General features: G+C 34.8%; 28 protein-coding genes, 1 non-coding gene and 1 pseudogene across 44 annotated transcripts in view; 11 read left to right on the top strand and 19 right to left on the bottom strand.

The window, feature by feature from the left end:
* The window catches only part of LOC145566883 (uncharacterized), a 2370-nt gene extending 1927 nt beyond the window's left edge, over positions 1–443 (top strand). Inside the window, exon 9 of the mRNA XM_081626160.1 lies at positions 359–443. Coding sequence (XP_081482286.1) covers positions 359–443 — 85 coding nt within the window. The remainder of the gene's footprint in view (positions 1–358) is intronic.
* A 1254-nt stretch (positions 444–1697) lies between these two features.
* LOC145566882 (aspartic proteinase nepenthesin-1-like) lies at positions 1698–2735 on the bottom strand. The gene has a single exon (XM_081626159.1). The coding sequence runs from the start codon at positions 2733–2735 to the stop codon at positions 1698–1700; it is 1038 nt and encodes a 345-aa protein (XP_081482285.1).
* Positions 2736–7730: 4995 nt separating this feature from the next.
* LOC145567791 (uncharacterized protein At3g28850-like) lies at positions 7731–9235 on the bottom strand. Its single transcript, XM_081627170.1, has one exon. The coding sequence runs from the start codon at positions 9124–9126 to the stop codon at positions 7975–7977; it is 1152 nt and encodes a 383-aa protein (XP_081483296.1). The 5' UTR covers positions 9127–9235; the 3' UTR covers positions 7731–7974.
* Positions 9236–27825: 18590 nt separating this feature from the next.
* LOC145566880 (uncharacterized) lies at positions 27826–35647 on the bottom strand. The gene is made up of 7 exons (XM_081626158.1): positions 35030–35647; positions 34017–34429; positions 33872–33933; positions 33260–33688; positions 32534–32878; positions 32149–32248; positions 27826–27847 (listed from the first exon to the last, which is right to left on the bottom strand). The coding sequence occupies exons 1-7, from the start codon at positions 35645–35647 to the stop codon at positions 27826–27828; spliced, it is 1989 nt and encodes a 662-aa protein (XP_081482284.1).
* A 1232-nt stretch (positions 35648–36879) lies between these two features.
* LOC145569226 (homeobox-leucine zipper protein ATHB-15-like) lies at positions 36880–41808 on the top strand. Of its 11 annotated transcripts, XM_081628583.1 has the most exons (10): positions 36880–37244; positions 37786–37878; positions 38762–38823; positions 39234–39323; positions 39572–39636; positions 39878–39937; positions 40075–40155; positions 40397–40718; positions 40822–40927; positions 41119–41808. In XM_081628583.1, exons 8-10 carry the CDS (start codon positions 40564–40566, stop codon positions 41224–41226), a joined length of 369 nt encoding a protein of 122 aa, XP_081484709.1. In that variant the 5' UTR covers positions 36880–37244; positions 37786–37878; positions 38762–38823; positions 39234–39323; positions 39572–39636; positions 39878–39937; positions 40075–40155; positions 40397–40563; the 3' UTR covers positions 41227–41808. The 11 variants fall into 11 exon arrangements, with proteins under 11 accessions (XP_081484709.1, XP_081484708.1, XP_081484707.1 ...); XM_081628582.1 differs by lacking the exon at positions 39878–39937; XM_081628581.1 differs by having other exon boundaries at positions 39234–39636.
* A 23015-nt stretch (positions 41809–64823) lies between these two features.
* On the bottom strand, positions 64824–65795 carry LOC145566879 (uncharacterized). Its single transcript, XM_081626157.1, has 2 exons — positions 65680–65795; positions 64824–65217 (listed from the first exon to the last, which is right to left on the bottom strand). Exons 1-2 carry the CDS (start codon positions 65793–65795, stop codon positions 64824–64826), a joined length of 510 nt encoding a protein of 169 aa, XP_081482283.1.
* A 10401-nt stretch (positions 65796–76196) lies between these two features.
* On the bottom strand, positions 76197–77273 carry LOC145566878 (uncharacterized). Its single transcript, XM_081626156.1, has one exon. It carries the CDS (start codon positions 77271–77273, stop codon positions 76197–76199), a length of 1077 nt encoding a protein of 358 aa, XP_081482282.1.
* A 78-nt stretch (positions 77274–77351) lies between these two features.
* Positions 77352–78711, bottom strand: LOC145566877 (protein FAR1-RELATED SEQUENCE 5-like). The gene is made up of 2 exons (XM_081626155.1): positions 78658–78711; positions 77352–78200 (listed from the first exon to the last, which is right to left on the bottom strand). Exons 1-2 carry the CDS (start codon positions 78709–78711, stop codon positions 77352–77354), a joined length of 903 nt encoding a protein of 300 aa, XP_081482281.1.
* A 28717-nt stretch (positions 78712–107428) lies between these two features.
* LOC145569225 (RNA polymerase II transcriptional coactivator KELP-like) lies at positions 107429–111692 on the bottom strand. The gene is made up of 3 exons (XM_081628578.1): positions 111260–111692; positions 110937–111042; positions 107429–107867 (listed from the first exon to the last, which is right to left on the bottom strand). Exons 1-3 carry the CDS (start codon positions 111587–111589, stop codon positions 107773–107775), a joined length of 531 nt encoding a protein of 176 aa, XP_081484704.1. The 5' UTR covers positions 111590–111692; the 3' UTR covers positions 107429–107772.
* A 1143-nt stretch (positions 111693–112835) lies between these two features.
* LOC145569224 (ycf20-like protein) lies at positions 112836–115610 on the top strand. Its single transcript, XM_081628577.1, has 3 exons — positions 112836–113047; positions 113524–113666; positions 115044–115610. Exons 1-3 carry the CDS (start codon positions 113018–113020, stop codon positions 115486–115488), a joined length of 618 nt encoding a protein of 205 aa, XP_081484703.1. The 5' UTR covers positions 112836–113017; the 3' UTR covers positions 115489–115610.
* Positions 115611–115869: 259 nt separating this feature from the next.
* On the bottom strand, positions 115870–117464 carry LOC145569223 (uncharacterized). Its single transcript, XM_081628576.1, has 3 exons — positions 117151–117464; positions 116221–116463; positions 115870–116139 (listed from the first exon to the last, which is right to left on the bottom strand). Exons 1-3 carry the CDS (start codon positions 117390–117392, stop codon positions 116103–116105), a joined length of 522 nt encoding a protein of 173 aa, XP_081484702.1. The 5' UTR covers positions 117393–117464; the 3' UTR covers positions 115870–116102.
* Positions 117465–118483: 1019 nt separating this feature from the next.
* On the bottom strand, positions 118484–122879 carry LOC145569222 (F-box protein SKIP8-like). The gene is made up of 3 exons (XM_081628575.1): positions 122160–122879; positions 120060–120256; positions 118484–118898 (listed from the first exon to the last, which is right to left on the bottom strand). Exons 1-3 carry the CDS (start codon positions 122631–122633, stop codon positions 118637–118639), a joined length of 933 nt encoding a protein of 310 aa, XP_081484701.1. The 5' UTR covers positions 122634–122879; the 3' UTR covers positions 118484–118636.
* Positions 122880–124844: 1965 nt separating this feature from the next.
* LOC145569221 (SUN domain-containing protein 5-like) lies at positions 124845–129006 on the bottom strand. The gene is made up of 4 exons (XM_081628574.1): positions 128528–129006; positions 126406–127748; positions 126231–126316; positions 124845–125431 (listed from the first exon to the last, which is right to left on the bottom strand). Exons 1-4 carry the CDS (start codon positions 128745–128747, stop codon positions 125203–125205), a joined length of 1878 nt encoding a protein of 625 aa, XP_081484700.1. The 5' UTR covers positions 128748–129006; the 3' UTR covers positions 124845–125202.
* A 664-nt stretch (positions 129007–129670) lies between these two features.
* LOC145567790 (putative inactive ATP-dependent zinc metalloprotease FTSHI 1, chloroplastic) lies at positions 129671–137505 on the bottom strand. The gene is made up of 15 exons (XM_081627169.1): positions 136657–137505; positions 136497–136581; positions 135146–135580; positions 134978–135031; positions 134823–134888; positions 133918–134013; positions 133716–133844; positions 133034–133086; positions 132743–132938; positions 132416–132530; positions 131745–132019; positions 131272–131355; positions 131073–131185; positions 130730–130979; positions 129671–130196 (listed from the first exon to the last, which is right to left on the bottom strand). Exons 1-15 carry the CDS (start codon positions 137391–137393, stop codon positions 130008–130010), a joined length of 2877 nt encoding a protein of 958 aa, XP_081483295.1. The 5' UTR covers positions 137394–137505; the 3' UTR covers positions 129671–130007.
* A 9622-nt stretch (positions 137506–147127) lies between these two features.
* Positions 147128–150565, top strand: LOC145567789 (E3 ubiquitin-protein ligase SINAT5-like). The gene is made up of 3 exons (XM_081627168.1): positions 147128–147625; positions 148673–149059; positions 149677–150565. Exons 1-3 carry the CDS (start codon positions 147395–147397, stop codon positions 150034–150036), a joined length of 978 nt encoding a protein of 325 aa, XP_081483294.1. The 5' UTR covers positions 147128–147394; the 3' UTR covers positions 150037–150565.
* A 551-nt stretch (positions 150566–151116) lies between these two features.
* On the bottom strand, positions 151117–163657 carry LOC145567787 (uncharacterized protein At4g10930-like). 2 transcript variants are annotated; one of them, XM_081627166.1, is made up of 15 exons: positions 163407–163657; positions 163103–163226; positions 162190–162380; positions 161731–161816; positions 161555–161645; positions 161139–161188; positions 160984–161053; positions 159540–159649; positions 158604–158669; positions 157750–158168; positions 157527–157656; positions 154346–155561; positions 154175–154249; positions 151718–152809; positions 151117–151499 (listed from the first exon to the last, which is right to left on the bottom strand). In XM_081627166.1, the coding sequence occupies exons 3-15, from the start codon at positions 162301–162303 to the stop codon at positions 151284–151286; spliced, it is 3735 nt and encodes a 1244-aa protein (XP_081483292.1). In that variant the 5' UTR covers positions 162304–162380; positions 163103–163226; positions 163407–163657; the 3' UTR covers positions 151117–151283. The 2 variants fall into 2 exon arrangements, with proteins under 2 accessions (XP_081483292.1, XP_081483293.1); XM_081627167.1 differs by lacking the exon at positions 162190–162380 and having other exon boundaries at positions 163407–163655.
* A 4309-nt stretch (positions 163658–167966) lies between these two features.
* Positions 167967–171934, top strand: LOC145569220 (calcineurin B-like protein 7; annotated as a pseudogene). The gene is made up of 8 exons (XR_014096066.1): positions 167967–168045; positions 168402–168484; positions 168824–168883; positions 170067–170175; positions 170424–170476; positions 170977–171057; positions 171351–171463; positions 171602–171934. The product of XR_014096066.1 is annotated as a calcineurin B-like protein 7 (transcript).
* Positions 171935–176446: 4512 nt separating this feature from the next.
* Positions 176447–177795, top strand: LOC145566875 (calcineurin B-like protein 3). Its single transcript, XM_081626154.1, has 8 exons — positions 176447–176516; positions 176609–176691; positions 176808–176867; positions 176969–177077; positions 177187–177239; positions 177357–177437; positions 177521–177633; positions 177732–177795. The coding sequence occupies exons 1-8, from the start codon at positions 176447–176449 to the stop codon at positions 177793–177795; spliced, it is 633 nt and encodes a 210-aa protein (XP_081482280.1).
* LOC145569219 (GDSL esterase/lipase At5g08460-like) lies at positions 177692–180582 on the bottom strand. Its single transcript, XM_081628573.1, has 5 exons — positions 180143–180582; positions 179685–179812; positions 178712–178951; positions 178326–178581; positions 177692–178236 (listed from the first exon to the last, which is right to left on the bottom strand). The coding sequence occupies exons 1-5, from the start codon at positions 180489–180491 to the stop codon at positions 178010–178012; spliced, it is 1200 nt and encodes a 399-aa protein (XP_081484699.1). The 5' UTR covers positions 180492–180582; the 3' UTR covers positions 177692–178009.
* Positions 180583–190657: 10075 nt separating this feature from the next.
* LOC145566874 (protein FAR1-RELATED SEQUENCE 5-like) lies at positions 190658–198114 on the bottom strand. The gene is made up of 4 exons (XM_081626153.1): positions 198027–198114; positions 196147–197141; positions 192327–193122; positions 190658–191016 (listed from the first exon to the last, which is right to left on the bottom strand). Exons 1-4 carry the CDS (start codon positions 198112–198114, stop codon positions 190658–190660), a joined length of 2238 nt encoding a protein of 745 aa, XP_081482279.1.
* A 3048-nt stretch (positions 198115–201162) lies between these two features.
* LOC145566873 (uncharacterized) lies at positions 201163–202722 on the top strand. Its single transcript, XM_081626152.1, has 2 exons — positions 201163–201859; positions 202007–202722. Exons 1-2 carry the CDS (start codon positions 201163–201165, stop codon positions 202720–202722), a joined length of 1413 nt encoding a protein of 470 aa, XP_081482278.1.
* Positions 202723–209839: 7117 nt separating this feature from the next.
* Positions 209840–213207, top strand: LOC145569218 (phosphatidylinositol 4-kinase gamma 4-like). The gene is made up of 2 exons (XM_081628572.1): positions 209840–212001; positions 212544–213207. The coding sequence occupies exons 1-2, from the start codon at positions 210631–210633 to the stop codon at positions 212916–212918; spliced, it is 1746 nt and encodes a 581-aa protein (XP_081484698.1). The 5' UTR covers positions 209840–210630; the 3' UTR covers positions 212919–213207.
* A 5417-nt stretch (positions 213208–218624) lies between these two features.
* Positions 218625–219591, top strand: LOC145566872 (uncharacterized). Its single transcript, XM_081626151.1, has one exon. It carries the CDS (start codon positions 218625–218627, stop codon positions 219330–219332), a length of 708 nt encoding a protein of 235 aa, XP_081482277.1. The 3' UTR covers positions 219333–219591.
* An 8191-nt stretch (positions 219592–227782) lies between these two features.
* LOC145566870 (uncharacterized) lies at positions 227783–228412 on the top strand. Its single transcript, XM_081626150.1, has one exon. The coding sequence runs from the start codon at positions 227783–227785 to the stop codon at positions 228410–228412; it is 630 nt and encodes a 209-aa protein (XP_081482276.1).
* Positions 228413–233444: 5032 nt separating this feature from the next.
* Positions 233445–237965, bottom strand: LOC145569217 (GDSL esterase/lipase At4g10955-like). 2 transcript variants are annotated; one of them, XM_081628571.1, is made up of 3 exons: positions 237815–237965; positions 235610–235734; positions 233445–234582 (listed from the first exon to the last, which is right to left on the bottom strand). In XM_081628571.1, exons 2-3 carry the CDS (start codon positions 235684–235686, stop codon positions 233601–233603), a joined length of 1059 nt encoding a protein of 352 aa, XP_081484697.1. In that variant the 5' UTR covers positions 235687–235734; positions 237815–237965; the 3' UTR covers positions 233445–233600. The 2 variants fall into 2 exon arrangements, with proteins under 2 accessions (XP_081484697.1, XP_081484696.1); XM_081628570.1 differs by having other exon boundaries at positions 235610–235729.
* A 1802-nt stretch (positions 237966–239767) lies between these two features.
* On the bottom strand, positions 239768–245156 carry LOC145569216 (UDP-glucose 4-epimerase GEPI48-like). Its single transcript, XM_081628569.1, has 9 exons — positions 244703–245156; positions 242929–242978; positions 242682–242817; positions 242319–242420; positions 241956–242183; positions 241598–241676; positions 241264–241346; positions 240573–240664; positions 239768–240456 (listed from the first exon to the last, which is right to left on the bottom strand). Exons 1-9 carry the CDS (start codon positions 244883–244885, stop codon positions 240363–240365), a joined length of 1047 nt encoding a protein of 348 aa, XP_081484695.1. The 5' UTR covers positions 244886–245156; the 3' UTR covers positions 239768–240362.
* A 13384-nt stretch (positions 245157–258540) lies between these two features.
* Positions 258541–263818, top strand: LOC145567786 (ubiquitin carboxyl-terminal hydrolase 2-like). The gene is made up of 6 exons (XM_081627165.1): positions 258541–258658; positions 259451–259498; positions 261618–261664; positions 262479–262525; positions 262642–262744; positions 262848–263818. Exons 2-6 carry the CDS (start codon positions 259468–259470, stop codon positions 263631–263633), a joined length of 1014 nt encoding a protein of 337 aa, XP_081483291.1. The 5' UTR covers positions 258541–258658; positions 259451–259467; the 3' UTR covers positions 263634–263818.
* A 130-nt stretch (positions 263819–263948) lies between these two features.
* Positions 263949–269333, bottom strand: LOC145567785 (uncharacterized). 2 transcript variants are annotated; one of them, XM_081627164.1, is made up of 12 exons: positions 268871–269333; positions 267940–268103; positions 267689–267766; positions 267269–267348; positions 266958–267042; positions 266420–266839; positions 265994–266101; positions 265012–265079; positions 264829–264916; positions 264675–264746; positions 264517–264570; positions 263949–264346 (listed from the first exon to the last, which is right to left on the bottom strand). In XM_081627164.1, exons 1-12 carry the CDS (start codon positions 269301–269303, stop codon positions 264266–264268), a joined length of 1731 nt encoding a protein of 576 aa, XP_081483290.1. In that variant the 5' UTR covers positions 269304–269333; the 3' UTR covers positions 263949–264265. The 2 variants fall into 2 exon arrangements, 1 of the variants encoding a protein (XP_081483290.1); XR_014095737.1 differs by lacking the exons at positions 263949–264346; positions 264517–264570 and having other exon boundaries at positions 264686–264746; positions 265012–265101.
* Positions 269334–269467: 134 nt separating this feature from the next.
* TRNAA-CGC (transfer RNA alanine (anticodon CGC)) lies at positions 269468–269540 on the bottom strand. The gene has a single exon. It is a non-coding gene; the product is annotated as a tRNA-Ala (tRNA).
* An 11611-nt stretch (positions 269541–281151) lies between these two features.
* On the bottom strand, positions 281152–285229 carry LOC145567784 (uncharacterized). Of its 2 annotated transcripts, none has more exons than XM_081627163.1 (7): positions 284949–285229; positions 284356–284422; positions 284213–284271; positions 284018–284104; positions 283768–283907; positions 282093–282150; positions 281152–281702 (listed from the first exon to the last, which is right to left on the bottom strand). In XM_081627163.1, the coding sequence occupies exons 2-7, from the start codon at positions 284420–284422 to the stop codon at positions 281466–281468; spliced, it is 648 nt and encodes a 215-aa protein (XP_081483289.1). In that variant the 5' UTR covers positions 284949–285229; the 3' UTR covers positions 281152–281465. The 2 variants fall into 2 exon arrangements, with proteins under 2 accessions (XP_081483289.1, XP_081483288.1); XM_081627162.1 differs by having other exon boundaries at positions 281152–281714; positions 284949–285227.
* Between the last annotated feature and the right edge of the window lie 3129 nt (positions 285230–288358).

The following is a 288358-nucleotide window of genomic DNA, read 5'->3' as shown; positions in this document are numbered from 1 at the left end:
AAGGCTAGAAGGTCCCGATAAGAGTTTAAACAAGAAAATTCCAAAAGGAAAAAAAAACATCACTAGATTTAGTTCGGTCTTGAGTGTATAAAAACAGTTACTAGGATATTACTTATACTTGCCATCACATATTCTGTTTTGTTACATATTAGGAGTTTAGGAAGAAGCTATGTAATTCAGTATTTATGAAAGATTCATACCTCTGTTCGATAATAGTACATGTGTAAAATTATTCTTGTTTACTCGAATAATTTTGATTCGTCTCTTTTATAAAATTTACTCTGTTGTTATACACCTTCCAATTTATCCAACATTTTACTGCACTTGTTCACCAACTACTTGTTTGCATTCTGGTCAGCTACACCACCCCAAGCTTCACCAACTACGTCCTTCCCCTTGTTTCTCCAGCTGATGATCATGGCCGCGTGGTCAGATTTATATAGCGACCGAAAAACAAAAAATATGTACAACACCCTCTCTTTCAACTAATCAACACTGATTTTTATTTTTAAAAATACGAAAATGTTAAAGATCCGCAACAAAAAATTGATAGAGTATAAAACATATTCCTGGGCCTCAACCATCAGCTTAAGCTTTTGGTTGAGATGGTCCACTAACATGGTATCAAGAGCCATCGTGACACAAAGGTCGCGGGTTCGAATCTTATCCACCCCCCTCCTTCAAAGTGGAATTAATTCGCACCAGGTATGGATGGGCCTGTGTTGCATCCACATTTCAAGCCCAAAGGGCCTTTCATGTGAGGGGGAGTGATAGAGTATAAAACATATTCCTGGGCCTCAACCATCAGCTTAAGCTTTTGGTTGAGATGGTCCATTAACATGGTATCAAGAGCCATCGTGACACAAAGGTCACGGGTTCGAATCTCATCCACCCCCCACTTTCAAGTGGAATATTAAGCGCAGGGTATGAGGAGGGCCCATGCTGCATCCACACTTCTAGCCCAACGGGCTCTCATGTGAGGGGGCGTGATAGAGTATAAAACATATTCCTGGGCCTCAACCATCAGGTTAAGCTTTTGGTTGAGTTGGTCCACTAACAAAAATACGTGTGACAAATCTGCATGAATGATGATTTGTACGAAGAGGAACGACGGGTTGGCAGGTAAGTGAATGAGAAAGAATTGAAATTACGGAGTGCCATATAAATACAGTACATCGTATTTGGAAATTATGAATTCCAGACAAAAATGAAATATTTTAATGAAAAAAATACTCTGTAATATTATGGAGTAATTAAAGGGAAATTAAAGAGCTAATTAGTGAGAGGACAATTATAGGGTAGGTAACAAGGCTTAAATTGAGCAAGTAATTTTGGTAATAACAACAAATCAATGTTATTTTTGTCCGTGACACAATTTATTGCATTGACGACTATGACCCAAATAACTGCACGGAGAATAAGAAATTAATCTTATTTTGAAGCATACAATTTGAGTTAGAACCAAAAAAAAAAAATTAGCTCATCATACCACGTTACTCTACAAGAGTTTGGGTTGGGAATTGTTGACCACGACCAAAATAACAATAATACAGAATTACGGAGTAATAATAACAGTAATAATAATAATGGAGTAATAACACAGTCCCAATATTTATTCTTTAAATTTTTTGATGGCAATTCCTAAAAGATGAATTTATTAAGCAACAATTGAAGAGCACAACGAAATAAACAAGGTGTTAATTAAATTGGGAACAATCTTGGTCCTTGTAAAGCAACTGAAAATCTTCTAAGTCATAGATGATGAGCTTATTAACTTGTTGGAATGCACCAATTATAGTATACCCATTAAAACTCTGCACCATAGCCAAGCAGAACACATCTTGGCCGCTCTTGTCACTCTTACCGCGGTAAAACACACCCTCAGGCTGCACAACAAATTCACCACTCATACTCACAAATCGACCACCTGTTGTGAATGTTATATTGGGAAGATGTTCACCCTCTCCCAACACTCCCTCGTAACAAAGATCGAGGCCTAGTATGCTAGGGACCTGCCTTATACCCTTATAATTCGACAAGATTTTCACCAACTCCGCCTTAAGGGCTACATATGCCACTTCATTAAGGTGGGTGATCGCAGCACCTGTGTCAATCACAACGCGATAGCCAATTTGATCTATGAATGTAACTGGTGGAAGGTTAAGCCTGTTATTGTTAACACTCATGGAACTCACATGTATTGCCAAGTTGCCTCGCACAATGCCAAGGGTGTGTATCATGGCACCTTTAAGACCACTTTCACTGATTGTTTCGTTGTTGACTCCCAACCGCAGCTGCATAGGGACAGCATTACTATTAGTATTACTGCTGAATGGCTGAAGGCAGTACGAGTAGCGCCGAGGCAGACCGTAGGCAGTGTTGATCTGACTCACCAGCGATAGACTGCCATTACTTAAGCCCAAAACCCCGGAAATTATTGAATTATTATCATCATTGTTGTTGTTGGTATAATTGATGTGGTTCTCAAGACCACATCCAAAAGTGAGTAATATGTTGTTGTTATCGAAAGTAGTGAATGTTTCAGTGGCTAATTCACCAATGGATTCCTCCGTAAGTTGGGTTCCATAACCGCAGTTTTTGAGATTACAAAGACGTTGGGTACAACGAGGGTCGGCACAGGGTATAGGGTTGTAGGACTTGGACCGGCTTTTGGGGTAAAGTGGTTCGCTTTGTGGGAAGCATTGGGTGCACCGTACCCCTCGCATTGGGTCCATATAAATGGCCTCGACGTGTCTAACCGCAAATAGTATGGCTTGTAGGAAGGAGACTCATCAAAGTTGCCTATGCCAACCTTTACGGCGTATAAAAACGAGTCTAGGCTATTCATATCCAATGATACCAGTCTTTTGAATCTTTCGTTGTTGTCGATGTGGTTTTGTTAGAACAGCTTACTGTAAATATCTTGTAGATATTTAGATAGTTACAATTCTGTTATTAGCCTAACAGAATATTGTTTGTCACACATTTTGTGTGTGTTTGTATTTGCTATTTAATTACTCTGTGAGCTGTAATATGAAATAGATCATAACTCTTCATTAATAAAATTTCACCTAACTTTCTCTCTCTAAGATTTTCCTCTCAAAATCTCTTTCTTCTCGAATCTTCTTCCCAGATTTTTCTGGGTTCAAACTGCAGAATAGTTGCAGTTTGTTCATGGTATCAGAGCTATGAAGCTCAATTTCTTCTTGATTTCGCTTATTTTCTTGCGATTTCATTGTTTTTTTGCTTAATTTCGATCGAATTTTTGTTTCTTCTGTTGAATCGAAATCGAATATTGATTGTTTGCGATAGGAAGCGCATTTAATGCTCGAAGCCAGAATTCTCAGATGTCCTTTGGAATCAATTTCAATGATCCTTATTACCTAAGCAACGACGATCATCCTGGCATGCAATTAGGTAATCATATTCTCACTGGTTCTAACTTCTTAAATTGGAGTCGAACTGTAAAAATGGCGTTAATCGCTAGGAATAAGCTGCAATTTGCTGATGGTTCACTTTCTATTCCTGCTGAAGGTTCTGTTGATAGGCAGAAATGGATTAGGAATGACTACATGATTATGTCTTGGTTGTTGAATTCAATGGATAAGAGTCTTGCTGAGAGTATTATGTTTGTTAATTCTTCTTTTCAATTGTGGAATGAACTTGTTGAGCGTTTTGGTCATACTACTGCTCCTAGACTGTTTGAGTTACATCGATCTCTTACTTCAACTCGGCAAGATAATTCTTCCATTGCTGAGTATTTTGGTAGAATGAAGGCAATTTGGGATCAATTGCAGGTTCTTGAGGGCTTTCCTAATTGTACTTGTGGTGCAATGAGAAATTGTACATGTGGAATGCTTTAGAAGATTCTTGAAACTGATCAATGTAATAAGTTGATGCAGTTGCTATCTGGTTTAAACAGATCTTATGATCAGGTGATCACCAATATGCTGAGTGCTGATCCTTGCCTCATGTGCATAAAGCTTATCACACTCTGCAGCAGGTGGAACAGCAGAATAAGCTGAATGATGTCAAGGTTAATATTCCAGAAGTGAGTGCATTGCATGTGGCTAAGACTTTTCCTAAGCCTGTGTTTCAGAATTTCAAGAAAGATTTCAAGAAACAGAAGAGTGATGCAGTTTGTAATTACTACAAGAAGAAAGGACATTCAATTGATCAATGTTTTCAGTTGAATGGTTTTCCTGATTGGTGGAAGAAGGATAGAGTCAATGTAGCAAGTGAGAATAGATCTGATTCAAGGTTTGCTGCAAATGTTCTTTCTGAAGGTGATGGTATCTTGGGTAAGGCACCTGAACTTGGTGAGTCAAGTAGTTCTACTGCTCCTGATAATGTGGATCCTATCATGGCTTCTGCTATATATCATGAGGTTCTGAAGATGATTCAAAGATTAGGTGCTTCATCAGTTCAGGACAATCCTCTTTCTGCTGCAGTTAATTTTGCTGGTATAACTTCTGCCTCTAATGTTGATTGTTTGAATCATGTGTTTGATCATTCTACTTGGATTATAGACACTGGTGCAACATATCACATGGCATCAAATTTGGCTTTATTTGCTTCCTTAAAACAGCTTTAAAATCCAATTAAAGTATCTTTACCAGATGGAACTGTTAATTTGGTCAAGCATGTAGGAAATGTTAGTCTAAATCAACTTGTCACACTGAAGAATGTCTTTTATATTCCTCAGTTTAAACACAATCTTTTATCAGTTGGAAGATTACTTGATAAAAAAAAACTAGTTGTTGTTTTTGAGTCAGATTCCTGTTATTTTCAGGACCTTACAACTAGTCAAGTGGTAGCTGGTGGTACAAGGTACTTAGGTTTATATAGTTTCTCTTTTTCATTTCCTAAAACTGGCAGTTCAAATTTGTGTTCTGTTTCAGTGAATAATACAATTACTTCTTTTGTGAAACCTAGTCCTGAAGTTGTTCATGCTAGGTTAGGACATGCTTCCTTTAACACTTTGAAACATATACAAGTTCCATTCAATGGTAATAATACTTATGATTTTAGCTGTGAAGCCTGTGTGTTAGGAAAACATCATAAGTTTCCTTATTCTCAGTCTACTTCTCATGCTAGTGCTGCTTTTGATCTTGTTCACATTGATCTGTGGGGTCAATATTCTAGACCTTCATTGTCTGGTGCTACTTATTTTTTGACCATCCTAGATGATCACACTAGGACTACTTGGACATACCTGTTACAATCAAAGACACAGGTGTATCTTACTATTGCTGCTTTTGTTGAATATGTTTGTACTCAGTTTCATAAGAAAATTAAGGTGGTTAGGAGTGACAATGGGACTGAACTAATACAAGAGCAATGTAGCAAATTATTTGGTGTAAAAAGCATTGTGCATCAAAGGAGTTTACCTGGTAATCCACAACAAAATGGTAGAGTGGAAAGAAAGCACAAGCATTTACTGGAGACTGCTAGAACATTGAGGTTTCATGCAGGCTTACTGTAAATATCTTGTAGATATTTAGATAGTTACAATTCTGTTATTAGCCTAGCAGAATATTGTTTGTCACACATTTTGTGTGTGTTTGTATTTGCTATTTAATTACTCTGTGAGCTGTAATATGAAATAGATCATAACTCTTCATTAATAAAATTTCACCTAACTTTCTCTCTCTAAGATTTTCCTCTCAAAATCTCTCTCTTCTCAATCTTCTTCCCAGATTTTTCTGGGTTCAAACTGCAGAATAGTTGTAGTTTGTTCAGGTTTGTTGGTGAATTATCATCGACACGAGGCGATTCGAGGGAGTAACGGTGAATTATTTCGAAGGAAAGGCCATTGTTGATATTTTTAAGTGAAGTAGGAGAAGGAGATGATGATATTGCCAAGGAGATTTGGAGTAATAATGAGAATAAGAGAAAAGAGATTATTTTCACCATTCTTTCAAAGAAAAGTCAATCAACTTTTTATTTTAGAACAAAGAAAAATTCAATCAACTTAATTGTTCCAAATTATGTAACATCTTTTATAAGCAAATCAAAAGGGAACATTTAATGCCATATATCTTGTGTGATTGCATGTTATTATGAATATAAATTAATTACTTAATTATCTCATTCACTCATTGGACCCATTAAATTGCTCCGATACTATATCATCAAGAATCATGGTTAAAAAGGAAATAATATTCATATTAAAAGTTAAAAAATCAATACCATTAATTATAGTAATATGTATCAAATTATCAATTTATTCCCTTTGTCATTTTTGAAATTTCATACTCCGTATTTTTTATGTGGTTATTGCCTCGCTATATTAGGCTCTATTCACTTCACCTTAAAAAATAATATTAAGTAAAAATGATTTTAATTCTATATAAATAATTTTAATTCAATAAAAATAAGTTCATATCAGTAAAATTTAGTATCTTTAAAGAAGAATTATAATAGAAATTCAGTAAAAATAATTTCAATTCAGTAAAATTAATTTCAATTTAGTAAAAATAATTTTAGTTTAGTAAATATAAGGTGACATAAAAATAATTTCAGTTCACTCTGTTTTATTTTAATTGCATCACTTTTTTTTTGACATCTTCACCTATCATGGTCCTCACTTCTAATTTTTACTAGCATTTTTCTCTTCTTACACCCACTACATTCTAATAAATAATATACTTTCTCCGTTACTATCTTTCTTTTTTACAAAAGTATTTACATGTATGATCTTGGTCTTCACTATGCTTGGGTGCAAGGTGTACTCACTTTTTTCTCTCTCTTTTTTTCTTTTTTTTAAATATCATTTTAAAATCTTTAAATGAGACGAATATAAAGTATATTAAATGAGGAAAAAAAACCACCCGGATGTACATAAAAGAAAATAGCTATTGTAACCGAAATTCGGTAAAATGAAGGAAATAATTTTTTTATAAAAAAAATATTTCAAACCCCACCTACACATTATTTTACTCCATTTAAATCACCTTCATAAAACGATGTATTGTATTTAAAAAAAAAAAAAAAGTAAAACAATGTATCATTCAAACCAAAACCTATCACGAGGATATGTTATAACCATAAAAAAAATTGATTTAATTTAAAAATTTGCATGATTTTACAATTTTTTTTTTCAAGAAACTTTAATTTGAAAAGATATGTTTTTAAATTTTTATAGCATATAAAATATAAAATCATATCTCTTGGTATGACTATAGGACGGATTTTATAGTGTATTGCTAAAGGAATGTAATTTTTGTTGCTATATACATTTCTCATATCATAATTTTGTGAGATATTTGACAATCATATATATACCAGTAATAAAACTTTTGCAATATTCGAATAGTAAGAGTGTTATTCTTACAAGGAAGTAATAAATCTTTTATTTAGGAAAAAGAAAAAAAAAAGTGGAAAAATTAATATTATGAAGGTGTCATGTGACATTTGATGTTAAACAAAGGTAAACTAAAGATGAACAAATCTTCTATTTAAAGACAATTTTAGTATTTTAATATTAAAAAAAATGTTGAACAAAGGTAAACTAAAGATGAACAAATCTTCTATTTAAAGACAATTTTTTAGTATAATGAAACTTTTAGGACAAGAATTGAATTTCAACAGAAGTCCTCCAAGTAAAATTATAAGTTCTACGAAAGTTCATTTTGTGTAGTTTCATTTATTTTATTTTTTTTTCAATTGGATGATTGGATTCGTATAAACAAATTAGTTACGACTTATGAGCACTCCGTAAGTCCGTATGAAAATGACAAAATACAAGAGATACACAATTTAACACATCTACATAATACTATTAAATTACAACATATTGGTAATAATACTTACGTAAAGAGTTTCCGAAAAAAAAAAAAAAAAACTTATGTAAAGAGTAGGCAACCTAATTAATATGTTGCTGCACTCTCTCGATCAAACTAGTAGTAATTAAAAGATTAATTGTAATCTAAACATTTTTTCTTGAAATCCTAAAAACTCTTAGCTTTGACTTCATTTGTGGCAAAGAGGACAATGAACCAACCCATTTTCATTACACTTGGGACACCTTTCCTTCTCATCTCCAACTATCATCTTGCAACTCCCTCCACATTCCATACAAGGCACAAACCTTGCCCCACCACACCCTTCACATCCTTGCCAACCAAGCCCCCTTTCTACTCGTGCCGAACTCATTATCCTCCCGAGTCGCCCCGACTCATTTAGCTCCACCAACTCCTCCGCCCCTCCTAAATACCTTCCCTTCACGAATAATCTTGGCACGGGGACAGGGCAGGGGACCCCTGCCCTGTCCCCGTTGCTCACTAACTCCTTCAACTCCCCTAGGAAGGGGGCGTGTAACGACACATCCCGTTCATCAAACACGACACGATGATTGTCTAAGATCATCCTAACTCGGTTACAATCCTCGAAAGTCCTCCTTACTCCACCCAACGACGTCGTATAGAGCACCACTAAGTGGGCTCCACCAGGAGGGCATATCTCGGGAAAGTCGTTAAGTGGGTCCCTTTTACTCTTCATTATCTTATCAAACACAGCTTCTTTTCCTTCCTTTTCCTTCTCCAACCTGTCTCTTAATATAAACGGGTTGGCCTTCAAAGAGCCGCCAACCTTACCTGAAATCGGAACCGGAACCTCTAACGACTCCGATTCGTCTCGGGTTAAGCCCGACTTCCTCAACCGATTCAGCTGCTTCTTCGCTTCGTTATTACCCGACGACTCGTCCTGAGTCGACTCAGCTTTCATCTGCTTCGTATCATCATATTTCTTAGTCTCCAACTCCTCAAGCGTATGAAACGAGAAGTTCTTCTGAATACCCGGGTTCGGGCCTGGAGTCGGGTTCGGATCGGGCTTCGGCTTGGCGGCTGCGGCTGGCTTCTTGAGATTTTCTTCCAACAATTCCTTACTGACTTCCTCCCACGTGCGAGGCCCGTCAGAGGCATCCTTCTCAAACGTGTCGAGCTTCTCAAGCACGTGAGCTGGCACGTGCGAAGATTTCTGCTGATCATTTATTTGTGCGGCATTATCAAGCTTAAGCCAAGGCTCTTCAATGGCGTTTATATCGAATACCGCAAAACTTGATGGTGGTGGACGGTAGATATACGGGGTTGTACCATCTACTTTCTTAGACGATGCACACCCCATAATTTCTCCTCAATTTAGAAAAATTAATTATTGGAGAATTTTTGTTTTTCTTTTTTATTTTCCTTTTTTAATTTAGTTGGGGAAAAGAGGGGGGTTGTTATTGCATGGGAGGAGATGGTTTTATCTATAAGGGGTGACTCATGTGGGCTTTAAATGTGGCACGTGTGGGTGGTGGATGAATGGTTATAGGCTAGCCAAGTATTTCTCTTTGTTCTTATTTTATAATATTATACTTGCATGGTATTCCCTCCATTCCTTAATAATAATTGTTTTTTTTATTATGTCAATTTTAAAAATAAAAAAATGGAATAATATCTAAATACGTAGTGCAATTCTTTTATAATCTACTTCAATACGAACACTCAAAATTAATCAATCAATCAATAATTAATAATTACATACTAAAAGATACACTAGCAATGACACGTGTTATTTTCTTGTGCGTCTTTAGATTTTTTTTTTATTTTTTTATTTTTGAAAAAAATATATTAAAAAAAATTAAATCTTTCTACATATACGTAATAATTACATACAAAGTGGAGTATAATGGAAGATTTGATACAATTTTTTTTTTTTTTTGTAAGAAAAAAGATTTGATATAACTTTTCAAAAAAAAAAAAAAAAAAAATTCTTAACATAATTTGTAACATATGGACTATTTTTTTTAGAAAAGACATTATGTACTACATACGTTTATTACAACAAGATTATATATTATTTTCTTGATTTTTGTTTTAAATTACATAATAGAAGCTACATGCTTAAATAATGAAATATCAAATCAACAAATAATACTTTTGTCATTTCCTTGAATAATTTATGATTAGAATTTCAATCAATTAATACTCTATAAGATTTGCTAAGAACAACACATGTTGATTATTCTTAGTGGGATTTTAGCCTGTCATTTTTGTTGTTCTTTGGCATTCAATTAATATGAATATAACATACAAAAGTTAAAAAATTTAATAGTGTTGGTTTTAAAAACAGTTATTGAAAACTATTGTACTGTACATGACGCGGGATCTAACCTAGTAACTCTTACTAAAAAAGTTAAATATATAAATGGGACAAAAATTAAAATTGAAAGGACGGAGCTTATGTTATACTTATATATGATATGTTTTATGCTAATGATCAATGAATTACAACCCCAAATAATAAACTATAGTAAATTGTTGATATAATTTTAGATTGATGTTGATTGGAATAATCAAACAAGGGGTTTGTATTAGTGGCTATAACACCAACGTGGTAGTTATCAGAGAGGACACATCTATCACACGTTACACATATTGACATATTTGGCTAAGCTTAAATAAGTGGTGCTACTAGTTTTGGTGCTCAAATGGCTTAGATTGATGATAAACATTTTATTATCAAGGTTAATGACAGCACGTACTATAGCATTTTTGATAACGATGGAGACAACTATAACAAGTGCTTGGTTAAGCATTACACCCTCTAATAGTGTTCATAATGTAATTTGAATAGATAATATTCGACATATAATTGAATTCGGAGGAACATAATTTTTATTAGCTACTTAAGGGTATGTTCTCTTCAGCTTAATTTCAGTTCAGTTCATCTCTATTCATTTCAATTCAATTTAACTCAGTTCAGTAAATCAAAACATACCCTAAGTGTGTTAAATCAAAAAGGTATTTTTCTAATGAAAATATGTCAGGGGCTCGTACATAATAAGTTGCTAATATTATGTTCATATATATTTATTTATTTTTTACGAAAAATATAATATTAGCAAGTGTACAAATAGTGTATAAAGTTAATTCATATTAATTTATTTTTCTTCTCTATCCCTCTTATAGTCTTATTTACAAAATCCGTGATTTTAGAATGATGCATCCATAAAAAGTGAAGTATTTACAACTAGGCAGTAAGAAATAACAAATCAAAGTGGTCTGCTGCATATTCCTTACAACTTAGAAGCATTAGACTTATCTTAGTATTTGGGCCGGCCTTTTAGCAGTCCTAGTTCAACAATATGATTTGCCAAATTATGAGAACAAAAATAAACTGGTTTGTTGAATATATATAATAGGACTGCAGGGCCCAATGCAAGCAGCAACCCAATCACAAGTTTACTCACAGCTATTTATTAATAAGCTAGGACGTATAGAAGATAAGCACAACCTTTATTGTATTAAACTCTTTCGAGTAATGTTAAGACTCATGATTATCAAAAAAAAAAAAAAAATGTTAAGACTCATAAGACAGTTTAGTCAACTCAAGTTAATGTTTGGTGTCATTACCAATATTTTCCTCATAAATCATAATTTAGGTTGTTACTATTATTATAGATGATTTCACAGTGATAGATCAGACCTTTGGTCGCATTTTTTATATAGATTAACGGGTTGTAGAATAAATTTGATGATCGATGAACTATGAGTACAATGTATTATTGAATATTTATATCCTATTACATGACATTAACTATGAAATTGGTGAGATAATTATTGTTATATGATTTCATTTGAGCAAATACAATAACTCAAAAACCTTACAAAACAATAATACTCCATAGAATATTTGTATAGCTTTAGAGTTCAAGAGGTTGTTATAAAAATTCTTGTGCACGATACACCCATGAGTATTTTATTCTCATTTTGATTATTTTATTCTCATTTTGATGATTGTTTTTATTTAATTATCAAAGGAAGAATAAAAATTAACTTTAGTTTAGTTGGGTGTATATGAAAAATTTCATCAGATTTCCTCCACTAATTATTGTATTTAATAAAGATAAACATCTACAACATCTACAAACGTGGTTTATCAGCTAAGCATTGTCCAAGGTGACTTTGGAAAAATAAATAATAACGATAAATTATAGGAGATCAGAATTTGTCCAATTTTATATTCATATTTTTTTTTTTTGGTAAAAAAGGAATTTAATTATATATTCAAAGTGGTGAAAAAAAAAACCTTATAACCCACTTTTGTTGTGATGAGGGACCTTGACATCTAGATATGGCCACTGACTTCACTTTTTTGGTATTGACCATCATGCGACATGCACGTGATGTTTAAAAAATGTTATTTTTTCTATTGGAACATATCTACACTCTTTAGATTAATTAAAGGTCCCTTAGACCAATCAAAAAGGGTTAACACACACACACTAACAATAGAGAAAACATGTAATACTACCTCCGTTTCTTTTTAGTTGACACGTATTCCTTTTTAGGAAGTTTTTTTTAGTTGACACGTTTCCTTTTGAGGTAACTTTTTTACCTTGCATTTACAAGCTACCCCACTTGCTTTTTCATTCTCTCTCATTCTCTCTCCTCTCCTTAATATATGTGCCTAAATCAAACGCGTCAACTAAATAGAAACTGAGGAAGTATATATATATATGTACGAGTACTAGCTGAATACTCCAGAACATCACGTGCATTGAATCCCCTACACAAGTGTACTCTAACTACTCTTATAGTTATGTTGGAGGTACCGTGCTCAATTGCATTTTTAGTTCAAAAGTACAGAAATGGAGCTGATTTCCACCAAAAGGCTAACTCAAACCGATGTTCGTGCCACACTGTCATCACCAACTGAACATTCGCATCTCTTACACAATTCATTTATCAATCTTAACCGATTTCCTAATAGGGATGATGAGAGTATTGAATTCTGCTGAAATCGAATTCTAGAGAGAATTTAGGGAAGAAGAGAGAAGTTTTGATTGATTGAATTAATGAGAAAAGCAGCTAGAGCAAAACATATATACTGCTACTAGAAGGTTCTTACAACAAGCTAAGAAAAACAGAATTTGTAACAAACTTTTCTTACATCAGCAAATATCATAACAAACTATCTAACAACCTCATCCTACGTGGCATGAGTATTAGTAACAACATCTCCCCTCAAGCTAGAATGTATGTCAGAATCAGACATTACTATCTTGGACTTGAGCTTAGTATGCTGTTGCATAGGTAAAGCCTTGGTGAAGATATCAGCCAATTGTTCACCACTAGGAACATAAGACAGCTCCAATAAACCTTCCAAGACCTTCTCTCTAGTGAAATGGCAGTCGATTTCAATATGTTCTGTGCGTTCATGAAATACAGGGTTCTTCCCTATTTGAATAGCACTCTTATTGTCACACCTCAGTGTTACAGGCTGCAAATTAAGCACACCAAGTTCCTGCAACAATCTCACAACCCAAGCAACCTCTGATGCTGTGGCTGCCATTGCCCTGTATTCAACCTCACTTGAGCTTGTAGAAGTAGTAGACTGTTTCTTTGATTTCCAGGAAACAGGTGAGTTTCCCAATAGCAGGATATAGCCTGTAACTAACTTTCTAGTATTGGGACAAGCTGCCCAATCTGAGTCTGAATAGGCTTGAAGGGTAAGTGTATCAGTAGCTCTAAGCAAGATCCCTTGACCCATAGTGTGAGCAACATATCTTAGAACATGATGCAGAGGTGTGACATGAGGTATTCTAGGTTGATTCAGAAACTGACTTAGAGTCTGAATTGAGAATTAGTAACAACAGAGAGCAAGTTGATTTTTAAGGTGTATGACATGGAAGGGTGCAATGCTTGGTCGCTAACTTAATAATTTGTAATTATCAATATGAATCTCTCCCTTTTCTAATTACGGTTGAATTAAGAAAGAATAAAAATGAAAAAGGGTCTTGGTCTCAATATTAGACTTTCATCTTTCGTTACGCTTGTGTTTTCAAAGCGATATGTATTAATATATAGGAGAGGATCTTCCTTGGGGCTTATAGGGGTCTGGCCCCTATAATTTTTATAAGAGTTATTGTGATCAATTATTTAATTATTATATTTTAATTGTATGTAACAAACAAACTTGACTTCGGTGATTTGATCAGAGTATTTTTTTTTTTGTTAATAGTTAGATATCTATAATTTTAATTAGAAGTTTTTAAGTTCAATACTTATCCCCCTATACCTTTTAGTCTAAGATCCGCCACTGGACTAATATAAGGCAGTAATATCTTATTAATATGGCTTGAATGAAAACCGCTTTGCCCTGTTTTTTTCATACCATTCCTAATAATCGTCGAATCCTAAATGTTTATGGTAGACCATAAATTCACTCACAAAAATAACTTCAGGTCTCATTCAATTTATGTTTAATCAACCAAAATTTAATAAAGTAAATATGAAATCAAGTATCGAAGACAAAGGGATTATCAAAGCAACAACATGTGTAGTTGACATTTTAACCGTATGGTACTTAGATTAAATTTTTAATTCAATTCAAATACTAGAAAGCGGTCAGCATGAGCCCTGAAAATGAATGAACAAAATAGCAATATGCTTATTTGCCTTTTAAGCACAATTAATTGAAGGAATTGTACAATAGAACAGACCCACAGAACATGGGGACCAGCTAAGTCTACAAGTTTAATCAGAAGATATTCAGTGGTAATGCTGACTAAGCAACTCTTTATTTTTCAGCAGCGAGAAATAAAGTTATCTAAAAAATGACATATGTGACATATTGAACAAGCTTTAATTGGATCACAAGGTGATTTTCATGCCATTTAAGTAGCTCAAAAAAAAAAAAAAAAAAAATAGAGCAACCAAATATTTTTTTCTAAACATGTAACATAATGTTGCTTTTCTAATAAAATTTATAATCTACCCTCTAAATACAAACTAATAGACCAACGAATTTAGACTGTTTAACTAAATAGATTTGCAAGAAGTGTGTGAATGCGTGTATGTCTTTCTCAAAATTAATACCATCATATACGTCACATATATGTCATGCATCCTTTATATATTGAGAATGTAGTGAAAATAGGTCAAAGAGACACAAGTCTTTAGTTAGAAGAATATTCTACAAAAGATATCTTTTCACTAAAAGTATGCTGATACTAGGTAGAAGTAATTCGATATCTCACTACTAAGCTACTAGTCCACTACTACCAATAATAATATAATTAGTATTTTGTATCATTTCACACAACTTCAATAAAAAAAATTATTGAAAAAAAAAAAAAAAAAAAAAACCTACTATTGCCGATAATCGTATGTGTATGTAAAGATTGTAAACTATGAGCACATTTATCATATACATGCTACAAGAGTAAGTACATGTTAGACTGTCATAGTCTCATAGAAATTAGATTTTCCCTCTGATGTTTATGTTAGATTATGAAAGGCATTATTAAGTTGATGGCCAATACAACTAGTAATAAGCAAGCACAAGATCCCACATTTTACATGTTACAGTTAGAAAATATATTCAAATGGGTCAAAACTTAGATTCTTTGATAATCTGGTCATTATCAAGTGCTTTTTATTATCAATCTTATTTTTCTTGAACTTTATATTTAGTTGTTTTTGCAACCCTATTTATCTCAAATTAAAAATACCTTACTGCAATTTTTAGCAAAAATAATGAAGATCACAAAATTTCTTCTCTATTAAGAAGTTGTGTGTCTACATACATTGGGACATTGCAAAGACCTATATATCGATAATTTTGTTAAAAACATTTTTTTTTAAAAAAAAAAAAAAGGTATAGTTTAATAGCACAGTTTACATTTTTAAAAAGAGAAAAAGGTCTCGTGCATATATGTATATATACAAGTATATGTTCTAAACCATGGCCCCAGTAAAACAAAAGAGAATCTAGTCATAACAGGAGTTTAATTGGTTAGTTATTGTTTGACTAAATGTCATAGGTGTTGCAATCATTATTAGAACTAAAATGATGTTTTTTTTTTTTTTTAAGACCAACAAAATGAAAGCTAAGTGAATGACAAAGATTTGAAAAGATTCTTATCCAGTCAGAAGTTTAATTTTGCACCTTCTAGATCGAAGAAAAGTGTTAACATCAACTTCTTTGTCCTCCAATAATGTAATACAAAGCGATAATAAGCTCAATAATAGTTTCTTAAAAAAAAAAAAAGAAAAAAGAAAAAAAAGAACCTGATAATAGTCGTGCACTCGTACTTTCTAAATATGATACCTTACAATTATAAAAACAAGGGTTGAATATGAGGATAATATCTATAGTCAAAATGATACTCCGTACATGCTTCTAAGCCTCTAAGGCATGCATGGTCCTCTCTTGTTTTCAAAATAAAAAATAAACAAAAAATAAAATAAATAAAATAAAATAAATAAATAAATAATTAAACAAGAAAAGAAAAAATAGCCCTCTATTTGCGTAAAACTAGTGAATTACATATATAACTCAGTCTAATTATATGTGATCCTTTATTAGCTTTTTTGAACAAATTAATGATTGACAGGTGATAATTTTAAGGTTGATCAAATTTGTTGACCATTGCTGATTTGCTCTAAGTTTTTTCATGCTTATACTTTTGCCCTGAACAAGCTAGATCTTGTTTTCTTCACAAAAAAAAATGCCTGCGCATGCTCATCTAGAATGTATTTGAATTAGTAAATGTGACTAGAATGTCTTTTATGTACTCCTTAATCCACAAATTTGATTTTAATATAAACACATTAAAATTTAAAAAAAAGTCGAACATTTATTTCATTTAAGCAAATATATAAAGACACAACGTATGGGCATTTATTTACATAAGCATCTTAGATGATGTCTATCAAATGGTGCGAACAACCCAACTGAACTTAATTTTGATGCGACTTCGTGATTTCCAACAATAGTGTTGAGTAATTAGGTTTTGATGATTATCTATCTAACATGTTTGTTTAGTTGTGTATAGAAAGAACAAGTTATGCTGGAACAGGGTACAAGGAACCTGAGTAATGACAGGTATATATATAAGGAACTTCAGCAATATATGATAAGCAATAGAAGGAATAAGAGAGCAATGATGAGTGATAGTTGATGAACATGATGATGGCGAAGGAACCATGAAGGTAGCTATGTAAATAGGTGTTTACATATGTTAGTTTCACGAGGTAAGTATCCTATGCATATATAGGTCATGTATGTGTAGGAGTCTTTTAATTTAGTTTTCTCTATTGTTTTTATAAATGAAAAAAACTAACCTTCTGTTTTATTCTGTTATCCTCAGAAGTTTGCTCAGTTTGTCATCATCAAAAAGAGGTCTTGATGATGATGTTATGATTAAGCAAACTTCTATCTAATAAGAGTCTTTTAGTGTTTTGATGTTTGCAGGATAAGTAAACTCTGGGAGTTGAAGTGAGGACTGAAACAGAGGAACCTTAGAAGACTAAGGATGACAAGTAAAGCAGAAGAAGAGTTCCAAAAATGGAACTTCAAGGTGTTCCTTGACAGGAACATATCAACGGGTTGTAATGACCTGGTTTCGGTGTAATGCTGGGGCAAGACATGAGATCCAGAATACATCAAGACTACAGGATTCCAGAACAAGAGTCTCGGAGAAGCAACATGAAGCGGAGAAACAAAAGTATATTGCTCTATCATTCATGTAAGTATGTTGGACATAAAAGCCGGTCTGGAACAAGTTTATATAGAACCAAGGTGAACTCCAGACAGTCAATGAAATGAGAGTTACTGATTTGTCAGGAACTCAGAGACTGTTAGAAATCCGAACCTAATAGGAACTTAAGTATGCACGTCTTTAAAAATCGGTTTTTAATGATATATATATTTACCTAATACATGCATATCTTTTAGGGATTTGGTTTTTTTTAATAAAGATATTTATTTTCTAATAAATCCCTTTTGAAAAAGATAAGTGTTTAAAAAGTATTTATAAACAAAAAGATAAGTCTTGAATAAAATCTGATTTTATGTTAATTATATCTTATTATTATTGACAGAATTTATTCTTAACAACAAGATATATTTTCGAAAAACTTATTTTTAGAAAAATATCTTTTAAACTTATCTTTTCATAAAACCTATCTTTTCAAGATGAAATGAATAATTCGAGTGTACTATAAATATGCTCATATGTATTCATTCAAAGTTGAGGCTAACGAAGTGTAGTGGTCGTGCTTAAAGGTTTTATCCTTCACTACGAAGCTAAGTCAGTCCTCCTGGTCAAAGTTCCCATTAGGTTTTGGTTACAGTACGTCCAGTGAGTTCCATACAGATCTCGAGTGTCCAACATATTAGTTTTATCTCTTTATTCATATATATGTATTTAGAGTTATTTAATGAGATCTTGTAATGGGAAAAAGGGTTTGAATATTTTGGGTATTGGGGTGTGATGAGTTTGAATTCTCTAAAATTCATGTAGGAGTTTGAAAGTCACTAAAATTTCAAGTGGTAGCTGTGAGAGCACAGTGAGTGAGCTTCAGTGAGGAAGTATAGTGTAAGCACTTGTGTAGTGCTAAAGGAACCTGAGTGGGTCTCAGGTCGGGTAGGATAGGTTCCTATCAGGTAGCAAGTGTCCTTGGTGGAACTTGTGATAAAGGTCCATGTATAATAGGATGTAACTAGGTGTTCGCCCTATTATAGTGAAATGGTTGTGTTGAAAATCCCTTGGTGGGTCGAGGTTTTACTTCCAGTTGGGCCCTGCAAGGTTTCCTCGTAAAATCTGCTTTGCACTCATTAAGTTCCTAACTATAACTGTTTTATATTCCGCGAAAATTAGGCAGTAGGAACTTACTACAATTCACCCCCCTTGTAGTATATCATCTGAAATAACAATTGGTATCAGAGCCAGTGCTCTTGATAAATCAAGCAGCCCCGAGGAGCAAGTTTCAGGCTAGGATGGATATCTACAAGAAATGCAATGAATGGAACTCAACCCTAGAACGTTCCCAATACCACGTGAAGACCAAAGTCTACTTGTAAAGCAGAAGTGATTCAAAGATGAACATCTTTGAGGTAAGTGTCTCGTCTTTGAATTCTTGGTAATATGCATGTTATTATATGTACAAGTTCCTTGCAGTTTTTCTAGTTAAATTTTGGATTTTATTTTGAAAGTTTTTAAATCAAGTTTGTGTAACCTCAAATCTGATTCATAGTGTGAAAAGTATTTGTCAGATTTATGAATTGATTTATTTTTAAAGAATCGGTTTACTAGAAATAGTTCAAGGAACGTATTGTGTAGAATTATGCATATTTGGTCTGTTGGAACCTGGATTACCCCTGAATGGAAACTTAATTCTTTGGGCAAGGTAATGAACGTATATTAGAATATTTGCCAAAGAATGACCTTATCATGTGTCTCTATTATTTTGAATATTTATTATGTAAACACATGATGTCTATTGTTAGTAAAGATAGTTGGTTTAATTATGGATTATTGATGTCTATTACTAACATGAAGGTACCCAATATATATTGGGTAACCAAAGCCAACATATGACTGATTTTGCAGGCTATGTGAGTGGAGACAACTTATTAATAACGATGATCTTCGGTTGTTTGTATATAAGGAATTATGTGCAAGTTCCTCTCACTAGAGAGCCTTTATAAGAGGTTTGTAACAGGTGAAGCGCTAACATGGATAAGTGTGTAAGTCGCCTATACATCTCTCTGTAAATATTGGTCATTTGCTTTTGGTATGTATTAATCCTTCACAAATTCCTATTGAACTTCAATTCCATATTTCTAAGGTGGTAGTTGTGAATGGATGTAAAAGAGAATTTGTTTTGAAGCTGTAATATATATCATGACAAACTAACTTCTCTTCTAGTTTTGTGCAAGTTATTAATGATTGTTTTGTAGGTTTGTCCACATAGATAAATCGGGGCATAAAAGTTTGTTCCTTTAGGAACTCAATGCTGAAAGGAGTTGGAACTTGGTGAACTTGAATTGATAAAACGGATTAGGGATACAGGAATAACAAAGCTTCTATATCAAGGTGATATAGGAGTTAATGTATAAGTTTTTGTTCAGCTTCTTGTTCAAGTTCCAGTCAAGTTCCTATAGTTCAAAGTTCCTTGGAACAAAGCATTAATTCCTGTAGCAGACTCTATGAAGGATGATGAGTTAAGATGATTATCTTTGACTGCGTGTTGGAGATTCATAATTTCGTTGATGGAACGACATCCAAAAGGGAGTATTCTTACAGGAACTCTATGTTTCAATACTTTTATGCTTTAGGTTTTATCTATCTCTTTTGACTAACCTACTGACATTTTAAAGGCACAAAGGAATCTCTTGGGTTGTGATTTTTCAAGCTATATCTTTTGAATAATAATATGAGGGACTTTGACAAGGTGTTGAAGAATTTGAGATTAAATCAACACGTTCCTCTACCCAAGAAACAATGGTCTAAAGGACCAAAAAGACATGTTCCAACTTTATGTCAAAAGGAACATGGAGAGTTGAAGATTTACAGTAGGAAGGAACTCGTAGTATCTCGACAGCGAGGTTCCAAAGAGATGATGAAAACCAAATTAAGATATCTCCTGCTATAAACCTACAATGGAAGAACTATGACTTATAAGACTAACACGAAAGGTAAAATTGCTACATAACAAGAAGTTAGTAAGTCAAGTTCCTATCCCATTGTGAATATTTTTCTTGTCGAGTTTTTAATGTACATTCTGGTTTTCAAATGCTTGTAACTCTAGTTTTTTCATGGCTTCAAGATGACATCATCAATAAAGAGTGGAAATGTCACATATGAAGGGAATCAAATAAGGAACACATCATTTATGGATCTCAAGTTGATTCCTAACAACAACCTGATATTTCTAGGTTTTATTGAAGATGAGGTACTTCTATGCTTCAAACTGTGAACATGTTAATCTTTTCGTGCTTGATAAATCTAGTAGGAACTTGATAATAGGTATATGTATATGTAAGTTCCAAACAGGTTAAGATCGAGATGCATGAGAATGAATCAAACACATGTTACATTCTCTTTCAACATCAAGTAGATGGTAAGCAACACTAATCCATTGAATCTTAGTGATATGGATCAGTTTACCATGTAATATTAAGAAGACTAATTGAAAGAGATGTCTTGTTTATAAGTGATAAACGCAAATGGAAAATTGGTTACTTTTCTTAATAGAAGAGATAATGAATTGTCTGTTGAAAGTCTTTTCTATCACAGGGTATGTGGCTAAGTGTTCATCATTTATGAAGTTATAGATCTAACAATGAAACCTAGTTCCAGTCATGTTTAGTGTTTATTGCAGGAACACAGGATGACAACAAGTTTCCAATTTTGAATCATGAAAGACAAGAAGAGAACAAAGTTATATGCTAATGGTCTTTGCAAATTCTTTGAAATAGTTTTCAATGCCTCTTGCTACATCATCAACACTGAAGCAATAGATCTTTGATTAACAAGACACCATATGTTCCACTTAGGGATGTTTGATGATAGAAGTGCCAAGGCGATTTACCCATAAACGCCTAGAACAGTAAAACATAAAGAGTTTACACTATCATGTTTAATGTGCAATAAGTGAATATATTTTGAGACTAACAGGTTTGTTCCCATAAGACAGGTTATACAAGATGAACTCACAAGTTCTTGTAGAACTAACTGAGTTCCTATTAAAGAAATATGTCACTAAGAATAACAACAAGGGGTAGCTACACATGTTAAGGAACTTTTAGATGTTAAGTTCCAACTCATGCAGCAAAGTTCAATGAACTCAATACAAGAAAGCATGTTCCGACGAAGTTCCAGAGCTGAGATAATATTTGTTCCGACCAGCAAAATCTCAACAAACTATGGTACTACAGTGTCTTATATGCATATGTAACCAAGGCCGAGCCTCACGACATTGAAGCATTTGAGAATGTAGCTTGAAGGTTAGATGTGTAACAGGAACTCAATGAGCTTAAAAGGAAGAAGGTGTTTGTTACATCCTAAACCTATTCTAGAACACCTAAAAAGGGTCGAAGATTAAAAAGGGTGTTTTAGAAAAATCTTGTTGAGTAAGGCACGTGAATGGAACAAAGCCAGGTTGGTTTTTAAAGGAAACAACCAATACAAAGGTATATATTGTTTTTAAGGAACTTGTTGCTTGTGCAGCTAGACTTGAAAGTAATTGAATATTATTTGTTTCTGCTGTTTATATGTGATTAGAATTGTACCACGTGGATGTCTTATATGCCTTTTAGATGAACTTTTATATAGACGTCTTTGTGGAACATTCTCTAGGATAGAATTCTATCCAAGTTCCTTCTTGAAAATAGGGCTTTAAAATTGTGAATTTTAGTTTTCAAGATGGAATTGTTTATTAGTTGTACTTACTTACATTGATTATATCTTTGGTACAACTAACGAACCATTGTGCATGGGTTTTTGCTAATCTATGATAAGAAAATATATTTGTAAGCATTAACCACTGACAATGGAACTTGAGTTAGAAGTGGAAGTTCATATTAGATTCGAGATCATCAAGGAACAGAACAACCACTTCAAGAACTCCAAGGTAAGCCATCATATCAACATATGTATTAAAAGTTACATCTTTACTGGTAGAAGACTACATAAGATATAAGTTCCTTTTCACATGTCGTCATTAGATGAATTGAATTGATATATTTTTGGTATGAATGCAATATGTGAATTTGTGAATTGATTCTCTTATGGTTTTGTCTTGACTTGTCATATTCTTGTTTATTGGTTAATGGAACAAGACTTGATGAAACATAACATGAGTATAAAGTATTTTTCCCTTAAGTTAATTATGTCAAGTTAGGGTTCCTATACATGTTAAACTTAAAGTAAAGAATGTGCGCTTATTGTTTATGTGTCATACTTAGTTCTTGTGTTGTAAAAGACATACTCACTAGCCTAAGAGTATTAGAGGTCTCATAATAGAACTATGGGTGATGTCAAACACGAAGTTCCTAAGTTGCCAATGGAACAATGGAAGAAACTTTGATGGAACAAGACAGGTAAGTTCCCAAACCGTTTGTAACTCATTTATTTTAATTTTAGAGGGAACTAACCTATCTTTTTTCCAACTCTCAAGCATCCACACCATATATCTTCAAACGCAACATTATCCTATAACTCTAAGTTGTGTGTCCATGTTGCATATACTTTAACTGTCTCATATTCATAAAATCGAAGATTCTTATTTCACCCAATTCAATTTCCTCTTTCCATTCATACACTTTTACTTCTTATTCTTAATTCCCATGTGCTCTAAGTTCATTCATCATATATTTATGGTTCGTTGAAATGTGAAGAATGGTGATTACATGTTGAGGGGGAAGTTGAAGAAAAAGTAGAAGTAAGCACTTAAAAAGGAAGAAGAATGGTAAAGGACTCAGGGGGAATAAGGTAGGAACCAAGAAATCAAAATGGTTCAAATCTGGTTGTGGAACTCAAGTGTATGAGTAAGTATTATCTTCATTGATTTAAAATGTGTTATTCTAGGAAAGCATGCAAAATTTGTGTAATGACACCCTTAAAAAAAAGTGATCAAATATCTAATTTCCTAGATATCTAAATATGAAGAACATTGAATGTTTTAATGACATGTACTCATATACTTGGTAAGCTAGTGAAGGAACAACAATAAACGTTGAAGGAACTTGATCATGAAGCTGAATTCTATTTAAGTTCCAGTGAGCAGATTGTTCCTCAAAGAAGTTGGTGGTTATAGTAAGGGAAATCAATGATCATTTAGCAAGATGAAAATGTGTTGTGTTTAGCAGGAGGTTCAGAGTATGAAATGAAGAATAAATGCAGTGAACCTCATCTTAAAAGGTCTAAACGAAGAGCACAAATTCCACTTCATGTTCCCTCTACTCATTTTGTTCCATATGCTTCTTTATATATCCTTTGAGCTTGCGCTTTCATTTGCCTATTCATACACTCCATTTTTAACTTTTAAAGTCTGATCTTTACTTGATTTTTAACTTCTTATTTGTCAAGTTCAATTAAGGGTTTTGAAGTTGGGCCTTTGTATTGTGAGCTGGAAATTAGTGTTGAAATGGCATTCATGTTTGAAAAGTAAGAGCCTTGAGACTTTTAGGAACAACAAGTATTTAACCATTATTTATTTACTTATTATATGGTGGTAGGTGTGACATATGACTTTACGTGTGTATAATTTACGAACAAAAAAATGTGTGGAATAATACCCTTTTTGATAATGACAAAAGGGGGAAGAATACGTATGATGCTTATGGTATGCAATAATTAAGTATATATATTTAATGATAATGATGTGTATTGCTAAGTTCCTAACTACGTGAAGTTCCTGTGTATGTTCCTAACTTATTCTAATGTTATCTACTTGAAAAACTAAGGGGGAATAGATGTACAACAATTGATCTTATAATGTGTGATAAGCATCATTAGTTTGCCATCATCAAAAAGAGGGAAATTGTTGATAAATTAGGTTTTGATGATTATAAACTAATGATGATTATCTATCTAACATGTTTGTTTAGTTGTGCATAGAAAGAACAAGTTATGTTGGAACAGGGTACAAGGAACCTGAGTAATGACAGGTATATATATAAGGAACTTGAGCAATATATGATAAGCAATATAAGGAACAAGAGAGAAATGATGAGTGATGGTTGATGAACATGATGATGGCGAAGGAACCATGAAGGTAACTATGTAAATAAGTGTTTACATATGTTAGCTTCACGAGGTAATTATCCTATGCATATATAGGTCATGTATGTGTAGGAGTCTTTTAATTTTGTTTAGTTTTCTTTATTGTTTTTATAAATGAAAAAAAACTAACCTTCTGTTTTATTCTGTTATCCTTAGAAGTTTGCTCAGTTTGTCATCATCAAAAAGAGGTCTTGATGATGATGTTATGATTGAGCAAACTTCTATCTAATAAGAGTCTTTTAGTGTTTTGATGTTTGCAGGATAAGTAAACTCTGGGAATTGAAGTGAGGACTGAAACAGAGGAACCTTAGAAGACTAAGGATGACAAGTAAAGCAGAAGAAGAGTTCCAAAAATGGAACTTCAAGGTGTTCCCTGACAGGAACATATCACGGGTTGTAATGACTCGATTCCGGTGTAATGCTGGGGCAAAGGTATTTCCTGACAGGAACATATCAACGGGTTGTAATGACCTGGTTCCGGTGTAATGCTGGGGCAAAACCTGAGATCCAGAATACATCAAGACTACAGGATTCCAGAACAAGAGTTTCAGATAAGCAACATGAAGATGGAGAAATAGAAGTATATTGCTCTAGGATTCATGTAAGTATGTTGGATATAAAAGTCGGTCTGGAACAAGTTTATATAGAATCAAGGTGAACTCCAGACAGTTAATGAAATTAGAGTTATTGACTTGTCAGGAACTCAGAGACTGTCAGAGTTCCGAACTTAATAGGAACTTAAGTTTGCACGTCTTTAAAAGTCGGTTTTAATGATATATATTTATCTAATACGTGCATATCTTTTAGGGATTTGGTTTTATTGAATAAAGATATTTATTTTCTAATAAATCCCTTTTGGAAAAAGATAAGTTTGTTTAGAAAGTATTTTTTTTTAAACAAAAAAATAAGATTGGAATAAAATCTGATTTTATGTTAATTATATCTTTATTATTAATGACAGATTTTATTCTTAACAAAAAGATATATTTTCGGAAAACTTATTTTTAGAAAATATCTTTTAAACTTATCTTTTCATAAAACCTATCTTTTTCAAGATGAAATGAATAATTCGAGTGTACTATAAATATGCTCATATGTATTCATTCAAGGTTGAGACTGACGAAGTGTAGTGGTCGTGCTTAATGGTTTTATCCTTCACCACGAAGCTAAGTCAGTCCTCCTGGTCAAAGTTCCTATCAGGTTTTTGTTACAGTACGTTCAGTGAGTTCCAAATAGATCTCGAGTGTCCAACATATTAGTTTTATCTCTTTATTCATATATATGTATTTAGAGTTATTCAATGAGATCCCGTAATGGGAAAAAGGGTTTGAGTATTTTGGGTATTGGGGTGTGATGAGTTTGAATTCTCTAAAATTCATGTATGAGTTTGAATTCTCTAAAATTCAAGTGGTAGCTGTGAGTGCACAGCGAGTGAAAGGAACCTGAGTGTGTCTTGGGTCAAGTGAAAGGTACTTGAGTGTGTCTTGGGTCAATTGAAAGGAACATGAATGTGTCTTGGGTCAAGTGAAAGGAACCTGAGAAGTGTCTTGGGTCGGTAGGATAGGTTCCTATCAGGTAGCAAGTGTCCGAGGAGGAACTTGTGAGAAAGGCCTGTGTATAATAAGATGTAACTAGGTGTTTGCCCTATTATAGTGAAGTGTTTGTGTTGAAAATCCCTGTGTGGGTCGAGGTTTTACTTCCAGTTGACCCTGGAAGGTTTCCTCGTAAAATCTGCTTTGCACTCTTTAAATTCCTAACTATAACTGTTTTATATTCCGCGAAAATTAGGCGTTAGGAACTTACTACAATTCACCCCCCTCTTGTAGTATACCATCTGAAATAACATACAGTTTATAGTTATTACAGTTATAAAGAAAACAATTAGTTAAATTGGTCAAAACTTATACTCATTATACTTAAATTTGTTAGTAGTGCTTTTTATATGAAGAAATCTTCATCTATGATTGAATTAGAGTTTGGATCCGACTTGTCATCTTCATCAAAACAATCTACAGAGACAGACAAAAAAGCTATGGGGCCATGCAATGGGCCATTGCAAACTCAGCAAAAGCAACAGATATATACGAGCACGAAATAAGGCAAGAGCAAGCACAAACACATTCAAATTTATCAGTAGATAACTAGCACTAGCTAGCTTAGTGTAGTGTTGTGTACTTGTGTGTACTCTTACAGTGATCTTTATTCGTCTTTAGGCACGTATATTGTGCAATTCTAAAGAAAAAGAATGGAGTTGATTTTCACCAAAAGGCTAACTCAAACTGATGCTCGAGCTAGACTGTCATGGCCATCTGAACACATGAATCTCTTACGTTGCTCATCAATCGATCTTAATCGATCCCCCAATAGGAATGATGAGAAATTAGAATTTAAGGTCTATGACATAGAAGGGCGGAATGCTTGGTCTCTAACTTGCACCACTAGGAGGTCCGGCAAATATCTTAAGCCTGTCATCTCTGGTGGTTGGACCGGGTATGTACTCTTCTTATTCTCCTCCAGCCTCGAACTTGTATGTATACTTAGCTTGGCGCAACAATTTTACTAAAAAATAATCAAACTTAGATTAACTAGCTTGTTAGATGGCCAGCATCTAAGAAAACTTTGTCTTGTCATTGATATAATAATTTACAACTCTATACTTGTATAAATGTTTTGAAAACACATACTAGTATACTATTTTGTAGTATTCGACATTGTCCAAGGAATTGAGCTTGGTCAAACAATACTTTACCATTTTCAAAAAAAAAAATAAATAAAATAAATAAATAAAATAAATAAACCTTGTGTTTCAATGAATATCGGATGGATAAAGACATAAAGTACATCATAAATTTTATTGCATGCTGTCTCCTGTTTCTTTTTTATAGCGTGAATGAACGATTGAATTATGTACATCTTTGTAAAACTAACATGTACATTATAATTCAATGAAAACAGGTTCATTAAAGATAATGGATTATGTGAAAATGATGAAATCGCCTTTTACAAGAATATGGACCCTGTTTCATACATTGACAAGCCTTTCTTCATTCGTGTGATCTCTAGAGCTCAGCAAGAGTAGGTGTATACTCTAACCATAACGTCAAACTGATGTTAATGTTTGATTATGCCGTTATGCCTCAATATTAAATTAGTACGTTTTATAAGTAGTGTGCATGTCTGATCTTAATATTATTGTCTTAAATAAGAAATTAACTCTTTTCAGTTTTTGTTGTGATTGCATGTAGGAAAGAGTATTGAAGTTAATCAACGGTCGATGATGCCCTGCATAATATGAAGCATCAATATATAGACTTAAATTTAATCGTTCGCTTCGACATCTGATCAATCTACAGCCTTTTGTCATCTTCAATCTTCAAAAATCATGATGCGTGTTACTTGTTTTGTAGCTTAAATTTTCATCTGTGTTTCCGTGGGATTTTGATCATTTTAGTTAAAGAAAGTCGCATATCACCTGTTCTAAACGTTAATATGAGTGTACTTTGATTTGTGTTATACACTTCTATGTAAGTGTAAGTGTAAGTGTAATTTGTGTTCTACACTTTGATTTTACAATTACGTTTGCATCATTAGCCGCGCATATTCCCAGCTTTATGGGATGTGAAGTATGTATCACCTACTAACGAATCATTTTCTCTCTAGGTAAAATACTAGTCGTATGTCAAAAATAACAAAATTTAATGATGTGTATAGGTGAGATGCAAGAGTATAAAAGTTCAACTATAGAGGAGAATGTGGCCATATGCTAGTCTCACCAAAAACTATTATAAAAGCAGTTGTTAATAGGTGAAGTGCCCCACCAGACATTATTTAATCATCTTATTTCCCTTCCTTCAATATGTATATAATATTATAATAGTCTCACCTTGAATATAAATACGTTACATGACTTATACTAGCTCCGTTAAATATTATGTGCAACTTTGAAATATTTTATATCTCATAAATAATACCCAAAAGTTGCACATAACATTTAACGGAGGTAGTATTATAACAAACATGGTTTTCAATCTGAACAATTACTGGGTTTGGGATTGAGGATGAGGCTCGAAGCCGCGATGAAGAGGGAGAGATTCAAAAAATGTAGAAATAGAAATGATTTTTGAGGATTAATTGATAATTCAATGATGGGGAAATGTCAATAATAGTTTTCAATCTGAACAATTACTTTGTCTCTCTCTCTCATCATTGCTGCTCGTCTTCTCTGCAATCTCTTCTTCATCCCAAAACACACAATCATACATTCAAAAAAAAAAATCTTGTTCAACTAGGAATAAATATTAGGGTCTAATTAAAATTAGATGTGAAATTTAGCATTTAGGTAATTTCTAGCACTACTTTTATTACTAGTAAGGTGCCAATTTTAATTTATATTATTCATTAAGTCTTGTATAAGGCACACTTACGTTAATTTTATTGTAAAACAGTAAGTTTAAGGGTAATTTTATCAATTTTTATGGTAATTTTGATCCCTTAAAAAATCACTTTAATGAGTTTAATTGTATTTTAATGTGTAGTTTCTAATGGATACGGATTACATGTTATGAACGCTAATATGATTAATCTAACACATTATAAGTGTTTAAGGGTAAAATTTATGTTAGGAACGAAAATGGTAATTAACTTTTGTATTTCAGTAATATATAAAGATAACTTTAAATACTTTTAGGGTATCTTTAACCCATTTTGCAATAACTTAATAATAGTCTATCTCAATCAAGAATTTGTGTATATTATTAGCGTTATAGGTCAATTTATATACAAAAATAAACATAAAGTCATAACTACGTATGTAGTTCTTATTTATTCATTTTTTTTTTTTTTGAGGAATTTAAAAATACAATATTGTTGAACTTCATTATTAAAAATCGCAAAATTTCACTCTCTAATACAATGAGGGTGTGTAAATTGATTATGTAAACAATAATATTTAGATCATTTTGTTGATGATAAAGTTTCTTTTTATCTCTTTTTAAATAATTACTCTTTTCGTCCCCTAATACAAAGCCTCTTTCTAGTATTAAGGAACGGAGGGAATATGGTTTAACATGGAGAGAAAATTGTCCAAAACTCTAGTGTTTTACCTATTTGGAAATAAAGTTCTATCTCTTGCATAGTTGCATATGCTCTAGGCCATGGCCCTAGTTATATATTGTTTGACAAAATTCTAAAAAGCTAAATCTTTGTTGCAAACTTGCAATAATAAAAGCACAAGTTACGAGCATACATTGTTGGATTTATTGCGTTGCTGATTGCCGCAATGATTTTAGTTAAACTTTTTGTAGATGCTTTCATTAAATAAAAAGAAGGCCACATAAATCATTAAATATGAAATAATAATGACCTTTTTTAAGGATGTACTCTATAACAAAATGAAAAAGAATCGCAAAGATTTGAAAAATTCTTGTCCAGTAGCTAAAAAAGTCAAGTGTTTTTAGGCTTGATATAATCAATAAACCTCGTTGTCTCCAACAATGTGGCACAAAGCGATAAGCGTACATATGAGTATGCAATCTATCCATAGATATTAAGAGCAACAGAATTATCCGAACAATTTGTATTTCTGAACAATTTATACCAATTTTTTTTTTTTTTTTTTTTTTTTTTTTTTGAGGGAATTGATACCAAATTAATAGAACTAGATGTCTCGAACTGAAATTAATAGGACTAGATTAGTAATTGGGATTAGGAATTGAAAATTGCAAGGTCATGCAAAAAATAAAAAAATAAAAAATAAATAAAAACTTGGTAACCGTTATTAGAACTTTACTATATAAATTTTTTTTTTTTTTTTGAAAAGTACAACAAATATGTTTTAATAAGGTATAAGCCCCGTTCACTTTACCTTATTTTTGCTAAATTTTAATTATCTTTACCGAATTAAAATTATATTTACTGATTTTATATTACAATTTTTTTTAAAGTTAATGTTTTTACTGAACTAAAATCATATTTACTTAATATTGGAGTATTATTTTAGGTGAAGAGAACATTACACACACTAAGGGTATCATCAAAGTTTATTTTTTAGTTTTATTATTTGTTTTAAAAAAAAATTCGAATGGAGTGTATTTTGCGCAATTGTATGAAAAGTGAGGATTGTGTTGCATTTTAAAACAAAATGATGAAATATGTTTGAAATAATATGATACAAAGTACATACTGTGAAAACATTTTGACAAACCTAACATGTACATATAACGTGTACTCTTTTTTTTTTTTTTTTTTTTTTGGAAAGAACATATAACGTGTACTTTGTACTTGTAAAATTAGCCTACATTATATGGAGTACATTTTAAAATTTATATGTCAATTTATTAATTTAATTTATAAATTTTCTAATTTTATTGACAAATCCGTTGCTTCTCTAAAGGTTAAATATTAATTTGTGTATATAAGGAGCTTATTATTTTAATTAATTATTTATTCATTTTTATCCCAATGTTTAAAGGGGAAGTATCAAGTTTTAAAAATGGCCAAAATCTCGTCAAAAAAACCCAAAAAATGGCCAAAATCAAAATTTTCTTTTTTTCTTCGCCTTTTGAAAAAAAAAAAAAAGTAATCCGGGGATGTTGGGGCCGTTGCCCGTTGGGCTGTTGGCCATGGATATTGAACGTACCAAAACAGTCCAAATGTCCAATACCATATATGTCATCTGGAATAATAAGTGTGATAAAAATATCTAGATGACAAATTCAAAAAGGGTTGATTAAATATTTAGAGTGAAAATGACATACTTCTAAAGTTAACCCCTTTACGTAAAACAATTGAATTACATAATTAGTAAGAGTACTTCACTTTTTTTGTCAGAATGTAAGTGACATTATCTAATTAATAATATATACATCAAATAAACCATCAAATAATAATGTGATCCTTTATTACCTTTGCACATGCATGATCGAATTTTATTTAATTTATTTATTTTTGGTGCAAATGATGGAGGTGTAATCATGTCTTCTGTAAGAAATATACCTTGAATCGGGGGCTAGGAAGATAAACGTCGAAAACTAGAAAAGCATGGCAAGACACGTCCATGCCTTCCCAAGGCATGAACATGCCTCGACGGAGAAGTATTGAAGACTGACTACGCACGTCTGTGCCTTAGCGAGCTTCATAGGTGTTTGGCCAGGCACGTTCGTGCCATCAGGATGCCTCAACATATTTTCAATTCTTGTGCTTTTTGGACGTGAGGCACGTCCATGCCACAACAATTTTGGCTGATTTTGGATACTTTGTTCGTGGACTTTATTTCCTTGAATAAAGTCTATCTTTTCTAGTGTATGTGTTAATATAAATACTGCTAAGTTAGAGAGAATATGTTAAATTGAATAATCTCAATTGCTTGAATTACCATGAAGATGGCCATGGCCAATAAATAATACATCGTTTCCCTAACCCGATAGAATTAGGAAATAATCAAAGATATCAAAAAGATATTATGCTAGGCATAAAATATATACTAAGCGTAAAATATGGAAACTAAATATATCCTAATAATTTCCCAAAATATATCCTCCAATACCCCCCCTCAAGTTGGAGCATGGGGATTGTAAATGCCCAACTTGGAAAGAAGATGAACAAACTGAGACTTCCCAAGCGCCTTAGTGAAAATATCTGCAAGTTGCTCCTTAGTGGAAACATAGGAAGGAGCAATTAAGCCCTCTGTAATAGCATCACGAACAATGTGACAATCAATCTCAATGTGTTTTGTACGTTCATGAAAAACTGGATTTCGAGCTATATGTAAAGCAAATTGATTATCACAAAACAACTTGATCGCCTTAGGGTGCTGGACACCCAAACTCAAAAGCAAGGCCTTCAACCATTTCAACTCATGTGTGGTAGAAGCCATGCACCGATACTCAGCCTCAGAAGAAGAGAAAGATACCGTGGGTTGCTTCTTGGTTTTCCAAGAAATAGGAGATTTACCAAGAAAAATTAGCCAACCAGTCAACGAACGACGAGTAAGAGGAAACGCCGCCCAATCTGAATCACACCAACCCTTCAAAGTCAGGTCACTATCCGCAGTCAACAAAATACCCTGTCCCGGAGTACCCTTTAAATAACGAACCACCCTGAGAGCTGCTTCCCAATGCTCAATCCGAGCTTCGTGCATAAACTGTGAAAGAATATGAACCGAATATGCCAAATCTAGTCTAGTCACCGAGAGATAAATCAACCGCCCTACTAGTCTACGATAAGACTCAGGATCCTCAAGTAACTCACCACTAGCAAGACTAAGCTTGTGGTTCTGCTCAATCGGAAAACCACTTGGTTTCGCACCCAATAGCCCTGCTTCAGAAACAATATCCAAGGTGTATTTTCGTTGACACAAAAACAAACCTGATTTACTACGAGCAACTTCAATGCCCAAAAAATATTTCAAAGGACCAAGGTCCTTCATCTTGAAACAATCACCAAGATAAGCTTTGAACACAGTTAATGCAGCGGAATCATTCCCAGAAATAATAAGATCATCAACATAAACTAAGACATTAATCTGAACATTGCCTTTAGTGTATGTGAAAAGAGAATAATCAGAGTAAGATTGAATAAAACCGTACCCTTTTAGAGCAGTAGTGAGTTTTGCAAACCAACATCTCGGAGCTTGTTTCAACCCATCTCGGAGCAGTAGTGAGTTTCAAACCAACTTTCTCAAATGACACACCAAACCCGAAACCGAGATCTCAAAACCTGGAGGTAATTTCATGTACACCTCATCTTCTAGATCACCATGTAGGAAAGCATTATGAACATCCATCTGCTGAATCTCCCAATTTTTTGAAACTACTATAGCAAGAAAAGCACGGACAATAGTCATTTTTGCAACCGGGGCAAAGGTCTCACCATAATCAATGCCTTCTCGTTGATGATTACCAAAAACAACCAATCGAGACTTTAGACGCTCAACATCACCATTAGACAAAAATTTCGTCTTGTACACCCATTGACAACCTAGAGCTTTCTTACCGGAAGGAAGATGCTCCAATGTCCAAGTCCCATTATCCTCCAAAGCCCTTATTTCTTCTTTCATAGAACGTCGCCAACCTTCAGATTTCATGGCTTCTCTAAAAGATTTTGGATCCTTTCCCAAAACAACAGCTGCAAGAAATTTGCGATAATTTACAGAAAACATGTCACAATTTATATAGTGTGCCAAAGGATAAGGCGTACCTGAAGGAGTATTGGATGACGGAGAGGACGAAGACGGACTATTAGCAAAAACAGAATGTGTCACATAATCACGCAACTTGACTTATGGAATTTTCACATGATGACCTTTACCTAACACCTCCGGTTGAGGCTGCTCGGAGGTATCAAGTTGCTGCTCGGCCTCTGTGTTGCTGCTGTCAGGTTGAATACGAGACCCAGCTGTCGCTGGAATTCCAGCGCTTGAGGCAGAAGCTGGGTTCGATGGGTGTGGATATACCCTGCGCCCGTAGGAATTGCTGCAGGGGAAGCTGGAGCAGTCTGCTCAGCCGCAGGTGCACCCGCGTGTGAAGGCAGCGGTGTGGCAGTGGGCACTGTGTTGGGGGCAGACTGTTCGAAGGTCTGAGCTTCCTGTTGCTTGACATACATACCTCCATTAATACCCAATTCAAACTCACTGTCACATCCCAAAAAATCCTCATGTATGTCATCATTATTATCAGAAATTGGAGAAGTTATATTTACATCTTCCGGGGAACTAAACGGAAACACCCCCTCAACAAACTTCACGTCTCGTGACACAAAAAAAACTTTTGAATCAAGATCATACAATCTCCATCCTTTCTTCCCAAAGGGATATCCCACAAAAATACATTTCCTACTCCGACTGGCAAACTTGTCCCCATTTGTTTTCTAATTATGAGAAAAACAAAGACATCCAAAAGTATGGAGAGCATCAAACAAAGTTGGTTTGTTGAACAAAATTTCAAATGGAGTTTTATTTTGTAACATGGGAGTGGGTGTACGATTAATTAGATGAGCAGCGGCAAGGACACACTCCCCCCAAAAATAAATAGGCAAATTGGCTTGAAACCTCAAAGCTCTCCCAACTTCAAGAATGTGTTTGTGTTTTCTCTCAACCCTCCCATTTTTTTGTGGAGTCCCCACACAAGAGGTTTAGAAAATAATACCGGTAGCACTAAAATAATCATGCAAGCAATTAAATTTCGTACCATTATCACTTTGCACAACTTTAATATTTTGAGAAAATTGCCTATCAACCATTGCAACAAATGCTAAAAACATTCGAAACACCTCAGTTTTATCAACCAACAAGTAAATCCAAACAGCTCGGGAATAATCATCAACGATAGTCAAAAATTAACGAGCTCCGCACGATGAGACATGTCGATACGGACCCCACAAATCACAATGTATTTTCTCAAAAATCCTAGAAGCTCTACCATCACTTAAAGGAAATTTATCTCTAGGATGTTTAGCACGCATACATACCTCACACCCTTTAGCAAGATTATGTTTATTTCCACTGACATGAGGAAGTAACTTAACCACTTTTTCAGAGGGATGACTCATTCGACGATGCCACAACTCCAAGGTCGACCTTGCTTCACCCACATCAACATGATTCACCGAATCTGAATTGCTAAAATAATATAGTATGTCTCTCCTAGCTCCCGTTCCAATCAACTCCTTCGTTTGATCCTGTACAACACACATATAAGAGTTAAATTGGACAGTACAATTAAGCTCATCTGTAATTTGGGACACAGAAAGCAAATTACAACTCAAATTAGGAACATAAAGAACCCCGGTTAGGGTGAACTTGTCCGACAAACGAACAGAACCAATTAAAGAAGCCAATACGGTGTCACCATTGGGAAGACCAACAGGACACTCAAAACCCTGCGTATCGAACAACCAAGATTTGTCTCCGGTTACATGATGAGTTGGCCCTGTGTCAATGATCCAAGAGGTAACATCAAATTTTCCTGTCAAACAATTTTCGGGCATATGAACATTGCCGAACAATCCTGTTATTATCTCAACTGTAGTACTTGAAATGGCATTAGCACGAATCAAATTTCGTGGGTCTGGATGGTGCTCGGCCATGTATATGGTATTGTAATGTGTTTGTAGTGGAGGGATTGCATGAAAATCACAATTGGCCACCACATGGCAGCTTTTGTTGCAAATTTTATCTGATTTATCATTGAAATTGGTAGCTTTGAGTTGGGTAGAAGTTAAAAAATTCCTAGGTTGACCTTGCAACCCAAGGGAAAACGGTTTATTGGTTGTAATTTCGAGAGAATGAAGTGACAATAATGGAGACGTGTCTCCGACCATTGTTGGAAAAAAAAAATTCAACCTGCTTTTGATACCATGCTAAGTTAGAGAGAATATGTTAAATTGAATAATCTCAATTGCTTGAATTACCATGAAGATGGCCATGGCCAATAAATAATACATCGTTTCCCTAACCCGATAGAATTAGGAAATAATCAAAGATATCAAAAAGATATTATGCTAGGCATAAAATATATACTAAGCGTAAAATATGGAAACTAAATATATCCTAATAATTTCCCAAAATATATCCTCCAATAAATACCCTTAGGTTAGTTCCTAGCCACTATGATATTCATTATCAACCTGTAATCTGGAATTTCCTCAAGATTAATAAAGCTTTTCTCTCACCTGTCCGTGGACGTAGCCAACACACTATTGGTGAACCACGTAAATCTGTATGTGTTATTTATTTATTTATTTGCATTCATTAATTTGTTCTTTCTCACATCCGTTATAACATCTTCATTACGAAAACATCTAATGTGTATATGCTCTTTTATTACCATTTGAAATCAATATGTGATTTGAACGTACATGTGCTCTTTAATACAGTCTATGAATTTGAGTTTAATATAAACGTAAACATTAACATAAACAATACCATGTGTTGCTAAGCTATAGCGTAAACATTAATATAATTTCTTTTAAGCATAAAAAGACACCCATAGATGAGAATTGTCAGCACAAGCTCTAACATAGACGATGTCTATCAAACAAGGAGAACAACCCAACCATTCAACCAAACCAGGGGTGGACCATAAGTGAGGCGGGACGGGGCTTGGCCCCTGATAACTTTGAGGAAAAATAGTACTTAGTTTTTACTCTCTCTTATTTGTGTTTATTAATTCCCGTGAAAAATGTCCATAAGGAAATATCAAAAGGGAGACGGAGGGAGTAGTATGTAAAGGCCCAATAATCTTTACCCCTTTCTATAAATATGAGCAATAAAATTACTATTGCTTATGAACAGTACTGTAGCTTAGGACCAGAGAAATTCCATTTTTGGCCCTGCAATTAAGTTCCCTAGTGTTTTGCATTTCCTGGTTTTCCTCTCATCTTCTTATTTTGTTTTCCCTTTTTCATTCATGTTGTTTTGATTCAATCATCTAATATCTCTTCTCCTTTTGATTCACTCTCTCTCATATGAAATTGAATTGTATCCAAAATTAAGCTTCACTGCGTCTTATTCAATTCAATGTTTACATGTATGTTAAGCCTTCTCCAATTTAGGAATTCCCAACTCTGCAAAAAAGTTGGGCTTGCTCTAAGTTATTTAAGTACTTCATGTACCTCTCCATTCAAGTATACTCTCAATTCTTCATTAAAGTAGCTTCTGATGGTGGACCTGGTCCCTCTCGTTGTTAGTTTTCTTCTCTCTGATTTTGTTAATTTTCTTAATTTGTTTGTATTTATTGCGGTTTTCATGTTTTATTGTTGTGATTTGTTGAATTTATGACGGATTTAAATGGTAGTTGGGGATGTTGAGTTTTTTGTGTGTTAATTTGTAAAGGGTAATTTCTGGGCTGGATTTTTCGTCCATTGAAGCAGCTTCTAAGATAAGATGCTTGTTTTTATAATCATCGAAATCGTTTTCGGTCTAGGGTTTAATCGTTTATGTGAATTAGGATTCTTATTGGACTTGGATTTGAAAATCAATATTCCTAGATTGTAATCTGATTTGTTTCAATAGGATTAGGATTTTGAAAATAAGCTAAAGATTTTGAATTGCTATGTTATGTGAATAACATTATTTTAATTTATTCGTACCTTGTATATCATTATGCTTGTAATAAGAGTGGTGCTTTCGAATTTGTGTATATTATTGAGCAAATTGTTGCATTTTTCATGAATTATTGTTTATTGCTAATTTTGGTGCTCATAACTTTTTGTGACTTTTCTAGGGTGGACCATAAATGGCATATTGCTCTTAGTGTTTCTACTCTTGTTGCCTTGTTGGGAGAGCAACTTAACCTTCTCTATGCCTCTCTTCTCAGGTTCTATATAACTCTTGGAATATTTTTAAATTTACAATTCATCAAACTCACAATAGGTGATTTATTCAAAGTTATAGTTGCATAGCTTAATGATTTATAAATATATTAGTGGTTTCAATTATGTTAATAATTTTTTAAGGAAACATTGACATCGAATAATTGAGTTAAATGTAGCTAATCATCGAAGTAGGCAATTATTTATACTCAATTTTTTTTTAATGAATTAAAACCCCCTTGAATTAAATGAGCTTTTCTTTTATCTTTCTTTCTTTTTTTATCTTTTTTTTTCTTTTTTTTTGTCATGTTGTCTATTTCATTATAGACTTAAAGAGTGGCAAAATTTTATTGATTAAATAGTTTAATATGATAATTGATACTTCCTCTGTTTTTTTTTAGTTGACACCTTTCTATTATCACGCTTGCCAATGCATGTTTTTAACGGTTAATAACTTTAATTATCAACATTATAAAATTATAAAAAGTGGATTTTAATAAAATATCTATAAAGACGATTCAAACAAGATCCAACATGAATACATTTTATCGTACCTATTAACCACAAAAGCGAGTCATTGTGTAAATAGTGTAAAAGTCAAACGGTGTCAACTAAAAAAAACGGAGGAAGTATGCTGTATGTACAGTGTACCCCCCATTGAACTTGCCACTGTACCTAAACTTTATACAATTTGAGTACAGTGGCAAGCCCAATAGGAGGTTATACTCATCATATGTTTATACTATTATTAGCAAAGCATTAATAAGCATTTTGACTTTAGCGGGATTGATGTCTTCTCAACTTTGGTTTTTATTAGAGAATTTCATCAATTTTCTAATTTGTATAGAATTGGGCATTCTTTTTATTCCTTGTTTGAATTTGTTCCAGGAGCCCCATTCAAATTTGGACCATGTATTCTATCTTGAAGAATTGTCTGGTTTGTTATATAGGTATTTACCATAATAACAGTTAAGCGCAATTATAGATGTTCGCCTGAAGCTACTAGGTCATGCATTATGGGGCTATATAGAGTATTTATTTTCTGTCACCCACTTATAGTTATATGACGTCTTGATTACTAAGAAATATATTACCATAGCAATAATGAAACTTGTTATAAGTCTTGCCTCATTTTCTTGATCCTAGCATGGTTTGCAGTTTTTACTAGGAGACCCAGCCAGCTTAGTCCTTGATCTTATTTGTAATGAGGTCAATTTATTATGCTTATAAAAAATTGAAATGTGTTTTTTAAAGCTCTTGCTGTGTGGGACCCTGAACTATCTGCTCTATCGTATCAGGTTCTTAGTTTTCATAAGTTTAATCATTATAATTTGATTTGGGTTTCAATTATTTCTTGCAGGTGAGAAGGATACTAAGATGGGTACGTGCTCACAACGAGAGCGATTTGAGTTCAGCTAAGATGCCCCAGTAGATGACAAGGAAATTGAAGGTAAGTGGATACTCTTTGGTCAGGTAGACTTCAGGGACACATTGTAGTACATGAAAGATGATGACTCTGCATCTGGGTGCAGGCACCAAGGATTAAAACTGATAGTAAACGTTCTCTGTAGTTCATTTTAACTTTTAAGTGTTATCCTCAATTGCCTTCTACTCGGTACTACATATGTGCTTCCATGCATTTGATGTGATCACGTGAAGTTAAGTAAAACTAAGATTATACTCCCTTGCTGCCTTTAGCTGCTGCTGCTGATGCGGCACTGGTCAAGCATATTGGTAAAAGCCTTCAGTTCAAATATTCATAGGTACTCTACTCTTAAAAGTTAAAACGTAATCATCATTCTGTTACTGTTTTTGGGTGGGCAAATCTTGTGTCTGAAAGCAGAACTCTAAATTTGACGTATAGCTGCTTTTAGCTTTAGTCATCTAAATTAAAATGCATATTTTTGTGTTTCTTGTTCTATTTTAGGCTTAAATTTTGCCCCATTATCTCCTTGCGAGAACATCGATCTAAATGGACTGATAGCGGCATTGTTGCTTATGCAGTAGCTGCTGTCAAAGCTGCTCCTTGTACCATACCAGTTGCTCATACTGGATGTGTTGGGGGTGAAGTCATTTTTCCTCTTGCACACACAGTTGAAAATGAAGAAGCAAGAAAAATCTCTTATAATTTTTCTTTAATCTTGATTGAATTAATTTTTTTACAGCTGATATTGATAGTATAATCTGTTTCTGTGCAACAGTTTATGGAGGTTGTTCGGCTTGAAAATCTCGGTCATTATCATGAAGACATGTTTATGTCGGGAGACATATTGATGCTGCAAGTAAGCATACTCTTGATTCTATACTCTGTTGCATTGTTTGGGGCATGCGCAGAACTTGTATTCGCTACAATAGATGCATCTTTCTCTGATGATGCTCCTCTCCTTCCATCTGGTTTCTGTATCATTCCAATCAACTCTTCCAAGATGATTATTTTCTTGAAGTTAAGCTACTCATTTTCAATGATGTTTGTCTTGTTTTTGCTACCTTGACCTTGGCTTAAAATTAGTTGTGATATGGCAGGATGTTTCAAGTCCAAAATGTACTCTTGACCTTACATCTTCCCTTGAGGTTGGCACAGCTGGAAATAAATCACTTGCTGATAACAGTGGTTCTGAAGTGGGAAATCCGTGATGACTATAGCTTTTCAGTTTGCTTTCGAGATTCATCTCTAAGAGAGTGTTGCTACTATGGCACGACAGTATGTTAGGAGTTTAATATCCTCTGTTCAGAGGGTAGCATCTGCGCTGTCCCCTTCACGGTTTGGTGCTTTTAATGGTTCACCTTTATCCCCTGGAACTCCTGAAGCACAGACGCTTGATCGTTGGATTTGTCAAAGCTACAGGTTTTTTTATCATCTTTTATCAAACAATCCAAATCTGAGTAACATAGCTTGTGACATGCAAATCTTCAACATGTTACTGATTATTGTTCATCTACTTTGACAGATTCTATCTAGGTGTTGAGTTGCTTAAACCCGGTAACGAGGGAGGACAATCCATTCTTAAATCTCTTTGGAGCCATTCTGATGCCATTTGGTGCTGTACTTTAAAGGTATTACTTTGCATATCAACAAACATTCACGTTCATTTTTCAAATCGATACTCGACATATCATAATGATGCAATCATGCAACTGTTGCTGTCAATTTGAGTGACATTGTGCTATTATCAACACTTTTGGCATCAGCCCTTCAAACAATATACGACCTTTGTTAACTTATTATCTCCTTTGAAACTTAACAGTACACAAGCGTTACCAGTTTTAACATTTGCAAATCAAGCAGAACTCGACATGCTAGAGACTATCTTAGTTGCACTGCAAGATATAACATTGGAAATGATTTTCGATGAGCAGGGCCGTAAAACCCTCTTCACCGAGTTGCTTCAAATAATGCAGCAGTTCAGCGTATAGAAATACTTCGTCTAATCTCATTTAAACCCCCTCTCCCCTGTTTCACTTAATCTTACTTTATGTTAACTTTCAGCTTGAACCTTAAATATGTATTTATCATTTGCTTTCTTGTGCTATTTTCAAGGTTTCATTTGCCTACAAGGAGGTAACTGTATGTCAAGCGTGGGAAGACTGATTTCATATGAATAAGCAGTCGCTTGGAAGGTGTTCAATGATGCCGAGGCTGCATAGTGCATGTGCTTTATGTTTATCAACTCGTCTTTTGTATTAAAATCTTGGTGATGTAGTTTCAGAAATAAATTAACAATTTAGAAAAGTTAGAAATTTCCTTCTTTTTATTACTTAGGAATGTCTTGGGAAGCAATGGAGAGGGTTCTATGCCTTTGGGATGGCTAATTTTGAGTTGTGCCCTAAATCATGAAGATCTTTTCTTTTTTTTGAGATACATCCACACATTGACCATCTAATTTATGATAAATCATCTTTATGTTTAATACTACATTTGATTTTTATTAGTTGCAACTTAGGGGTATTATTTGTGAGATATAATATATTCTAGAGTTGGAAAAAAAAAAAAAACGGAGGTAGTACATCTTATGTCTTAAAATTTTTCAGTGCACGACTTGTTCTTTCTTCTCTCTATTCTGGTCTATTCTCTTCTTTTTCCCCGATATTTGCATACTTTTCCTGTATTTTGACGTATAGTTGCTTACCTAATGGAAGTTACTTGTCATTTTGAAGGCAAAGATTGAGGATAAAATCCAGAATGCTCGTGATGAAGCCATGCTTGGAGTCCCATAATTTGGTCCATCATATGCATTGGAAAATGGAAAAGGGAGAGAGTGAGAATGAGAACGAGAATGGAAATGAAGAGACTACAGATGATGAATTTCAGAATCTTAAATTTGTAATAGATTATGTTTGATTAATTTTTAACTCCGTAAGAAATTTACTATATATGTTTGATTTAATTCGAGCATTTTTCCCTTTTTGTTTTTGAATTTTATTTCTACATTTGATTAATTAATCAAAATTGACCAAATTAATCAGGTTTTTATCAAGATGCAAATTTTCTTTCTTCTTTTTTGGTGTAGACTGTGTTTTTTGTTTTGGTGGTTTCGAGAATGGCAATGGAGTTAAGAGTGATTAAAATGCTAAACAATTCATCATGTTGAGGGCGGTATGTGTTAGTTCGAGTTCTTGAATAAATGTGATCTTATGTTTGTCCGGAACTATTAGTTTAAGTTTTCGAATAGATGTAAGCTTACGCTATTGTCTGGAACTATTAGTTTGAGTTTCTGAATTGATGTGATCTAATATGATGGTGTGGAACTATTAGTTCAGGTTATTGAATTGATGTAATTTTATTCTATTATGTGGAACTATTTGTTTGAGTTATTGAATTGATGTGATTTAGTTCAAGAATGAACAAAATGAAACCTCAAAAAAAAAAAAAAAAAAAAAATAAGGTTAGCAGCACAGCCTATGATGCAAAGTATGGTTGAAAGTGTTTTCTGAAAATTATATGTAAATATACACAAGTTCATTCAATTTTTTCAGGTTTAGTGGGGGGTTGTAGCTAATTGAGCACTTTGTTTGATTACTAGATTGTTGAAACTATTAATACAACTTTGTGAAACAGCCGGTATTTAGTTCTCTTTGGGTGCCATTCATTAAGGCAAGCACACCTCATTTGTTGTAAGATGTCACTCTCTCTTCCTTATGTTTCATATAAAACATAAAACTGAGATTCATACAAAATGAAAAACAAGATCTTTGTATGTAAATTTTAGAACATGATCTTCGTATATGTAAATTAAAAAAAATAATCTAATATTGAGATTCATTCAAAAGTAGTGTATCACATGCATATGCTGCGAATACAAATTAGATTTTTTTTTCTAAAAAAAACAATACAAATTAGACTTAAAATTATCTAACTATAACGAAGATATTCAAAATTATATCAACTTCATTGTTATTTTTTTTACAAAATTTGTATCATTAATAGCAATAAAGAAATTACGATAACGTGAGGTAACGCGCGCAACACGCGCGATGCCACAACTAGTTAGAAAAAAAAATGATTGCTTTTCTAGCCTAGAAGCCTAGCCCCTAGTAAAGCTAAATGTAGAGTGGAGTACTACTGTACTAATCTACAATAAATCAATAACTACCTAATTTTAAAAAATGTATTGACAACCGACAAAATTACAATTGTATTGGCACTTTTTTCAAGGGATCAATTCCATTTCTAGAACAATCGAACAAAATCATGTACTCAATTCATATTATGTACTTAGTACTCGACTACTTCGTACTGTTTTAATTTATTTCTTTTTTATATGTTTTTTGTTTTCAATTTTTTTTTACAATTAAATATCTATTTTATGTTTGACCACTAAAAAACAACTTGATAAGGTGACAAATGTTATCAAAGTCAATAAATTATTCAGTTAAAAGTATAGAATACGGTTTTTTCTTCAATATGTCGCTCTTTAATTCATTACTATGGGGTAACATATATCATATGACAAGTTGTTTTTAACTTCTGATTAATATTTGTGGTTTGTAAATTGTAATGCATTGGTAATAAATAAATCGGTCACTAATAAATGTATGCATAAAGTTAGTTTCTGGTTTCGTTCATATTATATTATTGAATTGAATTGGCCCCCGAAAGAAAAAGTTTCAAGATTCGCCACTGAACCAAACCCAACTCTAATGCTAGTTTGTTACTACATATTGAAAATAGAGGAGGGACAAAGGAGAGAAATTCCACAATCCTAAGTGAAGTTTCATCCTAAAACCATGTGTATGAATGTTTGATCTCAATATGCATGTGTTGCCTTTTTATGAATTTGAGGTAGCTAATATCACGATTATATTGATCACTTGATATAGGGAGTTGTATCATGAACTAATCTATGTAGTAAATAATAAAATGAAAGATAAAGATATATGGAGATATTCAAATCATTAATCAATAATAATAATAATATATACTAAAAGACACATCAACGCGCAACGACACATGTTATGTCATCTCTTGGTGTATCCTTAGTTAGTTAATTATTATTTAATTTTTTATTAAATAAATCGTTTAATTAAGGAAATAAATTACTTACAAAAATAACATTATACATATTCCATATTAATGTAGTAATTATCTATACTATTATATAAAGAGAAAGGGTCTTTTGGGTGATAAATTTGTCTTTCTCCAAAATGCCCTTCTCAATTTACAAAATTACTTATTCACTAATTAATTTTTTTCAAATAAAATGAAAAAATTCATAACTGCTCACACAAAAAAAAAAAAAAAAAAAAAAAAAAAAAAAAAAAAAAAATCTATTCTTTCAAAAAAAAAATAAAATAAAAAAAAAAAAACTAAACTAAAAACTAACTACCCACAAACAAAACCAATATTATCTACTTTTCATTAATAAATAAAAAATGTAACTACCGACAAACCACATTTACTTTTTTTTTTTATTATTGAAAAAAACCACGTTAAATTTTGTTAAAAGATAAATGTATCATGATTTTATTAAAAAAAGGAAAATTAATACCATTATAGTTCCCTAAAAAAAATCTATGTTACAAACAAAAGAAAAAAAAGCTTAACATTTATTAAAAAAAATAAAAGGAAAATTATACATCTATCTAATCTATATACGTACTATTACCGTAGATGTTTACTCTATAGTTTTCAATCTTTTATAATAAACTCAATGGTCAACAATAATTTTTATTTGAGGTATACGAAGTGGAGTAGATGTCCTATTGACAATTTTTTTTTTGTTCTTAAATTTAAAGTTTATGTATGAATTTTCGAAAAAGTCTACAATAACAATATTGTGAGTAAAATAATAAATTTCCTATATTGTACACGCATAGCGTGTGTCTCATAGCTTGTTATATTTAAAGTCAAAAGATTTATTTAAAATTTTGGGCAACTATAAACCAAAAAACATATTTGTAAAACACAAATTTTTAAATGTGGCTGGTCACACCGTATCAAGTTACTTGATCAGGGGTTACTTTAATACTTATAGGTGTTACATTACTTATTCAGGGGTTACTTATTAAAGGGTTATTCAGTTGATCAAGGTTAGTCTCACAGAGAAAATGCGTTAGCCGACTGAGTAAAATTAGAATAAGTAACCCTTGACCAACTGTGTAACTGCGGAATAATAAGTAACTCCGGCAAAAATGCATTAATTGACCGAGTTCCATCAGAATAAGTAACCCTTATGACTGACTGAGTAACCCGTAAATAAATAACCCATGAGCAATAAGTAACCCTTATAAGTAACTCTGGCTATACGGTGTGGCCAGCCACACAGAAAAAACACCAAATTTTATATGTGGCTAGCCACATCGTATGACCAACTATCATAGGGGTTACTTCGTTAGGGTAATAGGGGTTACTTGGTCAGTGTTAAAAGAGTTACTCAGTCGGTGTTATAGGGTTACTCAGTCAATGTTATAGAGGTTAGTCAATAAGTATTATAGGGGTTACTTTAAGTGGCCATATGGTGTGGACGGCCACACACAAGACAAGTTGTTCTTTATTTGAAAAGTTTTTATAGTATTTAATTCATTTCTCTCAACTAGTGGGACCCAATTTCATTACTTTTACAATCTCTCTCCTCCAATTTACCTTCTACTAACCCCACTATCGCTATATTTTATTTCACTTTTCAATTTCTCCAAAAACTCCACGTATAAAGAAATGGAGCAAGTAATTAAAAATGGAGGGAGTATCATAATATAATACGTTAGTGAATACTCATTACTCGGATAAGAGTATATAACACATGACTACTCAAGAATCAAGATTTAAACCCGAGTAGGGCCAGTACCCGACAATATTTGGACCCTACACAATCGTATATTGTCTATATCTATCAGGTAGCAGCGAAGATTGTCCCACTGCTCTTGTAATATATACTTGCATATTTTTTATTTTTTATTTTTTTACAGGGACTACTCTTGTACTTTAATGAAAAGTTATTGCGTCATGGTATGACGTCAATTTGCTAGAATTTAAAAAATCCAAAATGAGCCTATGATTACGTAATATGATGATGTATCCTTTGCAGATGTAATATGATGATGTACTGCATACGATTTAAAAAAAAAAATAATAATAATACCTTGCCCAAACACAGCACACCATGCTTTTGGAAAGCAACAGAGCGTGAAATGAAACACCCTGGCCTCTATTTCATGTTCTAAAATCTACGAGTACGTACTAGTAGATGTTTTGATTGTTAAATATTATTGGTTTGATCATTAGTATTTGTGATTGTACACTTCCATCATTTATTTTTTTGCCCTTGGTTGGTTGACAAAAAAATACGAAAAGTTAAAGTAGGTAGTACTCGTACTAAATTTCATCTAAATACAGGACAACTTAACTTTAAACTTCCTAAGTTACTCCAATTTTAATAAAAAAAAAAAATTGAATACATTTTAATAAACCTTAACCACACATCAATCTTATGTCAAAAAATAAAAATAATTACTTATAAATCTATAGTCACTTTAATAATGACTAGGTTAGATTCTGTGTCATGCACGGTGATCTAGGGGTGGGCAAAAAACCCAATCCAATTGATCCATCCATGATCCGGTTGATCCGATCCGAAATTTAGGATATCCGATTCGGTTTTTTGTGTTTCGGATATTTCGGATCGGATTCGGATCACAAATTTTGAAAAATCGAATATCTGATCTGATTCGATTTTTTTTTTTTAATATTAAAAAAAAACTAAAGTTAAATGTTTATACAATCTGTCAAACAACTTAAACCCTAAAACACTAAGAAGCCCACTCATTTACTGGAGCTTTCTTACGCAGCCACCCAGTGGGTCTCGCCCACCTCCCACCGCCTCACCAGAGCGGCAGAGTCACTGAACCACAACCAATTGTATCCCTGTTGTCTCTCACTCTCTTGTCACTGCAGCCACACTCAAGAGGTTTCAAAAAAATTTCCATTTTACGATCTTATTAGATTTTGTTAATTAGTTTGTTAGCCGCTGAGATTTAGAGAATAAATCACAATATCACATGATATGTAGTATCAATTTATGTAAATCTAAAGTAGTATAACTTATTTATCTTTTGTAATTTGATTTTTTCTTTATAATGATTTTTAATTTGATTAAAAACATATAAAGATGCAAAATCTGAAGTGCAAGTGAATTTCATCTAGTGTCTTGTTCAATCTTCTCTCTTTTCTGTGTTTTTCCCATTATTATTATTATTATTATTATTATTATTATTATTATTATTACTAGAGTGTACCTGTGCAAAATGCACGGGATATATATTATATTAGAAAGATTTCAATTATATAATATAAGAAAAAATATATTTCAAATACGGGAAGTTGATATAGATGTAGTAACTTAAAACCTGTTATTTTGAACTATTTGGTCTGCCCTAGCTCTAATTTGCTAAAATCTAATATACTCTGTTGAGCCATGCTCTACTCTACTGTTACCTGCTCTACTCTTTTGTAATCTGATGTGCTCTATTCTGCTCATAAACTCAAAAGAATAATACTTTACTCTTATATGTGGGTGGCCACACAAATGTGTCAAGCTATTATGGGGGTTACTTTGTCAAAGCTATAGAGGTTACTCGTTCAACGTTATAGGGGTTACTCGGTTAGTGTCATGTGGGTTATTCCATCAGTGCTATAGGAGGGGTTACTTTGTTCTTTTGCAAGCAAGCAACTATTCGATGAGGCCAGTTACGCAAAAAGCGTGTTGTACATATTTTTGTTTTGATGATTAGAGTGGAAGTTGTTTGGATTGAAGGGTTGGGGATTTTGAGTTCTATGGTGAATTGTTGATAAAGTAACTGTATATCCGTACCACCGTGCTAATACACGACACATATTATACACAAAAGAAAATAACACAAAGTGAAATGTTAGTAGTGTTTAAGAAAAAAATGAATTGTTACTATTAGTTATTGCAATCCCTTGAAAAAAAAAAAAAAGTTGGCTGGGTATTTTTTTTTTTTTTTTTTTTTTTTTTTTTTTTTTTGTAAAACAAATAAATAAAGTAGTGGAATGATAGTTACTGGTTAAAAAAAAAAAAAAAAACCCTAAATGCATTTTTTTTGAGTGGTTTAAAAAAAAAACCTAAATGCATGAGATTTAAGGATTGGGAATTTGAAGGGTTGTGGTGAACACGACTCTGTAATTATATATTATTATTATATATTATTATTATAATAATTATTATTATTATATTTTTATTTTTATTACAATTGTTGTTGCTGTATTATACTTCGTACTTCGCACAAGCTGCCAACAAGACTAGTGAACAGGTGTGTACTATCATTTGCATTTCTTCTACTATAAAAAATAATATTAAAAAGGTAAGAAATTTGGATCGAATATCCGGTTATCCGATCTGAAATTTCGGATATCCGAAAATCGGATATCTGGTTTTTTTGGATCGGATTCGGATTGAGTTTATACCGATCCGAAATTTTTGGATATCCGAAATTTCAGATCGGATCGGATATCCGATATGGCCAGCCCTACGGTGATATATAGTTATATGTAGTTATAGATTATTGATTGCTAAGTATTATAATCATAAATTAGTCGATGAGCAATAAAAGTATGATAGGTTGATTTGGTATTTGCATTAGCTTCTAATACACAACTAAAATAAAAGTAGGCAAAAAAATTGAGCAATCTTTTTCTTGTTGTAAAATAGGTCACATACTAATTTAAGGAGGATTTTTCGGTTAGGAGTTACTCGATCAGAGGTTACTTGAGTTACTCCTGATCGAATAACCTTTTAAGTAACCCATGACCGATTAACCCCTCGAGTAACTCCTGATCGAACCCCTTAAGTAATCCATGACCGAGTAACCCTTGATTGTGTAACTCAAGTAACTCCAACCACACGGTGTGGGCCAACCAAATCTTAATTTGGATATAGTACATGCATTTAAATCAAACGGTTGCTTTTGAAAAGTGAGAACTTAAAATAACAGAGAGAATACTACTTTATTTCTCTCTCAACTTTTTTGCATTGCTATTTAGTTTTCTTATGCACTTCTGCTACTTCCTTTTTTTTTTTTTTTTTTGAAGACTCTACTACTTCCTTTTTGTCCTTCCCTTTGTTAATTCCTGTGAAATTTGAGAAAAGAGTAGCTTAGATCATTTGGGGACGTAGGGATCGGAGTATTTCAATTTTGTATAATCTTTATCAACTATCTTATTAGAAATTATTTTATATGAACTTACGAAACCGAAAATAAGTAAAAATAAAGTGATCAAAATAGGGCCTAAATGTTATACTTCGATCAACATAAATTTTTGATACTGTGAAAAACAAAATTGAGGTTGCAAAAATATTTTTTTTTTTTGGGAAAAATTGTTAAAAATAATCTAAACCTTTGCTCTTTCGTTTAAAATAATCTCAATTTTAGATTATTTTTAAATAATCCGAACTTTAGGGGTCATTCGCTCAACAAAGTCCCAACCGATCACCCACCTGTTATAACAGGTGACACGCGTCACCACATGAATGGTTGAAAAATTAATAAAAAAAAAACTTTAAAAAAAAATAAAAAAAATAAAGAAAAACTTAAAAAATTAAACAAAAACCCAGCCCCACCCACAACCACCGTCCCCACTCCTTACCACCTGCCACAACCCTTCTCGAAACCCCCCACCTCCGTTAGCGCCCAGAATCCCCCTGCACCGGCGTCGACGCTGCGCTCCCTCCTATCGTTGAACCACCAAACCCCCACCAAAACCCCCATATTCCACCTCGAATCCCTAAAAATCCCTCCCCCACCACAATATACCGGCCTTCCCCCACCCTTGTCAACTAGGGGTTCCGAGGGTGGAGGAGGGCCGGTTAGGGGTTTTGCGATGGGGCTGGGCTTTTTTTAAGGGGTGTAGGTAAGGAGGTTTTGGTGGTTATGGGGTGGAGGTTTCGGTGGTTTAGGGGTTACGGTGAGGGGCGGCGTTAGAGCCAATGTTGGTGCGGGGGAGGGGGGTGTGGGCACGGCGATTGTGGGCAAGGGTACCTGGACTGGGCAGTGGGATGGAGTTTTTGGAAATCCGGGTTGTGGTGGTAGGGTTGCGTTGGCTGGGTGGGGCATTTTTTAGTTTTTTTATTTAAATTTTTTTTCAATCAATCGCATTGTGACATTGGTCACTTAATTTTTTTTTTCTTTAGGAAAAATACACTTTAAAAATCCTAACTTTGCTCAATTTACTTTAAATAATCCCAACTTTCGATTATTCTGCAATGATCCCAACTTTCATGTGTGTTTTCTTTCTTCAATCCGGATTACTGGTTACCCGAAAAAAGGGTTAATATTTTTAAAAGAAAAATTATATGTCACGTGTCGCTTTCGAATTGGTTCAAAAAATAAATAAATAAATTTAAATTAATAAAATTAAAAAAAAGAAAAAAACCAAAGACCACCAGCCATCCAACGCTGGTGGCCGCACTTCCCTAACCGGCAAGACCCACAGCCAAGCCACCGCCTACGAAACCCAGCCACCACGAACCCCAGCCACCACGAACTCCCACCACCCACGAATCCCGACCACCCTCGAAATGTCGATCTTATTCACGAAACCCACCAACCCCGAAATCTTGACCAACCCGCAAAGTTAGGGATTTGCGTTTTTGGTGGTTTCGCTGGTGAGGAAGGTGAATTTGAGGGCAGGGGGTGGTGTTTCAGGTGGTTTCGGGGGCAACGATAGAGGAGGAAGGTGATTTTAGGGACGAGGCTTTGGTTATGGGTGGTTTCGGGGTTATGGGTGGTTGTTTCGGGGTTATGGGTTTTGGCTATAGCTGTTTTACGGGGTAGGGGTGGGAGGAAGGCCGGTTTTGCGGGGGTGGGGCGGTTTCAGGGGAGGTTGTGGAGGCTGAGGCTTGGGACGTGGTGGTTCGGTTGGGCTGGGGAAGGGAATGGGCACCGCCAGTGGTTGTGGGTTGGTGGTGGCTGGTTTTTGTATTTTTTTTTTAATTTTTTTCTTATAGATTTTTTTAAAAAAATATTTTGGACCATTTACAACTTGACACGTGGCAAATTACCTACAATAATAGGTGGTTGACTTTTGTTGACCGGTTTGGGATTAATAGAAGAAAATACAGGGAAAAGTTGGAATTAATGCATAATAATCAAAAGTTAGGATTATTCAAAGTAAATTGAGTAAAGTTAGGATTATTAAACTGAAAATGGTTTAAGTGTGGAATTAAAATGGTTATTACTTACGACAACCCCTTTATTTTCAGTCTCCTCTTTCTTTGTGGGTGGTGGTTTTCGTGGGTTCGGTGGGGTTTTGGTGGGTGGCTGGTTTCGTTGGGGGGGGGGTGTATTTTCCTTAGGTGGTGGTCTTCATTCGTTGGTGGGGGTTTCTTGAGTGGGGTGCGGTTTTAGCGGGTGGCCGGTTTTCTGGTGGGTTTTGGATTTGGTAGTAGCCGATCTTGGGCTTGGGCTTGGGCTTGGACTTTTTAAGAACTTAGCATATTAACCTACCCTGAAAAAGTGAAAAGTGCTTGTATAATAATTTTTTAAGACAGCTTAGTTGTTTTTATATATCACACATTAACATTACCAAACGAATGCAATAGCACTATAGCAGTACTTGTATGATTAGAATTTAGCGAGATGTGATAGGAGCTTGTGATGCCGTGAAAGTATTTGTATACTTACATTAAGATTATTATTAATAGAAAAGTAGTGTGAAAAGGGGATAATGGTTAATTATAAAATAGAAAGTGTTCAAATTATAAAATGTAAATGAGGTAGTTGGAGGAGGTATTACAATATTATAAGAAAAAGTAATAGGTTAATATTTTATTGAAAGGAATAATGTGAAAGAGTAAGTAATACGAAGTAATAAAAAGGTAGTAGTGGATTTGAGTGTGGAGTGAGGACCATGAGAGGAGAACTAATTAGTACTCCCTCCGTTTTTAAATACTTGTTCCAAATCTTTATGTGCGGAATTTTAGGAGAAATATGGAGAAAGTAATTAAATATGGAGATAGTGGGGTTAGTAGAAGGTAAATTGGAGGAGAGAGAATATAAAAGTAATAAAATATAATTCTATTGGGTCCCACTAGTTGAGGAAAATGCTATGGATTAAATATTATAAAAGCTTTTCAAATTAGAAAATTGAGTAAGTATTTAAAAACAACCGAAAATGAAAAATGGAGCAAGTCTTTAAAAACGACCGGAAATGAAAAATGGAGCAAATAATTAAAAACAGAGGAAGTACTAGGTATGAAGTACTCGTATTTAAATGAAGTAGATTATTGTCAAAAAATGTGTAACACTTTAAAACAATGGTCGCAAAAGGAAAGTGAATCACTTTAAAAAAAAAAACACAAATTTTCATATGTGGCTGTGTCATATAGCTGAGCTTACTTGGTCGGTCGAGGGTTTCTAGGTGTGGGGTTACTTATTTAAAGGTTACTCGATCAATGGGGGGTTACTCAATTGATCAAGAGTTTCCAGTCACTGTTTTGATGTGTGTCATCTGGTGTGGCCAGCCACACAAAAAACATTAAAAATGTAAGAGTGTAATTAAGAGTCTCTATTGATTACGTAAATTTGAGCTTTGGTCCATACAGTATAATTAAATATAAAAAATATACCAATATTATCAATACAAAGTCTCAAAGTCGTGAACTCACATATGGATGAAAAAAAGGTACCTATCCATTGATTCATTGGTAAACAATCATAAATAATTAAATACTGGTAGTCTGGTATATATGGAGAATAAAATTATTTTTTTATATATCACTTTAATTTCTTGTAGTTTTTACACAACTTATTGACATGCTCGGATGCATCAAATAACTAATACTCCCTCCGTTTTTTAATACTTGCTCCACTTTTTATTTTCGGCGGTTTTTAAATCCTTGCTCCATTTTCTTATTTGGAAAGATTTTACAATATTTAGTTCATTTCTCTCAAGTAGTGGGACCCAATAGAATTATATTTTATTCAGTGCGTTTCTGGTGCGGCTGGCCGCACCATCCAACAGGGTGTCAAATCAGCAAATGACAAAGTAACCCCACCAACCAAGTAACCCCTCCAACCAAGTAACCCCTGCCCGCACCAAGTAACCCCTGACCAAGTGACCCATGACCGGACCTAGTAACCCCTTACCGGACCAAGTAACCCATCTAGTAACCCCTCAAGTAAACTCTTAAGTTACCCCTCTGACTTACTAATTCTTGACCGGACCAAGTAACCCCTCTAGTTTACCCTTCAGTAACCCCTCCAACTTAGTAACCCCTGATCGGACCAAGTAACCCCTCCGACTTAAAAACCCCTTAAGTAACCCCACTTAAGTAACCCCTCCAATTGCCCCTCAAGTAACCTCACTTAAATAACCTCCCAAGTAACCCCTAGTAACCCCTTCAAGTGACCCCACTTAAGTAACCTATCTAGTAACCCCTTAAGTAACCTTCGACCTACCCATCTACTAACCCCTTAAGTAACCCTTGACCCACCACCACCCCCAAAACGCCACTAGCCCCACCTCGAATATGCCATGCCACCACCACCACCATACACCAAACCCATAAACTACCATAGATCTAATCGAACCCACAACCAAATCGTTAAAAAAAATAAATTAAATCGAACAAATACCTTTAAGATTAACAATGGCTTCGAATTTCACTTCAAATATGGCTAAAAAGGCCAAATTCGACCATGAAAACTCTATATCTAGAGTTTTTATGGCCGAATTTGGCCTTGAAAACCTGTAAGTTGTTTTTCGACGACGGTGTACGAGGAGCTCACGGAGTACGACGACAAGTTGGTGAAGGACATGCGTTCTTCCTTTGTAATTGCAGGTGGTTTGTTTTGCAAGTATGCTACCCTTTTTTGGAGAAAGGAGGAGAGAGAAAGAGGAGATAGCTTGGTGAAGGGGGTGATATGGGTGGCTAACCGGAGAAGAAGAAATTAAAAGAGGAGATAGAGAAGAGAGAGAAGAAGAATTAAAAAATAAAAAAATAAATAAATTATATTGTGGCTGGTCGTACGGTGCGGCCAGCCACATATGAAACTTTGTGTATTTTATTACCTTTAGATTCTTTTTCCTCCAATTTACCTTCCACTAACCGAACCTACTACCACCATATTTTGTTACTTTCTCTAATTTCTAGTAAAACTCTGCGCATGGGAGAAATGGAGAAAGTATTTAAACACGGAGGGAGTATTCGTTAATTTCCTAATATAAAAAATGCAAAAACTAACAAACACCCCGCGGGGCGTTGGATAAGATAACTAAAAGTAGAAATGTTAAGTTAAAATAACATTAATTACACCAATAGACACGTGATATTGACATTCATTCCCAAATTATCACTTTAGGAAATATTTTAAATGCTTATCTAATGCTCCGCTGTTCGTTAGCAAGATGTTTTTTTTTTAAAAAAAAAAACAAAAAATCAAAACAAAAAAAAAGCAAAACCCTAGGGCATCAACCATACCATTAACTAGGTGTTATTCTTAACACTACTTTGAATTAAATTAGTTTAAAAACCCTAAAACATAAATTAAAACTAATTAAATACTCTATCTGGCCTGGTCTCGCTCCCTAGTTAAGGTCTTTACAAATCAAATTTGTTGTTTAATCCCCTCTGTTTCGAGTAAAATAATAGGACCCTGCCGAAGGTCCTGAGAAGTGGTGAAGACTGGGCTCGGTCCGAATGATGCTGGGCCGAGGGTTTCCTACACAGCAAACACACGTAAACTGGCCTCAGGGGTTGTGCTGAGGAAGGCCTCTTCCGATGCCGAAGTCACTGCAATGTGTAGAGAAATAGCTATGCAAGAGAATTAAATGCTTGAGGCTGTATGTGAATGAATGATAAATGGTGCAATTGAAGGTTTTTATACCTTAGCATAATGAGGAGAAATGGGCTTGGAGTCATATGGGCGGACCATGTTGACTGGGCCGCTGACTTGGCAGGATTGGAGACTTGGGCCTTGACCTTGGCTTGTAATTGAATCATTTATGGGTCAGGCCCAATTAGGCTTAATTGGACCCAAACAACTTGCCCCCCAGACCCGATTTGGAAGAATGACGGGTCGGGTTTGAATTTAATAAAAATAGAGGGAAGTAAATGATTTAATTAAATAAAAAAGATTTAAAATTTTGAACAGTCATTAACAAAATAACTGTAATTTGGATAATTAGTGGGAAGTTGGACGGATAATGGGCAGTTAATTGGAGGAAAGTGTTTAACGGTTACTTAGTGAGGTATTTAAGAGAAATTAAGTGCACGGACCTTTGAACTTCCCATTTCTGGAAAATATAAGGCCGGTTTTCGCACTCTCTCTCCTCACTTCTTCACGAATTCACACTCGAACTCACGAAAAAACCCTGTTTCCGCTTCAAAACTTCACTAAATTCCAGAGATGAAGAACTTGAAACCGAAATTCGTTGCTCCGAACTCGTAGACCGGCAAATTCCGCTTTAGATCAAGGTAATTTTCTTTGATTTCTCTTCGATTTTTCCTGAATTTTGAAAGCACTCTCCTTCTTTCGACTTTTCCTTCGAAAATCCGACAATGGTTAGAGGTAGAGCGCATCAACTCCGACGACCTAGTCAGGCTAGGGATCCGAGGGACCAAGTCGACACTTGGAATGGGGAAAGAGTCGGGGCTGACCCTGAAGGGGGTATCCGGGCAACCCCTTTGTCTTCGGCGCCTCCCCAAGGAACGGGAGAGGTCGGTGTCTCTAGGCAGGAGGAAGTTCTGGCCGCCGCATCGTGGAGCTTGCTTCCGGAGTACAATGAGTGGCGGAATCCCGAAGCCATTTCTCCTATGATGGGGAACCTTCCTTACCCTTGGTGGGTCCAAAATGCTGAGGCCTACCACTTCGCCGAACAACTCGAGTTGCACTACGGCATTCTGGAGGCGGATAGGTATTAGTGCCGAATGCCCATGGCCACAGACAGGATTCATCGTCCACCTCCTGGATATGTGGGGGTGTACACTAGGCAACTGCAATACGGGTTGCGATTCCCCTTAAATCCCTTCGTGAGGGATCTGCTGAGAAAGTACAGGATTTCCCTGTGCCAGTTAACGCATGTCAGCATCCGAAGGGTGATGACATATCTTTGGGTGTGCCGGTTCTTTGGTCATAAGCCGAATCTGCACTGTTTTAAAAAGCTGCACAAGCTCATGCCGAACACTCAGAGCAGGTATGGTCAACACGGCTCTGGTTGGTGGAGGATTGAGAATCACCCACAGTATTTAACCATGTGGCTGAACGATTCCTCGGATAAGGACTAGAGAGGTCAATGGGTCTGGGATAGGGCACCCGCAGACCCCGAACATCCTTACTTCTTTGGCGCTCCGCGCTACCTATCCGAGCCCGACCCAGACATGCTGGACCTGGGTCCCGAAGAGCCCGATGCTGCTACCCATCCCAGTTATCAGCAAGCTTTTTATCTTCAGGAATAAGGAAAATCCTAGAGGGATCGGCCGGCTGAAGCACATACCGGAGACTTGGCTCCCTAACTCCCATTACGCTTTTCAAGAGAATATGTTGGCGGCTGTCGGCCTCAGCCGAAAGTTTAGAGACGGTAAGCACCTTCGGCTGGGGCTGAGGACTAGCATTTCTTTGCTTTTATTTTGTTTTGCACTTATTTTAGTGCTTTTTGGTGTCCACTTCATTGCACTGATTTATTCTTTTTACTTTTCAGAGATAAACGAGAGCAACTTAGGGATTGACTACAATCACCTGGGGGTAAACGCCGAAAGGGTTATAATAGACCGAGCCCCGACGATCACTGATCCAAAGGACTGTCCGTTGCACCTGCATTTGACGGGCCTTCAGATTGAGGCTGCTGCAGACTATCTGAAGCAAAAGCCTTGGTGGGCTAAGCGGGGACCTTCTGAGACGTTTGCTACCTGAAGAAGAGGAGGCCGCTCGGACAACTGAAGAAGTTACTAGGGCAATTGAAGCCTTAGAAGGAGGTGAAGGGACCTCCTGAGCTGCTGAAGAGGAAGTAGCAGCAGACGAGGCTTGGCTGAGCACCTCGGTAAGTTTTTCAGCATTTAGCAAGTCCTTTTATTTTATTTATTTATTTTTTTTTACTCAAATTCTTCTTGCCCCCACTTCTGCAGCCTGAGGAAGAGAGCAGAAGGAGAGAGGGAAAGGCTCCTGTACGCCCCAAAGATCTTTCTGAGTCTTCGGATTCTGAAGACATGGATGAGCAGCCTCGCATCCAAAGGAAGAGGAGAAGGACGGGTCCACCTGTAGTGGGCCCGGATGATTTCGAGCTGAGGCCGATGCCCGGCGTAGTTATAAGGGAACCTGTCGCTGACAGGGGCAGGGTTCCTGGAGGTTCAAGGGGTCCTCCACCCCCAGTTCAGCCACCACCACCAATCCCGTCTCCCCCGAAGACCCTTCCACCTCCCCAAATCCATGAAATGGAGGTGGACCAGAGGACTCTTGATCCAAAGGATGGGATCCAGGAGGAGGTGCCGAACCAGGAGAGTGTTGCTAAGCTCCCTGGCGATGAAGCTGAAGAGGTGGCTGCAACTGGAAAAGCGGCCGAAACCACTATTGATGAGGGCTTCACTGCTGAAATTCAGCAAGAAGTCGATGCTTTTTTGGACCAGCCTGAAGGAGAGGCTGAGATGATTAACTTGAAGGGCGCTGCTGAAGAGACGAGGGATCAGAACGCTGAAGTCCCTCTGTCCTCCATTCCTTCATATCATACCTTTAGGTCTGAAGACATGGGATTCCACATCCCCTTCATCAATGTTTCGGGCAGTGTCCGGGAAATAATTTGGGGCCGCCGAGAAGAAGCTGCGGCCTTCTTCGGCGACTTTGCTGGCATGTCCGAAGTGGAACGGGCAAGGGAGTGGTCGCTCAATGCTACTGCTGGAATGGGGGAGTCCAGCAGAAGGATCCCTGACCCTGCAGTAGAAAACCAACGACTGCTAATGCAGGTACTTGCTCATTTTTATTTATTTCTTGCGACTTCAGTTAAGTTTTTTTTTTTAAACTGACTTGTGCCCTGGTTGCCAGGTCGTGCACAATCAGACTCTTACTGTAGAGCTGATAGACAATCTCCAGAACAAGCTGGAGATTGCCCAAGTTGAGGCAACGCTGGCCGAGATGAAAGTCAAGGTTGCCGAGGAGAAGCAAGCCGAGGCCCAGAGATACGAGAAGCAAGCTGCCGAGGCTCTCAAAGACTTCTGCAAGGCCATGTAGAATGAAATCTTCCCCACTCTGCTTGAAGGGGAGAAGCTCATCAATGAATACGGGGCCATTGACATCCCCGGCTTTAGGGTTGCGGTTGAGCGCCGAATTGCTGAGGAGGTCAACACAAGGGTGACCCTTCAGACCCAAGAGCTGCAGTCAAGGGTAGAGGTCCTGGAGGCCAAGGAGAATACTGCCGAAGAGGCAATTAGGGCCAAGGATGATCAGATCTCTCAGGCCAATGCTGCCGCTGAGGCCCAAAATCAGAAGCTTCAAGATCTGGAGAATCGGCTGAAGGCTAAAGAGGATGATCTGACCCAGGCTGACATTACAATTGGCTTAGTTCGGGACCAGCTGAACAACACCAATGATGCTGCCAACAGAGTTCAGCTGGAACTGGACGAGGCCAAGCAGAAACTGGCGGATCAGTAGGAGGCTTCTTAGAAAAGCATGGAGGAAGCCCAAAAGAAGTTGGCCAATGCCGAGGCTCAGCTCGCTGAGAGGGTGTACACCGCGGCTCAGTACTCGAAGGCTTTCAACAACGGGTACAAGGTGGCCCGAAGACTGGCCCTTCATGCAGCTCCTGAGCTGGACTGGTACCAATGTGAAATTTGGGCTGAAGACCCCAAAGATCCTCATATGGAGTTCGCCAGCCAGGCTGAGATAGATCTGGAGATTCGTCTCCAAGATGAGGAAATGGAGGATGCTGAAGTTGAGAACAAAGAGAACGAAACTCAAGCTCAAGTTCAGCCCGCTTCTTCAGCAGCCGGAACTGATGCCACCTTGGAGCCCAGCGTTGCTGGGAGGCCTGATCCTTCAGCTGAAGCCTAGGGACTCGGGCAGTCGTCTTCAGAATCTTGTGGATCAACTTGTGCTTAACTTCCGAATTGCCGCTTCTGAATTTTTTGCCTCTGTTTTGCTTCAGCTTGCCTTGGTGTACAAACATTTTAGTTTTTTGCCTTGTACGTACTTCGACAGCTGTAATTTTCCGCTTGTGGGCGGCTGCCAATATTTATTTTTATGTTGTGGAACACTTAACTTTATCCGAGCTTTTTACTCGTGCTATGAATTTGCTGTTTTTCTTCTTGCTGCTTTGCCTTGAACTTGCGCATTAATCTGATGAATTTCTGAAAAATTTGCTAAGAAAAGGACCTGCTTTAGAAGTTTTTAGCTGCTGACAATTTGCACTTGTAGTGCCTGTTGCCCCCCAGAATTCTGAAGATTAATGTTCGGATTTCTGAGGCGATTGCCTGTCTTTCTAGATTTTAGACGAAGCTTTTTTGTATTAAATAAATTTTTGATTGTTATGCGATTATTCTTGGCTTTCTGTCTATCTGAAAGAATGGATATCTGAGACACAAGGCCAACTTAAGGCAATGTCCCAAACAATGACCCTATGGGATATAGGGCCTAGTGACAGCAATATCCCAAATTCGTCCATGGACTCATTGCCTTGGAGAACAAGTCTTACTGAAGTTTTCATTTCAGCTGAAAGACCAATGTTCTATAAAAGACGAGTTTTTCAGCAACCTGAAACCCGGTGCCTTAAAGGCGAAGGCTTCAGACAGGGATGAAGAAAACCCTTAACAGAGTAGATAGAATAAAGAAAATTGAAAGAATAAAAATTTACAAATATTTGGAGAAATGGTGGCTCTGAGGCCTCTCATTAATAATTTCAAAATGTACTTACAAAGATTGTTCTGCCCCGAGGGATCTACACATGATATTTCTTAAGTACATCAGCATTCCAGTGATTTTTCAGCTTAGTTCCATCCAACTGCAGAAGTCGGTATGTCCCAGGCTGAAGCTCATCATAAATCTCGTAAGGTCCCTCCCAAGTGGCTGAGAGTTTCCCATGGACTCGGCTTTTCCGAACTGCTGCAGCACTCCGAAGGACAAGGTGTCCAATTCTGAGAGGCCTTGCATGGACCCTTCGGTTATAAAATTTGTTAATTCTCTGCTTGTATGCAGCCATTCTATCTCTGGCTGAGTCTCTTACTTCGTCAAGGAAATCAAGAGATTCCTTCATAAGCTGCTCATTCTCAGCCGAGAAGTGGTGCACTCGTAGACTTTCAAAATCGATTTCCACTGGAAGAACGGCCTCGGCACCATACACCAACTCAAAAGGTGAGTGGCCCGTTGCCTCCTTTTTAGTTGTCCGAAGGGACTAGAGAGTTCCAGGAAGTTCCTCCAGCCATTTGGACTTTTGATCCTCAACCCTTTTCTTGAGGGCATTAAGAATCTGCTTATTTGCAGCTTCGGCTTGTCCATTACTTTGCGGATGGCACACTGCTGAATATACCAATTTGATGCCGAATTGATCTGTATACCATTTTAACGGCAGATTGTCGAATTGCCTTCAATGATCAAAGACAAATACTTTAGGGATGCCGAAACGAGTAATAATGTTCTACCAGATGAATTTTTTGACAGTTTGCTCTGTAATGTTCGAGGTTGCCTCGGCCTCGATCCATTTGTTGAAATAGTCTATGCTGACTATCAGCCATTTTTTCTGATATGGAGCATCCGGAAAGGGACCCAGGATATCCAGCCCCCACTTGGCAAATGGAAGCGGATTCAAGACTGATCGGAGCTCCTGGGCCGGCTGATGGATGACCGGTGCAAATTTTTGACATTTTTCGCATTTTCTGACCAGCTCCTTAGCATCTGAGATCATGGTGGGCCAATAGTACCCTGATCTTAAAGCTTTATGGGCTAATGTCCTTCCCCCAATGTGATTTCCACAAATGCCGAGATGGATTTCCCGAAGGATATAATCAGCGTTTGTTGGACCCCCACATTTCAGCAATGGGGCTGAGAAGGATTTTTTCAACAGCTCTCCATTGAAAACAATGAACTTGGAATTGGTTCGCTTCAGCTTGGAGGCTAAGGTTTTGTCTTCGGGAATTTCTCCCCGAAGCTTGAAAGCTAGGATGGGACCCATCCAACTGGGTTCCTGGTCGACGCAACACACTTCAGGTGCTTCGTCAACACTTCTTTCGCGGCGCACCTCCACATAAACGGATCGGTTCAACTCAATAAGAGTTGAACTAGCAAGCTTGGAGAGTGCGTCGGCTTGGGCATTCTGACCCCTTGGGATCAGCTGAAATTCAAAGGTTCTCAGCTTTGCAATAACTGGTTTGATCTTGGCGAGGTAAGCTATATTAGAGGGCTCTTTGGCGAGGTAAACTAGTTGAGAATCTGTCTTCAAACAGACATGCTCGGCTTCCAGAGAGATGCACAGTTCTAGGCCAGCAATTGCTGCCTCGTACTCGGCTTCGTTGTTCGAAGCTTTGAAAGAAAATTTGAGTGCATACTCAAAGGATTTGCCTTCGGGAGAGGTTATCACTACCCCTGCCCCCGAACCATTTACGGTGGAGGATCCATCCGTAAAAACGATCCAGATTTTCTTTTCTTCATTTAGCGTTTCTTGGTACGAGCATTCGACCAGGAAGTCCGCTAGAGCCTGAGCCTTGATGGCTGCTCTCGGCTGGTAGCTGATGCTGAACTCGGTGAGCTCGAAAGCCCACTTGGCCAACCTACCAGATTTTTCAACTTTGCCGAGGACTTTTTCCAGCGGCTGATCAGTTAAGACCACTATTTGATGGCAATCAAAATAGGGCCTCAGCTTCCGATCAGCTACCACTACTGCAAATGCAACTTTCTCGAGTAGGGAGTAGCAGGTCTCGGCATCCGTTAGAGTGTGACTGACGAAGTAGATCGACTGCTGAATTTTATTTTCTTCCCTCAACAGCACTGCACTGATGGTGGCAGGGCTAACAGCCACGTACAAGTACAGAGATTCTCCTTCCACCGGGCTAACCAGCGTTGGGAGTTGAATCTGTTGAAGGCTTGAAGGCAATCTTCTACCGGGCTAACCACGTACAAGCCAGATGCTCTCGAAGCTGCTTGAAGGCTTCTCTTTGCTCGTCTTCCCAGATGAACTCTTTTGTTTTGGGGAGTTTTAGGGCTTTGAAGAAAGGTAACCCCTTATCCGAGGCTCTAGAGATGAACCTTGAGAGGGCTGCCATTCTTCCGGTGAGCCGCTGAACATACCTCTTTGTTTTCGGCTCAGGGAGATCGGGCGCTGTTTGCACCTTTGCGGGATTGGCATCAATCCCTCTTTTGCTGACCATGAAGCCAAGAAATTTTCCAGACTTCACGCCGAAGACACACTTCTTCGGATTCAGCTTTATTTGGTGCTTTCTTAAGGTGGCGAAGGTTTCAGCCAGGTCCTTAACATGATCTTCATCCTTTTTGCTTTTGACGATAGAATCGTCAACATAGACTTCCATGTTGCGGCCTTTTTGATCGGCGAAAACCTGATCCACTAGCCTTTGGTAAGTTGCCCCCGCATTTTTCAATCCGAAGGGCATCATTTTGTAATTATACACCCCGGCGTTCGTGACGAATGCCGTCTTTGCTCGGTCGTCGGGGCGCATGAAGATCTGATGGTACCCTGAGAATGCGTCCATGAAACTAAGCAAGGCATGGCCACTTGTCGAGTCGACTAGCTGATCGATCCTCGGCAAGGGGTAAAAGTCCTTCGGACAAGCCTTATTTAGGTCTGTGAAGTCAATGCACATTCTCCAAGTGCCATTTGCCTTCTGAACCATCACCACATTAGCCAGTCATTCTGGGTACTGACAGGGTTCGATGGAGCCTGCATCCAGCAACTTTTTGACTTTGGCTGCGATGTCTCGGTTCTTGCTTGCGGAGTAATTTCGCTTCTTTTGCTTAACTGGCCGACATGTGGGGTCGACATTAAGCTTGTGAGAGATGAGGTCTGGACTTATCCCGGGCATATCAGCTGCCGAGAAAGCAAATACATCTCGGTAGTCCCTAAAGAGCTGGATGAGTTCAACGCGGACATTTGGATCAAGGTCCATTCCGATTGTAACACATTTTTCAGTGTCTCCTTCGGTCAACTCGACCGTTTCAGTCTGCTGATCCAGCTCCATGGATTTGGGGCCGGATTCTTCATCATCTGGCCTGCTGTCAATGTCAGCAGGCGTCCCAGACTTTTTCTTCGGCTGGCTCTCTGAGTCGCTCGGCTCAGATGAAGAACCAGCTTTTTCTTTCTCTGACCGTTTTTCTTTGGCCAGTGAACCTTGGGCCGAAGCACTTAGGCCTTTCGGCTTCTTCGAACTTGGCTCTTTTTCTTTCTCCTCCTCATCCTCATCGTTGTCGTCTTTCGAACGACTAGTGGATGGCTTGAGGTAGTTGCACCTTCGGGCCTCCTTTTGGCTGCCCTCAATTCTTTCGGGGTAGCCAGCATCCGAAACATATATCATCATTTGATGGTATGTTGAAACTACCCCTTGAATTTCGTGAATCATAGGTCTCCCCATGATCACGTTGTACACTGAAGGAGCATCAATGACCAAAAATTCAGTCATGACGTTCCTGGCTGCTTTAGCGCGGCCGATGGTGACAGGAAGAAGGACCTTCCCATCAGGATAAGTTGAAGCTCCGTTGAATCCAGAAACCGGGTAGGGTACTGGCGTTAGGTGTTTGGGCTTCAGCTTGATTTGGTTGTAGGCCTTTCGGAACAAAATGTTTGCTCCGCTGCCTCTATCCACGAGAGTCCTGGACACATCGTGGTTGGCAATTGTAGCAACAATCACCAAGGGATCCTCATGAGGGAATGTCACCCCCCGGCAGTCGGCGGCTGAGAACGTCATGTTCGGCGCCGGGGACTGAGGAGGTTGGACATCAGCATTTTTCACCTGGTGGGTCAGAGCCCTAAGGCGACGCTTATACTCCCTTCGAGAACACGTCCCCCCGATATAACATGTATCGGGGCGAATTTTTCCTCCGAAGTCTTGTTGTTCTTCCGGGGGAAGTCCAGCTCTTGCCGAGAGTCTTTCTCAGACTTCTCAGCCTCTTTTTTCTCGCGGTGATCCGCGATATATTTTTTCAAGTATACCTTCCGGACCATATCCTCGATTTGGTCCTTCAGCTGGATACATTCTTCAGTGCTGTGTCCTGGTGACTCATGGAACTCACACCAAAGATTTTTATTTTTCTGCTGATACCACTAGGGAAGGGGTCTCGGCTTTCAGTAACTCTGCTCTCCCTTCGTCACGCTGTAGATCTTGGCGCGTGGGAGGGCGAGCGGAGTGTAGGATTCATATTTGCCTAGATAAGGTGCAGATTTCTCCTTCTTCGGCTCGTTGGTCGAAGCTTGCTCTGAGGCTTTCGCCTTTCCTTTCGACTTCTGGCCTTAGCCTTCATTCGGTTGTAGTTTTTGTTTCCCGCCCCCAGTTTGAGGTTGGGTTTTTGTTTTGTTTCATTCCTCGGCTCGGATGAATTTGTCCGAAGCATTGAGAGCTTCCTCCAAGGTCTGGGGTGAATTCATGACCATGAAGTCAGAGAACGGACCAGTTCGAAGGCCGTGCTGAAGAGCGAAAACGGTCAGCCCTTGATCCAGCCGAGAAATACTGGATGACTCATTACTGAAACGAGTCAGATAGTCCCGGAGGCTTTCGGCCTCACCTTGCTGAAGGCCCATGAGCTCTGCAGTTGTTTTCTCTCGGCGGTTTGCCGTGGAAAACTTGCTTTTGAATTTGGCGGACAATTCGTCCCACCCGGTTATGGAACCCTCCTTTACTCTCTTGGAGATCCACGCTTGCGCGACCCCCTTGAGAGTGGTAGGAAAGTATTTGCACCAGGTCGCTTCAGACCTGGGGCACAAATGCATATGCCCCTCATAGGAGGCAATATGGTCCTTCGGATCCGAAGTCCCATCATAAGTAATGTGCGACGGGATTTTAACCGTCGGTACATGCTCTTCCAGGATCCATTGCTCGAATGGAGAACTGGTTGGAAGCATCACAGCTTTGCCCTTTCTTCTAGCCGAAGGAACCGCTCTCCGTCCTCTCAGAGAGGTAGAAGTGGTTTTCGTTCCTTGGTTAGAAGGTTGAGGCTCATTCCCCGGAAATGAGAGGCGGCTGTGCACACTCTGTTCCCTGCGGCCGAGGCGCTCGTGAACGCTTCGGCGAATAGTATCCGGACGAGAGGCTGAACTACTACTTTTATGAGTTTTGCTGAAGGTGAGCTGAGTAGAAGGCTCCTTGAAGAAATGCGAGTTCCTTTGTCTTTCTCGCTCGGTTCTCCAAGTATCCTCTTCCTAATTTTCCTCCAACTCCTTGAAGGACTGGGATCTCTCCCCCTCTTGTCCGGTCTTCCTCCGCTGATGCCTGGTTTGCGGAGGTGACCGGTCACGAGGTGGTAGCATCATGCCGGCCTTCATGGCCTCCATGAAAACCGCCACTGCTCGCGTAATTTCCTCGGTGGAGGGTCCCGTTTGAGAGGTTCCTCTATGAGTTTGGGGGCAAGAATGAATGCTCAAAGGCGGGCTTCGAGTGTTGGAATGAGCCCTTGGGTTGGACTGAGCTGCAGCGCTGGACCGAAGAGGACTCGTCCTACACTGCGAGCGGATGGAGGGAGATTGCGACCTAATTGGCTTAAAGATTTTTTGAAAGTCTTCCCCACAGACGGCTCCAAATTATTTCGAGTAAAACAATGGGACCCTGCCGAAGGTCCTGAGAAGTGGTGAAGACTGGGCTCGGTCCGAATGATGATGGGCCGAGGGTTTCCTACACAGCAAACACACGTAAACTGGCCTCGGGGGTTGTGCCGAGGAAGGCCCCTCCGATGCCGAAGTCAGTGCGATGTGTAGAGAAATAGCTATGTAAGAGAATTAAATGCTTGAGGCTGTATGTGAATGAATGATAAATGGTGCAATTGAAGGTTTTTATACCTTAGCATAATGAGGAGAAATGGGCTTGGAGTCATATGGGCGGACCATGTTGACTGGGCCGCTAACTTGGCAGGATTGGAGACTTGGGCCTTGACCTTGGCTTGTAATTGAATCATTTATGGGTCAGGTCCAATTAGGCTTAATTGGACCCAAACACCCTCTATTATTTTTCTTTTCTTGACACACATTTGATATAAATTCTTTATCTAATTTAGAACTTCAAACCTCTTGTACTATTATCCTTCACCTTAAAGAAAAGAAGAGAGGGGAGAGAAAAGCATAAAGGTACTTTAACGAATCCCAAAACATACTTTTGGGATTCATAAAATTAGTGAATAGTTATTTTTTGATAATAAAATCCATGATAATTTTTATAAATATTGTATAAAAACTCATAAATATTTTGACATAAGTGGCGTGGCAAAAGTACGTGCATGCAGCATGCACGTGCATGCTTATGGGAAGATTGAGAGTTCTTCACTTCAATGGAACGGTCATCGGCCATCTTTTTCACTTTAATGGTCTCACTTTTAACTCTATTTAGGGTCTGTTCATATTTACTGAACTGAGCTGAACTGAACTGAATTGAACTGATTGGAGCTGAACTGAACTAATTAGAGATGAATTGAATTGAACTGAGCTGAAATGAATATTTTATGAGAGAGGGAAATTAGAAGCTGAACTAAACTGAATAGATTGGAGCTGAACTGAACTGAACTGAACTGAAATTAAGTAAATGTGAAGAGGCCCTTAGTGTTGATCTTATTGTTTTAAATGATTGGTGACGTAAATGTATGTACACTAGCACTTTAATTAGTTGATGATCACACAATAATACGAGTAACATATTAGTACAGTAGTACTTTTTATAGTTATATTAACAGTTATTAATCATTAATTAGTCACACTTTATTTCTTATTCCATTCGGACCTAAACAAACAAGAAAGGACACCACTTTTGTTTCTTAAAGTCTGATTATTAAAATGCTCCACATAAAGCACTCTTTTTTCTAATTCTATTTCTACTCAAACCCTATTTACGTAGTACATGTCACTAAATGATTAAATTAGCATGTATGTCACACTTAATTTAAAGGGAGGAAGTTTTTTTATGTTAAGTATTTATTGATTTAGATTTAAAAAAAAATGTAAAATCTTGTTTAATATATCCGTAGCTATAAATTATTAATTTTTTTTGTATGTTTTAATTATATTTGTGCTCAAGTACGTGTATTAACATCGCACAAAAAGATATGGAGTAAATGAAACAAACAAAATGAAACAGATCAAGTACTCCCTCCATCCCTAATATTTTGCCCTATTTGACTTATCATGATCTCCACCATCAAGTATTACCAAAATATACAATAAGACGAATCCAACAAGATCCCACAAAACTATATGATCTCTTATAGATTAATAAGATTTTTTTTGTCAAATATTTTAAAGTTTGACCCAAATTCTAACAACGGAGCAAAAATTTAACCACGAAGGGAGTAGTAATTTTGCCTAATGACGCACATTAGCAATAATAATTACTTGTATTGTACTGTCACACTATATTTCTTGTTCTACAACGTTGTACCAATCCAAAATTTTCAATTATTAAGGAATGAAGCAAGGGTAGCAGTTTGTCTCTGTCTATTTTCTGTTATATTTTTGTATTTTGATGATACAAGTATATCATTAAATTAATAATATGGCTTTTTAAAATGGGGATTCTTGCTTAGCCTCCTTATTAATGCCTTGCCTTGAGCAAATTGATGTATGAACAATTGAACATACGTAGTAATCGTAATAATTAAGCGATTGTAAAATATTATATATATATATATATATATATATATATATATATATATATATATATATATATATATATATATATATATATATATATATATATATATATAATTTAAGAACCATATATTATGCATGGCACTTATATAGTTATATGGTTCTTATAAAATAAAAAAGCCTTGAGCAAATTGATGTATGAACATAGGTAGTAATCCACTTATGCCATGCATAATATATGGAGTACTGACTTCTTTTTGTGAAGTAATTTAGTTGTATTGTATGTGGTCTAATACATACCTTTATTATCATTATATTTTATATTTAATATATTATTAAATAATACTATAATAACAATCATTCGGTAAAATTGCTCGCTATGAAAACTCCATTTATTAATGAATTATGTCACAAGTATATATTAGGAGCTACTAGAACAACAAATTCTGAGATATGTATAATAGGTCGATCCTGAAGGCGGTCGGGAATGGTCTTTCCGGTTGATTAATAGACCTAATGGTATGTATAATAGGTCTGAGATATGTGGTAGTTGGCTCCACTTTGTTCGTACAAGAAAATTAAAAATCGGTGATGAAGTTGAGTTTGATCGGAACCATTACTTTCAATCTACTGCACCCATTGTTGTACGTGTAGTTAGACACTAAACAAGCTTTGTGCATATATTTGCAATGAAGTTCAATCAACTTTTTCGCAAGTAAGCTCTTCCTAAACAATGCACACTCTCCTTATTTTCTTGCTATATATTATTCATATTGAAATATTCATAATGATTAGGTTAATTTTTAAATTACCATTCAAAAATGTAATCATTTTCGAACTAACCACCCGTTTAATTTTTTATTTTAAATTACCACCCTTAAATTAAATAAATGCTCATAATGTCTTATGCGTATGTGGGTAAATTCCTTAAATACAAACACGATTTGTAATTCAAGTCTCCTTTTTTTTTTTGGATCAAACAGCATTTCGAAGAAAAATGATACGATTTCTTACCAGATTTTCTTGAAGAACCTACATTACCGAATTACTTCAAATTTTTTGTGATCGAATACATAAATTCGATGTTTTTGCATCAGTTGATTGATATTGTACTGTGAAATCTATTTTTCTAGAATTAAAAACCTACGCCAATATGCTTTATAACCCCGAATTTTGCAAATTCGATTGTTGAACAAAGTTGAAGGACATTGAAGAATGTGAAGAATGTTGATGAACAATGACGCACGACTGTAGATCTTTATTTATAGAGAAATTCGTTGATTGTCGAACAAAGTTGAAGGACATTGAAGAATGTCGATGAACAATGATGAACTATGAAGAACATTGATGAACAATTTTTTTATTTTGATTTTTATAATTTAATTTTTTTTATTTAATTAAATACTGATTTTAATAAATAAATTTTGAAAATTATAAAATGATTTTTGGAAATACAATAATTAAATTTTGGGAAATAACTAAAATTAAGGTTTGACCAAGGATAAAAAAAAAATTTAAAAAGCGGCCAATGATAATTCAGTATAGTAGTGGTCATAATGAAGATGACCACAGTAGAAACATCCTTAAAAACAGCATTTGAACAATAGGCTTTGGTGCATACAGACAATAATCACTTGAATCTCTAACGCCGTTTATCATCAATCAATCTTAATCAACCACCCAGGGATGATGAGAGCAGCAGATTGGAGTTTCAAGTGTATGACATGAAAGGGCGCAATTGGACTCTAACTTGCACCACTAGGTCCGGCATATATCCTAAGCCCGTCATACCTCGTGGCTGGAGGAGGTATCAACTCTTCTCATCATCCTCCACACAAATACTCGTTTTATATATTTGAGTTTGTACAAATATTAAAATTTGGTCAAATTATATTATGAAGATCTTTGTCAAGCTTACATGTACGTTATATTTGGATGAAAACAGGTTAGTAGGAGACAATGGATTACGCGAAAATGATGAAATCAAGTTTTACAAGAATCTTGATCCTGGTTCACCTATCTTCATTCATGTGACGCCTAGAGCTCAGCAAGGGTAGGTATATGATACGAGTATGTATATATATACGGACCTATATATATACCCAAAGTCTCTATGCGGAAAAGTACATTCTCCAGTGTCTGATGATTGTTATATGAATGTTATGCCTCATCATTATTATAAGTAGCAGCTTGCATGTCTTACTATTATATCTTTAAATTATGTCTGTTTGCAGGTAGGAGGGAGTACTGAAGTTAATCAACTATCATTCCTTTGACGTCTACGGCCGCCAATGTGATCTTCAATCTTTAAGAATATTACTTGTATGCAGCTTTCCATACATTTGTGTTTAAGTGGGATAGAGTTTGGTTTAGTGAAAGCCTCAACTTGTCTAAAAGTTTATATGAGTGTAATTTAATTTGTGCTCTTGTTTAAGTTAACTGTATGATGTTAAAAGTTTGTAAAATTATTGTTGTTATATATAAGTTTCTTCTTTGTTAAAGCAAGGATTTACAACTATGTTTGCATCATTAGCCGTGCATATCCCCAACTTTATGGGATGTGCATTATCAACTAAACGCATTAGGTTTGTACAAAACTATCCGAGAATCCGAAAATTCGATCCGCAACCAATTCGAATTTTTAGATATCCGATCCGAGTTTTCATTCCGATTCGAAAAAACGGATATTGGATGTGAATTTGGATATAGATTTTCAAAATTTCAGATATCTATAAAGCCTAAATAGTGAAATATATATAAAATTTCTAAATTATTTATATAAAATAATTAACTTATTATAATATTCTAAATATATTTGATGATAATATTTATTGTAGAAGGACTACTATTTTGTTAAAATATGTTGTACAACTTAGCGATAAAAAGCGGTAAAATTAGTGAAATTTAGATAGTAATCATAATCAATTTTAGTTGATATTGGATAATGGATATTCGAAACATCTGATCCGAAAATTTTGGATATCTAAATATCAGATGTCCGAAATTTTCAAATCGGATTTGGATATCAATTTCCGGTCCGAAATCACATTTTGAATCGGAAATCCGATCCGTGAATAGGCCTAAAACGCATCCATCCATGCTCTCTCTAGCGAAATACGAAGTAATGTTTTAAAAATCACACATTAAAATATATGGCATTGGTAAGATACGAAGTTTAAGCTTCCAAGCAGTAATATGTACCCATTAAAAAAGACAATATATTTGTACCTATACATTAGTTTCTAGCAAATTTTCAATATGAAAGCAATTGTTATAGCTGAAGTGCTCTATCACAATTATAATCTAGTCATCTTATTTCCATTTCTTCAACACAAAGTATTGGGTGCGGCAAGCCGCACCTAATGTTTCGTCAGTCGAGACTCAAGAAAGTAACAGATCACCGTCATCTTCTTGTGATGAAAAACAAGTTTTCACTCGATGATAAGTTGGTGGTGGTTACGGCGAAGGAGAGCAGCGAGGTCATCCATGGCGGAAGAGAGAGAAAGCTTGAGATTCTCGAATTTTTTGAAAAATGCCCAAAAATCGAATTGGGGCTTTCTTATGTGATGTATAATTGTTGAAATTAATTCTCCCATATGATTGTATGTTGAATTGTGAGCATTTTGATAACATATGCATGTATTTTGGTTGAGAAATGAGCAAGTTATGTTATGCTCATGACCTTAGTACGAGCACTTCAATGGAGGTTCTACCATTGTTATACATATTATCAAACAAATTATACATATCTTCAAACAAGTTATACATATCATCCATTGTTTGGATGATATCCTCTATTGGCTATATGATATCATGGTTGGATGATATCCTCTATTAGCTATATGATATCGTTTATGATTGTGTCTATGATATCCTTTATTGACTGGATGATATCCTCTATTGGCTATATGATATCATGGTTGGATGATATCCTCTATTAGCTATATGATATCGTTTATGATTATGTCTATGATATCCTTTATTGGCTGGATGATATCCTCTATTGGCTATATGATATCATGGCTGGATGATATCCTCTATTGGCTATATGATATCATGGCTAGATGATATCCTCTATTGGCTATATGATATCTATATGATATCATCAAACCTTGATATCATATAGCCAATAGAAAATATCATTCAGCCAGTAGAGGATATCATCTAGCTAGTAGATTTACCATCCAGCCAATAAAGGTTACCATATAGCCAATAAAAGGATATCAGCCAACCAATAGAGGATATCATTCAACCAGTAGAATTATCACCCGGCCAATAAAGGATATCATATAGACAATAAAGGATATAATCCAGTTAGTAGAGGGTATCATCCAGCCAATAGAGGATATCATTTAGCCAGTAGAAATATCATCCAGCCCATAAAGGATATCATATAGCCAATAAAGGATATCATCCAGCCAATAGAGGATACCATCCATCCAATAGAGGATATCATCCCGCCAATTGAGGATATCAAAAATCTGCATTTTGTCAGTCCGGACTGACGAAATATCATCCAGCCCATAAAGGATATCATATAGCCAATAAATGATATCATCCAATTAGTAGAGGATATCATCCAGTCAATAGAGGATACCATCCATCCAATAGAGGATATCATCCCGCCAATTGAGGATATCAAAAATCTGCATTTTGTCAGTCCGGACTGACTAAATATTTCGTCAGTCCGGATTGACACAATACCTTCTCTTTCTTCAATGTGGTTAGAGTAGTCCCGATGAGCTTAGGTTACATTACATCTTAATAACAAACACGCTTGTAGTAAGCTTGTTCGACGACAGAAATTAAAAATGTTAGAAAGTAATTAGATGTGAAATTTAGCATAAATCTAATAGCTAGCACTATTTTTTCTTACTTGTAAGGTCACTAAGGTGTCAATTTAATTTTATATTACATCATTATAGGTAAATTTATATACAAGAATATATAAAGCCATAGGTATGTACTTATAAAAATATAATATTTTTGTAAACATCATTAATGAATGCTATGATGGATAAATAATATTTGTTATTGAACTATGTCATTGTTATATTGTTAAAAATTCTTAAGCTATGAAATTTGTTAGAATATTATTTTATAAGTGTTTATTGGGATTTTCCGCATCACCAATATTTTGTATCCTTTATTATTATCGATCTTATTTTTCTTGGATCTTATGTTTATTTGTTTTGCAACCCGAGTCATCCCAAAATACCTTGCTGCGACTTTTAGCAAAACCAATGAAGATCACAAAATTTCTTCTCTATTAAGAAGTTGTGTCTTTACATACATTGGGTGATTGTGTCTCTACATCATTTTGTTAAAAACAAAATTTCTATTTTTTTTAAAGATAAGGTATGGTTTAATAGTTTACCTTTTTCAAAAGGGAGTTGTTAAATAACGCCCACATTCTTATCAAAATCGCCCACAAATTAGGAATGAATTTACGTTCTTACCCATACTCAAAATCCTAAACTCTTTCTCTCTTTCACTCTCTAACATCACCTCTTTCTCTTTCCTCACTTAAAACCTCTCAAGAAAACTTAAAATCACCACCACCACCAACCAACACCACCATTGCCGCCGCTACCGCCGCAAAACAACATTCACCACCTTAAATCACCACCACCACCGCACATTGCAACCACCACCACAAGGTCCACCACTTCAATATCACCACCACCACCGCCCATAACTGCCGAGAATGCCACGGTCGAGGAACGCAGCACGCGCGAGGGAGGAGGACGCAGCCCAGGCGGAGCGGGTATATTTTTTTTCGCCGGAAAATTACTCAAACCGCCCTGTCTGTGCGATTCAACCGTGGTACAACCGCCCAAGTTAGACGATTTGACCATGGTCAAAACGCCCAGGATATACGGTTTGACCATGGTTCAATCGTATAGTTTGGGCGGTTGTACCACGGTTCAATCGTATAGTTTGGGTGGTCAAACCGTATTTTCTGGGCGGTTTGTCTACGGTAAAACCGTATTGTCTGGGCGGTTTGTCTACGGTAAAACCGTATTGTCTGGGCGGTTTGACCGTAATTAAACCGTCTTACTTGGGCGATTTACGTAATTAAAAAAAATTAATTTAATTATATATTTGTTTATTTTAAGTGCATATTAATTAGAAATATGTTTAGGAAATAAAATTATGTAATTGTTTATTTTAAGTGAATGTTAATTAGAAATATGTTTAAGAAATTAAGTAATATAATTGTTTATTTTAAGTGAATACTAATTAGATTTATGTGTAGGAAATAAAATTACGTAATTGTTTATTATTAGTGAATATTAATTAGATTTATGTTTAGGAAAATAAAATAATGTAATTGTTTATTGGTAGTGAATATTAATTAGATTTATGTTTAGGAAAATAAAATAATGTAATTGTTTATTTTAAGTGATTATAAATTAGATTTATGTTTAGGAAAATAAAATAATGTAATTTTTTATTATTAGTGAATATTAATTAGATTTATAGAATTGAGTATTAATTATTTGTATTACATTTTTTTATTAAATAATAGCCACAAACCGTTAGAAGGCTAAATATCGAGTTCACACGTGTCGAAGGATCGGGTCCTCGACATACTCGATCTCGTGGTGTTGATGCTTCTGTTAGGAGGGAGAGGGCAGCTTCTCGCACGGCGGATGATGTCCTGGGTTGGCCTTCGGATGCTCAGCACGAGCTAGATCAGGTCATGGATGATTATGATTCCGATCATCATGACACGGAGGATGCCACGACTTTCGAGAGTGGGCGAGGAGGATTTGAGCACGGGGAGTTGTCGTTTGGGATTTTCGTGAGGAAAGGTAGAGGAGGGAGGTTTGTGGGTTCTACGACTACGACTTCGAGCAAAGGCCGTACTCGTAGGTCTCGTGGTTCTCGAGACTCAGATACGTCTTGGCTTGTTCACGAGGCGATGCCAGGTGGTCCAGCTGATGGCAGTCTTATCCCTAGCTATGCAGCTCACGTTGCTTCTCGTGTTTGGGTCGGGGATGATCGTGATCCGTTGAGGTGCCACAGTAGGATTTAGTGGTGTAGGTCGTTGCAGGAATGGGAGACAGAGCTGAGTGCGGATTTACGTGCACGCCTTAGTGTCACTGGACTACATATGCAAAGTTCTATCACTAATTTGTAGCTAAAGTATGTCATGTTGCTATCCGACCTACATATCGTTGATCCCAGTCTTGCACACTAAAATCGCGCACGTCGTACCAAAAACCTGCTACAGGAGGGACTGGAAAATTAGGTGACATGTCCAATCGAACATAGTGATAGTTGCCACTGTGAGGAGTGCAAACTCCCTATATGGGCCCGTGGCAGTGGACGAGGCACTCCATGGTAGCACAGTGATGCATGGATACACACCTATTCCATCTACGGCAGCACCGAAAAGCATAATGGCAGTGTTGAATAGGTTAGCGATCGGAAACAAGTCCTGAAACACTACCATCCAATGTTCACTTGTGCATCTCCCACCAGTCCATCTGATACGACGAACCTCGTTCTCCAGTTGATCAGCATAAATTTGAGAGTAAAGGTTAGGATGCGCGGCAACCTCGTTTGCAACCATAGTCCTGGCCAACATCCACTGCTCCTGGTCCCCCAAAAAGAAATCTGCAAAACATCAAAATCCGCAATTTCCGTCACCTATCGGGTCAAGCCAACCTTCCAAAAACGGCAACATGAATTTTGGAAAATGATCGACGTATAAAAAATCATCGATGTTCATCTGACTACCTGTAATAATCACCGGGAAAGTATTTTAGCATTATAAAAACCCGACAACGTCCGCACTAATTAAATCCCAAAAGAATTAATTAAATGTAAAACATATTAACAACAACAACAATAATAATGATAATAGCAAGTAACAACAACAACAACAACAACAACAACAACAACAACAACAACAACAACAACAACAACAACAACAACAACAACAACAACAACAACAACAACAACAACAACAATAATAATAATAATAATAATAGCAAGTAACAACAATAACAATAACAATAACAATAACAATAACAATAACAATAACAATAACAATAATAATAATAATAAAGCATATACCAGAAGGCGTTTCCATGTTTACTGATGATTGTGATCGACCACGTCCGGAGCTAGATGTAGAAGTAGCACGACCCCTACTTCGGCCGCGACCTCGCCAACGACCACGACTACGACCGCCCGGATATGCTCGAAGCCACTTGGATCACGCCTGGTAGATGAGGACCACTGTTGGCCTTGTGGTCGACCCCTGGTTGTCTCATTTATCTCGGGCTCTTCATAATCTACATCTTCAGGGTAAAACTCCGCAAACAACACTCGGTTCACACTTCGCACAAAACTGGCATCACGAAGTAGTACCTCGTCAACCAGGGATCTAAACTGCGTCGTGTCCTGTTCCAACTCATCCTCAAAGATAGGAATGTCAACACCGTCTCCAATGACTAGGGTTTTCCAAAAAGGATGGACCTGATCCAAATACAACTCCGTACCACCCTGAATTGAGGTGTGTATAGTAAAAGCGCGTGGGAGTCCGTGTGTCATCAACATCGCACAACCACAACGCTCGTACACATCATCAGATAACTCTCTCATCCTGTTCACCTCCTGCTTAAGAATTTTGAGAGCATGGAAGGAAACATAGCCACTGAGATTGTGCAAGGGCATTCCCCTGTACTCCACTCCAATTCGTCGTCTGGAGTCCTCCAAATGATGACGAATTTGAATAAGCAAACCCTCAGTGGCGCGGTGTACACGGTTGAAGATAGAATCCATTGACCCTTTGGAGCTTCCGAGCCACTGTTTAAGCACAGAATGTTGACTCTCCACTCTACACGCGTTCACGTTGCCAAAGTGCAGCACCTTATTTGTCCAAGCCGGAATAAACTTGTTCTTGTGCACAAGCCAAGTTTTTTTCACATAATCCACAATGGTATGCCTTGACCTTCCCCAAGTATCCTTCATTTGTTGCAACTCAAATTCATATTCATCCTCAGTTGTCGCATTCATGATTTTTGACCACCTCCCATTCCTAAATTTCTCGGCAGTCACCATGTCTTTCTTACACAAATGGTATACCTTGGCCAACACATCTTTGTTGATGTGCCACCTACATAGCAAGTGAGCTGTGTTTGGGAATATCTCTTTCACCGCCTTCATAAGTCCCAACTCTCGATCAGTTAGTATCACCTTAGGAGTCACTTCAAAACCTATATACAACTTCAATTTCTCCAAGACCTACTTGTAACTCTCATAGGACTCTGTCTTCATTAAAGCATACGCGATCAAAAAGTTTTGATTTGTCGGTGTGATCCCAACAATCTCGAAAAACGGCATGTTGTATATGTTTGTCTTGTAAGTGGAATCCATCCCTATGACATGTGGATATGTTCGTAACATATTCGCCATCTCTGGATGTGCCATAAAGGCGTGGATGACAACACGTGTGTCGGGGTCAGCAGCTACCCAACTAACGTATTTGCGCTCATTGGCCAAGTGAAGGAACTGGTTGACGACATCTCTCCCTTCACTAGCATCAACCCTAACACGACTTCTGAAATTGTAGATGTGTCTCATGTTAGGGTTCTCAGTGGGAAACGCATCTTTCACTGCCGCCATTATGTGACTAGGTTTAGCACATGCTGAACTCATTTGACTAACCAATTGCTTCACAGCCGGACTTAGACCACTTACTTGCCGATGACCCTCTCGATATACCATCATTGGGTGGTTATGCAAGCCATGCAAACCTGATGAAGGAATGATTTTCCACCCTTGATCGTCCACCATACATGTGACCTTGATACGAAATGGACACTTAACACCCTTTCTTTTCGTGTTTTTCCGTACAACATTCTCCATATCTCTATCTTCGGCTGTGTTTCTATGGCCACGATCGCACTTAAGATACTTGACCGGTCGACCATCTCGTTGTTTCTTATACGAAGACTTTGTAAGGAAAAATCCGTAACGTATGGAAATGTTTTGTGCCCATTCAAATGCTTCTTCAAAAGTCGGGAAGATAATTGACGTTATAAAATATGAACTGTAGTCGATGCCATCGCCACCATAATCCGGCAGTGATGCCTATTAAACATCCCAACAAAATATTTTTAAAATAATAATCAAAATAATAATAATCATAATCATAGTTATAGTAATAATAATAACAACAAGAACAATAATAATAATAATAATAATAATAATAATAATAATAATAATAATAATAATAATAATAATAACAATGAAATAATAATAATAATAATAATAATAATAATAATAATAATAATAACAATAACAATTAAATAATAATAATAAAAAAAATATTAATAAAAAAAATAAATAAACCGGGCAAACCGGGCGGTTAAACCGTGGTAAAACCGTGCAATCCGGGCGGTCCAACCACGGTCAAACCATGTAGTCCAGGCGGTCCAACCACGGTCAAACCGCCCAGATTGCACGGTTTTACCACGGTTTAACCGCCCGATTTGACCACGGTGGACCTTTTTTTTGGGCGGTTTGAGTTCCGGCGAAAATAAATTACCTTGCGAAGTGGATCCGGCGGAGTACACGGCCTGCCGCTATCACTGTCCGTCATGTTGGCGGTGGTGGCGACGGTGCAATGGTGGTGACGGGCGGTGGTGGTTGTGTTAGGAGAGAGAGGAAGAAAAGGGTAATGTTGGAAGTTTACATAAAAATGTGGGCGATTTCGATAAAAATGTGGGCGTTGTTTAGCATTTCATTTTTTAAAAAAGAAAAAGGTCTCTTGCAGCCATGGCCCCAGTGGGACAAAGGAGAATCTAGTCATAACAGGAGTTTGGTTAGTTATTGTTTGACTAAATTTCATAAGTGCTGCAAATTTGCAATCATTATTAAAACTGAAATGTTGTTTTTTTAAGAATAACAAAATGAAAACCTAAGTGAATCACAAATGTTTGAAAAGATTCTTATCCAATCAGAAATTTAAATTTGCACCTTTTAGAAGAAAAGTGTTAACATCCTAAACTTCTTTCTCCCCCAATAATGTAATACAAAGCGATAATAAAGCTTAATAATATTCGTACTTTCTAATTATGTATACCTTAAAATTAAAAAAACGAGGGTTGAATATGAGGATAATATCTATAGTGAAAATGATACATGCAGAAGCATGGCCCTCTGATGATCTCTTGTTTTTTTAAAAAAACAAGCCCTCTTTTTACGTTTAACAATTGAACTACATAATTCAGCCTAATAATGTGATCCTTTATTGACTTTAATTTGCACAAATTAATGATTGATAGGTGATGATTTTAAGCTTGATCAAATTTATTGCTCATTGCTGCAAATTTTTTCGTGCTTATACTTGTGCCCTGAACAAGCTAGATCTTGTTTTCGTCACAAAAAATCCTAATGCTTGCGCATGCTCAACTAGCTTGAAGTATTTGAATTAGTAAATGTGATTAGAATGTCTTAAAAAAAATTTAAAAAAAAAAAATCGAACATTTATTTCATTTAAGTAAATATATAAAGACACAACATATGGGCTTACATAGGCGTCTTAGATGATGTCTATCAAATGATGCGAACAACCCAACTGAACTTAGCTAGTTTTGATGCCACTTTGTGATTTCCAATAGAGGAGAGACAAAGAATACAAGTCTACTAACAAAACCTAGCATCATTGTTTCATCCTAAAACAAATAAGTAATTTGAGGAGTAAACTTAGCTTCTTGGATTATAAAATGAAAGCTCTTTATTTTACCTTTTAATACACGACACATAATATATATTACTATCACACTTTCACTTATCTATGACGCAATTAATGAAATTTTGATTTTTACCACCTCCAAAAAACCACTTAATTGCTTTTACCACCTCTATAAAAAAAAGTTTTATTTTACCACCACATAAAAAAATGAAAATTGGCTTTTATCAGCAATCATCGCCAACTAACGGATTCCATTCATAAATCCGTTAGTGGGACCTACCATATCCACGTGTCACTATTATTATTATTGCACGAGATAAATAATTCTGATTGAGTTGTATTATTCAGAATTAATATTTTCATGCGTGCCTAAAAACAAAGGTCTTCATGTCACCCCGGCCCACCACATAAGCATATAGTACAACACTTATCTTAGTAATATGAACGCATTAACATAATCAACATCATATCCAGGGTTTTCAGTTTTTGTCCTTTTGGGATAATATTTCTATAAATAGATAGGTCGAAAAATATTGTATGTACTAGCTAGAACCACTACTTGACATATTTAATCAGTCATTTATTAAAACCAGTGACTACTACTGCTGCTACTACTACCGTTACTACTCACTACTACTACCGTTACTACTCACTATTACTACTACTACTACTACCAGTCACTACTACTACTACTACTCACTACTAACTACTCAATACTACTACTACTACTACTACCACTGCAAACTTTGACAAATGATGGTTTAGAGGCTGTATATATACATAGAAGAATCGAACGAAGCAATTCAAACAATGCAAGAACAAGCAACAATAACATACAAGATATCGTTACATAATTAACTAGCATTAGCTAAGTTAGTATACTCTTTCTATAGTGATTTACAGTCGTGTTGTACGTATACACGGAGCTGTTCTTAAGAGAAAGAATGAAGCTACTTTTCACCAAAAGGCTAACTCCAACTGATGTTCGTGTTAGACTGTCATGGCCATGTGAACACTTGGATCTCTTACGCCGTTTATCATCAATCAATCTTAATAAGCCACCCAGGGATGATGAGAGCACCAAATTAGAATTTCAAGTGTATGACATGGAAGGGCGCAATTGGACTCTAACTTGCACCACTAGGTCCGGCATATATCCTAAGCCTGTCATATCTCGTGGCTGGAGGAGGTATCAACTCTTCTCATCATCCTCTACACAACAAATACTCCTATTATATATATTTGAGTTTGTACAAATATTAAAATTTGGTCAAATTATATTATGAAGATCTTTGTCAAGCTTACATGTACATTATATTTGGATGAAAACAGGTTAGTAGAAGACAATGGATTACGCGAAAATGATGAAATCAAGTTTTACAAGAATCTCGATCCTGGTTCGCCTATCTTCATTCATGTGACGCCTAGAGCTCAGCAAGGGTAGGTATATGATACGAGTATGTATATATATATGGACCTATATATGTACCTAGAGATGGCAACGGGTCGGATCTGAACCGGATCCGACTGGATCCAGATCCAGATCCGTTTTTGTACCCGGGATCCAGATCCGATCCGGATCCGCTGGGTATGAAAAAGAGGGATCCATATCCATATCCGTTGGATCCTACGGATCCGGGTCCAAAACGGATCTTAAACGGATCTTTCCCATTTCACCTATTTTAAATACCAAACTAAGTGTTTTTTAAAAAATGTAACACTAAGTTAAAGTATCACTAAACCACAAGTTATAGTAAAAAATTACACTAAGATTAAGTCATTAAGTTACATATTAAAATGAAAAAAAAAAAAAAAAAAAAAACGAAAAAAAAAACATGCAAAATGTAACTCCGTAAAAGTCAGTAGCACTAAAGGAGTAATGGGAATAGCAAATAGTATGAGCCTAAGTTAAAAAATATAATAATTAAAAAAAAAACGGGTAAACGGATATGGATACGGGTATTTTAGTTAGACCCGTATCCAGATCCGTTTTTATAGCACAGGATCCGGATCCGACCCGGATCCGTCGGGTCCAAAATTTTAAGATCCATATCCGTGAAAACGAATATGGATCCACGGATCCGGGTCGGATACGGATCCATTGCCATCCCTATATGTACCCAAAGTCTCTATGCGGAAAAGTACATTCTCCAGTGTCTGATGATTGTTATATGAATGTTATGCCTCATCATTATTATCTGTAGCAGCGTGCATGTGTTAAAATTACATCTTCAAATTTTGTCTGTTTGCAGGTAGGAGGGAGTACTGAAGTTAATCAACTATCGTCTATCGATCCACTTGAACGAGGCTCTGTGTAATATGAAGCATTAGTATCAATACTTTAATTTTATCATTCCTTTGACGTCTACGGCCGCCTATGTGATCTTCAATCTTTAAGAATATTACTTGTATGCAGCTTTTCATACATTTGTGTTTCAGTGGGATCGAGTTTGGTTTAGTGAAAGCCTCAACTTGTCTAAAAGTTTCATAATTTGTGCTCTTGTTTAAGTTTAGTGTATGATGTTAAAAGTTTGTAAAATTATTGTTGTTATATATAAGTTTCTTCTTTGTTAAAGCAAGGATTTACAACTATGTTTGCATCATTAGCCGTGCATATCCCCAACTTTATGGGATGTGCATTATCAACTTAACGTATTAGGCCTGTACAAAACTATCTGAGAATGCGAAAACCTGATAATTCGACCCGCAACAGATCCGAGTTTTCATTTCGAATAAGATATTCGATTCGAAAAAGCGGATATTGGTGCGGATTTTGATATTGATTTTCAAAATTTCGGATATCCGATATTCGAAATATATAAAGTCTAAAATAGTGAAATATATATAAAATTTCTAAATTGTTCATATAAAATTATTAACTTATTATAATATTCTAAATATATTTGATAATAATATTTATTGCAGAAGGACTACTATTTTGTTAAAATATGTTGTACAACTTAGCGATAAAAAGCGGTAAAATTAGTGAAAGTTAGAGAGTAATCATAATCAATTTTAGTTGATATTGGATAATGGATATTCGAAGCATTCGATTTGAAAATTTTGAATATATCGAATATCCGAAAATTTTCAAATCGAATTTGGATATCAATTTCTGATATCTGAGTATTCGGATATCCGATCCGAAATCACATTTTGGATCGGAATACCCAATCCGTGAATAGGCCTAAAACGCATCCATCCATGCTCTCTCTAGGGAAATAATGTTTTAAAAATCACACATCAAAATATATGGCATTGGTAAGATACGAAGTTTAAGCTTCCAAGCAGTAATATGTACCCATTAAAAAAGACAATATATTTGCACCTATACATACATTAGTTTCTAGCAAATTTTCAATATGAAAGCAATTGTTAATAGCTGAAATGCTCTATCACAATTATAATCTAGCTAGTCATCTTGTTTCCATTTCTTCAATGTGGTTAAAGTAGTCCCGACGAGCTTAGGTTACATTACATCTTAATAACAAACACGCTTGTAGTAAGCTTGTTCTACGACGAAAATTAAAAATGTCAGAAAGTACTTGGTATAAATTAGGATGTGAAATTTAGCATAAATCTAATAGCTAGCACTATTTTTTCTTACTGATAAGGTCACTAAAGTGTCAATTTAATTTTATATTACATCATTATAGGTAAATTTATATACAAGAATATATAAAGCCATAGGTATATACTTATAAAAATAATATTTTTGTAAACATCATAAATGAATGTTATGATGGAATAATCAGATGGATAAATAATATTTGTTATTGAACTATGTCATTGTTATATACTTATATTGTTAAAAATTCTTAAGCTATTGTATTCTTAATGAAAACGATCATTAAAAAAAAAAAAAAAAAAAAAAAAAAAAAAAAAAAAAAAATTACTAGTGAAATTTGTTAGAATATTATTTTATAAGTGGGTTTTACTCATATTTATTGGGATTCTCGGTATCACCAATATTTTGTATCCCTTATTATTTTCGATCTTATTTTTCTTGGATCTTATGTTTAGTTGTTTGCAACCCGAGTCATCTCAAAATACCTTGCTGCAATTTTTAGCAAAACCAATGAAGATGACAAAATTTCTTCTCTATTAAGAAGTTGTGTGTCTACATACATTGGGTGATTGGGACATTGCAAACACCATTATATCAATCATTTTGTTAAAAACAAAATTTCTATTTTTTTTTTTAAAGATAAATAGTTTACCTTTTTTTAAAAAAAAAAAAAGAAAAAGGTCTCGTGCAGCCATGGCCCCAGTGGGACAAAGGAGAATCTAGTCATAACAGGAGTTTGGTTAGTTTTGAGTTTTGACTAAATTACATAGGTGCTGCAAATTTGCCAAAACTGAAATGTTGCTTTTTTAAGAAAATAACAAAATGAAAACCTAAGTGAATCACAAATATTTGAAAAGGTTCTTATCCAATCAGAAATTTAATTTTGCACCTTTTAGAAGAAAAGTGTTAACATCCTAAACTTCTTTGTCCCCCAATAATGTAATACAAAGCTCAATAATAGTTGTACTTTCTAATTATGTAACCTTAAAATTAAAAAAAACAAGGGTTGAATATGAGGATAATATCTATAGTGAAAATGATACATGCAGAAGCATGGCCCTCTGATGATCTACTCTTGTTTTTTTTAAAAAAAAAAAAACAAGCCCTCTTTTTGCGTATAACAATTGAACTACATAATTCAGCCTAATAATGTGATCCTTTATTGACTTTAATTTGCACAAATTAATGATTGATAGGTGGTGATTTTAAGCTTGATCAAATTTATTGCCCATTGCTGTAAGTTTTTCCGTGCTTATACGTGAGCCCTGAACAAGCTAGATCTTGTTTTCGTCACAAAAAAATCCTAATGCTTGCGCATGCTCAACTAGCTTGAAGTATTTGAATTACTAAATGTGATTAGAATGTCTTTTAAAAAAAAAAAAGAAAAAAAAATCGAACATTTATTTCATTTAAGTAAATATATAAAGACACAACATATGGACTTACATAGGCCGTCTCAGATGATGTATATCAAATGATGCGAACAACCCAACTGAACTTAGCTAGTTTTGATGCCACTTCGTGATTTCCAATAGAGGAGAGACAAAGAATAGAAATCTACTAACAAAACCTAGCATCATTGTTTCATCCTAAAACAAATAAGTAATATGAGGAGTAAACTTTATTAGCTTCTTGGATTATAAAACAAAAGCTCTTTATTTTACCTTTTAATACATGACACATAATATTACTATCACACTTTCACTTATCTATGATGCAATTAAATAATACTGTCATCCCTCACAACCGGCTTATGCAACTAATTTAAAAATATACAAGGATAGATGGAACAATTGAACTCATGGTACTAAAGATCAAAAAATAAAATACTAAATTAAAGACTTTCGACTATTACAAATGAAGTTAAAATTATGTATCACACATTCACACTAGCAAGTCAGATCAGGTGACATAAGTATGCATGGAAGCATAAAATAAAAAAATAAAAAAAAATTTATTATTATTATTGCACCAGATAAATAATTCTGATTGGATTGTAATATTCAGAATCAATATTTTCATGCGTGCCTAAAAACAAAGGTCTTCATGTAACCCCACCAGTTAGCATATAGTACTACACTAATCTTATGTAATATGAACGCATTAACATATATAAATAATATAATCAACATCATATCCAGGCTTTTGTCCTTTTGGGAAAATATTTCTATAAATAGATAGGTCGAAAAATATTGTATGTACTAGCGAGAACCACTACTTAACATATTTAATCAGTCATTTATATCATATTTTAGTTTAATAACAAAGTTTAAATGGCTTTACCAAATTATCCAAATGCTAGTTTCATTTTTAGTAAGCCACTGTCTAAAACGGACGTGAAGCGATTAGCTTTCCCAACAAAACATGTCCATTTCATAGAAGAACTGCCTATTGATCTCAATAAGCACCCTGATTGGTTTAAAGTGTTCGATCTTGAAGGTCAACGTTGTTGGGATTTTCAGCTGAATAAAAGGTCAAATGGCCTCTATTTTAAGCCTGAAGTCTCCGGTGATTGGCGTGAGTTTGTCCGTGCTAGAAACCTTCGTGCTGAACAAGATTGTATCGAGTTCTACATGACTAATGATGCTGGTGCTGAAGCCGTACCTTTTATCATCAAAGTGATACGAAACAATTAAGCATCATACATATATATAAGTAAGATCAGATGTCCTTTTTTGTTATATCTTCTCTTATACATGCCATTAATTAATCAACATATTTCCTCCTAATACAATACAACATTACTGATGATGAATGACTGTACTATTTGTGCAGGGTGTACTAGTCAATGATGGTGAGATTAGTTATTGCCAACGAACCTTTGCTCAATAGCTCGCTCACACATCGATGTTTAAGAGAGCTCAAAGCTTCGGTCGCGGGTCACCACTCACCAGACTATATTATAAGTCTCGAAGAATGTCTTTACTTACAGCCCAAATTGAATAATTTCCATTGTATGGTGTGAGTAGTTTGTGTGTACTGTGCGTGTCTTTTTTTTTTTTTTTAATTTTTTTTTATGCATAAAGCATGATTGTTTGATGGTTGCTACTGCGAGTCTACCAGTAGTAGTTTTTGTAATTGTATGTGTACTCCTATCAATGTATCAAGCAATTCACTTAATTAAATAAATGATCAAATTTCTCTTGTATGGCTCTTTGCTGTAATATAATTAATTGTTTCCAATGTATAATGCAATACTTATATGTTAACAAAAAAATTGGGGCATTTATTTAGAAATACATAGTAATGAAAGTACCAAATATCTTAGTTCAAAAAAAAAAAAAAAAAAAAAAAAAAAACAGAAATTTTGTAATTGCATGTGTACTCCTTATCAATGTATCAAGCAATTCAATTTCTGGATCTTTTACCAAAACGGCTAATTATAAAATTTAATTCCTAAACTAGCTAATTTATAACTTGGAAGGAATTTATCCATTTCTTATTTTTCTTTGAAGAGGTTTGGTTCACTTTATTGATTTTTTTTTATTTTGTTTTTTTTGGTTTCATTTTAATTTTCTTAAACTTTTTTTTTTTTAAGTTGAAAATTTTAAGCAATATACAAAAATGCAAAGTATGTAAACAGTGGCAAAACCCTAATTTCGACTAAAAAAATCCCTAATTTTTCGTCTAGATCATATTAATCACAAAAATTTGGAATTTCAAGTAGTATTGTTCTATAAGAATATCATAAATTATACGACGATAAGAGAAATAAAGTATTGTTCATCTTTAATTTTTCGGAGCAAATAAAATGATCTTATGGTCAACAGTTGTATAACTCTAGTTATTTTTAATCAAGACTTAATTGTTCCTACTTGCTTTTTAAATTTTTGGCTTTTATCTTATTCTAATGCACCTTTTCTCCCTGTAAGTGCATTAGAAACTTTAGGCCTTAGAACTTAATATATTTCTGAGAATTGTTGCAAATATATTATGTTGAATGTTATTGTTCAAATTAATGATATTTTAAACTATGACATTATAATTTCCCATAGAAAAACAAAAATCCACAAATAAAACCAAAAAAGATATTTTTTTTAAAAAAAAAAAAACCATAATTTGAACCAAACCGGTTCAAAGGAATATAAGAAATAGATAAATTCCTTCCAAGTGAATAAATTAATTAGCTAGTTTGGGAATTAAAATCTATAATTAGCCGTTTTAGTAAATACTTTTGTTAAATTAGCCATTTTGGTAAATGATCCCAAATTTCTCGTGTATGGCTCTTTGCTGTAATATAATTAATTGTTTCCAATGTATAATGCAATATATGTTAACAAAAAAATTGGGGCATTTATTTAGAAATACATTGTAATGAAAGTACCAAATATTTGCCGTTATACCAAAAATAAAAACATATATGTACGCAATGTGTTGCGCCCATGTCATTATTGTAGAGTAATTAGTAAGACCATCTCCAACGGTGAGATTCAACTTTGAGTATTGAAATACAAAATGAGTTATTTTTTACCTCCAATGGTAATACCTAACCCACTTCTTAATTTAGCAACTCATGTGAAGTCTAATTTCCCTATGGTGAGACTTTCTAAAGTATACTAATGTCACTTTCAATTTATGTCCCACCAAATCATATTTTAAGTTTTTTTTAGAAGAAAAAATAAAATTAAAACTTAAATTAATTACAAAACATATTATAATATTGATAATGGCCTACACTTTTTGTCAAATAAGACTCAAAGTTGAGTATTTAAACTTAGCAACTTTCTTTTAAACTTGCTAAATTTAGATACCAACTTATTGGTATCCTATGCAAAAAATACACTCTCTCTCTTAAAATAACCCACTCAAGTCTCACCATTTAACAGTATCTCCACGGATTTTTATGCTTGTCAGTGGTCCATTGTGATACCATTTCTCTAATTCTGGCGGCCGTCAAAACCTTTGTCATTTGTTTTATTTGCAACCAAAAAAAAAAGGAAAAAAAAAAACCTTTGCCATTGTCAAATTCGAATTGAAGTACATTTTGTGACTATAATTTTACTAATTTTAGGCCTTGTTCACTTCACCTTAAAAAAATAATATTCAGTAAAAATAATATTAGTTCAGTAAAAATAAGTTCAATTCAGCAAAAATAATTTCAGTTCATTAAAAATCAGTATACTTAAAAAAGAAACATAACAACAATAAGTAAAAATAATTTCAGTTCAGCAAAAATAATTTTAGTTCAGTAAAAATAATTTCATTTTAACAAAAATAATTTCATTTTAACAAAAATAATTTCAGTTCAGCAAAAATAAGGTGAAGTGAACGAGGCATTAGTATAGAGTATACAGTTCGTTCTCTATTACTAATTGTTATGTTACCTTGATTTGGATGTTTCATAATATATAATTATATACTATCGTGTATCATTTGGTGGTGAGTTTACTTATCTTTCTTTTTATGCATATAACAATCAACAAAGAATAAAGGTATGTAGTTCAGGTTTGATATTAGCATTTAGTAGAAAAAAATCAATATGAAGTTCTCTTTTTTATAATCATGGTTGATATAAGAAAGAAATGGAAAGATGAAAATTAAAAATGGGTCTTCATCTCGGCATTAGGCTTTCAATCAGCTATTGCTATTGCTATTTGTAATACCTGATTGACTTGAATAAAAAACACTTGCTCACTTTTTTAATGTTGCATTATTAATTACTATTCCTTTTGTTCAAAAAACTTTGCCTCATTTATTTAGACAACCATCTCATGTTAGACCAATACTCTATCATGCCCCCTTACACCCACCGCGAAATATTCCACTTGAAAGTGGGTGGTGGATGAGATTTGAACCCGTAAATTTTTGTGTCACCCTAGCTCTAATACCACGTTAGAGAACCAACTCAACCAAAAGCTTAAACTGATAGTTGAGCCCAAAATCGGTTTATATACTGTATCACCATCCCTAAAAATCGTCTGAATCATAAATATTGATAATGGGCAATAAATTCTCGCAAAAAAATAATATCTAGTCCCAATGTCCGATCCCATTCATTTTCTCTAACATTTATTTCAATCAACCGAAACTTAATAAAGTACGGAGTAAAAAATATATATATCAAGGTAAACAATTAAAGGCAAAGGAAATATTAATCCAACAACAAGCGTTGTTGACATTTTAATCTGGCGCTTAAATTATTTTCTAAAGCGGATAGGGATAGTATGAGCCCTGAAAATGAATGACCAAAATAGCAATATGCTAATTGATCTTCTAAGCATATTTATCAATCAAAGAGATTGTACAATAGCACGGACAAATTGGAGGGGCCAATTACGTCTAGAAGCTTAGAAAATTTGCAAGGTTTAATGTTGACTAATAACTACTTTCAATTTGTCGCAAGCAATTAAAAAGTGATCCAAACAATTACTTACGTGCAAATTGACCAAGCTCTAATCTCTAGGTGATACTCATTGTTAGACCATCATGACCATCTAAGCAGATATAGAGAAAAATAAAAGTATGAGCATATGCAAGTGTTAGAACAATCAGAGGAAGTGAATACGTATCTAACGTTGTTTTTCAATATAGTTAAATATCGATATTTTAGGAAACAATAAGATTACACAATATAATTGTGTCGTGATACAAAACAGAGGTCAATTAATTTAGGTTGTTTAACTAGATCTATCCCAAGAATAATATAGAGTGAAAATGTGTCATTATTTCACCAAGAAACACAAGTCTTTTAAGTTATTAAAAGAGAATTCTGTTAGTCAAAATTACTCTACCAAAAGACACTTATTAACTAAGTCTAGCTATACATCAGACAACCTCAACTACAAAGTCATATATGAACCATAAGCACATTTATCAGATAAATGTGACAACAATAAATAAATACAGAGATGATTGTCATTGACATTAGTTTTCTGATGTTAATGTTAGACTGTCACAGACATTTTTTTTTTCTTACTGTCACAGACATTAAGTAATAAGTAGCAATAAGCACAAATCCCACATTTTAGTATTTTACATATCGTTATTACAGTTATAAAGAAGAAAATAAGTTAAAGTGGTCTACTCATTATACTTTAATTTGTTAGTAGTGCTTTTATGAAGAAATTAAATCTTCATCTATGATTGAATTAGTGTTTGGATTCGACTTGTCATCTTCATCTAAACAATCGACACAGACAGACAAAAAAGCTATGTGCAATGATGGGCCATTGCAAAAAAGCAACAAGTATATACGATAAGGGTTTAGAGGTCCTGCTATACATATATATACGAGTTCGAAACAATGCAAGGGCAAGCACAAACACATTCAAATTTATAAGTAGATAACTAGCACTAGCTAGCTTAGTGTAGTGTTGTGTGTACTCTTAGTGACCTATATTCGTCTTTGGCACGTACATTGTGCAGTTCTAAGGAAAAAGAATGGAGTTGATTTTCACCAAAAGGCTAACTCAAACTGATGCTCATGTTAGACTGTCATGGCCATCTGAACACGTGAATCTCTTACGTTGCTCATCAATCGATCTTAATCGATCCCCCAATAGGAATGATGAGAAATTGGAATTTAAGGTCTATGACATAGACGGGCTGAATGCTTGGTCTCTAACTTGCACCACTAGGAGGTCCGGCAAATATCTTAAGCCTGTCATATCTGGTGGCTGGTCCGGGTATGTACTCTTCTCATTCTCCTCCGGCCTCTGAGCTTGTTTATATACTTAGCTTGGCGCAACATTGTTAATTGGCCATTTACTTACACTTGTATGAATGTTTGAAAAACACATATACTACTCCATAGTATTCGACATTGTCTAAAGAATTGAGCTTGGTCAAACAATACTTTACCAAAAACTTATGTTTCAATGAATATCGGATGGATAATGTACATCATCAGTTTTACTAACGTCTACATTATATTTCAATGAAAACAGGTTTATTAAAGATAATGGATTATGTGAAAATGATGAAATCGCCTTTTACCAGAATCGGGATCCTGTTTCGTATATTGACAAGCCTTTCTTCATTCGTGTGATCTCTAGAGCTCAGCAAGGGTAGGTGTATACTCTAACCATAACGTCAAACTGATGGTTAATGTTTGATTATGTCGTTATGCTTCAATATTAAATTAGTACGTTTAAAAGTAGTGTGCATGTTTGATGTTAAGATTATTGTCTTCAGAAATTAACTCTTCTCAGTTTTTGTTGTGATTGCATGTAGGAAAGAATATTGAAGTTAATCACCGGTCGACGATGCCCTGCATAATATGGAGCATCAATATAGACTTAAATTTTATCGTTCTTTGGACGCCTGATCGATCTACAGCCTATTGTCATCTTCAATTTTCAAAAATCATGATGCGTGTTACTTGTTTGTAGCTTAATTAAAATTTCATCTGTACGTATTTCCATGGGATTTTGATATTAGTTAAAGTCTCCCCTGTTCTAAACGTTAATATGAGTATACTTTGATTTGTGTTCTACACTTCTATGTAAGTGTATTATATAAGTGTAAGTGTATACTGTAATATAATATATGTCAAAGATTGTGAAATTTACTGTTATATACTGTATATAAGCTTCTTCTGTGTTGGAGTAATATTTTACAATTACGTTTGGTCGAGCCATTTCAAAAATCCAATCTAACAGGGAGGAGGTGAAACCCGATTAAATAAAACTATAAGGAATTAAATACACAATTGTTTAAACAACATTATTTTATTTTTTATTTTTTTATTCCGGTATATATACATCGACTTAACTTAATTTTCTCCTACTGCAACATTACTGAAGGACTGTATTATTGCATACATTCGTGCAGGGTGTACTAGTGATAGTGAGATTAGTGATTGAAAACCTTTGCTCAATGGCTCACACATCGATGTGTACTATGATGTTTAAGAGAGCTCATCAAAGCTTCAATCACCACTCAGCAAACTATACAAGTCTAAAAGACCATCTTTACTTTTAGGCCAAATATTGTACAATGTGAGTTTGTGTGCGCGTACGTGTTTTTTCTTCTGATGCAGAAAGCATGAGTGTTTGACGGTTGTAACTAGTAGTTTATTTTGTAATCGCATGTGTACTCCTATCAATGTATCAAGCAATTCACATTATTAAATGATCAAATTTCTAGTGTATTGCTTTTTGTGTGATTTAATTAATTGGTCCATGAATTATCCTACTTGAAAAGTTAAATTTATTATCAGCAACTTTTGTGTGTGGCTGGAATCGTGTGGCCAGCTAACACACGAGTAATTCCTGACCAAGTAACCCTTGACCGACCGAGTAACCCCTGACTAAGTAATATTTAATTGACCAAGTAACCCATGATTGAGTAACCCCTGTCCGAGTAACCCCTGACCGACCAAGTAAGCGATGACTAAGTAATCCCTGATCAATTGAGTAACCCTTGACTGACTGAGTAACCTATGACCGAACGAGTAACTCAAGACTGATCAAGTAACCCCTGACTGCATAAATTAAAGTGTATATTCAAAACAATATTTTAAGACCTTTTGAAAATCTTAATTAATGAACTTTAGCTAATAGTACTAGTTAATAGAGAAGTTTGAAACTATGCAGTGGACTAAAAAAATTGATCTTTGAAGTCAAAACATCTAGACGCATGACGCAATAACTTTTCACATCACATCACATGACATTTAAGTAAAAGTACAAGAGCAGCAGCCAATCAACATGAAATTTAGCTGCCTCCTGTCGTGTGACTCTTTCGAGTCAGGTAGGGTTCAAAAGCGACATTATTCTGTTGATTCTCCCTCCTTATCAGTTAGGCTGTGAAGGAGGTTGTAGTGGTCAAATAATAAAGAAATTGAATTTTTGACTTGTGACTAATTATAGTATCAAGCCACTATCAATGTTCCACATGGCTTGAGCTTATTGCGAAAAAAGAATTTCTTACCATACCCCACTCTGAAAAGTGCGTGTTGTACGGGATAATACCGGTAGTAATACCTGATTAGCCGGTAATGTCTTATAATAACACTGAAACAACTGATTAATAAGAAAGCTCGAATATCCATAACGGCCTTTCTAAACGGCCACGTAGAGAGCTGCTTGAGACCACGTAGGCACCTGCTGCCTACGAGGTCGGTTTGCCACCTATCGTTATAGGTGGCACCAGCTTGGTTATTTCTCTATATATACCCAAGCAAATGTTCACCCAAAGGGACAATTTTTTCTCTCTCTCTCTCTAGATATCTAAAACACTTTCTCTCTTTTCACTCTTTCTTTCTGTCGGACTGCTGACTTTAGCATCGGAGAGGTTATTCCCGGATAACCCCCGGGTTAGCTTATCTGTGTTGACTGTGCAGGTGCATAATTGGACGGTAAACCTTTACCAACCCACGAAGATTATCTGTACCGGAGCACTCCCGGAACAGTTGGCGCTAGAAGGAGGGGATAGTAATAACTTCTATCGTCCAAATAACCTTCGCCAGTCATGGAAGAAAACCAGGAACACGTAACACCGATAGTAGAAGCTGAAAACCGTCAGTATGATAGAAACACTCCGAATGTCAATGCAAACAAAACTATCAATGTAATACCCGAGATTGAAGTGGAGGATGAAACTCATCTTCTCCACAAGAATACTGTGAACACACCGGTAACACCTGAACGGAGTCCCGCACGGATACCGGACCCCCTGGAGGAATTTACCCCTGAGGAGTTAGAGATAACGGCAAGGGTAATGAAAGCAATGTCCCGGAAAAGAAAGGAGGCTGAAGCTGCAGCCAACAGGGGGCAAGTTGATACACCGGCCGTGATCGTGAATCTGGCGAGCCAGTTCAACCAGGCAGACGAGCAACCGCCGCAACAGCCCCAGAATCGGGGAATAATTGTTCCAAATGAGCGTCAACCAACTCATGGAACGCCGATAGAAGACTCAGGGTCCCGGCAGAACGAAATCAATAGCGGGCCGCTAAGACGTACAGCCAGAGCTATAGTCAGGCCGAGGGTATCACCTTTCACCCAGGAGGTACTGGATCAGCAAATGGAAAGGATAAAAATGTTGGCATGTACCTTTGATGGCAAAGGAGATCCCAAGCGATACGTAGCGACGTTTGAAAGCCATATGTTACTTTATACCGACACCGACACGGTGTGGTGCAAGGTGTTTCCGACAACGCTTACGGGGCCAGCCTCGGATTGGTTTTCCAACTTGGAGAATGGATCAATCGATTGCTTCGATACCTTGGTCGAACTGTTTACTGGTCAGTATATTAGCAATAGTGCAAGGCAGAGAACTTCTGGAGAACTTATGTCGGTCAGACAAAGAAGGGATGAGTCCCTTAGGGATTTCATAAGGAGATTTAACGGTGAGGCTAATACGATACCAAAATTACAGCAAGAAATAGCTGTAATGGCCTTAATGAACGGTCTAGGGGATAATGATTTCAAAAAATACATGGCAAGAAAGTCGTTCCCAAATTTAGGCGTGGCCTTTGGCAAGGCCTATGAATACATAAAAAGCGAGGAGTTGTTGAAAACCAGTAGTCAGATAGCGGCATCAGAGCCCTCACGAAGACAGGATGATGGCGTTGCGCCTAGTGCCTATACCGGCGGAATGAACAGACCACAACAACAACCAAGCCAGCCAAGGGCCGGTAGGCCACCCACAGGTCTTGGCCGGTACAGCAGCTACACACAACTGAACACACCTAGGGCCGCAATATATTCAATAAATCAACACAGAGAGGAATGGACACGACCGGCACCAATGATAACCAAAGGTCGGGACACGAAAAAGTATTGCATGTTTCATAGGGATATTGGCCATTATACGGAAGAATGTACTCAGCTGAAAGAGAATATAGAAGACCTCATTAGAAAGGGCCACCTGTCCCAGTATCGGGCTCAAACAGGGCCAAGTCGGCAGCAAGCCCCGCAACCCAGGCAAAGTGAATATCGAAGGCATGGTGACTCGTCCATGCAAGATGACACCTACCGGCGCAACCACCACGGAGAATACCGTCAAGGGAATAGTGCGCCAGGGCACAAGATCACAATAGAGGTTATTACCGGTGGTCCGGTGCATGGGGGATCAGTTAGCGGGGCGAAAAAGAGTTTGTCCGAACACCGGCACACAGTGAACGCACTGGGTGTAGACGAGCGGCCAAGGCCTGCGTCCATGCCGTCAGTATCCTTCTCGGAGGCAGACGCCAAGGGTTTGGTTTTTCCTCACGATGATCCATTGGTTTTAATTCTGACGGTCAATGGAGCCAACATCAAGCGAGTGTTGGTCGATGGAGGGAGCTCCGCTAACATCTTGTTTGCAGAAGCATTTGATGCAATGAGAATAGGCCGGAAGTACCTTACTCCGGTATCGTATCCTGTTATCGATTTCAACGGATCCACAGTTAGGCCGGAAGGAAGCATAGCCTTGCAAGTTAGAATCGGCGAAGGCAGGGCGACCAGAGATGTTATGACGGAATTTTTGATAATTGATGTGCCCTCAGCGTACAACGCTATTGTCGGTAGACCCCTGATCCACGATGTGCAGGGGGTAGTTTCGACATACCATTTGACGATGGTATACGTTTCAAATTTGGGAAAGACAGAACGCGTTAGAGGAGGTCAGACAATGGCCAGGGAGTGCTATGTGACAGCTTTAAAGCAACCTAACCGACAACCCCAGGCCAATCAGGAAACGCAGAAAAGGGGGCGAGCCGTATCTTCACACGACTTAGCAATGGAGAATTTCGATACGCGCCCGGCAGCAGTTCCTCGCCCTTCGCCGGGAGGGGAGACAATAGAAATTGAGTTGCAACCTGGGGTATCGGGAAGAATCGTACGAGTTGGGTCAGACATGGATGTTGATACCCGTTGTCATTTGGTGGAACTTTTACGGGAGAACGCTGACGTGTTTGCTTTCTCGGCAGATGAAATGCCAGGAATTCATCCAGACGTTATAGTACACAAGCTGAATATGGATAGAAATGCCAGGCCGGTTAGGCTGAAAAAATGAAACTTCTCGACAGAAAAGATAGAAGCAATACAAGCAGAAGTAAACAAGTTGCTAGCGGCGGGATTTATCGAGCCTTGCACGTACCCTGAATGGTTAGCAAATGTGGTCATGGTAAGGAAACCGTCAGGAAAATGGAGGATGTGCGTGGACTTTACAGACCTGAATAAAGCCTGCCCAAAGGATTGCTATCCACTGCCCCGAATAGATAGGCTGGTAGATTCCACTTCCGGCCATGCTCTGCTCAGCTTTATGGATGCGTTCTCGGGATACCATCAGGTCAGCCTGTATGCACCAGATAGAACGAAAGCGGCATTTATTACGGATGCCGGAGTATTTTGTTACAAGGCGATGCCGTTTGGGTTACGAAACGCCGGAGCAACATATCAGAAACTGGTAGACAAAGTCTTTGCAAACCAGAAAGGAAGAAACATAGAAGTATATGTTGACGACTCCAACGTAAAAAGCCGGTTAGCCACTGATCATGTTGCAGATTTAAGGGAGACATTTGAAACTTTGCGTCAGTACCGAATGAAGCTCAATCCGGAAAAATGCGTCTTTGGAGTTCGTTCAGGGAAGTTCTTGGGGTTTATGGTTAGTTAAAGGGGGATAGATGCAAATCCCGACAAAATAGAAGCTATACTTAGCCTACCCCAACCCAAGTCAATAAAGGACATACAGAAGCTTACTGGGCGCATGGCAGCGCTGACAAGATTTATTAGCAAATCGGCTGATAAGGCCTTACCATTCTTTATAGTCCTCCGGCAAAATAAAACATTCGTTTGGGGGGAAGAGCAAGCAAAGGCGTTAGAGGTAGTCAAAAACCATCTAAGGTCCCTTCCGACCATAGCACGGCCGGAACAGGGAGAGAACTTGCAATTATACATCTCGGCATCTCCAAAGACGGTTGCAGCGGTGTTGATAGTAGAACGAAAGAAGGCACAAATGCCAATTTATTTTGTGAGCCATGTCCTGAACGCGGCCGAAAGAAGATACCCACTGATAGAGAAAATTGCATATGCAGTGGTTATAGCAGCAAGAAAACTTAGGCCATATTTTGATGCACATACCATTGAAGTGTTGACAAATCATCCGTTAGAGAAGTCTCTACAGAAAATGGAGACGTCAGGAAGATTGCTCAAATGGGCGGTAGAGTTATCGGAATATGTTATAATTTACAAGCCACGAGCGTCGATAAAGGCTCAGGTATTGTCTGATTTCATTGTGGAAACATCCTACACTGAAGAAGAAGAAGACAATGGAGTGTGGAAGGTTTCCGTTGACGGCTCCTCAGCATCAACAGGCTCCGGAGCCGGTATTGTCATGATATCACCGCAAGGGGACATATTCGAGTATGCTATCAAATTCAAGTTTAAAGCCTCCAATAATGAAGCTGAGTATGAGGCAGCACTTGCGGGAGTACAGTTATGTGTTGCGGCTGAGGCAAAGCGGATAGAACTCACGACTGACTCACAATTGGTGGCAAGTCAGTTTGACGGCACTTATGAGGCCAAGGAACAAACAATGATGGCCTACTTGGCGAAGTTGAAAGCGGTAACGGCTAACCTGGAATCATTTGAAATACAATTGGTGCCGAGAGCAAAAAACACACAGGCAGACGCCTTGGCAAAACTGGCAAGTTCAAGCTTCAATGATCTAGAACGTACTGTAATGGTGGAGCTTCTGGAACGCAAAAGCATTGACCCCGACAACAATCCGAAAAAAGTGAATTGCGTGATTAACGGCAAAGAATGGTATGATGGCGTACTGGCCTACAAGGTGCATAACGTCTTACCGGCGGATAAAATAGAAGCCCAGAAAATAAGGAAGGATAGTGTCTGGTTTGTCATGTTCAAGGGAATGCTGTATAAAAGGGGGTTCTCGCTACCATTGCGAAGGTGTATATCGGCCTATGAGTCAACTAGGCTGATAGAAGAAATCCATGAAGGGGATTGCGGGAATCATGCCGGAGGCCGGTCAATGTCCTTGGAAGCAATGAAAAGAGGGTATTACTGGCCAACAATGAATGCCGATACTTTAGCGTACGTGAAAAAGTGCGATAAATGTCAAAAATTTGGGCCGGCAATCAACCAGCCGCCAAACGATCTGACACCAATTCTAAATCCGATACCATTTGCACAATGGGGAATGGACAATATTGGACCTTTTACGTCAGCAACAGGGAGCAGAAAATTCCTGATAGTAGGGATTGACTACTTCACCAAGTGGATAAAGGCAGAACCGGTAGCAAAAATAACAGCGAGTGAAGTTAAGAAGTTCATCTGGAAGAGTATATTCACCCGATTTGGGCTACCGGTGGCAATGGTGTTTGATCACGGCTCCCAATTTGATTGCAACCCAGTTAAGAACTTCCTCAGCATATACAAGGTAAAATTTGCATACGCGGCAGTCTGCCATCCTCAGTCAAATGGCCAAGCGGAAGCTGCAAATAAGCAGATACTAACGGCACTGAAAAAGAAGGTGGAAGATGCGAAGGGCTTGTGGGCAGATCTGGTCCCGGAAATATTATGGGCAAATAGAACGACAACAAGGGAAACTACTGGGGAGTCGCCATTCAACCTTGCTTTCGGCTCAGAAGCCGTTATTCCGGCTGAAGTAGGACTCCCTACATTTCGTGTTCAACATTTCTGTGAGGATCAGAATGACTTGCTCCTAAGACAGCATTTAGACTTCTTGCCTGAAATGCGGCTTACGGCCGCCATCAGGTCAGAAGCATATAAAAATCGTATGAGTCAGGCATATAACAAGAGAGTAAATTATCGGCCTCTGGAAGATGGAGACTTGGTCCTTCGTCGAACGGCCGCAACGGGTAGGGGGAATGCCGATGGCAAGCTCACCGCAAACTGGGAAGGCCCCTATCAAGTGTATGAAACAGTTCGCCAAGGATCATATCGGTTGATGACTTTAGAAGGAGTACCGTTAAAAAATGTTTGGAATACAAGTGTCCTCAAGAAATACTACGTCTAGAGTATGTTTTAGTTTCTCGTATTTGTTATCGGCATGACATGTAGTCATGGTTTAGCTTTTTTTCTGTTAGCTTTTATTTTGTAGGCAAGCTCCATGCCTGTAGTTTGTTTGGACAAGTTTGGCCAAGGCCGTTAATAAGAAAAGTATGTACTGTAACATATGGAGCCATCCCCTACTTTCGATATGATTTGACAAACAGCCTAGCTAGCTGTCTCTTTCATTCAAGTAAGGCGAAGGGTTGGATAACTAATGCGCCTCAAGGCGAGTTGAAATTGACGGTCTGATCCACTGTCAATACTCGGCCTGCTAAAGGCCGCATATATATGAAAATACCGAAAATACTAGACTGATAAGGAATACCGAAATCAATTTCTAAGGAAAATAATTGCGGAATTCGGGGGCATATGCCTAAGGTGCCAATGTGTTGGAATCAAAAAAAAAAAGTTTCGAAAAAACAAAAACGCCGATAGTTTGTTGGAACTAGAAATAGTTTAAGTAGCAAAGCGCTATAAAGTTTTGTGTATAAATAAACAAACGAATATGCACTTATAATACAATTACAATATAAGATATAATACAGTTATAGAAATCACAGACGAGTTTAACGGCATTAGAATGAATACAGTAAAGAACACGTGTAAATTTCTTTGAAACAAAATTAACGGCAAATTCATTCGGAAGGCAAGTACAACGGAAGAACCGTTTACTTCTGCGCAGATAAAATATACGAGTTGCCAAATTCAAATATTGCAGATAAGTGATTAAGTCAACAGAGAATAAAAATTGTTATAGCTTACACATGTGAATTCGACAGCCATCACCCAAAAAAGACAAGGGTCAGATCGGCCAAAATACAAATTGTTTAAAAAAATAAAATTGTCTTAACAAAAACAAACGTAAGTTGCTCAACAATGAGCCTTGGATATTACAGACAGAGAGGACCCACACGATTCTGGTGATAGCTGCCCGCCCCATTAATCTTTCTTCGTCTCAGGAGCCTTTTGGGGGACAGCTTCAGAAGTGCTGGCAGCCTTGTCCTCACCGACAGGACTGGCGATAATGGCATCTACAAACTCCTCTTCCGGCAAATCACGTGGGTCAAGGTTCTTCATCACTTCAATTGGAGGAGGGTTTTCAAAGTACTCTGCTTCATAGTTGGTAGGGGACAGGTGCATATCTTCACTATAGGCGTTCTCAGCCGCCTGCCATTTTTCTGCATCCCAGCTCTCGGCCTTGCAGACACAGCGGTGCGCAGCTACCCATCCGCCAGTGTATCGGTCCACCAGCAAATTCCGGTAATGATCAGACTGCATGAACCGGTTGACTGCTCGGCGCCTGATACCAGGCTTGTCCTCCTCGGCTTTTCTCAAGTTCTCCTCCAACTTCGTTTTGGCCTCATTCTCTGTCTTTAGCTGCAGCTCGAGGTCGGTAATTCTCTTTTGCATGGATTCCTGGTTGGCCAGTTTAGTGTTCAGAACAATCATATTGTTCTCCAGCGTTTTGACCTTGGCCGTCAGTTGATCCTTCTCTTTGATAGCAGCTTGTCGGCCGTCATCGCATTTTTTATATTTTGCCTCGGCCTGATCATGACAGCGCTGATAGTATCGGTACATGTGTACCACCTCGACCGCCGAGTTGACGGTCTATAAAAAGAAAGGGACAGAGGGGGAAAAGGGTTGTTACACAATTGTGTAAAATTATCATATATAAAAAAAAGAAAGATAAAGATTATCGTACCCGGAGCATGTCATTCATCATTTGGCCGCAAGGAACGATAAGCTTGTCAACGGGCCTATCTGCCGGTGTGGCCAGGTCCTTCAGCACTCTCCAACCCATGCTCCCGCCGGTATTGGGGTCGTCACAGATAACAGACTCCCCCCTGTTTACATTAATACGGGGATGCCACGGCTCACCAGCACTGCCGCTAGGAACTAAGAACTCCTCAGCAACCTCGGTAGGAACCTTCACATGGGGAACCTCGACGTAGTCCTCTGTCATCACAGGAATGAAAGCATTCTTGCTGCTAGCAGACTTGCCCGACACCCTATTCTGTCGGTCCCTAAGAGAAGACACGTCAGCCGCTACCGATTTGTCAGTCGTTACAACCTTCTCTGCCGCAACAGCACTTGCCTCGGTCGGCTTGCGCAGGGTGATATTCAATCTTCTGACACCGGTAGGAGCGTCGTCCTCTAGATTCACGATGTTCAGATCCTTGAAGGTCTCTGACGGCTTCTGCTGATTCTTAGCGGCCTCATCTTGTTTTTGCTTCTTGTTCTGGTCATGACTTGAGAGGTCGCTAGATCTTTTCTGGGCATTTGCTCCGCCTCTTCTGACCGGAAGAGTGCGAGGAATTCTGGTTCTACGTTGCTCGTTAGAAGTCATATCTTGTCGTCTTCTTTTCTTCCCTCTAAGAGCACGCGTGCAGTACACGGATAGTGTATCGTAACCATGTTTTGGGTTAGGAGGGCACTGAAATTTCACCCTGCCGTTAGGATGTAAACCCAAGTTGGCAAAGTCTAACTTGTTAATACCTGCACCACAGCAAGCACACAACGAATAAATACGGGTAACAGGATTGTGAAACTTAAATACACTAAAAATCGAGATACCGACATGGCAGTCAGTTATTTTGAAATAACTAGTTCTGGGCATCGAGATATTTCAATAAAAGTACGTATGTGTAAAATAACGACAATAAAAAAAAAGATGATAACAATGTACATAAAAAAATAATAATAATGATGATGAACATGAAGAAACAAAACAAAGCTGTTAACATGAGAAGAGCCATACCAAATTCGTCAGTCCAGCAGAGACCGACATGAGACAAAGGGGCGTTACCCAAGATATAATTACAGTTGGGTAGCCACACCCCCCGGTACAGCTTTGTTCTTACTACCGGCCCTTACGTATGTACAATCAAAAAATTTACAAGCATACTTCTCTATCTCACCTAATCTTCTACACCTAATAGTATCAAACATGCTATGAGCAGGATAAAAACGCCTGCGAACTCTGTATTCTTCAGGAACACTTAGAAAATAGAAATTCTCCATCCAACCTTTACAACTGGTCAGTTTCGGCCAGACCGTACATTTACCCCGGGCCGTGAACAATGACCAAAACCCTGGTGACTGACTATCTCTCTCTTTAGCCAGTTAAGAGTGCGAAATAAGTTCAAAGTAAGAAGGAAGTCCATGAATATCATTACCCACACCAGTGAGATAAGATTACGGATAGCAATGGGCGTTAGCTGCGCCACACATACATTCCAAGCCCTAAAAATTTTCTCAATAAAAGGATGTAGTGGAAACCGTAAGCCATACTCAAGATGTTTTGCATATACAACTATGTGACCGTCAGGACAGTCAAGAGCAGTTTGACCCTCTTTAGGTAACTTCAAATCGTAGCCGTCAGGAAGGTTGAAGAAGTGAGCACCGATACGACAATATTCTTTCTCGGTAGCCTTCTCGAGCCATTCTGGGTCAACTTTCGTCGACACAACCTTATACTCGGCCTTTAGTTCAAGAGGTTCTCGGTATTTTGGATCGTCATTCTCAGAGTCATACCCTTCATCTAAACTCTCTTCTTTCATGACGGCATCGCTTCTTTCTGCGGCCTCACCCTCCCTCACTCTCACTCCCTGCTCACTTACCTCGGTATCCTGGCTGCCATCCTCACTACCGGCTTCATCAGATCCCTCACCTCCACTCTCACCCACACCCTCATTTTGACTGTTGCCTACACTCTCCTCACCCATATCCTCCAAAGACCTCTCTACAGACTGTACATGCTCCTCACCGACATCAGAGGTTTCCTCAACCACAGGTTCTTTACCTGCACGGTGTTCAGAGGTTTCACCTTCCCCAGGTTGGTAACTAGTTCTTTTGGTTCTCGGCATTGCCGTTGTTTTACGATCTATTTTTCCTAAGTTTGACCCGTATTGAATAATTTCGAAAGTAGACTCCAATTGAGGGCAAATGCTTATCGGGGAGACTGAGATGATCTCAACGTCTTCTAAAATGTTAGACCAGGTAGGCTGATAAGAGTTTTCAACTTCTTTCACTGGAGCTGGGGACAAGGGTGCAAACGGGTCAGCCTTGCCGGCCTTACCCGAAGTCGAGTTTTGAACAAATTCAGGCATAAACTTAACAAACACAACCACAGACACAACACTAAGGCGAAACAGCAATTGACGCTCTAAATTACCAAAATAAACGACAAGTTAGGGCTTTTTACCTCGTTGAATCAAATGAACTTCGCAGGACAGAACTGACAGAAACACTGAAGTGAGAAAGTTGAGAGCCTTGTATCTTCAAGCAAGCAATTGAAATTATTCTCCTCTTGATGATGCAAATTGATCGACGAAACCCTAAATGTGTTCGCAGACAATACTTCGAAGAAATTTTTTGGAAATAAAGAGCAAATGGAGAAAATTGCTCATTTTCGAGGCTTAAATACCCCCCATGAACAGTGGCAGTTGAAGTGACAGTTTGTGCATGCAATCCAACGGCTGGGGAGAAACGCCTTTTCGTAACCTAAGACGCAGGATGAATGACACGTACCCCACTTAATTTTAAAGTTTTCCCGCCCAAGAAAATTTGGAGTTTTTAAATTTTTCATCAAAATAATAATGCCTAAGCGCGCTTTCAGCACTTTTCTCACTTGGGGGGCAAATCAGAGATTTTTTAAAAATGTCAATCAATTTTTAAGTGACCAAAGTACTACCGGTACTTTTCTCACTTGGGGGGCAAATCAGAGATTTTTTAAAAAATGTCAATCAATTTTTAAGTGACCAAAGTACTACCGGTACTTTTCTCACTTAAGGGGCAAATCAGAGATTTTTTAAATCTCAATTACATTTTAGCTGACCAAAAACCTATCGGTACTTTAGTCACTTAGAGGGCAAATCTTACATTTCTAATTCCAGAAAAACCTTTCTTTATCTTAATCCTTCTCATAATTACAAGTGAGCACGCCGGTTTCACCGACGTCCTCACTTGGGGGGCTAGTTGTACGGGATAATACCGGTAGTAATACCTGATTAGCCGGTAATGTCTTATAATAACACTGAAACAACTGATTAATAAGAAAGCTCGAATATCCATAACGGCCTTTCTAAACGGCCACGTGGAGAGCTGCTTGAGACCACGTAGGCACCTGCTGCCTACGAGGTCGGTTTGCCACCTATCGTTATAGGTGGCACCAGCTTGGTTATTTCTCTATATATACCCAAGCAAATGTTCACCCAAAGGGACAATTTTTTCTCTCTCCCTCTCTAGATATCTAAAACACTTTCTCTCTTTTCACTCTTTCTTTCTGTCGGACTGCTGACTTTAGCATCGGAGAGGTTATTCCCGGATAACCCCCGGGTTAGCTTATCTGTGTTGACTGTGCAGGTGCGTAATTGGACGGTAAACCTTTACCAACCCACGAAGATTATCTGTACCGGAGCACTCCCGGAACACGTGTATGATAATTATTGAAGCCAGCTTTTCTAAATAACACGCACATTAACATTACCAAAAGAATGCAATAGCCAGTAGTATTTGTATAATTAGATGTGATGTGATAAAGAGATTAGGAGCTAGTGAGCAACTAGTGATGCCGTGAAAGACATACTGAACGCTAGTGGAGGGAGAACTAGAGAGGGAAGGGAAGGAGGATCTAGGCATGAGTGAGGACCACAAAGCCACAAAGGTGGTACCACTTAATTCAATCAAATACTAGTATGTCAAGGACTCAAAAGATATATGTCGACCGTTTTATATATGTCGACATACCAAGCATAGCCGTATAGAAACAAAAATATGTTAAGTCCTAGTTTGTGGTGTTATCTTAGTCTTAGTCTCTTAGATACCAAAACCTTTAATCTAAAATCTCATAAAATAATAAGTCTTAGCTGCACTCTTATGCAGCTAAAATAGTTGCACCAACACTATAAAATGAACATTTAGTAAATAAATATGAGCACGTAAAAAATAATGAACATTTTTTTTTTTTTTTGAAAACGTAAAAAATAATGAATATTAAGTTAAAAAAATATGAACATGTAAAAATAATTGAACATTCACTAATAAAAAAAATGAACACGTAAAAAAATAAATGCACATTTAGTACTAAAAAGTGAACATGTTAAAAAAAATGATCATTTATTAGTATACTAAACATGAACATGATTATTATATAATCATAAAATTGATGGAGCACAACATTAAAAATGAGCATATAGTGAAAAAAAAAATTAAGAACAGGTAAAACAAATAATTAGTAATAAAAAATGAACATTGGGGCTTGCCCCACGTTTGCACAAAAAAAATGAATATTTAACAATAAAAAGTGAATACGTCAAAAACGAAATATGAACATTTAGTATATAAAATATGAATAGTCATCATACGAGTATAATAATAGAATAGTTGGATCATACCTAATAAAATGAACATTTCACAAAAATATATGAACACTAAATAAATAAACATTTAGTATAAAAAAATAAACATGAAATAAATGAACACGAAAAAAATAATATGAACATGTAGTAAATTCAAAATAAACATGTTTCTCATATAAGTTCAAATAAATTATATACAATTATTAAAGAAAAGTAAGGACAAAATAAGTCGTTACATATGTTCACCTGTTATGTACTAAATGTTCATTCTTAGTGTACTAAATGTTCATTTTGTTAAAAATGTAAATTTAAAGTACAACGTATTCATTTTTTTAAAATTTTTTTTTACAGAGATTATACACAAGTTCGATTGTAATTATTTTAACTCTAAAAAATTTGAATATCCACCTTGAATCTAATTTTGTTTCATCATAGAGACAATAATTATCGATCGATAGCATGGTAGATTATTAGGAATCACAAATGCAAAATTGATAAAAAAAAATCAATAATTTTATAGCATTCACATATTTATAAACCAAAAAAGAGACAAAAAAATAAACTCAAATTTACCTCAAGATTTACCATCGTGACGAAGATGATGACGATGGAGAATGCTACAATGGTGACAAATTGGAGAATATCGAAGTAGAATGACTAAGAAATGTAAAGATTGAACAAATTTAACTAATAAGGAAAGGAACAAAAGAGGAAAGATAAAATTTTGAATGGAAAAGAAAACAGAGGAGAGAGAAAGTTAATAGAGGTAAGAAAGAAGGAGAGAGAGTTAAGATAAAAAGAAGGGAAAAAAACATATGTTTATTTTTAAGTGCTATATGTTCATATCTATATCAGTTGCAGCTAGTTTAGCTCACTAGTGTGTAGCTAAGAATTTGTGCTCATAAAAGGATTAGCACAACACGTGAGATGGATTGTGTATAAGCCTCTTTATAATAGATCAATCATGACACAAAACTTTTAAGTTCATTTTCTTTGAAGTATTATCTTTGCACATTTAAAATCAGTGAGTTCAATAGAGTTCTAATAAATTCAATTAATTTCAAATACGTGAAAATCAACCAAATAAAAACACACCCAAAGTGGCTAATAAGAACTTGTTCACATTTACTGAACTGATTGGAGTTGAACTTAACTAAACTAAATAGAGCTTAAATGAATATTTTATGAGAGAAGAAAATCAAAAACTGAATTGAAATTAAATTGAAATGAATAGGCCCTAAGTTTGATTACATTGATAATATTGCATATATTTATCGAATTCAAGAAATTGAAACGCAAAGATGGGAGAGAAAATATTCTTAAATTATTTTTTTAAAAAAAAAAAAAGAGGAGAGGAGAATAGGATATGGTGGATATTTGGATAAAACCACTAAACCAGCATACGCCACACCAAGCCCATGTGCAAAGCCCAGTCATGTCGTATGTTACAATTTCCATGACTGAGAAATTTATGGTTCACTCGTCACTCCGTATGTTACATAACTTACATTTTTACATAGTCCATTATCTAAGGGGCTTCATCTAATGCAACTAGGAAGTTAGTAACCAATTGATGCCTAATCTGATAGACCAGAACCACATCGGATCAATTGGGTAAGCAATTAATGCTAAATCAGTGATCTCAAGATGTCGATTTCATCTCATTTTCTATCAAAAATACACTTATGTTGAGAAAATGGCTCTTTGTCATGTGCAGATGGGAGAGTAAGACCGTATGAGGTTAAGGTAACATTATAGTATTATACTTTAGTCTGTATAACACAATATGAGAATTGAGCTGCAGCCAAAGGAGCAGGATTTATCTGCATTGCATATACACTACTTCAAACATTTATCAAGGGCTACATGTCTCACAAAATAAAAATCACTACACGACTTGTACACTGTTCCAAAAGCTATCAAAGGCTATATCATCAAGTCTTGCAAAATGTATACCCAGATAACTCAAGAAACAAAACGGCAGTTACTGCAGTGAAACACGACTGCCACAACGTACGAACATTGGTACACCAAATTGTAATAGAGTTATCTGTTCTAAGAGGGTTACTTAGCTTCAGCCTCAGCTCAACCTTTCCTCCATTTTCTCGATAGCTTTCTCTATAGCTGGCACATTCTTATAGAAGGAAGACCACTGCTCAGCAGTTAAGCTAATTCCTGCACGTAGGACAGCATACTTACATATATATTGAGGATGCAGAGCAATAAAAAGACAAAGCATCCCTAAACTGTTGCATATTATCAGCACAAATACACAATGCTGAACCTTCATGATGGCACATTATCAGCACAATGTCACAATGAAACCAATTTCCTAAGTATCATCAATGCTGTTAAGTCTTAACAAGCTTAAAACTGCTACAGAGAATTCTATTTGAATTTTCACTACAGTCATCATCCCAAGTTCAAAATAACAAATATTCTTTATAACAGATCAAAAGCCCTTAAAATTTCAAATTAAGCATAACACCCCCATCAAGTTTTCAAAGTATGACTAACAGGTCTAACCCCTTGATACTTTCAAAATTAAGTTAATGACCATTGAAAGCTTTTCAGTTTAAGACAAACACTCCTTGACACTTTTGAAGAAACACGAGTAAAATACGCATTTTCTAGGGAAATGCAAAGGATAATGAATCTAGGAGGCAAACTGAGAACAATTTACAGAATAAGATGATAGTCTGAAGCTGAGATGCTTCATTACTCAAACTGAGCAGTTATGCACTTATACTTACATAGACAAAGTTACGTATACCGCTGTAAACATGCAAGGAAACACAACTCATACAGTGGCGTATCCAAGATTTAAAATCAGGCTATGCACAATTACATAAATGAATTCAGATAACATAATGAGATGAGTCTAATGCTAAATAATCATCATAAAATTCAAAGTTGCAAGATAAAACACTACATAAATACTCACACCATCCCCAAATAAAGTGCCTATTCCACTAATAATCATCATAAAATTCAAAGTTGCAAGATAAAGCACTACATAAATCTTCACACCATCCCCAAATTAAGTGCCTATTCTACTTTACGCGGTATTTGACCATCAATATCTTAACAAAAATTATATAAAGTTGATATTACTCCATCTGAACAACACATTATTTTTTTTTTTTTTTTTTTGTGTAAACAACTAAACAAGCACTTAATTTTGAAACGGAGGAAATAATAAATAAACTTACAGGTGATTGATAACTAGCATATTGCATTTGTATGGAGCAGTTAATTACTCCCTCCGTTTTTAAATACTTCCTCCAATTCTCCATGTGCGGAGTTTTAGGAGAAATTGGAGAAAATAATAAAATTTATTTACGTGGAGAGATTAGAGTTAGAGGAGATAATACTTCGTAAAGTATACTACTATACTACTGTATTTGCTTCAATATACTTTTTCGATTTTAACAGCTACCCACTATCTTTCAATTCCCTTATCTACATATGCTATATTTTGTTAAGTCAAATTTAAAAAATAAAAAATTTAACATGATTTGAGGGGTATGCAAGTGCATAGCCTCAAGGCCCTCTATGTTAGTTACATCTACCCCTGAAGTCATAAGTTTAACACCTACAGAAGGTCCATCCGATAATATATACAAAGTAGTATCATCTTTCCCCAAACAAATGCTTTTCACCATATTTCATCTTCCCCAAAATATATAGGAAGTTACAAATAAATCTAAGTCTGAGAATCTCAGAGATTTAAAAGGATGGTGTACCTAAAATGTGCTTCAAGCTTTTCAACCCCAATTTCTTGGGAAGATCCAAAGGAAAAAAGAAAAAAGTTTCAACCCCAATTGCTTCAAGCTTTTCAAGTAAAAGCAACTGCTGTATCTTAAATTCTCAATTGCTCCAAATTGCTGACGACTAAAGAAAAGGTTTTAAAACTGGTTCCTATTTAAGTAATTACAAATACCTCTAATCAACTATTCAATTTTGGCGGGTATATTCATTATTGTGGAGATGGAGTTATAACAAGAGTACAAAGATTTTATACACAAACACACAAATACACATGCGTGCGCGCGCACACACACACACACACACACACAGCCACAAAGGTGGAGCCTGTACAACAGAACAACCACCTAGTCCAAATCAAAAGACTTGAAAGTAATTTTGGTTGCTAACCATGGAGGAGATAAATTAAAGTTGTGTGATCTCTTGACTAGAAAGTAGATATGTGATTCTCTCAAGAGCATGAGATCTGGGTTTTCTTTGGAGGTGATGCAGAGCTATGAGTGGACTCACTAAAGGTATAGTAAGTAGTAACCAGAAAATATAATTGCAAAACACAAGAAGAATTGCTTGGCAACAATTCAACCATAGGCCAATGGAGAGGCAGCATAAGCTGTACCCAATATGCTGCCCAAATTACATAACGAACAGAAGTACTCATTCACGTCCATCCAATACTTGACTAAAACTCAGCATAAACATCAAAATTCACATATTACACTTGTCAACTTGCATGCTAAAAAATTCAGAAAGTAACAAAGGCAACATTACATTCAAGTTTGAGTGAAAGGATTTCCTTAATTCAACCCCAATCATATCCACACCCGACTACATTAGCATACCTCAAATCCATCATAAATCTATATGGTATAGCGACCCTGAAAGTGATATATGTATTGACACAACTATATACGAAGTAGTAAACTCTCATAAACGGCTTAATAGAGCACTAAATTACCTCAGAAAAATCTTAACAGAGCATTCACAGATTCCAGTCTTATTCTATTAATTCCATTGTTGATAAAGATTTACAATAGCATTTGAACTATAAGCTTTGGCACACACACACACACTAAAAAATGTCTAGTTAAGCACCATGTCCTTTGCCTTTAAAAAACTGAAAAACTTATCAGAATATAGGTACAAGCTAGATTTCTTCTACTCTTGTTTCCATCTCAAGTATCCGCATCTCATAACAGAAATTTAGACATTGCTATAGACACTCGACACATCCTTTCCGACCAAAAAATGCAATAAATTTTAGCACATTGGCAGATTCCCCAGCCCAACACAAGTAGGGTACAAAACCCTAACATAATACTTGTTCACCAAAACAATCGATTTGATCCTCCTCGATAATCAATTACAAACATAATGATAATCTGTAATGTGTTCTCTCAAATTATGCACTATAGATTAAAAACATGGAAATATGCAAAACATAGAATGACATTGAATTTCACAATTTGACAGCAATACCTTTGGATGTAGGGAGAAATTTTCCATCTTTCTTGTAATACTCCCTAATTGACACCAATGTCTTTCCTTTAAAATCCTGAATCGTCACTCTTCTCTTCTCCGACAGCTGCATAAATAATTTATCCAATTAAACCCCATTATAATCCTATCCACCAATTAAAAATTTCACAAACCAAATAGACAAAAAAATCAAGTAGAAATCAAAAGCACTACAATAAAAAATCACACAAAACCCTCAATTTAGGGTTTATAAAAATCAAAATCAAAAAATCATTTCAAAGATTTTTTCAATCAATTACAGCAAAATCAGTTAAAAAACTTACACGACAGATGATGAGATCGCCATCATCATCATACTCTTTGCCATCAGAACGTCTCTTATTACTTTCTTCTTCTTCTTCCTCCTCTTCTTCTTCTTCTTGTTCTGCTTCATCAGCGGCGCCCTGAACGGCGTCGTTTTGTTGCTGTTGTTCGTGAAGAAAAGCTTCGACAATTTGACGGACAAACTTCTTGGAAGAAGACTCGGAGAGATCGATGCCGAGCTTTTCGCCGGCGAGAGTACGAACATTGTACTCAGTCATCTTTTGCATGTCGGCAGTTCGAAGGATTTCCAGCACTGTTTCTTGCACCTTCTCCTTTGTTGCGGCGTCCATTTTCCACAGTTTTTTCTGTGTCTGAGTTTACTCCTGTTTTAGGCTAGGCAGCTCTGTTGCTGTTCTCAAAGTCTGAATATTTGATGAAAGTTTCTTCCTTTTTAGGCCATGGAGTAATCACGGATGAGGTGGATTTTCTTTTTAAAGATTTTTTAACGTATTGGTGACTTAAATTCTAGGGCATCCACCGTCCGAGTTTAATATTGTGGAGAATCAAGCAAATTTTCGAGCTAGATAGTTTTTTTTTTTTTTTTTTTTTTTTTGACAGTGAGAACAAAGAAAGAAAAACACAAGTAATAATTTAAAAAGACCAAAAAAGACCCTCTCGAGCACGAGCCTTTCCAGCCAACCAGTGTGCAGGAGACACCCATTTCCGAGAAACCTTAAGAATTTTACACGCCGCAAAGGTAGACAAAAGAACCTGGATACAGGACAATCAATTAGAAGTATAAAATGTGTTAAATATAGAATAATTGTTTAATTTGATTGAATTATTACTGATGTTGTAGGCAGGTATACAGGATAATATGATAATCATTCTCAAAAGCTAACTTTTAAGAAGAAGAGGCTCGATGAAAGCACATTGTCCTATATAAACCCATTAGCCCCTTATATGACTGATGTGCGACTCAAATGTCATACCTTATAGTGGATTGTAACAGGTGATTATAACTCGTAAACTTTATTAAATGAATCATGTTTAGGTTAATTTAGTATCATGTTATGTCAACTTTGTGTTTTCTTAAATATTTTCATGTCATGTCAACGAGACAATTACAGTCCAATCTACCAAAATTCATACAAGTATCATACAACTTTTTGGTAAATAACTAGCTTGCTCTATTAAAAAAGGGTTCAATTTGCTCAATTGTAAATAATTAAACTCAATTTATTTTGTACCTACTCTTAATGTAGAAAACAAGATCAGATTTCAGGTCTTGATACAACCTCCTAAAACTTTAACTAAATGATCTAGTTGGCATTCACGAGTCCACGACATACATATTTATCTTTTATTACGAGCATTCAGTCTATAAAGCTTGATTTTTTTTAAAAAAAAATAAATAAATTGTAATTCATAGTAATTTTGTCATTATAGCGAATTACGGAAGGGTAGTTTTGCTATTTCATATAATTGGGGTAGATTTGTCATTTCACTCACTTTTTCATAAAATGTGGCTAATTAATCAGTCAGATAAATTTGATTTTCCTCCTTAATAATTTTCCAAAAATGCAAATCTCCAAAATGAACCAGATGGACTAATTTAGCTAGAACTCTCCATGACCCCATTTCATCTGCAAAAAATCGGTAAGAGTTGGTTAGAGAAATAATTATTTCTGTGAACTTTCCTACAGTTCTAAGCCATTGATTCTCTGTCGAAGTAGCTCTTTAATGGCTGAGGATTTTCCATCCACCTGAAATTTATCATGATTCTCTCACCTTCCTCATTTTCCCAGGCAAGTTCTTCCACTCTTCTTTTTCAATCATCTTCCCAATCCTTCTATTTTTTTTCTATTTTGTGCATCGATTTGCCTGTAAATTCTAGGGGTTTTAAGCTATAAATTGTCAATTTTGATTAACATTAGCAATTGGGGTTTGTGCATTTTTTATTGAAATTCAATTTTTTAACTCTTTACTTTGAATTGGGCATGACTTTTTTTACAATGTATTATAATTCCCTTCTCTACAGATTTATTTTGGTTGGTAATTAATGGATTAGGGTTTATATATAGCCAAATTGAGTTAGTTTGCAATCAACATTATCGTTACCTATTTGTAATTGGTAAAGCATATATGGTTCTGGCTATTGTACAGTTTTGCTGAATTTATCCCTCAATATTTGAAATTTTTAGGGGAGTTAGGTAGTTGGGGAAGAGGTTGATTGGGATTCCTGTGTATCAAAATTCTAAGATGGGAACAATACGTTTTGCAGGCAATGCCACAATTCTTTTATAAAGAATTGCTATTGAAGCAACATTGTGTTTCGGCGATTTTTCATAGTCAAGAGAACAGGTTCTTGATCAGACAGGCTTTGACAAACCTTGCTCCAACATCACTGTCTTTCTATGAGAGGAGGTGTGTAATGTTGCAAACTAATCTAAATTAAAATGAAGAATTTCCCAGTTACTTCACTTATATGAAGTTTTATGGTTGTCATTAAGTCCTGCATTTCACATGACATCAGTGTGGCTGCTGTTGTTCACTCTTCCTCTTGCCCGTGGGAAAAAAAACTAATGGAATATGTGTCGTTTATTGAGAGTAGATTTTATTGTTATTTTCAATCGTAATATATGGCTTTGGGTGTGTTGAGGTTTGGTAGATTGATTATTTAGCATGTTGATGAGAGAGAGCAATTGGCTAATGGTTGTTGAAATTGTGCTGCTCTCAAAGGTATGAGATGTTCTAGGGAAGTATACATGATGAGGCTGTTGGTAACACCTCTTAATATGTTAAGTAGAATTTTTTATGTTTGGTTTAGTTTCCCTGTGTGAAGAGTCAAAGTTCTTGTATTTGCTGAAGTTACCATTTTATTCCAAGATATACTTTGTGTTCTGTTTAGCCTTATGATTGCTCTAACCCCCTGTTTACTTGAGGCAAAAGTTCTCCGTGTCCATGTTGTAGTTCCTCTTTTGTGATTGTTATGTTTGTTATAACACATCAATCATGCGTCAACACACCTTCTAATCTGCAAAATTGTGGACTATTTCATTATTCAGCCAATTTCTTGAGGTGGTTGATGGTTGAGAGCAGTTCTGCAGTTCTTAAAAAGTTCCCATATATGATTGCCTTGTCCTTCACCAACAAATACCTTGTGGTTGATGGTTGAGAATGGTTCTGCAGTCCTTTTAAATTTTCCATGTATGATTACCTTTTAAAACTGGTTGTACTTGTTTTTAATCTATTTTTCCTCCGATGAGTCCGATCATCCTGAGACCCTGGTGTGTTAATTCACCTAATTTTAAGAGTCCTTAGTCCTTACCATCTTCTCAAAATTGAAAGTTTCTCTAGTAACAGTGAATTCCAGTGCTTTCTGGTGTGTTGCTGTGAGTTTCTTCAGTAAAAGTGATTCCCAGTGGTTTAGAGTTTGTGCAGTTGATAGAATTAGTCCATAAGCCTTTTAATTGCCTTCTGTTATTTGTAGATGAAGGGCTAAGCTGCTATTAAAGTGACTACCTCAAACAAAAAAGATTGACATTGCTCTTTCGTGTGAAGTTCTGATTCCTTATATTCTTTTGTGTCGGTAGTTTGAATATCATCTTGTTCTATTTCTCAAATTTCTTTGCTATTAGAAGCCTGTGCTAGATGACTAGAACTAGAAAATATAATTTTTAGGATACCACTCTCTCCCTGTCTACGACTTTTTTATTTTATTTTAAATACTCTGGCATTCATATTCATTTGGTGTCTAACCTAAGCAAACAACCTTTGCCCCCCTCTCTTTCTGCTGAGCAGTTTTTGTAAGGGAAGACATTGTTGGAAAGTCAAATTTGCTTTAGATACTGGTGGATTCCCCAGTAATGGTGGTCAGGAAAATGATATCAACGAGGACTCCTCTGGTCTTGGCCAAACACGGCTTAGCAGAATTGTGATTGCAGGTGGGAGGCAGCTGCTAGGAAAGTTGAATTCGGCTAGAAAGAATTTCCCCATGAAGGTTTTTCTTTTATTGCTAGGATTCTACACCGCAAATGCACTAGCGACAATACTTGGTCAGACAGGTGATTGGGATGTATTGGTTGCAGGTATTGTAGTTGCTGCCATTGAGGGTATAGGTATGCTAATGTACAAAAAAACTGCATTATCAAGTGGGAGGCTACAACCTTTAGTTGTGTTGATCAATTATTGGAAAGCCGGTGTTTGCTTAGGTCTTTTTGTAGATGCTTTCAAATTGGGTAGCTAAAAGTTCTCATTCATTCAACTCTATATAAGAAAAATGTAATCTGTACAATGTATCATCTCCACATGTCTATACATCTCTCTCAATTTCTTTATTTGATGCTAGCAAGCAATTTAGAATATTTATATGCTACGGAGTATAATGGTACTCGTATTTATTTTGTAAATTGTCGATTGAATTCAGCTAAAAGTTGCTATTAGATGAAGCCGTGAAGACTGAAGAGAACTGAACCATAGTGGAACTTATAAGTTCTAACCAACTCTGATTTATTTTGTTTTCTTTGGAAATACAGAGTAACCTTTAGCCAACTCTGATTGGCTTCTTATGGCCTTTGCTCATTTTCATGAACTTTTCTTCCAACCTCGACGACAAAATCTCAAAATGTAATGTAAAAAAAGCAATTTAGGGACTTTATATTCATCAAGGGAACATATCTAGGGCCACTTACAAGTTTCTCCAAAGGGGAGGTTTACGCTATAAAATTCTATACATTTGCATTGACAATTTACAAAATTTAACCAGTGGCTGTCACCCCTAGACACATTTATGGTTGAACTAGAAAGCATCACTTTTGCAAGCACAACTCTGGATCACAGGGTCGATTTGATAACGAATTCTCATCCCTTGAATTGCTTTCTGTTCTTTCCTTTCTTCCTGTGAACAGCAAAGGGGATTGTTAGAGAGCCGATTTCAAGGGAATGTAAAACAAAACAAAGCTAATGACAGAGGACATACTTTGACTCGGAATCATCAAAATCATCCATGGAAGCTTGCCTTTTCCCCCCTCCAAAGGCAACCTCATCCATGCTCTGACCACGTCGCCTGTAGTTGCCACCAGACGCAAGAAAACCAGGACAAGGCCTATAAGCCTTTATTGGCCACCAACCAAAGCCTGGGATTGTAGCAATTCCACCTTGAATACGCCCCTCGCCATTGCAGCCACTTTCTATCTCCTCTTTACCACAACCTTTACAACCACTACACATAAACAATGACAATTCCAATCAAAGGAGGAAACAAATGAACTAGAACCCCTTGACCCCCTTCTTTTGAAAACTATGCACTATGCAACAACAATAACTGATCCTAGGCAAGATTGAAAAGCTTATTTCTGAAATATCCAGCTGTAAGAAGCAAATGAAATCCCTTATTCTTTCAACAAAGATGTTTAAAAGGCATTTACCATAACTTGAGAAAATCAGAAATCTATATGGGCATTGTTTCCTTCAAAATATACAAGAGATCCATTAAATTTCTTCTTCGTTGTCGTTTATCAATCTCCTATAATTGGGGTGAACATCCATTTCCTGGACTAACTTTGACGGCCTATTTGGTAGCCGATTATACTTGTCTATAACAATGAGTTAATAATATAGATAAACTTATATGTATTCGACAATCACGGTAACATTTAATGGAATCCCAATAGCAGTAATGACTTGTTTCTATAAAGATTATTACTTGCTTAGCCAAACCCCAATACATGATTGATTAAAACTCAAATTGTTTAAAGAAAAAACCACAATTCCCAATCCAAATTTCCTCAAATAATCCCCCAAAATGAGAAAAATATGATACTCATACGAATATAAACAGTAATTTATTGATACTCATAAGAAAATAGTAGTTATGACATAAAGAACACAAAAAAGAAGATGAAAGTACCTGAAATTTGAAGGAAGAGAATCAGAATCAGAATCATTGGTAGAAGGAAGAGGTGAATCTTGTTGTTGTTCAACAACTGATGAAGATGAGGTTGAAGATGAGAGAGTTATGAATGGACCAAGTCTTTGCTGCTGCTGTTGATGAGGAGATTTCAAGTGTAAGAATTGGGGAGATGAATTGTTAAAAGGGTGATGACAGAAGAAGAGGGATGGAGATGGTGGTGAAGTTGCAACTCCCTTCATGTTTCTCCTCCTTTACCAGTCTTCCCCCCCTCTCTCTCTCTCTTCTCTTTCTTTCAGTCTCTTTTATTGGTCGAGTGGTCGAGGATTAAGATCAGCTGAGGGGATAACAGACTTTGGGCTGTCGGATTCAGAGTCCAATGTAACAATTAGACTATGACTTTGACTTTTTTCATGTCCCGAGTACGCTCAGATAATGGTGTACTAATTAAGCTTAGTTGGTTAAAATGTTAAAGGATGATAAATTCATAATACCCAAATCCTGATATTTCATTCCAATTCTTGTCTACACCATTTGCTACTAGTAACTTTTTATTAAAAATAAATAAAATAATATACATATCGTTATGTATACATATTAGTATATTACACAGTTTAATGTGTTTGAAAAAATCTTCACCTAGACTATAGAAGGATGTACTTTATGCAACAAAATTGCAGCCTTAAAAGTTGTTGACATGTTCCTGACGGCGTAACATTCTTCCTAATTAGCAGCACCCAATAGCTGTAAGCCCACAACCACCACCACAACCCGTAACAGCCACCCACCACCCACCCTCCCTTCACCCTATCCCATTAATCCTACTCCAACAAACCACGATCATCCCCGTCTACAAAGAATTCAAGCTCGTCTAGGGATGTGTCGATTTTATCAAAGATAAGATAGTGTAGTGACAAGGCATAAGAGCATGGAGTATACTTTCTCGAAGCAAAATAGTAATTCACCAATCAAGCCTGCTAGAATTTATTTCCAATACTCTTAAATACTCCAATGCATCAGCCAAGGGAGTGTGGCTTACACATCACCAACATTTAAGTCATTGCAACTCAACTGCTAATCAATGGAATCAAAGAAACTAAAGCCAGTACAATGCAACATTAATGAATTCTCAAGAAGATAGTAGAAGAGCGTGCAATTCATTTACATCTTCCAGACACTCACTCTTCAGAATCTAAACGGGAACCTGTGATCTAACTTCTCTGACATGTCAACAGAGAATCAAAGAATTTGGAGAAAGTAAATGAAAAGAATTGTGACAAGGAAAATTGACATTATCATAGAATGCCTCTTCTCGTGAAACAGCAGCCAAAACTGAGGGTAAATAATAAATGCATTGGATCAAATTATAATAGAACTACAATTTCTGTTTCAACTAATTTCTCACTGAAGACAAATAATGCTGTACTAATTTTTTTTTTCTCAGTGACTACTATGTTCATAATTATTAGCTCCTTTTCAACTTGGCTTACGCATGCCCAATCTGTTGATCAACATCTTCATCAACCAGCATCACTGAGCGGTGGTGATGGACCATGTACCACCTCCCATTGTGATGCTCGAACACATTGGTCACATTGAATGGCCCTGCATTCATGTCAACGTAGGTTTTCATAGTAACCCAAGCCATTTCACTCAGGACCCTAGCCCGCACATCACGTACTTGGAAGCCATCTGCTAGTTGCTCCCAGTTGAATGCAATCTGCCAACTCCCCATTACTGCATTATATCTGGAAAGAAAGAAAATATGGCAGGATCAGATTTTGTGGTAACTCCCAAAGCTTTCAAAAACTCGTGATGTTTCCAAGCACAATGGATTTACTTAATGCGGAGAATTTAATACAGATGGGACTAAGAGTTACTTTTAACAACATAAAACAGATCAAACTGATGAATGAACTTCAATGAAAAGTACACAGGTCTTTTACGATATTTAATCTTTATGAAGAATTGTAGATACATATTTAATACGAGTCATACAAAGGGCTAGAGCCATTTTGGTAACTATTGCAAATAATAAAATACAGCATATAACTAAAGGAGGCTGTAATGTTTATCTTTTGCCTTTTCAGCAAACTAACAAAGCCAGTAAAGCAAAATCATCTCTGCATACTACATGTCAAAGGAGCTGGAGCTAGCAATCCCTAAACCATAACCATCATCATCCCCCCCCCCCAACCCCCCCCCCCCAACCCCCCCCCCCCCCCCCCCCCCCCACCAAAAGAAATCAAAACAAAGAAAGAACTTAAACTCTGTAAATTAATCCCGTTCATGAGATTGCTGACGGCATGAAGTAAAACACAATTGTAAATATTTTAAACATTTTACTTAAGTGCCTACACTATCACATACTCCACAGCCTATATTTTATTGGGAAATAATTAAAGATGTTCCTACTGGACTTATTGCAGTCTCCAAAGAACAAACTTTTACTCTACCATAATATTATGTAAATCTACAATTGATACTCAAGTTTAACTACTTTTGACGATGAATTTAACAATAATATTCACAAATTACTCTGGACACATCAAAGAAAAAAATGTTTGAAGACATTATAATGACTGAGTATTCACCAAAATCCTTTTGTCAGGGAAAGAGTAACTAATACAAGAACGCAGTCTAAAAGTAGCATTAGTAAACATACACAGCATAAGACGTATAAAACAGCAACTTTAATCAAGATTTGAAGATGATGATCGTAAGCCACATCAGATCTAAATGCATTTCAGTCTTTTTCTCAAAGCACAACTAAAGATAAAGTGCACAGAGATGCATAACAATTAAAGATAAAGTGCACAGATATGCATACTAATCTCTAAACAACACAAGAAAAATTGCCCTCAAACTATATACTGCAAAACTACAATAAATAAACCAAGGCATCATACCCAGTAAAAAGCTCCCCTGAAGCATGAATACACTTCACATAGTCTGCATTAAGCCAGAAACGACTCATTGCTGGAAGTGATCTGTCCCTCAAGATGCTGAAAAATTCTGCATTAATATTCACAATCGCTCTTGTAGCTGCATAGTAAGCCTTCCAACCATTAGCTGGTCTGACACTATCTTGTTCCAGAGTAAAATCCTAGAAGAACCAATGAAGGATTGAAGGTAACATTAAAGCTTGCAGACATTAAAATATGAAAATTCCAGGCATCTAGGAATGTGGAAAATCATCAAAATGCAAAAACATTATGCATAATCTGAAACACAAAATCAACTACAGCATTCTATATATTCCCTAGGTTCATGCACAAGTTAAAAAGAAGATACCATTCATGCACACAAATCTAATCAAGATTTTATCCATATATATATTTATCAAACACAAACATGTTAAGGCCCTCCCAGGAGAGTGAAATACTAGTTTTACATATCATATCCCAATGCATCTATGTAAGCCACCTCCCCCATCAAGAATTGTTAACAATTGCTTTATATATTTAAGGTCACTGTTACCTAAGTATTTCACCCACAAAAATATTTTTTTTTTAAAAAAACCCAAAACTTACTATGAAATTGTGAAAGTGAATTAGAACAATGGAGCACTTAAGGACTAATCAAGAAAAAATGGGTACTGAATTGCAATCCTGCAACGGTCCAGAGAATCAGGCAACACCTTTAATCAATCATTGCAGCAAATTTCACCTTTTGACACCTCCAAATACAAGTTCTAGTAATGTTGTATTGTAATCATGGTTAGCTAGTATAGGATGAAAGGAACAAACCAAAATGAAATTGGACCGGAAATCATGACTCAGCATGGTTAAGTTGTAGCACAATCAAGATATCAATGTACTCTATTTAAGCTGAATTGTTTGCACAAGGGACCATGTAAAGACTAAAAGCCTGGGGTGAGAGGAAAACAACTCAAATATAAAATGCCAATAAAAAAGGAAGAGAGCCAACTATGAGGAATATCTCAAAGTCTAAAACCATAAAATTATTCTTTCATTATCGAAGCTTTCAGTCTATGCAGACGCAATGGACAATATAAAAAGGTCGGCCATCAGCACAACCAACTGTCTAGCAACCAAAATGTGCTGCAAAGTGGCCAAATATCTATCCAAAACAAGCCTTTAAAAATATAATCAAGGGACCATACCCAAATTTTTAGAAAACATATATATATATATATATCGACCATCTATTAACAAAAGCTTCAACTTTTAATGTACTAGAATAAGTAGTTCTAAGATGGCTAAAGAAACTTTGTCAAAATCTGCATCACATCAAGTTGCAAAGGGCACTGAACTGACAGTTTTAACACCCAAAAAACAAAAAATTACCAGAAGTGAATGAAATTGAACTATATCATCTCAATCATAAATCTAGTGAGGTAAGACACTACAAACTGCAAGAGCTTTTATGAAATCTTTCAAATATAGTCCTCTAACTTAACAGTTCTTTAAATTATAAATAGTTCTTTAAATTATGTATTGTTCATAAAGACCATCAACAAAAAGGGAAACAATAAACCCAAGAATCAAGAATCAAAATGTCAATCAGGGGGCCAATAATAAGTCCATATATCAGGCACCCTTCAATCTTTCAACAAAGTAACAAAAGAGATGCATAAATTACTCACGCAATATTCATCAACCAGCCACACAAGTGTAGGCTGAAGTACACAATTAATAGCAATGCAATACCAACTAATCACCAAAATCCAAGAAAATGCAACTATTTGATACAACCAAAAAAATTGAAATGTATAATAAAATTACCAGTTAATTTACAAAATTGAAATTCAGTTAACCTTAGCCTTAATTTGCTAACCAAATTCTGAAATTCAACAGTCATAAATATTACTCGCACAATATTAATCAATCAAAATACATAAGTGTAGGCTTAAACACACAGTTAACAGGCTAACAGCAATGCAGTCCCGACTAAACTTGAATTTACCCATTTAATTCAACCAAAAAAAATTGAAGTTTATAATAAAAACTACAATACTAGTATCAAGAAGTAGACAAGAATTGTACCTTATGGTAAAGAGCTTTCCAAGCATTATCATCATTAGCAGCCTTACGCATCAGTGAATTAGTCATAGAAAGACGGCAAAGGCTCGGATAATCCAAATAACTGAGCGCATGAGTCGTAATCTCCGGCACCAATTGCTCCATCATCGAAGCACCAGTCTGCTTCTCCGCCGCCGACACCAACGCCGGCATTTCACCTCCGTTCTCCGTCACCGGCGCACAATCTGCGCTCAAAACGGCGCCGTTGCAGGAACACTTACAATCAAAATCACGCCTACTACTATTACTATTACTACTACTACTATCACTATCCTTCGAATCTCTCTCCGTCGTAAACTTCGATCTCCGACCACCTTTCAACGACGAAAACACGGCGGCGGAAGAAAATCGACCGGCGAAGATAAAGCAAAGTACAGTTGCGGCAAAGGCTACAATGAAGGAGTACGATGAAAAGAAGGATGATAGAATAATCTCCATTCACACGACATTAAAGCTCCAATGTACATGAAAAAACCCTAGAAAATTATGGAATTTTATCAAATTGGGGGAAATTCGTCGAATTATAGCGACGATTATGAGTTTTCTTTAGTTGAATTTTGACCTAAAATGATTAATTTCAGTAGAATGAAATTTAGTGAAGGTGTCGGATAAACCCTAGAAGTTGGGGTTTCTTCAATGGAATTTGCAGAGGAGAGAGAAAGGATGAAGAAGGTTTGTGTGAGTTGTAACTGACAATCTTTTTTGATGAATTTACTATTTGAGGAATTAAATGGGTAGATTTTGAAGTTTTGAACGACGTCGTTTTGGTTGATATAGATTACTGTAGTTTTGATTTTCTGCCGTTGGGTTGACGTTTGACCTTGGAGAAAATAAATTAATTTAAGGAAAATGTTCAACGAAGAATTAAAAATAAGTAAATAATAAATAAAAGTGGTTATGAGTTTTGAATTAGGGAAGAACAATTATCATAGGGGTATATCATAGTATATGCCAAATTTGATTCCTTTTCAATTTTCACCATACTTAATTGCTATTGAAATAGGGTTTTCTATATGTGAATCAGTGAATATAGGAAGTGTATCATACGAATTATGAGTAAATACATACTCAAATATGCAAAGTACTTATACATTATATGTATAGACGTATAGTCCATTTTCTTTTTGGGTTATACTCTCATTGTTTCTTCAAGTTCTATTTTGTTCCCCTAATTAATTTTCATTTATTTTAAAAAAAAAATAATTTAGATAAATAAGATTATGTACTCCATAATAATCAATAAGCATCAATTGCAATTTACAAACGAAATTAATTCAAATAGATGAAAATCAAGTATTTAAAACATACATTAATTTCATTTAATTCATTATGCATGCCTTCAAATTTGGATTATGATAAAATTACTACATCCATTTTATTTTAGATAACCAATTTGACAATTGACATTTAACGATAGTCACTTACTCTTGGTGATATTTTTTAAGAAAAAGATATATAGTCATTTTTACAATTATTTTAAAATTTTTGGTTAAGAGCACCTCAACGAAGCCCAAATTCTTAAGTTAAGAAACCAGGCTCAAATGCCCAATTAAGACTAATCCAAGATTAGAAAAGTCAAGTCAACAGTTGAAATAAGTCAAGTAAAAAAAGATCTAGTATTGGTAATTCAACAATTTTAATTTCAAATTCAAAAACAAGGAAAGGGAAGCACAAATCAAGGATCCATTGATCAATCAACAAAAGTTGTATACTTGTATTTCTTACTTATCACTTTCTTGCCAGTAGTTCCCTTAAGTCATCTAGGTTCAGGAGTTTTTACATTTACAAAAACTTGTGTGGACCTGATTCACAATAATATTAGTGTGGATCTGAGGTTCTACGCATGCGCAATTGGCTTTGTATTGAACATAGTGACCTTAATATTAAATATAATAACCTTAATTTTAACATAGTAATCTTTAATAAAATTTGTGTGATTTTTAATATTATTGCAAACCTAAAATATGACGTTATAACCCTAATTTTAATCTAGTGACCTACATTATTCAAATTGAGTAGTATTTTAAATTTTTTATTAAAAAAATTAATCTCTTATGACCTTTAAAAACACAATCACTTTTATTTTAACAGAATAACCATTATTTTAACATAGTGAACTTTTTTTTATTAATAAAATGACCGTAATTCTACACAAAATAACCATTATTTTAACATAGTGACCTTTTTATTAATAAAATGACCATAGTAACTCTACTATTAGGGGTCCACAATAAATTAATGTGAACCAGGTCTATTTAAGAGTTAGAATGTATTGATCTACAAAGCAATGTGTCCAAGAGTGTTTAAATTGAATACGTTTGCTTGTGAAACGACTAGGACAAAGCTCGAGGAAGTCATTATCTGTGCTGCTGTGCAGGGAAGAAGAGTTAGAGCATTAGTTTTTCTGAGAAGTACAATAATCGAATTACAGCAGAGGTGGAGCTTGTGGCATTCAGAATTAATGTCAGAAAATTGGAAGTGGAAACTGATATGACAACAGTTTTCTGATAAATCTGCTCCAACCTTAGTACGAATTGGAAGATTTCATTACAGGCTCGCCTTTCTCATGTATTTGCTGCCACAATGTTCAACAGACTAACAGAGAAACAGATACAACTGCAACGATTCTACTAATGTACAGTATTTGATAATGCACAAGATAACCGTTTTAAATAATATTCTCGTTCCAATCAGAAGTGCATCATTAATTTCTACATATTGCTAGATACTACAAACATGGTATTCTACCTAATCTAACTCACAACCTATAACAACCAGGTCTTAACCTACAAACTACCAAGTGGAAATGATGGAATGGATTGTTTATTGTTACAAGAGCCAATGAATCCACTAGAGTTACTCCTACAAAAGTCTTATGTTGCTTCTACCTGATATGAGTACATCTCTGCCACAGTTTACAGGACAGGAAGCAGTATGAGCTTTCTGGCACCAAATTAATCGCCTACCACAGTCTCTTCAGTGAGGGTGTAGAAAGGCACAAGGTATACTAGATCAAAGTTATTAACATTGTGATGCCACTGCTAAAGAGTATTAACAACCATCCTCTATTCGTTCTAGAGACGTCATTTCCTTGAGAAGCTCCAAAAGAGAGAAAAACCTGTTTGGAGACTAGCTTGAGGAATGCTATACACAAGAAGAAGAAGCTCACTAATAAAACCGCAAGCTCCTTGTTATGTAGACTTGTCTGGTCATTCTCTATGTTTTCAACAAGAGATCTGCAGTAAAATGGATAGTGTAAGATGATAAGAACAAATAAAATGTGATGAGTTATCAGAGGAGAGAAAATGGATCCCTTTGGAAAAATAGCACAGAACACATCAGTTGCAAGTATTTGAGCCAAGTACAGGAAGGATACCACAAACTTACTGGATGTACATAAAGTACAATACATCAGCTATAAATTTACCCTAAAGTGGTCAAAATTACCCTGATATAAGATATCTGAAGATATGGTGAAATTTCTATAATTCATCTTTATCACTCTGCACCCATCCCAGCATCATATACATGAAAACTGTAATTAACTTGTCACATGCCAAATCATGGAAAACATGCAATTTTTAAAAATTACATATACTAAAACTAGAATATGTACCCATAGGCTAGAAAAGGGATTAAAAAAAAAAGTTAATATTATGTTCCCATGTTTGGTTTGATAAATGACGTGATAATTCATAGAAAAAGAAGGGAAGTGGGAGGAAAGCCCCTTCACAAAATTTTCACTTTTTTTTCTCCCAAAATTGGAGGAATAGAGATACAAAAGTTGTACATCAAATTTCATTTCTTTTCCCTTCATTTCATTTCATTAATCAAACATTGGAAAATAAAATATCTTTCCTTACCCTAATCCTCCTTTCTTTTTCCTCCCTTTATCTTCTTTCCTTTACTAATACTGAACCATATAAAGCCATAAAAAAGTAATTAGGAAGATGATGCAATTTGATGGCACGACATAAACTAAACCAATAGGTAGCAGCTAGATAAGAAAATTTGCGAACTGAAAGGGCAACTGACCTGAGGTTCCTATTTTCACTGACCAACTCATCAATTTGTGAAGAGAGAACAGCCTTCCACAGCTCAATATCTTCAAATTGTTTATCCTGCAAAAAAGGAATCATTATTCTTTTTAAAATTTAGATAAAAAGGAATACGTAGAATACTCATAATATTCAGATAAGTCAGACAATACCGTGTCTTCCTTCCATTCAATTAGTTCTTTGATTTCTTTTCTTTCGTTGTCCAGCAACGAGGTAACTTTTGATATTTCTTTGTTGATTTCAGGAATAATATCATCTTGTTTTTTATTTAGTTCCTGGAGAAACTCTTCTAACACAGATAGGTTCACCTCCACTGACCTCACTTTCTGCATTAAGATCTTCAGAACAGAGTCTCCAGGAATTCTGCTACTTGACTTTCCGACAACTGGATCAGGAATCTTGCCTGAGGTGCCATGATTCTTAGTTGCGTCATTATTGGTCTTTTGCTCGTCACTTGTTCCCACTCCTTTAACAGAAGAACCATTTCCATTAAGACTTTCACTACCATTATTCTCATTTCCTTCAACATCTTGAGGCTTTCCTGATGATACTTCTGTTGAATTAATCTTTGATGGATGTTCACTAGGAGCAGATCTGCTAGAAGTCACCATTAGATCTTCAAGCATCCGCTCAATAGCATCAACACCATAAACTTCCAAGCCACTCAATGTACAATAATGTTCTGATCCATAGTGACTAATCAAACTCAGGTTCAGATAAGTAACCCATTTGGGTTCTGGCAGAACAAAGGTTTGAGCATGCTTAACATTGGCGGCAACAAAATTTCCCATAAAAGACCATGCATCAGTAGGGTAAGTCAAACTTCCCCACAATTCAAACTCCTTGAAGTTTGAGGAGTAGTGCTCAAAATTTGCAATCTTGACAGAATCAACCAAAATATCTTCCGGAAGCTCAACTACAACATACTTATCTGATACAGAACAAGGGTTTCTAAGATACTTATCATGATCCTTCCCCAAAATATTACTTGCTCCTTTTGCTTCCTTATTATGAGCTACAACTTTTGCACCTTTAGCCGCTGAGGCAAAGTTGTAAGCTGTTCCATCAGGTTCAAGTCGATGGGTGATATTCACCTGTTCACTAGAAGAAACCACCCCCTTTCCTGATATTGTTGTACTTCGGGACTCATCCAGCTTCAAATAAGTGGAATCTAAAGCCATTACATGTTGATGGTCCTCTAGTTTGTTCATACTTTGATTAATTCGACAAGGCATTTCACACACCATGTTGTTGTAGCCTAATCTTAATATGTTAAAGATCAATTCTTCCAAACCATTATGCCTAGGGAGCGAGCAATTAGAATTCAAAGAAACTAGCCCTTGAATGGTAGAAATGTTAACGTTTATTGATATATTAACCTCTAACAAAACGTTGTCCGTGTAGTTTTCAACAGTGATATTATGAAAGGAATCTCCATCACCAACAAGCTTACCCTCGGATAACATGCTTTTATAATTAGAGTAATGATGAGTCTCTGGAAATTATAAACTAAGTTAGTGTTCTCAGCTCAATTGGGAGTTTTGGGACTAAACAAGCATCAAATTGACTACTAACTTGAACCTTGTGTACACCACACATTTAAGCAAAATAATCAAACAAAGACGAAACAGAAGAGGTAATGCACCTCTAAGATCTGGAAATATTGGCTGCATTAATATATTGTACTAGCAACTATAATTTTATTAGCTGGTTGCCTTAATACAAATGTAATTATGGGTTGCCACAGCTTAACTAGTCTCAGTGCCTAACATTTATAAATAATTCACTCCCTCAGTCTCCAAGACACATCTTTAACCGTAACACACTAACATCTTGAAAACACACATCGAAACAAATCTAACAAGATCACACGTGATCACGCTTATTGCAAGCTCACAAAGTAAATCAGAATAGAAACTACAAAAAAGCTTTATACTATCATATCATATAATCCAAATGCACAAGCAGATTCATATCAATCACATGCTATTAAATTATCAAAACATACAGATCAAAAAGGAAAAGCTATTATTATTGACCCATATAAATACACAGCAATCATTAAAAGCTCATATTACCATATAAACCAACCATAATTAAGAAGTAATCAAGCAAAACCTAAAATGAACCACATATAAACAAAGGTCCCACATTGTTGCAGAAAACTCCAAATCAAAACATGGGTAATTGAGAAATCAATCAAAATAAATAAATAATTAAAAACCCAGAAAATTAATTAATTAATGAATTAGTTAATTGGATGAAAAAAAATACCTGCATGACCATCGCTGAGACAAACTTCACAGTAAAACAAAAAAACGAAGCACCCAATCAAGGAAACGCAGAGTTCATAGAAGCTATTATTATTGTTGTTGGTTCTGCTAATATCGCCATTCTTGGTCTTCTTAATACCTTCAAAATCTTGGGTTTTCTTATAATTATTATGAATGCTACATTTTTTGACATTTAACCCAAAGTTTTGAGCTTTCTTCATTTCTCATCCGTACAATAAAAGGGAAAGTTTATGTGCAAATTATATACGAGTAATAAAAATTGGTATTGCTATTTTGATTAGCAGTTAGTTTGTTGGAGATAGAGAGGATGAGAGTTGAAGGAAGAATTAAAGTTGAAAAATGAAGAGGAATTTCTGGGTTTGTAAAAATTGGTGTTGCTATTTTGATTAGCAGTTAGTTTTGGAGTTAGTTTTTGTAATGACTTAATCTCCAATTTCGTCGGGGAATTCATGGTCTGGTTTGCTTTTGAGCCGAGGTACTTGGAATTAAATGGCCTACTGTCATAAAATAATAATTACGGAGTACAACATAATCCATACATTGATACAATATTAATTTGTACATAATTATACTATTAAAAGTGTAAGTATTACATACGATACTTGAACGTTTTTTATTTTTAAATTGCAACTTAAAAGATAGCGGATTTATAGTGAGATTTTGATATTAGAAAAGGCTAATCGTGATATCAAGCTTCATTACGGCCTTTTAGGTACTTGGAAATGTCCTCTCCCCAACACTCAAGGGGTTAAGTATGGTAAGATTGGTTCAAGGTCAGATTTAATTGAGTTATTCACTCTCTAAAACATGAAAGGTGTGCCACATTTTTCAAGCAACTATTTAGCTCGGTATAATTACTTATGCATGTTGATTAAGCATCTTATTCATGAGAAAGCCAAGGGAGCAAGTGGTTTATATTTGATTATATACATGATGTATTAGATCTTGGTTGGTTTCAAAGAGTTGAGAATAAGGTAGCTTATATTAAGGCTCGTGTCATGCTGTCATCCTTCAACCTTAGAAGTTTGATAGAACAACGTGTGTTGAATGATATTCCTTCTTATATTGTCCGTCAAATTCAACCTCTCCACCTAAACAATTGTAGTACTTATACTACGAAGTATTTAGCTTAGGTAAAATACAATTTCACTATTGCTCCCTCAACATGGAGCTAGCAAAATATTGGGCCAAGAATCTCTGTACATTAAATGTCAACTAGTGACAAAACTACAAAAACAGCTTACAGACTCATTTCAAAACTTCAAATTTCCTTAATATGAGAGAGCTTACAACTAATAGCTTAACCCGCATTCTTCCTCTCAGCCTGCTTGGGGCATGTCTCCAGCATGTCAGTACAATGGATTAGATTATAGACGCTATGGCTCACATATCAAAGAAATTGACTTCTATGCAACACACTGATTCTGTTGTTGGCCTGGTCCGTCAATGGCATGGAAACATTACACCAATTCACCACTTGATGAAGTTGACAATGCATGCTCTAGCTCATAGCCTTGGTCCTCACTAAAGAACGGAAGGCTACCAGGATGTTCCTCCTCCAACAGAAAGCTCACTGATGTTTCTGCAGGGTATTTGTCAATGATAAAATCAATTTCTGCTCCACTGATCTCCTTTTGGTTTAATAGAACCTGAAAATGGAACACAACAAAGATCAAATACGGCAAGAGTTCCACACTGTCTCACATCACATTTGTGTCCAGAAAGTTACGGTTTTTCTCAACCATTTCAGGTGACTTGGTGAGCAACCATGCATCAGTACCTTCACTATCTCCCCTCTCATATGGATGTGTGTTCAAAGGAGTAATTCAATTAACAATACCCAAATCAAGAGCACATGATGACATGAATGAGAATAATAACTAACAGGAATTTCTCAAATTTATGAATCTAATAAACCAATTGACAATATAGTTGCAGCAAGCAACAAGAAACCACCTTTGCTTAAATACAACACTCATAAAAAATTGACGCTTTTTCAACAATAAATGTACATGCCATTTGGGGTGGGGGGGTATTACCAGAAATGAATTAGTAGAGCAGCATTGAGGCATTTAAGAGGGGGGTTGTGCACTTGTGCTATACAAATATTTCTATTTTAGAAAGCCCAAAAACCAAATCAATTTGATGAAAAGGGCATTAGATCCAGCACACAGTCATATACCTTTACAGTTTTGAGCAAAGCAGCATGATGCTGTCTAAGCAGCAAAACAGTCTTCTTATACATCTCCCGCAACAATTCTTCAGTTCTCTTGGCAATTTCATCGTCCAAATTGAAATTAAGTGGGGGTTCTGTAAGATCATAGTCATCATACAAGGAACCCTCAAAGTCCAGCCTGGGTCCCACAAATTTAGCCGTCTTCCTCCAAGGAGGTGGTTCTCCATGTATGACCATAGGGTTCTCCAGATTCCATCTGATAGAAATTGGAAACATTGATCTATTAAAAAAAAAAAAAAAAAAAAAGGAAAACATAGTAAGGTAAAGAGAAGCTAAGAAATAAACTTACATGGTTATAATTTTTCGGGCAAGCCAGGTTGCATCAGCAAGATAGTTAACTGATGCCCTTGATGTATCACGTCCATATATAACTTCCTCAGCAGCTCTCCCACCAAGAAATACCTTTCCAGGTAAATTCAGGTCAACAAAAAAAGATCCTTACACCATAACAAATGGATAAAAAGACTAAGAAATCTTAATGTTTGAACCTGTAAACGATGTAGCAACTGTGGCCGCCTCTCAAACATGTATAACTCATCATCAAGACGATGAAATACGACTTGTGATAGTGTCTGCAAAAATAACCCAATACATGTTAGGCGTAGTAATACTAATCAAATCATCAGTACCTGCTTCACGGATATAAGAAAATTAAACTAACCATCCTAGAAAAAGTTATTTTATAGACCTACATTTTTTCCAGCCTTGCCATAAGGTATATTGGGGACATGAGCATTATACAAATATATACTTTAATCAACATTATGGAACTAGTTGACATTTCAATAGCCAATCAAAGAATTTTACTGCTTTTAAGCAGCATAACAAAAGCACTTGTTGTTCATAAAAATTTCATATACTCACTACATAGAGAATACTTGCTGAAGGCTGACAAGTGACAGGGTAGGTACAAATGACAAGAAACGAGTTTCAAGAAAGAGTCATAAGGAAACAAGGTAACCTGGCCACGTGGGTTGATAGACACACGATCACAACGTTCAACTTTTGCATTCTCAAGCCTTCTAAGCAAATGAGATGTTATAGCAGTTCCCACTTCAGCTGTGGCCCTGCGACATTGTCCTTGGTGCCCCAACTCTATGCCGACACGTTTAGGCCCAATTGTTAGTCGATCCACTGCATCATCAAGATCAGACTGGTCAACCTCTTCATGCCCTTTCCTAGCAGCAACTAAAGCAGCTTCTTGCAACAGCTGAGCCAACTTCGCACCAGTCCATCCTGAACATGCATGAATATCTTATCGTCATACAATCACGTCTATAGAGAGGTCAATGTATCCTGTAAGAACTAATACTTCCTCCATTTCTTTTTAGTTGCATCATATTCTTGAAACGGAAGTATCAAATTAGTTGCATCACTTTCCCTTTTAGTTAATAAACTCTATCTCTCTCCTATCACAAGGGTCCTTTTTTTTTTTCCTTTTTTTCTATTCTCTCTCTCTCTCTCTCTCTCATCTCCAACAATTGCCTAGGAGTCCACGATTTGCAAAGTGATACAGCTAAAAACAACGGAGGTTGTAATCTCATACATCAAAACAGGTCTCATTCACAATTCAAGCATGTCAATTGTCAACATGTAATATGCTATATAAGGTCATATATCATATTGCCATACCAGGTAAGTCATTGGCATAACTGGACAAATCAACAGAAGGAGACAATTTCACTTTGCGGGCATGAACTTTCAAGACTTCCAATCTTCCTTTAGCATTGGGAGGTTGAACTCTTATCTATACAAGAAGGAAAAAGGTCTGATTAACAAATTTTTTTACCATATAAAAGTATTAACGAAGATAAGCTAAATAATCAGCACTTTCAAATTAAGTAGGAAGCAAAAGTTCTTAGATTGTCATCTTATAAGGAGTATGTATAGCCAAGGCTGTAAGATATCATGATACACCGCACTTATTAAAAATTGGAAGAAAATACAGAGATTACAAACCTTTCTATCAAAACGACCTGGTCGAAGAAGTGCAGGGTCCAACAAATCCATCCGGTTGGTAGCACCTAGAAAGATGACACCTTTGCCAGTATCAAAACCATCAAGTTCAATTAAGAGCTGATTCAAAGTAGTTTCTCTCTCTTGAGTGGCTGCATTATACAGATTATCACTTGAATCACTGAATATTCCTTGCCGCCTGAATTTACAAAACCCGGGAAAATTAAATCAAAATATCCAGTAAACATATGACTAATAATCTTCAAAAAATTGATTTGACAAAAAGATACGCACCGTGTAGCTAATGCATCAATTTCATCAATAAATATGACAGATGGCTTATTTACCTGCAAAATGAAATGTTTATTAATCAGTAAATGAAAATGGTGCAGAGCAGTTTGTGTAACAGTTTTACATGTTAATCAGCTCTTAAGAAGCATACACCAAAGTTGCCACAAAGACAACATCACACCATCAAGGAAATGAGACTCTGTAATGAACTGGAATTTTGGGGAGAAAATTAAGGGAAGAAGAAAATGAACTTGATAGATGATATGAAAAATTACAGAAAATTAAAGGGTTATTCACTTATTCAAGCTTACAAGAGGCTTGATTAACACAAAAAGAACTAAATGAAACACTCAAATTCAATAATACCCGGCATATACACTTCCTCCTTCCAAGCTAGACTATTCACTACAATCATTGCCCTCACTATTACACGATGCAATTAAGACTCCAGCCTAAATAGGGTTTTGGTGATCATTACTCCAACAGTTGCAGAGTAATTTCTCAAATTAACTACTAATACGCAGAATGTGAGGACTCTGACTTCTCAGGAAACATTGCGCAGAAAGGGATATAAAATTGTAAAACATGGGTCATACAAAGTCAGTAGCATCCATGAAGCGCGATGCTGGCACGTTGACTTCTACGCACTGATACATGATGACAGGAAGCAAGTATGTCATTTTACCTTGGCTCTCTTGAATAAATCCCTGATACGTGCAGAACCAACACCGACAAGAACTTCAACAAACTCTGACCCAGCCATTTGGTAAAATGGAACACCAGCTTCACCAGCTATCGCTTTTGCAACTAAAGTCTGCCAGACAAGGGATAAATATTTTAACATTGCATGTACCAACAAAACACCATAAACACCATCTATATATTACCTTTCCACAACCAGGTGGCCCTTCCAGAAGGACTCCATGAGGAGGTTTTATTCCCAGTTTATCAAATAGATCTGGATTCTTCAAGTAATTCACCAACTACAGAAAGCAAACAACATAAAAAGCAACCAATTCAGTTACAATTCAGAAGACAGTATCAAAATATTGAAAAAAATTTATAGAGTGGGGAAATCACTCAGGGCTGGATATCAGCTTGCTCATAGACTAAAACCTTTCAAGACAAGCTGTCTAAGCAGAAACCTTAGTTATTCAAACAGGACTTAAACTAATAAGAAATACGGAGTGGAAAATTTTAATCAATTGATTCAGAAACTATGAGCTATAAAAGAAATATAGACAATGACAGAGGCCATGCATAATTTGCTGCATGAAAACAAGACATATAGATTCAAAAACTCATGAGCCATCAAGCAGTTCAAAAAGGCCTGTCTATAGCAAAGACAGCATCAATAATCCTTTTACCAGTATCTCGCAAAGGAAAAGGACAAGTATAAAGACCTGGATGGACATAAACCACGGGGACCAGTCATATGAGGCTAATCACTTATTCTTAAGTACTCATGATGCAGCGGTAATTATTGCTCCTTTTCACTTTAGGCACCAACAAGTAACTTTCAGCCAGTGCCCATAAGGTCCATAACAGAAGAAACTAAGAAAGAGTAGTAGAATAACATAATAAAGTCAAATGGTGATCCCGAGTGTTCTTTTATATTCACCAAACACATACTTTCTCAGTCATAAACAATGCCCTTCAACAGAGACAAGAAGTTTAGGCAGTAAAAGCAACCAATACATGGTATAATTAATCTTCCCAATGTATTATAGTTATGCAAGTAGAATTTCTATTAATAAGCATGATGATCATTGATCAAAGTGTATATATGTACCTCTTGAAGCTCTTCAACTGCTTCTTCAATGCCAGCTACATCAGCAAAAGTGACCCCAGTTGAACCCTACAAACTATATTTAGTGAGTATCATATGATTAATTATCAATTACAGAAAAAGAACATAAAATAGGCAGAATTTTCTAAGGTATTTACATCAACTCGAGCCTGAGGTTTGGATTGTGAAAAATCAATACCTTGCCAAATATCCTACACATTAAACACATCACAAGAATTAGCATGTACAGATACCGGCCACATTAAAAAAGACAAAAAAAATTACACAATGCTACTTGTATAAAAGAAAGAAAGGTGGTGACATACCCACTTCTTGAAATTCTTTGGTCTTCTTGAAAGAGTAAAACGTACAAGGAGAACCATAGTTAAAAGAACCAATGAGATCGGTTTAAGTATCTCAAGACTAGCAGATAAACCACCAAAAGTATAAAATTCAGATATCTTGGAAATTAATCCTCCATCGCTAAACATGTCAGTAAGATTATCCCAAACTCTCTCCACGATACCAAAAATGATTCCGAGGAAGAGTTTGAGAAAAGGCTTAACAATAGGCCAGGCAATGTACACAGTAGCAACAAAAACAAAGCTGGTGGCAGCAAAAACAGCTGAAGCAAGAAAGCTTCCAACAACAACTGCAGCAGCTGCCAAGACAACAGTAACCATTCCAAATTCCACCATGATTCTGCTTGATATGGAGGATGCAATAGGATTAGGATACTCCGGCAATTTCACAATTGATGCCTGTATAAAAAGAAATGGAATAAATACAAATTGTTGACTAACTGGCAAAAGTTTACGCCAAAAAATATATTTTGATTCTGCACACCACCACCAGTGCAACCAATCTTCTTTTTTTAGGGGGGGGGGGGGGGGGGGGGCGGGGCTGGTTGAAAACGTTCATTGCAAACAAGGGGGCTGGTTGAAAATGTTCATTGCAAACAAAAAAATCATGTAATGTACTATTTGAAAGTTGAGACATCTTCAAGAGATCAGAAATTTTTGTAACAAGTAATCGGTATTCACGATGGAAAGGAGATGATCTAGGGCATGATGCAGTATTTAGCAAAACTGATAAACAAAAGTACAGAGTCTTTCTTGACTTTGAAATTTGAAGAATTAGGTGAGGAGGAAGAAAATTGAACATAGTTGTTAAATGATATTATATTAGACAGATATAAAGAGGTTTATATCCGCCATTCTCTTCCTTTTCTGCTCATGAAAATGTCCATAGAATGAATCTTCAACAAGGAGGCAATGTATTATAGACGCATTTCATAATGGTCAAAATGCATTGGGACAAGAAAGAAATGCGAAAACAGACTTTCCATACAAGGTGTAAACAGATTTTGCATATTGCAATTAATATCTACCAAAAGTAGACAGCAACATGATACAAATACAATACCATCATACCCCTCAACAGCAAGGATTAAGAAATTGATAAAACACAAAAATTTGAAAAACAACAGTAAGCAAAACAAAAGCTCATTGAACATATTATCACAATATTATAGCTTACAACCTTACTTAAAACCATTAAGTACTATCAATGGCGATTATGGAACACAAAATAATATTGCAATTACGAATTGGCGATCTTCCAATTACTAGTCTAGCTATAATGGATTAATAACTCCCGTGTTTTGAGTAAAATTACCGTAGCTCGTGTCTCTATTTCATACTGAGGACCAGTATACTCTGTCAAGATCAGCTGTGCTTGATTAGCATCCAACTGCATTGCCCTGCCAACAACTGCATAACATTATCATCAAAATCATTCAAAACCAGTCAAAACATTAAAGCAATCAGTATCTCACCATCGAGTTCGATGCAAGCTCTTCTCTCCAGGAGTTTCTTTCAGCTCCACAATATAATCTCTAACCTCATCCCCAGTAACCATTCCACGCTGCTCCTCCTTGAGAGTCAACAACTTTACCTTATCCTTCCTCATAAACTTCACAAACTCCTCATAGCTCATTTTCGGCAACGCCTCGAAATTCCGATCAAATTCCTCTTCTTCAGACAAATTCACTCCAAACAATTGCTCAGGAACATAAAGCTTCCCTCTAAATTCCCTCAATATATCCTTCAAATACACATCACCCTCCATTTTTTCACCCCCATTTTCCTCAACAACCTCATTTTCCCTCCCCTTATCCTTCAAAATCAGCTTCTTTAACACCTCAAAAGATCCAAAACGATATCTTTTGTTCTTCAAATTCTCTATTTCAGTCGAAGTAAGCACTTCATCCCCAATTCGAAACTTGGGTTCTACTTGGCTAGGGTTTTCTTTCAAAACCCTAGTCACAAAATCTTCATTATTTGAATTCGTCGTATCCTCAGTCGATGATTTACAGGCTAAAATGGGTCGCCGACGAGTGAATTTTACTTGAACCCTAGAAAATTTAGTAGCATTGAATTGCTGAGAATGTTTCCGAATTCGAATTGAAGTAATGGTTGAGCAGCTTAGATTTTTGATTGGAAATGGTTGATAAACCCTAGTAGGCAAAAGACATTCTCGTGTGCACATTGTTTGGGGGTTGAATTGGGGCATATATTCATCAAATTAGGGTTTATGCGAAAGAAATCGGAATTCCTTATCGGGGTAACTCTGCAACCACAATGGACACCATGTAAGCAGCTGGGGAAGAAGACAACAACAGACTAACTGTTGGCTAAGACATTTTATACGTACTGTGGTACTTTTAGGGAGCGTTTGGTTCACACAGGTATGGGTTTGGAATAAATAATAGGCTTAAGGTGGTATCGGATTGAAACTTATATTACGTACTCCGTATTTAGTTTAATTGAATCTCTCACTATTCTCTCCTTTTATGATACCTAAGGGAATGGAATGAGCTAAACCCACCTCCCTCGAAATTTCTAAACCCCATGCCTCGTGGGTTTAAGATATAGGTTTAAAATTCATACTTTTGACAATCAAACATATGGTATGGGTTTTAGTCATTCTAAACACATAACTCATACCTATATTCCGCGAACCAAACACCCCCTTATGAAGTTATGGATGACAAATGTACTAGTTACACTTTATTTAAATGAACGTTTAATATACCCTAAAAAATATATATGAACGTTTAATATCCTTAACTATTCCAAACACTCCGTGGTTAGGTAGATTTAACAACTTAGATGAACCCGTATTGCAAAGAGCATTTTTGGATTGTTAAAGCGTAAATTATTAAGGGTAAAAGCGTTGGTAGAACACATGTGGTTTCAAAAAATATCAGAGAAAGTGGATTGCGTGAAAAAACAAACCAACGCGTCATTTTAGGCAAATTGTTTAATGGTTAATCGGTCTTCTAACCTTGGTTTCCTTATGTAGGGAACAAATATATTGTTGACCCTCCCAATCTTCATTATTGGTACCACTTGCACTATAAGTTGCTCACCACCGCCAACAAAAGTTTTGTGAAGAGCTTAATTGATAATTGGAAAAATTGAAAAGAATAATCTCACCTTTGCCCAACCTGCTCAAAACAAACCAAGCTTTGGAAATTCTGGCAACAAGCCAACCTTGACCCCTTATTTTCTCAAAACAAGCCTTTTTACCCACTACCAGTTTAATAGGTTAATTTTTTTTTAATTTCCTTTAATCTTTCTCCTCCCACTCAACACCCTCCTCCATGAAAACCACCTTGGAAAACACCACCAACACTACCCAAGAACCAAACTGACCCACACCCTACCCGAAACCACCCACGCCCAACCCCAAACCATCACCCTTCACTTCCCCCACCCCAGAAAACCACCCTTTTCCTACTCCCCCACCTCGACACTTCCCTAAAACCCAAAACCCCAACCTTCGAAACCGCCGTAAAACCCGAAACCCCACTACTGAAACCACCCAATTGAAACCCACCCAAAAACACAGTCTAAAGAATGAAAACAAAAACAACCCAAAAATATGATTAAAAAATCCAACCTAACAAAGGGACCAAAATCATTCAATTTTTCATGTTAGTGCAGTTTAATTAATTGAAATTCCTACAAAACATGATTTAAAAGAATGAGGAAGCAATGAAAGCTTGAAATCTTCATCCACCCCCAAAACCTCTTTATTCATCCCCATAAACAACCTTTACCATATGAAAATCAACCCCAACAATCACCAAAAACAACCCAAACAACCGAATCTAAAAAACTTTGAAAGAGAGAGGAGAAAGTGGCGGCGCAGCGGCGGTGAGAAAAACTGGTTCAGTGGGATCGGGGAAGCGTAGGGAAGGGGAACGAGAGAGGAGAGCAGAGGGCTGGTTTTTTTTTATTATTATTATTTTTTACTCCCTCCGTCCCTTATTTACATTCCTGCTTTCCTTTTTGGGTTTTTCAAAATTACATTTCTACTTTCCTTTTTTAGTAAGTAAATTTTTACCAAATATCCCAAATTATCCCTATTTTTCTGTTTTGTAATTAATGCTTTCTCTATTTTCTCATTCTTATTTTCTCATTCTCACTCTTATTAATGCCTTTAAAAAATTCAGAATCCATGTGCATCACTTTAGATGAATATGATTGGTCCTTTTATCTTTCACCAAAAAATGTTATTAGTCTTTTTTTCTTTTCAAAGGATTGATGACATGTGTATCATTAAATATTATTCAATCTTTGTTTTATTCAAAGACATCAATTAATGTCTTGTAAATTCCATTGTAATTTCCATTATACTTTGTTTTATTGTTCTTTGTTTTATTCCAAGTTTCTTAATTCCCGTGTAATTTTAGAAATAGGAATGTAAAAAAGTAACGGAGGGAGTATGTTTTTCCAAAATAATTAATTTAAGATAAAAACTAATTAGAAGGTGACATGTGGCAAGTCACCTTCTAAAACCAGTTAATAATTTTTAAAGCCGGTAAAAGGACTGTTTTGAGAAAAAAAGGGCAAAGGTTGGCTTGTTCCCAGAATTTCCAAAATTTGGCTTATTTTGAGCAGATTGAGCAAAGGTGGGATTATTCTTTTTAATTTTTCCTTGATAATTTATAGTTTTGTACTTGTACCATGAATGTGAAGCAAGCAAATGCTGAATAGCCAGGATGTCTAACATTCAAGACGTCTTCCAGACTTCTGTCTGGTAATGTTAATATAACTAGTTAAACAACACTCACCAAGATAAGCGTAACTCGGTGATAAATATTAAATATTGGACTTATTAACTTGAGGCTGTGGGTTCAATCAATATCAACTTTAATTTAAGAGCGGGATGCCTTATGCTTTTCCCCCTCTCTTTCAAAGAGTTGTATCCGTAAGTACGAAACTAAAAAAAATTGAGGTTTAGATTTGATTAGAATCCTTCTTACCTAAAAAAAAAAAAAAACTCCCAATCTTATCTTAGATTAGTCATGTCATTTTGAGTTTTTGCAGGACTTTAGTTTTTTTTTGTTAGTCAAAATATATCCCTAATTTAAGCCTTACATCATGTTAGTGGACCATTTCAACCAAAAGTTTAAGCTGATGTTTGAGACCTAGTAATATGTTTTTATACCCTATCAAAAAGTATTTGATGAGCACTGTTTGCTATATTGATTGACATAGCACAGCTCCACCCTGTCTTTCTCCCTCCCCTTCAAATCCTTTCTCCTTTTCCTTTTCCCGGTTTGCAAATTTTTCACATATATTTCTCAACGTACTTTTCCACCCTACTAGGTAATGTTATACCAAAAATGCTTTGCAACTCACTCTCTTTAATGTCAAGTTCTTTAATTTTTTTAGCATATCTTTTAACATCGATTTAAGGAATTACATTAACTAGAAGCAAAATCAAAGCAACACATAAATCATTATAGCCACTTATGTGTGTATTAAGTTGTCAGGCATTGGCAAATCAAAATTGCTTTCGATTCTATCTCACAAGTCCACCATCAACTTATCAAACCTCACATGTTCTGCGATTATAGTGCCAATGACAAATCTAACCTCTTTTTTTTAATAAATACATTATCCTAATGACTTACAAAACAAAAATAATTTAGTGAGAAATAACAATTTGCTATAAAATAATTATGAGTACAATTTTTCTTCTGTAAATCATTACTTAAATGTATATACATTTTTTTATATAACATATGATTTATACGGTAACTTAAATTAATTAAAACTAATAATATTAAAACCATTTATGCATTAACAAATCACGTAAAATTATTTATAAAATAACAAATTACGAGTAACTACGTACATATTGTATTGCACATAGTTAACTCATATAATTATGTGAATTGATACATTACTTTAAATTTGCATATTGTTGATTTCATATTAAATAATCTAATGCTAAATAAGTCATTATTTTTTCATTTTATAAATGTTTTTAAAAATAATTTTTAGTTAAAAACAAGTGGGGTAAATTGATCTCGTTGCTTTGAACTTAGATCCGTTACTGTCTAGTACAACTTTAATCTCTTTTCTATATCGTGTTTTTTCGTTCAAAACCCTAATGGCTCTATTAAATTGGTGAAATCCCAAACGAAGATTCATAAATTCAAAATTATAACTAATCTTAAAAGAGTTTTCTGTCTTCTTACTAATTTCAGCAAAAAAAAAAAAAAAAGTTAGTCACTTCTTCGAATCTATAGCAAATATATCAATCTTGTTCAGTTTTGCATGCGACTAAATATATGTTTGGTTTGAACATCAAAACATCACAACAATAACTACCTAATTCTAAATCTAAAATCAGAAAACTACACTTATAATCTGCCTAAGGTGATGTATACCATAAATTCTCAATTGTTTTATGTTTAACTTCTCAACCGCTTCTTCTAACAGTTTTAATATAATCAATAAGTATTTGTAAAAACAAATAGTTATCGTCATTTTCCCGAACTTTAAATTTGATTCGATCATCCTGATCGATTTTACTTGGATTGAAACGGGGAGATGACATTTTCAACCTGTAAATGATTAATTAATATGTATGTACATAATTAAAAACAATCAATGATATCAATTGAACAAAAAAAAAAAAAAAAAAGTAAAAATAATAACTAATAAAATTCCCCCTCACCAATCAATTTCCTTCCCCTAATATCTTCTTCAACCGGCGTTGGAATTAAAAGAAGTATATTAACCCAACTACTTCAGATCTTCCATATACAGTAAATTCTCGCTCTCTCATGTCTTTTAGAATGTAGGAGCAAAACGAGGTAAGAGGACCAGTTACAAGATCATATATCAGCCCAGATACATTTTGCAGTAATTTAATATAATAGTCTGAATAATTATCACTTTAAGGGCTTATACTATTGAGTAAATTGCTGGGAAAAGTGCCTTGAATGTCATGCTTCCAGCCATTGTTGTTAAAAAAATGCACAATAAATCAAAATCCCCAACAATTATATTTAGGAATCTAAATATTAATAGCCTATACAGCATTGAACATGCAACCTCTAGAAAATGTATGATGGTTCAAATCATCAATAACAAATGGTCATAATTTTTTAATTCATAATTGTATCAAATTACAGTCCATGAATGTCAATATTTGGGAAATTAAATTGCGGGTATACAAAATAAAACTACTAATTGACCTAAAGATTGCAAGAAAGTTGCAGAATCTGATATATAAAAATAAAATAGGCATTTTTCGAGATCATTCAGCGCGCCACATAAGCATAGGTATTATTTCGACCAATTAAAAATCAGATTTGTATTTTATTTTAGAATTAAAAAAATCATACGCCATCTAAGCAAAAGTGGCGAATGAGATTTAATAATTTTGACATGTAGATAAATTTTTAGGATCTAAATATTTAAAAAACTAAAAATTATCTTTTTTTAAGAAGTAAAGATTATCTTTAGACTTTCAAATTTGAATATCAAAATTTACAAAAACAAAATGTATATGATAATTTACAAAAAAAAAAAAAAAAAGTATATGATAATTTACAAAAAAAATAAAATAAAAAATGTATGATTATATGGGAAAGATTTTTATCGTGTAATTATAAATTTAAAACATGATAATTTAGAAAAAAATAACTTATATGATAATTTATTAAAAAAAATGAGATTTAATAATTTTGATACGTAGATAAAAATAACGAATAGTGATTTTTAGGATCTAAATTATTAAAAAAACAAAACATTATCTTTTTTTAAGAAGTAAAAATTATCTTTAGATATTCAAATTTGAATATCAAAATTTACAAAAAAAATAAAAATAAAAAAATAAAATAAAATTAAATTATATGATAATTTACAAAAAAAAAGTATATGACAACTTACAAAAAAAAACAACGTATATGATTATTAACACAAAAAAAAAAAAAAAAAAAAAAAAAGCGTATGGTTATATGGGAAAGATTTTTATCGTGTAATTATAAATTTAAAACATGATAATTTAGAAAAAAATAGCTTATATGATATTTTATAAAAACAAATGTATTATTATATGATTATATCATAAATAATAGTATTAAATTTAAATGATAAATTACAATTAAAGATAAATTTTGATAGAATTTGTGATAAGAACTAAAAATTGTTCGTTAATCATAATTAAATTAAAATTTGTCATACCTACCATTATAAATTGACGCGTCATACGACACCAACAAAATTTCGTATCAATACAAAACCACAAGAGAATTTTGTATAAGTAATTTTGTGTCGTTTTAGATAATCAATGGCTAGGTAATTCTTATTTTAATTTAAAAAATCCTTTTAAATTTATGTTTGTAATCGTCATTATTAAATTTTATTTTTTGGGGATACTTAACGATTATATGCTTATGTTTTGTTTACTGAATTTTGTTTTTACATGCAGATCTTAGCAAAAATGATTGAAAAATCAAAGTACGAATTTCTTGCCTGTTTGACATACTAAACTTCTGCAAATAAGATAGCTTAAAAAGTTTGGATATGGTGCTACTTAATGAGGAGTTATTTTTATAAATTGTTTACATTTATTAAATATTTTTATATAAGCCTCTTTAGTTTTTAATTAATTAATTTTATGAATATATTATATTAACTTTATTTCTTATTTTTAATTATAGGGTGATTACATTTATGCCAATTTATGAAGTTAAATTATAGTGGTTGAGAATTCAAATCATTAATTAATCTTATGAATATATTATATCATAAGTTTATAAAATATTATTAAACGCATGTTATCCTACTGAAAATTTAAAAATATATTGAATACAAATTTAAATTGAAAAAATAAAATCATAATAAAATTATTATGATTTAAAAGAAAATCACAATTAAAAAAATATAGTCCTTTTATATTATCTATGATAATTGTTATCATTAATATCTAAAGTACATTAAGTCACAATTAGAAAAATATAATCCTAGATAATGTTTTTTTTTTTTTTTTAAGAAAATGAGATTAGATTAAAAAAGAATGATAAAATTTATCTTAAAAAGATATGATTTTTTATTATAATTTTTTAATTAAAGGTAGCTATTTATAAGATATAGAAAAGAAAAATTTAACAAATCAACAGAAATATAGAAAAATATTTGATAAAAATCCGTGCATCCCATGTGCTAACATCTAGTTTCATATAATAGGGGCAAATCCGGGAGAGATCTATGCCGCCGATGACGGTAGGAATTTCAAAAGAGATCGATGTCGCCGGCGACGGTAGGAATTCTGGGAGACGACCCAGAATCAGTATGCCTTATCCTAAGGGACCTTAATAATTCAAATGGATAAAATCATCTGGAGATCTTTGCTTCATGCATGTCAATCACATTTCTTTGCGATTTGACAAAACCATATCTTATATATATTCTCATACAATAATATGTACTCTCAGACTCTTTGTCCCATAATTTTTTGATATAAAAATAGTAACATTTATAGTATAAAAAGGTAACTTTAAATATTTTGGGGTTAGTTTAACCCGTCTTTCAATGACTTAATGAAAGTCCGCCATAATCAAGAGTTTGTGTCTTAGCTTTACTTATTTCAAATTAGATTAGAAAATAATAAGTTCAGATCATAAAAAAAGTAAGTTATGATAACATATTTTATCGTTTTATGTGTGATTTTTTTTTAAAAAAAAAAAATCGTAGTGAAAAAAAATTATGAAAATTACATATTAATAACATAAACATATTATTACGAATTCAACAAAAAGTTGCTTAATATATTTTTATTTACAAATTATTGTACACATAATGTCTGAGTTTGGTCAATTCAAACAATCAGATCAAGTCAGAATATATATATATATATATATATATATATATATATATATATATATATATATATATATATATATATATATATATATATATATATATATATATATATATATATATATATATATATATATATATATATATATATATATATTAGATTAAATCAGAAAAAATAAGTTCAGTTCAAATTATAAAAAAAAAATGAAATTTGTTAACTATACTATCTCAATAAATGACACTTTGTCAATTACTACCCCTAAAAAATAAAGTTATTAATTACTACCCTTAAAAGTGTTTAATTTTCAATTCATGATTATTACCTCCAATCATTTTAAGCGAATTAAATCAATTATGACGTCACTTATTAATACTAAAATTCAATTTACATTTAAGCTAGTAAAATAAAACCATTTATAAGTGATTAAAATAAGATTAAAATGACATAAATTATATTAAACTGTTGATAAGTGACGCCATAACTTACATTTTTAAGCTAGTAAAATAAGAGATAAAGCACAAAAATGAGATTAATATGTCACAAATTACATTTAGCTAATAAGTAATGTCATAAATAGATACAGCCGAAAATGGCTAGAAATACTAATCAAACAACTTATAACTTTTTAAGGTACTCCTTCCGTCCCTAAAAGAACGACCCTTTTGCCAAATTTTAGTCCCAAAATATTCATCTCATTTACTTTAAAATACCCTCCAATTTACAATACTATTGTGCAAAATTAGCTTCCCCTTGTATTTTTTTTTTCCATGTAATTTTATTACTTTCTCTCTAATTTTTTTTACAAAACCCATACTCTTATATTTACCCTTTCGATGTACTTTTATTAGCTTCCCCGTACACTTGTATTTCGCATTAAAGTTTCTTAATACCCGCGATACTTCCCAAAAGGGACGTTCTTTTAAGAATGGAGAGAGTAGTAAATAGCAACATTTATATTTGTAAGGTAGTAATTAACAACTTTTATTTTTAGGAACATTAATTGACAAAATACATTTTTTTAGGATAGTAATTAACAAATTCTTTTAGAAAAAAATAAGTTATGACATACTTTATCGTTTTATATGTTTATTATTTTTTGTTAAATATTTTTAATTTCGTAATGAAAAAATTATATAAATTACATACTGATAAAAAACACACTATTACGAATCTGAAAAGTCCTCAAAGTTTGGTAAAATCAAACAATTACTATACATCATTATGCCATACCAAATCGTATCAAATTAGACCAAGCAAAGTTTGGTGGAGTTGATAGGAAACTCACTGGTTTAGTAGGGCCTTTCGAACCTTTAAAAAACATATCAAATCAGACCTTAATAGCCTTGAGTTGAGACAGGTAGAGACATCCGTAGCCTCGTGAGATCCTATCTATCGGTCATTAAGAACCTATTCTAACCTCCAATACATGTAGTAATCACTAGCTCGAAAACTCTATAGATGATTAGGAGCAAACATCCTAGGAAGGTGAACTCTCTCCTTTTTTGGTAAGCATCGATACAACTAATGAGTCTGATATTAGATAAGTTGAATTAAATAGACCTTAATTTAGATTAGACCTTTAAAAACATATGAAGATTCAAAATTTCGAATACAAATTCATTGGGCAGTTTAGACTTTAGATGTCCATCCATTAGCAAACATTGTGATACCAGTACCAAGGTAAATTTGATTTTCAACAAAATTTTAAAATTCTAATTCAAAAAAGTTTACCCCTTTCAGAGAAGACAATGTACCATCATTTAAGCTTTGCCTGTCAGAAGTCATAACTCCAATGGTGATTGGGGAAGAGTAAGACAATGCCAAAATTATTTTCAATTAATTCTTTTTTTTAAAATCTTTTTTTAATTTTTGTAATAAAAGATTTTCAGGTTGACTCATCTGTCCCTCTCCCAACATTTCTTCTTACCCTACCTAATTAATTATATAAAATTATTTATAAATCCAAAAAAATTAACCTTATTATTACACATAATTAGTGCTCCGTACTCCATAAAATACTCCTCTCGTCATCATCATTTTCTCCATTATTATTTTTATATTATAATTATCATTATCACTTTCAATCAAACACCCTTTTATTTATTTTATTTTTGTAAAAAATTGGAGAAAAAGCCAACGAATTAAAGCAAAGCACCTTCAACTCAATTCCCTCTTTCCTCTTCATCCTTCTCTTCCTTCTTCTCTCAACATTCCCAAAAACAAAAGGTTAAATATTTTAAAAAAAATCTTTCCGACAAATCCAGCCAAAAATTGTCAAATCCCAATTAAATTTGATCGGAAATTTTAAATCTTTTTGGGTTTTTGGTTGATGGGTGTTAATTAATCTCTGGGTTTGGATCGAAAAAAGGGGGAAAAGGAAGATGAACAAGATGGAAGAAGATAGGATTGAATGTGTGACGTCGTCGTCGTCTACAGAAAGATTGTATGAAGCTGAGATTAATTACCCACAAAATCATAATCATAATCACAATCAATCTTCAAAATCAAGGAGGAAATTAGCGTCGCCTTTGATTCCTTCGACAACTAATAGCGTTGTTGAAATCTTTGAATGTCCAGTTTGTGCTCATGCTATGTATCCTCCTATTCACCAGGTTCTTTTCTCTCTGATATGTTAAATTTCTTATTTTTTGCAATGTGTTCAATGTATTTCTTATTGTTTTGCTGATGTTTAAATTGATTTTAGCTTCTATTTTTGGGTTTAAGATTGGGGAAAAATGAAAGTCAAGTTTTGGTTAAAATGGGTATTGGGGATTTTGTTGATTTGTAAGAATTTCTATTTTTTTTGAAAAAATTGGGGATTTGGGATTTTGGGAGATACCTTGTGCTGTTCAATTGAATTTTGAGGATTGGGGTTTAATTTATTTTACTTTATGAAAAGCAGGCAAAACACCACATTTTGAGCTTTTGTAGCAGGGGAATAATACAGTGGAATGTGAATTTTAGTGATAATTTGGTGTACTTAAAGCTGAAATTTTCTGTATATGTGTTTGAGGATATTAATAGATTTATAGGGATCTCAAAAAGCTGATTATCTTGTAAAGTTTGGCAACTTTTCATGCTGGATGGTTATTGCAAAATCATGGAACTTTATGATAGGACTGTGAATTGTTGTCTAGCATACACAGATTGGCTGAACAAAGGTCTTCCATTTTTGTGGAAATGGTTTTCCCCATGTTTGTGGAAGATTGTTGTTTAGATAGTGAGTTTTAGTTTTCAAGTATTGCAGGAAATGAATAGGATTGGAATTGCATTACTGATTTGGTTTTAAAACAGTTGATAAAATTGGCTGGATTAAGAATGAATGATGCCGTTAACATTTAAACAGTAAAATTATCTATTAATGTGGTAATTGGAAGTGGAATCTTTCTTGTGGTATCTAATGTTGATTGATTCTCTTAATTTCGCTGCTCTTGATGTGGAATGCTCTCATTATTCTCTGTTCTGTTCCTTTTATTCCATTTTCTCAATTAATTGTATATATAACATCATAAGAACACAAGTTTTCTTTGCTTATCAATTGTAAAAGAGGCTTCTAGGTTATAACATTCTTGTTAGAGACTGTTAATTTCTGTTTGATTGTTAATTGTTTTTTTATGAATAGATTATTCACAGAATTTCTAATTTGGTTTTGTTAACAGTGCCATAATGGACACACACTTTGTTCAGAGTGTAAGACAAGGGTTCACAATCGGTGCCCTACTTGCAGACAAGAGCTTGGAGAAATCAGATGTTTGGCATTGGAGAAGGTAGCCGAGTCTCTAGATCTTCCTTGCAAATACAGCCCATTTGGTTGCCTGGAGATTTCTCCTTATTATATTAAACTTAAGCATGAAGCCCTATGTAACTTTAGACCATTCAGCTGTCCATATGCTGGTTATGAATGCTCCGTTGTTGGGGATATTCCTTTCCTTGTTACCCATCTGAGGGATGATCATAAAGTCGATATGCACTCTGGTTCTACATTTAATCATCGTTATGTCAAAGCTAACCCCCTTGAAGTTGACAATGCTACCTGGATGTTAACAGTAAGTGCCTTATTTATGTTTAACTACTGTGGGTATATGTTGCATTTAGAATCTTGGGGAAATTTGGTGATGAGTATTATACTAGCTGTATGATTCTTTATTAACCATAGTTCTATGCTCAATTAGGTTTTCATAGTAATATATGGTTGCTTTTTGGGTCATTTCGATGGTTATGGTTTAACTTGAAAGGCCCTAGTGTCACTTTACGTTGGTGCTCAAGGATCAATGCGCTATTATTTATTGGAGCAGAGAGTTCAAGTAAACAAATACTGAAGTCATGTAGTGCTCTGTGATCATTGGATATACTCTCTGTCTCACAGCCAAGGCTTCCATTTTTGAAGTCCACGAAAAAAAGTTACAGAGTAACATATTAAGAAAGTTGTATCTCTCTACTTTTTCTTTGAAGTTGGTTCCAATGCACACCCATTCGCTCTGTTCTCTATACATCCACTCTTGTTTTTCTCTGTGCCAAAAGTAGATGTTTACTTAATAGTTGGGTTAGAGGTAGTAGTATTTATTGAAGTATTAATATGAGTTTAAGATTAGTTGGTAGATATACATGAGAGTTTGACCATTGTTTGGAGTACTTATTTATCTTGCAATATCTCCCATTTCAGGTTTTCCATTGTTTTGGTCAGTATTTCTGTTTGCATTTTGAAGCATTCCAGCTAGGCATGGCTCCTGTTTATATGGCATTTCTTCGTTTCATGGGTGATGAAACTGATGCTCGACGATACACTTATAGCTTAGAAGTGGGTGGCTATGGGAGAAAATTAACATGGGAGGGAACCCCACGAAGCATTCGTGATAGCCACAGAAAGGTTAGAGACAGTCATGATGGTCTTGTCATTCAACGTAAATTAGCACTTTTCTTCTCTGGTGGGGATAAAAAAGAGCTTAAGCTTCGGATTACTGGAAGAATTTGGAAAGAACAAAATTTGGAATCTGCCGCTTGCATATCTAATCTTTGCAGTTAATGGTCACCTTTCCCCGATTTGCATGCCTGTTTTGGTCATATTCACAATTTTTGCCTATTGAGTTTCACCAGGCAAGTCATGGAAAAATACATATCACACCAGTAGTCTTGTGATGATATTAGACATCTTCGAGGATTATGCTCATAGAGGCTAGTGACTATAGTCTAACAAGCCATAATGCCGACAAGATGGGTTCTGAAGGAGCATATGTTTACATGGGTCAAGAATGTGCATCTCCTATTTTATAAATGTATTAAATGTAATGTGGTTCCAGAATTGAGATTCAGTTGAATCAAAGGCGGACTAAGCTGTACTCTTTCATGGATGGGGAATTGTGATTCAAGATCTTCCAACTGCATATATCTTCCAACGATGTGAGAGCTGCATCGAGGGAGTAGTTGTTTCTGGAAGTGCTGTGTAAACATACTCTTGTGATGTAAAATGTTCTTTAACATCTGGAAATGCTGAATTGTACACGTTCTGTTGTTTTTATCCCCTCCCTCCCTAATCAAATGAAGCATTTCCTTAAGCGTGCTTGCAACAACTCTTTTATTCCATGCGTAATCACATCAGCTACTGTCTTTTGTATCAAGTAGCTCGTGGTGTGGTTGGTAGAGGCTTCATTTTGTGACCTTTAAAAAGAACATGAAATAAAAGGAATTTTTATTACAAATAGCATTTTACTTGTATATACAGATGCCAACCTAGCCGGTGTTGGATTAAAACAAGGTCAAACAACAAAGCATGTTTTCCCTACTCTTAATTTAATAGCTACACCTTACAGTTCTCACTAACTTATTGTTCATTAGACCATTATTTACTTTCTACAGTATTCATTACTTAAAATTTATGTATAAATGATTTGTAGCAAGTAAGATTAGACAAGGCAAATACAATACTTCTTGGCACTCTAAAATACGATCATTTGATTCTTATAGACTGTTGTTCAGGTCGATAAAACAGAAGTTGATTACAATTTTTTTCATTTGGTTATTGTTGGATGGCTACACTGTACTTCTGTTTATTATTTGATTGTAATTGAAACTACGATAAAATCACAATCTAACAAAGAATAGGACATTTAAATTAAGTAGGAAATTGCTGTTTTTTTTTCTTCTTTTTACAGATTGTCATTTATGCTAGTTAAATTGCCTAAGTCAGCAGTGTCTGTCTCACTATTCTGTTCATATGTACAACATATTGAAAATGGGAATTTTTATCAATTTGTTATAAAATGACATAAAATTTCACTTATTTTCCTTGTGCTTGGCCGTCTCAATATATTGTCCAGCAAGCTTCTTCACCTTTTCACCTTCCTTGATAAGAAAATTGGCATTTTTGGCTTTAGAATGATGTTTCATCACCTTCTCAGTCGTTTTCCCTACAGCCCATCTATATTGTTCCACTGTGATCACACCACTCTTGCAAAGCGGCCTGATGTGCTCTTTTATATAAGCTTCTACCTGCACCCAATATCATTCAATTATGTCACTAAAGGCAAGTTTCCTTGACATACACAGCCATAAAACTATGCAAGTTATACCTAAGCTTATGCGTACAGGCAGTTTTTGATAAACGACGTAAAATAAATATTTATGCAGAGATCTATAAGACTATAACTGACTAATGTGCAATAGCAAAGAATCACAAACCAGAAAAATGTACTGGAGGAAGTTAATACCTTTTTTTGCACCGATTCAGCATGATCACTTTTCTTGTCAACCTTGAGATCATTCTTCTCTCTGTCAGCTTTTTCTCTAAAGACAGAAGAATCAGAAGAATTTTCCCCAACAATTATGCTGTGAACAGAATCAGTGGTCAATTTATTCTGGTTGGAACTGCTAAAATTAAGATTATTGGCTGTCTGCAAATCAGAATTGTCGGCTGGAACCAGGTCAGAAATTTTTTTGATTGATTGCTCTTTGTCTGGACCATATAGCGCTTCACATTCTGTGACCGAGAGCACTTCACATTCTCCATCCAGAGAGGTGTCCCCAGAAATTGGTACAGAATTGACGATATCCTTCATGGGTGAGCTTTCAGTGCCCATATCATTAGGACATGCAGGTAAATCTGGTGTGCTCAGTGTATCAGTCTTCAGCAAATCTTGCTCTTTAGCCTCAGAAGCATTATCTAACTCAATGGTATTCAGAGTGGAGAAAACAACTTTCACTTTGGACTCCCCCTCTTCCTCTTTCCCCTTTGATGCATTAATTGAAGTAGCCCCAATATAGTCCTCTTCATCTAAATCATACTCAAAATCTCCATAAATGTCTAGATCAGGATGACAATCCATTTCAAATATACTTGTTAATTCTTCTTCTTTGACCTCTCCTAAAGGCTTACTATCATCACCACTAAGATCAGCAACCTTTTGGAGTGGACTACTTGGAGGAGAATCAGATAAAAGACCAGCAGCTCTCAACGCTGCCTCAGCTTCAGATTTAGGTGATGATGTCGAAGATTGGTCATCTTTGGAGGATACTGGTACTGGGCTTGAAAGAGTAGATTCAGAGTAACCTCTGGAGCCTACTGGTGGTACAGGGCTAGAAGGACTGGGTTCAGCCAGAGTGTTGGAAGTACTGCAATTTGCACGATTTCGTATCTCCTGTGAACAAAGATTCAAATAGACAGCCTTGCTATTGGACCTGTCTGCAACCTGCTTTTCAATGTTGATAGCATCTGCAACAGCCAGCTCAGTTTCAGCAGTTCGATGCATAGATGACAAATTTGTCATCTTGAGGAAATGTTCTGTCAAGCGGTAAAGTTGTGTCTGTGTATAAAAAAAGCTGCATAAGTCCTTAATGAAGATTGATCAATTAGACAAACCTATCATTCTACCAAGCAAGCAACTATAACCCTATTGTTCTGTCAAGCAGATCAAACGTCCTAATTAATTGAACAGTTAGATGTAGCTTGTAAAGGGTCATTTGTAAAGATTTGCTCAATAAAAAAGGTAAGAGAAAACTATAACTTAGCAGCCCCCTCAACAATGTTAATGAGATGCTAAACAAAGTTAAAAAACATCTCCACAGCTGTGGATAAGCAATACATGTATCCTTTACTGAAATAAAAGTTGTTTTCTTTTTTGTATTCTAATCGTATCTCTGTGTGTATGATTAGATTATGACTTATGTGGCTGCTTAGAATGAATGTAATTATGTTTGTCCTCCATGATGTTTTTGTGGCTTATTTTGACGATTTTTACACAAACATATAAACATATAATCTCCATTAAATGATCAGAAAATAGATACCACTTGAAAGCAACCCTATTGAGTTCAAAATAATACAGCAGTATTAGAGAAGAGTGTCCCACCATATTGATTTTAGTAAAAAAACCTTTAAGAGGAATAAAAGGCGCGACTGCCTTTATAGACTACATTTAACCAGCAGATTCAAAAAAATAATTTGTGGATAAATATTGTTCCCTCAGCCCAATCGGACATGTTGTACACTTTTATTTATTTATTTATTTTTTGACACACTTTAATTCACTATTGGATTTTCATATAATGGCAGATGTACTTCTTAGTTATCTTGCTACTTCTCTCTTTGAATATTACATATTTATTCTTGAACAGAGCTCATTTAAAAGTAGGATATAAATAAGCATGGATTGTTACATAGATCCATGGGTATTTGCTCACACAACTATTACTTGTACTGCAATAGACAATAAAGACTCATGCCTACTATAAGCTGCTTCATTTTTCGGTGTCTCTAATAGAGTGTGTTTGGATCGAAGGAAATGGAGGGAATGAAGGGTTGGAATATCTTTCATTTGGATAACAAATGAAGAATGAAGGAAATTGGAGGGGAGACAAATAGAGGGATTAAATTGTAAGAAATTGATCTCTCCAACAATGGAGAGATTTGGAAGGAAAATTCATTATTCTTCCCTCCCCTCCCTTTTCCCTTCTCTCCTCTTCCCCACCCTCCCATTTCTTTATCCAAACAAACTGTTAATCACGGATTAAGGTGCTTTAATTCACCAAATTTTATAAGGTGCTACTGTTAATATAACTTTAACATGACCAACTGTTGTGTTATTTCTGTACCATAGCAGACCTTAAGAGTTATTGCTGCAGAGGTAGCAAACACTCATAGTTTTACAATTACAGAAAGTAGCAGATACCTGCCGAACTGACATCGCAATCTTATTCTGGCGAGTGGGTGCTAGTTCAGGTTTCATATCTGTCGGTAATTCAGCCTGCTCCGTCAACGAAACCAGAGAACCTTATTAGAAATACATCAAATATTTAATGAATAATAGACAAGGAAACTCTAAAACGAGATTATGACATACCAACAAAGGATAGTTAGCCTTTAATGCCGCATTTTCTTGTTTCTGTTGCATGGGTCCCGAAACATCAGAAGCTGTTTTCCTCGCAAGAACCTCTAGGGCCCATTTCCTTTTATCAATCTTAAAGCCATTCATTTCACCAGTAATTTTCTTTTGGGAAGAGACCTTATCGGGGTGTCCACTTGCATAAAGTTTCCCGGAAACAGCTCCATTTCTATTACTGGCGCAAACACTCTTCTTGTCATCAGCAGAAGCAATATTACTTAGAGCAGGATCCTCATTTCTTTTCAAAGATGCCATAGTACTTTCTCCTGAAGAGAGCAGGTTATTATGGTTGGAACAAGCAGCTGCTTTCAGAACAGAAAGAGGCTTGATATCATCTTTTCGAGGGAAAAGCGAAGTATCAGCTAAATAAAGCCTTGAAAGAATGGGAGATTTAGTGTCTTCCTCAGAAGTTTGATCTGCAATTTTGGTTTCTGGTCTCCTTTTAAGAAGGTTAAGAACCATTCTTAAAGTTTCAATTTTTTCTGGTTTAGAAGTTGTCAAGCAGCGGTGCTTCCAAAATTCAACTTCACAATCACGATCCCATGCGCGCCTTCTTTTTCCACTAGATGTTGCATATATCTTCTTTGTGAGATTCTCCCTTGCTTTTCCCTTCTGTAACATTAACTTCTTTGCTTTGACCACTGCTGAAGATACCTTCTTAGCTGGTTCAGCCACAGATCCAGCTACTGCAGCTCTGAAAGCAGTTAGCAAATTAGGGTCAAGGATGCTTTTCCCAATGTCATTTGACGGCTTATTACGAACAGCTTCTCTGATTTCCTTTCTCAGCTTCTGTACTACGGCTTCTGACTCCTTTTCGTCACCAGGTCTCCTCATGATCTTTTTCACTCGTAGTCCAGCTGCACTTTTTTCTACCTTAGCACATTTACCAGCCTCCTTTTCACGTGCAGACCTATTTGATGTGCTACTTTTGACTCCCTGGACTATACTCATTATATCAATAGGTCGGCTCTTCTTCACTATTATATTCTTGTCTACTTCATCTACAGATCTTTTTATTGGTTTTCTGTTTTTCTTCAAGTTCTCAGAAGCACAGACATCTGCTTGGTCATTCAAAGACGTATTTCTGGTACGTCTCTGAGCTTTTACTTTCTTTGATGAAGATGCACCCTCAAGCTTACCTTCATGATGCCCATTGCAATCAATTGTCTGAGAACTGCTTTTCAGGACACACAAAACAAAGCACAAATCAGTATTTATAGGAAATAAGGGAATGTTAAAGTCACCATGTTAACACTTTCTTCTATCACTACGTATATGTCTGCTGCAGTCATGTCTGATTGTTAGCAAGGTTTGAATTTTGATAAAGAATAGAATCCATAGCCAATACTTGACGTCTTGACCTAGCAATCAGAAAATGGGCCTATAGAACATAAGTAAGACAATAGAGAGAGTACAATGGAGAGGCCTGCGAGAGTGCAATCTTACTACATGAAATGGACCTACTAATCAGGAAACAAAGAGAAGACTCTGCTTAGTATGGTAAGTTACATACTAAATTGCAACTACATAATTAGTTTGATGCTATAATTACATTTTTCGTGATAAAAGCTCTATCTGAAAGTTTAGAAAGACATGTCCCTACACCTATGTCAAATATTAAGGTTGTGTCCCCGTGTCATTGACATTGTGCCTTTACAAGTTGGAAACATGGATTGTTTATATGAACCTGTACCAAAACTTTGCATATCAGTATACCACAATTGGTCAACAAGCCCCAGGAGAATTCACATGCAGTCCTATGTGATAGGCTTATACCCCTTACAAAAGTTTCATCACATAAAGAGGTTGATTGAAGGGTCACAATGAAGATAATACTAGTTTACCTATAAGTTGGATATAAAGCATAGTTCTAATCCTATTATTTTCTCAGGACAAAGAGACTGTTCTTACTCTCCTCAAATTTCACATGAAACCGAAAAAATATAGCCTACTACATACAATTTTAAACAGGGAAAATAAGAACTCAAAACCAAGAAAGTCAAAAGAATATGCTGATGAGAGCTGGTCAATTAAGGAGCCCCCAAACAGCACAAAAGGGACAAAAAGAGATAGTTTGATATCTGCATGTCCAAAGAACAACGCAAAGTAAATACTTCAAAATACAGGTTCTAACTAGGGTCATGCAGCAGGTTCCAGCTCCCAGAATTCCTGACATCCTACAATCAGACCAATCAGGTAATGATCTGATAAATCCATGGACCACCTCCGATATACAGTTTCTTCCAATAACTTAGTCGTACTCTCAAAAAATAAAGAGACAAAATACCAGAAAATGTATCAACTATAAGCCCAATTCAAAATTTAAACATCGCAAACTAGAAAATGACATGTACCAAAGAAAGTGGAGAAAGACAGAGCAAAAATCATTTTTGGTCCAAGATCAGGTACCTGAAATCCCACAATACCCGAAGTCTGGCATTAAAATATATTGGATCAGCTAATATTCAACCTGGATTTACCAGGTTAAGGCTCCCAACTCTCATATTGGATATTGGATCGGATTAGTTCCAACAAAAAAGTATTGCAACGAAGTCTAGAACCCAAATCATAGTGCACCAGGAAATAAACGAAAAGTTGAGCTGCAATACAACCCAATCCACCATCTAAGATCCAAAACCAGCCACTCCTGCAGGTATACCACATTTGTAGAACCACGTAGTCATTAATTTGGTATTAATTAATGACAGCCCAAGGAAGGCTTCAGATTATAAGGTATAATGCATATTGTGTACGTATAGCTATTTTCATGGACCTCTAACTGAAAATTTCTCTTTTCTTCCTTTCTAACCTTCCAACGCCATTTCTAAAGTTCTCAACCATCATGCTCTATAATCTCCCAGAATGTGGACCCCATCACCTTTGAAATGACATTCCATATCACCTTGGAAAACTTTATGTGTTGAATGATCATGCTTTGAATTTGAGTGCAGATGATAAAGTTACCTAGCTCTGCAACATCATTTACCCTTCAGAGACAATACTCCTAGCACTCTGTTAGAGTGAAGTCATACAACATATTGGGTCAACAGAAACTCCGTGAAAACACACATATTTAGACAAGGCAGACAGAGGGAAAAAGTAACTCAGTGAAGTAAAAAACATTACAAAAGAAAAAGACCTGTTCTCAGGACGCTTCCGCTTCACACCAAGTCTCGGAGGAATATCAGACTTCACATCTTCCAAACTCTCATAAGTTGAAGCATCATGCAGACACTCGTCTCCACTTGATAAAATTTTGGCTTTGTCATCTTCCAATACATTAAACAGTAAAAAATCAATAAAAATGACAATAGGAAAAGTGCCAAAGATGACAATATGCTAATTAAACACATCATATTTACCAGAGAAGGTTGAAGCAAAAGATAAGAGGTCAAGAGACATTCTTGATTCGTTCTCATCTGGCTCACTTTTTATAACAGTGTTTACAAACTTGGCAGAAAGGACATGTGATTCTGGTTGGATAGCATCGATCCCTTGATCTGGTAATTTTTTCATCTCAGATGAACAACAATCAGAGCCCGATCGCTTATCTTTACAGCGATCAGTAGGTTCTCCAGTAGATTGACCATTCATATTCGGTTCGTCAACAGCATCTTCACTATCAATCCTTGAGACAACCACTGCTGTTTCTCCTGAATCAGCAACACATATGGACACTTTTCCAGAAGATGTGTCTGCAAGATGATGGTGATCAACATTATTTCCCCTTAGATTCGTTTCCTTGAGATCTGAATTCTGGTCTACTTCATTAACAAGACATCTACATTCAGAGCATAGAGAAGTATTAAAAGTTTTATCCGGCAACGTATTTTTGCATACAGAGATATATGACTATACCACAGCATAAATTAACACTTACAGCTTGGCAGACATAGACAATGCAGATACACCACCTTCCCAAAAATAATAATAATGATAACAGAATTGTCTACAAAATATTAAGAGAATGTCTAGTTTACCAGCTATAGAGCTTTGATCATGCACACATCAACTGACTTATGAAAAAATAGGGCATGCAGCTCATCCGTCAGCTAGTGTTATTCCAAATTCCAGGTCATACAAGGTACTACCCAAGTAATAGCAAAACACAGCTGTACATATAGAAGCAATAGATGACCTGAAGGTCAAGCATCACATCCAAAAGGCACTCAAAAAGCTAAAGTTCAACAAATAAAAATTTGCATTTCAGAATTACCTAGGGCACAGCCATGAATCTACACCTGTGCCTTCAGGATCAAATCCCACACAAAAAGCATGATACCTGCCACCATATAAGTCCAAACATCAGAACATAATTTCAGACTCCCATATGCCAGAAAACCCAAACACGACAAAAGCTAAAAACAGTGCTAAACTAAACAAAACCAATAACAAAGATGAGTAAAGAAAATGGTGGCTTACTGACACCATCCAATCAGCCCAGCTCAGTGTATAAAACAAGCGCCTTAGGCACTAGGCATTTAGGTTAGAGTGCTTTTTTGCTCTAAGTGAGGCGCATTCAAAGAGGCACACTTCAATTAAAAAAAAAATAAATAAAATTGGGTGTTTATATTGTACGCCTCACTTTAAAGAGGTGTGCCTAGGTGCAGCAGGACCTTCATTGCTCTAGTGCGCATTAAGCATTTTTATACATTGGCGCAACTCCCCCTACCCCAAAAAAAGAATAAAAAGAAGAGACAGAAAAATAAAAGCATAATAGCAAAAAATGACAGAAAAAAGAATGAGAGTATCTATACCAAAATTATAAACCTAAGTTACATGGATATTTTTAGCTCCAAAAGGATTCAAGAACACATCAATGACCTAACTTCCTTGGTTACTCTACCTACTCTAACACCAAAACTGGCCAACAAAAAAGTAAAAATAAGAAATGCTAGTTATTTGGGGTATCAGAATGCATATTTTTAGAATAGAAAATTGCAATATTTTTTTCACGGGGTAGGGCAACAAGCGATTGTTCTACCTGGACCAAACAAGAGACATATCCAAAGAAATAAGCTATTCCAATAAGTTACTCAAATAATATCTTCAAATTACAGTGCTGCCTTGAAAATGTAAGCAAAGATACAGCTCAACAGCATGAATAGATTGACATTTGCCTTTCAAAAAACCAAAGGACAGGACATAATACCATATATCACAGGAATCACAAGCAATAGAAGTATCAAGGGTCATTGTTTCTTCATAGGTCAATGAAACATTCCGCATTTTGCAGCCATCTCCATCCAAGCAAGTAACTGCCTACACAGAGTGCAAAGTAATCAGACAGGTTGAGGAAAAAGAATTTTATCCGGACCAGAATCAAACCACGTAAACAAATTGTAGCTCATACGCAAGATATGATGAACGATCAGCAAACATATAACTCAAGACTAATAACTGACCAAAATTATTTATTTCTTTGTTAGAGAAAAATGGCATTACAAAACAGTGGGCATACATAAAGAAGCTTGTGTATAGCATTTGAGGAATACTAATTAGCTATCAGCCTATCACAGGATGATGCTTCAAAGATAGACTAAAGACAGAGGACTCATATAACGAACAAGTATCAAGATACCTAAATTTGTAATTAAAATAAACCAACTCTGGCAACCACTGAAATGGTCACCCCTTAATCATAAAAACTCCCCCTCCCCGACAAAAAAAAAAAAGAACCTCACCCCACTCCATAAACAAACCCAAGAAAAACCAAAAAATCGGTAGTTGGCCATATGTAGCTACGAGGTTCAATAATAAGAGCATAACAACATGAGCACAAGAAACCAGTTACACCAATGCAAAACAAACTGCTATCATGTGCAAACTAGCTACAACTTGCCACAACATTATTGTCTATTAGGAATATGGATAATCAGAATACCTACAGTACTCGAAACAGTAAAGTAAATTGCCAAACATTAGATTATAACATTCTAAATCTTCAGACCAAGCCAACTAAAGCTTTGAGAATCCACAAAAATATTTGAATCTCACCTCTAAATTATAAAGTAATAAAACATAGAAAACCTACTCTAACACTGGGGTTAACGTAATGCAGCGGCAGCAAGAACCCCAATGAAACATCCTCAGCTAGGAAACATGCTGAAACATAAATTCTACCAAATAAAGGGTTAAACCCTTCATCTCCACGACCAGAATTCCAGAAAATACAGAATGATGCATATTAAATAAAAGAATTTAGCACCAGAATCAACTGTTACTAAAGTTGTTAAAGACATGAGCAAAGAGATGGGGCAATTTGTGTGTGTCGATTTGAATATACTGTTCGTAGGTGGAAGAGTCGGATGAAAATTTTCAGTTATCGGCTTATCGCTTATAGTCAAGAGAAGGAAAAGGCTAAAAGCTGGATCCTAAATAGCTACGGCAGGGGAAAGGAAAAAAGCTAGTCCTCCTTGCAAACAACAAGTCATACAATGCCTTAGATTAAGAAATGAACTGAAAATGACAATTTACCAATAACAAGCAACATCAGAACGACAGTACCCCTGAATTGTTTTTCCCCACAAAAGTTACTACCAGTGTTACACGTAGTAATGCAAATGACAAAATTTTATAAGTAAGCGAACAATTACATTTTCATCAATGTAATAAGATGGAAGGGAGGGAGTATGGTTATTTCCTTCAACACACCAATCATCATCTCTGCAAAGAAGCAAACCATGTTAGTTAACTATCATTCATAGACCTGTCATTATAATGTTACAGCAACACATAACCAACAGGATACCTGGAATCTATATCCTCATCAATATTGCTGCTGCCAATTGTGTCATACACCTACATTATCCCAAGTTAATACAGTTTAGGTCAGGTTGATCTTTGAAGTTTACAATGAACCAATTGCAATTTCATCAGACTCCCCCGTCCCTAAATAAAAGTCCCACATTGACTATTTGCACCATTCATGTAATCATGTGCTTATATTGGCCATTTACTTTTAAGAATATATAAACAATAAATGCTACTATAGTAAAAACTGGATGTCTATAATTCTATATACTAATGAATAATTATGTGTTGGCAAAGGTGCCAAGTTACTAAGAACAGTTTTCTAAGAGGTCTAAGGGAACAACAATTAAGGCGATCCAGGGTCTGAGGATACTATAGTAAGTGTCCATTGTGACAAGAAGAAATCAAACTCACAGAGACACATGTGATCAATTGAAATTCATTCTGGCACAACGGGCAGAGATTTGTGATAGTGGCCCAGTTATCAATGCAAACAAAACAAAACCTGAAACCAAAGTATACGACAGTTAATAACCAGGCTGAACTAAAAGGCCAACAAAGTCACTGAAAAAGCATTTAAGATTCCATACCAGTGTTGGCAGCAATCCAAAACTCCCCGGTCAATTACAACATCCATGCATATGCCGCATCTTTCACCCTCAGCACCCAAATTATCCTACAACAAATAATGTTATACATCAAAAGGCAAAATCTTATGTAATGCATCAGATACAGATAGTGTGGGATTAGTCAAATGGTAGTAAAAACAACAGAAACATGCGTCAAATATATACCTATGTCGTTTCTGTTCACTATTTCCTCTTATAGATGATCGAAGAATTTGGATAAAAAGACGATACATTCACATGGAAGTTTTTTTTTTTTTTTTTTTTTCAATTGCACAAGATTTCACAAGGGGAGACTACCACAAACCCATGTTGCTTCAGACTACGTGAACAGGTAGAGTACTAAATACCCAATTCCAAAGTTAAATAAATGAAAGTGAGAGAATAAAGGATTCATTTTTAACAATATATAAACCAACCTACCACCACGTCCACCAGAATTCCATAACATGTACTTCTGTATTCCCTATTCAAATCAGCAAGCCCAGCCTGCAAATAAATGGCAATCTTTTCTGCCAGACTTTGCTCCACATTCATTCCAAGGCATCAAAGCACCTTCACCCATTATTGTAGTCACTGAACAATGATTACACAAATGGGAACAACACAGATACCTGACCAGTATTCTCAGTCTTAGTGTCTTCCAACTTAAAACACATTGTTCTAAAACATTGTCGGGAAAGCCATAGTCTTATTAGAACCTGTCCTCCATAGCAAGTAGACCTTCAAGTTCTTACAGTAGAGGCAGAAAAACTAAACTAATCCTTTCGCATAAATAATTGTAAATTCTCTCCTCAAGTTGCATTAACATCAAAATACAGTGTTCAACTTTATGATCATCCTTTGTAACGTCAAAGCACAAGGTTGAAAGAAACGAGGAATGCCAGGAATCTCCCATCAGAAAATTACAACAATAGAATTGTACTCAGGCTACTCACATTTTCAACTAACTGAACTAACAACTAAGATACCAAAATAGTTCCCTATCCAACTTTTTTGGATTCATTCTTGCAAAGAAATCCAATAATATCAATACAAAGATATTAGAGCAAACTCATACAATTTCCAAGAATTTCGGGTTCAGAGGTGCGAAATGCAAAATCATATCAAACCTTTAGTTGTTCTTTTCCAATCAGCTTAGGCTTTCATATTACCTCATTCTAATTACTCCTATCAGAACAAGCTTCAAAAACAATAACACATGCAATCTCTCCTTAGAATTGTACACTACGCAAATTTCAGCTCTAACACTCTACGATATCATCAAAACACAAAATCAACCAAATCAAATGCTTCGAATTACAATTCAAAAACATAAAATCAAGCTAAAACTTACAATTTCGGCATCAGCATCAGCATCAGCATCAACTTCAACAGTATCTTCTTCAGATTGTACATTATTGAGTAATTCAATCTCCATATTCCCCTCTCAAGCAATATTCAACTCAATTTCCAACTATCTGCAACATGAAATTCAAAAGATAGCAATAAAATCAATCAAAAACGTAATCGGGATAAAATTAGGGATTCGCTCAATTCTAGGGTTCCAAAATGTTCAAATCATAATCAAATCATTTCGAAAATCTGAAAATCAAATTAAGATTGAGAGGATTTGATGAAATTGTAGAGAGAGAAAATACCTGAAAGTTAGAGTGAGAAAATTAAGAGTGCCATTGGTAAAAGATTTGTTGTTGAATTTGTAAGTCAAAATTGGAAATTTGGAAGGAGAAATATTCTTCTGGGAATGAAAATTAGGAATTTTTTTTTTTTAATTTAAAAAACGTTTTAAAAAAGGAGTATTTAAGTCCAACTATAAAGTGGAAAATCTACACACGGACACGGTAACAAGTGTTCAATGTTTAGACTTCCGTCCATGGCAACATGGAACGTGCTTTTCTCCTACACGAAATTGTCAAGTTGAGTGAAACCTAACTATTTATGACTGATCTCTAAATTTGAATTACTCTAATAGATAAATTGGGTGGAACACCTAAAAGAACAAGGTATATTAACTTAAATAAAAACAAAAGCTTAAAATTTTTATGTTTGGAAGAACTTGAACATTGCTTGAAATAAACTCTTTTTGCCTTAGATAATTCTTTCAAAAGAAATTCAACTTGCCTTAGTTTTTTTTTTTTTTTTTTTTTTTTTTTTTTTTTTTTGTTTAACACAAAAAATGAAAAGCCCTTTAACTAAGGGTCCACATTACAAAATGAGCATCATCAGCATAGTTTAGGCAAAAGAAGATGCTAACCAAACAACCAAAATAAGGAGTTGCATGAGGGCTCCAAAGCCGATTACAAGTGCTATGATCATACAATAACAACAAAATAAAACTACTTATATTACAACCATTAAGATAAGTTATGAGATTAGCTACGCAATAAGGCCAGCAGCCTAAGGAACTAGTTATAACGAAACTCGTGCATTTGGGCATTGAAGATAGTCTTTATGCAATTAGGAACAGAGGAATGATCCTTACGTCCCACTGCCATTTCTATTCCCAGATTTGCAACCTCATGAGCCATAATGTTATCCATCCTTCGAATATGGCACATATCAACCACCTCAAATTTAGTCATCAATTCAGCAATTTCATTTATAAGAGCGGCGAGTTCATGATGAGTTTTGTCTCCCATAGTGTCAAACATCACCTTGATTGAAAGAGCATCTGTTTCCACGATAATTTTTTGAAGGTGATGAGCTTTAGCAACCATTATACCCTCCTTAACAGCAAGTAACTCTGCAGCCAAAGGGGTAAGAGCGTTGTATTTGCTTGAAAAGCCCATCACCCACGAGCCATCCTGCTTCCTAACATATCCACCTCCAGCTGCATCATTAATGGCCACCCAAGCACCATTAGTAGTGACTTTTGCATACCCTTGGGGAAGAGGATACCAAGCCAGACGATTCCTACGAGGAGTTAGAGTAACAGCTTCCATCTCCCTCTCATTATCTTGCAGAATATGGTTAGTGCATTGATGATCTATAATAAAGCCATTGAAAACAAAATGGGAGCTAGCAATAGAAAGGTCAAAGACCGCTTTAATTCTACCTTTCCACAAATGCCATATCGCAATCGAAAAGGTCATTTTCCAATGTTTATTTTGCTTCAAATTATAATTAACCCAATCAGTCCAGGAAGCATTATAAAAGCATTGGAAATCAAAATTATCAGGGAAATTAATCTTGGAAAAAATTTTGTTCCATAAATGACCGACATAGTGCAATCCCTGAAAAGATGAATATGAGATTCGATGTGAGAGGAACATATAGCACAATCAGGAGAGATAGAGGGAATTAAGGAGTGAAGCTTTTCGGCTACCGGAAGAATACCATGCATACAATTCCAAACTAACATTTTGTATTTGAAAGGACTTTTAATTCTCCAAATACTTTTCCAGGAGGAGTAATGATTGGAGGGAGTACATTTTGTTAGAAATTGACAAATGATAAGTTGACCTGATGTTGAAAATGCCATCCTTAGAGTGCTGCCATTGAATGAAGTCCTCAAAATTGGGATTTTCATTTGAGGACTTCAAAGTGCTTATCATTGCTTTCAGTGCTGCCAATCAAACCTAATTGCTACTACTTGATATGTAAACGACTACAAATTAAAATCGCGTACAGTTACATAACGTGCGTGCACTTGATAATACTTTATGATTTGAGAGGAAAGACTACAACTAACAAGCTATGAACTCCCAAATATTCAATTCTAGGAGAGACAAAAGAGTACCTATTCATGCAACCGAGTCACAATTCGTCCATGCATGACTCTCTTTGCATAATTTGACCTTGATTACCTTTACTATATCTTTTAACTTTAGTTAATGCCCAAAGTTTGGTTAACTCTTTACTAGTTTGGCTCCTCAGCAATAAAAGTCTCTCTATCTTTCTTCCATCAAGTTTCCTAATTCTTTAGAGGCAACTTACACAAATCGTGTGATGTGAACTTTAGCTTTCATCTCTCACATTCACACTTCACCCTATGGCTCAAACTGGACCACTCTTGATTCATCCATGAATGCTTTAGAGTTGAGACTACTTGTCAAAAGATTCATGCACATAGTATAAAAGGGTATCATCTATTGATCCTTGCAAGATAATATTTAGGCCATTGGGCTGCTATAACTAAGTCTATGGATTCGATATGGCCCAACACAATCAGCATGTACTACATTATGTTGTGCATGGGTTGAGATTTTATATACTTCATCCGTTTTACACCATACAAGTGGAAGAGAGAGAAATGTAAAAATACTATAGTGTAAAGTGCCCCACTAACAGCAACAACTAACGGAAGGTTAATGCCAAGGTTACAGCGTAATCACTTAATGTACCTTGAGGTTACAGCGTGAAAGTTTGAAAAGGGAGGGCACGGCTTGAAAAAGTGAATACCACAGGTTACCACATAGAAAATCCCCCAAAAAAAAAAAAATACAAGCAAATTTAGTGGAGTTGGTGGGTCACGAGTTTGAAACCCACCAAATATATCACATAAAGTTGGGATTATTCGAGAATAATTGAAAAAAGTATTTGAAGTACCCCTTAAAATTGGGATTATTAAAACTAATTTTTCCTTTTATTTTTAACCAATGAACTACTCCGTACCATTATTTTGTTTGAGTATCAATGCATCACTACCAATTAAAAACCGTTAAAAAAACCGTCCTTCCTCGGTTCCTCCATTTGTGCTACCCTTACTCCTACAACTGGGAATCTGGGATGCTAGTCAAATCTTGGTCACTGCAGCAGCAACCCAGACATCATGCACAGATTGTTGCTTATTATTGGCGTCTTGTCTTGGATAAACATATAAACTTCGACTTGTTCAAATCCATATAATATTGCAAAATCCCAGAATAAAACCTCGCCTCTTCATTCAAAGTAAAGGTCGTTTTTGTGACGTCCAATGTCGCAAATTTTCAGACTTATTCAACCCTTTAAACACCTACCAAATTGTTAATTGGTTAAGAAGGGACCGGCTATGCCCTCAAAGTGTTTGATGAAATGCCCCAGTGAAAACTTACCCAGTATTCACCTGTTCGTCGGTTATTAGGTTTTATGTTCTTCAAGGTATGATATAGGGGAGGCTCTTTCTTGGTACAAGTCTTTTGATTATTAAATTATAGTATATGATATGAATCATATGATATAGTACATGGGTTTTATTAATTTAATGCTATAAGTTTTAATTTAATGGTATTATTGATTATTATAGCGTTCTTTTAGGTTAAGTAGGGTGAATTGGTGAAATCAGAGACAAAGTCATGATCTTGGGATATAAAATATTCGAATCTTGCATTTAAATATTGATGTTCATGTATATAAAAATGAGTGCCAACAAAGTCTTCCTTGTTTTGATTAGTTTAGTTTATGGTCCTATTTTAACTTTGAAGTAATGATATGTAGCCAATGTAGGTTAGCAAGGGAACATAGTTAAAGGAATTTAAGACTTTTGAGTATCTCTAATTGTTCCTTTTATCATTCTGTTAAGTAGAATTATGATTTAGGAGCCGATATAAAGATCTGTATGTGTATTGAATTAATGAAATGTGTACAATTTTTTCATGACATAATTTTTCTTTGAGGGCAGGACAATGAGAAAACAAAAACTTTTCATAGGACTTTAGGCCTGTGGTACATGTTGTTCTTGTTTGTAGGTTCGAGTACGCTATGCACGTGCCGATTTTGAAAGTAGCATCTTCATTTACATTGTCATAATGTGCTTTAGGGTACTTCTAACCATCAACAAACATCTGAAACATGACCTATTTCACTATTTGACTTTTCCATGCATTGGACATTTCATAAAAACTCTGGTTGACCTGCAAATCTGCAATAGTGTTGGAACCTTTGTATTTGACACGTGCAAGCTGTAAAACTTGATGAATAATGCAATTTTAAGTCTGACATGCTCCAATGATAGGCCGTCTTGCCTAACAGCATTCGGAAAACTGACAGCTTAAAAAGTATGATTTAATAATATGGAGAAGATATCTGGTACAACTAGGTACACACAATGGTACCAATATAGTACTTTATTTCTTTAACTGTCAATGATCAAGCTGCTGACATATTGTTAGCATGAATTCCATAACTAATAACTACTTCAAAAGACTTATCCAATTATTCATAGAATGGGATGTTAGGAGTGCGTTCTCTTATCTGTAAGTTATAAGAATTTGGTTTTTTTCATGGGTTGCATGTAATCAAAGAATGGTGGGAATAACCTTGGTTATTGTAATAGCATCATTCTTGCTTCCGAAACACCTTGTAAGTATCTATAATCTTTTCACTCAAACATAGTAAAAAGGGGTGAGTTTGTGCCAAAGGAGTCCATGGAGAAAGGGTCTGCCCCTATAGCTCCTATGGATTCAAGAGCTACTTATCTCAGAGAAGAATAATTTTCTAAAGAGTTATCTTTTCCTACACGAGTCACAGTATTTGAAAATCCTATCTTCTTCCATGTGCTTTCTAGAAAAAGAGTTGTCTTGTGATCCTTTACTTTGGGTAGTTTGTAACAATCTCATGATTTTAGTCACAATTGATGCTGTATATTGGAGCTCTCTTTTTATTTATTTTTTATTTATATTTTTTAATATATATATTTTTTTTCTACTGTGGTTCAGTTTCTGCAAATGAAGTCGAGGCTCTACATGTTCTTTATAGAAGACTTTGTAGCTCTGCTATTGACGAAGGCCTGATTAACAAGGTATATAGTTATTCACTTACTCTTATTTCCATGTTTCATTTACTTTCTTGCATAATGCTTTACAAAGTTAATCTTCAACAGTTTTTCTCTTTTGTTTCTCCTGTGATCCTAAAATTAATGTCTTCTGCTTCAGTTTATTTTAACATCTTCAGTGAGGGAGCATTTTACCAAATTTAATCTTTATTAAGTATACATATATAATTCAAAAATAGTGGAAAGGTATTTGATCGACAGTAGCATTCTTGATCTCCTTAATTGACTTATATTTTAGCAAAGCAACAGTTACTCAGCTGGACCTACTTTGGAGAATATTGATATTTTTGAGCATTCTTTTTGCAGAAAGAATTTCAGTTGGCTCTTCTTGGGAACTGCGGTCAACGAAACCTTTTCGTTGATAGGGTATGTGTTCCATCCTAACATTCTTTTTTTCTTTTCTTTTTCTTTTTCTTCTTTTTTATGAAGGGTCTTTTGTCATAATTACTACCTTTCTATATCACCAATGCAATAATGGATCTTTAATTGTGTTTACATGATAAGATGTATGCCAAATTTACAACTTATTGGACTTAGAACCAGGGAAAGGAAGGTGGGTGAAAGTAATTTGTAGTGAGGTCAACGTCTAAACCATTGGCCTCACAATACACCATCAAAGCTGCAGCCAAGGAAAAGGTGGGCAAGAAAGTCTTATACTGAAATGGAAATGTAGGAATAACTTTTTCATCTTCCATCAAAATACACTTGGAAGGCTTGAGAAGTCATGATCTACAGTTCCTGTTATTCAAGATATACAGTTGCTGTTTCTCAAGATTTCCTTACTCTGTCATATCCCTATACTTATTAGATAGGAATCTTGCATCCCTCCAATCATCTTTTGTCTATGCTATTTGGTCTATGTCAGCAATTATTTATGATCTTATTACTTCTTGGTTATTCTAATCTTTTGCTCCAAAAGTCGGTGCATAATATTGTCCACAATATAATCATTATTAGTAAATGCTATATATATATATATATATATATACACACACACACACACACACACACACACACACACACACACACACACTAGTTTAGAACCCGTGCTATGCACGGTTTTACAGTTAATAATACTTTCATTATTCGTTTATTAAAAACGTATAAAACGAAATCATTGTTGGTAAAAAAAAAAAACCATAAAAAATGTATAATAAACATTATATATATAGTAAGAGCAATGTGATCTAGAGAAGGAATTGAAGGAGTATGGTGTAATAATATTTTTTGTATTCGTAATATTAAAGCATGCACTTATTCTCAATTAAGTAGTATTATATAATATCAGGTAACATTTTTTATTCTTTACTACACTTTTTAATTTTCTTCCCTTAATATAAGGCTAAAACTTAACAAACTTCTTTCAAAAAAAAAAAAAAAAAAAAAAAAAAAAAAAAAAAAAAAAACCCAAGTAATAACAAACTTTTTAGCGGGAAATTTTTTTATGAGGTAATGACACGTGTACATTGGGGATAATTATGGGGATTACTTTAGTATATAGTATATATATATATATATACTTTATTCATGGCATTGAGTCTCATTGCAGGTTTTCAAAATGTTTGATCTCAAGAATAATGGAGTGATTCGCTTTGAAGACTTTGTCCGATCATTGAGTATTTTTCATCCTAGCACTCCAGAAGCAGACAAAATTGCTTGTATGAAATTACTCCCTACTGCCAAATTTTCTTAGTTGACTTCATCCAAGCCTGAGTATAGATATTAGTTTTTGAATTACAAAGAATGTTTTTGTGACTGATGTACAAACTCCCAAAAGTTGTATGTTGCTTTTTAATATTTAGAAGATTGTTCCTTAAGTATTTACAAAAAGTTGTTGAGTAATCAGTAGTTTACTAATTGCTTACAGAACTTCATAGCAACTAATGTACCGGGAATCATATTGCAGTTGCATTCAACTTTTATGATGTACAGAACACTGGTTATATTGAGCGTGAAGAGGTAAACATGTTAACCATTTGCAGTTATTATACTATATTGCCATTTAGTTCACAATACTGCCAAACTATAATGATTTATTCCCTTCTAAAGGCTGTTCAGCTTATTTTATGAGAGATAATATAGAGATTGGCTCATCATCAACGAAACACAGCTTCCCTATTTTTGTGTTTTTATGTACTCTCTCCATTCTCTACATTTGTTAAGGTTTTGGCACTCTTAGTGTAAAAATATAGAGGTGATGGGGTGATGAATTGGTTCCATGTAATCAAGGAAAAGTAAAAGAGACAAGTTCCCCCACCACCAAAAGTTTTGTCCATATAAGTCTTTTGTGAAAAAAGTTACCTGAAATGGAAGTACATCAACAAATTTTAAAAAAGCCTAAATTGTAATGTGGAAATATTAGAGGATGGAGGGAGTACTTTGCTGCTGCTGCTGCTGTTGTCTCAGGACTTTTGATTACATATGATCTAATTTTGCTTCTTTGATATCTGATTCTCCAGTTGAAGGAAATGCTCCTGGCAATATTTGAGGAACTAGATGTGAAACCTTCTGATAAGCTGGTTGAAGCAATATTAGAGAAGGTGCATACAGAATCTAAGATCTTTAAGACTTACCAGTAGGCTGTCTTTATCTCTAATTTGTCACGTAGAATGTAGGTGTGGCTCCACATACATAGTACTTACATTATTAGCTGGTATTCCATATGATCCCTAGGAGAAGAATTTCCTAATATTACAATATACTTGAGTAATTTGGATTGCTACCATCAGTAACCACAAAACTTCTCCAAAAAATTGACGAGGGCCAGGGTTTGAGTGTGTAGGGGTTTTTTGAGATGCTGTGTTCTAATTACATGTTTGTTATATGGCAATAGACCTTTTTGGAAGTTGATCTTAAAAAAGATGGAAAGATTGATCAAGAAGAGTGGAGAGAATACATGGCAAGCAACCCATTGCTCATGAAGAACATGACACTTCCTTGTTTAAAGTAAGTTCTGATATTCATGGATCCTATGTAATTGTTAGCTTTTTCCAAGTTCCAACGCCCCCCCCCCTCTCTCTCTCTCTCTCTCTCTCTCTCTCTCTCTCTAAGTTCACTGATTGCTATTAAATATTATACTTTCAGGGAGCTGACAACTGCATTCCCAAGCTTTTTCATCAGCAGTGAAGTCTATGATTTAGATCTAAGAGCTGAAGGGGATGTTAGTGGCTCAAACAGTAGCAAATCATCCAGCAAAAACCGAAATATCAAAATGTATCATTCGGTATGATCTGTGGGCATAACTGCTTTTAAATGGAGAATTTATTGCTGAGGAATGCTATGTGTTAGATTATATCCAATCATGTAATTTCTGCACATTAATGTGCTCCCATGTGTACAAAATATTGATTGAATGAGTCCTGATGCTCATATATTATGAACAATGTTTTGACGCTCCCATTTCTAGTGAAGTAATCATACAATATATTCTTTATATCAAAGTGTTAGTATCATTTAGTCACAGATACTAGTCATATTCATACAATCAAGTAGACCTTGAATCTTAGAAATTGATAGTGAGGACAATAATCTGAATTTGGAGATTATTTGGGGAAGCAGTGATAAGCAATTACCGTTTGTTTGCTCTAATTATAAATTTTAAAGAGGTAAGAGAAAGGTGGCTGTGGGTAACCCAGCCCCCTGCAGCAAGTCAGTTGTTGCTTACTAGGCTTAAGGTACTGTATTTTGATGCAGGGGCCATCTGATAAAGTAAACGCTAAGAGGCCTTTGGAAACTCATTTCCAACTTGCAATGGAGCTTGTAGCTACAAGTTCATTTGTTTAGACTATGGACTTTGTACTAACAGACCTTTAGTCGTTCTTATGGATGGAAAGCACTAAAAGGAACAATTGAATCATGCTAGATACTCATCTTGCATCTGTGACTCATGTAAGCTCCTTGAGTGGAAAAAATCCTCTTATGTAGTTTTGTACAAAGACATAGAGATCAATACTCTGAAATTTCAATCTGACAAGTATGGATTATTTTCTGACCTGAGATTTTATTCCATTGTCATGTTAAAATTTCTGTACCTGGAATCATGCCACTTACTGATAAAAGTGATACTTATTGTTTACCATTAATTTGTGCTTTATGTGTGTGCTCTTCATCATCAATATTGTAGTTTCTGTAAATGAAGTGGAAGCCTTGTATGATCTTTACTAGAGGCTGAGCAGTTTTATAGTTGATGATAGCCTCATTTATGAATCTTCTGAGAAATAGTGAATCTATTTTAAACCTTAATAATTTACATGATCATTTTTAGGCTTCCATGTGGCTGTCTGCTAATGAGTGACTATCATGCCACTCCTGCATCTAGTTTGAATCAACAGGTGCTTCTAGGTAACAATGGAGAGCTAGCCAGATCACTTTATAGACAGAGAGTCAAAAATAAATGAATTATGCTGGTAAATTCATTTTGATTCATATTTCTAGTGAAGCAAGTTGCTGGTTCTGATTAGAAGTGAATTTGTCCATGCATGGTTCAGATCACACTTGTGAAAAGGATGCTTCTTATATGCCAGAGTAGAAGCCTTTAGCAAAATGCTCGCAGCCTTCTGTTATTCAGCGCTATAGGTAAGTTGCACGTTTCATACAAATCAATTTATGATCTTTGCTTACAAATTTATTGCATACTGCGAGAGATATGAAGCCGGATCATTTTGTAGACAGGGGGTATGTCAGTATGTGTCATTAAACTTCTATAACTTCTCCTTTTCAGAGGAATGTGTTGCAAAATGTGATTAGATTATGCTGAAGGAATGCACTTTCAGCAACTGTTTCATTGGAATTTCCTACGTTGCGGGTCATTGAATTTATGTTATTGTAAACGTTTTTTTTTTTAACTCGTGGAATCTGATTGCAGCAGGTTTTTGATTTGTTTGATCTCAAACATAATGGGGTACTCAAAATTGGAAATTTTGTATAGGCACTCTGTATCTTCCACCCCAACTCTCCTGCAGAAGACAAGATATTATGTAATAAGCTTATTCAGTGTTCTAAACCTTAATCTTTTTGGATTGAAGGAGTGATGATATCCTTTGCAAACTATTATTCCTAGATAAGAAGCTAGTTTTTGGTTTCATTATTTACTTAGCTATCTTTCCAGGATCCTTTTCTTGATTATAATATACTTCGTATAATACTACGTAATAAATAAAAATAAAACAAAAAAAACAGCCATTGCTCCCTATACTTGGTAGCATTTTTGTGATGCTAATTTACTGAAGAATATTATTGTATGCTATATTGAACTGAAGAGGTAATCTTCAGGTCTTTCTTTTATTCTGACATTTATTTTCACTTTGAAACTTAGATTTCTTTAACATGCTCCTAACGAGACTTATAAGTTTGCCATTATACAAGATATAATCAAGTTACACTGGTTTAATACTCCTCAAGATACTCCATAATAGATTTATTCATTCTGTGATTCACGAAGAAATTAGCATATATACTGTCATTAAGTCTGTTTAAATTATTCTTCTGGTCTCCTAGTTTTTGTAATTATAATCTTCACAGGTGATCAAGCAAAGGAATTTCGAAATGTTGTCATGGCTATAAAACTACCAGATGATATTGTTGAAGCAATATTGGAAAAGGTATTCTCATATTCACATGGAGCTGATTCTGTATCAGCTTTTATATTTTCAATGGCCAACAGGGAATGAGATTTATATGGTGCTGTTATATGTGTAGGCCTTCATCGAAGCAGATTCCAATCTAAATGGAAGGATTGACCTAGGTGAATGGAGTGGCTTCGTGTTTAGGAATCCATCACTGCTGAAAAACATGACGCTTTCTTATTTAATGTACGTCTTTAATCACACATCTATTAGTATAGATAATAATAGACGGTTTTCTTTTCTTAAAACATCAGTGTTGAAGTTTAAGCATCAAACTGATCAAAACTGTAATGAAAAACCGTGCTGAAGCATGGAAGATCACCGGCTACAATGTAATAGCATCAGGTTGAAATCAAATCCTTAGGCAGCTTTTGTTCAGAATATTGCCCTGCACGGAAGCATCATTCCATCAACCTAGCTATTGTATGGATATCGACAACAATTCAGATTTTTATATGGCTGTTTGTCAATTGTCATCAATTGATTAGTTGGTTATAATGTTATATATCTGTACATATTCTTTGTCCTGAACTTGTGATCATAGATTTGGCAAACAGGAGAATATATACCATCACTTGTTGAAATGATCATTGTGAAGATATACAGCACATCCCTACGTTCTTTTATGAAAGTAAAAAGATCAAGCATGAGCTGCTAAATTAACATCTTTGAAGAAAAAGGATTGATATTTGTTATAAAGGAAGAATCAGATTCCTAACAAAAACCATATAAACACGCAACAAAGTCACCTGGCCAAAAATATTTTAGGAACATTTTGACGCTGATCAGTCAGCGGTTATAAGCTAACCATGTCAACCTCATACATTATGACAAAACAAATAACGAAAAGATAATTACCAAAAACATACTTCCTCCGTTTTTTTAAATGCAACTTTGACCCACACAGGGCTTTATGAGATTTAGCTCTTTTTGTAAAACCAAAAATAAATAAATAAATAAATTGTGTAAGTGAAATTTGTTAAGGAAATGAGGATTAAAAATGATAACAAATTGATGGTGCATGAATGTTTTATGTAGAAGGAAGGGATGTGAAAGGAAAAAAATATACGAGTATTAAAAAAAGTACTTCCTCTGTTTTTATTTACTTGCAACACACCTTTTGACATGCATTTTAAGAGAGATATTAGACTAGGTAAACGGATAAATTAAATTACAAAATTTTACCACCGATAAGAAGAAAGGGATAAGTTATTACGGTTAAAGTTTCATAGCTTAACTAGATTAACTCCCGTGCGATGCACGGATATAATGAAAGAATTTATAATTGTTTAAACTTCAAATACATATCAGTCAAAATATGTAAAATCTTTGTATTACATACGATATTATTAACATAAACCAAGCTATAAAAATTAAAATAATATAAACAAAAGAAAATTCATGTCTACAATAAAATTTTGCAAACTTTATAATTAGATGGAGTAATCACATATTTATAAAAGGTTGATATTTGTTTTCCTTAAGATTTTTAAAAGAAATAGTATTGAAAACTAAAAAGTTTAATGTACTGTATTAAACTACTTTGCAATCAATAGTTAGATTTTACCTAAAACGAAAAAAAAGTTTAGGCGGGAAAAAAATGAATGAGAAGCTGAAACGTGTACAATTTGAAAAAAAATAATGATGTCAGCGGTTGTTAATATTTATTTATAGATTATTTCGTTTACCTAGTCTAATCACCTCCTCGAAAAGCATGATAAAAGGTGTGTTGCAACTATTGAAAAACAGAGGAAGTATAATTTAGGGTTTGATATGATTTTACAAACTATGTTTATAACAATTGGGTAATTTATAACGTAACCCTATGAGTCTATGACATTATAAATAGAGGTGCATGGAAAAATCTAATTATATTTCATTACTAGTTAGGACATGTAACAACTTTTTCCGGACATTCTAAGAACCTAAGATAGCATATTTGCATATGTGACAAATAATTCCAGATAGAGGGAACAACCGATTATATAACCCATTAAGGAGTAATACAAAAAAGAAGTAATAGAAAGATTTACAGTAATAACCCATTAAGCCAAATTTCTGACTTTCCATATATTCTGTATACAATTGCTGCAGAGTCAGAGACCACCTTCCTTCTAAACAACTGTACCTTTGTGCTGCTTTTCCTTTGAATACTTGATGAGAAACCTCTGAGCCTTATGTTACTATTTCCAACCATCTCATAGTCTAATAGTTCATGCTACCAATTAGGCATTTGTCCTCAGAACAGTCACAGTTATTCACAATTTCGTAATCTTCCTAGAGCAGTCAGCCAACAAATAAACCAATGGGTGGCTGTTGCATGAAAGAGAGGAGTAAAAGTAAAGATTCAGCTGTTTTGGCAGCTCAAACTCATTGTAAGCTACAATCATTTCTTACTCTATTCGATCATATATATATACATACCCTTTTTGAGTTGTTGATCTAAGTTTGATGGGTCAAATTACAGTTAGTGTGACTGAGGTGGAGAACTTATACGAGTTATTCAGAAGGTTGAGCAGTTCAATCGTTGATGACGGCTTCATTAGCAAAGTTAGATTTACATCATACTTCAAAATGCTTCGATCTTCTTTCAAAGAACGAGTAGAAAGTGTATAAACATTTACCATATTTTTCTTCGGAGTTGATGTAAGCATTTTTACGTGCAGGAAGAATTTCAAGTTGGGTTGTTCAGAGACAGAAGAGAACAAAGTATTTTCACTGACAGGGTAACACTTATCAGTACTCACCTGCTTTTGATAAGAGAAGTGCATTCAGCATTGCCAAGATCCAATTACTTGCATTTTAATTTTTTGCTCACTTTTAGCAGATGTTCAATCAGTTTGATTCAAAGCATGACGGGATAATAGATTTTGAAGAGTTTGTCCAAGGTTTAAGCATTTTCCATCCAAATGCACCACAGACTGAAAAAGCTACCTGTAGGGTTGTCACTTCTATCTCCATGATCAATTAAGATTATTTGCTCCCTGCTGCATGCATTTGGTTGACAGGTTTTAATGCTTTGTTTCCAATGCGGCAATATATCAGTCACATTTCAGCTATACGACATATGGGAAACAGGTTACATAGAGCCCGAGGAGGTTTGTTGAAGTGAATTTTCTTACAGTTTACCATCAAATATCTGCAAGCATCATTAATTTTGAGAAGGGCACAAAACAATCACAAGAATTTAGTTTTTATATGGCATAATGTGACAGGTGAGAGTGATGATTTTGGCCTTTCTAGACGAGTCTGATTTGGTCCTTTCAGACGACATCATCCAAGGAATAATTGACAAGGTCATCATTATGCTTGCCTAATAGTTAGAAGCAAATCATGATATCACAGATCTAATATGATTTTCATCCTTTTGTTTCCATAGACATTTGAAGAAGCAGATTCTAAAGGTGATGGGAAGATTGATATGGAAGAGTGGGAGGGTTTTGTGGCTAGAACTCCTTCCATACTGAAGAATATGACAATTCCATATTTAAAGTATAGTTTTACAGTTTGTTCAATTTCACCACAAAAGATTTAATGTGTGACATTGACATTGCTACCAAAAATCATTATACTTGTCTTCATTTTTACAGGGACATTACAACAGCATTTCCAAGTTTTATGCAGAGGAATGATACAGACGAAAAGATTTACTAAGAAGCATATATGAAGAACAATATTATCATATATCTATGTAATTCTCAAGAAACTATACAAAATTTTCTCCCATAGGAGGGTGTTAGTGCAGAACTCCAGAAGCTATGCAGTATAATATACTTTTACCAATTATTGTCACTTGGAAAACAAACACATGTATCTTGAGGTTGCAGAGAGAAGCACCTTCAGAGCGAGATATATCCTCCGTGTTTATCTATCCAGAAGAAAGCATGTCCTTCATGTTCATAGGGTAGCACATATTTGAATGCAATCCAGACCAGATATTATCAGCCAATATCGAATTGACTGCAGCCGTTGGATGAAACTGATCCCACCAAATGTGGGTAGAAGCATTATTGCAAGCCATTTCAGGAGACAAACACATAATCCAGCCCCTGTATCTTCCTAACCCACAGCATGCATCAGTTGTAACTTGGAGCCCTGCATAAACCAATTATTTATGGTTCAGTGTTTTGAGAAGCATATATGATGGTATTGATCAATCAGAAAGATGTAATGTTTTACATTACCATAATGTTCATGGTTCTGTATGATATCCATAGCACCTTCATACATATCACAGAAAATGATTTTGGAATCGGAAAGCTCCTTGTTTAGCTCCTGAATCATGTATCTCATCACAAAATTGAACTCCATTATCATGTTGTTGATTTCTTGGATGCACTCCCCGTTCTTGCTTCTGTAACGCCATAGGTAGTGAGGAGCGCATCCCATAGGTGCAATTCCCATTACCACCACTTTCCTCACATGTGCAGTGTGTAGATTCTTTTAAACCATATGTTAGGAAAACAATCAGTAAATATATCAATCTGTATAGAGTTCCCAAACCAATCTACTATGATAATATATTTTTATTTTTATATGAAACTACTAGTATGATAATAATCAGAATTACCTTGATTTCCTGCTTCAATGAGGTTGAAAGGAAATGGTTGAAACTCCAGGGACTGTACACTGATTGGATACCAGATACATTTTGGAGATAGAAATGTATGTAGTCATTGGTTCCAATAGAAATATAGAAGATTGAATCAGAGATGAGACGCACTGCAGCATCTTCACCCATGCTCATCATGAACAGCAGAAATGTATCAGTGGCCTGCTGTATTTGCTGAGCTAAGGAGACGTGCTGTCCCTGCAATAATTATTTCAGAAAAAGATCAGTGGATGTCAGATATCAGGATGCAGTAATTTGGGCACTGAAAGACCTATGTTTCATGACCCAAGAAAATCCATAAAATAACACATGGTCATGTTTACAACCTGTTGATGATCTTTCAAGGAAACATTACAAAGTAGTAAACGATTATACTAACAAAATCCTAGGAGCATCATCTGCATCATACCAAATAACACATACCTTAAAAACTCGACTCAGGTGACAATACATATTCTACCCTATTCTATTTGCCATATGATTAATTACTTGACTGCCATAAATCACTGCAATTTGCAACCACTTTTGTTTTTGTAAGAAACTTAAAAATGCATCCTAGATTTCTAACACACCACTAACAGGTCTAACACAGAGTAGCCTACTTTAGCTTCACAGATAACAGTTTTGTTATGACATTACGCAGTGCACAATACATTTACAAATTCCAATGATGAAACTATAAGTCACTGTACAAAGTAAAGGTAGTCGAATATTCATTTCCTTGTCAGTTAATCCATTTAGGTGCCGATGTTCCCTAGATTGCCTAGACTAAATTTCAGCCAAACATGTTTAATTTCACCATATTTTAGCAGAACAGTATTAAATGATTAGTCCTGCCCATTAGGGCTTAATCTATGTTCAACCAAAAAAGCATTAAATAATTAGTTTTAAAGCAAATTAGCCAGAAAATTAACTTTGTATAGGTTTTTACCAGATCTGTTCCACTTGAGAAAATAATTCCAGCTCCAGCAGAAGCATAATTCACCCCATGAATCATATCATCAATGCTCCCAGATTGTCCTAGATAAGTTGGCACAAATGGAAGCCCTAATCGCAATGCTAAACAGCACGATAATCCAAGTCAATTAATCAGTAAAATGAAAGAATTCTGAAATCTCAGCTACTAAAAATCCTACAAAAACCCCACCAAATTAATTCCTTCATAAACTATATAATCCCTCAAAAACCCAGAAAGTAAGCATGATTTATTGATGAAAAATTCATGAAAAACCCCAAGATTCATAAACATCCAGAAGTAAAATTCATCAAGAAATGGAAAATTACAGATACCCAGAAACAAATTTCAGCTTAAAATCAAAATCAAGAAATAACCCAGAACTTAAAAGTATGATAAATAAAACAATCATGGGTTAAATTGAAAATTAATACCTAAAAAATCAACAGGAATCCTGCCATTGCAGAATCTTCCAGTAGGTTGATGAGTATCAAAGTCTCTACCATAAGGAAGGCGGTCGGCACGAGCGAAAGTCCCAAGAAAGTTATTGTTCCCGCAATCAACAGAAGAATCTCCGAGCACGAATAACGCCGGAACAAGCGTGGATCCATTGGCCGGCGACGGCGAAGTGGGTGGTAAGGAAAGAGGGAAGTGGATGTTCATATTGTATAAGTCTTGGAAGTAAGTTTCGTCGATTAGTTGTTGTGGGTATTCAAGGGAGTTTGCTGAGAGTGTGAAAATGAGGAGAGTGAGAAGAGAGAAAATGGAGCTTTTGAGCGCCATTGTTGAAGGAATCGAGAAACAGAATAAGTTCTTGGCGGGTATGTTACTATGTTTAGACGATGATTGGAGATTGAATTTGTTGTGAAGAAATGGGAAGAAAAAAAAAAGGGTGGGAAATTGGGATTTTGGGGTTTGTTTTGATGTTAAGAGCTAATTACCCTTCATTTTTTTTTAACGGTAAGGAGAAGAATCTTGACCAAACCTCAAGTTAGTCACTTTGAGAGTGAGGGGGAAGGGTAAAGGATCTCCACCCCCAAAGTGCCTCTGGTGGGATTGAACTCCCAACCTCAAGGTTGGAAAAAAAACCAAACGTTAGCAATATTCAATTAATTTATCTGACAAGGGGGCCCACAAAAGCAATTGATTGACAAAGTTTCGTCAATCAAGCTGATTGCCTGGGGCACCATCTTATTATTGCTACTGTGAACTCGTGAAGTCAAACAAAGGGCAATTAGATCAACAAAATAATTAAAAAGGTTCGTTTGACATCACTTTGGTTTTCTATTTTTTAAAATTATATGATATATGTCATATAATGAATAAAAAAAATAGTCATATTTTTTAAAATCATAATGATTTAAAAAATTGACAATAGAAAAGTTAAAACACTTTTTTCTTGTTTTTTTTTTCGATTTTTTGTTTTCAAAAAAACTGAAAACTGAAAATTGAAAACAAAAAACAATGCCAAACATGCCCTTAAATAATGTTTAACGAAAAATATTGTGTAGAACGGACTCATGTGAGTCCGTTCTATTACGCGGCCCGCGCTCGGCCCGTTTCTTTAAAGTTCAGCCCGCGCGCAGCCCGATCTTTAAATAACCGTGGTTTTTTTTTTTTTTAAAAAAAAAAACCCAAACCCGACGTCCCGCCTTTCTCCTTCTTCTTCTCACCCACGTTTTCTGCATTCTCACTCCATTTTCATCAGTTACACTCCGAATTAACTGTCGGCTTAACTTCACGTTTCCGAATTATTCGCATCACTACTTCATTTTCCATCTTTAATTTTATTTGCATGTATTTAATTTTTACTTCTTTTATATAAACCCTAACTTTTGTCATTTTCGACTCTATTAATGGCTGACATTCCGTCAATTAAAGATTCTTCTCCTTTAAAAGTTTATGTTAAACGAAGTAAACAAGCACGAAAACAGCAGAAGACAGTTGCAATGGCTGAAAGGTTTATTATATTTCAGTTATTTTTAGGTTGTACTGTTTTTTTTAAAATCCATTTTTATAAGTTATTATTTCGTTCTGTAGGGTCGATTCAGAACCTCCATTGAAGAAGCGTGGTCCTAAACCTGGTTTTAAATGAAGTCGACCTGTTAGGTGTGAAATTTTGTACTTGTGGTTTTAAATAGAATCTTTTTTCTTTGGAAACATACCATATCTGATTATTATATTGTAATTTGATAATAACAGGATTTACAATTAGTTTGTCAGGAATTGTAATTTTTCTGTCAGAAATTAGCTTATTCTTCTGTGATAAATCATACATATGCCAATTAGCTTGTCTTGAATTTGATTATTTTATTTTGATAATAGTTTATGTTTTCCAGGATTTAGGTTTTTTTGGTCAGAAATTAACTTCTTTTTGTCAGTATTTAAATTATATCAGTAAGGAATAATATTTATTCAATCCGAAATAAGATTACTTTTATCAGTAATAAGATATATATGTGACACATTACATTAGTTAGGAATAATAATTTTTTCATCAGGAATAAGATTATTTTGGTCAGAAATGAGTTTATTTTTGTCAGGAAAAAGATATTTATGCTCCGAAATAAGATTATTAATTTCAGGAATAACATAATTATTATCATGAATAAGAATGTTTTATATAGCTCTCAATTTTAATGTCATTTTTTACTTTTCAATTTTTCAGTTCTCTTACTGAAGATGATATTTCAGACTTAGAGCTTGGTAATAAATCTGGTCTCAATCATCTTTGTCAAATTCTGGAAGATTTAAGTGATAAGCAAAAGAAGGATGTAACAGACATTGGTTTTGGTGGATTGTTTCATATGAATTTGAAGGATAATATTAGCCATCAGTTGTACGGTTATTTAGTAACTCATTATAATCCCAAGGTAAGAAATGTGATAGTTGGTAAAAAGGAACATGTTATTCATATTGATAGTTTTGATATTGCTGATGTTTTGGGTATTCTTTATACTGATCTAGCTGTGAAAGAGATTTCAAAAAACAAGAAAGGATTTAATCCTGATGACAATTTGAAGTTAGAGTGGAGGAAGTTTTTGTGTTTGGATGTAGAAGATGAATTTGAAAAAGGAAATGACTCTGGAAGTAACAAGAAAAAAAAAAGAGGAAAACTGGTGATGAATCTGAAAAAGGTTTTCAAAGAGTAGTTCAAACTAAGAAGAAGAAGACATATGTCAATTTTCTTACTAATCAAACATTGTTTGAGAAATATAGAGAGGGAGGTTATGAATTCAAGAGACTCTTTGTTATGTTTGCTATATCTAAATTTTTGGCTCCAATTGGTGACAAGTCCCCAAATTTTAACATTATCAAGTCTTTGGAAGATGTACGTTTCATAAAGACTTACAACTGGGCTGGTTATGTGATGGATTGGTTATGTGATTCAATAGCAGACTTTCAGGCTTATGTTTTGAAGAAGAAAGCAGGACAAGTATTGAAAATCAAAACAAGTAAATGGTTGTCTGGTTGCATTTGTAATTGTTTTTTTGCAAAAGTTTGAGTTTGGGACCACTTTAGATAGGAATCCATTTGTAATGAATTGGTCTTGTGAAAGTCTGAATGAGAGGATTAAAGCCGTTGCTAAAAATATCGATTACGGTACTGTGAAATTGTATCCTCATACATTACCATTACAGTATGCTGGGAAAAGTGAACATGAGCTTCTAAAATCTTTTCAGTTGGATAGCATTGAGTTTAAACTTGAAGATACTAGTGATGAAGATTCTGGAGAAAATAAGGAAGGTCAGGGTGTACAATCTGCTACCATTGATTTGAAAGTTGAAGATGACAAAGCTAGATATGTAATGTACAGGATTCCTAAAGAGTACCCCACTGATGATGAGATTGATAAAATGGACATTGATGTAAGTTTAAAATCTCATCTTTTTATTAATTTTGTAAAGTTTTTTCTTCAAGAATTCATACTGAATAAGCTGCTGTTATGTACTAGCTCTTTTTGTCAGGAATTAAGTGATTAATATAGAATAGAATATAATATGAATGAGGATTAATTATAGTCAGATATTAGTTTAGTTTTATCAGGAGTAAGAAATTTAATATCAGGAAATAAATTATCTCAATCAGCATTAATATTGTCACTCAAAAATTAAATTACTTATATTAGGAATATGATAATTATGGTCAGGAATGAAATTATTTTAATCAGTAAAATAAGTTATATCTCAATTAGGAACAACATTATTTCAGTCAGAAATTAGATTACTTTTATCAGGAATAACACAATGTTACTCGGGAATATGATAATTTTAGTCAAGGATGAATTCTTTTAGTCAGGAATATGATAATGTTAGTCAGGAATAATATTGTTTTTGTCAGAAATTATATTACTTTTATCAGGAATTAGAATGTTGTAATGCCTTTGTAGGTAGGATATTTTATTATATTTTACTCATTCACTCTTTATTCTTTTTTTTTTATTAGGCTGTGAAGAAGAAAATGATGAAACTTGGTCGTGACTTGAAGATCGTATCAGAGAACCAAATTCACTGTGCTATTGACTTGAAGGATGAAGCAATAAAAACTTCACAAGAATCACAATCTCAAGGAGAAGATGATGTATATTCCAATCCTCAATTCTTAGCAAAAATTGATGAAATAGTGTTAGCTGCTATGCAGAGCAAAAAGTTGACCACTGATTTGGATAATTTTGATCTTAAGCTTAAGACTGATGAAATTGTAAGTTTAATTACCATTATCATCATTTTATATATGAAATTAATTTAAGATTTATGTTTGACATTAATATTTATTTGATATAGGTGAATAATGTTATTGCTGATCTTAATTTGGAGAAAGACCAAAGTCAAGATATACGTGAAAGAGATAATTTAGAGGGTTCTAATAAAGTAAAAGAATTCAATGTAGAAGAAGAAACTAATATACCTGAAAGTGGTATGCCTGAAGATATACCAGAGAAAAATACAGATGAAGGCAACTTCTTGACTGGTGTAGAAGATGGTACTGTATATTCTGAACCTGGCACAGCACCATCAGAAAATATGGTTAGCTCAGTTGGTCGGGAGGGTGTTCTTGGTTCTACAACCATGGTTGGTCATGAGTTGGTTACAAAATCATTAGAAACTTCAACATCACCTCCTAGAACACCAAGGAAAGCCAGGGGACTCAATGAAATTTATTCTACTGGTTTGAATGATAATCAGGCTAGGGTTGTGCAAGAAGGTAAGAATTTTTCCACGGGAGCTGATTCTATGCCAAAGTTTCAATTAATTACTCCTACTCCTCCTTCTCCTCAATCATCTTTACTACCATACCAAGAACAAAATGCTGAAGTTACTGAAGAAGAAGTTCCAGTAACTAATTAAAAAGAAAGAAAAATTGACAAGGATGATGACAGTACATCTAAGGTCTAATATCTGTATTTTATTTGAATTATTTATTAAAATAATTATTGTATTTAAATTTGATATTTTATATAAATAAATATATATTTTTTATTTCTGTAATACATATGTTTTCAGGTTTTTACTAAATCTGATGATGTAATACATAGTAAAGTTACAGAAGAACATCATTTACCTATTGATGAGGTGCATCAGGTAATTTTTTATGTTATTTTTTTTCATGAATTAAAGTATTTTGGTCAGAACTTAGATTTATTTAGTCATGAATAAAACTCATTTTATGATAAATTTGTTCGTTTCTTATTGTCAGGAATTAGATTTTTTTTCATTTATTATATAAGTTTTGTCAGTAATTTAAATATTTTTGCCATGAATTAAAATATGCCTGAAAGCAATAGGGTTACAAATCAGATTAAATTTATCAGGAATAAGAATATTTTAGGCAGGTATTAGATAAGTTTGGGCAGGAATTAAAATATTTTTGTTAGGAACTAAATTATTTCAATCAGGAATAAAGTTGTTCTTGTCAGATATTAGAAATTAGCTTATTTTTAAAACTAATTATTATTTTTGATTAAAGTATTCTTATTACAATATGTTTTTAACAGGAAAAAGATGTATTCATTCAGCTATTAGATTACCTATATCTGAAATAAGAATTTTTGATTCACGATTCATATTATATTTATATAGTTTATTATTGTTTGGATTTAGATTACTTTTGTTTGATTTTAATACATTTTATTTTTCTTCCAGAAAGGTCAGCCTAGAGATACAACTATAGTTTTAGATTTAATGAGAAGTAAATATGTTGTAAAGGAGTCTGTTCTAAAGGAATCTGATCCAATTGCAGTTTTAGAATCTCCTACTTCTGGTAATGCTGAACCAATTTTAATAGATAAAACTCCTACTCCTCTTATTGCTGCTGATTTGTCTCAAGATGAGCTTATGGAAATAGGAACTCAGCCTCCTAAAACACACATTCAATTAATTGATGTAGAGAAAATTCCTACTGGTGCAAATGATCCACCTGAAACTACCTTTATTGCTGCTGATACATATGCTGAAAAAAGGGTTGAGAGATGGCAATATTTAAGAGATAAACAACAGTTGGAATTGCAGGCTAATTTGGAAGCAGCTGGTGATTCAGGTTGGGTATATCCGCCTATTGATAAGATTCCGATTCAAAATCGAGAAATTCTTGTCTCTAGGAGTTTGCAGGAAAATAAGCCTCTGTATCTGAAAAATTTAGGTGAGCATGAAAGATACATGTGTGACTTCCTCTTTTTAAGGCAATATGACGAGGAGAAAGAGCTAGATCCTACAGGAGAAGATGAGGGAGTTAAGTTGCGAAACAACAGCCGGTATGTGGAAGATACTGGTACTGTTATATGTCAATTTGCCACTGAAGATATTTCCCAAAGCGATATTATTTTGGTAAAAGAGGAATTCTGTTCACTGCGTCCCTCTGTCTGGGTTAATAGTGCTATTCATGATGCTTGGGCTTCTGTGCTGAATATTGAAGAGAGCAAAATAACTGACAGAGATATGTTTCAGTACAAAAGATTTGTTTTTCATACTGGAGTTGCTGTGAGTTTTTTTGTTTTACTTTACTTATTATCATTTGAATTTTTATGTATATATCATAATATATTTTTAAATCTTTTGTATTGTAGGAGACTATACAGAGATATATAACAAAGAGAGAAAAATATAAAAAAGAAGTGAAGTACATCAAAGAACAAGAAAAAATTTTGAAATCTTTGGAAAATGATCCAGAAGAATATGCAAAGTTTAGGGATCAGTTGACAAAAATGGAGCTTGAGTTAGAATTGAAAAAACATGATCCTCATGATGTTTATGTTACCATTGATAAGTGGGTTAAACGATTTCCAACGCTCAACATAGCTGAAGTAGAGTTGGTAATTTTTAACTTTATTTCTTGTTTTACTTGGGTAATATATTTTTATTTTCAGGTACTAGCTTTTAAAGTCAGGTATTAATTTATTTTGTCATGTATAACAATATTTTCTTTAGGAATTAAACAGTCTTAGAGTTAGAGTTTTGGATTTAACATTTTTAAGTTTAACATAACATAGGTCAGGAATCAAACATTACAATATTTAGTCAGGTATTCGATTATTATGATCAGGAATAATTTTGTTTTAGTCAGGAATTACTATGTTTTAGTCAGACATTAGAGAAAATATCTCAGGTATTGTTGTATTTTTTCACGCATATCAATTTAAGTCAGAAATATGATTGTTATAATCAGGAATTAAATTATATTGATCAGGAATTAGAAACTTTTAGTAAGGGATTATAACATCTAAGTCAGATATAATTATTTTATTGTCAGATATTAGATAACTTATGTCAGGTATTAATGTATTTTTGTCAGGCATAACAATATTTTCTTCAGGAATTAAACAGTCTTACAGTTAGTTTTGGATTTAATATTTTGAAGTTTAACATTATGTACATCAGGAATCAAACATTAGAATATTTATTCAGGAATTAGATTATTAGAATCAGTAATTATATATTATTCTTCATGAATAATCATGCTTTACTCAGGTATTAGATAATTCATCTCCTGAAATATTGTATTTAGTCAGGCATAACAATCTAAAAGTCAGAATTGAGGAACTTTTAGTCAGATATTAGACGAATTATATCAGGTATATGTCTATAAGATATAATAGTTTAACTTATTTTTTTTTTTGTTTTGCAGATAACCTTTCCCATTTGGTACAATAATCATTATACTTTGATGGTTTTCAATTTTATTCCTGGTATAACTCCACGTATAGATTGGATAAATAACAGGACCGATATTGATCGAAGTCATTTGAATGGAATAGATAAATTTTTGGTAAGGTTTTGTAAACTAACTATCTCATTCTGTTTATTGAAAATTACACTTTTCAATGCTTATACATACATATATATATATATATATATATATATATATATTTACAGATTAGAGCTGTTTCCATTTATTTGCAAAAGAATGAACATCCATTAGGGGAAAAGGTTACTAGTTTGCTATGGAATACTCCATCGTTTTCTTGGAAGAAAAGCACAGAAAATTATGATTGTGGGCCTTTTGCATTAATGTGTATGCAAAAGTATACTGGACTAGATGGAGGACTTCTTGATTTAAAACTTGTAAGTGTTTTTTTTTTTTTTTTTGATATTTGTTGTGATTTATATTAATTATTTTTTAGCGTTCTTAATTTGTATTTTTGTATAAATTTCCAGAAGCAAAATCGGAAGTTGTATAGATGCAAAACAGCTTATGATTTGGTTAACAGAGAAGACAATTTTTTGCGTAAGAAATTATGGAATGATTGCATTGCCTTTTCTATTTCCAAAGACAAAATTTTCAAAGCTCAGCCTGCAAGGAAGAAGCTTGAGGCTCAATATGAGAAGCAAAAGGATGCTATCGAGAAAGAAAAAGAGAGGAGATACAAGATGGAGCAGCAAAAACTAAAGGAAATGCAAGAACAACAAAATATAGTCAATAGTTAGATAATTTTATTTTGTATATATATTTCCTTTTTGTAGTTAAATATTAGGTTTGTTTTGGTTGATAAATTTTGTTTTTACAGTTATTTATTGACAGGCTAAAGTCGCATCACCTAATCAAAAATAATTACCTAAGTCCACTAGCTTATGCAGATAGGGAAGTAGGGTCGAATCCACAGGGAAACAAGTCTTTCTACTCCTAATTAATTATTATAATCTAAATTATTAAAGTAACCAATATTTGTTGTGATTATAAACTATACTACGAAGATTATGAGTAAGGAGAATAATTAAGGAAGAAATCAATAATAATAAAGCCTAGGGCATAGGTTCACTAATAAACAATATTCCAGGGTAAAACACAATAATCAATCATCAATGCATTAATTAATCAGATCATAAAGGGCTTTCGCTACGTATTACAATCACAAGATTAATTTACCGGTATTAAATCTCATCTCTCGAATCTCGACCTAACCATTTATAAATTAATCTGCCTATTGAAACTAAACCTAAACATCAATTCTCATCTCTCGAATCTCGAATCAATATTGCTAAACTCATACAATTAAATCTGGCCAAATCTAATTGCATAGCATTAAAACAATCAATAGGAAATCAATTAAGCATTAATAATCAACAATCATAAAATTACCCTTTCATATTATTTATCAGATCCCCAAAAACCCTAGAAGGAAAACTACTCAGACATAATTAAAACTAAGCAAAACATAATATTTAAACAAGACATGAAAGAAAAATAGAATGAATAAAATACTGAGATTAATTAAGAGAGAAATCGTACCAAGACGGCGGAATTACAATAGAGTTGAGGAACAAGAAAGAAAATAAAGTCTAGAGAGAGAAAGTTGAGTAGAGAGAAGGAAGAGAATAAAAACTAGAGTAAGAATAATGAAGAATACCCCTAATCTTGCCTAATAATAACACATTAATACTAAGCAAGACAATCACCGCTAAACAAAACAAATCGGAAATCAAAACTCCCTAATTCTACACGCGCCCGGTCGGGCAAGGGCTCGCCCGACCGGGCCCGCCTTTTTTTCCTCTTCAAATGCTTTCTCGCGCCCGGTCGGGCAGTGGCTCGCCCGACCGGGCCCGCCTCCTTCCCTCAGATGTCTTCTCGCGCCCGGTCGGGTGCGAGCTCCGGGCGCGGGACCCTTCATGGTGCTGCTCCGCCCCGCCCGGCCGGGCGCGCCTTTGGGCGGTGCTCTGGTGGTCCGGGCGAGGCTCCTTGGGCCTCGAGGCTCTTCCTTGGGCTCTCCAACTTGGCCCAAACGCCTCATATCTCCAAAACTGAGCCCTTAGTCACCGATTTGCTACCTCCAATCGGTCTTGGGCTATCGAACGTGGTCGCGGTCTTTCAATACTTGTAGATGCTCCTCGAAAAACCCGGGAAAATGCTCCAAGTACGCAAATTCCTACAAAACTCAAGCAAAACTACCAAAGCACTGGAAAACACAAATTAGTAATAAAAGTGGCTCGTAGGAGCCAAAAACACTACTAATTACGACCAAGGGACGAGGATAAATATATATATATAATGAACACATCATTTATATATGTATATATTTTTTAAAATTATCAGTCAGGCATATATGCTTGTTTTTGCATAAGTTAGATTAATTTTATCAGGAAAAACAAAAGACAGTTAGGACATAGTATTCAAAAAAATAAGAGATTTTTACCATATCTGATTATTATATTGTAATTTGATAATAACAGGATTTACAATTAGTTTGTCAGGAATTGTAATTTTTCTATCAGAAATTAGCTTATTCTTCTGTGATAAATCATACATATGCCAATTAGCTTGTCTTGAATAATATTAGTCAGGAATAGTATGATTTTTTTTCAGAAATTAGAATAATTCTGTCAGGAATAATAAAATTTATCAAAACTTAATTTTGATTATAAATATAAAATATCAAAATACAAATATAACTGAAGAAAATATAATATTTTTTACAAATATTTTTAATGAATAAAAATTATTTGATGAATGTCTCAATATTAAATGAGTTGTGGATTTGGAGTTTTTGTACCAAACTCATTTAGATCTCTAGTTGTTGTACTTCTTCTTTCAAAATGTCCACTAATTCTTTTGTTTTTCTTTGGCCTTCTTTTTATTTTTGGTCGTTTTGGATCTTTTACAGCATCCCTTCTCTCTTGTTCTTCATCAAGCTCACGAATTTTTTCTTCATTTGTTTGGAACATTTTTCTTACAGATTTGTACATTTGTTCCAAAGCAACGTCACATAATTTTGTTGCTTCTTCGTCCCCTTGACATATTGTTACAAGGTTGTAGAAATTCTTTGTTATTGATTGCCTCCAAGGAGTGTTTATTAATGAATGATCCGTAGTTGCATTTCCTAAAATCAAATAAAAAAAAAAGATTACTACATTTTTGTCATAAGATAATATTAGTCAGGAATAAATATATAAATATTAGGAATAATATTGTAATTGTCAGTAAATACAATAATATATCAGGAATAAAATTATAATGTCAGGAATAAAATAAGTTTGGTCAGGAATAAGATATGTTTCGTCAGGAATAACAATATTGTTTTCTCCTTGAGCCATAAGTGTTTTTGCATCATGAAAAGTTATAAAAATCTGAAAATTTAATATATTTCATTATGAAAAAGTCATACAAATTTAACTAAAGTCATGAAAAGTCATATAAAACTGAAAAAAGAATATAATTGCAACTTGAAAAAGTCATACAAATCTGAAAAAACTGAAAAAGTCATATCATTTCTAAGTAATTTATTGCATCATGAAAAAGTCATAAAAAACAGACAAAAGTCAAAATTTCTTCTGTTAAATTACATGTTAATTATTGCTGTTCATACATAACTGTTTTCTATTTAAAGGCTGTTTAAATCAAGTTTTTCCTATAAAAAGACTTAAATTAACAACCTCTATTGTTTCTATATAAGGTTGACTCATATATCATTAAATTTGCTTTAAGTTATATTTTTGATCTTTTACACAATCTTGAAGATAATGGCTGATTGCTATGAAAATTTGGCAAAATGTTCGGTTAAGTTCAGATCAACTTATCGGCTTAGTTTGGTAAATACATTAAACTTTATACTTATACATTTGTTTTGTGGCTTAGTAAATATTTAATGTTTTCATCCTTTTTTGTGTGTTTTTTTTTTTAATTTCAGCCACTTCCTGCAGATTGGAAAGGTTTTCTTTTAAAATTCAGAGGTCCAGTTAGAGTCTATCGTGGGAATAATGGCAGATTTTGGGAGGTTAGAGTGTTAAGCGTACCACAAAATACAGGAACATGTGGTGGTTGTTTTATTGATGACGCATGGACAAGCTTTGTATCATGCAATAATATTGTTGAAGGAGAAAGACTAGATGTTTATCATGATAATGATTCAAATTTTTACATTAGAGTTTTTAATGCTGATGGTAATGAGAGGGTTCCTACTGAAGCCGAAAATGGTATTAATGTATAAGTTTTTCTCTTAAGATTATGTTTGTAATAAATAAGTTTATATTTATCAGAAATAATAATATTTGTATCAGGTATAAGATTATGTTTGTTAGGAATAATATAATATTTGTCAGGAATAAGTTCTTATAATTAGGAATAATAATACTTTTATTTTATATTAAATTAACAAATAATAAATTTTAAAAAAACAAAGTATGTACGTACCTGATTCATTCTCATCCCATATCATTGATTTAGCAAGCTTTGTCCAACGTTTCAGAATGTATCTCTCTGGTATAGCATGTATGCTGTACATTTGCATTATCTTAAGGATGTGAAAGCACAGCAATCCGGTTTCTGTGAAGCACATACAAGAACACAAAAACTCATTGTTTTGACAGTGATATGTGACTTGATAAGTGTGCTTATAATCTTCTTCAAGAGAAACATCAAAGAATTTGACATAATGCATTGAAGTTGGCTTTTCTCTTGCATATGCTCCTAGACTTGTGTCAAATTCCAACTTAAAATCCTTGTATAAGTTTAGAGTATAAACTTCAGCAGCATGTTTTAATATTTTTGTTGTTGTTTTTGGTTTTTCAGTAGTGCATCTGAAGTTGTCACTCTTTTCAGTGCTTCTCCATCTTCTCACAGTAGCTTCAAATATGTGAAAGAACTCCAATAGTTTAGTGGTTCTGTTTGCCTTAAATGAAATTGCTCTGTTTGTTACTTCTACTCTTTGAGACGAAAGAATTCCAGCAGAGAAAATATCCTTGCTCAATGCTGTGCACCATTTTTCTCGTAGCCCAAATAACCTATCAAACCATTCTTTTTTTTCTAATCCATGCTTTTGAACCATCTTGTTCCAGCAATCTTCAAATTCAGATTCTGAATCACAGCCACTTAAGCACTTGTGAAACATATTTTTGAATTCAGGATTGTTTTTTAGAGTTCCAAAGTGTGATACAAAATTCTTTTGCAAATGCCATAGACACAGTCTATGTCTTGAATTTGGATACACCTGCAATAATAATAGAACAATTTGATTATTTTCTTCACTTTTTAACATTTTTATATCAGAAATATGATTATTATGATCAGGAATTAAATTATATTGATCAGGAATTAGAAATTTTTAGTCATGAATTAGTGAATCTAAGTTAGGTGTTGTATTTTTGAAAGGGATTTTAATACTTAGATATTAGTATTTTATAGTCATATATTAGATAATTCATGTCAGGTATTTTAGGTATTATTAGCCAGGAATTAGCACGCTATAGTCAGATATTAGATAATTCATCGAAGGTATTGGTGTATTTTAGTCAGGCATAACATTCTAAAAGTCATAAATTAACAAGTTTTAGTCAGATATTAGATACCTTATATAAGATATTATTAGATATTAAATAGTCAATTCATGATGTGAATATTTTGTATCGTACTTTAATTTTATTTTTTTTGTTAGTGTATATTTTTTCATATTTTTTTGAGTTTAAATTGGTATGTTTGTTTTTTTTTTTCAGGTATTAAATTATGATAGTCAGGCTTAAATAGTTTTTGGTGAAAATTAGTATATTTTAGTCGGGAATTAGATTTAAACTCTCATGTAATCGTTTATTTTTGTCAGAAATTAAATTAAACTAAATTCCTTATATTACAATATTTTATATTAGGGCTAAATAAAATACGTGGTCAAATTAACAGCCAGGAAATGATGAATTGATTGATTGAGAATAAAATTACTTAGGGAAGCGCACAAAAATAATTGATTTAAGTTAATTGAGTATTATAAAAATCATTTTTTCCAAAAAATCTATCCACCCTTTCATATTTTTCTTCTGTACTTTAAAAAAACCATCCATCTCCAGAGCTTCAACAAAGGCGATTTAGTATTTTCTTATTCAATTTCTATTCGAATTCCACAAAATTGCAAGGTATATTGTTTTCTCTATTATTTTTATTGTTTTTTAATTAAAATTAAGTTGAAAATATTATTGGTATTCTAGGGTTTGGAGTGCTATGTTGATCATCAGTTTTTTTTTTCTGTAGTCATACAAAAACTGTTATAATGTGTGGAATATATGTATTTTGTTAGTTCTGATAGAATTTTCGGCTTTGTTACTCAAGTAATTTGATGCTTAGAATTGGTTGATGTTCATTGGTTGATGTTTTAGTAAGGGATTATAACATCTAACTTATATATAATTATTTCATAGTCAGATATTAGATAACTTATGTCAGGTATTAATTTATTTTTGTCAGGCATAACAATATTTTCTTCAGGAATCAAACATTACAATATTTATTCAGGAATTAGATTATTACAATCAGGAATTAGATATTATTTTTCAGGAATTATTTGCTTTACTCAGGTATTAGATAATTCATCTCCTGTAACGTTGTATGTAGTCAGGTATTAGAATCAGGAATTGGTTGATGTTCATTGTTAGTATTTTTTAAAAGTGAGCATTTTTTGGTTTGAATTATTTTAAATTGTGGTTGTGTTAACACCAAGATTATTGGGTGTTTTGTTAGGGTGAATGGACCCAGTAGACGACCCTCATTACATGGCTGCTCTAGAGGATGCCCCACATGCTTTATCTGTTCCTGAAATCTTATGTATGTATACCTTTCTTAAGTGCACCCCTCGAGCCCAAGCGATGTGCAATTGTGTGTGTAAGCATTGGAATGATCTGTGGTTTTGGAAAGCCTGGATTCCTAATGTTGTTAGAGCTAGACATGCCAGTGAAAGGTGGTGGATTGCAACTGATATTATGAGGCATAATGGGTATGGCTTTCATAATTCAATGGTTCAGGATTGGGCTGAGTTTCTGGATGGTTTGCGATGGCTATTTAGGGATGAGGAAGACATGTGGAGTAAGAAAAGGAAAAGGGAGGAAGCTATTCAACCTGGTGGGCAGCAGAAGAAGATTAGGCTAGAGTAGTGATGTAGATAGTGCTAGGTTAATTACCCTGTTAGTTGGTTTTTGCTTAACTACAGGGCAGTCTTTTGTATAGTAACTGACTCTAAGTAATTAATGCATGGAATTTTTTGCTCTTGTCATAGTTTAGTATGACATTGTTCTTTTGCTTTTGTAAGGCAATGTCAGTAGTATGACAAAGTGTTAATGTACTTATTTGACAATCATTAATGAAATGAAGAAATTGAAATACTGATTTTGACTTAATTTTGGTTTTGGTTTATATTCTGTATCTTTTTATTGTTTATTCTTTTTTGTTACATAATTCTGATGAATGGAAAAACTTACCTCAACCAGGAATAAAATTCTTTCAGTCAGAAATTATATGAATATAAACAGGAATAAGTACAATTTAGTCAGGAATTATACTAATTTTATCAGAAATTAAATTATTTTTGTAATTAAATATATATTTTTAATCAGAAATAATATTATTTATTTCAGGATTATTATCTTTTTCTTCAGGTATTAGATTATTTAGGGCAAGAGTTAAATTATATTTGTCAGAATTTATTTTTGTTGTTCTGTTAAAGATTATAATATTTAAGTCAGATATTAGTATTTTATAGTCAGATATTAAATAATTCTTGTCAGGTATTAATCTATTTTTGTCAGCTATAACTATATTTTAGTCAGTAATTAAATAGTTTTAGAGTTTATTTAGATTGGTTGTGAATAATTAGAGTTTTGGATTTAATATTTTTAAATAAGAATTAGATATTATTAGTCAGATATAATTTGGTTATAATTTCTTTTATGTTAGGCATTCGTCGATTTTAGTTTGCAAGTAAATACATTTTAAATTGATGATAAAATAGTGTCATTCAGGTATGAGATTACTTTTGTCAGGATATAAAACTTATTTAACAGGAATAAGATTGCCTTCATCATGATTAAAAGTTTGAAGTCAGGAATTAATAAATTTAAATCTATCATTAATATCTTAGTCAGTTATTGCATTTTTTTCATAGGAATTATATTATTTTTGTCAGGAATTAAATTATAGAATACAAATCACGTATTAAATTATACAACACAAATATTATGAAGCTAAAACTGCTTACCTCTGGTATGGCGTTGCTCATTGCAAGATCTTGATCAGTGAAAATTGATTTTGGTTCAATTCCACACATTGACTTTTTGAAAATTGAAAGCAACCAAACAAATGTTTCAGTCTTTTCATCAGTTATGAATGCACATCCAAACATTGTTGTTCTCCAGTGATTGTTTATACCAACAAATGGAGCACATATCAACCCATATTTGTTTGTTCTGTATGTTGTATCGAAGATTAAAACATCACCATAAGCTTTGAAATCTTCAAGCATTTGAGAGTCACGCCAAAAATAGCTCACAACATTATTTTCTTCTCCAAATTTCAGTTTATAAAAGAATGAAGGATCTTGATCTGCTCTTTCTTGAAGGGTGTCTAATACATTCTGCATGTCTCCACCTTCAACCATACTCATTTTCACCCTTGATACATAGTTAAGGTGATCTCTCTTAGTATGACCTACACATTCTTCTCCTCCAACTTCATTTCTTATATAATTATAAGCATCCATTGGTTGAATACCACTCTCAATCATGCTCTCAATTAGCTCACCCATTGGAGCTGATATTTGCCTTTCTGATCTTAGATGATGTCGTTGAACTGTTATTACCAATTCATGATTATGTTCCAACTCATGTGTAAGAACAGTAAATCTACCTTCTGCATTTTTCTTGAAACGAATATGAGCTTTGCATCCAGTTCTTGTCTCATTTACTTCCCTTTCTTTTCTCTTTCTTTCATCAGTTTTACCCAATATAGGTATTTCTACTGAATTTTGTTCACCTGCAATCTTCATTTTACCCTTCGTCTGTCCTTCCTTAGAACATCTAAAATAAAACTCATACAGTGAATCATTATTATCTCTTCTCTTTGTTGATTTTCTGACGCTAAAACCAACATATCTTGTATGAGCTTTGTATAAAAAATATTCATCATTATAGTGTGATACAGTATAACCTGCTAAACATCTACTTATGTTTTCATCCTTGTCATATTTGTAATAATCTGCAGCAAAAGTTAATATAAATTACAAAAAATTGAAGAATTAAAATATTTTTGGTGTAAGAAATTATAAAATTTCAGTCAGGAATTAGAATATTTAACTCAAGAAATATATCACTTCAGATAGTTTGTAAGGAATTAAAGATATACAGTCAGAAATTACATTATACATGTCAGGTATTACTCTGTTTTCAGGAATTTTATTTTCAGCAACAACATCTTTATAATTACAGAGCATTTAATTATTAGTTGCTTGAGTTTGTAAAATATTTAATATAGTTGATTGATAGTCATTTATTCTTACCCTAAACGCATTGTTCTTCATTTATCTTTTAGTCAGGAATTACTTTATATATGTCAGGTATTACTCTGTTTTTGTAAGCATTGAAATATTTTTTCTCAGGAATTAAACTGTTTTATGAAAGTCAAAGTCTCAGGAATTTGCATGTTTTAATGAGGAATTAGACAATTTATGTTAGGTATTACTCAGGAATCTAATTATTTTTCATCAGGTTTAATATAATATTGCTCATGAATTGGTATGCTTTAGTCAGGACTTAGATTATTTTAACACTGCATAAATCTGCTAATATTTTTAATTTTCAAACAAACATACCTATTATATTTGCAGCATCTTCATCTCTTTCTTCATCATTTCTTTCTTGATTGGTGTTCTCTTCTATAATTACATTATATGTTGCATTCATTCATTATAAATCGAAATTAACAACAATCTGAAAAGAAATTAGCCTGAGTTGCAAATTATAAGTCGAAATTAACTCGAAATTAAATGTGATCTAAAATTAAATTAACATTGCATGCAAATTAAGTATAATCTGAAATTAAATACGATCTGAAATTTTGAAATTAAATTGAAATAAATTGTACCTTTTTCGGCAGTAATTGAGATTGAAATTGATTCTATAGGTGAATCAGATTCTTCTTCAATCATCATTATGTTGTTTGATTTCTCCATTTTTTTGATTTGAATTTTCTGAAATTTGAAGATTTGAATGCTCTGAAATTTGAGTAAATGAAGGAGTTGTTAGTAAGTTTCGCGAAATTAATGCGTTCGCAATTTGAAGGTTTGAATGCTCTGAAAATGACGGCGCTCGATGTTTGAGAAAAAAGATAAATGATAAAAAATTCACACATTATATAAAATTGGGCGCGGGCTTTGATCGGGTATCTCAGGCCCGCGTCCTTTTGATTAAGAGCCCAGTCTCACATGAGTCCAGTCTCACACAAAACGCTTTCAATGTTTAATTAAGTTGGTTTATTGTAACAATTACTATAATAATACTTTTTTTTTCCCTAAAAAAAAAAAGATAAAATAAGGGAGCTATTTGAAAAGGCCTAAAAATTAGTGGTACCATTTGGAAAATCTCACAAGCAATGGCCCAACGCACCACGACTCAGATAACCTAAAATTTCCTTCCCTCTTAAGGCTTTCTCTCTCCTAGGGTTAATGGTTTTATTTATCTGATTTGGCCGCAATAAGAGAAAGGGCTTTCGAGAAGAGGGAAAAAATGGTGGTGGAAAAGAGAAGATTATTGAAGAATAAGATAATAGTAGGGGGCTTGTTGATGAAGGACATAAAAGCAAGCGACAGTGTATATACTCAATATAAATCTGGTCAAAGTTGGGATATAGTTTACTACGTTTTGGATCTCATCAGTGGTGAAGTTTCATCACTTCCTAGTACCGCGCTAGATTGTGGTACAATGCCTTCCATGGCTGCTGTGGGATCTCGACTTTATACTTTTGAGAATCGCTGTGTAGGTAGGAAAGGTACTCGGGATTATAATGAAACCACTAAGCCGAAACCAACCCCAACCCCAACCCCAACCCCAAAAACTAGGAAAGGTAGGAGGAAGATGATTCAGCAACTAAAGGGCTTATATACATCTTATTGCCTAGATCTGACGAAACCTCTGCAAGGTTGGAGGCTAGTTAACCTTGGGGAAGATCCGTTGCTGCCAATGTCTGTCATCACGTTTGGTGGGAAGATGTATGTTTTTTCAAACCCTAAATTCTCTTTTTATTTGCGAGGTTTTCGATCCTGAAACCAACGAGTGGCGTCGCTTGAAGTCGCCTCCATTCCCGCCATCACACGGCAACGGAAACGGCAACACTGTCGGTGGGGATAAGGGCGAGGAGGCTCTCAACCACCCTACACTGATGGAGCATCCAATTTTGGCGGATTACAAGAACAACAGAATGATCGCATGCTTCAACAATATCTCAACGATGTATGCCTACTATCCGAGTTTGGATCGATGGGAATGTGTGGTTCAAGACTTTATAGGACAGAAACCAAACAATGGTTGAATGTTCGACTGTCCCCTGAGGCTGAGGCCATTCATGGCGACTGTAAATTTTATCTCCATTATCGATATAATCATTTACTACATCGGGGCAATGGCTTGCTATGCTTGGTCGCTTCCTCCCTTGATGTGGTAGACTCTTCCCCCACTACCCATGTTCATGTTGTCCAATTCAAAGTCAACGTAAATCACTCTAAAGAGGTGCTTGTCACTCCTTTTTCTTCCCAATACTATCATCTCAACTCTCGCTGCTCTACTTTTCGTTACCTCCCTGTCTAATTCAAGTCATGAATATAATGCGGAATTAAGCAAACATTACAAAATGTAGAGTTAAGTGTATATGACTTGTCATGGGTATTATTTTCAGAATTGCTACAAGAAAACAAGGTTAAATTGTTGGTCCGATATTGGCATGACATCCTATTTTTGAATTTCTCTACAATTTACAAGTTCCATAAAAACGTTATTACCTTTCACTGTGAAGATTTCATACTATATCAGTCATGCATGATTGTGATTATTGTCTTAGTTTACTTTCAGTTTTTTTGGGTTGTGTGGTAGAATTATTTTCCTTTATTTTCTGTGTAAACAAGCTTATACTAGTTGATTGCATTTCAACTCGACCTGTGGTAGTAAAAAAAAATGATAAAAGGGGATGGCAATTTGAACAAGGATATTGAAACTCAAGGTGAACATGACTCTTTACTTTTCCTTGAGAAGGGGAAGGACTTGGTGAATCTATGAATTGGTTACAAACTCCATTTTTACCAAATTCGAAATATGATTATGGTAATATTGGATTTAATGGTTTGAGAAGAACATTGATTGGTTTTCCACTCCTAAGCAGGTGTTGTGAAGAACGTAGTATAATACTACGTAATAAATAAAAATAAAACAAAAAAACAGCCATTGCTCCCTATACTTATAGCCTTATAGAGTACGCCTTATTTCAAGTTGGGTCGTTTGGTCAATGTAAAATAGGCTTTTCTTGGACATGACTATAAATGGACAATATTTGCATGGAGAAAAACAAACAGAAAATCACCCCAATTCGCCCACCGCGGAGATCTGTGAGGATTTCCCGCCGGGGTTCTCCGTCATCGCCGATACTCCTGCCACCCCACCAAAACCCCCTTTCATCTCCTCGCCTCCGACCTCTTCAGGGGCTCCCTGTCACCCCAGCTCAACCAATTTCAATGAGAATGCCTTTCAACCCATTTCCGACCCCCCCTGTTCCAGCTCAGAACTTTCCGTTCAACAATTCAATGACACCAGCTCAGATTAGGGAGATTGCTCAAACTCCACCATCTCTCTCTCCTCTTCTATGGTCATCGATCGAATCTCCGCCAACTCCGGCGAAGATCGAATTAATGTACAATACCCTACTCCAAATAACCAAGCTAATGAACCAACAATTACCCCAAACCCCGCCGTCACCGCCACCGGTGATCAATCCATAGCCAACTCTTCGCCCTTGGTATCAACAGCAAGTTGCATGTCCGTCTTACCCCAACCATCCTCTTATCCCACCTCCTCCCAATCCACCAGTAATCATTCTCTCGTCGGCAAACAGCGAACAAGACCTCGAAGATCCAGAACACCATATGAAAATATTCAGAATTAGAAAGGGAGTGGTGGGTGTGCAAGTCGAAGTCAACTTTTGGGAGACAAAGAACACAATCAGGGAGTTAGACTCCATGATAATTCCATTGAAGATGCACGACATTGTCCTGATGGATCGGACAACGTCATGGAAGGAATGGGATAAATTCGATCCCCTCTTTTGTGGTGGTAAGCCAGCTCCGCCTTTTCCTGATTTAGACATGAAGATTGTTTTATGGAATGTACGTGGTGCTACTAGGAATGAGTTTATTCCACATGCATGGGAGGTAATTGCTGCTCACAAACCAAGTATCTTTATACTTTTAGAAACTAAAAGTGATGGTACTCGTGCTAAAGATGTTGCTAATCTGCTTGGTTTCGATGCTTTTGAGTTTATCAATCCTAATGGTTTACGTGGTGGAATTTGGCTTATGTACAAAAGTAGCATTGAGCTCATTCAATACCAAGAGGGTATTACCAGGAATTATTTTCATGCACTATTTAAATTCTCACCAGAAAGTAAAGAAGTGCTTCTTACTGCTGTTCATGCACCATCTTCTCCATCTGAAAGGCACAAACTTTTGACTGAGATGAGATCTTGTCTTCCTCCTGATAACACACCTTGGTTATTTTTAGGGGACTTGAACGAGGTTACAAGTCAATCTGAAAAATCAGGGGGTCAAAAATTCAAACAGACTCAATGTTCAGACTTGAACAAGCTTGCGGATGCGGCTTGTTTGGTTGATTTGGGATTCTCTGGCAATCCTTTCACCTGGCATAATGCTAGGGAAGGTCTTAAATTAATTCAGGAACGTTTGGACAAGGCAATGGGGAACCCGAGCTAGCTAAACATCTACCCAAACACTCAGGTAACTCACCTTGCCAGAACTCATTCAGATCATTGTCCTATTTTAATTTTTTTATTTAATAAATGCAAAGGGGGACCTTATCCTTTTAGATGTAAAGCTGCATGGTTGGAACATCCTGATTTTAATAGTTTTTTTGTGCATAATTGGGAGCTTCATAATCATGACTTTGTTAAAGGAAGAAATGAATTTTTAATGAAAATTAAGCCGTGGAATCATGACATTTTTGGTAATATTGCTAATAAAAAGAAAAGATTAATTGCTAGAATTGATGGTATCCAAATTGCCCTAGCTAAAAAGTTTTCTTACTTTTTATCAAATCTGGAAAAAGAGTTGCTTTTTGATCTTAATCATATTTTTAAAATTGAAAGAATCATTTGGGCTCAAAAATGTGGTCTTGGTTGGAGGAAATATGCTGATTGTAATACTAGGTATTTCCATTTAGTGGCTAATATCAAGAAAACTAGGGGGAAAGTGTTAACTCTTCAAAATAGTGAAGGTGTCTGGATTACAGATGTTAATGTTTTAAAATCTATGGCTAGGTCTTATTACTTAGATGTTTTCAAAAGCACTCATGTTAATAATACCTTGCTTTCCTCTTACTCTTTTCCAAAAATTCATCCTACTTGTTCTAACCCCAGTTTTAGTCTCCCTCCCAATGCTGCTGAAATTAAGAGGCTTCTGTTTCAAATGGACCCTATCAAATCTCCAGGACACCTGATGGAATTCAGCCCATTTTCCTTCAGAAACATTGGTCTTCTCTTAGCCACTCCATCACTAGTCTTATAGCTGATTGTTTCACTAAAGGGACTATCCCTTCTTCTATAAATGATTCCTATATCTCTCTAATTCCAAAATGTGATAGTCCTATTACTATGAAAGATTTTAGGCCTATTGGTTTATGTAATTCGATTTATAAATTGATAACCAAGTGCATCTCTAATCGTCTAAAACCTATTATGGATGATCTTATAAGCCCCTTTCAATCGAGTTTTATTCCTAATATATCTATCGAGGAAAATGTTATTATTATTAAAGAAGTAGCTCATCATTTTAATAAAGCTTCTAAAAAGGCAAACTTGATGGCTTTAAAAATCGACTTATCTAAGGCTTTTGATAGTTTGGAATGGGATTTCATTAAAGATACTCTTCTTAGTATCAATATCCCTTCTAATATTGTTAATCTTATCCTTAGTTGTATTTGCACCCCTTCTATTTCTCTTCTTTGGAATGGTGAGATTACTGAATCTTTTACTCCCTCCAGAGGTATCCGTCAAGGAGATCCTCTTTCTCCTTATATTTTTGTTTTATGTTTAGATAGGTTGTCCAATATGATTCAATCAAAGGTTAATTCTGGGGATTGGAAGCCTATGAAAATTGCAAAAGACATTAACATTTCCCATCTTCTTTATGCCGATGATGTGTTTCTTTTTGGTAAGGCTGACTCTTCTAATATCCGGGTTATGATGGATGTTCTTGATCATTTTAAACAAATCTCAGGTTTATCTATTAATATCCTAAAATCTTCGGCCATCTTCCCTAGGAAGATGGACTATAATGTTAGAAAGTCTATTTGTGAGATTTGTAACATCACCAATACTACTAACTTTGGTAAGTATCTTGGGATTATTATTTCTCACAAACGTTTAAACAATCTTGATTATTTCCCTCTCTTGGATAAGACTTGCTCTAGGATTAGGGGGTGGCAAGCTAAACTTCTAAATACGGCCGGAAGGTGCACTCTTATTAAATCTGTCCTAAATTCCTACCCTGTCTACTCTATGCAAACCAATATCCTTCCTAATGGGGTAATCAATGATCTCCAAAAAAAGTGTAAACAATTCCTTTGGAATAGGGTTAATCGTTCAAAATACATCCCTAGAACAAACTGGAATGTTGTTTGCTATCCTATGGCCAAAGGAGGTTTGGGAATTAGAGATTTAAAAAGGTGGAACTTATCTTTTATGGCTAAACTTGGATGGAAAATCTTAACTAATCCAAACAAATTATGGGTAAAAATCATGACTAAGAATTACTTAAAATATTCCAACTTTATGGACTACAATGTTAAACAAACCGATTCTATCATTTGGAAGGATATTTTAAAAGGAAGAGATATTCTAAAAAAAGGTATCATCATTAATATAGGAGATGGGAAGGACACTTCCCTTTGGTTTCATCATTGGATTGGAGATTTTCCTCTTTATCTCATTCCTAACCTTACCATTCCTAACTCTAAAGGTCATTGGAGAGTCTCTGATATTATTAGAAATAATGAATGGAATCTTGACAGTGTTGCTCATATTATTCCTTCCTCTATTTGCTCCTTAATTCTAGCTCATCCTCTTCCTAAGCTTGTCCAAGTTTCAGACCGTTTACTTTGGAGTCTAGATAAGTCGGGTAAATTCACTATAAAATCAGCTTATCACTCTACCTCTCCTACTTGTTTTTTAAACACTTCCTTCCTCTCTAGTTTTGGTTGGAAAAACATGTGGAAAATTAAAGTCCCATATAAGTATAAAATGCTCCTATGGAACCTTATTAGGGATATTTTACCAAGTGGTGCTGTTCTAGGGAGAAAGATGAGATTTTTTGACCCCATTTGTACAAGATGTGAGGCACCTATAGAAGATTCAATTCATATCTTTAGGGATTGCCCCAATTCTAGTGCCTTTTGGTCCTTGATATTTACAAACTTTGGTCATCTAAACATTGATCTTCAAAAGTTTTATAATACTTCTCTCTCTGATTGGTTGCATTTTAATTTGACTAACACTTCAAAATGGAAAACTTTTTTTGCTGTGGCAATTTGGCACATATGGAATACCAGAAATATGGCAATTTTTGAGCAGAAAATGATCTTTATTCAATCCACATATAATAAGTTTTTTGTGGATTACAATTATACTCTGGCTTTAACACAGGGAAATGTAGATAGACCTTCCTCTTCTACAGTTACCTCTTCACCTAGGAAATGGGCTCCACCTCACCAAGGCTTTTGCAAGCTCAATACAGATGGGTCCTGGATGAACTTTGATAATGCAGGAGGAGGAGGTGTTATTAGATCTGATAAGGGTATATGGATGGTTGGTTTTTCCATGAGGTTCAATGCTATGTCTGCAGCTGCTGCTGAACTCCTTGCCATCAGGGAAGGTTTGCTCACTGCTTGGAGCAAGGATATCAAACAGTTAGAATTAGAAACTGATGCTCAAGCTCTCTCTAAAATGCTGCAAGACCCTAAATCTTTTGAAGACAATGACTTGGGTAATATTATCAGGGATGTTGCTTCTCTGCTTGAGAGAAACTGGACTGTTTCTGTCTTTCATGCTGACAGATCTTGTAACTTAGTTGCTGATATTTTAGCCACGATGGGAAGAACTAAGTATAAGGTGGGTGAAAGGGTTCCTTACAACTATCCACCACCTTCAGTCTATGAAGCTTATGCATCGGAGATTCCCAACCCACAGGCAGCCTAATCTGATTTCCTGCTCTTCTGCCTCAACACCTTTTGTTCAATCTGTGTTGTCTGCTGCTACTATTTATAACTCAGTTCTTACTGTTATTTTAATTTCTGTCCTGTACTTAATTACTCTAATCTTAGTACTTTCTGATAGCTATAAGGTTGTTTTAGATAATTATGAGTTGCTACACATGCGCTCAGATTATCTATCTTTTGCTAGATTGTTTGTTAATACCATCTTAATCTAATTTAAAGTACCCCTTTTGCGTTAAAAAAAAGACTATAAATGGACAATGTATTGGATAAGGTTGATATAGGCCCAAAACAATAGCCTAATTCATATATTAAAAAAAAAAAAAAAAGAAGATAATTTTAAATTTTAAAGGATAATGCCAGGTTGCTACGGATATGAGCGTAATTAGTGTATTTTTTGTCATTTTCTAAATTTGTACAATTTTTAAGAGTGTTTTTAATGTTTATATATATAACCCTTAGCCCTAAGGGCTATGTATATCATTTTCACTTTTTTATTGAAAGCATTAAATTTTAAATACTTAAGGGTATAGTTTAATCTCCGCATAACATTTTTTTTTTTTAAAAAAAAAAAGATTCACATATCTTATGTCTCTCTTTATTCTATTTCCTTAGTTGTTTATTGGTCCGCCCACCTGAAATATTTTATACGAGTGTACCGTGCACCCAAATGTATATAACAATCTCTCCCGCCCATCTATGACCCAAATTGATTCAACTCGCTTTGAGCTGTCACTGGATTGTCTACTCTTGAACGTCCGCACCCAACCCACCCAATGACCAAGGATACCCACAAGGCCACAATCAATAATCCAAACAAACATTTAATTAAGTGTCCATCATTGTTAGACATCAATCATAACCAACATACAGATAAATTTTGGCCTGAGGCCTCTTAGTTTAGCTGGCCCAAAAGTAGACGTTTTTTGCCTTACATAATGTCAATTTTCCAGGAAATATCGAATATCCTTTTGCATTTGATATGCCTTCCGAGGATATCAGTATATCACTCATTCACTCATACAGTATCAGCGATTTATATTACGGAGTATCTGTTTAATTATGTTCGCCCGACAACACTTTAATATTTAATTTGTATGATTAAAGATGATGTACATCTATTATTCATTTTCAACATTTGGTCGGTTTGGATTTCATGAGCTTATCTGCTTATCTTTAATATTTAATTAGGCTTGTCAGCATTATAATTAGTTACAGAAAATAGTAGTGCACGACTACACTAACATGTCTCTATTAAAAAAATAACTACTGTATAAGAATTGAGAGCTTAAGTCCATATGTCCAATTAATCATTGGGCAAAAGATAGGAAAGACGATTATTTTTCGAGAGATTTTTACTAATTTTAGGTGTCATAATAATCTTAAGTTGAAAATTTTAGATTAAGAAATGAGAGGATTTTATTATCCTAACCCTTAGGGAAGGGAGTGAATCAAATTTCAAAATTGCACGCTTTTGAATGATTACAAAGTTTACTAATATCCAATTATATTTTTAGACTCAGGGTCTGTTCATATTTACTGAACTGAGCTGAACATAACTGATTGGAGCTAAACTAAATATTTTACGAGAGAAGCAAATTAGTTGTTGAACTGAATTGATTAGAGTTAAACTGAATTAAAATTAAGCTCAAGTGAATAAGCCCTCAAATTAGTATTGACATATGTGTTAAATTTTACTTTTTTTTTTTTTTAACGAAAACTGTGTTAATTATTTAGAAACGAATGAAATATTAAACTAAGATCATATAATTGTCATTCAAAATATCCACCTTAATACTCTATATTATAAAGAGACGTATAGTCCATATTTGATACTGTAATGAGTAATGGCTGATGAGTATATATCTACGAGTAAAGTCTAAGGATAATTGTATGACAAAAAGCGCAAACATCCATGCTTTGATTGCCAGATATCCTCGTCGTTCACTGTATGTGCAATGTATACTATACTGGTTCATTGTATGTTGCTAATTTAAGCTTTAATTGGGGGCACCCGCCAGCAACGGCATTATGAGTATTATTTAAACCATTATTATTATTCTTTTGCTTCATAATCAGAAAATTCAGAAGATCTTCTTTCCTTTTCCTTGTACAATCAATATTCTATTGAAAATCATATCATCTCCAAATCCTAGAGTTTAAGATTGATCATTTGTAAAAGTTATTTCCTTTTTCATAGGGCGTATGTGTTTCAAAAACACATACATGGGCATTTTGGGATTTTTATTATTTTTTTTTTCTCTCCCTTAATGGTGCAGTGGTACATTTAGTGGTACTTTTTACCATCAAATTTTGTATTATTGCTTTTTCTCATGTTCCCATTATTTACAAAAGTATCATCCTATTTGTTTCATTGGCACATAGGTCCTATGCGCTAATACTTCTCCCGGTAGGATTAATCATACACATACTACATGTTAGAAAATCTCAAATATCTTCTATACGAATAATTTAAATTTCCTTATATTGATAATATAAATATGTCAAATTTTTGTAATAGCCAACCTCGTAATATTATGCGTGTGATTATTGTTCTTAATATGGATGGAGTAGAATATAAAGGCATTGTTTGATAATTAGAGACCATTATTTATCACGGAGTAGTTTTTAGATGACTATACTATAAAACCTACGACGTTAAAGTCATTATTTCCGTAAACACTACACGAAGTATATTCGTTTATTTATCACTTTATGATGCAAGTTTTTCCTCATTAACAACATTCAAGAAATGAGAGTGGGGGATAGCTCAATTGGTTAGAGCATCTTTTTTCGATTTCAGGAGAACCTAGGATCGATTCTCACCCTAATACTTATTGCTCTCTAAACACCAAAAGGAAGGAAAAAAAAAAAAAACATTCGAGAAATCTTCCGAAAGCGAGAATACTCAGGCACTCAGCTTCTCAGTTTAAATGCAAGCATCAAAAATGTAGATGCAACTAAAAAGGAAAGGGACATAGTCTGGGAGCCCGCTCCTTCTGTTTGGTATCACAGTTGACGAGCGTTTACAAACTTACAACGGGAGTATTAACGGATCTTTTCACAATTAGACAGTTTACTTTTATACAAATAGTTTAACAGAATTTTTAACACCGTTAATCGTAGAAACAGTCTAAAAAAGTTGCAAAAACTTCACTTTCAAATTGATTGCAGGCTTTGATATTTAAAAGAGATTGTATAATGTGTCATATTCAGTGAAAAGGTAGAGCAAAATCGTGCACCCATACAAGCTTTTACTTTTGTCTCTTGTTAATTTAACAGCAGTTTTTAAATGTTTCATTGTAGAACTAGTTCTTGGAATTCTGAATATCCTTGTAAAATAACAAGTTATGTAAGTTATGTTCACATTGCCGACTTCCTCTAGTGAAAGTGTAATATAACATGTTCACCATCTTCAAAATTGTTTATACCATTTGCTTTTAGCTTTTTAGATCTATGAAATGGTGTTAATATGCTTTTAAATTTTGTGGTCTATTAATGTTTAATTTAATAATTAATTAAGGAGTTATTTAATTTGAGTTGTATAATTGATTTGCAGCCTCTTAATGACATAAAATGTTATCAGAAAAAGTATGACTTAGATATTTTAAAATGCAAGTACTTACTTAAATTATCAAGTGGTATGTGATGACAAATGGCAATTGAATGAGGCGAAGGGATCAACGTGTAGACGATTGTTACCGTGTTTCACCATTTTCGACAACATTAAATTACTATATCCTGCAACTGAAACCATCATAAATTTGATTACCTCATTGGCACATGCAATTCATATGCTCACAAAGAGGATTGGAGTTTGTTAACAATACACGAGATTTGTGAGATGGCATATGTGATCATCATACATCAACACTTATTGGCATACTTATATGCGCCAAAAATATTTAATGTTGACTGAATAAAGTTTAAATACTAAATCAGCGTTAATTAAGAATTTCAAAGGGTTAACACAAATTGATAGCTCATGTGCTCAACTATATCCAAGTAAGCAAAAACTTAATTCCGCATTCATTATAGATTCAGCTCAAGTATACACCCGCACAAGGTACAACAGATCTACTTATATTGAATAGTGCTAAAATATGTCTTAAATTATCAAATCACTACTTTAATCCGGATCTAATATGCTATATTTAGATACGAGTATTAAAAAATAAAGTATATAATTTCCCGAATATTTTATAGTATCCATGGTACATTTGGATGTAAAATGCTAGCCTCTACATCCTCCACCTATGGAGTCAATGAGTCCTCCTTAACCAGTCAAAATAAATGCTGTTAATTATCACCCTGGCAAAAACAAATTAACACTAGTCGTTGCCCAAAATTAAATTCCATTATGTGTGTCAGTCAAAATTTGTACATATAAAGCCAACGGCTACCCCATACTCTCTCTCACTCTCTCTCTCTCTTAGCTCCATTTTCGGCGACAAATTCGTTCAATTTCGAATCAACAAAAATTCTCAATCCAAAAATGTATCAAATCCTAATCTGGGTAAAATTACCTGTTTTTCAATTGTTCGTTAATTGACTGACATCTGGGTATCTCTGCTTTCCCCCATTTAATCCCCTCATTCTCCTTCATTTTTTCCTCGATTCTTCCCGTTTTCCCTGGTAAGAATCCATTTTCTCCCTCTTCCAGAAAATTAATTTCCTCTGCTTTCAAACGCTCAAATTTTTTTACTTGATTAATTTTTCGCTTCATTTTTTGTGATTTGTTGTTGATTATCAACTGGGTTTGATTTTATTATTAATTTTTGATCGAAGAGAAGGGAGAATAGTTAAGATTGTAGGTTGGATTTTTCTGGGTCTAGCAATTGAAAACTTCAGTTACCTTCCATCTTAATCAATTAAGGTTATACCTAATTTTATTTATAATTTTTAGTTTTGCCCTTGTGTGTAAAAAGGCCATATAATAAAACTCTTCTTACTAATCTGTAAAATGTAAATTTGTTCATAGTTTTGTTTGAAGAATTAGGGTCTTCTTTTTTCATATAGGGTAATTTTTAATCTAATTTTGTTCGTTATATTGGCCAGTCTTCAAGGAATTAGGCCAGTTCAATTTGTTGTTCTAGGCTAGAATCTTTTTAATGTTGTAAATATACTCATTAAAAGAGAAAAGCTGGAAAAAAAAAGAATAAAAAAGGGTTCTTGGGGTGTAATTTAAGGGGAATTTAAGGACAATGTCTGCTGGTGCTGGTATTGCTTTGAGTTCCATTCACGAAAATATGGTGCATTTCCCCGGTTATGCTGATAACCGGGTGGATTTGCACTCGAACGAGTCGATATTAGTATATCTTAGTGTTGCCGGGTCTGTGATTCCTATTCGGGTTTTGGAATCCGATTCGATTGCATCTGTTAAACTCAGGATCCAAACTTGTAAAGGGTTTGTAGTTAAGAAACAAAAACTTGTGTATGGAGGTAGGGAGTTGGCCCGGAATGATTGCCTAGTTAAGGAATATGGTGTCACTGGTGGGGATGTGTTGCATTTGGTCCTTAAGCTATCTGATCTCCTAGCCATCATAGTTAGCACTGCTTGTGGAAAGGAGTTCGAGTTGCAAGTCGATAGGTATCGAAATGTTGGGTACCTTAAGCAAAGAATCTTTAAGGAAGGAAAGGGATTTGTTGATGTTAATGATCAAGAACTCTTTTGTCAAGGTGAGAAGCTTAAGGATCAGAGGCTAATTAATGATATTAGTAAGACCAATGATGGTGTTATCCATTTGCTGGTTAAGAGATCAGCCAAAGTTAGGGCTATTCCGGTTGAAAAAGATGTTGAACTTTCAGTAGTGGCATCGGATATTAGGCCTAGGGATAAAAGTGATGAATGCAAGAAACCATCTGGTGAGCTGCGTCCTTTATCTAAGAAGGCGCCTAGTAGAGATTTTTTGTTAGAACCTGTGATTGTTAATCCTAAAATTGAATTAACATCGGCAATACAGGACTTAATTAACTCATCATTTGATGGCTTAGATAAGGGTAAACAACCAATTAGGTCCACTGAAGGCACTGGAGGAGCCTATTTCATGCTAGATCCCTCAGGACAGAAGATTGTAGCTGTGTTCAAGCCCACTGATGAGGAGCCTATGGCTGTCAATAACCCACAAGGCCTTCCCATCTCAGAAAATGGTGAAGGGCTGAAAAGGGGAACAAAAGTCGGGGAGGGAGCATTGAGAGAAGTTGCTGCTTACCTTCTAGATTATCCAAAGGATGGGCTTCGCTCATCATCTCGTGATGTAGTAGGTTTTTCTGGGGTGCCTCCTACTGCAATGGTCCGGTGTTTGCACAAGGGATTCAACCACCCAGAAGGGTTTGAATGCACATCGAATGATGTGAAGATTGGATCTTTGCAAATGTTCAAGGAGAATGATGGTAATTGCGAGGATATTGGTCCTCAAGCTTTCCCTGTGGAAGAAGTTCACAAGATCAGCGTCCTTGACCTGAGGTTGGCCAATGCTGACAGGCATGCTGGGAATATTCTTTTCAAGAAAAATGCCAAAGATGGTCGAATTGAGCTTATCCCAATTGATCACGGCTACTGCCTGCCTGACAGTGTAAGATTTTTTCTTCCTTCTATCGCTTTCATTGCTTCTATATCTTGCTTTTGTTATTTAGAAACATCTTACCTACCTGCAACATTCACAACTCTAAATGATTTTCCATGGGATGAAGCCCTCTTGGACTAAGAAAAGAGAATTTATTTGACTGTATCATGCACAATCTCTCGTGAGTCATAACCGATGCTATTTACAATACATTATGATAACCTGCGCACATTGTTTCTATAATTATTGTGGAAATAGGAAACATACAACCATGAGTACTTAGAAAATTTACATTATAATCTTGTGCTTTTAATGGTAAGTTGAATTACTACGTGGAATCTGGAATACAACTTTATGAACACATTACAAGTTTATGGCTGCCATGTTATAATTTGTTCCTTGTGAATAACATTTGCCAATATGAATCTGATGTTGGTTATATTCTGCTTGACCTATGGCCATGTACATTAATAGCATGCATGCACACTAATACTTCATCATTATATGAATGTGGTTTGAGCCTTTTAATTCAAGCCTTCTTCTTTTGGCAGTTTGAGGATTGCACATTTGATTGGCTATACTGGCCACAAGCCCGTCAATCCTTCTCCCCGGAGACCATTAAGTACATAAAATCACTTGATGCTGAACAAGACCTTGCTTTGTTGAAGTTTCATGGTTGGGATGTACCTATTGAGTGTGCTCGTACTCTACGCATCTCCACGATGTTGTTGAAGAAAGGAGCAGAGAAAGGCCTGACCCCTTTTGCCATCGGAAACATCATGTGCCGGGAAAATCTGACCAGGGAATCTGTTATTGAAGAAATTGTTAGCGAAGCTCAGCGACAGTCAATTCCTGAAACGAGTGAAGAAGGTTTTCTTGAAACTGTTTCCCAAATCATGGATATCCGGCTAGCTGAGCTGAAGTAACTAATGAGATGTGTTATGTAGCCATCTTTAAGTAATACTACAGAGTATCTATATCATTGTATTGTATGTTATGTATAGTTTGAAAGCTGTAGCAGTCCAGTTTTGGAGGGACTGATTGCCCCGTGCCTTGTGGAAATGTTTATTTGTCTTGAGATTATTTATTGCTTCTGGTCTTTGAAGCGATAAATTTTAAACTTGTATCAGAGAACAGAAGAATGCCATTATGAAATAAGACAACTATCAGACCCAACATATAAGGTCTGATTTCTGTAATGAATCGCAGCGGTTTTTGTATAGTTAAACCTTGCTCTTTCCTTGTATTTCAGGAAAATGATTCAGTTATTATGTTGATCTAGCTCCAATTGAATGAAATCATGCTTTTGGTGTTTCCTCAGTTTGCAATAAAGAGCAGTTGAATGTATAATACGAAGTATCACATGCTGAATTTGTCAGACGCTCTGCACATAGATTATACTGTGATCTTGTTTCTAACTTGGATTTACAATCAGCAATACACAGATTTACTTTAAGTTTTAACATTGATGACTATGATGAATAAGGTAATTCTGCAAAATGGAATGTTTATGGAAAGCTGTTAGAGAGGAGGATAATCATGAATATACGACATTTCTACCTGTTTTCGTTTTACTACTACAATTCATAATTCATGACTACCACGTTTGTTTTATTGTGCCTTCTACTCGAGCAAATCTATGTCTACATCTATACTTGATGGGTATCACACATATATATTGTTTCTACTAGTGATAATGATTTAAATCTCTATAGTTAAAGCGGTGATGGCAACGCATTTACTCCATATAAGAAGTTTTATTACTAAGATTTTTCTTCGTACTTTCGTCAACACTTCAATAGAAATTTACGTAGAATAAAGTATATTTATATGTTGATATGCATCTAAACAAATATTATCTTGTACATTGACATGAACTCGAGTTAAGCTAAAATACGGTCCCTCAACTTTAGTATTTGTAGCATTTTAATCCCTTATTTTTCAAACGAACCAAATTGGTCCCTCAACCACCTATAACTTACTTTTTCAGTGGAAAAAAAATGAGTCACCAAAGTTTAAGGACCAAAGTGCCCATGTGGCAAAAAATAAAATAATATTTTTAAAAAAGTTAAGGGACCTATCCTACTTAGCAAAAGTTTAGGGGCCATGATTCATTAAAAAAAAAAATTATTTTTTTTGTTAATTTTTATTTAAAAAGGAATCTTTTTACTGACATTAATTTTTTTTTTCATCAACATTAATATTTTGATTTGCATTAATAAAACTATAGAATTTCCGAAAAAAAAAAAAAAAAAAAAAAAAAAAAAAAAAAAAAAAAACCTATAGGATTTTCCACCTTTTCTCACCCTACATCAGTACATCACCAACAACCTGCCACAAACACACAACCTCATCTCCACCAGTCTCCAGTCTCACCACCGTCATTAATCAACCACGTAACCCAAACCTCCGGTTCGGTCGAACTATATTGTGCATGAGCTTGTATAGAATTAATAAAATCAGGAGGCCAAGATTAAATCACAAAATAAATCAAAGAGTGGAATTAAAATATGGTGATTGCTGATGATCGTTAATGGGGTGCAAAGTAGGGGATTGTTTCCCCCATTAGAGCAGTCAAACCAAAAGAGAAGAAGAGAGGGCTGACCCTTTTATTTTTTTAATTTTAATTTTCTTTATTTTTTCTTTTTCCTATTCCCTTCTTTCTTTATTTTTCCTTTTCCTATTTCTTTAATTCGAAGTATTTAGTTTTTTTTTGAAAGAAACTTGAAGTATATATTTAATTTTTTAAGTCATATTTAATTTTCTTCTTTAATTCTTTAAGGTCCTATTCCCTTCACCTTAAAAAAATAATATTAAGTAAAATTAATTTCAGTTCAGTAAAAATAAGCTTTCTTAAAGAAGATTTATAATAAAAAATCAGTAAAAATAATTTTAGTTCAGCAAAAATAATTTCATTTCAGTAAAATTAAGTTAAGTTCAGTAAAAATAATTTAAGTTCAGCAAATATAATTTTGTTCCGGTAAAAATAATTTCAGTTCAGCAAAAATAAGGTGAAGAGAGCGGGGCCTAACTCATATATTAAAAAAAAGTCATTTATTTTTTTAAAAAGCAAAAAATTTGGGTATGTTTTCTTTCATTTTAATCAAAGTTTGTACATAATAAATATTAAATATTAGTAGCTGACCAAAAAAAAAAAAATTTAAAAATTAATGATTTATAATCCCTAAACAAATGCTAACTAGGAAATGGTGAAGCAAGGGTGGTAGAGGGACCAATATTAGTCCCTTAACTTTTGCTTAGTTGGCAACACACATCTCCAAACTTTGCTGACTCATAAGTTTCTCCACCAGAAATGGTGAGGCAAGGGTGGTAGAGGGACCAATTTGCCTCATTTGAAAGATGAGGGACTATTATGCAACTAATGCCATAATTTAGGGACCGTATTTTAGCTTATCTCTATTTATTACTGTTTATGGAACTAGTATCGTTGGAAATTGGGCTCAATAACAGTCAGTGACATTTCTTTTCTTGGGCTTCTACTACCATCTAGTTGGGCCAATATCCTTAAAAAAAATACGGAGTACATTTCTTATCTTTTTCAATTTTTTTTTTACGACAAATTATTGTTTTGAAATATAATATGAAGTACTCCATAGTCCATGGGGGTGTTAAATACTGCCAACAACTTTTATCAAAACCGCCAACATTTAAGGTGAATGGACATCAATGCTCTTACTATACCCCCCACCTATCTTCTTCTTTCTCTTTTATTGTTTTCTCTCTCATCACCCATAAGGGCCACAACCACCATTTCCCAACCACCATCAACCCCAACAGCGGCTGTATGTTAGAGGTGAAGGGAAGCAGCGACCGTACGTCGGAGGTGGAAGGGTAGCGACGTCGATGACCGAAGGAGGCATCACGGTGGTTGGCAAAACAGTCCGTCCCTAATCTTCTTCTTTCTTTTTTTTTTCTTCAATAATTTCCGACGCTCACGCAAAACCAAAACACCACCGTAACCGATTTTGGACGCCAGTTACCGTGGTCAACCGGCACGCAAAACCGATCACCTGATACGGTAACCGATTTTGGACGCCGGTTACCATGGTCAACCGGCGCTGGAAACCGGTTACCATCCCGGTTGACCGGTTTTGCGTGCCGATTGTGATGTTAGCTGGGATATAAAACACCACCACTGACCACTCGAGGAGCAAAGGTGGTGGGTCTTCATTTTTAATGATGATTGTGTTACTGTTGTTCGTGAATTGGTGGTTCCGACAACACAAACTAAAATCTGGTAGTTGTGGGCGGTGATGGTGGGTGGTCGTGGTCATGGAGGCGTGGGTGATGGTGGTCATGGTAGCGTGGGTAGTGGTGGCATGGGTGGTTGCTATTGTGGTGGTTGACGGTTGAGTTTGAGACTTGATGGACTTAGGAGAGGGAAAAGCAAAGTGGGGAATGAGTAAAGGTGATTTTGTCTCTTCATCACTATTGTTGGCGGTTTGATAAAAAGATTTGGCGGTGTTTAGCAATCCACTAGTCGATACAATTTTTTTGAAATATTATTGTTTAGAAATATAATACTCCATAGTCCATACAATTTTTTTGGAATATTATTGTTTTGAAATATAATACTCTCAAAAAAAATCTATCCATATTGAATATATTTCATTTATAAGTTGATTTTTTTTGGAATTAATTGGTTATGAATTGATGACATGACTCCAAGTAAGGAAATTTTTTACTTTAAATTATGCAATTATGACTTGTGCTTTCCCAAATAAAAAAATCAAAAAAGTTAAATAAGGTAAACTAATTATGAATTATGTTGTACTTTAATGTTAAATTCCAAATATTTTTTTTTTCTTATTTTATGTGATTGATTCCATATGTGACTAACATTATGAAATGGAGGGAGTATGGAGTAATCCATAGTCCAAACAAATTAATATTGCACAAACATTGATTAGTGATTAATTAAGTACGAGTATATTAGTGCAAATGATTTAATTAATTAAGATATGATTAAAGACAACAAATTAGCATCGAGTCCCTCTCCATTGGTCCTAGGGATGGTTGATCGAAGCATAAAACTTAAAATAAGTCCACCATGTTTGTCTAGCATTGATTTGTCCATCCAGGCAGGGGTAACATAAATACATAATTTCCATGGCTCAATGTTTCTCATCACAACATTCAACAACCCAATGTTTGCCTTTTTAGCTTCAAATTTCTGTTATGCTTTGTAATTTTGCATATTTTAATCATATTTATTATGTTTTATATAATTTTTTTTATAGGTATGCAATAAAAATTAATTTGCTAATTTAGTTTAAAGGGTCGTTTGGTTGTACATAAAAAGTTACACTTTTTCTTACATGTACAATTTTTATATATTTTCACTTTCTAAATTTTGATCAACATTGCTTGGTTGAGCATATGAAATTGGAATTTCTATCAAAAGTTTTACAGTGAAGTTTACTACCAAGGGAAAGATATAATCAAGCAGCATCACCGTTTTATATAGAGGATGGTCTCAATACTTGGTTTTGCTAGTTTGATATATTTGATGATCACCAAAATACATTGTACATCTTTGGATCATATTCTTCGGCCATACTCAACCATTGTTTTTAAAAATGTAAAAACAACGAATAATGTTAATAAACGTTAAAAATGTATCTTAACAAAGATAATAATGTCAATATATATTACTCAAACATTAGCCTTTAGAATGAAGGGTACAAATTACAACTATAAGAACATCTTCAATGACAAGGTAATTGTCAAATGAGTTTGCCATGCCATATAGGATTTTAAGCTAACTCTTTTTGAAACTATTTTGTGCACCAATGATTAGTTAATGACTTGCTTTTTAAATAAGTTTAACTTTCTCAATTAGGTTTTAAAATTTAATTATATTAATATGTAAGCTAATTTGTTTGGCCAGCCTTAATTGTATTTTTTAGCTCCATGGTCAAGCTAATAGTTAGGGACTTTTGAAATTTACAAGGTAATCCTTAGCTAGCTACAACTATTAGAATTGCTCTAAACTACTTCGTATATTTCTATCAACATATAGTTTAATCTTCGTATATTTCTATCGTATAGTTCTATTAATATATAGTTTAATCTTTATATGTACTTCAAAATTAATGGGAAGACAATTGTACTACTATATATCTTCCTGGACCCGTCTGGCTGTCTCTATTCATAACCCTTTCAAATCAAGCCAAATTTTGTTAGGCTCATGACAACCGTAATTAAACAAACTCCATATCACCAATCCACCTCAAATCACAACCAAACCACACAACCTATACAATCCAATCATGCAATCACATCACATGAGCATCATGAACTATAGATATAAACTTATTGGACATTTGAACTACACATAGTCCTCCACTCCTCCCTACATGACATTTTTTTTTTTTATGATTATTATTATTATTTTGTTTTTTAATTGAAAACACAAAACCCAAGAAAACACAAAAAGAAAAGTCACACTTTCACACTTTATTACTTGACTCTCCCCACACACTCCCCTCTCTTTTGACTTCCTCATCATCCACTTTGATTTCCCTCCACAATCACCCCTCTCTTTCAAACAAAACCACTAAACCACACTCTCAATTTTCAAACATACAAACACACAAACTAAACCCACCATGAACCACCCCACCAAACCACCCCACCATCCACCATACCGCCACCCACCACCACACCATCCACCACACCACCACCCACCACCACCACACCGCCGCCCACCAAAACCCCCCAAACCCAACCGCACCACCCTAGCCTCCTGCATTGTAGCCACCATCTTCCTCCTCTTCCTCATCATCATCGTCTTCATCGTCTACTTCTCCCTCTTCAAACCCAAAGACCCCACCATCTCCGTCACCGCCATCCAACTCCCTTCCTTCACTCTCTCCTCCAATGCTTCCGCCGTCAGCTTCACTTTCTCCCTCTACGCCGCCGTCAAAAACACCAACCACGCCGTCTTCTCCCACTTCGACAACTCCCTTCAACTCCTCTATGCCGGTAATCAAATCGGGTTCATGTTCATTCCCGCCGGAAAAATCTCCGCCGGTAATACGGAGTATATTGCTGCAACATTCTCCGTTCAGGCGTTTCCGATCTCGAGAACGGGACCTGCGAAGGCGCCGGAAGGGAATATTCCGGCGATGGTGGGGAATATTCCGGTGACGGATGGGATTGAGAGAGTGAAGCCGACAATGGAGCTTGAAATGAGGTTGGAAATGGTGGGAAGAGTGAGAGTTTTGTGGGTTATTAGTCATCATGTTGAAATTGGTTGTGATTGTCGAATTTCTGTTGCTGTTTCTGATGGATCTGTGCTTGGTTTCCATTGTTAGAACTTAAAAGGGAATTGTTGCGAACTTTACTGGGTTTTTTTCTCTTTTAAGAAGGAATGTTTTTTGGGATTTGTGTTTTTTTTTTTTTTTTTTTTTTGGGAAGGAATTTTTAATGGCGGATTAGTTTATTAGTTTGCTGTAATTGTACAAAGTTTAACTTACTCCATTGTAGAATATTGAATAGGTTTTCAGTTTTAATTTCACTAATGTGGGAAATGTTTTGCTCTTTTGTTCCTAGCTTAGCATTGTTATGATCCAAGTACCCGACGTATAAACGACAATTAGTTTAGTTGGCTAAAATCTCGACGTATCTTATTTGTTATCAACAGCCCCTACGTGATAGAAATTTATGTGTGTTTCAGCTTTTCATACTCATGAATCTAACATGATACTCCTAAGAAGTTTTTACAATGTATTGGAAGATACGGAGCATTATTATCTCACTAATGGAGCTCGTAGTTTAAGGAAATTTAGTTTCCATTCATCTTTTAGTAAAGTTTACTCCAACAGTCCTGCTGAAATTAAGCATCATTCTCTGACCTTTCTTTTAAAGAGGTTGAGGACAATTTGAGGGATGCTTTGATTCTTTAATCTAGGAGAACATGCCATCATTTATTTATATCATATATCTTGACCTAACTAAATTGTCTGTTATTTATTTATTTTTAAAATTTTTAAATCCTAAGTCCTAATAGGTTACAACTTACAAGTATAAAATAGACATGCTCGACAGTCCAAATAGTACATATGTATGGAGTATGATATATTGTTGCTCCTCAAGGATTATACACCATCTCTCAATAAAATGTCTCATTCTATCCAATGTAACGTGTTGTTCTTTATTTTTTTGCTTTGTACAGGTGTACATATTCGGAATTGTGACTTGTAAGATATACCTCAAGTCGTCAATACCTGTGACAGGATTAGGCTAACGGATTAGGTAGTATATTCTTACTTAATTTCTCGTAAAAAAAAGTTAAATAAAATATTCTTACTTATTTACTCTATTTAGATTTTTCATTAACAAAAAAAAAAAAAAAAGTCTCTAATTTGGTTTCTGAAAAGGCAAATATGAAAATCTCCTGGGATTATCAGTTAATTAACAATAATGGCTGTTTGGAAGACACAGAAGAAGGCTGCAAAGGGACAGTATTTCGCATATGCAGGAAGAAAAAGCAACAATAATTATACAAGGGCATAAAATGTGGGGCAACTTTTAGATAACAATTCCTTAAAAGTTGCTTTTCTTCCCGACCTCTCTTTCTTTCTTTCTCTCTTTCTTTCTATTCTCTCTTTTATTCTTGCTTTGCTTATAATTATGCCTTTTCTCCTCCATATGCTAATTTTCTGCTCTCCCTTGCCTCTTAAGTTAATTGGCACTTAATTGTACTAGGAAGGGACGCTGTGATAGATTGAATGGTAAACCTAGAGTTAGTTGCATCTTGCATGAATCGCATTTTATATCAGCTCATTCAGTGCTTTCAATGACATAATGTGAGTACGACTGTACGAATATGAGAGTATTATTAGTATGAACTTTAATTACTATCTCCGTTACATATTATGTGCAACTTTGGAATATTTTATATATCACAATTAATACCCAAAAGTTGCACATAATATGTAACAGAGGTAGTAGAAAGCATTCTCTCTCACTCTCTAAGAAAATTGCTCACTTTATTTATTTACTAGATGTAAGCCCGTGCGATGCACGGTTTTTAAATATTTCATTTTTGTATATTTTTTTTTTTGTAATTTCTTAATTTTTTTGTTTTTTATTTTCTATTCTATTATTTTAACATTAATTTAAGATAACATATTTTGTTAAGTTTTAAATTATTCTTATTCAAATTTTACGTATATAGAACTTGAATTTATAAATTGAAATAAATATTATCTCATTCATCGGATAGTTAGATAAAATCATTAAATCAAAATATATTTTTTAATTTCTAATTATTTGTTAAAATAATATAAATTCTAATGTAAAATATAATATAATAGATAATTTTTGTTTTTTTTCATTATTTAAATCTTAAATTACTATTTTTTGTTTTCAATTCTCAAATTTCATTTGTTAATTTTTTCTTAAATGGCGACTGAAAATTTAAATTCTAAATTAATATATAAATCTAATTTTTCATTGGTCGAAATATTACTTTTGCTTATGTGGCGTGCGATGCACGAATTTTTATATACATTTTGTATATAAATATTTTTTTGGTGATATCTTAATTGTTTTCTTGCATTATAAGTTTTAAAAATTTTGTATGAAAATATCATATTATCAGATATTTACATAAAACCATTAACATCAAATGATAATTTATATTTTTTAAATATCAAATATAATTTTTAGTTTTTTAAATAATATAAATCCTAATATCTAAAGATAATTTTTAGTTTTGTAACAAATATAAATGATAAAATTTAGTGTTCTTAAATAATTAAAATCCTAATAAATTACTATTCGTCATTTTTACCTACGTGGCAAAAATTTAAAATTTCATTCGTCACTTTTGTTTAGGTGGCGAGTGATTTTTTTAATTCTAAAATAAAATAGAAATCTAATTTTTAATTGGTCGAAAATATACCTTTTCTTATGTGGCGCTCCCAATGCTCTCCAAAAATGCCTACTTTATTTATATATATTAGATTTTTTTTTTTTTTTTGAGGAAATTGCTCACTTTATTTAATCTTGTTTTATTAATAATTTTCATCAAGCCTCTATTTGAAGAAAATACATGTTGAAGATCAGACTGAAGATGCCACCTCAGACCAAGTTGGTCATAACAAACTTATGACAACTCAGCATTTCTGTAACTAACTTTATGATTTAGTTGGAACAGTAGCTAGCTATAAATACTCTGATGTAAAGTTATTACAAGCTATCTATTCATAATTTTCCCTTCACACTTTTCTAGTTTTTCTCTCTCTAAAATCTCTCTCTTCTTCTTCAAGCTTCCTCAAGCTTCCATTAATGGAGGTCTTAGTTTTCGCTTCTCTGTTCAAGCAATAAACTCAATTCGCAGATTCCGTCATGGTATCAGAGCTTTGGCGATCGATTCTTGGATCTTGCTGAAGCTGTTCTTCGTTCAGATTTGTGGTTGATCGTTCGTCGTTTTTCTTCGCTTCTTGAGTTCGTTCTTCAATTCGTTTTTATGCGAATTTGTGGTTAGTTTCTTCGTTCTTCCAGTTGATTGTTGGCATCTGTTAGTTCTTGTGCTTGCTTAGTTGATTGATTGCGGTTCTTCTGCAAATTCGATTTGTTCTTTGATTTTCTTGCCCAATTTTTCGACCTAGAAATTTTTTGGTTCATATTCTGTGAAAATATGAGTAGTTCTGAGTCTGTTGTTGATCCTTCTCAAGATCCTACCTCTCCGATGTACTTACATCCTTCTGATAGCCCTGGTATGAAATTAGTTTCTGAGAAGTTTGATGGACATGGTTATGGTGACTGGAAGAGGTCTATGTTGATCAGTTTGTCTGCCAAAAATAAGCTAGGTTTTGTGGATGGTACAGTCAGTAAGCCTGCGTCTGATTCATCTAGTCTTAAAGCTTGGGAGCGTTGTAATAGCATGATAATTTCTTGGATCCTTGGTGTCTTAGATATCTTGCTAGAAGCGTATTGTATTTCACTACTGCTAGGGAAATATGGTTAAATCTGGAAGAACGTTATGGTGCTTCATCTGGCACAGTTCTGTATTCTCTTGAACTTGCTATTAATCAGATTGAGCAAGGTTTAGATGATGTTTCAACATTTTACACTAAGATCAAGAGGCTTTGGGATCAGTTGGATGACGTTGATCCACTTCCATACTGTCATTGTGCCAATTGTACATGTACTGTGGCTCAAAAGTTACTCAAATCTCAGCAGGATAAGAGACTTGTTCAGTTTCTAATGAAACTTAGTGATGGCTTTGAGGTTGTGCGGGGGAGTATATTGTTGATGCAACCTCTACCTCATATTTCTTATGCTTATAGACTTCTTATGCAAGAAGAGAAGCATAGGTCATTGTATAAGGATCACAAGGAGTCAGGTGTGACTATTTCTGATGATGCTCTGGCTCTTGCTGCTAATAGAGGCAGGTTTCAGGAGAGGTGGACTAACAGGCAACCTCATAACAGGAAACCTATGCACATGAACTCTACTCCTCGAGGTTATAATGGTTCAAATCATTCTTCAGAGAATTTTCAGCAAAGGAATGTGAACTATTATTGTGACTACTGTAAGGTTCCTGGTCACAGCATGAAGAGATGCTATAAGCTGAATGGATATCCACCCAACTTCAAGTTTGACAATCAAAAGAAGTTAGCAGCTGCAGTTCACTCAGGAGATTCTGAGATTTCCATAGATGAGCAGGGGAGATTGATGATACCACCAGATCAGACTCAGCAGGTTCTGGAGCTTATGGCCAAGCAAAAGCAAGCTGCATCTGAGATCTCAGGAGCAAGTTCTTCCAAGTCTGCTAATGTAGCAGGTAAAATCTGTCTATTATATTCTCTTACTAATAGCTGGATAATAGACAGTGGAGCAACATATCATATCTGTCATGATAGGCCATTCTTTGTTTCTTGGCATAAAATTGGTGGAGACAATAATCATATAACAATTCCAGATGGGAGTAAGGTCTTAGTCACTCATAAAGGTGATATAAGATTGAGTGAAGATATTGTTCTGAAGGATGTGCTTTATGTGGCACAATTTAAGTTCAATTTGGTTTCAATACCAAAGATTTGTATGGACTTAAGATGTTCTGCTGTGTTCATTGACAATACCTGTGTTCATTGACAATACCTGTGTTCTTCAGAGTTCTTCAATGAGACCACATGTTCTTGGTAAGCTGCAAAATGGGTTGTACTATCTGGATGACACCTTGGTACAGAATAGTTCATCTCAATCTGTTGCTGCTGTTTCAAAGACAGATTTAGGCATCAATAATTCCAAGTTGTGGCACTTGAGAATGGGACATCTTCCTATTCAACAACTTGGGTATGTTTCTTATTTTCATAATGTTCCTTGTTTAGGTGATTCTTTTTGCCAAATATGTCCTGCTGCTAGGCAAAATAGATTACCATTCAAGCTTAGTGAAATAAGAACTTCCTGTGCTTTTCAGTTACTTCACATAGATGTGTGGGGTCCATATAAAGTTGTTTCTCATAATGGCTGTAGAATTTTTCTGACCATTGTGGATGACTTTACTAGGATGACTTGGGTTTTCTTTATGAAAAGGAAGTCTGATGTTGTTGGTGTCCTTACTAGTTTCTTAACATTTGTGGAAAATCAGTTTAATACTACAGTTAAGAAAGTTAGATAGACAATGCTCTTGAACATTGTGAAGGAGAAATGAAGTTGCTCTATGATAAGAAAGGCATTGAACATAATAGAAGTTGTACTGAAACTCCACAGCAGAATGGAGTTGTGGAAAGGAAGCATAAACATTTGTTAGAAACTTCTAGAGCTTTGTTCTTTCAGTCCAAGTTGCCCATTCAGTTCTGGAATGAATGTGTATTGTGTGCTGCTCATTTAATAAATAGAATGCCATTGAGTGTTTTGTCCAATAGTAGTCCCTATGAGAAATTGTATGGACATAACACCAAACCTTGATTATTTGAGAGTTTTTGGGTGCTTGTGTTTTGCTTCAACTCTTCAACAAGGAAGAAGTAAATTTGATCCTAGAGCCAAGCCATTTGTGTTCCTAGGATACTCACCAGGGCAAAAGGGTTATAAAATTCTTGATATGGATACTTTGAAAGTTCATACATCCAGAGATGTGGTGTTTAAGGAACATCACTTTCCTTATCATCACTCTTCTTCTTCTACCTCTTCTCCCACACCTTTCTTTCTTCAAACTGTCACTGATTTCACACCTTTCCTAGATGATCCTATACCTGATATTTTCCAAAGCCCAAATACAAATTTCCATACAGATTCTGATAACACCTCACCTCCTCCATCAAACCCCACAAATTCTTCTTTTTTTGATCCTTCTTCCCCATCTTCTCATTCTGTCTCTGACTCTTCTTCTTCTTCTCATTCTTCTTCTCATTCTTCACCAATAAATCAGATTGTTGACTTACAAAGATCCGATAGACCTAGAAAACCTCCTACCTATCTCTCAAAATATTACTGTAACATATCAACCACCACTATTTCTCAACCTCACTGGTGTAATCTCATTAGCTTTGATTCTCTCCCACCTCACCATCAACATTCAGTTGTTGTCTCTGAATCCAATTCAGAACCAGTGAGTTACAGTGAGGCAGATAGGGATCCTAACTGGGTTCATGCACTGAATCTTGAGTTGAAAGCTTTAGAGCACAACAGAACTTGGATAGTTGTGGATTTGCCTGCAGGAAAGAAGTGTATTGGTTGCAAATGGGTATATAAGATAAAGCTTAAATCTGATGGTACTGTGGAAAGATTTAAAGCAAGGTTAGTGGCTAAAGGCTTCACACAAAAGTTTGGAATTGATTTTACAGAAACCTTTAGCACAGTGGTGAAGATGTCAACCATTAGATGTATCATTGCTTTGGCTACAAGTATGGGTTGGATGTTGTTCCAACTTGATGTCAACAATGCATTTCTTCATGGGGATCTCCATGAAGAGGTGTATATGAAGCCTCCAGAGGGTTATACTGTTCCTAATGGAAAGGTCTGCAGGTTGATAAAGTCATTATATGGTCTCAAGCAGGCTTCTAGACAGTGGTTTGCTAAACTACTGAGTGAATTAAGGGTTTTGGGCTTCTTACAATCTAAAAATGATTATTCCTTATTTCTGAGAAGACACAATGGGTTGATAACCATTGCAGCTGTGTATGTAGATGATGTAATTCTGACAGGAAGTGATTCTGAAGGCATTGATATATTGAGAGCTCATCTTGACAAGGTTTTTAGTATCAAGGACCTTGGTCAGTTGAGTTATTTTTTGGGGATAGAGATTGGGTATATGTCTTCTGGAATTTGTTTGTCTCAGAGGAAGTTTACAAAGGAATTGTTATTGGATTGTGGTATACAGGAGTTTAAATCAGTGGTCACTCCCTTGCCATTGAATCTGAAACTCAATGCTGTTGATGGTGATTTGTTCCCTGATCCAAGTTTATACAGATGTTTGGTTGGGAAGCTCAACTTTTTGACTCATACAAGGCCTGACTTGAGCTATACTGTGCAACATCTTAGTCAGTATATGTAAAATCCCAGAGTTCCTCATTATGATGCTTTACTTCATGTCATGAATTATCTGGCTTCTACTCTGGGTCAAGGCATTCTTCTCAATGGTTCTTCTGACTTGACTTTACAAGCCTTCTCAGACTCTGATTGGGGTGCTTGTCAAGACACTAGACGTTCTATATCTGGTTATATACTGTTGCTTGGGGGGTCTCCTGTTAGTTGGAAGTCCAAGAAGCAGAGTACTGTATCTAAGAGTTCTGCTGAAGCAGAATACAGAGCTCTTTCTGCAGCTGCTAGTGAAGTTACTTGGATGGTGCGCATTTTGGGTGAGCTTGGTGTATCTGTTACTCAGCCTGTCACTTTGTTTTGTGACAATCAGAGTTCCATCCACATTGCTAAAAACCCTGTTCAACATGAAAGAACAAAGCACATCGAAATTGATGTGCATTTTACCAGGGATAAAGTCCTAGAGGGGTTGCTCGAGATTGTTTATTTACCTACTTCAGCTCAGTTGGCTGATATATTTACTAAGATTCTCCCATCTGCTCAGTTCAGGGAGCTTCTATCCAAATTGGTCTGAATTTGCGGGGGGATGTTGAAGATCGGACTGAAGATGCCACCTCAGACCAAGTTGGTCATAACAAACTTATGACAGCTCAGCATTTCTGTAACTAACTTTATGATTTAGTTGGAACAGTAGCTAGCTATAAATACTCTGATGTAAAGTTATTACAAGCTATCTATTCATAATTTTCCCTTCACACTTTTCTCGTTTTTCTCTCTCTAAAATCTCTCTCTTCTTCTTCAAGCTTCCTCAAGCTTCCATTAATGGAGGTCTTAGTTTTCGCTTCTCTGTTCAAGCAATAAACTCAATTCGCAGATTCTGTCAATACATAAACAAACAAATTTACAAAATTCAACACAAACTCTTAATAAAGTGAATATACATATAATACACACAATATTTAATTTCTTATTTTCCGCTTAACAACCTCTACATACAGTAAATTGTTTTGTGAGTTTGAACAAGGTGCTAGCTAGCCGTACAGCTCCAACATCTCCATCAAACTTATCCCATAAAATCGTTTCTATCATTTTTTTTCTAAAAAAAAATATAATGATTAGAACTTTAACTTTTAATTAAAGAACTAATATAGACTTGACTAAAACAAACCACACACACTTAAGTCCCCTCCCATTTGACTCTCAAATCCATTATTTACCCTCTTATTAATTAATTCCTTCCAGCAACAATAATCCAAATTACAACCCATTAACAATGGTCAATGAAGAACCTCACCTTCATCCATATCCTCAACCACCACATGATTTTGATCATGTTGATAATCATGAACATGAATTTATTAGTAACTCATCAAAATCCATGATCCTTAAAACAATAACCATCCTCTTTTCCATCTTCATATCCTTGTACATCAACTACAAACCAAGACACCTCTCCCTCTCCATCTACAACGTCCAAATCCCAACCTTCATCGGCTCTTACAGTGGCTCCACCGTTAGCTTCATCTTATCCTTTGAAGGCACGGTTTCGAACCCTACACGCTCCGACTTTTCTTACTCTAGCAGCTCAGCCGACGTCTTCTACGCTGGTAAACAAGTTGGATCCTTGTTCATCCCCGGTAGATTTGTCGCCTCCGGTATGGAGAACGTCATGGAGGCTTCTATAAATGTTAACCCGTTTCCGGTGTCTGCGGTGGGCTTGGGGTATATTCCGGTTATGTATGGATTAAAGAGGGCGCCGAAGCCGACGATAGAAGTGGAGTTGAGGATGAAGATAGTAGGAAGAAAGTCTCAGTCGTGGTTTTTTGATCGTCATGTTTGGACCGTTAATTGTCGTATTGGCATCGTTATTTTAGATGGATCTTTGCTTTATGTTTCTTGCTAGAATGCTAGCTTACCTGTACGGTTAGGCTACATTAACTTACTACCTCGTTTCATATTATTTACAATTTTATAATATTTTATATCTCATAAATAATACTTTAAAATTACAAATATATGAAATGGAGGTAATATTTATTATTTAAGTTGATGAGTACTCGTAGTAAGTACTCCGTATTTGTTTGCTGAGTACTCCCTTTGTATTTTTGTTTATTTATAAGTGAAACTTTTTTACAAATCAAGTTTAGTTTGGTTTTAGGAAAGGAAAACACCTTTCAACCATGAGGTTGGAGGTTCAATCCCCACTAATGAGTAGTGACAATGTTGGGGTGGAATTCCATTACATACCAAATATATATATATATATATATATATATATATATATATATCAATGTAAAATTTTAACAATTTCAACAAATATCATTTACAAGACTATATTTTTTCTTAGGGTTTTTCTATATAATAACCCTTTTAATTTTACTTTTCTATGTTGTGCCCCAACATATATCACTTTCTACACTGTAACCCCAATATACATTTTGTTTCTATACGGTAATCTTTCCGTTATCCCGTCGTTAAAAATTCCGTTCATGGGGCACACTGTCAATTTATTAATATTTTTCTATCGATTTGCGCTTCGGAAAATGTTACGTTAAAGGTTTTCGGGGCTATTTTGGTTCTTAAGAGTCCAAATTGAGCTCAGATTAGGCAAAAAAATAACTTAAATACCTCGTTTTTCTTATTAAGTAATGTCTTGATTTACGTGTTCACGTTTTAATACTTATAACGAGGCATTTACGTTATTTTTTTGTGAAATCGGAGTTCAATTTAGACCCTTAAGAGCCAAAATAGACCCAAAAACCTTTAATGGAACATTTTCCAACGCGCAAATTCATTTATTAATAAATTGAAACTGGACCCCCCTAACGGAATTTATGACGGCAGGGTAACGGCAATGTTACCGTATGGAAACAAAATGTATATTGGGGTTACAGTGTAGAAAGTGATATATATACGTTGGGGCACAACATAGAAAAGTGAAATTAACAAAGTTGAAAAACCCTTTTTCTTAAATACGATGGAGGTATGTCACAAATAACAAATCAAACTAGGCTATAGCAGACCAAATCAAATATAATAATTCTTTCGTATTTAGGATCAAAATGAGAAAAAAATATTTAGGTTTAGAGAGGGTTTATTTCAATGGCTTGAATGACTATATAAAGTGCTCACTCCGTTTACCAACAAAAGCTTTATTTCATGTAAAATCTTGATCTTAGATAAAAGTATCATTTTTTCACTATTGTTTTATTATACGGAGTACTTTGTATATTTTATTCACATAATCATCAATTACATTTTACAATCTTCCTTTTTATTCATTTATAACAATCAAGCTTTACTTGTAACATTTTTTTTTTTTTTTTTTAATTTTAATAACCGCTTCAATTTAATCAATCAAATTTTATTTAATTTCTTCATTTTGGTTCATCTTTTCAAACGAGCAAGACATTTAATTTATTTATCCAAAGACAATCGATTTTCATATATTCCTTGAAAATAACTACGGTATATTCCTTAACTATGCTACATTTTACAAAAATTCCATGCATACTGTCCACGTTAGTAAAAAAGGGGAGGGGGTTTAAAATTTATAACCATATATACCATCAATTAAATTAGCAGTTAATAGTACACTTATACCAAAATTCAATTTTGCATGTATACTCTTAATGAAACCGCTAATTGAATTAGTGGTCTCATTAAGAGCAAACCCGCTAATGGTTTTGATGTGAACCGGTAAAAAAAATCATTTACACAGATGTGGATGGTATATCCAAAATATTATAAAATGCGCATAATTATTGTATTAAAATTACCAACGTAGTAATTATTTTTGAGCAATTAATATGAAAATCGCTCTCTAAAGGTGAAATAGTCAAAATGTCAAATAGGCATTTCCATCACGGCATCAATAAAAGGGGTTAAGGTGGTTGACAAGGGCAATTCCGTAAAACTCACCAACAAAAAAAAGCTACAAAATTGCTAAAAAATAGTAAGCAAATCCTCAGATTCGCTATGTCATTACATGCATTTAGTAGAAAAACTGTACTGCAATTTGCTTTCAAGTCTCACTTACCCAAGTTTTTGAAATTCAAATTCATTCATGAATTATACTAGTACTACTTACATTTACATTATTTTTCTCAAAATTTTTCATCTTGATTAATCAATTAATCTCTATCATTATATTATCATGGTGGTTACACGAAGACAAAGTGGTAAAGGAGGATCAACTGAAAGATTTGGAAGTGAGATTGGTACAAGAGAGAATCATAAGATAATGTTCAAGTATGAAAAAAGAGTTCTTAAGAAGAAGTCCCCTCATTCTTCTTCTCCTGATCAGGTCTACTATACTTAAAACCATTTTATTTTAAATTGTTTGAAAATTTTCTACTTTTGATGCTCAATTTTTAGCTTGTTTGATTATAAAGTTTGATGCTTTCTTAATTTCAGGGATTTTTAAGCTTAAGTTTGAAATATAGTACAGTCCCAATTTAATTAGTATGGAGTACTAATATTCATAATCGGGGTCATAAATTATAAATACTTAGCTTTTGTCTGTTACTTAAGGAATTGGTTTAGGTATATCCGGCTGAAATTTGAAGCAGTTGTTAGTTGAGTATGGTGTTGAATCATATCATTAATTTGTCATCATTTTTCGTGTCAAGTTATAAAAAAGATGCCTCTTAATGTTACTCAGACTCGGCTAGAAGTGTTAAGCACGTGTGTTCAAAGGTAAAACATGAAATTTTTATGAAATGTGTGCAATTGTGCCTGATTTTGACCAAAAAGAAGTGTCGAAGTATGTCACTGGTTATATTCAAGGGTCATATATCTGACGTGAGTATTTGAGCTAAAATTAGTAGTCGCGGAGTAAATTGGTGACTAATGCTACCCTGATATACTAGCCGTATGAGTTCAATTCATAGTTTAGAAAAAGGTTTCTTAATTTGACTTGTGGTAAGTTGTTCTCTCGCTGAGTATAAAAGAGCTGATGAATTTGCTATAGTTTTGTCCTGCTTAGAAGATTCTTATACTGAACATGGGTTTAAAAATGAGCTCAATGATTAATTGTACTCTTAAGGTGTATCGTACAAGAGTGCTCCCCAATTCAAAACTGCTGGAAAATTTTCGTGTTTAACTATGTTCAATACTTCATGTTTTGTGGAAGGGTAACAATTCAAATGAATGCTCCTTAGATGTATCAATTCCCTTGAGTTCCTAATATGGGGTTTAATAACATTCCAGCCTTCAAAAGGGACGGTTTCTAATGACCCCGCCATCCTGTATAAGATGGAAACCTCACATGAAGCAAAAAAGACAGTGACAAATGCTGCAGATGAAGAAAATACACATGCTGCATTTGGGTTTGGGTATGCAGGAGGGACTCCAGCTGAGGGTCGTGTAAAATCGGAAAGTGCTCAAGTAGTAGGATCTAAGGAGCTCCATAAGTCAATCGAGAATTACATGATTCCTTTTCATCCAGTGCACGGGAATCTACTGACAGCTTGTGTCAATGCATCACAAGGAAACATTGGCCACCGAGATGAGCAGCAGTGTACAAGCTTCAATGTTACAGAGTATGTTGAGCAGATGCACGATGATGATCTCTTGTCTGAGGTAGACTCGGCAGGATGTGATAGTAGCCTGAGATCTGTGAGGGGCTATAAAGTAAAGCCCGAGTCTGTGGACCTCCTCACCTCAGTTCTTTATAAGTATGGGGACATTGGTGATAACTGCTCTATAGGATCGCCCACTATTCGTTCATTTTACATGCAGAATATCTGTGACATTGTCGAAAAGTTGAAGAATTCCAACTGTATCTCACTCATCACAAAATCTGAAGCTGAAAAAATGCTGGTTTTCCTTAAAGATGCTGAAAATGTATGCTTCAATGTTGGATGGCTCAAAAGGAGGATCAATGAGATATATGAAGGAAAGCAAGCATTCACTATGCTCAAGGCACCTTCTGAGCTAAAACACTTTCATGCTGAACAAAAGGCCAAGATTCACAGTGCAAAACAAAAAACAGAAATTTACAAGAAAGAGATTGCTATACATCAACAGCAGATTGATATGCATCAACAACAAATTCATGATCTGCAAGAAAAAATCCACACTGCCAATGCTGAGGTCGCTGTGTATGAGGAGGAAGCGCTGAACTCTGAGAAGGCAATTGCTGAGTGCAAAGCGAAGCTGAGACTTCTTGTTGGATTAAAATCCTTGGATCAAGGTTTGCTTTAACTAAACTATGAGTGTCCTGATAAGCTCTTATTAGAATGATGGCCTGTAGATTTCTTCTAACTATGCAGTTGTAGATAGTCAAACAAGTGTTCTAACTTTTAACACCAATGTTGTAATAACTAGTAACTGACAATATATAATGTTTTAGCTGTGAATCTGTGATAACGTTCTGAAACTTAGCAGATGTCTTCGAATGTCATTTGAGCACCTACTTCTCGTTAGCATCATTGTTGCTACGGTGCTATCTGAGATATGAAATGCCGGTAAATACAGTTTCCATCATCTGGTGCACTTGCAGCTCGGATGATTCTTAACAAACTCTCAGTTGAATAAGGTATTTTTGTTTGGTATTGACAATTTATATACATTATTCTCCCTTTTCTTTTTTGGTTAAAACATTTTTCTCCCAAAATGCTACTTACTACAAGTCTACGAATTCCCACAACATATTATTAGTAACTTCGTTTTGTAAAAGAACTTTCAAGCATAGACCAAGTACAAGTTTATACTCCAATAATAACAGAGTAATGACAAATTGATTATGATGCAATAACTAAGTATTAGTGCAAGTGAAGTATTCCATTTATACTGAAAATCAGGGTGATATACCATGATACTAGCCTACTCGGTCTGATATTTTTGTTTGGACTCGGAGGGATCGCAAGCATCCGACGACGACAAAATACAAGTTGACAACCATAAACTTACATATTAGAACATCTCCAGTATAAAAAAAAATAGAACCAACCACTCTTCCTTTGATTAAATACAACACAACCACTCCACTAGACCACTAGTACTCCCAATTCAATGTCAACGAATGCAGATTCAATACAAAATAAGGAAAACCTCTAAGAAAGACTCCATCTCCAGACCCAGGAATACTAGCTATACAGATAGGCACAAGTCTTGAAATTCACCTGTGACTCAGGTTGCCACCACTGCTGCAGAGCATGGGCTTTCTTCAAATCTGGAGCAGCTGCCAAGTTGATTGTTAAGCAAGCTGAGGGAAGGAGATGAACTGGCTCTGCCTCTTTCCCGAATGCTGTCATCAAAAGACCCCCGAGGGAATGCTGAGTGGCCATTTTTTCAATCTGCCCCACCCCAAGCTTTTCCATCTTTTCCCTGTGCTGAAAATACCCAATATATTCCGAACATATATGATCAGCAGGATGTACATATAGGTTCGGGACCCATGTTGCTAAAGATGAGAAAGTCTCTACTGAACGATTCTTCTGCTGAGGCTGCTTCACAGCCATGGCAAATGCAAGTCCGGCAGTTATCACGCTGCCAGCAACTCGAATCCCATGTTTGACTCCCTCATGCTTAATTTGTTCTATTGGAGCCGATATGAATGGTGGGTTGAAGAGGAAAGTTGTGAGGAAGGTACCCATCACGGCCATTTCCTTTCCTGCAAGGATGGCCATGGCTGCTCCTAGAGAATGGCCTGCCAACCAAACGTTGCGATGTTGAGAAGAGGCTACCGTGTCTCTTACAGCTTGGACTGCGATTCTTGAACGAGTTGCTTTGTGAAGCCCTTGGCGAAGGATATGAAGGTCCAGCTCAATGTCACGTGTTACGCTGTCTCGGCTGGTTAAGGTGCCTCTAAAGGCGATCACGTAATGTGGGATTACTTCCTTTGATTTATCCAATGAGGATGTTTTCAACTCATATTCATATATGGCTCCAAATATTGAGTGATCAACATCATCAACAAGCTGTCTGATGAGGCGGAAATTGAAGAACTCCCACCAAGGGGATGCAAGAGCATGCTTGGCATCGCGGTTTTCTTGACGGTCTCGCTCAAGGATATAGACCCCAGCAACAAGGGATGCAGCAACAGATCTCCGGTGATGTTCATTATCCCTAAATATGGTCAAGAGCAATAATTAACCTCCCATTCATCATAAAACTAAAAAATAACCTTATTTTAAAAAGGTTTACAACAGTTGCTAGAACACATGGTCAACTAAGCAAACAAGAGTAACAAATTCATGGTAAACACCAAAGCTCAATGCCTCAAACATATAAATACTTTGATTTCTGACGTCTTAAAGGCCTCAATTTTAATTAAATGATTCTTTGCCAATGGCACATTGTCCAGTGGAAGAGCTAGCCACTTATCTATCACAACTATAGGGTAATTGGTTGCCTTCTTAATCTATTTGTTAGGGGGCATTTAATGAGCTGTAGCACAATGCCAATAGTATGCTTTACTAAAGTTATCAAGGGAAAACAATAGACAGAGGAAAACAAGAGGCTAGAGAGAAATACACAAAGCCAAAATAGGGGAAGGTGACAAAGTTACACATATGTTGGAAAACATACACATCTAAACTCCAGCCATAATGTAAGCAAAAATGACGGTAGACAAAAAATCTGCGGAGCTCAAAAATTATGAGAGCCACACCTGCTGCTCTATACATAGAAGGAAGCAGACAATAAACCCAAAATTCAAGATAACCGCATAACTTTTGCTGTTTTGCAACATCCATCAAAATAATCATGTCTCAATTCTTCAAAAGAGTTCCTCCCAAGGCAAGGTATAAAAGAAGGTCATGCGTACACAACCTTACCCCTGTAATGGATCCCAAATACAACTGCCTACAGCTTAACAAAAATTGAGAAGCATAGACTGATCATAGACATTTGATTTACAATTCAAGGACAAAGAATTGTAAGTCTTTTGGCTCTGTTGTAAATGGACAGAAAAGTAAGACGCATAATTTGTTACCTATTTTTTGGTAGCATATAAATAAAAGCATAAATAACTTTTATGTAGCAATAGCATAATTTACTCAATAATTAAGCAATTAATAGACTTGACACTCTCTATCTACCATTCTACCCTTGACACTATCAAACTGAATAGTCATGAATATAAAGGTCTTACCAATCAACAACTGTAAGGTGCAATGGTCCTATGGAGTAGAAATTCTCCCTGTCATTTACAGGTGCTACAATAGCCATGACAAGTTTACGGTCTCCTTTCTGATAACCTCTGATGTACTATCTGAACTTTTGAAGACAGGATAAGGGGTTAGAAGTAGTCTCGCCATAACAAGTCAACAACAGACTGTGAGCAAACAAATATAGCTATATTCAACAAGCTGCATCATGTGCACATTTTAGAACTATAAATAAAAATGTTGACTATTTTCCCCTTAAATATGATCATACTTAACACACACACACACACACACACACACACACACACACAAGTACTTGATTTATCTTAGGCTCTTAGCATAGTTGAGTGCACGCTATTCTGTGGGTTTATGATAATTGCCACGTATGCTGAAGACAGGTGCAAAATACACCATAGGTAGTTTCCCCTCAAACAATATAACATTATTCCCTCGTTGAAAAATTAAGTCTTCATCAATTACCACATAACATACAACCAAGAGAAGTGAACCACTTTGGCATTTTATGTACACAGTTCACAGCCTATTAGTGAACTGCAAACAACACACCATCTCAACAAATCAAGTCCGTCCCAAAAGCTGATTAAACATTTCAATTCACAATAATGAAAATCAGCTAGAGCTGTTGGGTTTGAGAGTGTGGAGAACGGTTCAAGAAGGCAAAGGGGGGTGCATAGCTTAGGAGTTTAAGCTATGGGCTATTGCTTGGTGTTAAGCAATGGTGGATGACAAAGGGTTGACTTCAATTGACCATATCTCAATATCTAGAAGTGATATTGAGATGATTCAAGTTGGAGGTGATAGCTCGTCTCAAGAGCTTTCCAACGACTGGTCATAAGCTAAATTTGGCCAAGAAACGAGGAAGATATGGCTGTTTTGCGAGAAGCTGTTTTGCAGGGGAAAGCGGAGCGGCCGCTCCTCTTGTGGGAGCGCCCGCTCCTCTCTATGGGAGCGTCCGCTCCATAGAGGCTCGTTTTGCCTCTTCTTCCAGTTTAATGGTGCGGCCGCTCCTGTCCATTGGAGCGCCCGCTCCAATGGGTTTCTCGGGGCTCTGTTTTCGCGTTTGAGCCTCGGTTTTTTACGGTTTTGATTTCTCCTTTGCTAGTTACTTTTAATCTTAGCCCTTGAATTATATTTAGCACTATATATACTCATGATTTGTCATTGTAAGTGTGTAATAAGATGAGGGGAAAGATGTAGAGAGAGAGAGAGAGCCTCATGTAAACCCAAACACTTAGGGTTTGAGTGTTTGAGAGGGTGAGTAGGGGTGGGAGCTTTAATGGTAATTAAAGCTTGTAATCTACATTGTTCTTCATCAAATTGTTACTCCATAGTGGATTGGTGGGTTTTTCTCCCGGTTCTCAGGTTTCCCACGGTAAATTCTCCTTGTCTCGTTTATTGCTTGTTTTCCGTCTTCGTTGTTGTTAATTGTCGTTAATCGCAAACTTAGCTAGCACATTCGTAATCCTTTCAAGAGCTATATAATACAGAAAAGAATCAGCAAACAGCTGAATATCATTAGGCATAATCAAATCACATATTCAATAAACGAAGAGCGAAAACAAATCAATGCTATATGCTTTTCACATGGTTCATTGATTTTTCTAAAACTACAATCACACTAGGGTTTTCTTAATTCTATCTGGCTAGATGCGTTAACATTACAATAGCACCAAAGCCTCGAAATTCGTTCTGCTTAAGTGCTAAACCTTAAGAATAAGTAAAGTGCTAAGCTCCATTGTCCAAAACACCTAAGATCAAAACAGTAATATTCCATGCTCCCAAAAAAAAAAGAAACATTCTTAAAAATTCATAAATTTGTTTAAATTCTAAACAAATGAAATCCCAAACTAACAATCATAAGAAAATTGCCAATCAATGAGCATTGAAATGACACTTATTAAAAGAACCCAAATCATTGAGCCTTAAAACCCAGATTTCTTCCCTAAAGTTCTACACTTTAGATGCATTTCACTCTATTGGTAAAAATGAAAATGAGGAATTGCAACAGAACATAAACAATAATGTTCAAATTGATTAAAAACCAACCAAATCCAAAGAGGGGTTGCATAATTAAACAAGAAATTTTAAAATGGGGTTCATCAAATGACAACAATACCAGAAAATTAAACATTAACACAATAAAAACAATAAAAGGGGGAGTAATTTACCTTAAAAATTGAAGAATAAGACCGACAATAGTATTAGTTATAAAAAGGGGTTGATGTTTGAATGTCGTATTCGAAAAAAGGGTGGGAGGTTTAAGATGTTTCAACCTGGATTTACAAGGAGATGCCCAGAATAGATCCCGGAATAAAAGTGATTTTTGTGTGTTTTTAACGTTACTTGATTTGATTGAAAGGTATACAACGAAAATAACTAAACTGCGTCGTATTTGGAGTTTATTACGGAGTACTGTAATTCGTATTCAGGATAATTTTGTTGCTCAAACTTTTTTTTATGCCATGGTAGAATATTGAGTAGGATTCTAGAATCACCTAATTTTCGCCTTTTAAGAATATCTTTACTTGGATTGATTTGTTATATTAGTACTTTGCTAATTTGAAACGTGTCAATTGATCGAGAAAGTACAAGTATAAGGCCATGTTTTCTTCACCTTAAAAAAATAATATTAAGTAAAAATAGTTTTAGTTCAGTAAAAATAAGTTCAGTTCTGTAAAATTAATTTCAGTTCAGTAAAAATAAGTTCACTTCAGTAAAATTCAGTTTTCTTAAAGAAGAATTATAATAGAAAATCAGTAAAAATAATTTCAGTTCAGCAAAAATAAATTCATTTCAGTAAAATTAATTTAAGTTCAGTAAAAATAATGTAAGTTCAACAAATATAATTTTGTTTCAGTCAAAATAATTTTAGTTTAGCAAAAATAAGGTGGAGAGAACGGAGTCTAGTAGATGAACTTGAAACATAAATCAAGTAAATTTTTTAAAATTAATTTTGATTTAGTAAAAAATAGTTAAATAAAATTAAGATTTAACCAGTAAAATTAAGTCAACAAAATTAATATTATAATATCAGTGAAATAGTTTTAAATCAGAAAAATAAGCTGAAGAGAACATAGCTTTGGTAATATAATTAAATCGCTCAACTTTCACTGGTAATGGTGCTCAAACTAATTGTGCGACATTTGTTTAATTAACTTAGTTTTCACTTTGCCTAAATTTCGTCATCACTATTCAAACTTGTATTGTATGTTATTATTAGTTCTAATTTGTCATCTTAATGTATTCCATCTAAGCTTGTCATCCTTGAACTTGTGAAAATAAGGTGACAATAATAGAATGTTGAACCATCTCACTTAGTAATCCTTATCAAAGTACTATGCATATAACTTGTTAACCATAATAATTGCATCAGTTTGACCATAAATTTTTTTTAATAAAATTTCAATTAAAGTCTCAATTTATTTATTTATTTATTTATTTATTTATTTTTTGATAATATGTATTGGTGTATTGTGATTAACACCACAACAATTAAATCAATGACAAAAGGAAATTCTAGTAAATATGTCTCCATTATTAGCCTAACTCACTATAGAAGTATAGAGTATAGACCATGTTAATGCTTATGGCCTAATCCTCTTACCTCTTTAACAAAGAATCAAAGATGGCTAACTTTTAACTCACACCAGGCCAACCCGTCCAATAATTAGGCAAAATCGACAAATTGGAATTTAAGAAAATAGACAATTTTTTAAACAATTTGTCAATTCCACAAAACAAAATTGGGTTATTAACTAGCCTTATTGACTAATACCGCACGTTCTTCGCATGTATAGAACAAATATTAAGATATGATATTTACATACAACGCATTTTTCAATCAAATACTTGTCACATAGTAGAATGCACGCAATTAGCACATCAGTATGTCAGAGAAACTAGAATCAAATCATAAGTTGTGTCATGGAATTAATTTGAAGACTAAAGAAGAAAATCGGCAACTACCTCATCATGACCTTCATTATCTTATTCAGATAAAACAAATCCAATATTTGAATTATTATAGTACCAATAAAGAATCACGGTTCACTGTAACTAAAAAAAAAATATTAAACAAATCAAATAATTAAATGAATCAAAAAAAGCAGCCTAATTAAACAAGGCAAAAATAATCACTATAATTGGTATCTAAACAATAATGATCCTACAATAAACGCCCGAAAGGGCAATCGGAAAGTCGAGGGGGGTGATCGAGGGGGAAGAGGGCAAAAACTTAATAACTCATCCTTTCAAGTTGTTGCTCAAACCATCTCTTCATTCACTAGCAAGCAGCTTCAGAATAGGTTGTTGAGATATACCATAACAGCTTCAGGGTGACTTGGATATTGAACTTTCCAGCAGAGGAAACTCAAGAAATTTCCAACAAATTACAGCTTGCAGAATTCAGCCCAAAAGAGAGCACATGCAAAATAATTGGTCTTCTCAATAGAATATACTTTTTTTCCCTTTTAAAAATTACCTATAAAATAAATTAGATAGTTACATGACATTCTTAGCCCATTTACACTAACATAATACTATATGCTTCACAAATAGGCATTTTATATTACTCGCATTATTTTCATGCTATATTCCTAGAGTTAGGCAGGATGAAACTGTGGTGTATGGTGGTGTAGCAACAGGCGGCGACTGTACCAATGGGATTAGATTGTACATAGGTGTGTGTATATTTGTTCTCTGTGCTGGTAGAATCAATCAGTCCTTGTTATCTGGTGAACCATAACCATAAGGATTCTTGCTAGCCCAGTTCCATTGATCACGGCACATCTCATCGATCCCAAATTTGGCCCTGCAGATGCACAATATCATTGTCAGATACCAATGTTTCTAGGTTAAGAATCTATAGAACAAGTGACTTTCAGTTGACGACTTTCACAAGTTTCATTGAATCAGTCAGAGACTTACTTCCAATTTAGTTCTCGCTCTGCTTTTTCTGTTGAGGCATATACAACCTCAGCATCTCCAGGGCGTCGCCCAGCCATTTCAAGAGGAATTTTCTGAGAAGATAATAATAGTTAGTTCACCAAGGTTTCAAGGTTTGAAGCTTCAGATGCAAGAAAATGCATGGGAGTTGGGACACAAAATGGCAGACTTTACACATATAACTTAAAATTGACAAAAACGTGATCTTTAATAATCTCAACAGAGGAAACAGTTGAGGAGCAAAGTTACTTGCCATAAAGAAGAGATAACTATATCCCACATAAAAATGCAACGAAATGGAAGTAAAATGACCAAAGAAAAAGAGGAGAGTGAAGCTGACTACTAAGAATATGCCAGTCTAAGTCCAATCAAAGTTCCTGGTGAACCAAGTCTGCAAGTATACAACTCCAAGTGGAGAAGATTCTGCCCTCTAACAACTTAAATTCTGGTGCAGTAATGTTAACAACAGTTCTGTAAAGGACATAACTACATATTTTTGGCCAAAAACAGTTCACACTTAGCAGTACAGAAGAAGCATATATGATCGAACCAAGAAAACAGAACAAAAGAAATTAAATAAAATAGCTCTGCATACTTGCAGGTAACCCCATTAAAAAAAAAATACTTCATACAGATAACCCTATGATGAGAAAATTGCTTGAAAGGTCTTTACCTTTCCCGATGCTTTCTCAAATGCTGCTACCATCTCCAAGACTGATGTCCCCTTACCAGTTCCCAAGTTGTAGACTTCACAAGCTGCAAATTAATTTCCTTGTTTGTCAGCATTCACTAAATACCAGAAATAACTTTGTACGGAGTACAAGTTACTGCTTTTATTTACAATACATTGAATCATCCAGGCACCTTATGAAAAAGGGGGAGAAACTACTAATCTATATTTCTTCATACCAAAAGCTCTAATAAGAGGTTCTTGATAAAGGAGAATGCAATAAAGATAAACTCACTGAGTAAAGAAGTTTACTTTGGGACTTTTAGCATGTACTGACCTATATTAGAATCAAATAGCATCTGCAGTGCCGCTATGTGTCCATCGGCTAAATCAACCACGTGAATGTAATCCCGGACCTGGAAGACAAATCTTATTAGAAAACATAGATAGCAGTAAATTCTAATCTAATTTTACAGAACCTCGGATACTTTGACATGTAAGAAAGAAAATCTAGCTTCAGCAACAGGAAAAAGAGAATGATATAGATTAGTAGCTTCAGGCAATGGAACAGAATGATATTTTTAAAGGTTTTTAATTGTGGACCAAAAAAAAGCTACCAAATTAAACAAGAGATGCATAAGCAAGACACACACAGGTTCAGAACAATTGGTTATCAAGATTCCTGGTTAACATACCCCAGTGCCATCTTTAGTATTATAATCAGTTCCATACACTGTTAAATGAGGTCTTCTGCCAACAGCAACTTGCTGCACGTAAGGCATAAGGTTGTTTGGAACTCCTCGTGGATCCTCACCAATATGCCCACTGGGGTGAGCACCAACTGGATTGAAGTATCTGAGAAGAATAATCTTCCATTCAGCATCAGAATTCTGAACATCACGGCATATTTCTTCAATGAATAGCTGAAACAGGATAGCACAGCAGAGATAAGTTTGAGGAGTTGATCATTGAATTCAAATGAAGGTACCCATTGAATTTCTGACAATTGGTTCAAGCAAACAAAAATAAGAATTTTTTATATACACTCTTAAGCACACCTTGGTTCTTCCATATGGATTTGCTGCAGACAAGGGAAACTCCTCTGTACATGGGACTTCTTTGGGCCAACCATAAACAGTTGCTGATGATGAAAAGACAAGCTGAAATGTATCGAAAAAGAAAATCAGCAAGCATATCTATCATAAAGTTGCAATATGAATTTGTTCTGTTTGCTGGCCACAAGCAGGCATAACAAATAGGAAATAGCTGCAGAAAAAAACTTTGAATTCAACCTTGTACATAAAAAGCATATTTTCATATGGCCATATATTGTGTATTCAGCCAAACAAGAACACAAGATCATGTAAAAAAAAAAAAGTTGCATATACAATAATAACTACAGCAAAGGGAGAAAATTATACCGTCTTGCATCCATGAGCAGACATAACTTCCAGTAGATTAACTGTACCAATAATGTTGTTATTGTAATAAAGCAATGGTTTTTGCACACTTTCACCAACTGCTTTCAGTCCAGCAAAGTGAATAACAGCATCAAATCTAGAACCAACAGTGCACATAATGTAAATTAGACGATAATAAAGCAAGAGAAAAATTTGTATTATTATAATAAGAGCTAGAGAATTGAAAATAATTATATAATGGCCTTACTTTGTAGAAGAAAAAACCGTTTCGAGAGCTGATTTGTCCCGGAGGTCCACCTGCAGCAAGATTTAGACTTTAAAATATGGACTCTGTTGCGTAAAGAGGATTATGGAAAATAACATTCCGAAGAAAAACAACAGCATAAAATTGATGACCGGCAATGTGCAAAAAAAAAAAAAACAAAACAAAACAAAAAGGCTTCATGACTAAGTGTAATGCAAGAAATCAAAAAATTGTAGATTGCCATTACTGCAGTCAACATATTTGTAGGGAGGTTCACCTTTACTTCAATTAACAGTGATCAATTATAAATCTAGCAATTAAAGAACAACAAATTGCTTAAGTATATCACATGGAGTGGTGATGAAACATTAAGGCATTGAAAAGCTACTCTATATGATAATGGTCCCGTTTCCATACAATCATTACTCGGACTCTTTATATCACATCAAATTCCCGAGTGACATGTTTAACAACCTGACCGGTATACTCAACACATAATTTGGACCAAAAATGAACATCTTTTGTATTAAAATGGCTGAGCATAACACCGGACATAAGGTATACGAAATTGTGTTTGGCACTAGCATTGAGCTGAAACGACATAGATCTAGAGTAATTATTTCCTATCGTTCACTTTCCCATAATCTAGCATTATAAAATTACTAATGTTGACAAAACGTAGAACTCGAACAAAGTCGATAAAATTGAATTAATTAGATCACACATAGCATTGGAAGAATTCCATGATCATTTATTTTCTTGAATATAATCACTCGAACTTTAATACATATCTACATATGAAAAATCATCAGCATAAAATTATTTCCTTCTAAGAATATTTGTTTCCAGAACAGAGGATTGCTTACTAATTACTCATATTTTTACATGATTATACCTTACGGAGTAACTAGTAATTTCTTGACAAGTGTACAATCAGCTTAGTATTATAAAGTAATAACATTTTTTAATCAATTATATACTCCAACATTATGAGAAATCTTCGGTATTATTAATCAAAGTTCAACCTCAATGAATGTTCAACATTTTTTAACCGATCATACTTTGGCATTACAAGATATATTAATAATCAAAGTTCAACCTCCCGCGTGTTTTAAACACGTACTCCGTATTACTTTGTACTGGTACGAAGTATTATACTAATTATACAAGTCTACACCCTTTTCATAGAATTACTAAGGTGGCAACCAAATAAAGCTAAATGCCAACAACATAATAAGAATCTTCTAACGCAGAGAAATTAAATTAAACAAGTCAGCGTTACATAATAAAATAAAAACCAAACTTTATTATTAGTAGTAAATTTATAATCACAAATAATAACAAAACGTAGCTTTTTTCCAATAATATAGTAACACCATTTTTCATAACTTCCAAATGTAATGGAAGAATTTATTCCACCACCCAAAAAAATAAAGCAAATTTCATACCACCTCTAAAAGGCTAAAAGTATACAACAACCAAAGAACGTGAAAACAATGATTATATTCACAAGATACCACATGCTTCACTATTTAAAATTTAAAATTAAAATAAAAAGTAAAAAACAAATTCAAAACTCCCCCAAAATTAATTTAAACGAAAATAACCCGAAGTAACGCGTTCAAAATTCCACAATTATGAAACGAGCATTTCCTAAATAAATTAAAATTAAATTCAAGAATTTACACGATCCACCGACTCATCGATAAACCCAAAATTAAATCAAAAATCAATGAAAATTCCACGAAAGAATCAAATTAAAATTCAAATGAATGACCTGGTGAAAGGAGAGATTGGTAGAGAACTCAGCGGCGAGTTCCTTGACTCGGTGAAGAGCGATTTCTGAAGAGTTATCGAGATTATCAATGACGACTACCTTAAAACCACCGAGTAAAAGCTGAAGAACGGTATGACTACCAATGTAACCGGCACCACCGGTGACAAGAATACTCTTGGCCATTGAAGTAACAGGTAACAGCCGGTGAATTGGGCTATTCTAGAAAGATCTATCTGAGAGTAGGAGTTGAAAGGGAGGAGGAGAGAGAAAGAGGAAAGAGAGAGAAAAAAAGGTGGTTGAAGGGTGTAAGGGAGAAGGAGGAGGAAGAAGAGTATATATAACAGAACATTCCCGCAAGGGCGCAGCTAATTGTGTTGGTTGGAGTTATTGTTGATTGTATTTGTTTGTTTTTGTTGATGAAAAGTTTTGGGATGGGATCCCAATGGGTTTTGTAATTTATTGGAAAGACTACTAGACTTGTTGAGAGATACTTGCAGATTTATTTGGGGTTTTTTTAAATTTTTATCGTTTTACCTTTTATTATTTTAGCTTTCTTTTATCCGATTCGGTGTTTTGTTTGTGTGTTTGAGTTGGCGGAAGACTTTTGACTTTTGAGTCCGATGTGGTTAGGCAAGGGGATGTGTATTAGGAATTTCCCTTGTAACTTATCTTATGTATTCTCTCATTTCTTGTAACTTTTCTATTCTCTAAAATTAAAATTGATGTCTAGGGTTGTTTAATTAAGTTTTAGTGTTTGACTTATTTAGAAAAGAAAGTAACAAAAATAAAGTGTGTTTGTAATTGATATATAGGGTCTGTTCATTTCAGTTCAGCTCCAATCAGTTTAGTTCAGTTCAACTCCTAATTTCCTTCTCTCATAAATTATTCATTTCAACTCTATTCAGTTCAATTCAATTCAGCTCCAATCAATTCAGTTCAACTCATTTTAGTAAATGTGAACAGGCCGTTACACATGTTGTACATAGCTGTTATTAGATACAATTGTACTATTGGTCTATTGTAGTTAAAGATGGTGTTAGTATGTGGTTGAAAATTATAATAATTGAAATATGGTTAGTATGACACTTTCACTAGATGTCTATAAATATACTACCCGTAATCTTTGGTGAGTGATGAGACTCGATCCTAGAAGCACCTGGGAGCGGAAGGAGAACCTTAATCATTTGAGCTATCCCTCACTCTCCATTCTCACGGAGGTAGTACATATATATGGAGTATTTTATAATTTCAACAAAGTGTTTGCGGGTGATACTTTAAGACTTGATATTATTACTCTTTTAACCAATGAGGCAATGAGGTTAGATATTAGATTAGTGATAACTCTAATAAGAGTGTATTTTATTCACATGATTTTCTCTTATTTGAACTTAATTATCTTATATTATCTAAACTTACTTGAACTTATCTAAACTTGGTAGATCTCATGAAATTTATTTTAGTTGTAATTTGTATTTGAATAACCCTTATCACAGCTTTTTTTTTTTTTTTTTTTCTAAACTGAACTTATTACACATGAAATAAGTGAAAATAAGGCGAATAGAATATATTATAGACCCTTATAATAAGATGATTTTACGACGTTCATTTGAAAATTTTGAAAAGTTTAATCCAATATAAAATAAATATTTTTTGAGAAACTATAAAATAAGAATAAAATGAGTGCTTTCCCTAAATAATGTTGGGAAGAATTGCAATTTCATAAATACATCTACTTTTTTATAAATTCCCAATCTACCGTCCATGTCATCAGTTTAATTAAATTTATTTTTTTCGATTTTTTTGGTAGTTAATTAAGTTTTTTTTTTTTTTTTTAAAGCTTAGAGATTTGTAACATTAAACACATTATGGTAGTTATATTTGAAACAACTACTGTAAATTTTTTGCTTATAATACTTGTATTTTCAAATCTCTCACCCTAAGCCCGTCTTGTGTGTGGCCAGCCACACCGTGTGACCACTTATAAAATAACAAAGTAACCCATTTAAAAATGACCAAGTAACCCCTGTAATACTAATTGAGTAACCCCTATAACACTAACTGAGTAACCCTATAGCACTGACGAAGTAACCCCTTTAACACTGATCAAGTAACCCCTATTACACTAATAAAGTAACCCCTGCCACACGGTGTGGCCAGCCACATATAAGACTTTGTGAACTTTAATTGGTATTATCGTCAATGATTTATTCGCACAAATAATAATCCGTATCATTTTTTGTTCATTTGCCTTAGTTGACTTGACTTTCTTTACACAAAATAAATAAATTAAAAACACAAGATTAGATAATAGATACTTACCAAATTTCCATACTTCAAGTTGTTTATATTGTTTAAGAGAGCGACAAATATAGCACAAATGTATATAATTATTTGTTAGCTAGATTAAATATTAGTTATATACTTATATTGTAGAAAACTAGGACTAATATACCTCCTTTGATATTTAATAATTGATTTACATTTCACATTGTCTTTACAGTTGCCGGTGTACAAATTATACGATGTAATATTATTATTATTATTAGATTAGGCTCGTGTAATGCACGATTTTAACAATAATTTACTATTTTAACTATATTTTTTAGCTTATTTGTGTGTAATATGTATGTAGTAGAAATAATTTAAGAAAAATCTAATAAATTGATAAATTAATAAAGAATAGAAACCCCAATTCATATAATCTATATAAAATATACGGAGTAGGAGAAAAAGAGATGTTTATAAGAAAATGAAATAGTCCGACCTTCCTTTAATTTATAAAATCTATTAGAAAAATATTTAGCATTTTCAAATTTTTATTTTTCCTCAAAAAAAAAAAATTATTTATGTCGAAAAAAAATAATGGTGTCATTATTAGTTTTGGCGGGAAAACTTTTTATAAGAAGTTGACATGTGGAAAGTAATGATATCAGCGGTAATTACTTTAGTAATATTTATTTATAGATTATTATTATTATTATTATTATTATTATTATTAACACCATTTTGCCAATGCACCAATATTTGTATAACATATCTTTTATTGTTTATTATACTCATCATTGATTTAAATTCTTATGTTATTAATATAACTGGTATTAACCTCTGCAATGCACGGGTTTAACTTTTTGATGAGATGTTTTTAGTGAAGGGTTGATTTAAGAATTATCATATAAAAGTTAGTTTTTGTATGAATTTTGAAAGAAGAAATTAATTGTTTGAGAATAAATTTATGGTATGGGGTTGGAATCAGGAATGAGGTTAAGGTAGTATCGGGATGGAACTTGATACTTAGAGTCTGTTCTCTTCAACTTAATTTCAATTTAGTTCAGTTCCTAATTTCCTTCTCTCAGCTCATAAACAATTCGGTTCAGCTTTGTTCAGTTCAGCTCAGTAAATGTGACACATGCCCTTATTATCATGTGTTTGGTTTAATTCTGAAATGAAATATCTCACTATTCTCTCCTTTTATTTGATACCTAAGGGAATGAAATGAGCCAAACTCACCTGCCCCCCGAGGTTTTTAAACCCCATAGCTCATGGGTTTGAAATTCATACTTTTGACAACCAAACATATGATATGGGTTTTAGTTACTCAAAACTCATACCTCATACCTATATTCTGCGAACAAAACGCCCCCTAAGAGGAATAAATTGTCTTTTGGGAATAAAATAAAAATAGGATGAAAAGACACATATTATAAAAAATATATATAAAAAAAATATATATATGAAAACAAAATGACACGTAACACGTTAAACTTCCTTTTAATTTTCCTATTATTATATATTAGTATAGATTTTGTAGCCTTTTTTTTTATTTTGTTTTGTTTAATAAAACATATCAATAATCTAGGCCCTATTATGTAAAAATGGGGGATTAACATTTATGTTAAAAAAAAAAAAAAAAAAACTTTTTTAGTATAGAAATGGATCAAGATACTTGTATGTTAAAATGAGAAAAAAGATTTATAAAAAATAATATAAAATATTCCAAAATTGTAACTAAAAAAATCGAAGGTAATAATTTTTTTTTTTTTTAAACGAAAGAACAGATCAGCCACGTGGAAGGATGATTATCTCAAGTCTCAACTAACAAAATTAGGCCACCTTTGATTCCTCAAAAAAAAAAAAAAAAAAAAATTTAGGGCACCTTTAAAATGAAACTGGGATGACTAATACGACGCACTTTGCTTCCCTGGTGATGTTAAAGTACCAAACCCGATTCCCCTTCCCCTGATCACACGTATTCACCTTTCCTTTATTGACTTTTTCTCTTTTACTTTTGATCTCTTCTTTCTTCTATTTTGTTGTCTTTGCAATTTGAGTGACAATTCCACAAAGGGCCATTAAGCATTTCTGTTTATTAAAGGAAAGATCCATGCTATTCCACCTACTAAATTGACTCAAATTTTGTTTACTTCATATTCTTGTTATTTACTCCATTTTTTTTTTTTTCACTTATTGCCAAGTATTTTTAATATTGTATTTGTAAAATTTAGATATTTGAAGAAAACATAATTAGATGAACTTTGCAAAATATTACCAGTACTTGATAAAATAGTACCCGGTGTTTTTCCTACAATTTGACCGAACATGTACATAAAGTATAGTGGGCTACTCCGTCCATTCACCAATCAAATGTAAGATATTAGATGTTTTATTTTGTAATTAATTAAAGAGTACTTTCTACAAGTGATCAAAAAAATTGCAAATATAGAGATCATGCAATGCAAAACGCAAAAGTGAAGAAAATTGTACTCCCTCCGTCCCTAAATTACAATCCTACTTCTCTCTATTGTGTGAGGGATAAATGCTAAAAGTAGGATTGTAATTTAGGGACGGAGGGAGTTGAACATAATTGATGAATAAATGTTCAGTTACATGTATGCGTGAGTTTACTATACTTTATAATCACGAGGATGTTTTCTTTTTGATACTACTGGACTCTAGGAGTAGTAATTTTAGCCGCTGCTTAAGCACAACTCTCGTGGAACTCGTGAATTGTTTTTGTTCATTCGGTCTGAAAGCTTCACAACCTCAGATAATTTTTTTTTTTTTTTTAGGAAATCAGAAGGTAGGTTTAATTTTATTATGAAGTATCATCCAAAGTTATAATTTATATTACTCTATTTTTAATAAACTTGTACGTCATATAATACATGTTTATCTTTAAATATATGGTGGACTATTTCACCATAATGTGTCACAAATTAATGTTGATAATAAATTAATTTAAATATAGATCATTTTCATCAATGTCATATGTTTCGATTTGATGATTTTTTATTCATAGTTTCATTTTCATATAAAAAGGTGGTACACGAAACTATTTAAGAATTGTTCATTAGTCGAAGTATAATATAATCTTCATATAAAAATGATTAACCAAGAACTTGATTAAAGCCCATTGTATTATTTTAGTTTTATAGTATTTAATAAAACATGGTAGAAAATTCCAGAGTTTGTGGATAAATAAAATTTTGGCATTTACATCAATAAGAGCAATGATTGTTGTTTAAGCAATTTATGGGAACAAGGTTTTGATTATGTAAAACAATTTGGAATACTCTCTAGTTTTCTATAAAGATTTAGACCTCTTTTCCATAGCCCTAATAGAAAGATCTGGATATTGCGTATATACATATACATTTCCAATTTTATTTTATTTTATTTGATTTTTTATTATTTGTATACTTATGGATAATGTTAAACTTAGCTCTAAGAATTTTAGTCATTGATAACTTTGATTTATGCACATCAATTTTTTATTTTTAGTTAACCAATGTATTTTAAATTTTAAAATACATACTCTGTATTATTATAGCCTAACAATCTATAAACTGATAACAAATGGTGGTAAATTGGTAGTTAGTTAGCCTTATGCCAAGGTTCATACTTCCTTCGTTAAATGTTAATTGCAACAAAGGAATATCTTATATCTCACAAATAATAACCCTTTGTTGCAATTAACATTTAATGAAAGAAGTAGTACATTAGTACAGAGTAAAATAATTTGTCCGTATTACCATACATATATATGAAACTACAAATGTAGAGAGTGTCACGTAAGTGGAATAGTTAAAAATTTAACAAATACGGAGTACTAAAGAAGAAAAATGTATGCTTAGAATCATTACTAAAGCATTGATTATATAAATTTCCTTGCAAAACTATATACGTAGCCCAAAACTCCAAACCAATACCATTATTTGTTAATCGTTATTCCTTCCTAAACAATTAAAGCTACTGCTTGACCGAAAAAATCAAAAAAATAAAAATAAAAAATGGTTATAGTCAAATTGACTCATTTCATGTGCTGATTATAGAGGAGAAACAAATCTCTGTTTAAGTGGAGAATGAAATCACAAAAGGTAGTTAGGTAGTTAGATTTACGTTAGCCACGAATTCTGGGGAGTTCAATTCCCCCTACTTTTGAATTTCCGGTAATATCTAATTTTTGCAATGTTTTGGTGTCAATTGATGATTTGGCAACGCATAAAGTGTCGGAGCCGTCCATTAGAAAGAGAAGCAATGCTACTCAATCTGAAGAAAAGGAAATACTACGATAATTTAGCAACTGACTAATCCTGAGTTTAATACACAATTAGTAGCTGACCCACTGTGATATCATCAAACAGAACGTTGGCACTTGGCATTGTGCGATACAATCCTAGTCTATAGATTACTTGATCAATGGTTTTGTATAAGTCACTTGTCTACGTACTCACCTTTTATTTTAATAGTATAATTTGTTAATTGATTTTATTTTATAGTGATGATCTATTGACAAAGTTTGTTTTTTTCTCTTTGTTTGAGATTGGCTTGGTAATGGAGTAGGATATAGTATGGTACAAAAGGATGATGATTGGCTTAATCTAGCTCAATCAAAACATGGCATGATATGAAACAATCAGATAGATGGGATGTGCCATATATATGGCATGGTTTATGGTTGGCTAGACACGGCTTTCATGTCCTGCTTGGGTCTAGCCAATTCATATTCACGATTAGCCTAATATTAGCACGATACAATCCTAAGCCTCTAATTTGGAATCGATTTGCTTTGATTAAGATGAATTATTTCGAATGATGATAAAGCAAATTATATGGTTTAATCAATGATACAAATATCATTTTTCAAACAACTATGACCTGAATTGAATAAAAAATTCCTTTATGATCCGGAATTGACCTAGTGAAATTCTAAGAGTCTCGAAATTCTCTCGAATGGCTTCCTTCCTTCAACCTCCTAATCCACCAGAACTGATTGACCAACAGGCAAGATCAAACAAAAAACCCAAAAGAAAAATAAATCATCTGATTTTTGGGAAAGATCCTAATAATATGGACAAATCCATGGAAATAGACTCGGCTGAGCAGACTATGGTTCAACAAAAAAAATGGTGATTTTCTTCCCCCTGGTTCTCAGAATGGCCCTCAACAGAAATCGTTTAGGGATTTATTGAGGGATACTCAGTTGATTAACCAAGCTAATATGGAAAATCATATTGATTTGGAAGATGATATGGATGTCTCAGATGATGATGAAGCACCACCAGATGTCATTGACAGTGACAGATGCCCTGTTATCCTGCTTACCAAAGAGGAAAATAAGGCAATGCGTAAACCTTGGAGACACACCTTAATTATAAGAATGTTTGATGGAAGTCTTGGCTATATGGGCTTAATTAAGCGTCTGAAGAGAAAGTGGCAACTCAAAGGAGAAATGAATCTTACTGACATTGGTTGTAAGTATTTCATAGCTCGTTTCAACAATATTGACGACTATAACTATGTTCTTACTCAGGGTCCTTGGCTAATTGATGGTAAATACCTCACAATTCGGAAATGGACCACCAACTTTATCCCCGAAGAAGCATCCATTAATGTCCTCAGAGCTTGGGGTTAGAATTCCTAATCTTGCTGTTGAATATTTTGATAAGGAGTTCCTGAAGAAAATAGGGACTAAGATTGGTAAAGTGATAAGGGTTGATCGTTCAACAGCCTATGCTGAGAGAGGTCAGTTTACGAGATTAAGTGTGGAGATTGATCTATCTAAGCCTTTACTTGCGAAGTTTTGGCTTAAAGGGAAAATTTGGAGGATACAGTACGAAGGTATCAAAATGATCTGTTACAAATGTGGAATTCTTGGCCACTCAGAGGATCAATGTGATCTAAATCATCCAAATGAAGAAATGGTAATTGACAGGAATAATGATCAACCAGATGACAGTGGACAGGGGAAGAAACCACCAGAGCAAAAACCCGAAGAGGTTGATGATTTTGGCTCATGGATGCTGGTTAAAAAGCCTGTCCGGAAAAAAATTATTCGACCGGAAAAATCAGCTCCGGCGGCCGGGAAAGTGGACAACATTAATTCAAAAAAAGATACTCTAGTAAAGGATCATGGTAATTCTGGAATTCAAGCATTGAATAATGGGATGGGATCAAGATTTGGAGCGCTTAATCAGGATGATAATGATGTGGAATTTCTCCAAGGGGATATTCTTCTAAATCAAGTTAAGCAAAGTGCTGAGACTAAGGAAGCAGGGGATAAACTTAAGGAAACAAATTTATCTTCTATACACTCCCAAGGTACCAATTTTGGTACAATAAATTTAGGAGATAATTCCCAAAATCCTTTAGATAATATTCCAAATATTATTCCCTTTGATTCTGGTAAAGACAGTCAAGGAAAAAAGATCTGTACCCCTTCCAAGAATAACAAAAAATATTCTCAAAAAATTCAGCAAATTTTAACAAAAAATAAGACTCTACCTCTAAACCCTATAACGAACGTAGAAGCCACGAGGGAGGTGACTAAAGAAGCCCCTAACACTAGTAAAGAAAACGTTACAAGCAGTCTCTTTGAGAAGTCAAGCCTAAACACACTAGAAGCTATCTCAAACAGTCAAGAAATTGTGCCAGAAACAGAGTGTACCAATGAACAATCTCATATTTCCCCCACCATCCAATGTGATTCGGTTGGAGATTCCCCCTATGAAGATACTGTGCGTAGGACAGCCAATGGAGGTCCCATACATGGGCATAGCGAACCCTCTGACTCATATAATGGAAGTCAACATGGACACTTGGGTGGAACCAATTCCGGAGCCAATGGAATTAGTGTTCACCCTGCAAATTCCCAATGAGATCAATCGGTTAATCCGATTGATATCTAATGCTTACATAAGTTCCCTTAACTCAATTCCAATTTCTATGGGAGACACTATTCCGAATTTAGCCCCAAATTCTACTCCGATATCTTGCATGGTTTGGAACGTGCAAGGAGCTGGTAGCCGTGCCTTTGTCTCGGCTTTAAAAGAAGTAGTTCGTGCAAACAAACCTTGTGTGCTAGCTCTAGTTGAGACTCATATGGGTGGTCAACAAGCGGAAAATATCGCAAGTTGTATCAACTACCAAGGGCATACTAGGGTCGATGCTCATGGTTTTAGTGGAGGTATATGGATTTTTTGGAGAACAGATCTTGTGACAGTTGAACCTATCATTAAGCACGGGCAACACATATCCATGGAGATTAAGCGAATAGGTGAAATGCCTTGGTATTTTTCAGCAGTGTATGTTAGTCCGGACCCTGTTAAAAGGGCTGATTTATGGAGAGAACTTAAAGATTTTGCTGCCACCCATAACAAACCTTGGGTTCTTGCGGGGGACTTTAATGATACTCGGTTTGCCTGGGAGAGAAGTTCGAGTTGCGCTGAAACTTCTAGGAGGTCTGCAAGATTAAATGAGTGGGTTGAAGATATGGGTCTACTGGAAGTGGAATTTAGTGGACCTTCTCATACATGGGCTCGGGGGAAAAGCATTGAAACTCGAGTGAGTGCAAGACTGGACAGAGTTCTTTGTAATGCTGATTGGAGTCTCCGATTTGCAAACGCTGCTTCTAAAGTACTTCCTGCAGTTCAGTCCGATCACTGTCCTATACTAATATCCCCTAATGGCTTTGCTCCAATTTCCTCTATTAACAAGCCTTTCCGGTTTCAAGCAGCTTGGATGACTCATGAGTCTTTCAAAACCTTTATTGAAGAAAAATGGGATAAGAATGCTCCTTTAGTCCCCCACCTAGGAAAAATTGCGAGTGAGCTTCAAGAATGGAACCAATCAGTGTTTCATAATATTTTAAAGAAAAAAAGAAACCTGTTGGCTAGAATAGCATGTGTTCAAAAATCCCTTGCTCAACAAAAATCGAGGGATCTTATAAAATTGGAGTCAAAGTTGCGGCTCGAACTTGATGAGGTACTTCAACAAGAAGAACTCTTGTGGTACCAAAAGTCAAGAGTTGACTGGATTCGGGATGGAGATAGGAATACTACCTATTTTCACTTAAGCACTATAGCACGACGTTGGAGGAATAAAGTCTCAGCAATTAAAGAAAGTGAGGGTGGAAATTGGATATATGATAAGGAAGCAGTTCAAGAAAACATTGTCAGGTACTTTCAAGATTTATTTACTCAGGATGAGGAGGTTACCAATGATGTGCTTCCTTCTGATTTTTTTCAAGAGTTCACTAATAGTGATTGGGAGTTTCTGTCTCGTCCCTTTTCTAAGTGTGAAATTGAAGCAGTGGTTAAAAATATGGGGGCCTTGAAAGCTCCTGGACCAGACGGGTTCCAGGCTTTGTTTTTTCAAAAACACTGGGACATTGTGGCTGACAATTTATATAAGGTAGCTCTTGATGTTTTAGCAGGGAAGGGTATTCCAGATAATCTTAATGATACCTTCCTAGTGCTTATCCCCAAGGTGGACTCGCCTGAACTCGCCTCTCAATTTAGGCCGATTAGCCTATGTAATGTAGTTTATAAAGTCATAACTAAGGCAATTGTCAATCGTATAAAACCTATGATGCCTCATCTTACTTCTTGCAAACAAACGAGTTTTATTCCGGGGAGGCAAATTACCGACAACATTGTGATAGTTCAAGAGGTTCTTCATACTATGAAAAATAAATCGGGTAAAGGGGGCTTTATGGCTATTAAAATCGATTTCGAGAAAGCCTATGATCGTCTTCGTTGGGATTTTATTCATGACACCCTTCTCGAAATTCGATTTCCCCCTGTCATCATTGAAGTGATAATGGAATGCATCTCTACTTCTTCAATGCGAGTTTTTATGGAATGGTGAGCCAACTAGAGTGTTTAAACCGGGTAGGGGCATCCGTCAAGGTGATCCTTTATCACCCTATTTATTTGTGCTTTGTATGGAGAGGCTCAATCAAATTATAGAGGAGTCTATAATTCATGGCAAGTGGAAACCAATATATGCTAGTCGAAATGGTCCAAAACTGTCCAATTTGTGCTTTGCGGATGACATTGTCCTTTTTGCAGAAGCCTCGGTGGAGCAAGCTGCCATTATCCATGAATGCTTAGCTCGATTTTGTGGTGTTTCTGGTCAGAAAATAAGCTATGCTAAGTCTCGCACTTTTTTCTCAAAAAATATGCTTCCTGATGATAAAAACAGAGTTAGTGCAGCCTTGGGAATTGCAGAAACTGATGATTTTGGCACATATTTGGGTATGCCAACCCTTACTAGTAGAGTTACTAGGGACACCTTCGCATATTTGTGTGAAAAAATAGATAGGAGGCTCTCTGAATGGAAGTCAAAGTACCTTTCGTTAGCAGGAAGGATCACTCTTGCTAAATCTACCTTGAATACTATGAGCTCTTATGCAATGCAAACTGCTAAAATACCAAGAGGGATTTGTGATGAAATTGATAAGAGAACTAAACGGTTTATTTGGGGTGGGAGTGAAGAGCATCGAAAGATTCATTTATTATCTTGGGAAAAGCTTCAACTTCCTAAAGATCAAGGTGGCCTGGGTATGAGATCATCTAGGAATGTGAATTCTGCCTTCTTGACCAAACTAGGGTGGAGGGTACTTACAGAACCTCACTCTCTTTGGTCTACTGTCTTACGTGCTAAATATTGTAAAGGGCGTTGTGACCTTGACATGTTTGAACCTGAAGCTAACATGTCTAATGTCTGGAGGGGGATCACTGAAAGTGCTGCTCACATCTATGAGGGTGCAAGAGTGGCTTTCAATGGAGCAACTACCCTTTTCTGGGATCATAGATGGGTGGGAAAACATACACTCAGAAGCCTAGCTACTGATGTCATTCCTGCAGAAACTGATGGTGCAACAGTGTGTGAGATGTGGGATAATACTCTTGGATGGAAATGGGAATGCTTTGCTGATATTATGCCCAGCAATGTGATTCAGCAGATTGAAGCTTACACCATTCAACCTGACTCTAGCATTGGTGACCTTGTGTTCTGGGGTGGGTCAGCTCAGGGACGTTTTACCATTAAGTCAGCTATGAAAATTATAAAAAAAAGAGGAAGAGATACCAACTGATGGGAGCTGGGATTTGGCCTGGAAGCTGAAGGTTCCTCAACGGATAAGGGTGTTCATTTGGCTAGTGCTGCATGATAGATTAATGAATAATGCTAATAGGTGCAAAAGAAACCTCACTGATGACCCTAGGTGCTCGATTTGTAATATCCATGATGACACTACTCTGCATTTACTGAGGGACTGTAAGATGGCAAAAGGTATTTGGAAACAAATTGGTGGTCCTGCAAGCATTAGAAGTTTTTGTGAAGGCAACTTACAGCAATGGATAATCCGAAATATTAAAATTCAAGTGAGGAATGATCATTCACCTGAAATCTGGCCAACTTACTTTGCTATTGTATGTTCGTGGATTTGGAAATGGAGGAACAATATTGTTTTTGGTAAGAGCCAGGACAATCCGATTGATATTAACCAATTTTTGCTCACAAGGTTTGAAGAATTTTGGCGTGTGTTAGGTGATGGTGAAAACTCTACTAACAACCTAACAGGTGGAAGGACTGAAGCTCTTATCAAATGGCTTGTCCCTCCTCAAGGTTGGCTAGCCCTTAACACGGATGGTGCTGCCAAGGGTGCTCCTGGCCCAGCTGGGGGGGGGGGGTGATCAGGGACTGCAATGCCTTTTCTCTTAAACTTGGAGCCTGCAATGCGTTTATGGCAGAAGCCCGTGCTGTGCAATTTGGACTGGAGCTGGCAGCAAGACTCAAGCCTCTAAAGGTGCAGATTCAGATTGACAGTCAATCTTTAGTGAGTGCCTTAAAGAATACAAGCAGTTATGCAGGGGAAAGTATCCACATTATTAATAAATGCAAAGAGATGATACAAGATGCAAAATGGGAGGTGGAAATTCATCACATTTACAGGGAAGCTAATAGAGCCGCGGATTGGCTAGCAAATCAAGGTGTTACGCAGAACAACAAGATCGAGTTGATTCAAGTCCCCCCCACTACCGTTGGGTCGAATTTTATATGATGATGTTGTTGGCGTGGCTATGCCACGTTTGGTTCCACCTTAGTTTCTTTTTTATGTTTTTCTTTGGGGCTTAGCCCCGCGTTTGCATCAAAAAAAAAGATAATATTATTATGTGAAAGTTTCATTCCTTGAAAATCAGTGTGTTTTCTAAGACCTAAGCTAGTCATGCCTCTCAATTTCTCATTAAGTGTTGCGAATTGGCTAAATTGCAAAATAAAACATTTTTTTACTTCGTAATTTGTATTTCCAATCAAGCAACTTTTGAAATCTTTAAACAAAAAACCAAAAAACAGACAATGATACCGAACAAACTTTTGTATTCCGTAATCACAAAAAGAGTCGGTGAGTCTCTTACTGGACCATGGGCTTCTCCACTATCAAATAGATCAACAACAATCCATCCAATAGCCCAATCCCAATATATTAGTCTCTCTTCTTCAGCCCAATAAGCCAGCTAACCCAACTTTCACTAGAGTGAGATTATCTTCCTTTTTCTTCTTCAGTTTTCTTCATTCTCTCTTTCATAAACCAGCTATTTTCTCTCTCCTCTGGGTTTAGGTCTTCCATTGTTGCACAACGCCAAAGCAGCTCCGTAGTTTTCTCTTATTGAGGTTTTTCTCTCTCTTCGAAATTCAATTCCATGATTACATTCATTCAATCCTTGTTTGCGAATTTCGCTCAAATTTGATGAAACTGATTTTTTTGTTTTTTTTTTTTTTTCGCTTGTGTAATTCGAATTCTGTACTTGATATTAGTTTTGGAATTTGTAAAGATGATAAAATTCTGTAAATTGATTTTGTGATTCAAAGTTATGGAAAATTGTAGTGATTAGATGATTTATTTTATTTTATGTGCTTCCGATTTTTGTTTTTTTACGTATCTAATTGTGACGGAATTTCTTTTGATTGTTTCTGGAAATTAAGGCTTGTAATCGGTGTTCTATTTCTAATATGAAGCTCGAACAATTATCTTAGGTTAATTTTAATTTTTTTTAAAAGATTACTTTTATTTTTCTCGAATTTTCGGTGTTTATCATGTGAAATACGGATTTAAAGCAGTGGTTAAAGATAAATTTCCGAGCTCTTGATGAGTTTAATCATAAGCATATTGAGTATGAACAGTGAAGTAATAAGAGTGTAGTTAGTCCTAGTTACAACTCTGAATTCGTAATGTTAGGGTTTTAGCTCGCTATCAATGTGAGCAAGAGTATATTTGGGTGTGGACAATCTTCCATTCCAATAAAATTGGCAATTATACTTAATACATCTCTTATTAGGACAAATTGCACGAGTGTGAGTAAAATGTATAGTAACTGATATTTTTTTCGAGTTGATCCTAAAACGACGGAGAGACATCTATTTGGGAAGTTATTGATTTATATTTGTTAATGTTATTCTTCACAGGTCATTCATCTTCGATCATGTCGTGGTGCACAATCGAGTCTGATCCTGGTATGGCTTTTTTGCATCTCTTTGTGAGGGTTTTACTTTGTTGTTGTAGAGATTTTTTGATATCTTGTTGCTTGTGCATTTGACACGAGGATTGAAATCTTGACTTTGTTATATCAATGCTTGTCTTCCAAATAATCCTAAGTTGATTTCCGAATTCTGATTTTGTGTGGATTGTTTCATTCTTGTTTAGCTGATGTAATTCCTTTCTGAATTCAAATGTCTAATCATTAATCTAGTAAGTGTGTAAGGGGCTGCACCAGCTTAAATGCTTAATTATTATTTGATTTTTTTTCCTCCTAGAATTCCACTAATCATTCTAGCAATTCTTTTGTTTATATACTATTCTAGCTCTTCTTGAGTGAATTTTTGTGGTGAAGAATCTGGCCTTATATGGTTTGCATTTAAAGCTTGGATTTGTTGATTCTGTTTGGTAACTTTTGCTGATGTGGCATGGCTCTTTAATGGATCAATTGATATGCAGTTATCATCAAAGTAGTGAGAGTTATACATTACTAAATTCGTGCGACTACTTAATTTTGAAGGATAGAGGAAATTTGCCAAACGATTATGGAACAAATAATAGAATGTGGTAGCGAAATTGATCTTTCATTCGTCGGGAAAGAGTGACTTAGCTGTAGGAAAAATGAGCTACTTGGCATTTTTGCTGCTGCACTTTTAGTGACATGACTTGACTAGATTTGATAGGAATATTTGCACGGAAATACAGAATCCATACCTGACTTTTGTTCTAGTGTTTTGAAATGTGCTCAACATGAACATATCTCAATTCCACAAAAAAAGGAAAGAAAAAAAAGCCCCTAGGACTGTAGTTTGTCCTAGTACTTCATTATGTTAATTGTTTTATATACCTCTTTTATTGTCTTCCTCTATTTCCCCTCTACAAACTCCTGTATGCCTAATGCTTGACCATCATTTTGCTTTCATCAGGACAAGCTTAATGCTTGACCATTGTTTTGCTTTCTTATTTCCTCTGTTTGTTTGTGTCTCTCCTTTCTACCATTTCTATGGCTACTGAACAGACCAGACTATAGAAGCTTTGCAGTCAAGTACTTCCCCAATCCCCATTGATCTATTTTTCTCATACTTGCCAAGGCCTAATGTGGAATTATGTGACTAATGGATAAATGAAGATCTAGCCACTGTCAGTTACAAAAGATGCTATTGAAAGTTTGAAACTATGACTAGATGAATTTCTTAAACATCTCCTTCTAGTGGTTTCCATAATTGTTAATATAGAAGATTTTCTATAGTTAGAGATGACTGTTTGTGATATACTAAGTGAGACATAATGAAGTTTTATGCCAGTGGTGATTTTCTGCAGTAATAGATTCACCGGTGATTGGATGGTAGGAACTAAAGATGGTATTTCCTGGTATATGGCTACTTTCTTATACATGAAGGCAGTACTGATCTAGTGGTTGGGTTCATGTTTAGTTTTTGTTTTTGCTGCATGGATCAAACCTCCAGAGACATGTTAGTTAATTTGATATTTTGTTTTTCTGTTATTGGTCTTGGTTACAAGCCTCTTATTGGGTTACCTTACTTAGTTTCTTATCTTTAGCAGCTAAGACAATTAAAAGATGCGCACAAAAAAAAAGAATGAACCTAGATTTAGGTGAAGCTGAGCAATATTGTTGTCGATTAGTTTTAGATGATTTGGGATATACACAAGGCTTAACAGTAAAAGTCAATGATAACATTGACAAGGAAGGGAACTCATGTGTTTTTTATTTGGATTTTGTATAATTTTTGCAATGAATGAGGGACTTATGACCTAATAATTGCCGGTTTGGCTGTTATTTTAACACTTTATTTTTTAAACTATAATTTAACGCTTCCTACCCATGTAGAAAAACTCAGGTCAGAACACCTAAATCATTAATCCATGAGATATTTCCGATTATTACTATACTCAGTATACTGAAATTTCTTTGTTGTTTTGGAATGTATCTGTAAATAATACATGGAAAATTGAGGCTTCATTGCATGATTAATCGCTTGTAATAACCATGAGTTTTTCTTCATTTCCTATCTGGATGCTCAATTGAATTGTTCTTTCAATATTATTAAGCTGCAACTGACATATGTTGAATTTCAGGTGTATTTACGGAACTTATACAGCAAATGCAAGTGAAGGGTGTTCAGGTATAATTTCTCTACATCTCCAATCAGAATATTGTTGGTTATTAATTCCATATATAGTTCTTACACAGAGGTCATGTTTGTATGGGTTTTGTTGTGTAATAATAAAGCCTCAATTAGTGAGGCACTTGGTCTTGATTAATTATAAATAAATCACTCCATTCATGACATAAATATCTTTATGGCTCATTTAATGTTTCCAGCTAAAAATCAGCTTTAGTTGTGGTTTTTAGTTTTATTTTTAAGGAATCGGATAATCACTCTGTCACAAAACCACACCAACTTTCATCTAGTTATTAGGGTTTGGGACTAGGAGATCAAGCTACACGTGTTATTCTTGATAAGAGAAAAGACTTGGGTTTTTAACTGTAGATGTTAGTAAATTGGAAGCTATGGAGTATTAATGTCTTATAGAGAAAATTTAAGTAAAGTATGAATTACCTAAATTGGAATAAGATTTTCTTGCTTCCAATCAATTGAATATTTATGAATGTTTTCTGGTTTCAGAATCAGAACCAAGTTAGCTTGTTGGAAAAAAACCTGACTTCTATTGAACTTGATGTAGAGGACATTATTGTTTTTTTTTTATTTATTTATTTTTTTATTTTACTGGTGTTTTGGTTGCTTCTAGCTTTCTGGATATATCTAGAAGGTTCATATTGATGCAGACATGATTTTTTTACATTTTCCCTGATAAAAGCTTTGGCACTTGTACGATGAATTGGGCTCTGCAAACTGATTTGTTTGAATAAATGACACTAACAATGAATATTTGTGGTCATGTACTGATTTGTACTCTGATGTTCTGCTGATCCAGGTTGAAGAACTGTATTCCCTAGATCTGGAGACTCTGGACAGTCTGCGGTGAGTTATCGTCTCTAGTATCATTGAGTACACATCAATAATCTTCCTGTTTATCAAAATATTTCTTCATGAAAAATAGTGATACATGTTTGAATCTCATATTTTACCAATAACAGGCCTGTATATGGGTTGATATTCCTGTTTAAGTGGCGTCCTGGGGAAAAAGATGACCGTGTTGTCATCAAGGAGCCAAATCCCAACTTGTTTTTTGCTAGCCAGGTAAGCATTTATGTATGAGTAGTTTATTTTAATAAATTTATTATTAATTTATTTTTCTGGGGGAAAAACATGGAGTAAATTTTGTGCTGAACTTGTTTTCCAGGTTATTAACAATGCATGTGCAACGCAAGCAATTTTGTCTATTCTTCTAAATTCTCCGGATGTTGATGTTGGCCCAGAGCTATCAAATCTGAAAGAGTTCACCAAGAATTTTCCATCCGAACTTAAAGGTCTGGCTATTAACAACAGTGAAGCCATTCGCACAGCACATAATAGTTTTGCTAGACCCGAGCCCTTTGTCCCTGAAGAGCAGAAAACTGCAACTAAGGACGATGATGTCTACCATTTTATAAGCTATTTACCCTATGAAGGAGTCTTGTACGAGCTAGATGGGCTGAAGGAGGGGCCCATTAGCCTAGGCCCTTGCACTGGGGGGCAAAATGACTCCGATTGGCTGCAAAAGGTTCAGCCTGTCATCCAAGAGCGCATTGAGAAGTACTCAAAGAACGAGATAAGGTTTAATCTTTTGGCCGTTATCAAAAACAGGAAAGAGCTGTATACTGTGGAGCTTAAGGAGTGTCAGAGAAAAAGAGAGCGCATTTTACAACAGCTCTCTGCTGCACAGTCGGGGACAGCTGGGGTACCAGAAAACACCAAACTTGAAGAACTTAACCGGCAACTCGCTGAAGTAAATGTTGGTATTGAAGCTGCTACAGAGAAGATTGTAATGGAGGAGGAGAAGTTCAAGAAGTGGAGAACAGAAAACATCCGCAGGAAGCATAATTATATTCCATTTTTGTTCAATTTTCTTAAGATTCTTGCGGAGAAGAAGCAGTTGAAGCCTCTCATAGAGAAGGCACAGCAGAAGAAAGTAAGCAACTCCACTTGATTCTATGAGATCAGGGAAAGGCTGGGGTTGGTCTGTTTTATTTGTGAATTAACTGTCAGTTGGGGAATGCCTCACAACATTACTCATGTACTTCCGACGATAGATGCTCTATTTTGTTGTTTAATTAGTGAATTCAGGCAATATGCAATTTATTGTATTGAGCAAGGCATGTTTAAACTTTTTCAGTTGCTCTTCTCTTATACCTGGCGCTGTGTTGCTTGTTAGTTGTTACACCAACAATCAAAACGAGGACATCTAGAGGAAAAATTGGCAATCATCAGTATGAGTATTTCTATACTGCAACTGATAAAACTATTTGTATGAAAAACTCTAGATATATATACTTTATATTAAAAAAAACAAAAATAAATACATTGATAAACATCTTATGCATCAAAAAGAGAAAATGTAATGAAAATTTTGGCCCTGCTATACGTTTAGATTTGAAATATGTTCAGGCACCTTGATGTCAGATCCTAACTTAGAATCTGGTCACTTGTAATTGGAAGGTAATCTGGAGTCTGAGAGTTAGCACACCTAAGTATAGCAAGCTACTATCCAACAGACGGACAAACACCTAATTTGTAAGCCAGTGTGGGTGATAGTTGCAGTTTGAAAATTTGCACCTTGCTTCAGACCTGTTCTGAGGATAGTGATTCATTGCTTAGGAGCCTTTCTACCTCATCGTTTGCCTCAACTTGCTGTCTCCAACGCTGATTTAACAAAGAATGTACAGAAGAAAAATGCCAGAGCAGCAAGTTAGTGATAACTTTAGAGATTGTGAGTAATTCATTCGACGAAAAAAGCAAGCATTCTAAATACAGTACTGCAAGATTCACCCTCAGGATCTGTGATAGGAAGAAATGTGAAATCTGAGACTAACCTCTTCAAGGTTTTCCAATTCCATTAGCTGCTCTATTTGTTTGGCAACATTTTCCTGTCAAGAGAAATTATGAAAGTGTTATGCTAGGATATCTCATTGAAGGATTATTTCTCACAGGAGGAAGGGAAAGCAGGAGATCTAGCTGAACTAATGTTCACCGTATTGCTAGAAGCTTCGGCTGCAAGAACATCTGTGTCCAATTCCACCTCAATTTCTATCATAGACGAAATCTGCAACCAGGAAAAAAATGTTTTGAAACAATGTGATACGAACATAATACAAGCTCCGCAATATTCAATTGGTAGAACATACCCTGGCATAGCTATCGATAAGCTCCATACGTCCTTTAAGGGAGTTTTCCAGACCTTCACGCACTCTTTTGATTCTATTTCTTCTAGCACTGTAAGAAAAAGGTATCACATCAACTCTCTAAAATTATATGAACTTCATAAGACCAATGAATAGAAGTATATGAAACTTTTTCAGTGTAATCACCGGTAAGAAGGTTCGCCCACGGCAAAAATTTTGTTCTCCAACTGGCAGATTCGAGCCAACATCCAAACCTGGCAGGAGAGAAAAGTTGAACTGGAAAAATGTGATCTTTGGCTCATTGATATTACTGAGCTGTTATGCAAGCTCATACCAAATCCATGATACTAAAGTAGATTAATCCATTAATGCTTACTCTTCTTTTGTTCTCTTAAGTCCACACTATATGAAGCCATCAAAATTTCGATGTTTCATCAACACTAAGCCGTAGTTGCAAGTCATTGTTTCCTTTATTTTCTTGGTATTTACTTGATAAATATTTCGTAGGTATCATGAGAATGGTATCTAGAATATGGAACTCGAAAAAGCCACAAGAACTAGACCCTCTAGATACCAACTATAATGCCCGTCCAAAACAACCACGATGTTAATACATCAAAAGATCTCCATTCACTTTATTTGTTTGCAAGTAAAAAAAATGTTCTAAACAACTTAAAGCTCAAGCTGCATTAGCCCATAAAGAAGCTAGCATAGTCAATTTAATTCATAGCGAATCACGGAGAATAGTTAACATCCTTAAAAAAATCGACCATATCTTTCCAGCTAAACACACCATAAGAATATAAGATTGCCATCAGTGCATTTCACCAAAAAAACTTCTTCTCCTTCATCCTACTATAAAACCAACCAATTCAATCTGTAACTACTCCTGATTGTTCATAGAGCACATCCAAGTCTCACAAAGATAGCTAGCCAGTTCAGAATGAAGGAAAATATGTGAACAAGACTCACTGTTAGCTCCATTCATTTTTTTCACTCATGTTGAAACAATAATGCTAAGGAATTATGGAAGCCATGAACCTTAATCAAGACATTATGAATTGATTTTCTATTGTTTCTCATCTAACTGTTCATTAGGTGATCATGATCTACTTTTTTACAAAACAATATACATAGCAGCAGCAGAGAATCATTTTATTCTACATACCTCATTTTCAGCAGTATCTTTAAGATCCTTGATGCGAGACTGAAGCAAATCGTACTGTGCCAGAAGTTGCTGCTTTATAGCAACTGCATCTGCCATCCTCTGAGGCAGCTGGAAGCAGAGACTACATGAGTCATACTCTTGTTCACTTACAAAAATATTTGACTTTACATAATTTTCTTTACTTCTTATTATAGACAGAGCAAGTAACCGGATTCTTTCTTTACTCTTACTACTTCACTTTGATTCTAGATTTTTGGTGTGTTGACAACCAAACTAATTGAGACGAGACTGGAGAATTAAAGAATATCTAACTGTCTAAACCAGTGCTAAATACTTCTAATAGGACTATGATCCCTTACAAACAAGTGAGAGAAAAATAATAATTCACAATGGCACACTTAAGAGCATGCGCATACATAGGCTTACCTGCCCCAACTGTGGCAAGACCACCGTGTTAAAAGTGGCACCTACGGCGAGAGAAGCTGCAACTGCAGCAGGCAAGAGCTGAGGCAAGCTGGGGTTAATAAAACCAGAAGCAGCATCTCCAGAGGCCAGTAACACAAGAAGTGGAAGGACAATGGATGGATTAAGCAAAGATGGCTTGCTATCTGCAGAAGGTGCTCTTAGAAGAAGAGATTCGCGGCTGTCTCGATGGTTTGTCAAGCAAAGAGGTTCTGAAGGGTAGTACTTTGGGGATTTAGGACTAATTCTAATGGGGCCAACCTCTCTGAAGACATTTAATGGAGCTGCTAGAGCTAAAGTGACTCTTTCTCCTTGCTGTGCCGGGACATCAGGTGTTGAAGTCGCAAATTTATGTGTGCGAGCATTTCCAGAAGGGGTTTGGATCTGGAAATGTAAAAATGGTCATTTTCAAAGAAAGAAACAATTACAATACACCTTGCAAAACAATTGAAAATGTTCATGTTTTTCAGTGAATAAGAGATACTGTGTAAGAATTTTATACCACTATAGAATGGACAGCAGAAGGAATGGTTTGCTTTGTTGTTTGAAGAAATCCCAGCCACCTTCTCCACGCTGGAACATCCATGCTGCGTTCGGCAGGATGAGATCCTTAGAAACAGTAAATGTAACAGGATCAAAACCACAAAACATACTTTTTCTTTCAGAAAATTGTAAACAAATGCAGGGAGCATTGTGCTTTTTTTTTTTACTTGCAGCCTTGGGGAAAGAGCGTAATGCTAATCCGGTATCAAGTCTTGACAATACCAAAAAAAAACTGTATTAGTGACCTGAAGACTAGATTTATATGCTAACCTGATTTCTTCTGACTCAATATTAACTATATCTCCAGAAACCAGCTCATATTGGTAGCGGCACTTTGCACAAGATACTACCTACAAAAGATCATATGGAAATTAAGTGAGCAATATAATATCAAATATATATCCAAGCACTTCATATCAGAGCCAAACAAGAGTGACTTTTGGTAATAATTACTCATATGCATTCTAGAATTCCTTTGGTTTAAATTGATAGTGACTGATAATCTTCTAAGACTTTTACAGTGAAAACTTGAGTGAGATGTAATTATATGCATTTTCCGTCCCTCAACCCACCCCGAAAAAAAAAAAAAAAAAAAAAAAAAGAGCACTGCCATGACTGTAATATTATGAGTTCTTGACTTTAACTTTGATGCAATGAATCAGAAACCACAAGAGACCTTGACATGCGTACTTGAATACCCTGTTGGGGTTGTGCAACAGCAACAGCAACCATGCATGTCGGGCATTTTATTATCTTACCAAAAGGGACCTGCAAATACAAACACAATAAGTTTGACAAATTACACCGTGTTTAGTACAGAATTCCAAGAATTATGTTGATAAAAAAAATTCTTGTCGCTTCATCAAAGAGTACACCACTAAACACCATGTCTAAGTAGTTACAAGATCATCATTTCTAAGCAAATTATGGCTAGCTCTAACCTCTTCTCCAGGAGAAAGTCCAACTCGACAAATTTCATCAATGATAGTTAGGGCATCGGTTACCCTCAATGAAGCAGCTAGACCAATGACTAATGTTGTGTAAGTGTTCAAATCCGGCCTTGGCCATTTCCATCTCACAACAATGCCACCATTCTCCTTTAAGACTGCGATTTTACAATCCACAATCAATGCAATTACACACGTTTACTCACACTTACAAAGCGCTAAAAGCCAATAAGATCATGGCTCAATACAGGAGCAAATTAGAATGCAACCACTCATACCATACAAGATTACAAGATACAACCATGCTTTAACAAAATCTTAACCTAATTCACATCAAATAATTGCACTACTTCACATCAGATTCCAAATATATCCAATGAACTGCAAAAAAGATACATGCAAAGCAACCATAAGAGCTAACTATAAGAATTTAGAGTTGAAACACTATGTACATAACATTAGACAACATTACCTCTCTAAACTTCGACTATCATTACTTGAAATTGATATACTTCATCTGTTTTTCAGTTGTTCCACTTTAACTATAATTTTGACAAATATTATCAATAATTATCCTTAATTATAAATCATAAAAACTTGACATTATATGGAAACAAATTCATCAAGGTTTAAATTATTGAAAAACTAACCTAAACTTTTTTTTTTTTTTCTTCCTGTAAATAGCAGAAATTATCGGAAACATAAAATAAAACATAAAGCTTATGCAAATAAGATTAATCACTAATCAAACATTAATAACACCGATAATATGATTATATAATTAGTGAATAATTGGACATATGAAATAAATATATAAAGCTCATAGAAATTAAACGATTAATCAGTAATCAAACAACAATAACACTGGTAAAATGATTATAATCGGCGATAAAACTGCATATATCAAAATCGTTTACAAAATTACCTTGATCGAAAGCCGAACAACGCATAGCATTGAAGATAGAGAGAGCTAAATCAGAATTATTGCACAAAATTGCAGCATTAATAATTCTACAACAATCCTCGCAACTAACAATTCCGCCATTTTCACTTCTACTTTCAACAATCATCTGAAGAACTTCACTCGCATCCTTCATACTCGAAGCTCGACTAATCGCCTCATCATCCAACACAACCCTATCTCTTCTTAGGCCGTCTTCTTCATCGCCGACGTCGTTTTGAGTGTTTCTGGTTGAAGCTCGAACAGTGACATTAATGGCGGAAGAATTCCAGAAATTGAGAGAAGAAGAAAGAGAAGGTTCTAGATTGTTCCGGAGAAGAAAGAGGAACATGGTTTTATGGTGGTGAGAGTTGATGGGAGGAGAGAGAATGAATGGAGAAGTAAAGTTGAGTGCCATTGCAAAAGCTTTACTTTCTCTCTCCTTTGTGTGTGTGTGAGAGTTTATAGGAAGAGAAGATGAGGAATGAGAGGTTCAATTAAAAAGATTGGCATATTCCACGTCATCAGATTGGATAAAAGGATTTATTTAGGAAAAAATTAAAATTAAAATTAAATTAAAGTTGGAGGTGCGGGGAATCGAACCCCGTGCCTCTCGCATGCGAAGCGAGCGCTCTACCATATGAGCTACACCCCCTCATTTGATATAGAGAATGTAAATTATATTGTATACGTTTATTTTTCTAATACCAAACTTTTTACTCTCTAGTTTAAAATGCATTATTTTAACTTTTGCACTATTTACATATCATCATTAACCTATTACTTTTTATAAACTAAATAAATGTCACTCCCTCCGTTCCACAATTATGTTCTTGTTTGGAATTTTTGACATTTTTTAAAAAAAAGAGAGAATCTTCTAAATTTCTCTTAATCTATAAGAACAAATATAGTCATGTGGGATCTAGTTTGATTCGTCTTGGTGAGTAGATTATTAATATCTAACTTTGATAATTTTTGCTAGTGTGAGATTAAAGATATTTGCGGTCAAAGATGGGTAAAAATTTGCATTGATTTACGAAAAAGGAACATCATTCTGAAATGGAGGGAGTATTATAAACTTCCTCCGTTTTTTTTAGTTGACACCGTTTGACTTTTACACTATTCACACAACCTGCTTTGACTCGCTTTTGTTGTTTATGGATACGATAAAACATATTCATGTAGGATCTTGTTTGAATCGTTTCAATGTATATTTTATTAATATCCACTTTTTATAATTTTACAATGTTGATAATTAGAGATATTAATCGTTAAAAACATGTGTTGACAAGCGTGATAATAGAAAGGTGTCAACTGAAAAAAAAGAGGAAGTGATACATTATTAGATTAGTCACAATGTTTATTTTCATATTATAATTTGGAAAAAGATCTTCTTCTCGTTTTATTGGAGGATGTTAGTCGCGTCTCTCGGGCTATACAGTGGGAGGATAGTTGTGTGCTAGGTGTTTGGTTTATTTTTTTTTTAGTTTCTTGTTTGTTTGCCTTTTATGTTTTTCGTTTGTTTTGTTTGTTTAAGGGTTCTCCCTTCTTTCGCACAAAAATATATATACACAAAATCTAAATTGAAAATACAAAATCTAACAGTTGAAAACAAAACTTTCAAAAAATCATTTGAACTTTAAAATGTTCCAGATTACTTGTAACATTTTGCCTAGATACGCTTGTTAATATACATGTTTGACCGTCGATATCTTTTACTCTGTATTATATATTTATAAAAGCTACAAAAAGTTTAAATTATAAAATTATACATTAAAATAGACCCAACAAGGCAACAACATCTTGCATGATTACATTGACTTTCATAACTAGAAAATATTGTCAAAATGAGATGTGTGAAATTGTACAAAAAGTTAAAATGTCACAAGTAATTTGAGATAGAGAGAATAATTGACATGCAGTTACTAGTTCAGGTCATAAGGAAATCATAAGACTTTCCTTATTCTAGTTTGTAACTATTTTATAAAATCATTTACTAGTTCAGTTCATAAGTACAGTTGTATCATTTACTATATTTTATTTGAAAATTTGCAAATTGCAGCCATTTAAAGTTCGTATTTTGCAAATTGCAGCTATTTAAAAAAAATTGCAAATTGCAGCCCAAAAGTTCGTATAAATTGTAAATAGCAGCCCGATTCAACTTTTTCATTGGTTTACATGTCGAAAAATCTTCGGTTAAGGTTTTAGGGGTTATTTTAGTTCTTAGGGGTCCGAATTGAGCTCGGAATTAGCACAAAAATAACGTATGTGTCTCGTTGTTACAGTTTTCCACAAATCGATACATTTTTGTTATGCAAAACGAAACACTTGCGTTATTTTTTTGCTAATTCCGAGCTCAATTCGGACCCCTAAGAAATAAAATAACCCCTAAAACCTTAACCGAAGATTTTTCGACATGTAAACCAATGAAAAAATTGAATCGGGCTGCTATTTACATTTTATACGAACTTTTGGGCTGCAATTTGCAAGGCTGCAATTTGCAAAATACGAACTTTAAATGGCTGCAATTTGCAAATTTTCCTAATCATTTACTAGTTTTTTTTTTTTTTTTTTAATTTTTTATAGGGGAATAATCATTTGCTAGTTCAATTCATAAGAATACCGTTGTAAATTAAAACTAGTTGGTGAAAAATTATTTGGAGTTACAAATTAGAATAAAAATAGCCGGTGATAAACTAGAATAGTTGGTGGACAACTTATTCTAGTTTGTAACTCCAAATAATTGAAAAAAAGGAAGCTATTATTGGAGTTACAAACTAGAAAGAAAGGTGATAAATCAACACAACTGTAATTCTTACAAAGAAATAACCATTTACTATTTCACTTTAAGGTTCTCCTTTAACTTTTGCAAATTAATCTCACAAAAATCTAGCTAAATAAAGCTAAACCTTACAAGATTGCAAACATTATGTGTCTATAAATTCAATTATAGCTGAACTTATGATGTACTTCATACTCACTAAAACCATTCATCCTCTATTCAATCGATAACAATGACATCAATTACTCATTTTTCTGTTGTCATATTTGTCTCACTTTTAATCATTGCGAATGCAAATCGTAAGTCATGCAATTATTTTCGTATTTGTTTAAGTGTTTAGTTTATATATCAATTTACATACGTATACGTGTACATAATAATGATTGTTTTGTTTAACTATAAGGAGGTCTTTAATATTTACTGTATAATATAGATTCAATTTGTTTTAGCATATAAATAATTTTCCACCTAGTTTGTGTAGGTGATGCTTATGACCATGAAAACCATTAACCATGGAAGATTGAATATAGTGGAGATACGCAAGATTTTGTTGAGTAACACTGGAAATGAAATTGGATCCAATAAAGTGATCCTAGAGATATGCGAGCCACAAACTATCGGAGGACACTTAGGCCCTGTTCTTTTGAGCTTTTGGGCAGAGCAGAGCAGATTTCAAGATAGCAGAGCCGAGCCGAGCCGAGCACATTTCAACATTATTATTAATACTATTATTATTATTATTATTATTATTATTATTATTATTATTATTATTATTATTATTATTATTATTATTATTATATCTCAAAGACAAAAGTCATACAACCTACAATAAATTAGTGGGAAGCCGAGATACAATCTGGGCCCCCACTCCTCTAGCTATAGCAAAGCCTACCCTAGTGAATATATGAGCTGCAGCACGAGCCCCAATGACTAGTGTTGTCGAGAACCTTTGAATCCGCTATTATTATTATTATTATTATTATTATTATTATATCTCAAAGACAAAAGTCATACAACCTACAATAAATTAGTGGGAAGCCGAGATACAATCTGGGCCCTCACTCCTCTAGCTATAGCAAAGTCTACCCTAGTGAATATATGAGCTGCAGCACGAGCTCCAATGACTAGCGTCGTTGAGAACCTTTGAATCCGCTTTAGCAACGCAACAACCTCCTTCTCTAAATCCCCAAGCGAAGAAAAGGAGAAGGGAATAAAACCATATCCAATCGCCAGACAACGAGCTTCATACTTAACCCGCTTTCGATGAGCCGCATCAGCCACAACCCGTCCCGGAACAAAGTCAGATAGCCCTGATTATTATTATTATTATTATTATTATTATTATTATTATTATTATTATTATTATTATTATTATTATTATTATTATTATTATTATATCTCAAAAACAAAAGTCATACAACCTACAATAAATTAGTGGGAAGCCGAGATACAATCTGGGCCCCCACTCCTCTAGCTATAGCAAATCCTACCCTAGTGAAGATATGAGCTGCAGCACGAGCCCCAATGTCTTGCGTCGTTGAGAACCTCTGAATCCGCTTCAGTAACGCAATAGCCTCCTTCTCTAATTCCCCAAGCGAAGAAAAGGAGAAGGGAATGAAACCATATTCAATCGCTTGACATCGAGCTTCATACTTAACCCGCTTCCGATGAGCAGCATCAGCCACAACCCGCCCAGGAATAAAGTCAGATAGCCCTGACGGTGTCAAAGGAGAAGACCCTGTCAAATCAACACAGACATCGCGACCACGATCCTATGAATAAAGTAACACATCCGCAGGTTTGAGGGCCTCGTCGTTCCCTCCAGCCAACCCAATGTCAACCTCTTTTCTCGCTGAAATCCCAGAACGATAGCAAACATCAACAAGGGTATCCCGAACAACATTATGCCGATGTTTAATACCCACAATACCAGCACAAGACACCGCGTGATCACCGAAAATATCTCCAGCAAAAACCCTCGAACAAGCAGAGCACGACGTCGAGATAGAGAACAATGGAACACCCAACCGATAGGACAACACACAGCGATAAGTCTTGGCGTTCATCGTCTGAACCAACCCCGAAATAGGAACCGCCCGAAGCCAAGCAGAGGTGTGATCACCCTGCTGTGATTTCCACAATGCTGATTGTCGAGGAGTTAAAGAATAAGCAGATTCGGCACAAGCGGTAATCTTTGTGAAATACATATCTGCCAATTTCTTCATAAGTTTAGGGGCAGCGACCTTACTCGGATTACTCAAAATGTCAGACTCCACTGTTCCATTAAACAGACACAACGCATCCTCAAAGGCTCGTCCAAGACCAACAATGCCAGTATACCGAAGAAGTTGTGTCTGCAACCCAGCAGACTGCAACCGAGAAGCAAGAAAAGCATAGTGACAAACATCACCTGCAGAATAAACACCAAGCCCTCCAAACGCAAATGGTAAGGTGGCAAGCCGCCACTGCCAATCACCAAACCCAGGCCCCGAAGCGGTAACAATACGCTCCAAGGAAGATCGAAGAGCTCCATCAAAAGTGCGCTGAGCTACCTCAAAAGTACTAGGAGGACAAGTACGTAATGCAAAGTAGAGTTTTGAAACTCCAGTACATGCCCTAAGTAACAACAGTTCACACTGAGGATCATCTAGCATAGCAACCTTATCCATAAGGGCAATGGTCTTGGTCACCCTCTGCATCACAAGCTCACCACTGAAACCAGAATCGGAACTAGCGGGACCTCCAAGCAACCTAACACCACGCAAAGGTCGAGCAATATTAGGCGGAAAGACACCCACCAGCCTGCTTCGAGGGTCTTCCGTAGGCCAGAAAACTTCAGTTTTTTCCACGTTAAGACATAACCCAGAACGAGGTCCTTCCTCCATAATCAACTGCAGAACTTGCCCCACCACCAAAGTGTCTCCAATAATCGTGCCGTCATCTAAATACCAAGCCTGAAGACATACATCAAAAGTCTCTCTAATTTTACACACCAGGGGTTGTAAAACCAAAGAAAAAAGGAAAGGACCAAGGGGATCACCCTGCTGCACCCCTTGAGATGACCATAAGGTTTGGTCCCCATAGTACAACCTGGCTGGATTAGAATAGCAGAATTCAACCCATCGCGAAATGCCTGGACAACGGCGACGTACCTCACTTAACATGACCGAACGATCAACCAGATTGACGGCATTTTGAAAATCCACCAACAACATAGATAGACCCACATCAGAACCACGATCCTCAATTAACCGATTCACCGCATGAACAATTGCCTCACCACCTGAAGAAACCCCAACACCAAATTGAAGGCCATCAAAGTAACTCCCTAAAGACTGTCCAACCATAACAGCACCCACCTTCGAAACGAGACGCCGCCAAACCGTACCTACAGCAATAGGACGGATACCACCACCGGGCTTGACAAGTGGCATAAGAGGAGCACTTATTAAGTGCATATACCATTGATTTAGGTGAGAAAACATAAATAAATGTGTACCGTATTTAGCATATGTTAATAGTATAAAGATTAGGGGTGTCTATTCGGTTTTCGGTTTGGATTTAGGCCAAATCCAATCCGATCCGAAATAAAATTCGATTTTTGATTTTTAAATCCAATGCAATCCAAATTTCGCATAAATCCAATCCGATCCAATCCGAATTAAAATTCGGTTATTTGAATCCGATCCGAAAATCCGAATTAAAATACATTGCAAATTTTTGGGGGCCTAAAGTAATTATAAAAATAAAAATGCAATTATAAAAAGTTTAGTCTTAAATACATAGTTGTACAAGATTAATAAAAATATTAAAAACATAATTTATATTAATGTAATCATCAACACTATTTTACTTGATTTATATAAAGTATCCAGTATCCTTATTTGTAAAAGCATGTTTCATATTTCGGTTTTTTGGATCCAAACAAGGTCAATCTGATCCGATTCGAAAATCTGAATTTTCAAAAAATTTCAATCCGATCCGATCCGATTTAAAGTTTGAATCCAATCCGAATTAATAATTCGGTTTGGATTGGTTTTTATCCGAATAATGGACACCCCTAATAAAGATAAAAGACAACAGTTTACTTATATTCATTTCACAAAAATTTTAAAATAAAATGATTTAATGAGTAATAATGATTTTACTTATAAATATGTCTTAATCATATATTTTTAACCCTCAGAATAATAATGATATACAAAGTACTACTTGAAAACAACCTCTTTTTTTTTTAATTTTTAAATTGTATGGAAAGATTTGAAAAATAATTCAACTCAATGAACTAACAATCAATACCCACATAAAATGTTTCTATACATTGTGATTCTAATATCAAATGTTTATAAAAAGAAATTTTTATTACTTGTTATTATTATTATTATTTATTTTTTTGAAAGAATTGTTATAATAACAGAAATTATTAATTAATAATATTATTAAATATTAATTCTTAATAGTTTGAATTATTGAATATTATTATTGATAATTATTATTATGATTAATAAATATTAATTATTATTAATATTAATAATTACTATAATTATTTTTAATATCAATAATTATTATAATTATTTAAAATAATTATTATCATCAATACAATATTAATAATTATTATTGAATATTAATTATTATTTAAAAATAGAGTAGAGCAGAGCAGAGAAAAGCAGATTTGATCTGAGCAGAGCAGGGCTCAGCAGAGCAGAAAAGAACAGAGCTAAAGAACGGGGCCTTAGCCTATTGTTGTCTTACATATAAATGTTACACTACTAAAGCCGCTTGTATGCGAGATTACAAATTTACAATTACGGTCATTGTATGAAGGCATGAGAAGTTTTATATTTATAATATAATAGTAAACCTTGGAATAAAATGAGAAAAAATTTCTCATAATCATTATATACTCTTTCTTTTAGAATACAATAATGGTCATTGTATGAAGCCATGAAGGAGTTTTATATTTAAAACATAATAGTAATCCTTGCAATAAAATGAGGAAAATTTCTCATAATCCGTATATATTTCCTCTTTTGTTCTTGAATAAATAAAGATTAATACATTATAATAACCGCCTACTTTTATAACAAATTCTTGTTCTGCATTAATGGTTGAAGTCAATCCCGCTCTATAACATATTGATTCACTTCCAAGTATACCGTATAATCATGAGAGCTGCATAATCATACTATATTTCATCTTAAATCTAACAATCCAACAATCAATTGATGCATCAAAAATAAAGAAGAAGCCCAGGTTAGGATAAACAAAAATTGTTTATCTCATGACAATTTGGTTAATAAATCAACAACTTTATCCAGTCATCACCATTATGGGACCTGTTTTTATAGAAAAAGTTATTGGTTTATTACGAATATGTCATGTGATAAACAATTATCCTGTATCTCATAGATAAACTTGTATTTACCCAAAAATAAACTATAATAATTTGGAAAATTTGTCAGGAATATAATGACCTTTGCACGGTCTTCTAAAAATAAAATGTTATTTTGATTATCCCGAAATAAAATGACCTTTAACATACATATTTCATAAATAGAATAAATAACCGGTAACTTGTTCTAAATATTACTCCCTCCGTTTCATAATGTTGGTCCCATATACTTTTTTGGGTGTTTCAAAAGATCTACCCATATCATATGTTCCATTTGAACTTAATTTCTTTTGGAATTAATTGGTTGTGGATTGATGACAACAAGGCTCAAAGTAAGGAAACCTCTAACTTGAATTATGCATTATGACTTATGTTTCATGAGGGGCAACAATTTTGGTGTTCGACAAGGGTGGGGTTTTCATGGCTAGTGGAGGCCATAGGTCAGGGTAGGGCCGTGGGGGATGAGGTTCGAGGGTTCACTACTAGTGGAGGCTACAGTGGGGGTTCACTGCTCGGGGATGGGGTGTTGTAAGGCAAGGGTTTTTTTTTTTTTTTTTTTTTTTTTTTTTTTTTTTTTTTTTCTTTTTTTGAAAATTTTAAATCATTTTTCTATTAAAATCAATTTTTTAAAATAAGAAAATTCTAAAAAAAAAAAAAAAGCAAGTAACAAATTACAAAGTGACACATGGCACTCTTAAGTCTTAACCCATAAAGCATGTCACAAACGGTTTTGCCCCATTTATGGAAGATTTATGTTAAGTCATTTTATTCCGGGATAATTAAAGGGTCGTTTTATTTTTGGAAGAATGGGTAAAGGTCATAATATTCTCGACAAATTTTCCTAATAATTTTTACCTATTTTGGTAGGAAATCTTATCTTTTTAGCTCGTTGTTAATGTATCAATATTGGATGGAATCCATTATACATCTTACTAAATTCGTACTCGTAGTAAAATAATTAAGTTAACCACACAATTAGGCCCTTAATTCTTACATTTTTCACCCTTTGGGCACTCATTTTTTTTTTTTTTCACTCTTTGGGTACTCTAACCCAAATTCTAACCAATTAACTAGCCACTAACTCACCGTTAACTACAAGTAGTTAAATATTAATTAAATTTAATCAAAAACAAAAAAAGCATTAAATTAATAGGTGCTTAGTTTTCAAAAAAAAAAAAAAAAAAATAAAAAAAAAAAAACAGTCGTTGGAGGCAATTAAACAAGTAACACAACAGCAAAAAAAAAAAAAAAACCAAAACATTATCCTTTGCAAAAATAAAAATTAAAAAAAAAGTTAAAAATATTATGACCGATTTTAGTTTAAGGAATTTTATACAACCAGAATACATAGTACGGAGTATGTTTTTATTTTTTTAAGAGGAAAAAGTACGGAGTATGTTAGTTTGAAGAAACTAAACAAGTTAAATATTGTTCTCAACATTGGTTATAAAAATTATATGTACCATCCAACGTACAATGTCTATTTTTATTCATCTAAAATTCACACCAATAAATAATTTAGTCAAAAGCAGAATAGCATTGTTTTTCAAAATAAGGTCACCCTTAAACATGGTTGAAACCCGCCAAAATACTTGAGATCGAGCTAAAGTGAGATTATTCAACCATGAATTATAGAATATACGTTATTTAGTATAAAACTCTAAAATCTATACGTGTGATTTACAAACTATAGTTTTTAATTTTAAAAAAATCTAAGTTGCTAGAATTTTAAAAGCATCATAAAAAAATTAAAAGCGGTCTCACTTGGACCTCTGTGTAGGATGAATAATTAAGGTGATCTTACACTATTCAATATCGGCTAAATTAAAAATATATATATATAAAAAAAAAAATAGTGTCATAAATAACCTGTAACGGTGAATCGGCTTGATCTGTGACTCGTTATTCCTTTTTCTATGAAGTTGAGTTTTCTTTCTTGCTTTATTACTCAGGTATTTATGATGATGGACTGTTAGGTGGTGGTGGCGGCCCAAACTTTATAGTAATTTAGTAATTTAATTACAAAGCTGTACAAATATTTGTTTGAGCATATAATAAAATCCTATTTTTAATTGGTTAATATCTATTTATCTTATTGACTTTTTGTACGTAAACTTATTTTTTTAGAACAAATTGTACGTTAACTGTGGATCTCTTATTACAATTTGGGACGCTGACCTTATATTACAATTTTGGTACAAGTATGTTAGTTTGAAGAAACTAAACAAGTTTTTTTAAAAAATAAATTAAGTTAAAAATTAACTAAAAATTAACCTAAGGGACTCAATTGTTAACCCAAGGTATTCAATTCTTTTTGGGTATTTAATTTTTTTGGCCGGAAATTAGACTTGAATGCCCAAATAATGAAAAAAAAAAAATTAGAGTACTCAAATGGTGAAAAATGTAACAATTGAGGGCCCATTTGTATAATTAACTCAAAATAATTGAAAATTTTGCCAATTACAACCATTAAAAAAAATAAATAAATAAAATTGCAAATTCAGCTCAAAAGTACTAATAATTTGTTAATTGCCACATAATTCAATTTTCCTCGATTTACTAGTCGAAAAATATTTAGTTAAGGTTTTAGGGGTTATTTTAATATTTAAAGATCCAAATTGAGCTCGAAATTGGCAAAAAAATTAACACAACTTAAACTCTTTACAATTTGACAAATCTGATTTTAATTAGGGCTGTCAATAACTGACATGACACGATAACCCAACACAAAATAAGCGGGTTTGGGTCAAGAGATCTCGACCCATTTACATAATTGGGTCGACACGAACACGAAACGAAATTAAATGGGTTAGGTTTGGGTTTAAATTTTCAACCGAAACTGACACGCATAAATAAATGGGTTGAACGACAACCCGTCAACCTGAACACGACACGCTTAATCTATAAATTAAGTAGTTAAAAAACTGGATTTTTTTATTCAAAAGTTGTAATTTTGTAAATTACCTTGACACCATTTATACATTTGGTAATTTTTTGGCGGTTAATTTGGTGAAAAAATTATAATTTTCATCTTTTCGTAAATTAAAAATTAATTTGAGACAATTCTTATGTATTGTTGTATTGTTAAAACTACTAGGTTTAAACCCTTGTGGTATCTTTTGCTAAAACTAATAACTTTAAAATGTAACTATCTTTAATGAATTAATGATATATGTCTTTTTTTTTTTTTTTTTTTTTTTTTTTGAATTGAATATTAATTAGTTTATTACATATTATGTTAGTAAAAAAAAGGTTGCCCGGGTAACTAGTTTAATAAGCGGGTTAAGTTTGGGTCAAGGATTTTCAACCCGTTTAATAAACGGGTTAGGTTTGGGTCAAGGGTTTTTCAACTCGTTTAATATCGACACGAACACGAATTCGACACGACCCGTTTGACAGCCCTAATTTTATTAACATTTCAACGAAAATTTAGAAAAAAAAACATTACATACATTATACTATATATTGTATATCATATAATTTTTATACTCCATAAAAAATTTTCAAGATCAATGGATCTCAATAGCTACTTGCCTACTTGTGTTAAGTTTTTTGGGTTAAACTGTATTTGGCCAACTTCGCCAGGAATCTATCCCTGCTTAAGAGATGCTCACAAGCTGTTACACGATACGGAATACTTTGAAATATGGTAGGAAAAGGCATACTTACTAGTGATTCTTGGATCGATTCTCATCACCTGCCCTTATGGCTCTCTAAAAAAAAAAAGTAACCCTTAGCGCACACAGCTGCTATTTGTTAACAAACATATAGGATGAAAAAATGTATCACTACATGCATAATAGAAGACAAGTGGTAAGTATTTTGGGAAAAATATTCAATCTATAAGGTAAAAAATACCACATGCATAATAGTATACAAAAATTACTATTTAGAAAATTTATACTTTAATGGTATATTATGCATGATACGGAGTAGTATACAAAATGGATAATGGTACATTATAATATACCACTGTAGAGTCTGCTTTTTGCCAAAAGCTTACCAAATTTACATTTTTGCCCTCCTATATGCTTTATAAATACATAGGAGGTATGCGCTGAGATGCCCTGTAAGTCTATGACACAATAAACAGGATCAAAACTAACTTGTATTAAACCAAATACGAAGTATGAATTACATCTCAAAAACAAAAGGCATTACTGCATAATTGAACCCCTTTGGCAAAAACAAAGTAACAGCTGTACAAGGCAGATTTCAAATTGAAATTGAAGCTGATATTGAAGAAGTTTAACATAGAAAGTGACATTTGCTCTACAGTAAGCAAAAGCAACATCAAAGACCTCTCAAGTTTTGAGGCTCCAATATCATATACCAACCATTCCTTTGAGACTATTTTGTCATATTACCAGCGAGCAAATTTAACCCTTGCAAAATAATTAAAATCCTTAGTTCCTGTAGTTGCCAAATCGACCTCTTAGCCATGGTTGCCTTGGCTGATTAAAAGTGCCACGTACTGCACCACCAGTGTTTGTGTGAGCAAAAGTCCTCAACCGCTGCTCTTTCATATAGGCGAACAGTGAATCCAATGTTTTAGGTTTCTGGTTTGGCATCATCTTCCCTCTATGAGAAGGTTGCTGCTGTTGTCGTTGCTGCGGTTGTTGCCGTTGCTGCTGTTGTCGTTGCTGCAAGAGTTGCTGCAAGAGTTCAAACATCATATCATGCTCTCACACATACACCCTTAAAAGTCATAAAGATTACATATTCTCAACTTCCAAGACTTGAACCCAACCTCCATCCTAAATTCAGTTTGCTTTCAAAGAGATTATGACATATTCTATCACAACTGCACTAAATTGCAAGCTTCCAAACAAACGATAATAGAGGCACCATGTATTATTGTAGGTAGACACTAGACATAATTTTACATAGGAAGGTTATCACTAGTTGAAGTTTTTATTGAAGGCAAACCATTCCAAAAGAAAAATGGGTGAAACAGGCAAGGCTCAGGTTGGTTTCCTGTATCTTGGCCAAGGTTATCAAAATAAACCAGATCTACAAATTGAACCAAATACCTTATGAACATTGCTTCCCATTGATGCATTACCCTGCCGTCTCATTGGACCAGCAGCTCTGCAACAAAAGACAACATCACAGAAATGAAATCAGATTATAGTTAAATAGAACTCAACTAGGGCAGCAATTACCACCATAAGGTCCCAAATATCAGATGAATAACCAGCATAGCCCATCAGGAAAAAGACTTAGCCATATTCTAAATCCATTATCCAGAGAATTTATACAACAAACCATATTTCAAATAAAGACAAAAATCACAAGCTACAGAATTGCATATAGCGCTGTTCCAGATAAGTACTTCCCTTAAGACTTATAAATATGTACGGATAAGATCCAATCATCCAAACCCCCAATATTTGCAAGCAAACTTGAGAAAACAATCAAAGGAAGAAACCAGCATGAAGCAATGGTCCTCCATGAGTTCAAACACCTCCAGATGTTGCATGCTACAGGCAAATTCTTATGAGACGAAGCTTGAAGGATTACTGAATGCTACTTAGTACAATGATGTACTTTCTGATGAATGTAATAGCTTCAATGGGAGATTATACATAAATGAAGCACGCCACAGCACCGCCAATCACAAACATAACCAGATTCTTAACTATCGGATTACAGTGAAGATAAAGCAACTGCATTCATTTTAGGACACCACATGCAATGCTAAACACAGCCTCAACCCACTAACGACCCAGACAATCCATCATAGACTTCCCAAAATTCTTCAAATTTCCCCAAATTGAAGGCTGACAACGTAACAAGCAGGAACAAGTACTACGCATTTACGGTAGAAATAGTTTGTCACAACTGGTGGATATCGGCTGAGACCTACACACAGCCAAGAGGCAATATGCAATTATTAAGCTGATCCAGAAGATGGATCAATAATTAGCAACAAGACAGAAAGATCAAGTTGCAACTTGAGGTTTGCAAAAGCATGGCAGGGTCTAGATTGTGCAGCAGGTTTGAAGTTGGGCATAAAGCGGTAAAATGTGGAATTGCACTGACAAGGGAAAGTAAAACAGGCAAGCTAACAGTGCAAGAAAGGCCGATGAATCCTCAAAATGGCAAATCACACTATCCAAAGCAGGGGGTGCAAATAAATGAATAACTCTGTCAGGAGAATAACAGAACAACCCCTTATAAACTATCATTTCCCCCAGCAGCAAATTACTGTTGCACATACTCTTGACCTGTCCTCAAAGGATAATTCACCAGCTCCAACATTGAATAAAAACCACGCATCTTTCCACAATGATCCAGCATCAACCCCTAACACCTTACCTCAGCCCGCAATGGACATCCCAATTAACTTTACAAAACCTTGCCACCATTATCAAGGTATTTGAAACCATAAGTAAATGCGAAAGCTAACCAATTCAGAGGCCTTGTGCATTTAACAGATGAGTAATTTAGATGCAGAGGTGCTACATGGGCCTAAGAACCAATAAGGTTGTATTTAAAACTCAATGGAGCCCATTCAAGACCCTCTGGCATTTGGAGCAACACAGCGAAATGTTCTTAATATATAACCGGAACCAGGTGGAAGGGTCAAGTATAACAGAATCATGATTTACCTGCCAAGCAATTATTGATAAAATCTCATTATAGTCCCAATATTAGACAATACTATAAATGGTTGGCACCCATAAAAGGTACTGACAACCTTACCTTGGTCTGTTCCAGTTAATGGCCTTGTTACGGTTAAAACCTCCATTGCGGAAGGGGGCAGCCACTGCCTTCCGAGCAGCATCAGATGCCAAAGGGAAACTATTTCCCTGAAAATTGGACCTTTTCTGAGCAAGAACCCCCTGAACATGACAGCAAACAGAAGGCAATATTCAGAAAAGTGTATCACACAAGAAGATTTAGGGTAAGGGGATGATTTCAAGAGACCCAAAAAAAAGTTATTAGCACCAACCTGCCTAAGAGTAGACCTTGAATCCATATATTGTCGCATCTTCAAAGCTCTAGCTTGTTTTTCATTAGTAGGTATCCTAGTTTTATTCTGCGAACCACGTTTTGTAAGGGGAAAGGTCATTCACCTAGACTTATCTGATAATGATAACCATTTAACAACAAATAAAACAAAGCAGTAGTCAATAACGAGCCATACCGAAACCCTCTGCTTCTTGGGTTTGCCAACATTTGTTTTGGACATCTTAATGATATCATCTGCACAAAATTACAACTTTATTAAAATAGCCCAATGAAATCATCTCAAAGATACGTCATTTGTTAATGAACTACAGACATTACCTAAACTCATATCCATTTTTTTCTCAGTTAGAGCAATCGCCTCGGTAGTAAGCGGTTTCGTAGCCATCTGAAGCAAACATATAAATCAGTACTAGGTTTGGAAAATAACATCACATTCAATCAGGAAAATATTAAGGTTTATAGCACACAACGAGAACACAGAAACATTCAACAATCTTTTCTCCTTTCAAATCTATATTCCATACTTCAGAATCACTACAAAATTCCAGACGACGGCATAAAATCAAGAAAATCACAAAGAATTTCAAAGTTAAATTTTATTTTGGAATATAATCGACGCATTAGCTAGTTAAAGAAGCAAAGAGCACCAAAAAACCCAAAATTAATCAAGAAACAATCAGAAATCGGGAAAGAATCCCAATTTCAATTGCAATAAACCGCCTAAAACATTCTACAATTTCCACAATTCCAGTATTCTGCCTTTAATTAGAAATCACTAAACAAACCCCAGATATATGTTGATATCCATAAGAATTATAAGGTTACACAATAATAATACTTCAAAAAAGATGAATCAAATCGTGATAAAGCTGTATGAAACCCTAAATTTAAAGAAAAGAGAGGACATAAACCTGAAATCGACAAGAATTTGAGAAAGAAAAGACGTTAATCGATTAAGCGGAGAGATTTTGATTGAAATCGACAAGAATTTGAGAAGGAAAAGACGTTAATCGGTTAGTCGGAGAGAATTTGATTGAAATTAGGGTTAGGGTTTCGTAAAATTTAACGAACTTGGAGAAAGAGGGCAAAATCAAGTTTTATAGGATGTCTGGAGAACAAGGGCGGTTTATCGCAAAAGGGTATGGAAGAAGTTTCGCAGCGATTGAGAAGTAAGATATCAAGATTATCAAGTAAAAGCTGTCATAATTTTTAACTAGATTAGTCTCGTACGATGAACGATATTAAAAATTTCTTTGAAACATGGAGTATATATGGTATGTAGTTATATTACTTTTTTTTTTTTTTTTTTTTGAAGCAATGTAGTCATATTACTTAATTATCTCATATAGGTGAAATTAAATCTATATATCTATCTATATACTATATTAAAACAGGGTACACTAGCTTTATGACTGCCACGTGTCCTTGTTTTAGGGCTTTTTTTTTTTTTTGGTAAAATGTACAATTGTCAAAAATTTTATTATTAAATATGCTCCGAGATAATATCTTGACTTTCTTAATATTGTTTCTCAATTAATATTATTATAGATTTTCAGCATATATTTAGTCCATATCATTTGACTTTAGATTGCTTAATTCAAGGAGATTATATTTTGTATTCCGTACATTATATTTTAGGTTTCCTTATTAGCATACGTACAACTATATTAAAGCAGGTTATTCCTTCAACCTAATTTTTTTTCCTCCCCCGCATTATTCCTATGGCTACTAACACCATTCCTAATGATGTTGAAGTTAATTGTGCTTTGTTGTCAACCGCACTAATATTATCAAACTCAATTCAACCAATTATTTATCCTGAAAAATTCAACTTGAAACTATACTTGTGGGATATGACCTTTTCAAGTTTCTTCATGGATCTCACCCTAACCTCCTCCATCCATATCTTTTATATTTAAGTCAAGTTTATATTACGGATTAGTAAAAGATATATTTGATTATATATTAAATGTAGATTATCACTCAAATATACTAATGTGTATAAATTATGTATCTTATTTAAAAAATATAATAAGGAGTACTACCTCCACTTTATTAAGTGTTACATTTAAACGATCTCCAATTCACTATTTTGACCATTATTTTTTATATATATATAATTGTGCATTAATTTAAATTATACAAAGTTGATATATTGAAAAGTTATAACAATTTTAATCTAATAAGATCAAACTTGATAATAATGTGCTTTCTAGCTTATATTTAAACAATTAGACATGTTGTGAATCGTAGATAGCTTATAAATATGTAGACTGTGTTTTCTCTAAAAAAAATAAATGTAAATTGTGATACAATTATAATGACTTTACTAATTTTCTACCATATGATTTTAGGTATACCATACTTAATTTTAAAAAAAAAAAAATTATACATGCTATATATAATTCATTTGCTATTATATTTTGTTGCAGAACTCCTAAACGCGAAATCTCTGAATTATTATAACAAGTTTATAAAATTTTGCTAAACCTATAAACAAACCATTTATTCGACAACTAAAGTCACAACACACTCATGCATAACATCTACAAATTGTAAAAAAGTTGATTAATATATAATTCTCTATAAACTGTGCTTCTCATTTTTAAATACAGAGTTCGACACTAATTTTTACTCCATTCTTTCTATTATAACTAACACGTTAGACTTTTTTTCACAATCTATAATATCAACATTTATTGTAGTTTATTTATTTTACTTTTTTTTTTTTATATAAATGTAATAATTTTAAGTTGTTAAATAGATATTGATGTAAGGTTTTATAATTAAAAAGAATATAATTTTTATTGATATTTAATTACATAAAAACTAAGTCAAACTATTGCATTGACATGTATGCAAAGTTTGATTGTGTTAGTTATTCATCAATGTGGGCAGCCACCATAGGGTTACTCAGTTAGTGTATGTTATATGGGTCACTGAATTAGTGATATTGGGCTTACTTTTTTTTGAGGAAAATATAGGGCTTACTTATTAGTAAGTGTTATAATGGTTATACTGTGAGTGTTGTAGGGGATACTTTATTTGTTAATTATTTAAGAGTTACTTAATAAGTGTAATAAGGGGCTACTCTAATTTGTTAGTAAAATAGGGGTTAACTTGTCAGTATCATAGGCGTTACTATTTCTTTTTACAAGCGGCCACAGTCGCATAGAAAACGCGTTGTATAATTTGTTATATGTCGTCACGAGTGATATGTAAGAGTAATATGCATTTTTTTTTAACTTCTCTTAAATCTATGTACATATAATTTTTTTTCACTATTATATACTTGTATGTGCAATAAAAATATCAAATGGTTACATATAATAATAATAATTAAAAAAACGACAATTAATTAAACAATTAAGGGCAAGCTTACGCATCCTTCTAAGGTCATATATAGCTAAAGGTTACATTTTTGAAAAAAAAAATTATACTAAGCAGTGGCTTTTCAGATTTTTAGACGTGTAAATTTTTGGATGTGGAAGATGCAATATGTGTATGGTGATGAGGTTGATTCATCATTTGATAAAATTTAGTAGGTGATGAGACAAGATAATTTCATATTTTTTATTCTCCACGAGGGAGAGAAAAATATGAGAACTAATATTTACATACATAATAAAACTACAACAACTTTTTGCTGCAACAGGCCACATGTGTGGCAGGGGTTACCCAAGTTATTTTGTTAGAGGTTACCCGATCGAGTTATTCAGTCAGGAGTTACTCGAGTTACTCGGTCAGGGGTTACTTGAGGGGTTCGGACAGGGGTTACTCGAGGGGTTCACTGTAGACACCCAAATGTGTCTCCCCAAAACCAAACCCAGTGATGAATATTTTTCACGTCAATTGATTATCGAACGGAGTGAAAGTGTGAAAAGTCTAGTGATGTAGTTGTTTTTATTAAAATATCTCTCTTTCTGTTTTTGAAAATATACCTTTTATGCTCTGTTTATGAAAATAGCCGGTCCAATTTAGTTTGATCCATGATAAGGGTCCAATAATAGTGTAGTTAGATCGGGCTCGAAAAGAACGTTCCAATGATATATTATAAGCCCAATTCCGATGAATAATGAGGAAGTTATGGCCAAAATACTAAATTGGTCCCGAAATGATTTTATATGTGGCCCAATGATTTAGAGGATGGCCTATTAATTATTATTCCTAAAGTTATTAGGATTGACTTTTAATCTTCTAGAATAATCTAGAAGGTTCTTTTAAATTCTAATGAGATTAGGATTGGTAATTATATTTTAAGAGTTTTATTTAGAGTAAAATAAGTGTTTTATCACAAAACCTGATTTTAATCTGATTAATA

The sequence above is a fragment of the Chenopodium album genome, chromosome 11, assembly GCF_948465745.1.
Source record: "Chenopodium album chromosome 11, dcCheAlbu1.1, whole genome shotgun sequence".
Lineage (NCBI taxonomy): Eukaryota > Viridiplantae > Streptophyta > Magnoliopsida > Caryophyllales > Amaranthaceae > Chenopodium > Chenopodium album.
Note: the sequence above shows the minus strand (reverse complement) of the source record. Positions and strands in the feature narration are given on the sequence as shown.

Bases quoted from the DNA above. Each gene is read 5' to 3' on its own strand.
- LOC145566879 (XM_081626157.1), bottom strand. From the start codon at position 65,795: ATGGAGGCCATGAAGGCCGGCATGATGCTACCACCTCGTGACCGGTCA. The intron at 65,218-65,679 runs GTTGGAGGAAAA...TTTGTGCCCCAG, and splicing joins AGATCCCAGTCCTTCAAGGA to GTCTGAAGCGACCTGGTGCA.
- LOC145566877 (XM_081626155.1), bottom strand. From the start codon at position 78,711: ATGACGGACAGTGATAGCGGCAGGCCGTGTACTCCGCCGGATCCACTT. The intron at 78,201-78,657 runs GTAATTTATTTT...GATGTTTAATAG, and splicing joins CGCCGGATCCACTTCGCAAG to GCATCACTGCCGGATTATGG.
- LOC145566872 (XM_081626151.1), top strand. From the start codon at position 218,625: ATGAACCACCCCACCAAACCACCCCACCATCCACCATACCGCCACCCA.
- LOC145569221 (XM_081628574.1), bottom strand. From the start codon at position 128,747: ATGAAGAAAGCTCAAAACTTTGGGTTAAATGTCAAAAAATGTAGCATT. The intron at 127,749-128,527 runs GTATTTTTTTTC...TATAATTTCCAG, and splicing joins TCTCAGCGATGGTCATGCAG to AGACTCATCATTACTCTAAT. The intron at 125,432-126,230 runs GTCAGTTGCCCT...ATTTTACTGCAG, and splicing joins AGTGAAAATAGGAACCTCAG to ATCTCTTGTTGAAAACATAG.
- LOC145569218 (XM_081628572.1), top strand. From the start codon at position 210,631: ATGTCTGCTGGTGCTGGTATTGCTTTGAGTTCCATTCACGAAAATATG. The intron at 212,002-212,543 runs GTAAGATTTTTT...TTCTTTTGGCAG, and splicing joins GCTACTGCCTGCCTGACAGT to TTTGAGGATTGCACATTTGA.
- LOC145566870 (XM_081626150.1), top strand. From the start codon at position 227,783: ATGGTCAATGAAGAACCTCACCTTCATCCATATCCTCAACCACCACAT.
- LOC145569219 (XM_081628573.1), bottom strand. From the start codon at position 180,491: ATGGCGCTCAAAAGCTCCATTTTCTCTCTTCTCACTCTCCTCATTTTC. The intron at 179,813-180,142 runs GTATTAATTTTC...CGTGCTGTTTAG, and splicing joins GATTCCTGTTGATTTTTTAG to CATTGCGATTAGGGCTTCCA. The intron at 178,952-179,684 runs GTAAAAACCTAT...TAATTATTGCAG, and splicing joins TCTCAAGTGGAACAGATCTG to GGACAGCACGTCTCCTTAGC.
- LOC145566882 (XM_081626159.1), bottom strand. From the start codon at position 2,735: ATGGACCCAATGCGAGGGGTACGGTGCACCCAATGCTTCCCACAAAGC.
- LOC145569225 (XM_081628578.1), bottom strand. From the start codon at position 111,589: ATGGACGCCGCAACAAAGGAGAAGGTGCAAGAAACAGTGCTGGAAATC. The intron at 111,043-111,259 runs GTAAGTTTTTTA...TTATTTATGCAG, and splicing joins GCGATCTCATCATCTGTCGT to CTGTCGGAGAAGAGAAGAGT. The intron at 107,868-110,936 runs GTATTGCTGTCA...TCCTACGTGCAG, and splicing joins ATTTCTCCCTACATCCAAAG to GAATTAGCTTAACTGCTGAG.
- LOC145569223 (XM_081628576.1), bottom strand. From the start codon at position 117,392: ATGAAGGGAGTTGCAACTTCACCACCATCTCCATCCCTCTTCTTCTGT. The intron at 116,464-117,150 runs GTACTTTCATCT...GTTTATGTGTAG, and splicing joins TCTCTTCCTTCAAATTTCAG to TGGTTGTAAAGGTTGTGGTA. The intron at 116,140-116,220 runs GTATGTCCTCTG...TGCTGTTCACAG, and splicing joins TTTGATGATTCCGAGTCAAA to GAAGAAAGGAAAGAACAGAA.
- LOC145566875 (XM_081626154.1), top strand. From the start codon at position 176,447: ATGGGTGGCTGTTGCATGAAAGAGAGGAGTAAAAGTAAAGATTCAGCT. The intron at 177,240-177,356 runs GTTTGTTGAAGT...ATAATGTGACAG, and splicing joins GTTACATAGAGCCCGAGGAG to GTGAGAGTGATGATTTTGGC. The intron at 177,634-177,731 runs GTATAGTTTTAC...TCATTTTTACAG, and splicing joins ATGACAATTCCATATTTAAA to GGACATTACAACAGCATTTC.
- LOC145567786 (XM_081627165.1), top strand. From the start codon at position 259,468: ATGTCGTGGTGCACAATCGAGTCTGATCCTG. The intron at 261,665-262,478 runs GTATAATTTCTC...CTGCTGATCCAG, and splicing joins TGCAAGTGAAGGGTGTTCAG to GTTGAAGAACTGTATTCCCT. The intron at 262,745-262,847 runs GTAAGCATTTAT...CTTGTTTTCCAG, and splicing joins ACTTGTTTTTTGCTAGCCAG to GTTATTAACAATGCATGTGC.
- LOC145566874 (XM_081626153.1), bottom strand. From the start codon at position 198,114: ATGGAGAAATCAAACAACATAATGATGATTGAAGAAGAATCTGATTCA. The intron at 193,123-196,146 runs GTAAGCAGTTTT...TTATTATTGCAG, and splicing joins TGAGCAACGCCATACCAGAG to GTGTATCCAAATTCAAGACA. The intron at 191,017-192,326 runs GTACGTACATAC...ATTTGATTTTAG, and splicing joins ATGGGATGAGAATGAATCAG to GAAATGCAACTACGGATCAT.
- LOC145567787 (XM_081627166.1), bottom strand. From the start codon at position 162,303: ATGAATGTGGAGCAAAGTCTGGCAGAAAAGATTGCCATTTATTTGCAG. The intron at 159,650-160,983 runs GTAATTGTTCGC...CACTCTGTGTAG, and splicing joins CTTATTACATTGATGAAAAT to GCAGTTACTTGCTTGGATGG. The intron at 158,670-159,539 runs GTATTATGTCCT...ATATGGTGGCAG, and splicing joins TGTGATTCCTGTGATATATG to GTATCATGCTTTTTGTGTGG.
- LOC145569226 (XM_081628587.1), top strand. From the start codon at position 40,564: ATGGCACGACAGTATGTTAGGAGTTTAATATCCTCTGTTCAGAGGGTA. The intron at 40,719-40,821 runs GTTTTTTTATCA...CTACTTTGACAG, and splicing joins TGGATTTGTCAAAGCTACAG to ATTCTATCTAGGTGTTGAGT. The intron at 40,928-41,118 runs GTATTACTTTGC...GAAACTTAACAG, and splicing joins TTTGGTGCTGTACTTTAAAG to TACACAAGCGTTACCAGTTT.
- LOC145569216 (XM_081628569.1), bottom strand. From the start codon at position 244,885: ATGGCCAAGAGTATTCTTGTCACCGGTGGTGCCGGTTACATTGGTAGT. The intron at 241,677-241,955 runs GTATGTTAACCA...TTTGTCTTCCAG, and splicing joins ATACTAAAGATGGCACTGGG to GTCCGGGATTACATTCACGT. The intron at 241,347-241,597 runs GTCAGTACATGC...ATTAATTTGCAG, and splicing joins GCTATTTGATTCTAATATAG to CTTGTGAAGTCTACAACTTG.
- LOC145569217 (XM_081628571.1), bottom strand. From the start codon at position 235,686: ATGGCTATTGTAGCACCTGTAAATGACAGGGAGAATTTCTACTCCATA. The intron at 234,583-235,609 runs GTAAGACCTTTA...GACCATATTTAG, and splicing joins CACCTTACAGTTGTTGATTG to GGATAATGAACATCACCGGA.
- LOC145566880 (XM_081626158.1), bottom strand. From the start codon at position 35,647: ATGGCCGAGCACCATCCAGACCCACGAAATTTGATTCGTGCTAATGCC. The intron at 34,430-35,029 runs GTATGTATGCGT...TCTCATAATTAG, and splicing joins ATCTTGCTAAAGGGTGTGAG to AAAACAAATGGGGACAAGTT. The intron at 33,689-33,871 runs GTAAAGGTCATC...AATTTCTTGCAG, and splicing joins GCCTCAACCGGAGGTGTTAG to CTGTTGTTTTGGGAAAGGAT.
- LOC145569224 (XM_081628577.1), top strand. From the start codon at position 113,018: ATGATTCTCTCACCTTCCTCATTTTCCCAG. The intron at 113,048-113,523 runs GCAAGTTCTTCC...TACGTTTTGCAG, and splicing joins CACCTTCCTCATTTTCCCAG to GCAATGCCACAATTCTTTTA. The intron at 113,667-115,043 runs GTGTGTAATGTT...TCTGCTGAGCAG, and splicing joins CTGTCTTTCTATGAGAGGAG to TTTTTGTAAGGGAAGACATT.
- LOC145567791 (XM_081627170.1), bottom strand. From the start codon at position 9,126: ATGGGGTGTGCATCGTCTAAGAAAGTAGATGGTACAACCCCGTATATC.
- LOC145567789 (XM_081627168.1), top strand. From the start codon at position 147,395: ATGAACAAGATGGAAGAAGATAGGATTGAATGTGTGACGTCGTCGTCG. The intron at 147,626-148,672 runs GTTCTTTTCTCT...TTTTGTTAACAG, and splicing joins TGTATCCTCCTATTCACCAG to TGCCATAATGGACACACACT. The intron at 149,060-149,676 runs GTAAGTGCCTTA...CTCCCATTTCAG, and splicing joins ATGCTACCTGGATGTTAACA to GTTTTCCATTGTTTTGGTCA.
- LOC145567785 (XM_081627164.1), bottom strand. From the start codon at position 269,303: ATGGCACTCAACTTTACTTCTCCATTCATTCTCTCTCCTCCCATCAAC. The intron at 267,349-267,688 runs GTACGCATGTCA...GATCTTTTGTAG, and splicing joins AACCCCAACAGGGTATTCAA to GTAGTATCTTGTGCAAAGTG. The intron at 264,571-264,674 runs GTGAACATTAGT...TTCTCTTGACAG, and splicing joins CCGAAGCTTCTAGCAATACG to GAAAATGTTGCCAAACAAAT.
- LOC145566873 (XM_081626152.1), top strand. From the start codon at position 201,163: ATGATAATTCCATTGAAGATGCACGACATTGTCCTGATGGATCGGACA. The intron at 201,860-202,006 runs GTCTTAAATTAA...ATAAATGCAAAG, and splicing joins CTGGCATAATGCTAGGGAAG to GGGGACCTTATCCTTTTAGA.
- LOC145567790 (XM_081627169.1), bottom strand. From the start codon at position 137,393: ATGCCCCAATTCAACCCCCAAACAATGTGCACACGAGAATGTCTTTTG. The intron at 133,087-133,715 runs GTAAAATGACAT...TTCATTTTGCAG, and splicing joins ATTTATTCAAGAGAGCCAAG to GTAAATAAGCCATCTGTCAT. The intron at 130,197-130,729 runs GTATATGACTGT...TTCCATTTTCAG, and splicing joins CTTTGCTCAAAACTGTAAAG to GTTCTATTAAACCAAAAGGA.
- LOC145569222 (XM_081628575.1), bottom strand. From the start codon at position 122,633: ATGGAGATTATTCTATCATCCTTCTTTTCATCGTACTCCTTCATTGTA. The intron at 120,257-122,159 runs GTACAATTCTTG...TGGTTCTTCTAG, and splicing joins GGAAAGCTCTTTACCATAAG to GATTTTACTCTGGAACAAGA. The intron at 118,899-120,059 runs GTATGATGCCTT...CTTTCTTTCCAG, and splicing joins TCAGGGGAGCTTTTTACTGG to ATATAATGCAGTAATGGGGA.
- LOC145566878 (XM_081626156.1), bottom strand. From the start codon at position 77,273: ATGAAGGCGGTGAAAGAGATATTCCCAAACACAGCTCACTTGCTATGT.
- LOC145567784 (XM_081627162.1), bottom strand. From the start codon at position 284,422: ATGGCTACGAAACCGCTTACTACCGAGGCGATTGCTCTAACTGAGAAA. The intron at 284,272-284,355 runs GTAATGTCTGTA...AATTTTGTGCAG, and splicing joins AAAAATGGATATGAGTTTAG to ATGATATCATTAAGATGTCC. The intron at 282,151-283,767 runs GTAAGGTTGTCA...CTTTTGTTGCAG, and splicing joins ATTAACTGGAACAGACCAAG to AGCTGCTGGTCCAATGAGAC.